At 43.9% G+C, this 288358-nt stretch overlaps 5 protein-coding genes and 1 long non-coding RNA gene across 13 annotated transcripts; 3 read left to right on the top strand and 3 right to left on the bottom strand.

Moving 5' to 3' along the window:
* Positions 1-10151: 10151 nt before the first annotated feature.
* OSTM1 (osteoclastogenesis associated transmembrane protein 1) lies at positions 10152-20583 on the bottom strand. The gene is made up of 6 exons (XM_065681110.1): positions 20224-20583; positions 17108-17222; positions 15560-15657; positions 14162-14326; positions 13231-13396; positions 10152-12923 (listed from the first exon to the last, which is right to left on the bottom strand). Exons 1-6 carry the CDS (start codon positions 20530-20532, stop codon positions 12868-12870), a joined length of 909 nt encoding a protein of 302 aa, XP_065537182.1. The 5' UTR covers positions 20533-20583; the 3' UTR covers positions 10152-12867.
* A 50326-nt stretch (positions 20584-70909) lies between these two features.
* Positions 70910-83950, top strand: NR2E1 (nuclear receptor subfamily 2 group E member 1). Its single transcript, XM_065682601.1, has 9 exons — positions 70910-71198; positions 72391-72536; positions 73227-73314; positions 73630-73865; positions 75121-75267; positions 79915-80011; positions 80397-80546; positions 81096-81201; positions 83570-83950. The coding sequence occupies exons 1-9, from the start codon at positions 70910-70912 to the stop codon at positions 83730-83732; spliced, it is 1422 nt and encodes a 473-aa protein (XP_065538673.1). The 3' UTR covers positions 83733-83950.
* A 3856-nt stretch (positions 83951-87806) lies between these two features.
* SNX3 (sorting nexin 3) lies at positions 87807-105472 on the bottom strand. The gene is given in 5 exon segments (XM_065681107.1): positions 87807-88406; positions 88408-88479; positions 91840-91964; positions 92337-92432; positions 105156-105472. Coding segments are annotated over 5 exon segments (477 nt in total). The 5' UTR covers positions 105318-105472; the 3' UTR covers positions 87807-88384.
* Positions 105473-111852: 6380 nt separating this feature from the next.
* On the top strand, positions 111853-168482 carry AFG1L (AFG1 like ATPase). Of its 2 annotated transcripts, XM_065681105.1 has the most exons (13): positions 111872-112191; positions 116786-117009; positions 124940-124991; positions 125623-125724; positions 127027-127157; positions 132543-132642; positions 135507-135565; positions 149350-149432; positions 152328-152398; positions 152655-152755; positions 163489-163629; positions 165362-165475; positions 166170-168482. In XM_065681105.1, the coding sequence occupies exons 1-13, from the start codon at positions 112086-112088 to the stop codon at positions 166302-166304; spliced, it is 1419 nt and encodes a 472-aa protein (XP_065537177.1). In that variant the 5' UTR covers positions 111872-112085; the 3' UTR covers positions 166305-168482. The 2 variants fall into 2 exon arrangements, with proteins under 2 accessions (XP_065537178.1, XP_065537177.1); XM_065681106.1 differs by lacking the exon at positions 163489-163629 and having other exon boundaries at positions 111853-112191.
* LOC136015325 (uncharacterized) lies at positions 144781-187628 on the bottom strand. Of its 6 annotated transcripts, none has more exons than XR_010613155.1 (9): positions 187465-187628; positions 178417-179317; positions 176594-176676; positions 175281-175491; positions 173754-173894; positions 171872-173274; positions 165249-165406; positions 162368-162872; positions 147513-147982 (listed from the first exon to the last, which is right to left on the bottom strand). It is a non-coding gene; the product is annotated as an uncharacterized LOC136015325 (long non-coding RNA). The 6 variants fall into 6 exon arrangements; XR_010613156.1 differs by lacking the exon at positions 187465-187628 and having other exon boundaries at positions 162368-162484; positions 162556-162872; positions 178417-182049; XR_010613159.1 differs by lacking the exons at positions 147513-147982; positions 187465-187628 and adding an exon at positions 144781-145213 and having other exon boundaries at positions 162556-162872; positions 178417-182049.
* Positions 187629-193012: 5384 nt separating this feature from the next.
* FOXO3 (forkhead box O3) lies at positions 193013-287820 on the top strand. 2 transcript variants are annotated; one of them, XM_065681103.1, is made up of 4 exons: positions 193026-193322; positions 193779-194977; positions 269927-271361; positions 283648-283735. In XM_065681103.1, exons 2-3 carry the CDS (start codon positions 194396-194398, stop codon positions 271325-271327), a joined length of 1983 nt encoding a protein of 660 aa, XP_065537175.1. In that variant the 5' UTR covers positions 193026-193322; positions 193779-194395; the 3' UTR covers positions 271328-271361; positions 283648-283735. The 2 variants fall into 2 exon arrangements, with proteins under 2 accessions (XP_065537176.1, XP_065537175.1); XM_065681104.1 differs by lacking the exon at positions 269927-271361 and having other exon boundaries at positions 193013-194977; positions 283648-287820.
* Positions 287821-288358: the final 538 nt, after the last annotated feature.

Genomic DNA, 288358 nt, shown 5'->3' with positions numbered 1-288358 from the left:
GTATTCTCCATCTTACATGTCAGGCAGCAGGTGATAAAGATCTGCAAACCAAATGTAGAGGATGTACAAGCGTAATGAAGGGAATAATGTAATCCCATAGAGCTTTTATTATGGTGCTTTCCTCATGAAAGCACTGTACTTCATGGCATAAAGCTGTGACCACAACCTTTTCAAACATGGGCTACTTTAGAGAGTTATTATCACTTAGGTGAGGACGTAAGATTGATTTGTACAATGTCATCGTGCCATGATGACATTAATTCCATCACCAGTGTGTAATTCATTTACGTATTTTTTAGTATGCATTTTCTAAGCTTTTCCATATACAGGCAATTTACCTTTTAAACTAAAATAGTGAACGGAAGGGCTGTGTTCAGTGTCACATCTGCACCTGTACTTGGGCTCCCCCTTCTCCCCACATGGCATACACCCCTTGCCCAAACTCCACTGAGCATTTCACAGTATTCTTCAGGTGTGTAATGCTCTGCGTTTTGCTATAATGAGGTAATTTTCTGATTTAGTAAGGAAAAATGAAAATGTGCTAATACACGGTTTTGTGTGCTCCTAAAAACCTACTTAAAATTGATTGAGCAGATGTTTAAAGACCAATGCAAGGACCTTGAGTGCTCTTCTCCAATTCCATCAAAGGATTAACAGGCACCACCACTAGGCTAAGACTGTGTATGATGTTATATTGATTTTTTGCCACAGCTGAGCTGTATGTTTCCGAACACCAGGGCTTCTAATACAACTGCCACAGCCTTTCACTGTAGCAACTTAGAGGAGCAATGCTCAGATTTTAACAAAGCTGTCAGATTAAGTGACTGCATGGTTACACCATGATATTAATACACGTTCTTAACTGTCAATTAGTTAACTGGCTAATAGAAAGAGCCTAGCTTATAGGATTTTACTAATGAATATAATGCTTTGTTTCTGGGCAAAACATATGCTTTGGATATATAATTAGAGAAAGCCCCCCTCTTTCTCCCCCATCGAGAGAGCATGTGCAGCTGAATAAAGGAGCTCATTATACCTGCGAGGGGTCAAAGTCTGTGGATCTGTAGCTTATGGTATTATGACAGATTACAAAATCACTCTATTATGTTAGTCAATCTGTTTCCAAGCACAAGCTAGCAGGGAGCAGGGCACTAGAACCTCCCGAGCAGGGCGCCTGTTGGCTTTCCCCGGCAGTCTCATGATGGGTCAGCTGGCGGTGACACCACCTCTGACAGCTCACATGTCAGACCTTCCCTGCCTGACTTCTGCCTTTGTTATCGCAGAGCCTCTTCACCGACAATCAATCCCTGCTTCAGGTTGCAAAGAGCTCCCAGTAAGAGCTGAAACAAATTTGAAATCAGTGGGTAGCCATCACTTGTGCTAATGAAAGGGGAAAGCAGAGCACTTGTGCTCCAGCTGACCTCTCTCAGGCTCTCACCTTACAGAAAAACCCCAAATGTAAAAGTAAGTGGAGAGGGGAGCAGCTAAACAGCAACAGCTGGGAGGGAAAACACTGGGTTCAGCTTTAGTGCATGTATGGGTTTAAGGGGAAAAAAGTCATTCATATGCAGGATAAAGAGATTGCAGACATGATTGAGAGCCTAAGAAATGTTTGACTTTCCTAATCTTTCAGGGAAATCATTCTGCTGCAAAGTCTTATTCGGTCAACTCAGCATGAAACCCCTTGGTACCACGGGGAAAGAAAACCCACTTGTATTTGAGAGTCACCGCAGTAGTTAGCTCTGTGGGCACATACATTTCTGAGGGACTGCACATTTCCAAGTGGTTCCACCATTGCCTTGGGCTGGGTATTTCACCCTCGCATCAGTCTGGCAGCAGCACCAGAGCCAGGAGGGTCCCAGGGCTGCCAGTGTGGCACAGAGAGATCAGAGTGGGGCAAACCAGGACCAGCAGGCTGGCTGAGGTCGCCCCGGAGGACTGGGACTAACAAAGGCACATTTGTGCCCACGGTCAATTGATTGTGGTGCCAAGGAAGTGTCAAGGTCTGACCGAAGCTTTCCCTGCAGTGGTGACTTGTGCAGGCTCCATTATGTGGGATTTTGGCATGTTTAACCAAAGCTGAGGTCACAGCCTTTCTGAGGGGCAATTTCTTTCCATTCCTCAGCTGCCATTATCATTAAACTTGTAGGAGCCCGTTTCTCTTTGCATGTTTCTGAGTCCAGTTTGATTAAGATTTGCAAAGAGATTCAAAAGCCACGAGGGCATAATCTGCATTCACACCCCATAAACACATAAGCTTGCTTTCCCCAGGAAGCCAAGCTCAGAAACGTGCCTGCCCTCTTTGAGGGCTTTTTTTGCTGAAATACCATGTTGAGAACACACCATCCCATGCTTGCAACAGGCACCAAGAGTCACGCGGCAGAAGCAGCTTCTGTCATGGTTAGAAGGGGACCTGCTTAGGGCTGGCCCCAAAAAGGAGGAGTGCTGCCATGCAGGTGCCCCCGCGCTCACCCTGGACTGGGGTCAGCAGCAGTTTAAGGGGCCGTTGTGCAGAGCTCTGGCTGCTGCACAGTGGACTGCCCAGGCCTCCAGGGATCACAGCATGAGCTTCAACACTAAACCCTCACCATGGCCATCCTGGAGACACTTGTGTTTGGAGACAGAACTACAGTGCAGGACAGCAGCAGCAGGAGCCACAGCCCTTGCTGCTTTCAGTACCCCTCCAAATTAGCTGGAAAAGCTCTGAAGTAAATTACAGGGTGCAAAAATGGAAGTAGGAAATGTCTTCCTTCCTCTTTGAACCATCAGCTCCGGTAAGAAGAGGGAGAGTTTCCCATAATTGAACTTTGCTTTAATAACAAGACCTGAAGGAAACTTCTCCTTTACCAGGGAGCAGCCTTCCCTGGCCAACACCAGGAAATCAAAATTGCATATGTGGAGCAACGTGAGGTTTTTATTAAAAATTGCCAGATTTTTAGAAAATAGGGGGGATTCCTATGAACCAGCTCGAAGATGGATAGTCTGTCGGCCTCTTGGAGGTAAGCTCTGCTGTATTTCAGGAGCTACCTTTCCTTCTCAAATACATTGACATACATTTATCCCACTTCTTCGCAGAACATACAGCATTACTGCGCATGCAAACATCCTGTTACTCACCGGAGGCTGAACCCAGCCATGGCAAAAGTCAGTCCATGTCCCTGGAGATCAGCACAGCGACATTAGTTTACACTGGGCAAGGCTTGGGCCCATCTGCTCTGATGTATCTGGCCAGCAGCCAAGGAGTTTGTGACTTTTATATGTTTCAACAAAAGGCGTTGAAAAGAGCTTTTGATATGGTTATTTGGTGAAAGAGATCAAACGTTTCCCCTTTGCATTAATCCTTTCCAGGTTTCCAGTATATGAACTGATTTTAAAAACCCCTCATCCTCTAGGTGTTCAGGCACACGGTTTGAGAAACAGGTATTTGGGGTGTACATGCTACTGGGGCAACTGCAGGAGAGAAATGGCAAAGGTTTAGGAAATCACTACCAGCGTAGGGAGCATGGACTGAAAATGATGAGTCCTACCCATCATGCCAGAACCAACAGGCACAGCAGGCACGGCAGCAGCTTATATATTCTTCAGCTGGCATTGCTTTTATGCAGTCATCGCCACAAAGCTCATCCCTGTGAAGCTACAGGTGCTCAAGACTGTGTTTCAACACAAGAAACATATCAAAGCATCCCCATTGCAGATGAGCAGTGCTGCTCCCATGCTCATGTCATATGGTTTTGCTGGGCTGTGCAGGGAGCCAGTGGCTTTCTTTTGCCCAGAGCATCCCTCCTGGTGTGGGGTGAGGGCAAACCTCGAGTGGGTCCCTCTCAAACTGACAGGCACAGGAGGGTTTGCCCAAGGTCAGGAGAGGCTGAATTCATTTGCCCACCACTTGACACTTGTTTTCTAACCTCTGCAGCCCCTTTGTGAGCCCAGGACGGCACTTATTTCTATGAGCACGGCTATTGTACATGTGCCAGGCTTTACTGCTGCTCTTGAAAGCTGCCCCCAAAATGAGATTTGCTTCTAAGAAATAACAAAAGGCAGGCAGGCAGTCATACTCTCTCCATCTTTCCTGGGGCTTTGATTTCTTTCTAAGTGACCCCTAAGATATTTTCCTATTAAAGCAAGGTCATCTACCAATGTCATTTAGTTACTCATTTTTCACAAGAGGCACATCTGACTGGAATCTGTGCTCTTTTTATCCCCTTTCAAGCAGCATACACGTTTTTTCTACCAGTGAGTAACACGGGCTCTCTTAGTCTTAGCTCTAACAACCTCTGCTTTCCCCCCCCCCCCCCCTTTTTCCTCATCTTCCCCTTCAGATGCTGGAAACAAGCACAGTCAACACTCTGTGCACACACATTTCACAGATCATCTGACTCGTGGTACAGAAACTAAGAACTAGCGTGCTCTGAAATCTAGAAGCAGCACTTAGCAGAAAAAGAAATACATACGTATATATTTAAAGGTCTATTTTAGATATTTTTATCTGCCACTTCTGTATTTGTCCATGTGAGCCTCTGCTCAGAGAGGTAAAGCCAATGATTACTGTTATCCTTAGCCACTGTCTGTTTGTGCTGCAGAACATCAAGTGCTAAAGTGATTCTGCTGCAAGAATAAAAATCCCAAAGGCAGAAAGCCCCATGCCTCCTGGGGAAACTAAGCTCAGGTAAGTCCTGGAGCCTTCCAAGCACTGAGAGACCCATTTCACTTAGGGAGCTTACAGCTGGTTTGCTAAACTGAAGGGTGCTGTTATAGTTACCACATTTTGATTTCCTTCCCCAACAGCACTATCACCAGCAGCGAACAGACACCATTCCTCATGGGTGGTGAACGTCCTGCCGGTGGCCTTGCCTGGTGAGATACGGCTGTGGGGGAAGCAGAGTGCAGCCAGCTGAATATCATAGAAATAAAGAGGCGAGGCTGCTGTGGCCATGCCAGCCAACAGGCAAGCTGAAAGCCAAGGAAATTGTTCCAGGAAAAGAAAGAAAAGCTTAATCTTAGTAAAAATATAGTCCCTGCGCACTGGCAGGGTCAGGGTCAGGTTGGGTTACGTGTTGTATAAGCCCCCGTTATACAAGCCAAGCCAAGCCAAGCCAGAGGCTTTCCCAGGACGAGTCAATCGTGCTTTCTCTTGCTAAGTTTTGCTGCAGCTCCTTCATTCCTTCCTTTTCACTATCCCTTCTCATGATGCTTGCTTGGACTTCAAACAGGCCAGTCCAAGTGCTGCTGTTGATGGGATTTCAGAGATCACACAAACCACTTGATCTTTAAATAAAATACGACAGTGGGAGCAGACCTAAAGCAACTCAAGTGAGTGGCTGCAGTAATGGCAGTTCCATATATGCTGCTTATCTATGTAACAGACAAAAGGGGATATTCTGCACTAGAAACACAGCCTGCTGTAACGCAGAGCAACCAGAGCCCAGGGACTGGATGCAGGCTTCGCCCAGACCTGCGCAGTCGGACAACAGCAGCAAATGGTGCTGAGGGGGCTCCTGATAGCTGAGAAGAAGCCTACGCAGCATGCATGTTCCATACAAATAACATGACTGTTTCTACTCATCCCCTGACCAACTTTAAACCAGCTGCTGAGGACATTGTTTTCCCCTTGCAGCGCGCATGCTCCTCTCAGGGCACTCCATGCTGTTCAACTTGAGATTCTGTTTTACCATTAAATGTCATGTTGGTGTCAAACTAATAACTTGCCGACGCTCACCAAACCTCTCCCATCATCCCAGCGCTCTGCCTTCAGGCAGATGTGCTGAAAGCATCTTCAGGCTGTTTGTTTCTTTCAATGGAGCAACGCAAAGTAAGGCTACTCTTCCTAACACATATCCAGAGTGCACTTCCCCTTCCAGAAACAGCTGCCTTCAACCCCTTGACTCTCCCTTTGCCAGATCACTTTGAATCCTCTGTTCTGAGCACATGGAGAAAAGCAGCATTCACCAGAGGAAACGTGTGCTTTCCAGAGTCAGACCCACAACCTCCGTTTGAAAACTTCCCCCAACACAGTGCAAGCACCATACTTCTGATGGGGTTTTTTCCTCATTTCTACGTGTTTGAGTAATTGCTCTCAACTCCGCACACTTCTGCAGTGCTTCGAAACGCATTTCTCTGGTTTTAATCATCTAAGTTTGATTTCAAAATCCCAAAAAGCTTCTGAAACACGGGCTGGCGAATCACCACAGTCTTCCAAGGAAAAGTAAGTACAACGTTGTACTGCAAACAGAAAATTCACTGCAGTTTTTAGAACCATGGAGAACATCCGGATGCCCTAACAAATACAACTTGCTTCATGATCGACGAGAAGGGACAGCAGCTGTCTAAAGCAGTCTTCTCATGACAGCAGGAAAGAACAAAACAGTAACAGAGGCCCACTGACTTTACAGACTCCCAGGTGAGGCTTGCCGCTGTAGTAGGGAGAGAACGCACAGTTTTACCTAGAAGCTGGAGAGCTTAGTCTTTCAGACCTGGCTGATATATAATAGAACAGACTCCCTATTGTACATTTATACCGGACAGGTATAAAATACCTGTACCACTCATATTTCCCTGCCCTCTTCTATAGACTCCTTCAAAAATCTTCAGACTTTACCACATAGAATCATAGAATAGTTAGGGTTGGAAAGGACCTCAAGATCATCTAGTTCCAACCCCCCTGCCATGGGCAGGGACACCTCACACTAAACCATCCCACACAAGGCTTCATCCAACCTGGCCTTGAACACCGCCAGGGATGGATCCGTTTTAGGATTCTTCTTTGCAAAACCAAGGCTCCTTCTCCAGTCTGTTCTTCCTGCAGCACTGTAAATTGCTGCTCTTTGAAATGCTTGCAATAAAAATTCTGAATGAAATCCAGAAGAATATCCTGATTGCCAGTGGCTGTTCTCTCTGTCTTAGCCTAGATCGGTTTGACATAAGCCATTTACTTCATGGTTAACCCCAGAAAAATCCTCAAGGGAACAGAACTCCATGCATTAATCCTGCTCACCAATTTAGTACCAGTGAGGTTTGGATGAAGGAGGTGCCGCATTGCAACCCCGACCCAAATTTACTGCTTTAACAAAACGCCACTCCGGAGCCCTCTGTGATCCTCACACAAACTCTTTATTGCAGAGCAGAGAAAGAGACACCACTGTAAGTGCTGAGCATTACAATGAAACATAAAGCGGCATTAAAGTTGCTCCGTGGTTAATGCTGCGGTTTAAGCAGCTAATCTTGTTTCGGTTGAATGGCATGTTCATTGCAGCAAATAAATCAGTAACGTGTAGGATTATTGAAGAGGAAAGACATATTAAACCCGTTTAAGGGCATCATATTGATTTTTTTATTTATTTCCTTCTAGTGTCTGATTTAGCTTGGCGTTTTTCAACAGTCAGTTCTAATAAACGCTTGTACAGCACAGATTAAGCAGGTGGGAATGCTGCCCAGAAAGAGTATTATGAATAACTTAAGGCACTGGTTTAATTGCAGCAATCCATGATACTTACTGTGCTGGCACCAGAGGGGAACTTCTGGTATTAGAAGTTAAAACTTCAACCGAGCTATGAGCCAGTATCCCTCTTTTATTAAATATTTGAAAGAGCTTTCAAGTAGTTTCACCTCAGATGGGAGTAGGGGAAGATTTCAGAGTTCATTTAACTTATGTCCATCACAACTGAAGTTACTTTTAGAAGCTAATTAGTGGTTTACTTGGTGGAACCTTTCATCTCCAACATTCCAAAACACTGCAACAGCATCCCTGCCATCCTGTCACCCAGTCAGCCCTGTCCCTGCTCAGTCCATTTGCAAAGATGCTGTACAGAAGTGAAAAAGCCTAAACCTAGCTCACACTTCAAGCAGCAGGCTCCTTCCAAAGCTATACTACAGAGTATTCCCATATTACTTCCCCACACTGCCAGTTCCCCAGCACTATCCTTGACACAGCTCAGAAATTAGTAGGAACAACTTGATTCAGTTTTGGAGACAACCCTGATTGAGCAGGGACTTGAAGTAGGGCTGGCAGGAGGGGAAGAGACACTGTTAAGCCTTAGGTGAAAGAGCAAAGTGCTCCCCAATGCCAAATGGCCTCCCCTCAGCATCAGGAATTTGTCTGTGTCCATGTATGTCAAATGATACAGGCTCCTCAGAAAGGACAGGCAGAGGACACAGAGACCGGATGGCATTCTCTCTGTTAACGACCAGCTGGAGTGCATGGAGCTCTGCCTGGGGACAGATGAGGAGCCAAACAAGAGCATATGGGTCAGAATTAAAGGGAAGGCAGGGAGAGGTGACATAGTGAGGCCACGCAACCAGGAAGACCAAGTGGATGAGGCCCTCTATAGACAGGCAGGACCAGCCTCATGCTCACCAGCCCTGACCCTCACAGGGGAGGATGCCTTAGATTAGATCATGATCTCCAAGCTAGACACCACATTTCAGCTCTCAGCACAAGAGTACTAGTTCCACATGCATCACCCTGGCCGACCCCAGCGAGTAGCAGCAGACACTGATCACAGTGCTGGGAGAAGCAACGCTTCACAGAAGTTTCAGCATGTATAGGCTCCACTCTTGCAATGTGTGACTTTTTTACACTGGCAAAAATACAAAAGGTGCATCCTGCACAAACACAAAGATGAGGCTGGAAATGCTCACACCAGTGCGAGAGGGAAAATTCACAATAAAATACGAACAAATATTGGTAAGTTACCCGTGCTCTGATTAGGAGTGCAGTGACTCTGCTAATCACAGAGCTCATCATTCCAGAGAAACTCCATATTCAGCACATGAAAACTCATCTATAAATTAGCAGAAACGCAAGAAGATTTCATGGTACTCAATTAGCTGGACAGTAAGCATCAGAAACAAAATAACAGAACACTTGGAGCTACCTTGTGATTGCAGCAGACATTTATAAAGGGGGGGGGGGACGGACAAACCAAAGAAACCCCAAAAGCAGCCATTACACAAAAAGAACTGGGTTTTGTTTGTTTTAAAGTCCCCTGTTTAGTGCTGAACAGGAGTCCTCAGCTTGAAATAGAACAGGAGCTTTGTGGAGAGCTTTTGAACCAGGATTACTTCAAAACCATCCACTTCAACAGCATTACACAACTCTGGTATCCTCCCAGAAGAAAGCAGTTGCCTTTAAGTAACTCAGAAGCAAGTCCCTGTTGCCATCCTACTACTGGTTTCCATTCACAGCCTGCACAGGCAGCCCACTCGTGTGTCCCATCACAGACCAGTGGGGTACCTGGACTCAGCTGCTCCATCTCCCTGCTACAGATCCCCAACCTCACCTCCACCAATGAGCCAGTTTTCCCCCTTTCTAGCCCAGCTGCAATTAAGGCCCCATTTGTACCCTCTTTTCTCAGCATCTTTCAACCATGAACTACAACAGCTGCCTCCTCCTCTAAAACACATTGTTCAAGTGTGCTTAAAAAAAAAAAAAAACACCACCACATTTCCACCCTCAGTTATTCTCTGAGCCTCTGCTCCCCTCATTGGGTAAATCCCCCAGGCTTCCCACTTACCCTTCTCCTGTGCTTACTCCCTTTCATGTCCCTCTCCCAAGCATGCAGGCAACCAGACCCATTCCTACTTTTCCAGATTAAGCTGCACCTCACACACTGTCATTACAACTTTCCCAACCCTCCTGGAAGCCCCTCGCAAATGATGCGCTGAGATTTAAGTTTCGAGATACGCACATCCTACCACTAGTGCACGAGGCTGCTGCCATCAGGTGAGACACCCAGCTCTCTCCATAGTGAGGCACTGCACTGCCATTTTTAAGGAAATCTCCCGGCTCAACAGCAATCCAGCACTATGCCTAATGAAGCTGACAATGCAGGCAACCGAAATCCTGCCCACAAAGACAGCAAGTTATCTCCACTAGCCTTACTCACACACACACCACCAAGAAACTCCGTTGCAACCTCCAGAAGCCTTTTAATATACTTCAGTAAGCTCTGACCGAGCTGAAACTCCAGCCTTTCTCAGCAGTTGCAGTTCATTTGTTCCATAATTCAGCACAGCACTGCTCTGAAAACATCTTTCTGATGCAGTTTTCCTGCAAATGGCATAATGAGGAATAATAAGCAGGTGCTTCTGAACACAGACCCAGAACAGCAGGAGTATAAAACTACTAGAAATGAAGCAATTAAGTAACCACACTGTTCATAGTTTATTGACAATCTTTATTAGAGCTGACTTCCCATGTTTAGAGGATTCCTAGTAAGTATAAATATGAATCAAAGTGCTACCCCACAGTAAGAAATCTTTATTTGCACAAAAAGATACAAACAACCAGGATTTCAAAGTCCATCCTATTTAGTACATATAATACCAAAAAGGCAAAAAAAATAAACCAAGATGAAAGACTAGCAGCAAAAAGAATTTCAACTCTCCTTCAACACAGTCTGCGTTCTTCCACATTTCTTTAGGAAAGAGTGTATAAAGAGAATTCAGGCAATTTATATATGAAATATCCTACTAATGTAACACCGTGTAAAGAAAGCCAGTAGTACAAAAGTTTAAAGGGAAAAAAAAGAAAAGAGGAGAAGATAGTAGCTGTAATATTCAAAATCTCAAGTGCAAACGTTACTGTTGCTTTAAAATAAAGACCAGCCAAAGCCACACGAGTATTTCCGTTCGGCTCTGCAGCCAGCAAAAGAAGAAAAGCTGATTTTTTAATTTTTTCTTTTCTTTCTTTTTTTTTTTTAAAGTGCTTAACCACCATATCCAAAAGTAATGACTTTCAGACCTACTTAACATGAATGTGCTCAAAAAGCCACTGCTTACAGTATAAAAGCAGTCATTCTGAAATGCTGCACATACAAACTGGCTTTAAATGCGCGAATGAAAGATTCCTTTGACCAGTTCTCCATCATATGATGCCCCAAATCAATGTAATGCTATTAAAGCAGGCAGCTGAATAAGTCCCAGAAAGTTGAAGTTTAAGAATAATAGATATAAAAAATAATCCTTTTCTTTTTAAAGGCAGCATGCCTCTCCCAGCCGCAAGAAGGTAACTTTACATAATAACCACAAGAAACACAGTTCTGTGTTATTGTTGTGAACTGCCTAAAACAAACTGACTGCTGACCTAGCAATTCACATGTTCAACAGAGGGAGATAAACACTTCTGACTGATAAAATACAAAAAGGCAATCGTGGGTGGGACCAAGCACGAACAGGGTATTTTTCTCAATATTAAACATACTGTCGACTTAAGAGCTGTCAGTATGCCCCAGCTCTGTAAAAACACAAAAAATAAGGAAAAGAAAACCAATGATTTGAAGAGCTTTAGGAGTGGTTTTGTTACATTGTTACACATTTATTTGAGCCTTAGTGCAAAGATAAAATTTAACGTTGTAGGCTCCAAAGCAAGTCAAACACATAAGACTATTCCATAGTGGTTTTTGACAGACATCAGACACGCAGGTTCCAAGAGAAATCTCCTCTTTTGGCGGTAATGGCCATTCATTTTTATCTCAAGTTTAAAGAACCATTTCAAAAAGGCAGCAAAGACTCCAGCATTCATTAACCTCAACTACAGCTACAAATCATTTCAACCCTGCCACTCTCCCAAATCAGTACTATAATAACCAGCCTGAACCGCCGGTACTGCAGCAGTCACTGAATTGCACCCACAGCCTGTCAGCAGCACTACCCGGTGCTTATTGTCCAATCAGTTATTGTACTGATTCCTCCATCAGCCTTGGAATCCTGCAAGCTTGAATTTGTTTACATTCATCTATTTCACAGGCCTTGTTTTCTTGTAAGAACTGCTCCTGGAAAATTCAATTCCCAACACAGTACCTTCATTGTCCTTCAGGACAGTTGTTAAGTTAGAGAACCCCCTGGTTCATTTACCACTAAAATACATATTATCTAGAAAAGGAAGCTTTTCCCCTACAAAGCTCCTGTAAACACACCTCAGTATTAAGCCATAGCAAGCTCTAGACCAAGAAATTCAGCATCTCCAGTGACTTGACTTTACCTCCCTTCTCCGCATAAACAACAAAAAACCCAAACCAAAAAAATCTCTTTATAATTAAAAAGGAAAGGAAATGACACAATAAACAGACAAGGAGTAAAGCTTTTGGTTACCCAAACAGGCACCTAAAATAAGCCTCTGAAAATGTAACATATGAAAAGCAATGATTTTAGTGGTTGAAGTGTGCAAATGACTAAATATGCCGTCTGTTTCAGAGATAACCAAATACTGTAGTCATCAATGATTACTATTTTAGCCTAGCACTGGCAGTTCTCTTGCTTTTGTTGCTGGTTTTAGACATTCTATCTTATCCCCTTCCCTGCATATTTCATGCCTTTTTGCTTCTTTTTAACTGATACCAGCAGCATGACTTGAGAGGAGTATGGGAAAGATGGGAATGTTTTTAAAGGTTTCCTGTCCATCCCAAGGCTGGCAAGACTGAGTATTATGGAGAATTAAACCTAACATTTCAAGCAGGAACATCAAATATTATTTCAAGTTTTGTCTGTCTACAAAACACACCTCAAAAAGGTTCTGAATCTTAGGTTTCTGGGAAGCAAGTAAGATAAATATGAAAAAAGACTATGCAAGAGAAGTGTAGCTATTCTATTGATGAGAAGTACAAAAGCTTAGAAAAACACCAGCTTCAACTCAAGATTGAAAGAAAGAAATCCACAGATTTTTCAAAACCAGAGTCCATACAGTGTCACACAGCCCTGCCTTGTCATGTTTGTTAATATGCTCGCTTAGAAGTCAGACAGCATTTTGTTTAACTTGTGTTGCTCTGTATCATTACACTAAACCATAATTAACTCCTCTTTTGTGCCAGCCTCATTCCAACACAATTGTACCCACTGTATACCAGCAGCAGTTCTCAGGCTTTGTTTTGCAGCTCAGCTGTATTTTTCTTGGATGTTCACAAGACTGGCATTTGACTGGATGCGCTTGGCTAGAAAGGGAAAAATTATATGAAAATTAAACACAAAGAATTCCACAAAACTAGTCTCTCCACTCCCTCTATTTATCCGACACAGACTTGCAAACAGCTTTCCGTTCACGTCCAGAAACTTTAATGAAAAGATATGGCTATAGCTCTTTACTACCCTTCTTCAGGGGACAGCAGCAGACTAATAGTTGCTATTAGCGCCGTCAGCACAGCTGCAGGCAGATCTGGCTGGGCCCCCACTCCCACAAGAGCCAAGCGAGTCCCTGGCACCACCCAGCTCTCATAGTGAAATGCCAGCACCATCACTTACGCAAAATGAGTATCCGCTTCTTCTGCTTTGAGTGAAGGAAGCTACTAAGATAAAAAACAATAGGTAGGAAGAGAATAAAGGATGAAACTGCAATCACTGGGACTGTATCACTGCAGGGAACGGAACAGTTGAAAGTCCTACTCCAAAGCTTCCGAGTGATATTCATCTAAAAGAAAAACCATAAGCAAGCCATGAAAGCAAGCACATGCACTTCTGCTGTGCAGCATGGCAAACACTCAGGTCTCAAGACATTCAAGTGTTCAAATATCTCAGAAAACAACTCTTTAACAGACCTCCCCCCAAATCCCCGGAAATGTAGAAACAGAATTAAAATGAGCCAAAATTTCACATCAAAACTTTTACAAGCTTCAAAACCAGACAGTACTCAGAAACACTACAGACATCACACATGCCCGTTTCCCAGAGAACTCACTAACAGACTTCAGGGACAGGGCTAATCCCACGCTTTCAACAGCACTCCTTTTGCCCAAACCACTTAAAACCCCACAATATAACAAAGCTGTTTCCAAACATGTCGCCAACGCCAAGGACCCCTAGAAACAGCTGCTGTAATAAGGAATCAATTATTACACTAGCCAGAACAATGGCAGTAAAGCTTCACAGAAGATAAAGGGATTATTTTTCTTTAAATCCATCCCCTTTGCAGTGACAAGACATGGAACTGCAGCTACTCAAACAGGAATGCACTTGGGTGACCAGAACCTTCAGTTACACTCCTGCCACACTGACTGAGGACAAGACCAAGATAGCCCCACAAGCTAACTTTCCCCCACGGGACATGAGCCTGTCAAAGGCACTGCTGCCAAGCCTAAAGGGAACAGGCAAACCCATGTAAGACAAGCACAAATGACTTGGATTAATGAAGAACTCCACAACAAGGTCTCCCTGTCAAGTATTAATAAATACTTACTGCATCTTCCACATCGATACACAGGTGTGCAGGGTGCCCAGCCTCACCACCTTGCCTGTTCATCCTTTGCAAGTTGTTATATAGGTCATTCAACATCTTGTAGGTTTCATTGCAGTTTTTACATACTTCTGTGTAGTTATTTGATGACAGACGGACGCTTTGTCCCTAGGGTTATAAAACTCTGTATAAATGCTGTTTTAACACATTATTAAAATAAAAAAAATTAAAAAAGCCATCACTTAAAAACTAGACTCGAGTTTGAGCCAAAAATCCCAATTTCTAGCACCCTAGATTGAATAGAGGCCCAGATGGAAAACTCACATGAGAAAGGAGGAGGAAAAGGGACCAACCCTAATTCAGCAGGGACAAGTTCCATTTCCTGCAAGTTCTGCATCTCAAGCTGTTCTCTGAACTAGCAGTGAGGTTTTTTATTTAAACACTTATTTTTATAATACCAGTTTTCAGAAAGAAAAAATAACTTACTAGTAATTGAATGTTATTCTGAAGCCTGAGCTATTGTGGTCCCTCATTGTCTTCTGGTTTTATTTGCCCATACCTAACAACTGGTAGGTTGCAACTGCTGAGCTGTATTGACAGGGACAGATACTGCAACCCAGTAATGGTTGCACCAGCTACCAACCAATCGCTGGGTAAAGTTCCAGTTCAGACACTTGAAGTGACTGGCAGGCCAGTCCACATTGCTCCTGGCCAAAGTCAAAAGTTGTATTTCCTAGAAATCATCAATGATTAAAAAACCTAACAGTTTCCTCAGAGATCAGCCTACACACATCATTTCCCATTTTTACTACTGAAAAACTCTGGAACTTGGCTAGTTTCTCTTTAAAATGGAATATGCATAGTTTCTTGGGCTATTTAGGCGATTTTCTTTAAGGACAATTACCACATTTATTTCACTAAGTTATACTGCCTCTGCAATATGGACAAACTTTAACTACCCATAATTTTACTAGTCAAAAGAATTGTTACAACGATTTGAGGTAGCTGGCCTTTCTGAACTAGTCTATATTATCAAAAGGTTATTTAAAGATTGAATTAAGGTAGAAGACAATTCTACAAAGATACAGGAAAAGAGACTTACAGCATGCAAACTTGCCAGGTTTTACTATATAATTATCAACTATTGTGAATTCAGAAATTCTGATGTGAAGTAGCATTGCAATTACATATAAAATTAAGGTGAATATCAATTACAATCAGTTTGATGCTCTCAATCTGTAGATAACTGTGTTTAACAGATCATTGCTTTATCTGCCTAAAATTCTCAACTCACCAGCAATTTATTTGCCTAATCTGTATCTGCAGTTTGTTCAGCATAAGTAAGATTTTGCTAGCAATTAGAGGATTCAGTGCTTCTCTGAAGTACACAGCATAAATTACCTGAAGGTTATGTTCAAAACATGTCAGAGATTTATTGAATAAATCCAGGAATTCTACAGTAGAATTTGATAACCCCTCACTGTTGTTCGTTAAACAATCTGTCAAGAGAAAGAAAAACATCAGGATATTCTCATTTCTAACGTTTCATAGCCAACAAGCCTCAGTTACTCCACTCCTGCAAAAAAAGAGCTCTAGTCAACACTGGTTTTCTTATCTGCCTGCCACTGATGTCTCAGACCCGCTGACCTAACTCTTCATCGAGAAGATATTTCAGAATTAATTGGCCTTGATTAAGTGAAAGATGAAGACTATCATCAAGAGCTTTCTGAAGAGGGGATCAGAATTCTCTTTGGACTTGAAGATAAAACAAGACATTACTTTTATTTTCTAGCCTGCAAATCTGGCTTTGCCCAGCAACAGTAACAGCCATTTTGTGAAAGCAGAAGCACCAGTAGTGAAGATGAAACAGAGCATCAGGAAACAGCTAGACCATGAACACAGTAGTAGAAACCAGAGTGCAGGTTACTGTTGTTTAAGAAGAGTTGACCATTTCACCAGCTTTGAGGGGATCCCTAGGGCTTTCCCCCCAGACATGGGCTCAACCCTACCATGTTACTGCTTCCATCCACCCCACCCCTCTTCAGGTGTTCTAACCAGTCAGACCCTTGAAAACAACAGCAGTTTGGGAATTTCAGTGTTCAGCAACAGCAGCGTGAGAGCAAGCCAACATCCTAGAAAATTCTCCTGAAAGAAGGAAGCGCCATCAGTACTGAGGACAAGCATTCTGCTGGACACCAGGCAGGCAGCGCACAGGTCACAGATTAAGCACAGCAGAACAGCACAGCCCGCAATGCTGCTCCTGTACTGCCTATCCAGCCCTCATAAAGGAAAAACTCTTCTGGGCTCTCAAAGGAATTTGCAGCAAACACAGCATCTTTAACACTCAACTCCATAGTGCTATTCCAGTTTTCCAGCACAGGGTCCCACTTCTCACACCAGGGGAATGGCAAAAAACCCACAATTTGGCTGTAAGCATGACGCAGCACCATCAGCATGGGCACAGGGAGATACAGGGATAGACTTGGACACATTCCACCCATAAAACGAAATCAAAAGCATGGCTGGGGAGCCAGGTGCTGTTCAACAAACATCAGTATCCCAAAGTTACTGACTTTACTAACAAATAAAAGTTTCTTATACAAGTCTTTTTAAAAAGGGGGAGGATGGAGAAGAAACTACAATGAAGCCAAGGAAAGTCTCTGGTAAGGTCTGTAGGTCACAAAGAAAATGAGCAATACTAATTTTTGAAAGAATAGTATAAAATAAATCTTCATGTAACAACCAAGTTTTCTGACAGGCCAGTGCCCTTGGATTTTGGTAGTATCCTTTAATGAATAAAAAGCTCCTGTACCCTTCTTTCAAGTGGCTTTAGTTCAGAATTTTTGTGTTACCTATTAACTGTATTTAAACAAGCATGTATAATTTTGATCAGCACATATTTCGGGAACCAAGTATAACAGTACCATGAAAGCTACAGGAGTCACGTACTTGGACAGTTGGCTGCCTCCCAGGTTTCATTGAAGAAGTCAGAAAGTGTCACAACTATTTGCAGCCTGTCTGAGGTCAAGATGCTTTTGGCACAATTGTGGCTCTCAGAAGAATTCTGGAAGAAATAAGGAAATAACAGAGAAAGCAGTCAGGTGTTAGCAATACAAAGAGAGAATTCTGAAATGTATTATAGGCAAGCACAGCTAAAAAAACCACAAACATTTCTGGAACAGGCAGAGCAACTGATGGAACAATAAAAGTTTCTTGATCTTCCAATTCATACTATGAGCAGCACAGCTCACTGCACATAGTCTCCGAAGATCTACTAAGACTGTATACAAGTCAGTCAAAAAAAGAAAAGACCAGCACAGAGGCAAGTCCTCCTCTGCCAGGTAGCTCATTCCCATCCACTTCTGGGTTGCTGCCTCAGGAGCCCACCCAAGGCACATGCAATCAGAGAGAAGAATGGTGGTGTTCCTATTGGACTGAAGGAACATTTGAAGAAGCTGAACCAAGCGACTGGCCTCAAAATAAAGCAAACCCAAACAGCAGAAAACAGCCTGTGAAACCCCTGTACCACTATGCTGTATCAGCAGCAAATTTCTTCCCAGTGCAGCAATACCAGGAGCACAGTGTTCTGTGGTGGCACCCACCAGCCTGTGGCCAGGCTGGGCTCTTGTCCTCCTAAGACAACAGGTACCAGCTCATCTGTCTAAACCAGCCACACAACACCCCCGAGCCCCATCTTCAAAGCAGGCACTGGCACAACTCTTACAGCAACTTACTCTCTGGACCAAGCTCATAAAACAACGCAGAGCAACTATAAAAGCAGCTACAGAACAAAGTATTCCTATCAGAATTCACAACAATGTTTTTCTCCCTCAAAGCTTTATTTTCTCCTTCAAATCACCGATACAAAGCCATGACCTCCAGTCAGCTGACTCCTGTGCTCTAGCTCCTGGTTTCTGGCTGCTAAGTTGACTTAAGCACTTCTCAAAATTGCCAAAGCTGTCAAAAGCCTCTTTGATAAGTGACGTGGGACACAGAAGAAAATAATCTCTTTAATGGGAGAGACGTTCATGTTTACAGAGCTTTGAGATCCAGTTTCTGCCTCCTTTTGTTAAAACAGGCTTATTTTTTAAATAGGAAGTTTCCCTTGAGACTCAGCTGCAGAACTAGACTATCGCCACATCCGGCAACTCTAACATTCACCCACTTTCATTTCTACCAACTTACATACAAACATGCAAGAAAGTTGTTGATGTGGAAAAACCCTCCAGTTGCTTCATAAATACCCTTAACTGTGAAACTTCCTCACCAGATGGACTCGTGAGTGGGGAAAAAGCACTTTAAATCCAAAACTGAAGCAAGTAGGCCTGTATCATGCCTTAAATACATGTGGGTAATTTATTTCTTTAATTAGCTGACTGAGGAGGATTTTACATTTCAGGGATGTCCAAAAATTAACTTGGCTGCTACTTTCATGCTGCACTATATCCACTATAGGATGGCAAAGATAAAACCATCAGATATCTGATTACTTGCGATGGTGGACTGAGGCTGCAAGAGCACACTTCCTTTATTTACTTGTTTAGTTAAACCACACACAGAAGAAAAGCCAAATGCTCTTTAATACAGATGTGCCTTCCAGACCACACAGGGGACCAGTCCTCCCAGGCTGCCACTACTCAAGCACAGCAGCTGTAATGAGTTCATAAGTACTGCAAGTACTGCAATATGTTTGGCAACCTAATCCTAGCCAAAACATCACGCTGAAAATACCCAAGGGAATTACATAATCAGTTTCTCACTTTGCCATTACTTAGTCACCGATATGAAGCAGCTTCTGTGTTAGAAACAAATAAAACAACTACAGGTTTACAAACTAAAAGAAGAGAGCATTGGCAAGATGCTTGCCCTGGAGAGCACAATTATCAAATGAACATCCATGCGCTTTCCCAATACAGGCACTGGGGTGGTGTAGGGAAACGAGCAGACAACACATCAAAACCAGAATGACACTTCACACACCAGGTAACTGAGCTACGAAACGGCCTGCAGCAAGGCACCGCAGTTCCTTAAAGGGCAACAAATTTTTCTTGTCAGTAGCGATTCTAAATACAGATTCAGAAATCCCAAGACTGGGAGCATAATCCAGGGGACTATAGACTTACTCTCTGCTTGTCCTCTTACCAGGGCACCCCCTTCTAGCCATCATCACAGAACAGACAAAGGTCCTTTGGTCTGATGATCAAGAGTCTGAAGAATGTAAACAGAAGACCCAGCTTCAGCCAGGATTTCCCACTGGTGGGATGCACAGACTCCAGCCAGCACACAGGACTTCCTAGTTTGCTGTCACACACTCCCATCAGCTTTGGGGGCAAAATCACTGTGACACAGCTCCCCACAGATGATGTGCATCACTGGCCACAGCTTCAGGACCATCAATTTTCCAAGAAGTGCCATGCAACTGAGCTCTGGCAGTGTTCCTCACCGGTGCTATATACAACCAGTGAGCCAGAGTGCTGCTTTAGCCACTGCTACATCAGCAAGAACAACTCAAGTTTTTCCACTTACACAGCCTTTTTTCTGCAGGTGGAGCAACTTGCCCCAGACCATGCCACGGGCTGGTGGCTCAGACCACACTGCAATGCCAGGCGGCAGAAGACTGCTGCCACTGACAGCAGTGCTTCCCAAACACCCCCAGCCCCTGCTAAACTGCCTTGCACACCTGCTGGAGTTCACAGGCTGGGAATTAAGCTCTGCAGGCTGCAGATCCGCTTACTCAGAACACACCACCAGCCGCACCAGGCCTGGCCTGACACACGCCACCCCTCCTCACCCCAGCACGCAGCCGGGAGAGATACCAGTTAACAGGCCGCAGGGGCATCGAAGCAGAGGCGTCTCGGCATGGGGCCCGCCCGCCTGCCTTGCCGGGCACTCACAGCCACTTGCGTAGGGCCCAGCGGCGCGCTGGCACGGGACTCACCTCCCGGAAGCCTCAAAGAGGCTGCCCAGGTCCCGAGCCCGGCCCCAGTGCAGCGGGACCAGCGCACACTGCCCCCCTGCAGCCCAGAGCAGCCCCCTCACCCGCCCGGCCGGCCCCTTGGACGCACCCCAACGGCACGGGCGATGTTGCCGTACTGTGCGAGCAGGTGCCGGTAGTGGGGGTGGCAGGCCTGGCACAGCCGCACCGGGCGGGCGCTGCGGCCCAGGCAGCCCGTCAGCGCCGCGCTGCCCTCCGCGAAGTCGGCGAGGAGCTGGCGGCACTCGGGCTCCAGCTCGGGCAGGTCTCCGGGCAGCCCCGCGCCCCACAGCTCCTCCGCCAGCTCCTCCACCTCGCCCAGCGCCGGCAGCCGGCGCGACCCCCCGGCGGCCGAGGGGCCGAGGGCGAGCAGCAGCACCAGGCAGCGCAGCGGCGCCATGGCAGCCGCGCCGAGGAACCGGAAGTGCCGCCCCCCGAAACAGCCTACCCCTGCCGCTTTCGCCGCGGCTCATTTGCTGCTGCGGGGAGGGGCGGGGAAAGGGGCGGGCCCATGGGGGCGGAGCCTGCAGCGGTGCGTGCCGGCGGGGCCGCAGGTGTCGCGGGGTCCCGCTGTGCGGTGTGGGGCGCGCCGCTGGAGCGAGGTCAGCATCGCCCGGCAGCGTGCGCTTGTAGCGCAGGAACGCAACCGTGTCTCGGGCTGCAGCAAAACAAGCGCGGCCAGCAGGTCGCTGCTCCGCTCTCGCAAGGCTTTAAACTGAAAGAGAATAGATCTAGGTTAGATACAAGGAAGAAATTCTTCACTGTGAGGGTGGAACGGGCTGCCCCATCCCTAGCAGTGTTTAAGGACAGGTTGGATGGGGACCAAGCGCAACCTGGGCTAAAGGAAGGTGTCCCTGCCCACGGCAGGGGGTTGGAACTGGATGAGCTTTAAGGTCCCTTCCAACCCAAACCATTCTATGGTTCTGTGAAAAGGGGATTTAAAAGTATCTGTTGTATACGAAGTGACTTTAAAATACACTGAAAATACAGCAACAATTAGAAAAAAGTCCCAAACCAAAGAAAGAGTTGATGAGGGAGGAACAAAACATCTTTCTGCAGGCAGAATATTTCCAATGTTTTACCTCACACTGGATGCCTTTGTTGGTACTTGGCCCCAAACTTTCTCATGGCCACTTCTCAATAAAACCACAGCCACCAAAGGAAAATAGGAGTGAGTACAGCAGCAGGTAACCCCTTCTCCAGGGGCTGTATCATAGAATCACAGAATCATAGACTGGTTTGGGTTGGAAGGAACCTTAAAGGTCATCTTGTTCCAACCCCCTGCCATGGGAAGGGACAGCTTCCACTAGACCAGGTTGCTCAAAACCCTGTCCAAGCATTTCCAGGGATGGAAGTGCCAGGTTGTCTAATAACCCTTCTGTTTCCCAGGACCTTGCCCACATGCCTGTTCCATCTGACTAAAGCTTTTTACTGAGTTAGGGTTTCTTAGTGCTCTGGTCACATATACATTGCAGAGGCAGAGCAGACCTCCCCAACTCCATGCCATAGTGCCTTGGGAATAACGGAGCTGAGCAGGAATGGCCTCATCCACTTCTTGCAGCTGGTTGAGTATTGCACACGTGACACTGGTGACAGGAGGCAGCGCTGGCTGGTGGTGGCATGACAGTTGTGGCAGCCGCCAGGAGTTCAGCGCTGCTTGAACCGGCTTCCTGTGCACCCAGCTGTACCCACCTCAATGTCACCTGGCCCTCCTGGTGTTAGCTTGCGCCAGTCCTACAGTAAACATCACACCGTGGAAGTGTCCAGGATGGATATGTGCTGTCAGGTGGAAACACATCAGCAAAGGTGATAATGCTAAAGATGCCATTGGGCAGGCAAAGAGCGACCAGCAGAGAGCATCTGACTTCTCTGAGTGGGCTGAATAACTCAGCTGTGAAGAAATGGCTTTCAAAGTAATGAATGAATACTAATGAAAATAATGTAATGATTATGACACAGGGAATGACAGCATGGTCAAAAATGTACCAGATTGCCTGTACTTGCAGTCTGATCAGGGTGAGGGCCCTGTTTTGGGTGTTGGTCTTTTCCTGAGCCCTGCTGCCCAATCCCTGAGGAGGCCTGGTTGTGGTTTTGGTCAAAGCCAGGCAATACCCTCCCGCACAGGTCCTGCTGGTTTGAGGATCTCATCGGGCGAGGCCACCCCATTTGAAAGCCTGAAGCTGCTTAGCTGGGGGCCATAGGGTCCGTCTGCCCCACACTGCACCACCCTGGGGATGGGCGGTGGGCAGATAGGCAGACAGGAGGGCAGGCAGGCAACAGGGCAGGCAGAAGGCAGGCAACAGGGCAGGCAGGCAGGAGGCAGGCAGGCAGGCAGGGCCTGCCCCCATCCTCCCAGGAGAGGGCAGCAGTACTCCCGCGCATCGTCCCACCGAGGGGCATAAGGGCTGGAAAGGACCCTCGGTGTGTCCCACCCCGCCCTGCCGGCATCTGCATCCCTGCGATGGGGAGCGATGGGGCGACGCCCCCAGACCAGTCGCTCGCCATCCTCACCGGGGCTCTCCCTGCAGCGGGCCTCGGACAGGTTGGGGCGGGGGAAGAGCGGCGTCCCCTTCTTGGCGGGTCGAGGAGGTGCGTTTTCCCACGCCTTGAGAGATGTTAAGCGTTCTCCTGCAAAAGGACATGCTCTTCTTGCGAGTGGGAAACTGGCCGCGGGGGGAGATGGAAAGAGGGGCAGAAAAGGGAGGAAAAGGGAAAAAAAGAAGGGGGGGAGGGGGGGTGTTAAAAAAATACAGAAAAAAAGAAAAAAAAAAGCAGGGAAGGAAAAGGGGAAAAGAAAATAAAAGGAAGAAGAAAAGAAGAAGAAAGAGAATAAGAAGAAATAAAAGGAAAGATAAAAAGAAAAAGAAAGAAAACCAAAAAAAAAATAAAGATGAAAAGAAAAAGAAAAGGGAAGAAAATAAGAAAAGGAAAATAAAAAAAGGAAAATCAAAAAAAAAAAAAGGGAAAAAAAAAGCTTAACAGTTTTGGAAGACATCTCTGAGGCATAACCAGAATACAAATGTTTCTGGCATTAATAAATGCATTGCTGTGTGCCTCTCAGGAAGATGTCTGGTCATTAAACACTTAATATATTTATCAGTAATGAACAAGACATTACAAAGCAAAGTCAGAAAGTCACTAACTTTTCCAGCTGTGTTTCAGAAACAGGGCCTGAAGGCAGCATGGTCCTCCTCTCTGATAATAGATTAACTTTCTTCTAGCGCACAACTTGTCTGTCAAGAAACCGTAGTTAGTTTTCTTGTACAAGTAGTGCCATTACCTCTCTGCTCAGCTTCATCAAAGGGGTCATACTCACAACTAAAGCAAGCAGGATTTAGCCTTGACCAGCAAATCTCAGAACTAACTTTGTTGTCATTTATCAGAAGTCTTGTGTGGTTATATAGTCCCAATTATCTTTGTAAACACATCCAAGTATTTCAGCACCTGCCTGACTACAGGTAGAGGTGTGTGTCATTCAGCAGAAGGAAGAGTCTTACCTTAACAATGTAGAAACAGAACACAGCAAATGAATATTGATTTCCTATGCCATTTTGCTGGATCTGTGGAGATAGAAGTATGAACAAGGGAAAACGAGCAGTTGGAAGCTGTGAACCTGGTTCTTCCTTCTGTTTGTCTCCCTGTTGCCCTCAGTGCCCTTTCTCCTGTGATTTGTGCTATTGTGAGCTGAGAACCAAACAGTTTTTTTCAATTTTTATTATTATCTTCAATGAACGATGGCTTGGATAAAGCCTTTAAACCAAAGGGCTGGAAAAGCAGGGACAGACCATAAATGTCAAGGCAGTATCAGAAAATTAAGTGATAACCTGAATGTAAGGAATGAAGAGGGAAAGGAGTCAGGGACAACGGGGAGGTTGGGTGCCTGGGGAGTGGGATGCCCTTGGGAAGGGAGACTGGGCACGCATCAGTGCAGAGGGCAGGAGGAAAGGGGAGAAGGGGCTCTGCCTCCTGAGCCAAAACTGCTGCCCTGAGACAGACTGCTCATCGTCTGAAACACGGCTCTGCAAGAGCAGGGAGGCGTGAGAGCTGTCCATGAGAGGTGTCTCTGGGGTTGTGGAAGTGGAAACCTTTTTTTACTGTTGACCAACTTCATTGCAAAGAGGACAAAGTTCAACATGAGTGAAGGATCAGTGTGCTATGAATTCCGTGCACAACCATCCCTTGCCTATGGAAATCCTCTTTTCCCCATCTCCATTGCAGTTCTGAGTGTCCCTGTTAGTTCATAGGGCCAACATTGGCTCCTTCATGTGCTGGTCGTGGCTGATGGCAAAGCTTGACAGTGGGTCATGCAATTCAATGGCTGTTTTCCAGACTCCACAGAGCATCCAAAAATGGTCCAGAAGACAGCTGCACATAAGTAATTAATCAAGGGCATGCACATATCCCCAGCACAGCCAAGAAAATGAACTTGGGAGGAAATAAATATGTTGAGTAAACTATCGTCGTGTTGATGCATTTTTGGTCAGTTGCAAGTGAAAATCATCCCTGCAATACCGTTGGATGGTCTGAGCCAGTTCCTATTTTCAACAGATTATGTGAGCTTTGTTTAAAAATTGGTTGACAAACCATGCATGTTAGCACTGTCCCATTGGAGCATTGTCTTACTGTGTGTGTAGCAAAGAATTTGAAAGCCTTTTCACTCAGGGCAAGAAGGCAGAGTCACATCTCCACTAAAGCACAAAGAACTAGCAAAATAATAAAAGGGGGGGTGGGAACCCAGACCACTTGATTTACACTCATTTCAGAGGAACCCCAAAATTTATCAGTGGCTTTGCAAGTGAGATGCCAAATCCTGTCCTCCAGCCTTGGGCACTTGAAAGCAATAACGCTTCATCAGCTACTTGGGAATCAAGGAAGGGTCAAACACTTGAAATGTGAAGACACACTCAGGAACATCATTCTCTGCGTGAGTACAAGAAATTACTGTCACCAACCAGAACGTAAAAAATTTCAGAGTTACAGATAATAGGTGTCAGTGCCTCATACACAATGCTTTTTTAGAAACACTCTGCAAATTCAAGGTTTATTCCCTGAATTACCAAAGGAAATGAGGGAAGACTAGTAACATTAAAGTTTTCTGAAGAGCTGTTGACTAGGTTTAGTGTGCCTGTCTGGCCTTCTCAACCAGGATCTGTAATGAGTTTGTCTTGGTCAATTATATGGCAAATTGTATGTTATATGGCAGATGATTTGGTCACCTGATCCAAACTACCACGTTCTCATGTTGGAGAATAGCGAACCTCCTCCATGTCAGAGTAAGGTTTAATCAGAGTTAGATGCCACCTGATACATCCAACTCCTCCTTATGGCTAGCTGCTTCACCTATGGGGAGGCTGAACCTCCACACGGCATCCTCAAGGGATCAGAAGTTAACTTTCCTGACCACTACTGCCCATAGAGACCTGCCCAGGGCTCATCTGCATTTTTCCGTAGCCACTGGCTCCTGCAGCCTACAGCTATTGTAGCCTCTGTCCCTGTCCTGGGGCTAAGGCATCCAAAGGCACTGAAGCGACCTGTGATGGTGAGCCAGAAAGCCAGCGATTTCTAAACAAAGAGAGAGAAAAAGAAGACCGAGACAGGACATCCACGAGCTAAGCCTCTTCCCTGTTTAGCTCTGTCACACTTCTGAAGAGGGAAAACAACCCCACATCTCAGTATGAAGGCTGTTATTTTCTGTAAGCATATAATAGTGTAATAGCTTGAGAAATTGTAGATAAGGCCATATGATCTTTGCTTAGACCTTAAATGTTTGCACATGATGCATTCTATGAATCCAGTGCACAGAGAAATGGCATTTCCACGCACCTGTCAGAATTTTTGCTGTTGGAAGGGAAAAAAATGACATTACCTTTTAAGATTCATGACTAGAAAACAATAAATGCCAGCAGGTAATCATGCCGGATGGTAAAGATCCAGCTTGAAATAAGCTTATGGGGCTTGTTTTCCAGATGCTCGCTTAAGCAATTGAGTGATACCACATTTAAGGTCATGGGTGGCATGCCATTTCCTTACCTATATGCATCTAATTAAGTCTTAATTGCGCTGTTCTTTATGAGGTTAAAGAAGAGCTCTTAGACTGCGTATCTTTCATGATGGTAAAACAGGGTGATACCAAAGAAATAGCTAAGATGTATATAGGGAAAAAGAACAAAAGTGGGAGGAGAAGACTTTTGAAGATAACTATGTTTAAAAGACAGCAGAAATATTAGAAGCAGCATAATAGTGAAAATACTGCAAATAATTTCTTGATCAACACAAACAATATGAAAGGTACATTCTTTTTATATCTCACTGAAGTGTGGATGACTGCCCATGCTCAAAAATACCCAGTGCGCCAAATTCTGCTTTTAGTTTCCCTGGTATTATTGTGGTTCCATCCTGTTCTCCCTTTCAGAAGGAAGCAGCCCAAAACTGTTCTTCGCTTTTGCACATATTGCTTCTTGCTACTCACGTATCTCCACTAAATTTCATCGAGTTCCCAAAGCACAGGCCTAGAACATGGCTTACAAGGGAGGAGAATGGCCAGGCTTCAGCAGATGTAAGATCCGCTTGGGCACCCCTCAGGTTTCACTCCTTGTACTGCAGTCCCCCAGGAGGGAGTCCTCCCCTGGAGGGAGAACACCTTCTCTCCAGCAATCTCACAGAAGCAGGAGCTCTTCCATCTCGTGTACACATAGATGGGACTGAAGTGGCGGTGCAGGAATGGATGTGAACATCCAAAATAATTACCTCCACTGAGGGAGAACATTTTGACAGGTGTCTTCACTTCAAATATACCTATCCTAGTGAGTTCTTTGCTTTACATCTCTTATTTATGTTGTACCTAGGTACTTCCTTTTACCCTTACTAGTAGAAAACAATCTATCTGATGATATAATTCCCTAATAAAAGTTTTTTCTTTCCTTTCTGGATAGAAGATCACAGCAAGATGCGCCATAACACAAGATAACACAAACATGACAGGCTATTTCAGTAAAGGTGTCAAAATTTAAGGACTGACTATCCTACAGAGTTGCCATCTTACCTGAAGTACTTCCCATCTCTGCTGATTCTGGGACAAGGGAAAAGAAAGAAAGAGTCTTGGGCCCAATGTCAGGTTATCATAACAGCAAGTTGCTTGCTGGTGAGGAAGCAGCAGAGACACTGCTGGGCAGAACAGTCAGGAGCACAGTGGGTGATGTCCACCGTGGCTGCCTCCCACTCAGACACTGCACTCCAAAATAGGCCAGGGGCTCTTTGCTGGTGGGAGCTGCGAGGGACTCAGGAGGAGCCAAGCCTAGTTCTCACCCAGGGTATGTCCCCATTGTGGTTTCCACAAAGGGCCAAGCTTTCTCATCTGTGCATTTGCAAGTCCGCGCAGCTGAGTTCGCCAAGGTTGCGTGCATGCAGAAACAGGAGCACCCTCTAGCCAAGAAGCTATAAACATGATATGCAGTACCAGATGGCTTTCCTTATGCTGCTGGGAGCCAGCGGGCAGTTCCAAAAGGCTACAGGTGGTTGAAAACTTGATGGAATTCTATAAACAGTTGCTGTCACGCCTCGCAGCATTCCATGGCCGTGTTTCAGTCCTGGCTCACTGCTGTGACCCAAGAGTCACTTGCCCTCTTCCAAGGCTTCACACGGAATTTATTAAGAAAGCCAAACACAAATAGCACCTCAGGTGTAAATACATGTTGTGAATGCATCTTATGCTGCTGGCATGATATTTACATATGGTTTATTTTTAATAGCTTTTTTCCACTTCTTTTTTCCATTTAGCATGTTTTTATTAAAAAAAAAAAGCCCTAAGAACCCACATTAGCTTCACACACACTCGCAAAAAAAACACCCCAACCAACAGCAATACCAAAAAAAACCCACAACACATTCTCAGTCTTAAAACTGATCTAACAGTGTGTCCATGATCTTTCTCTGCTTGGAGGATATGTACCAGCCCACTGCAGAGCCAGTGCAGTAGACCTGGCCGTGAAATCTCTGGCTGGCAGGGTTTAGCCCTGTTCCGTACTCAAGAGGACAGTCGCACCGGTGAGGGACCCCAGGCAGATCCTCGAGAAGGGAAGTTCCAGCAGCAGAGGAGAGGTCAGGCTGCGGGAGTGCAGAAAAGGGTAAAATTCGATTTTCCTACCCTTCCTAGACTGTATTAATTGAAGTGCTCGAAGGAGAGGAGCCACTCACCCCACACGAACCTGTGAATGCATTAGCACCATGGGTAAACCTTTCCCAGCAGCAGAATAACAGGTTTATGGCTATTTTGCACTGCCTGGTGTGAACCGATGTCCCACCATCTTCCAGCTATTCAGAGCCTGTGTATTTTTGTCCACAAGTGATAAATAAAACCAAGGAATAGGTGATCCCAGGAATTTCCCATGGGGTTTTCAACATCTTTGCTCCCAGTGAAAGCACAGAGGGGGTGACACTGGCAAGTCCGCATCCCCACTGGGACCACTTTCCATCATCCACATCAGGCAGCCAGACCCGAGCCACATGTGCCAGGATGCGAGATGCCGGGCCCCGAATTACATGTGGAGCTCCCTGTCCCTGGGTGGCATCGAGCCAGGCCGGGCGGGGTGGTGAGGGTGGGTGAGCGCCCGGACGGACTGACAGATGGATGGACAGCCTTCAGGTGTGCCCTGCCCCTCGCTCACGGCTCTGTCTCGCCACGGACAGTGCTGGGGCAGCCCATCACTCTCTCACACACACACGTACACCCGGGGCTCACTGTCCTCACACCTCTAGAGAACTGTCGTGATTTTCTACTTTCCCCTTGGAGCGTAGGAATCTGGAGACCAAGCTTTGGGGCTCTTTGGGGGTTTTCCAAGACAGGAATCCCCCCTCTCACCACTAGCCCTGAACTTGCCACAGGGAGGCTGAAACCACTCAGAAGAGAAAAGGACAGAAGCCGATGAAACCCAGCACCCCTCCACACCCCCACGCACAGTGATGGGGAGCTCGGGGGGTCCCGCACTCTGGAACCACCCCAAGTCACACTTGAGGCTGGTGCCCAAGGCAGCGGGGCTGGGGCGGTGCAGTCAAAAGCCAGAGGCACCAGCAACCTGTTGGCACCGGCGGCTGCACAGGCGGCCTTCCCGGGGATGGGGGTGACTTCTCACACCCCCAAAACCCCCAACCCTCTCTCCTGGGCAGGCCAGCGGGCACGGGCTGGGGAGGGCTCGCTCGGTGCCGTGCTGGATGTGCCGCACTCCTCAGCGAGGGCTTGGAGGTAGCGGGGCTCTGAGAGCCGGACACAGCCCGTTTTGGTTCTGGTTTTACGTGGGGAGGGGGTTGTTTTGACTGGCGGCCGCCTTTGCAGCCTTGGCGGTGGCTTTGGGAGCGATGCCGGCCTGCCCCCCTGCCCTTCTCCCCCGGTGCCCCCCGGTCCCTCCCCGGTCCCCCCCCGGCCCCGCCGCCGGGGTCGCCTCCCCTGCCCGGGGCCGCGCTGGGACTCGGCTTTTTGTTATTTTCACGGAGCAGATATTAATTAAAAGAAATACATGATTAAAAAGTAATGAGTTGAATAAAAATTATCTCCGCTCATTTTCTGATTATGTTAATTGTTAAAAACCCTTCAATCACGCTGTTGCAGTCAATGGGTTTTAATGTGAAATTAGTGGGCTCTTGATAACTTACAGTCCAGAATAATCCTGGAGGTTTAGTCATCATTCCTAATAACGAGATGTTACTGAGAACGGAGATTTTACATGATTTTGCCACATTCAGCCCTTCCCCCACGAAAGGGGCTGCCTTTGTGGCACACAACTTCAATTTTCCTGCCGACGACTACTTTGTTAGTCTTACCCTGTGTACTGCTCCCTTACATGCCAATTACAGATTTGATGTGTCTGGGGGACGTCTGGATATTTAAAAAGTAAATAATAAAAAAAAGGAGCCACACATGCCCGGAATAAGGACAGAAAAATACATTTGCCCCTCATGGATTTCTAATTTTGTTTTTCCCCTCCAACTCATCACGAACCTGGCGCATGTTCCTCTGCTCTGATTAATTATCCCCTCCGAGATAAGCACAGGTTTATACTGAAAGTATTTAAAGTAATTAAACTCTGAGGGAAAAATTATATTTGCTGCAGGAGCTGGCGTGCTACGGACAGGCTTAAAGACTACGAGGAGAAGTAAAGATGGAGAGTTTTCCCGATGGGTGCTTGCAAAGAGCCAGGATTTGAAGTAACTTCAGGCCCGCGGTTCGGAGATGCTGAGAAATCCGCCTCTCCCAGAGATGACGGCCCCCAGACCACTCTTCTTTTAGCCAACGTGGGTTTTTTCCCCTAGAAATTCGTTTGAGAGAGGTTTCATTTTCATGCAGATAACTAAATGTATCCTTCTCTTCTCGGCAGCCTTGAAAATTTGCATCTAAAAACCGCTCCTCGCACCCACCGAACGATTTAGCAAAAATCTCGGGCACTGACTCCTCGCTGGAAGGAATGGAGAGGGGCGGAAAGGCGGAGCGGCGGCAGGACTGAGCCCGCTCCCAGCCCGAGAGCTGCCCGGTTCCGTCGCCGGCCAGGAGCGGGCGGGACCGGCTGGCGGCCCCTGGCCCGTTCCGTTCCCTTCCACTCCTTTAGGTTAAACAGGGAAAAAGAGGAGGGGGAAAAAAAAAGGGGGGGGGGGGTGATGCAGCTGCAAAATTGGCACTCTCTGTTTGTGCGCATATAAGAATACCCCCGTATTCCTGTCCCCCGAGACACAGTGCCGGTGCTGTGCATCTCTCTGTCACCGCAAGGATATCTAATTGCTGCTGGCAGATAAGAAAGGACGTTTTCGTGCGCGATGAAGGGGCTGGCGAGGGGCCGCGGGGTGCAGGGTGCATTCCCGGCCGGCCCCTCGCATCCCGCCCTGTGGAACAGTCCCCGCTGCGGCGACTTGGGCTGCTGCCGGTTGCGTATTGATCCCCCATCACCGGCGGCAGAGATAGGGTGTTGGACTGCCTTGGAGGGGGGAGTGGTATGGGGATCGGGCCGGATCCTGCACCCCTGGCTCCATTGGGATGGGGGGAAGCTGTCAGGATCGGGCCCTTTGGGTGCTTCCCCCACGGCATCTTCCGGAGGCCTCGGGGAGGGGGACGGAGGGTGTTTATGTCCTGATTTGTTGTGAAGGGGGAGTGCTCGGGGGGCTGTTGTCGTTGTAGTTTGGGGTTTTTTTACCTTCTTCGTGTAAAAAGAGCCGTTTGTTTACTCTTCCCCACTGCCCTTATCTGAGCTCCCCAAAGTTGCCGGGAAGGGGGGGAAATATCCCTTCGTGCCGGGCCCCCTCGCTGGTTCATTTCTCTATTTGCATCCCCTGTTAGCTGAAGATCATTTTAATAAATAACAATGAAAGGGGAGCGCATCTAGAGGGCTTGTCGGCAACATTCAAAAGCCAATAGAGTTTATAATTCTACTCTATCATTTCTTATTGATTAGAGTAATCAAGATAAAAAGCTAGCCGGGCTCCGAGAAGTTCAGCGGCATATCATTAAAGATAAGAGTCAGTTAATTCTAGCACAGGGGTAATGGTGCCGGCGATGAAGAGTTCATTTGCATGAGATGCTGAGCCCCGTAACAAGAGGACAAAAATCACTAATTAGGACTGCAGAGTGTCTCGAGTTCCTCAAGCACCCTTTCGAGATGAGGGATGATGCAAAGAGACCGCACTTTTATGTAAATCCAGAGCAGGACACCGCGACCGGGGTGCTGCTCCCCGGCAGGGATTGCCGAGCAGAGCCGGGCTGGGCCCCCTGGGCTGCTCCGGGCCCCGGTGTGCGCGGCCGCCGCTGCACCGAGCCTACGGGACGGCGACTGCCCCGAGCAGCAGGGGAAGCACGGCCTTAGCGAGGCCCGGGTTTGCCTTGAAGTGTGAGGGGAGGGGGCGACGGACACGACAAAAAGCAAAAAAAGAGGAAAAGAAAAGGTTTATTCCTCGGTTAAAAAGAAAAAATGAAGTGAAAAATGAGTCTCATGCTAATGAGAAACCAAAAGCCTGCACGAAGGTACCCGTGAGCCCGCGCGTAGCTGCGAGTTGCTCAAAACCAGGAAAAGATCTTTGCGGCAGCCGGCCGGCCTGTGAAGCAGAGCCCGCACCTCTGCGGGCCGGCCGCGGGAGCCCGGCGACGGGGCACTACATGGGATGGATTCCGGATCCGCCGCTCCCTTCCGCTGCCTACGGGCAGCCGGACGCCTCCTTCCCCACGGACCACGAGTGGGCAGCTCTCCCTCCTTTTCAGCGTGGCTACTGTCCTCCCCCTTGTGATCCCCACCGTGTCTCTCCCCTTCTCTGCCCGCATCGACGAACCAAACCCGAGCAGAGCCCAGCAGCTCCCGGCAGAGGAAGGACACCCGGGGGGCTTTGGGAAGCTCCCCGCAAGCGCCGGGGCTCAGCAGCAGGCTGGTAGCTATGAAGTTGTTTACTTGCCCGAAAGGTACGAGCCGCGGGAGGCTTGGCAGCTGCCTCTCAGCGGTAACCTTGCCCCTCGCTTGGCCGGGGAGTAAAGGATTCACGGCCTTCTTGCGGCTAATTGTAGGTGTCAGCGTGGAAAGCGGCAGTGTTTGCCGCCTCTCAAAAGTCTCCCTGCCTCCCTCGCCCCGCAGCAGCCTCCGGGCAGCCCTTCCCCTCTGCACGCTGCCCGGTGCACACGCACACGCAGGACTGGGTGCCCCGGCTACGAGCACCCCTCGCAGCCTCGTCCCGCTTTCCTCCTTGTTCACACCTCTCTCTTTTTTTCCCCTGCACGTGTCCTTTCCCCTCAGCAAAGCCCCTTTCACACCCCTTCCTGCAACCCCTCGCACGGCCCAGCACACTCATACACACGTATCCCCCCACCTTCCTGCTAGCTCACCTGCTCACATGCCCTCAGACAGACAGACACCCCTCTTCACCCCTCCTTCCCCGGCACCCCCTGAGCCAGGCCCGGCCCGGTGGCGGCTCTCCTCCCGCCTCGCCTCCCCGGTGCCCAGCTCTTTGGACTTTTGTCTGGCTATGTGGCTGAAGGCTCCTTTCCCCTTGTTCTTCCCATAGAGAATAAAGTCAGTCTGTATTTAATGGTTATGGCGGATGTGAGGAGGATTTGGCAAATGAAGAGGCCTTTTGCTCTAAAATATTGTTCCTTACGTCGTGTGAGTCTACCAACCCACCACGACCCCATATTCTTCTCCCAGTGTCTGACTCGAATGACAAACGAGCTGATTTTTTCAGTACATCGCTGGGAAATGTAGTGAGTGATAATAGAGATTTCTCTTTCATTTTTTACGCTTGACTTGGTTATTGTTGCTTTTCTTTTCCCGTGATTCCTTCTGAGGATTAGCTCTGACTTCCCCACTATTGGCGGTCAAAGTGGCCCAAACTCTGGATGACAATTGATGGGGATCAGGGGATTGCCCATTCTGTGCCTGTAAGAACTGATTTGTGCCAGAGAAACTCATCAAGTATAGGCGAAGAATAAAAAGCATTCGGGGGTAAATGTATTCATTGAGAAGGGTTCTTCCAAATTGCTTCGAAGTTTTCTTAATGAAAAGTAACGCTTGCAGCAATCAACGGCTTTTTGACGGATTACAAACCTGGGCAGGACTATGGGGCTGCATTTAAAAGTGCCCCGGCCCTAGCATGGGGGCAACTGCTCACAAAAGTGCAGGAACGGGGGTCAGGCCGCAAAACACAAAGCCGAGGTTTGATGCGTGGAGGAGTAATGAAAGGTGCGTTAATTTATTAACATGGTGCGCGCAGGAAAAGTGAAAGACCGGCCCGGTGTAAGAAGAATCATTAACTCTCTACCCCAGGGACCCACCCAAGGCTCGGCATTTACATCAAAATAGTTATTGTATCTTTAGAGAGAGAGAGTGAGAGAAATCCCGCAGCAGCAACAGCCCGTGTGAGAGGTGAAGGACAGGAGATAAAATAAAATAAAACAAAATAAAATGAGATAAAATGAGATAAAATGAGATAAAAGGAGAGGAGAGGAGAGGAGGGGAGAGGAGAGGAGAGGAGAGGAGGGGAGAGGAGAGGAGAGGCGAGGAGAGGAGAGGAGAGGAGAGGAGAGGAGAGGAGAGGAGAGGAGAGGAGAGGAGAGGAGAGGAGAGGAGAGGAGAGGAGAGGAGAGGAGAGGAGAGGAGAGGAGAGGAGAGGAGAGAAGAGGAGAGGAGAGGAGAGGAGAGGAGAAAAGAGAAGAGAAAAGAGAAGAGGAGAGAAGAGGAGAGGAGAGAAGAGAAGAGAAGAGGAGAGGAGAGGAGAGGAGAGGAGAGGAGAGGAGAGGAGAGGAGAGGAGAGGAGAGGAGAGGAGAGGAGAGGAGAGGAGAGGAGAGGAGAGGAGAGGAGAGGAGAGGAGAGGAGAGGAGAGGAGAGGAGAGGAGAGGAGAGAAGAGAAGAGAAGAGAAGAGAAGAGAAGAGAAGAGAAGAGAAGAGAAGAGAAGAGAAGAGAAGAGAAGAGAAGAGAAGAGAAGAGAAGAGAAGAAGGAAGAAGGGGTGGAAGAAGGGGAGGCGATGTCAGCGGAGATTCAGGGCCGGAGGGAAGGACCAGGGGCGCGGCGGTCTGGCTCCATCCCCATCCCTCGCCCCTGGCCCTGCGGCCGCCCGAGTCCCGGGGCGGGCGGGACGTTGGGCTGCAGGTCCGCGTCCCTGTCCCCTCTCCCTGCCCCTTCCCCTCCGCCCCCCCCCCAAAGTGTAGCTCCTGGAGTTTAAACATCGATTTGGTTAATTAGTGTGATCATTAAGGGCCGGGGAGAGGGGACCGGGGAGGGGCCAAGGGGAAGGCGGCTTCGCGCCGGGCCGGGCGAGCGCTCCGCCGGCACGGCTGGGACGCGTCCCCCTTTTCCTGCGGTCTTTTTTTCTTTCTCGTAATTTCCTTAAGCAGTGGAAGGACACAGTGAGAACGGCTCCTGAGTGAAAAGGGTCGGACCGGGAAGGGGAGCCGGGAGGAATCTCCAGTCCTTCCCCGCCTTCCCGTCAAACCCGAGAGGGCGGAATATTAACTTTTTTCCCCCTGCATCTTGTCAATGCTATCATGGCTTTGATGGGAGGGTCTTCAAGGTGGCACATTTCTGAACTTAACCCCTTTTCAAACTAACTCTCTACCTCCCTTGTTAGTGCCCAGCTCTGAACTTCTGAAGAGTATTTTTGTGTGAGTCAGGGTTCATTCACTCGGGGGCTTTTGTAGGACTTTCTTCCTTTCAGCCCTCAGTGTGTTACACCAATTAAAGGACGACGTGCTGTAAATGTAATGGGCCGAGCAGTGATTGTTTTTGACAAGCAACAAAACACATAGATCCACCCCTTAGATTAGGCCGTTGAAGGGAGGTTCATGCCGGTCAGTTTACTGAATAGTTCATGAACTGTAATTCTGAGGGCTTGTGTGAAAGAAAATGTCTCTCTCCCTTTCTTTTTTTTTTTTTTTTCTTTTTTTTTTTTTTTTTTTTTTTCTCCTCTAAAAAGAAGCAACTCCAAGCATCTCGGGGAAGGGGGTGGCTGGGAGGGTGAGGGGACTTGGAGGAGAGCAGAGGTGGCTTTGTCTTGTCATTTAGGAAGGGAGAGAGAGAGAAAAAAAAAGAAGCTAACAGTCAAGCCACTTTATGTCACTAAACATGTCAGCCTCCTTCGCAGAGATGCTCCTCTCCATGCATCTTTATAGGCAGCCTTGAGCTAATAACTTGGTAAGGGTTCCCAGCCATGCAGTGTTTGTATCTGGCCTACAGCTCCCTTGTAGCTAGACCAGAAGCCTTGGTAATTCTGATTTCATTTCACAGGAGGAAGAAAATGGCAATTAGAGTTGAACTTTCAAGGAGCAGAAAGCATAAAAAGTATCATAGCATCATGTCATGGGCCTGATCCCATTCGTCTCCAGATCAGGGAATGGAAAAAGGGGAGAAAATCCTCTATAACCTGGGCAGAAGCTGAGTCAGAGGGTTTGGGAAATGGAAAATGATCTTTCCCAAAATGTCCAAGGGCCAAGGGGGTTTTTGGCTTATCGTTTAAGTCAAAGCAACCTGCATATTCCCAGGAAAAGCTAGGCACAATTACAAGCTGTGGCAAGAGTGGGAAGGAAGAGGTGGATGTTTCTTAGAAAGCAGTGAGTTCCTTCAGGTTTTCCTATGAAGATTATCCTGGGCACAGTGCATTCTCTTTAATTCAAGAGGCATCTGCAGTTCTGCAGCCACACAGGTACCACATGTGGGTGTCTGAAGGGAACAACCATAGCACAACACTGTCAAGAAGGGTGGGAGCAGGTGCAGCACAGAAATGCCTTCAGAGCTGTTTGGGAGAGGAGAACATGATCCCAAAAGCCAGCCTGCAGGGAGATCTCTGGGAAGGAAGCTACCTCCGGTGCTTCTGCTGAAGAACCCCAACATGATCTGCTCTCCACTTTTGCCTGGGTATCATTTCACCCTCAAATTGAGAAGTTAAATAAATAATCTGTCTTACTTTCAGATGTGCTGTTTCTTCAGGCATTTTTTAGCCCCTCCCAGGGTATGCTAAAACCCTGTTAATTCCTGCGGGGCCTCAGCAAAGCCTGATGACACTTGTGGAAATAATGGGGCTAGCTCTTTCTCAAAGATCCAGAATTACTGCTGCGCAATAACCAGATCACAGCCGCCTGGGCCCAGGCAGCAGTGCATAGCAAATTTTTCCAACTCTTCTTCCCTTCAGTTCAATACAATGGGACCTAATTCCTGCCACACTTTTTTGGGATGCAGCAAGTTGTTTACACTGGTAATAAGCGCACTGTACGCGCTGTAAAATTCGTATTTGTTACTGCAGGAGATTAATGAATATGTGAATCACAGCTGAGGAGTTTAACTCTCATTGACTTCATTATGCAGAAGGTATCAGAAAACAAAAAGACATGTGTGCTAACTCATAACAGAAGTACATCACTAATTCCAGTCTGCAAGCCCTGCTACAGCAGACTTTACATCTGCTCCCGCAAAAAAACTGCGTGCCACTCATGCTGACACATAGACCACAGTCATCTGAGGCCACAAATGCCACAGGAGATGGGGACACCGAGTGAATGACAGGCAGATACCAAAGAGGAACTGTCTGACTCCGGGATCTGAAAACTCCTTCTGAAGGAGACGGATCAGAGCTGGGTGCAGGTGAGCAAGGACTGAGAGATGTTGCACACTACATGCCCTTGCAAAGGATAAGACCACCATCTGATCTGTGTTTGATCAATAACAGTGCAAAATGCTGCAAAATATAATGGTAAATAAGTTAACAAAAAGATCCCCCTCCTCTATTTCCCATTCTCTCAGCAGCATGGGAAGAAAGTTACACCTGGTAAAATGAAGTGGAGGTATTTCTGCAGACGGAGGGTTCCTGAGGATTTTCTTCTTCTTGTTCCTTTCCAGACAGGCCTTCCCAAAAAGACTTAGCCTGGGAAAGCTAAGGAAATTCTCTTTTTCAGGTTGGGAGAGAATATTCAAAACAGCTAAGTAAATCAAGTTATACATTTGTAAACATTTCTGTCATGCAAACGGCCCTCTCTGGTTGCATAGCAGTAGGGTGAATCTCATTTGGGAGAGAAAGTATAACACATGCAGGGGTTGCCAGTTGTAAGTAATGTAGCCGCCCTAAGCCCATGCCAAGCAACCTTTCTGCTATGCCAAACCATCCCAGATTTTGTGTAAATTTATTACACCAAGCACACAGCAGCTGTTTAATTGCAGAGAATTTAGGACAGGAAGTGAAGAATAAATCTGCATCCAATTGAATCTGCAGCATGTAATTATCTGGAGCACAAATGGGTAAATAACTAAAACTAATGTGTCTAGGAAAATAAAAGCACACATATAGACACATATTTGTGTGTGGAATGGAAGTGTGTTTCATTCAAGTAAAATGACTCACTCACAGCATTCCCTTGATCTGGCTCCAAGTGTTTGCAGTGTGCCTTGCGATTCTTGCCTGAAGAGTACTACATGGCTTCAAAGCACAGTAACTTTTTTCCAGGTGTTACACAGCATTTTACAGCAGTAGGTCTCATGGTTTGACAGCTTGGGGTAGTAGGCAGGAGGAAATGAACCTGTAGATTCATCACTGAAATTAGCTGAGAGTTGTGGTGTTTCAGGCTGGCCGTACACTCACTCCATGTAGAGGAATGAGAAAAAGCATCCACTTGTACCAGTGAAAAAATGCCTGTATTTGTGGCTTCCACAGAACCAGAGAAAACAAGGACCGGGAGGGATTCATTTTTCTGTACTTCCTCTCAGACAGAAGTACACCATTTTTTACACTTCCTTCAATCCTGAACCTTTCCCAAAGAGAGCAGGACTGTGGGTCTGTTTTCTCACAGCAGGTTTTAACTTTTGCAGATTGCTGTGAAAATTCATATCTGACAGTGGACCAGTAAAATCTATACCCTCAGTGAAGGTGGACAAGCTGCTGTAAGCTGCCCTGAAAATATGTGGGGAAAGTGTTCTGGCTAGTGGATAGATGATTGGCAAGTAATATAACCTCCTGGGGAAATAGGTTTCAGATCTCCTCCCCAAATAGATGTTGAAAGCACCATCCTGCTTATCCGAGTTAATATGGTGTGAATACAGTGCTGGTTAGCTGCATGCAGCAGGAGAGCTATAGCCTGAAAAATCTGTAACTGAGATTTACTGGTAAATGTGGTATCAAGAAAGAGTGCCTACTAATCCATTCCCTGCATTTTCCCTCTCCTCCTCTATGTAATTTTCCATGGCTTGCATAACCATTTGGACACTCACATTAACACTGTATACCCTTTCCCAAAGCTATGAGCCACTTTTGCAGTCTTCTTAACTCTCAGGGTTTCTCAAACAACACACTGGAGGGAAAAAAAGAATCTACTGAACTAATAATCCACATCCCTTTTGGTGGCAGGTTTATTAAAGATTATAGTTTTGGATTTTTTAAATTGAGATATATTTTCAGAGATGAAGCAAATGGAGGGAGAGGATCAAAGCAAATTTTCATTACTGGGTGACTGAATGATGGTTAGTGAGACTAGAGGAGATTGACTGTTTTGTAGGGAGATTAGCAGAATTCACATCGCTGCTGAATGAAAGGTGGAGGAGGCAGAAACCCTAAACAAGTGAATTCAATTACTTCTGAAAGGAATAGGGTAAATGAGGATTCTCTCTTTGGGTTTGCTCCAGGAAATATTTCTGAAAAGTTTGTTGAAGAATACCAGTCATCCAAACCCTAATTTTGCTATTATGTAAAAGCCCCTCACTCCATGGCAGCTTGTGATTTGGAAAAGCTTCCCTTGTTTTGTGTACGCTGCTGGTGCATCAGCTCTTCATTTAATTTTGCTCTCAAATTACACCACCCAGTGCAACTTGTTTGCACATGTGGTGAGGGTTTCAAAAGGAATATAAACCTGATCCCAAGCCCACCGTAGTTAAGGAACAGATCCTCCTCAGCTTCCCTGGACAACAGCCTTGATGGAGGGAGCATTGAGCTGCGGGCTCTCGGCGGGGCGGTGTGCTGGGGTGTGATTGCTGGCGCTGGGAGGGATGCTGTGCTCTGAGCTTTGGTGTGCACTGGCACAGCCTGTGACAGCCTAGAGTTCATGACCTGGGAAGTCTGGGTTTTCAGTTTATTTGTTGTGTGCAAAGTTTGTAAGCCATATGGCATGGTAGGAAGTAGCATTTGTTCCACCAGGCTATTAAAGCAAAGTCTGTTGATGAAGAGGCATGTTCTTGTTCCCAGCCTGTATCTCTGTTGGGCAGGAAAGCACCACAGTGCACACAGCAGTCTCCCCTTCTTTCCCACTGCATTTGAGGGTGCTAAGCACAGAGGGCCTCTCAGCTCCCCTGGAACCTTTGGGCACTGCCAGTAAAAGGACTAGGAGCTGAGACAGTGATTCCTGCAGGGCTAGGTAAGGAGGTGGTACCACAGGGACACGTCTCCCCCCATCCTGATGTGCCAGAAAGCATTGCTAAATAGACACAGAGTGAAGAGACATTGACTTGCAGATATCCACATCTACTGGTCTGCTGCCATCCCCAGCACAGTCTCTAAGCACTGCAAACCTGACATATCCCACTTCCTTCATACTCCTCACCCTGCCTTAGTTTCTATCTGCAACTTCTCTTCCCTCCCCTGTGGGTGCCTCTGCTCCTTCCAGATCCCCCCTGCACACGGGACACAGTTCCATATTTTTGGTCCTACCAAACCTGCCTTCTCAGTTCTGGATGCCATAGAAATGTCTCACAGTTTCATCTCAGTGGGAGTTACTGAGTGAGCTGCTGTACAAGATGCAGGGGGAGAACTGGCCTCTGCCCTTCACTGTCTCCTAAGTTCCATCTTCAGTTTATCTTATTTCCTCCTCATCCATTTCTACTGCAGCAGGTGGGATTACACTTTATTCACTCTGACATAACTATGCACTTCGGCTGTATGGTAGACAGGGACTTACGCTGTTAGAATGAAGTAACCGTTGATGATCCATCTCAGCTCTTTCTTCCCCCCTCTCTGAAAAAGTAAACAACATTTCCTTCTTCCCCAAATTGAGTTTAAGGTCTTGCACACACCGCGGAGCCGGCAGGTGTCAGGAAGGTGGTTCCCTCTCTGCAGCAGAGTGTAAGCAGAACTGCCCTAACCAAGCACACTGGGTTGACCTCAGCCACAGCTGAAGGTGACAAAGGGTGGCTAAGGAGCTATCTTCCCAACTACATCCAAGGTTCGCTGTTGGAGCACACGTCTTGCTCTTTTCCCAACCCGCACAGCAAAAAGCAACACTCAGAAAACCAAGCTGCTGTGAAAAAGCAGCTCCCTGAGGAGGGCAGAAGAGCACAGAGGAGCTGAATCTGCAGCTGGGGGGAATGGGTGGTGTTCCATGAAAGTAAATGAAGCTGTGCTGCTTTCTCGCAGCTGATGGTGTGACCTACAGTCCTTAGCTCAATCTTTGTGCTGTGTACAGCCATGTGGCAGACTCTCTCCCTCATGGGGATGTTCCTGGCTGCGCAAGGGGTTCAGGAGACTGAAATAAAGTCTTGGGGTTCTTTTCTACATCCTTTCTCTAATAAATCCCTAACCAGCTTGTTCCTTACTCCCGTATGTGTAGTTTATCCCAATAGCTTTATTACTGCAAAGAGCTAATTTCTTGCCAAATTTCTGGCCAAATTTTTTGTGCTTGTTTTCTGATGTTTTACTCAGCACAAATGCTCAAATAGTTTCCCTAAGATTTTTTGAATTCTCCAAATATCTGGAAGTTTCAAAACTCATGCATAGCTCAGGACTGAGCTTTGAGATATTTAGGATCATCAGCTTGTACCAGAGACATTGCTGGAAAAGTTCTCCCACCTTTTACATAATTTTCACTTTGATCTCTCTCACAATGCCAGTTCTCCAGTACTCACGGGTGAATACATTTGCCAATAGATTTTCTAGATGTGCTACATCCAAGGCAGAGTCTTTGGGAAGTATCTACAATTCTCCAGCATATCTGAACCTGTGTAGTAGTATTCAGGACATGCACCAAACACCTTTGAGCCTGCCTGTGTTACAGAAGTGAGGGGACAATCTTCTTTTCTAGAGCACCTCTCTTGAGCAATCTGGTTTAGGGCAACAATTGCAGCTGACTTTCACCAGCCAGCTGGAACAAGGTATCTGTAGGGACTTTCTTATTAAAGAAGATAGTATGACTACAAAACCCCACCACTTCCCCCATTTCCAGGCAAACTGCCTCTCTGAACTCCTGTTTACAAGGTGTCTGGATTACTTAGACCATTGTTGATCTAAGTAATATTAGATACTAGATATTCAACTTTATAGATTCAATATCAAATCTTCAAATTTACATATCCTTTGGGTTCTTATTTCAGAGCAGATTTCCCATCTGCAGGGATTAGCATCTGGGCCTGCAGGGGCTACAACACCCTCACGGGTTTTAAAATTTGATCTGCCAAGACAAAACCAATCCTAATTCTGAATGTGGTTAAGTCTCACCTGTCACTGCAGTTGGTGTCTCTTTCTCACCCACTTTATATAACGGGTCTGCAATATTGGCAAATTCACAAATAAGGCCTTCGTGGCAAATCCAGAGCCCCACAAAACTCTGCACATCTGTGACTGCCTGGGAAATTGCCCAGTCCTGTGCACAGATGTATTTTTTCTTTTTGTTAGAGAAAACTCTCTCTCCCATCAGGTTGTGTGTCCATGAGAAGGTGACTCTTTTCAGGGCAACTCTCATTTCAGGAAGCTCAAGTTCAGTGGTAGCCTTGATCTGATCCCAGGCTGGTTGTAAATGCAGTCTTTCTTACCAGCAGCCTCTGAGTGTGCCCAGAGCTGTCTCAGCACAGCAGACAAGCTCAGAGGGACCTATTTCGCAGTGCCCGCTTCCAAGATCACTCAGTGTCAGCCAGAAGCCGGCACTTTCAAGTGCTGCTTACTGACGCAGTGGAAATGCTGTCTCCTGCCTTTCTCCCCTGCTCTTTGCTTCCACTGCCACTTGCCAATTCTTCCTAAAACCAAGTATGGAAACCAGATTGAAATGTTGCAGTATCCAAGGTGCTATTCTCTCATGACAGCAACTGCACCTATTTTGGTGTTATTTCTTTCAGCATGTTCTACTCCGTACTGGGGCACGCACTCTCATGTCCCTTAAGCAGATCTGTGGATGACATCCAAGTTACTGCTGAAGGTACCTTTAGGTCTTCACTGGTCTGTACAATGCCTTCACCCCAGACAGTGTGGGGCAGTTTAAAGGGTCAGTGCCTCTAAAGATGAGCCTTGAATATTCATTATAAAGTAAAACCAGCAACTTCAGGACTCAGAGCAACCATCATTGAGCTGCTGGCAGAGGCAGAGCTTCATAGTCTTTTTCATTAACTAGAGATGTCCTGACCCAGCACTCACCTTTTCTCTGTTTGCTGCCCATAACTCACAAATGCACAGTTCCCATATCTGCTGGCTGTCTCCATGCTGGCAAGAACTTTGGCTGAACAGAAGACTGAAGCAATTATTGGCCTCCAAATTTACACCTCATGTAGCCTGAGGGAGGGGTTCCTCCATGTAACATCCAGTCAGCTTTTTTGGACCAAACACACTAGCACAGGAGTGCATGGGATGCTTGGAGCATATTCAGTGGGCATCTGAGATTCCCAAGTAGTGGTCTCTGACAGGAGACAAGCTCACATGCATTATAGCTGCTCTGTTAATAGCCAGTGTGCAGCAAGTTGAGGTCACCACAGGATCAGCTTCAAAGCTGCACTGCTGCTCCAAAGCAACCTGCTTATGCAGGGGCTGCCAACATTCAACATTCACTGCCAGGATTTTCCAGACCTCAAGCCACATCCTGGATGCTCCTCAGCTTTCTTTTACTAGCAGAATACAGACTATGCCATCTTCTACAGAATATGACACCTTCTTCTCCTATAAGCATGGCTACTCATGCCCTACAGGTCAGATACTTTCAGCTCATCTATTTCCTCCATGCAACATCTGCAAAAGTGACAGTCTAGACCCCATTGTTCATAGGTTGGCCTTGCACAAGCAGCTGCAGAGCAGACCCCACCATGGTCCCTCCTTGCTTCAGCCCATGCCCACCCAATGACCTGTATGCTCAGCTGGTGACCACTGCCCTCAGAGCTGGTAACTCCTTACTCATTTGGCCACAGCCAATCCACCTGCCTAAGATGGCTGGGTCAGCAGCTCTGACCCTTGTACTTCCACACTTTGACTTTCAGGTCAATAAGCTGCACCTTTTCCCCTTCACAGCTGGGCAAAGGCTTTCCCTGGGTATCATCAGTTACTCCATGTTGGCCACATTCCAGGCTATCCTTATTGTGGTCTTTCCTTACCTGCTCCCCTTAAACTAGCTGGTAAAAGAACTGCTTCCCTTCACAACCATTTTACTTGTCACACAAACCGATCATATCATTCCTTCTAATCACTCAGAAGTGCCATCAGGCAGATTCCCATCCTGCATACAAGACTCTCGATCAGCCTCACTGTGTCCACAGCTCTTTGTTCTGGTCTCTGTCCTTCAGCAATGTCCCCTTTCAGCATACAGCTGCACCCAAGCCTGGTGGCGAATACCAGCACCTCTCAGAACAGCTCTAGCCTCCTTGTGCTGATCTTTGCAGGCCAGGCTAAGTCCAGCTGAGTCCCTCTAAATTGGTTCATTGCCAAAGCATCTTGGCAGCCCTTGCTGGGGGGGTGCCAAGAGATAAAGCTCCTCAGGTTCCCCCTCAGCTTAGGTAGATTCTCCCCTTCTCTCCTCAGAGACCCCCACTGAGCCCCAGCCTACTGGGCTGATTTCTGACTTTGAGAGTGTGTCCTGGTTAAGAAATGGAGTGGACAACTGAGTCTTTTTTTTGCTGCAGGTGATGCTTCAGACCTGTCTGATTCCTGGGAAACTGTTGCTGTACATCTTCTCTGCCATAAATGTTCTGGGCATACTTCCTCAGGTCATTCACTGCACTTTCTGTGCATGTTTTTATATATTGGGAAAGTTTGTTTGACTGCTTCCTTTCCAGTTTCTGCAATTGTAACAGTGTTAGGTAAGGCTAAGCAATAGAAGTTCTCTGACAGCCTGAATTCCACATCAGGTTTCTGACTTTTGCAACTTTCTGATTTCCCTCTGCTGTTGGTATTTTTAGCTTTTTTAATCCTCACTGCCATCCTGTTCAGTTAGTAACCTTCAAGCTTGCCAAAGATTCCTTGGCCTCCCCTGTCCCCGGAAAAGCTGCTGGTCCTCAGCCATCTGGTTACTGGTTCCTTATTCATCTATTTTGAACTCATTCCAGCTTCTGCTGCCCCCAAAAAACTTTACCTCCAGTCTCAGGCCATCTCCCAAGCCTTTCAGCAAAGACTTCAGATGTTGCTTTAATTCCTTCTGCAAGGTCTCATGCTCTTTTCTGAAGTCATTACACCTTATTTTAGTCACTTGTGATAGCCTCCATTTCTGCAGGTTTTGTTCACAGAATTCCACAGGAAGTCTCAGTGCATGGCAGTGCACAGCATTCCTGTTTTCTTTTCTCTACTGGAAACAGCTCATTTGATATAACCTAGAATTGCATTTGCCTACTTGGCAACCCTATAACTTTAGTGTCTCATGGTCAGAGTGTAGTCAGTAATAGAAGGAAGTCTTCTCCCCCCCACACCCCCTCCCGCCTTTTGCATATCTACATAATGAACTTCTGGCTTCAAGCAGAAATCCTAGAGAGTCATCCTTAAGGACATTTTACTCACTTACAAATCATCTCCATTATATTTTTTGAGGCTATGAGCTCTCCCTGTTGGATATCCCTGTCTTTCTCTGTACAGCTGATGCTGCTATGTCTTGTACGCACATATTCATTAAAAATATAAACCCTCTTGAGAAAATCCAGCAGTGATTTTCCTTGACCTGACAAATCCCCTGTCAGCATAGCCAACTGCCTCCTCTTTTCTAACCAGTTCCTTTTCTACCACATAGCTCCCCAGCGCTCCTTCATTCCTCCCACAGGGTGTTACATGCTGGAGTCCCTTCACTGGAAAATGTTTCCGGTTTAGATACAGCACTCAGTCGCAAGGTTGAACCTAACTCAGATGAAGCTGTAGTCCAGATCCACTTTATACTCCAAGGGGGGGAGTAGGCATGTTGAGGGCACAATCCATAATGTCTTGATATGGGAGTCTGAAACAGGTCAAAAGAACAATCTTTACAAGTGTTCCTCTGCCCCACTTGAATAGAAAAAGACACCTGGGACACTAAAACAAGAGCAGATGCCTGAGGCTAGGCTAAATTATCTACCTTCTAGGTATTCGGACTTCCCCAGAAATCTCTTCCATGATGCTTTTAGAGAAGATGTCAGGGGGAGGAAGTGCACAGGCAGCCAAAACCAGGCTCCTGAGCATACAGAGAACTTGGTACTTATTTTGCTTTGTCTCCTGTACTGATTCATTCCTGTGCTGTTTTAGGAAATTTAAATTAAGTGGATTAAAAAAAAAAACAACCCAAACTCAAGCCCACTTTCTCTTTTATCAGTCACTTATACAAGCTGCTGTACAGAACATCACAGTTAAAAAGTATTACCTGTGTGCAGCTTTTACCAGCCTTCTCAAAGCTGTATTAACTGTGAAATCACTGTAAAAATGTGCTTGCAATGATTTGTGTTTGCTTTGCTCCTAGTCACAGCCACCAAGAAAGAAAAAAATCACATGAAAAATCCAAGAAAGTTCCATACCAAGGATACAAACTTAGGCTGCAACTCTAGGAACATCAGCTGAGAAAAAAATTAGTGATAAATCACTTTCTCATCCTTTGTACATTTCTTTTGTATAGCTATATACATATAGCTATATAAGTGTATAGCTACACAAATCGTCTTTCGCCTTGATTTTAGCTACACAAGTCCTCTCCTTTCCTTGAGATTTTATCCTGTCTATACTCTCAATAACGTCTCCATTAGTAATGCATTGCTTACCAAGGGCTTTTTACAAATGCTGTTCAATACTTCCAGGCAATTCATTGCAGGAGTGCTCAAGCTAACATGGACACCAGCTCTCCACACTCACATGCATTTTAATACGGAAGCTGCTGTGATACAAAACTATGTTCAAGAAATGGGGAGCCTGCATTCCCCTACCCAGAATGATTCCCAAAGCCTCCCAAGGATGCCACCTTAAATTTAGGAACCCTCCTCTAGTCAGAGACCAAAGCTCTCAAAGCCACAGGACTGCTACTAGAAAACAAAAGGCAATAGGAAAACATATAAAAATCCATAGTAACTCTTGAACAGCCACTGCTGCTCCATAATAAGAGAATAATAGTGTGTGGCCCTCTTATAGCACTTTATCTGGGGATCTCAGTGGCTACACAATGGGTGAGTTAGTTTGTTTCTTAGCCTAAAAGAGAAAGGTCCAAAACAGAGCTGTGGGAAAACAACGCCTCTCCAGGTCAAATCACAATTCTCTGGGATCTCTTCAAAGCATGGAGAAAGCCTTACTTATGGAGTATACCTTGCTCCATCTCCCTGTTGTGATTTAACCCCAGCTGGCAACTAAGCACCATGCAGCTGCTTGCTCCCCCTGCTCTCCCCTCAGCGGGATGCAGAGAAGAATTAGAAAAAAAGGTAAAACGTGTGGGTTTTTTACCTGTAAGATAAGAACAGCTTAATAATGGATATTGTTAAATGTAATAATACTAATAAAATGTAATAATACTAACAACCACAATAATAATAATGATAATGATCATGGAGTAAAACAAAGAGAGAGAGAAATAAACCCAAAGGTAGACAAGTGATGCACAATACCATTGGTGTGACCGATACCCAGCCCGTATCCCAGAAATGATCATCCCCTCCTGGCCAACTTCCCCCAGTTTATAGACTGGGCATGACGTGTTGTGGTACTGAATACCCCTGTGGCTAGTTTGGGCCAAGTGTCCTGTTTCTGCTCCCTCCCAGCTTCTTGTGCCCCTTGTTACTGTCAAAGCATGGGAAATGGAAAAGTCCTCGACTTAGTAGTAAGAATCAGTGAGCAACAACTAAAACATTGGTGTGTTATCAGCATTATTCTCAGCCTAAATCCAAAGCACAGCACTGCACCAGCTTCTAGGAAGAAAATTAACTCTATCCCAGACAAAATCAGGACACTCCCTTTTGACATAGGAAGGATGCAGAAAAGCTGAGGGCTGCACGGAGAATATCAGAAGCAGCTTGGCATTTCTTTGCTACTGTTTCTGTGCTGATGCTTGCTTTCAATCTGACATATTTTGGATATTAAAAATACTATGTAAGCTTGAATTATTTTATGGGAGATCTTGAATTATAAGCTATATATAAAATAAAGTACTATCTATTGCAGCACAGAGAAAGATACAGGCAAAAAGGCAGGTACGTGCCCTGTGCATATTAAAACTTGTTTCTAGAATGTAGAATTTCAAATTTGAATTTTTTTTTGGTAGAAAAATACATTGTAATGTGAAGAAATTTTTTTTACCAGAAAATGGGATGCGAGAGTAAGTACAAGATTTTTTGTGGTCTTTCATGGCCTGGAACTGTGTGTAATTTACCCTGAAGAAGACCAGTCAATGAAAGTATTATTCACCCAATTGTTTCATTTTTTTTAATCATTCTAAGGCATTTTGTACCACATGTTGCATAGGACATGGTCCTCTAGATAGCCAAACAGCTATTGAGTCCCAACTTTTTAAAACCATCAAACCAATGGCTCCAGGCAGCAGGATCCAGGACGTTATTGCTGGGACAGCACTGCATTAACATAAACACCCTCGACTGCAGTAGCCCTTGTCTTTGCCTTCCTCCCCTGGAAGGTGATGGCTTCCCATGCTCAAACAAAACACATCTTCAGTGCTAGGTCACTTTCTTGCTTACAACACTGAACAGGCTGGACTTGCTGTAGTCACTGTTCTTGACATAGCTTATTCAATGTATAGGGAAAAACGTCAAAACTAAACCGGTAAAGACCTTCTCCCAGCCAATTCTCACAGTAGGTTAAAAAATATACACGTTAAAATGTCAGGACTGTCTAACGTTTCACTTGAAATTCTCCATAGCAACACCACTTTGGTACTGTAGTGGGAAAAAAGAGAGTAAAAAAGAATAATCGGAGGTCTTCCAAAAGGCCCTTCAACTTTAAAGTGAATGTGTTCGTGGAGAAATGAAGGGTCTGTTGTGCAGATGGCTGTTTGCTCTCATTGCTAGAGGCAGACAGTCTTTGGTTAGGAGGGAAGGGGAGTCCGACAGTGTATTACCATGCAAAAGCAGCAAGCTCTGCCTATGATGACTGCAGTATTAACTCCCAGGGCTTCCTGCGGCTGAGAGGCAGCAGCAGCAGCAGCAGCGGCAGCAGCAGTGAGTTTCACTTGCCCCCTGCCCCCCACCCCCAAGCTTCCAGGTTCAATAAAGATTACATCATGGAAAAAGTATGCCATGTAAGCCTGAGAATCAAAGCCGTCACAATTGGAGGCTGTTTAACTGTAATGTCGCTGAAACACATACTCCCTCTATGCGCACACACACTTTCCCCCTCAGCCCTCCCATCCCACCCTGAGCCCTCCGCATCTCCTGCGATTAAGGGTAGTATTACTGGGGAGAGGAAAATCTGATCAAAACTGTCGACCGCCAACTGCCAATTTTCTATGGATTCAATAAAGGCCACCTTAACGATTTCCCTAATTAATGGATGACATCTTTGGCTGGAGGAGAGGCGCTGTATTCTACTCTGCCTTAGTCTTTGTTAACCTTCTAATTAACTTTCGTAGGTCACCCAGGTCTCCCAAACCTAAAAGTGAAGAGAGCCATTGTGCTAGAAGCAGTAAACTTACTTTTTCTGCCTGGGTACTTAAAAGGGAGAATGATTATAGGGAGGGAAAAATAACTCCATTTAAACTCTTTGTGACTGTGGAGAATGCATAGGTCCCTGCTTTAGAAAATAATTGAAACACCTTTTATACCAATATTTGCATGCATAATAAACCAAATTAGCAAATATACATCTAAATTCAACTGCAGTTTCAAATTGATTAGGGATTTGGAGGGGGTTTTGGTCTGTTTTTTTTTATTTTTCTTTTTGGAATGTGGACTTCAGTGGGTCAACAAAAGGAATTGGATTTCTTGACCAAATTGCAACTGCAACAGCTATCAGCTTTTACACGGCATGATCTCCAGCAAAGAATCTGGGCTATTAGGACTTGCACACGCATTCAAATACTATAATATTAGGCCAGATTAATCCTTGTGGTAAGACCATTGAAGTCAATGGAATTGTATCAGAGATGAATTTGGTTCACTGCCTTTTGTGGAATCTAATATGAATTGACCATTGAGCTGGAGGCATCAAAGATGATAAATGCAGCCCTCTTTCAAACAGTCTGATGCAACCCAAAAAAGGGCAGGCAGAAGGCATTTAGGATGGGTGGCCTTTTCTTCTGTCTACAGCTTTCTCAGGGAAATTCTGCCCTCATTCACGCCCATTGACTGAAGTCAATTAAATTATTTTAATAAATTGTAATTAAAATTCACAGTGTACAATGAAAGATTGAAACTTCATAGCACAACCTGACTAATAAACCTGAAGTTAATTGCTTCTTGAAAGTAAAGATTGAGAGTGGTTCTTTGGCTTACGGAAGAGACATGAAATTAATTGTTCTAAGTTTTCTCTACTCAGCAGAGAATAACAGAGCAGAGTAGAAGAGTAATAATTGCTTCTGAGTATAAACATACAGATGTACATCCCTGCTTGAATATCTGACTGCAACCCATATTCCTGGACAGAATGTACTGAGCTTCAAATACATGGGGGAGAAACAAAAGAAACAAGCAAACAAAACATAGGACAGAATAGTTTGGAGAGATTTTTAGATTAACTGAGGATGAAGCATGATACAGTGATCAAGAGATGCCTGAAAATCAGGCTGTCTACAGTCTTATCCCTCACTGTCATTGGTGCACAGTGGAAAATGGTTGCTTTGACCTTGATTCAGTTTCTCCATCTTTAAAGGAGTTTTGTTTCACTGAAGTAGTGTTTAAAACAAAAGGTCTTGAACTGATGGGGTATGAAAGCTGTAGACATGCAAAATGCAACATGCCAGACCAGAAGTCTGAGTTTTTCAATAACCAAATTCTTTTTTTCATGGTTTGCTTCTGCCACTATATACACATTTTCTAATGGAATAATTGGCACACAAGATGGCATCTATCACTTCTTTGCTCTATTCTCCAGTCAAGTGGTCCAAAGTATACTTACTAATCATCCTCCCAAGTGTCACTTCTGTGTTCTAGGTACAGCCTGGTGATGGATACATAACTACGAAAATTTGACCATGCCACCTTTCAGAAACCTCTTCAGTTTAACACGCCTTCTACATTTCTGCCTGTAAGGTGCCAAAGGAGGTTTGGCATCATGTGGGTCTGATTGCTGAGGAAAGACAACCAAATGACATGTATGGGATCAAGATACAAAAAAGAAGCACATCTTCCCTCCTGCTGGATGTCACTGCTACCAGACAGCTGGAGGATGCATGGAAGTCCAGGGCTCTACCTGTTCCTACTGAACCAGGCAATGTTTTACCTGACCATTCAGAGGACTGACATTTTTGCCCCAAGTGATCCCACATCAGTGGTTAGGTACTGCCCTTTCTAGCTTAATGAAAGCTTTCAGGGTCCCCAGTGTCAGGCTCTGCCTCAAAAGGAGTATGTGTACTAGATCAAGAAGTCTTCAGAGAAGGGCATCACCATTAAGGTTCTCAGGAAAACTGCGTTCATTCTCAGACACCAACACAAAGCTGTCAGGTGACATGGAGCTGGGATGGTTCTTCTTATTTGACTTTTAATATCCATGTGAATATATATGCATCTGAGTTTTGTGAGACTGGGTGCTTTCAGAGTCAGTGGAAGGAAACACATCAAGCAACTATTAACCCAGAAGTGCCTATTTTGGATGTCTCATACAGGAAGGATGAACTGTGCCCCAGAAGAGTTTTCTCTCAGTTGACTACAAAGAATCCACATAGCAAACTTGAACACTTGCAGTTAGTGCTACAAATGTCTGTTTTGTGGTTATATGAATACCACCTTCATCCCCTCTGCACTTCTCCATTTGTGAGAAGATAATGGTATTTCCAATCTTTTGCCAATTTTGCCTTCTTAAAAAGTAAGATCCTTAAAGACCTGTCTGGGACTCACTTGGCAAGAAGCAGACTATTTTTAGGGCATCTACTAAATTGGTACCTTTGCAATTCAATTAATCTCGCCCAAATTTGAAACCTAAAATAATAGATCTAAACAATGCACCATAAAAATGTCTTTTTCTCTGTATATACGGAGATGGAGATAACCAATCCTGCAATTCAGATTTCTAATGTCAAGTAATATTAATCTCCTCTGTTTATACAATACCAAGCACAACAGAGAGCTCTGACGAAAATAATTCAGATGTCTTGAAATACTGTTTTAACTGCTTTTGTACCTTAAATAATCCAATGACTAATTAAGTGGGAAATCCTGATTAACAGTCAGTAGAATACAGTGTAAGACATTTTGCTCAGTAATAAACATAGCAGAGTCTTTAAGTCTTGTTATTTCAAACTAAGTAAGTGATCTATGGAAATATTTCACAGCAACTGAGACATTCATTATCTCTCTTCCTGACACAACTCACAGAGTTGGGTGTCCCTAGAACTGGACTCTGACATTAAAATCATATTTCATAGTCTGTGAAAGAGGCAGCAGCTAGAGGCTGATGCCTTCTTCCAGCTTAGCCTATCCTTTTCCAGAGGAAATCAATTATTTTCACCAGATAGCCTTGCAGAACCCAGTAGTGTCCACTTAAATTGAATTATACTCAGTTGTTATCCAGAAACAACAGTATTTTCATACAAGTAACCATAAAAAGAAGTTATAAGCAGAAAGTGTAAACCAAGGCTCCTAAAATGCATTTAATTTGTCTTCTTACAGCACAAAAATGATCTTTTTAGGTGAAAATGATAGCAAAGTCCTGGGCACACAACGCATTGAACCCAACTACCTTAGCAAGACTGGATTTGAACCTCAGGAACTGCAAATGTTCCAACTCTGGTATTATGAGCTGGACTAGAAATTCCACCTTGCCACCTTCTCAGCCTTGAGGGGTGTGATGAGTTGCTTCCCATCCCACGGGGCTCACACAGGCTTTCTCTGTCTTCTGAACTTTTCTGTGGAGGAGAAGCCCATGGACTCAACAGAAACAGAAAAGTCAGCTGTCCTTGGTCCTTGTTCTTCCCAACTTCAGAGTGAGCTTGACTCTCAAAAGTGACCTTATACAAAGCAGAGCAAGACTGCACATTTGCTGCCTCTTGGTGGTTTCTATAACAAATGTGTTTAATTTATCTGAAAACAAGATAGTGCCTCTTTTCCTGCTTGGCACTCTAGCAAAGACAGCCTGAGCTCTGAGAATCAGGAGGCTTGATCACCTCTGATCACCTCAGTGCTCTCCAGCAATCTTGTCTTCACACTTAGCTTGTTCCCACATCGATGTTTAGCCAAAGAGGCTGAGCAGATGGCCCGGCTTGGGATGAGCACAGTGCAGCCCAGTGCAAATGACATCCTGGTACATACCATAGCAACCTCATGTCTGGTAGACATGAAAAATCAACTCTACCCTGTTGCCTAACATGCCAGCAAATATAGTGACTAATGCAAGAATCACCTTAGTAAAGTTTGAATGCAATAGACCTGCTTCTCTTGGAAGAGAGAGATCCACACAGTTCTTGTGATACAAATAAAATCACAACTCATATTCTTGTTTCTCCTACAGACCAGTTTACACTTCCAGAGCTTTGTGGATGAGCTGGACAAGATTTACAAAGCAGTCTTAGACACAGAAAGGCTGACTGAGTTGCTTAGCATTGCCCAAGAACAGAGGTGTAGGGAAAGCAAAGGCTTTATCTCCAAAATCAGCTTTTTTAAGTGCCCTCAGGTTGACATAGGCACCTGTATGTTGATCTTGGACACTGAAGAGAAAATCAGGAGTCAAAGGAAAGCAGTTTGCTCAGTCTTAGCAGGAGAGCCTGCTACTGAACACTAGACTCTGTAGGTAGGGAGCAACAACAGGCTCAGGAGGCAGGTCCATCTGTTCAAGATGCAAATCCTGATATTTGAGAAGTTCTGAGGATTCCAAGAGGTTTATATGGATGAAAAAGAAAACAAGAGAACCCATAGATTATTCCCTGGTTGGTTTTTTGTTTGAAGAGTATTCTTTATATTTCCCAACTTCATCAACCAAGGCAGGACCGCGGGCTTTGGAAACCCTTATGGCCACACCTGAAAATGTGTTTTAACATGTCAAATACAGTTAACATATCAAAATACCTTGTACATAATAGCACTGCTGTCTCCACAGTTCTCCCAGTTCTCTCTGCCTCACTGTGAACTGTCTTGTGTTTGCCAGCTGTGATGCCAGTCCCTTTCTCCCCTGTTTTCTTTCTGCTGCCTTATGGCGTGTTCCTGGTAATCATTCCTTCTTCTCACTGTTGCCATTCAGCTTCTCTTGATGATTTTTGCAGCTTGAGTCCTATTTTAAGAGCTTAAAGTTTCAGCTGCCAGCCCAACAGAGAGTCACTGACCTCATGGTGTAGCTGTTTCTGCCTTTTACACCTTGTGCATTCTCCAGTTACCTTTTGGCTGCCCTGATTTCTTTGTCTTTCTTTGTCCTCCCTTTAGCCCAACAGTGTGGTGATAGCTACCCATAACTCTTTTCTCAGCTTCTCTTGTTGCCATTCCACACCCACTAACTCTGACAGTCTTTAAACTGCCTTACTTTATTCAGGCACACAGTCTGCTGAACGTCTCTGGACCCTTGTGTTCATCCTCTGCATCTCTGCATTTCTCCTGGAAAAAAATACTTTCCTCATCCACTCCCTCCTAGGGTCCCATCAGCCTCCTCCCATCCCTACTCATTCTTTGATTAGCAGTTTCCTTCTCCAGACTCACTGGCCTACTCTTTGTATGGATCACCCTCTTCATCTGTTTTTAAATAAGCCTCTGAAGTCTCTGCAAAAACAACCCTCCTGTACATACCATTATGCCTTTCTCTTCTCCTTTACCTCTTATCCTTTCAAATGACTAGTTTACTCCCATTCTCTTGAACTCACCTCTCTGACACTCAGCAGTCTGGTTTTCAGCCACTTCACTCTGCAGGAATTGCTCTCTTTAAAATCACTAATGATGTCCTTCTAGTCAGTTCTAACCACCTCTTCTCCAGCCTCTTTCCCTTTGATTTTTCCAACACCTTTGACATACCAGACCATTCCTTCCTTTGGAGTTCCCCACAACTCAGCTTCTCTGCTGAAAATTGCCATCTAGTTTTAGGAGATCTTGAAGCATTATAATAAGGGCACAATGAAAAGGATAATTCTTGGTATTGTCTTATGTACTTTAATGAAGATTCTCTTATGAAATTATGAAAATTTTAAGGGCATACTCAACAATGAGGAAAACCCCAGCAAGGATCTCTCTGCTTCCCATAGACCTCTCTGCCAGACTTAATGTATGATACAAGAGATTTCATCTTTATCTCAGATATCTTCATAGTTTCCTTGATAGATTCTTATAAGGAGGAATAAAAGGGAGAATAATGAAACCAATAATTATACATTTCTACAGATTTTTTTGTTTCATGTCTCTCTTTGTTTGCTGATAAAATCAGAGATGGAATAATTCTGAACTATATACAGACAAACAATACAGAGAGAAAGAGGATCAGTCTGTGAAGATAGTGGAGTCTTTCCAGTGTCAGGTTAGCTGAAAGCCAAGGAACATCACACAGGGTAAAAGTAAATGCAGTAGCATAGCAAAGGTCACAGTCAAAGATCTGGGAGTGGTGGTGCAAATCCTACAGATCAGCAATGAAGCCAGAGGCTCTTTTCAAGTTAGCTATACTTGTAGAGCTACATGGTTAATGTGAACAAATGTTCCTGTTGTTTGGCTCTTATTGTACCCATAGTTCTACTTGAAAAATGGACAGAATAAAATCTGCAATCATTTAATGTGGACCTTAAAAAATCAGAAGTTCATGTGCAGAGTGCACATTAACACACGAGAATTATCAAGAACTTCAAAACAAACTGTGGCACTCTGCAGCCTTCTACCCTAGTTTCAAGCTCTGCCCACCATATAGTCTGTAGCAAGGCTGTGAATGATAAAACACACTGTGTTTCCCGTTAAAGTAAAAACAGGTTGCAGAAAAGAGTGTTTAAAAAATCAAGGGAATTAACTGTTGGATGCCCAGCTCCCTCTTCTGTGTGTCAGACCAATTAGTGAGAGTCAGATCAAACGATTCACTCTGCAGGAAAAGAAGAAATAGAATCCAGCGTGAAATGTCCCACTGCAAAAACAAAATATATGCAAACAAATTGCAGATAATAGGAGATCTGATACTATACCACCTCCAGGAGGAGAGGGTCAGCAGTTACATCTGATAATAGCCTCTCTCTTTTATTTGGGGATCTCTATTTTCCAAAAGAAAAGCTAAATATTGATTAAGTGATATCTCAAATACCACAAGATTATCAAAGCAATTACGGGGATTAACTTCCCAAAATGCTCCAGTATAACTTCAGCTGCAGAAACTGTGCCAACTCAGTAATGGCTATTAACATCTGTATGCACAAGAGTAATCCCCTGGGTTTCTTTCTTCCTCTCTCTCTCTCTCTGATTACTTCTATATATATATTGCATTTTTTTCTGAATGCATGGGATGTACCACTTTGGAACCTTATTCTGCATTCCCTGGTGGGAACTTGGAGTCAGAGGAAGTCAAGGGTTATTCAAGGGGGACACAGGACATTTAGTTGTGTTGCACACTTCCACATGAGAAAACCTTCCCTATTAGAAGACTTTGCCAGTCATGAAGCCCTGTATGGATATGCTGGATTCAACCACACTAAGTCACTCTGACTCCCCAATAGCACTATCTACCTAAGGACTGAATGTCCTGCAAACATCTTCTTTGAGAATAGCATCAGATGGCTGGAGAAGTTTGTTGTCACAAAATAAGAGCTCTGGCTTGGTCCCCAGCATGGTCACAGAGTCCAGGTTTCTTGGTAGCTTTCAATCCCCAGAGCCCACTCGCATGTTCATGCTGATGGGGATGGCTCACTTTTACTTCCATTTTCTCCCCTCACTCTTCTCTTAGTGGGAGAAGCAACTTTAAAGCATGGGAGAGACAGACAGAGAGAGCATGACGCCCTATAATCCAACAAGTCAACTTCCCGAGCTCAAACATGAACTGATTTTTTTTTTCTTCCCTCGCCTTATAAAAAAGAAATTGACTTTTGTTTGGAGTTTGTGAAAAGTGGGACTCGGGGCCCAGTCAATGGGGCTCCCCGCAGCGCAGGCTGAGTGGAGCCATCTCGAACCAGTCAGCCGCGGCACCAATTAATCCGCTCTTTGTCACAGCCCCGGCCTCAGCAGCAGCAGCAGCAGTAGCAGCAACACATTTGGCCATTGTTCAGACCTTCATGCAACGGGATTTACCCTTTCAAAGAGGCAGTTTTGTCCCAAAGAGTTCGAGCGGAAGTTTCTCACTGACAATTTGCCCCAAATAGATAGATTTGTCAGCAGCAACCTTTAAAAGCAAAAAGCCATGGAGGAAAAAGGAGAGAAAAAGAAGTGTGGGGGGGGAAGAGCAAGTGCATCCTTGTCTGTCTGTCTGTCTGGGGGCCTGTCCTGAGCAGGTGGGGTGGGCGCAGGGCCTGAGGTACAGAAGGGCGAAATGGCATTGATGGGGGCTCTTGTTCATCTCAAGGCAGATGTAGCAAGGGAGCTAACAAGCTCCCAGGCTGTTGTATAGCTGCTCTGACTTCTGAAAGCCTTTCAGGGAACTTCTTTTACATGGCATTGTCATGCCTGCTACACAGCACTGTGCTGGGCTGGCCAGGCTTTCCCAGCCTCAAATACTTCACCAGCAGCTCAACTCTGAGAGCAGCAGGTCTCGTTCTCTGTGGTCTTGCCACCAAAATCTACATTTAAACCAATACAAGCAGTTTTTTGCAAACAGGCTGGTTTAGCTTTTCCTATGCACAGTGCACTGGGGAACACATCCCAGGCAGAAAAAGGTGAAACAAACCCACAGATATTTCCTGCCCCCCACACCAATACTGATAAACTTCTTATGTGTACACTCCCCTTTGTACTTCAAGGGCTGTTTGCATGAATGGAGAGGCAAACCAGCTCTGTTGCAGCTCCGGCTGTTCACTTGCACTGCTGTTGCTCCCACTCTCAGATCACAGCACTGTCCAGTATCCCTAGCTCACACATGGGACCCACCCTTCCCCACAACACCTCCCTGTGGGCACCAAACCCAGAAAGTTAGAATGTGCAGGAAATGCTCTCCCCCAGCTTGGGCTCCAGCAGATCCAGGTCCATACACACACAGCCTCTCACAGCAGCCTGGAGATAGCCCAGCTCTCACATTGGAGGGCAGTAACTGGAAAGTTTCTGATCCTGTCAGGCTGATCTTTCTTAACAGCACAGATCTGGGGAGAAAAGGAAAAAACATACCTAACCTTGCTTGTGACTGCACCTTCTGTTACACCCACTGGGCGGGGGTCAACGGGCTGGCTAGCAGATTCCTGTGAGCACCAGGGTGTCGAAAACTAGAGCCCTGCTTTTTCCTAGCAAAGGTTGGAAACAGTTGCTCAGCCCAATATAGGTTGTCCTTTGCATATAAGAAACTACCATTTCATCACCTAGACAGCAAGTACAGACTGCCCTAACCAGCAAAGAAGCCAAATTCACAGAAGAACAGGGAGCTCTGTTGCAGTCACAGTCCTTACCTACTACTATTCAGGCAGTTTGGCTTCTGAAACAAAGCTGAAGAAACCTGGTTCATTGAAGTAGATCTGCTGCAGCTATCTGACCGAAAGGAGGGGCATGAGAAATGAATGCAAGTCAGCTATATAGTCCTAAAACTTTGCAATGAACTTGAGAAACTCCATTGCTAGGTGACAGCCAGTCCAGCTGTTCTGTCAGACTACTTTGTCTCGCTGTGTCTTAAATGGGTTTGATCTACATTACTCAAAGAACCTCATTGTTTGAGTATTGCCCAGCCCACTGGTGTTTATTTGATGGCCTTCCCAAGGCATTTCCTGAAAGGCACAAGAAAATTGAAGGCCAAGTTCAAACTGACATCAAAAATGCAACCAGCTTGCTTTATACCTACCAAGTTCCCCTAAGCCTGCTTACACGTGCTCTTGGAAAGGGAAAAGGATACAATAGCTGCAACCTAATTAAAAACCAGCCAAAAGCAGGGGTCATTTACAATTAGGTTAGGGCTATTCCAAGTGAATTGTTTTACAGCAAAACTAGAACACACTGAGCTAAACTGAAACATCAGGTTCTGTGCTTGAAGACAGCAGTGGGTGTTGCGTATTCTAGGTGTCCTTCAACATAGGGGACAAAGAGTTCAACAGACAGTTGCAGATCAGCGGTGTCCTCAGTTGCAATGGACAGATGTAAGACCTAAGGCCTTCCCCATCTGCAGAGGAGTTTTAAGAGACTATAAAAGCAGATAAGTAAGTACAGACACACGTTGCAATGGTGTAAGGCACTGAGTCAGGATAAAAACCAAGTGGTACAATTGCAAATATGTTAAAATACAGTTTTCTCCAGGAAGTCCAGGAGAGACAGATGCCCATGTGGCATCCCTCCTGTGGAGGCCTCGCTCATTCAAGAATCCTGGAAATGCGCAACCAAATTAACATTGTCCCTCCCTGTCATGGGAAGAACATTGGTACCAGGGACAATGGTATTCCCTGTGAGGCTTAGCTGTCCCAGGGTTTATTACCCTGACTGGCCCTAGTCATCAGTAAAATTGATGGGATTCCCAAGACAAAAACTCTTCTTCCTCCTTGAGTAGTGGTTTTGCTTATGATTTCAAACAGAAGAAAAATCCAGCTACTGGATATGACAGAAAATATTCTACAGCTACAATATGTTTACCATGTGCACAGGAAAATGACCAGAAGAACTTATTTCCTCCGTTCACTTATCGGGTGCTGAATCACATCAACTTCATGCCAGCAAGAATACTAGCTGGATTTGAGTAGCATCAGCCAACACTGACTGCAATAACAATATATTAAAAATGTCAATAATAATCAAACAAATGCTCCTGACAATATTAAACTGGTTCACAATACAGTAGATTTGAAACAATTTCCCATGTGTATCTGCAGCCAGATTACAGTATTTGGATCACTCTTGGGGTTTCCTAATCATTATGATTTAATTTGCAGTATAGTCTCTGCACTTTTAATTGGAATACAAGCATTGTTGAGCAACAGTCTGCATGTTGTTCTGCTGCTTTAACTAAGAGATCTGTCACACAACTTTCCTCACCAACCTGTATCAGCACTTCCACAGAACAGAGTAATTATGGATGCAGTTAGTGTAAGCATTACTAGCTTCCACATGCACCATTCCATGCTGCCTTGCCATCCATGCCAATTTTTGGAGTTTTAGGGTTCAATGCTTCAATACTTTGTGGTCCATATTACAGCACAAAGAATCAAGTCACAAGATAAATCTCTGTCCTGGGATTCCCATCACACATCCCCCTGGTTTATTTTTCTTTGTAAGAGCCATTCCTCATGGAAAAGAGGGACATAGAATTACTGGAGTGTGTCTCACCAAATAGATATCCTCTCCCATGTTCAAGCACCTATAATTCCCTAATATTTATAATGATACAATGTTCTTGTGACAATTGCAGCAAAACTGCATCTGGCAAAAGCATGTGAGAATGTGAGTGATGATATCTGAACTCTCTTTTAAGAGCATTTAGAGCTTGGAATCCCTGGGTCAGAGGTATGCAATTGCCCCACACTGCAGAAAGCACTCCAGGCACCAGGGTTTGTGAACCATCAAAATACATTGCAGGTTCAAGGACACGTATTTGAATGGTGAAATCTTAGTTGGGGACTACCAGGATTTTTCAGGCCAGATAGGCTGCCTAAAACTTTGATTGTTCATGCTAAATTCTGAAGATCTTGTGTACACCAGCAATGCTGTCAAAGCCCATTAAACTGCTACCTAATTCTTATTTACAGTGGAAGACAGCAGGATCAGAATCTGCCTCAGTCGTATGTTTTCATTGGACTGCATTTTCTGCTCCGGTAGAGCAAGTGCAAATAGCTGCAAGAGTTAAATTATTTTACAGAGGAATACAGCAGACCTCTGCTTTCCTCTTTTCTTAGAGGTAAGAATGCTAGATTGTGTTACACAGACTCAGGCCACCGGTTTCTCAAGCTCACCATCCTGGCCTCATCTTTGTCCAAAATCTCACAAGGCAGAAAATCCCAACCAACCTCTTAACACATCTAGCTAGCTGCAGAGTGACGGATACTTTGCTCTTCTCTGCTTGGACTTGCCAGTAGTTGCTCTACCTGCAAAGAAATTCTATGACCTGTATTTTATGAAGAAAGCGATAAAGCAAGTATGTCCATAAAAGTCATAGACAGTATAAAATTAATAATCTCTTCTTAAAAATCTATCTGCACCAACTGACTCAATACTTTCAAGCAGCACTGAATGTGATACGCTGACTCAATGCTGCATCTGGAAGTATTTATTTTCGTTGGTTCTAAATTTGTTTCCCAAAATAGATACTGCAGATCTAGTCTCTAGCCAGTATCAAGAGATATAGCTAGATTGAAGTCAATGGAGCTGATCCATTACATTGCTAGTCAGAAATATGGCCCTTCCTAAAGAGCATTCTTTGCTGTCACTAGACAGTATTTTACTCAGTTGCCTCAAAGGTCAGCTTATAAATAAGCTTCTACAGCAAAATTTGGAAGGCAAATGAACCATAGAAATGATTATGCTTGAAGCATGATCAAAGCCATAGCTAAGGTAACTCTTTCCTACATACAAAGTGCGTAGGATGTAACCAGAGCTATTAATTTAACCCATTGGCAAAATGATTTTTACATGTCACAGCATAGCTCCAAGATGTATTTATTCCTTGTAGTCAGAATTCTTTTGTTAGCATTTTAAAACTGTTCAAGTATAGACCCAATCTTTTTTTTAGTTTTCTTTTACTGACATAATAATATATTTGCCCTCATATTCGGACTTTTCACTAGTTTTATATAGCTGTGTCTCTACCAGCTTCAGTATTGATACTGTCTTTTGTGCTCATGTCAGGAAAACTAAAATGAGGCTGTTTCTCTCTAAATTAGATTGCAGCTGCTGCTACATCATTGGCTTATTACGACACTTTGATTTATATCTAACTAGCAAACTAACAAATAAGTCAAGTTACTAACTAGAGCCGCTTTGTTAAGCGCTTGTCTCGCATTGTCTAGATGGGATCAGGTACCAATGTAGGCGTATAAGCCAAGCCTGACATATCCTTTTCAAAGGCATACGTGATTAATGGGGCATTTCATTGCAGCAAGTGAACTCAGGCTTGTTCCACCTCTGAATACAAGTATTGAGGAAAAGTGCCATGCCTTACAGAGATACTCTTTTCTCAGTTGTCCTCCTTAGGCATAGTTTTCCCTGCTATTCTGCACAAGGTGGCTTTGCTAACATACGCTCATCAAATGCACGTGTGGAAATAGAGCTATATGGTCACTGTTTCACGCAGTCATTAACCTATTTAATCAAGCATGCACATGCACAAGGGAGAAACTCACCACTTTTTCACTGGCATCTGCAAGGAATGCGGGTCTTTCCCAACTTTTTTGCTGGATGGATTACTCCAGGTGGAGGATGGGCTGAGAGCTACTCAAGCCCAAAACATGCCAGAGGTGACTGGAGCATTCACCAGAACACCTCAGCACACAGAGTTCTAACACAGGGTGCCACTGGCTCAGGGAAGGTCATTCCTGGCTGCAGCAGGAAAGTGGGTTTGCTTTACAGAGGAGAAATAAACATGAGGAAATCCCTCTTGCACAACAAGAGAAAGAGGCTTCACAGGGCAGTTTTTTCACTGGGTCGTCTGTTCGTGCCTTGGATTTTCACGTTTTGGAAAAAAGACGTCTCTTGCTCCACCTGGAGAAGATTCACAGCACAAAGCTGTGGGGCTTTTGTTTTGTTTTATCTGGTTTTTACCTAGCCAGGGCTCCCAGCACAGCCCTGCAGCCCCGGAAGGTGCCCACCCACAGGGCAGCCATGAGGTGGCTCCAAGATGGCCGCCAGGGCAGTTGCCATGCGGCGTCCTCAGCCGCCGTGTCAGCCATGTTGGGTGCGACAGCCCAGGTGGGGCACTGGGAAGGCCAATGCCACCATTGCTGTTGTACAGCGTGGGGCCCTCTGGGGAAGGTGTCCATGAGGCAAGGGCTTTGCAAAGAAGATACGATACCTCAGGAGAGCTGATCAGGTGTGTTTCCATCACCCATGTGGAAAACAGCCTGAGCTGGGTGTCGAGCACAGCCGTGCCGGAGGCCACAAGTGTGGCGGGCAACTGAGGAGCAGCATGGTCCCTTCAGCAACCTTTGTGGTGCCACAGCCCGTCCATCTGCCTACAGGTGGATGCAGAAAGGGATTTGTGGTGGTGCTGATAAAACACGGACTGTGACCTACAAAATAAGGGAAGGTGCTTCATAATTCAGAAGGGGTTTAGCAACCCAGAAGAACTAAACCCAGCAGGTATTTATTTACACTGTGAGGGTGCTGCCCTCGCCTCAGGGCTCTTCCCTGGCATGTGCACCAAAGGAGAGGAGTGGAGATAGCTGCTGAAGCCCCCCAAAGCAACAGCAGCTCTTCCTCCCAAGAGAACACAGCACTATCCTTTCCTTCCGTAACTCCTGCACAAGCAAACAGGTATGTTAGATTTAACTGCTCTTACTCACCTGCTTCCCACTGAAAGAAACGGATGAAAACAGCACATCTGTATATCGTGCTGCTACATCCATACACCTCTGGCAGCTTAAATGTTTCCCTCAGCTGACCTCCCTCATTTTTTGCTTTTCCCTTTCCTTTTTCTTCCCCCCCACCCCGAAGATCTTTTGGCTCCTCACCCAAAGAGCAGAGAACGTGAGCAAGGTAAAGGCAGAAGGAGCAATGTAGTTGAAGATAGGACACACATTGGCTTTTTCTTGCTTCTGAGACTCCAGCTAAAGGGACCTGGCAAGAAACCATGGCTCAACACTGGAAAATGCCACCACGTAACTGTAGTCATAGACCACAGTCCTGAAGGAGTTACAGTGAAAAGGGAACACACACTAGCTTCTGTAGCAGGATTGATAACTCTTTTTACTTCCAAGGCATTATGAGGAGACAGTAAACTTTATTACTGTATTAGCATCTTCTGTATATAGAACTGCCTGATACAGAAGATGGGATGAGAGAGAGAACTGGAAAAAAGGGGGAAAGTTTTTCTTCGAGATAAAGACAGTTTAATAGGACAGAAAAGGAAGGGATAATAATGATAAAAGGATATACAGAACAAGTGATGCACAATGCAATTGCTCACCACCCATTCACTGATGCCCAGCCAGTCCCTGAGCAGTGGGCCACCACCCTCCGGCCAACTTCCCCTGGGTTTTTTGTTCAGCATAACACCATATGGTATGGAATATCCCTCTGATCAGTTGGGGTCAGTTGTCCTGGCTGAGTCCCCTTCTAACTTCTTGTGCACCCCCAGCCTGCTTGCTGGCAAAGGCAGCACGAGAAGCTGAGAAGTCCTTGACTTAGTGTAAGCAATGCCCAGTGTCAACTAAAACATCCCTGTGTTATCAACCTTATTCCCATCCTAAATCCAAAACACAGTGCTATACCAGCTATTAGGAAGAATGTTAACTTTATCTCAGCTGCAACCAGGACAATAATGGTAAATACTAAACAGTAATAATAGTAATAATAATACTAAATGCTACCTATAATTTTTTGCCTTGTTGGAGCTGGACTAATTTTCCACCAGATGACCATGGAAACAGCTTTAATAGAAGCTGCAGTGAAAAGGTGGACTGGGGAGAGAGCTCTTCCATGTATTCTTGAAGGATGCATCCTGCCTTCACTTTCAGGGCTGAGATACCTCTGTCAATCATGGAAACCACAGGAAATGCTCTGAAGAGACAGAGGACAAACCTCAGCTGGTGCAGGACTGCAAAGCAACACCAGTCGCTGCTCAAGGGATAGGGAAGGGGCTGATGATTTGTGTCCTCCTCAGCAACCCCCAGCCCCATCCCACCTGCAAGGCCAGTTTTGGGTTTCTGGGTTAGGTTAGTGGAGATTGGGTGGAAAGGTGGGTAGTTTGCCTTCTTCCTTATCTCTCTTGGCAGAGCCTGACACTGGGAGGCAGAGCCCTGCTTGCATTCAGAACAGCCTGTCCCAGGTGTGGCTGGAACCTGCGGGCACAGTTCGGCCAGCCTTTGCAGTGTTTTTCATGTGGCTTTGAGTTTACAGGGCAAAGAATTGTGGCTCTCTTTCCCCATAGCACTAGTGTCTCACTAGTGCAGCGTATGCTCAGGGCCAGGTTTGGGCCTTGCTGCCATTTAATCTTCTCCCTCTGTTTTGGCCTCCAGGCCCTGCTAATGTAGAATGGTCATCTCCTTCCCTGTTGCTTTGAATGTTGCTCAAGGAGGTAAACTTTTCCCTGCCTCCCTGGAAGCAAATTTGAAGTGAGTATCTGGCTGAGTTCCCTCATCCAACAGTTTATTTGCTTTGTGGTATCTCCCTGAGCAACTTCCTGGCCCTCTGGACAGTGTCCCTCAGTGTTAGGCAGGACTGAACTTGTCCTGATTCAAGGCCTCATTCAAGAAGGATCTGTGCCATGGATGTGCTGGGCCCATGCAGAGCAAAAAGCAGAAAGCACTGGAGTCCCAGTGCTGCCAAGAGTCACGCAGCCTTGTGACACAAGTATGGTATAGGCACAAGACAAGTCACCCATGAAGAGGAGTCACTCATGGCTTAGGACAGAAGGATGGAAGAATGAAATGTGAAGTGCACAAGGACAGGGAAACAGTGTCTGGGACTGGGCTGAGCACCACATCCCTCCAGATCACAACCAGCAAGGGGGAAGTCAGTTGTGCATTAACACCTCACACCAGTGGCAGGGATGAGAAAGCAGTGACAGAGGGACATCCAAGGGCTGGTACAAGCTCCTCAGCAACTGCCGGCCCTCTTCTCTGGTGCTGTCACCCACTTCGGCTTGCATCCACAGGAGAGATGCTCTTTCCTCCCTTCCCAGACGCCCACCTCTCACCACCCTTAAGCTGCTCTGCCAGCTCCCACCTCACAGTTTTCCGCAGGAGTGGGAGAGCTCGGAAGCCCCTTGGTGAAACCAGAGCTGCTGCGCTTGGAAGGGGTTCCACCTGTGGCTCCTCGCCGCCCCCCTGGCAGCGCTGTGGGACACTCGGTGTCGGGATGCCGGGAGTCAGAGCAACCCTGCGGGGCAGGCGGGGCCCGGTGCGGTGGGCGGGAGGCGTGACCCCAGCTGCGGGAGGGCTCCTTGCACGGCCGCCGTGCAACAGGTCTCGGCCGCAGGGCCGGGTCGGCTGGTGGGTGGCAGGAGGAGGCGACTCCGGCTCCGGAGTTTTTCGAGGCAGAAGAAGGGCACAGCTCCCCGCGCCTCCCGAGGGCGAGCACAGCCCTCCCGAACTCTCCCCTGCACCCCCCCGCCGTGCGCACCCCGGAGCCAGCTTAGCCAAGCTCCCGCCATGCCAGCTGCCGTCTCACGCCGCAGGAACGGGGTCCGGCCGCCCTGCGGGAAGGCTGGCAGCCTGGATCGGCGCTGCTCTGCACGGCGCGGGTCGGCTCGGCTGGCATCCCCTTCCCGCTCCCCGCCAGCCGCCAGGACAGCCGCTGCCCGGGCTGGGCGGCAAGGGCAAGGGCAGGGGCAGGGGAGAACCGCAGGCTGGTCCCACCTCGCCAGGGCAAAATGGGAATGAAACGGGATCTTGATCCGTGCTTTCTGCTTTTCTTTTGTCTCCCCTTTTTTTCTTTTATTTATTTCTCCTTTTTTCTTTTTTTTTTTTTTGGGGGGGGGTGTGGGGGGTGGGAGAGGTTGTCCCTTCCTATGACAGCGAGGGTAGAAGGCGAGCGAGGAGGCGGGCTCGCCTCGGAGGCCGCCGTGTCCTGTGCGAAAGGCGCTCGGGGGTTCATTAATATCATTAGCATGTAACCCCCTCCCCGTGCCCGCGCGGGGTGACGTCACGCGGCGGCGGGAGCTGGAGGGAAGCAAGGGGGGCTCAGTGGGAGAGGGGCGTCCCCTCCCCGCACCGCCGCTGTCACTGCCTCTGCCGCTATTATAGGGGCCGAAGCCTGGAGCTCAAAGCGCAAAGTCAGCCAGTGTAATGAACTTCTGGAAACCTTTCCCTTTTTATACCATTCAGTTTCTGAGAGGCAGAGACAGCCTCCTCTGACGCCTTTTCCCCCCTTCCATTCTTTTTTCCAGGCTCTGATCTCCCTGTTCGCTGCACCCAGGCGCTCGACGCGGAGCCCCGCTCCCCATCCCACCTTCTCCTTCGCCTCATTGTTGTCCCTGGCTGCTGCGGCTCCCGCTCGTCCTCCAGGAGCCCGGCAGCGAGCCCGCCCGCATCCCCCGCACCTTACGGGGTCCCGAGAACAGCCGCTCGCAGGGGCGAGGACCGGCTTTGGGCCATTTCGTTGCTTTTTCTTTCTTTTTCATATTTTTCTTTTTCTTTTTTTTTTTTTCCCCTTTCCTTTTTGCTCCTTCCCCCCCACCGCTTTGCCGCCTTCCCGCAGCGTGCCCCCGTCCCTCGGAGGAGCGGGGCAGCGGCGAGGATGCGCCGGTCCCCTCGGCGGAGCCAGCAGTGAGCGCCCGAGGGAGGCACCTGCCCCACGGAGCCGCCGCTGCCGCCGCGCCGGCGGGCGGGGAGGGGGGAAGAACACGGGGGGGGACACACGGACAGCGGCCTCGCCCCGGCACCGACACTTCGCCCTGAGTTTAACGACTCCGGGGCCTTCGAGCATGAGCAAGCCGGCGGGATCAACAAGTGGGTAATAACGCGGTGGAGGCTTCAAGCAGCCTTTCCCAGACCGGCTGCAGCCTGGCCTGGGGGGCGGGAGGTGGAGGGGAGGGAGAGGCGGGGGGGTGTGTGTGTGTTGTAGTTTGGGTTCTCACCCCCTCCCCATAAAAAAAAAAAGTGTGTATTTCCATCCGGAGTGGCAATATATCGGCTCGGAGTTGTCCCGATGGAGTTTAAAGGCCCGGGGATTACAAAAAGCCGCTTTCCCGCGGCCCGGCCCTGCTTTCCGCGGCGGGACCGGGGGCAGCGAGCCCCGGGAAAGGCAGCGGGGATGGGGCACGTCCTGCCGGGGTGCGGTCGGTTGTTCGTGGGTCGCCGGTACTGGGACGGAGGGAAGAAGGTTTGGGTTTAAAGGGCGTTAGGGAGTTGAAACGTGCTGTTTTTCTTACGGACTTTATGCAATCGTCTGCGACATAATAATTTCTTTTTAAGAGTTTGAAACTCCGGTCACTCAATTACACGGGATCACGTAAGCAGCTCTGTGGAAGGAGGATTTAAATGCAATACTTTGCACACCATTTCCAGTTACAACAAATAATCCTGCAACGAGGAAAGCAGAAACAACTTAAAAGTCACATTTTTCTTAATCCTAAATCCATACACCTCATAACTGGGGAATTTAAAGCATGACTAACCGCTCTTGCAGAATGGCTCAATCCGTATAATCCCAATGGGACTTTCGGAGTTTGTAATATGGATGGAGTCAGTAACAAAAGGGGGAAAAAATACCCAATCCAATTTAATGTCTGACAAGTGATGGATCGGACAGATATTTCCTCCGCGCTCCGGCCGGCTCCAGGGCTTGTGGAGCGGCGGAAAAACGGCAGCAGAGCCGGGAGGGACCGGCGGCTGTACCTGCCGCCGGCCGCCCCCCGGCCCTGCGGCCTTCTCCACGCCGCTGCTCTCCGTTATCTTGACCCGGGTCCGCCCTTTGTCCACGGGGGCCGGGATCCGGGTGTGTGTGTGTGTGAAAGCCGAGGCCCGCGGCGGAGGGGCCGAGGGCAGGCGGGGGCCGCGGCTTGGAGGAGGCGGACGGGCGGTGCGGAGATGGCAGGACCCGGGGCTGCGGCCGGGCCGCCGTTTCGGTGTGGGTTGGATTGCAGTTCCCCATCGCGGGGCTGAGCGAGGCGTTTTCAGAGCAAAGCCCCCGAGAGGGGAAAAACAGTAATAATCAAACGAGTAACGGGGTGTGGTGGAGGTAAGAAACGGCGGAGGTGAAGGGGCAGTGGCGGCCGAGGCTGCTTCTCGCCGCCTTGCGCTGCCGAACTGCCCGGTAAGTGCGAAGGGAGCCAGTGCAGGATCAGGTCCTTGAACAGCTGCGTCTGGACGTTGTCGGGTACCCGGACAGAGATCTGGGTGACGGGGCAGGAAGGGCCGGGGGCTTCGTCCCCGAAGGACGGCGGAGCGTCTGCCGGAGACATGCTGCAGGGCAGAAATTCCGCAAGGCTGGACCGCGCTACACGGCGCTGCGCGACCCCGGCCGCTGCCGCCGCTTTCACTGCTTATTCTGACCCCCCGCAGGCGCCGGGCACCCGCCCGAAAGGAATCCCCAGGCCGGACCAGGCCAGGCCCCGCGGGGACAGGGACAAGCGGGGCCTGCCCCGGGCCGGGGCCCGAGTCCAGCCGGCCTCGGCAGCGCATACAAAAGTCCTGCTCGCTGTCCAGGGGCCTGGCCGCCCGTCTCGGAGGTCCCTGGGGCTTCCGGGGGCTCCCAGGTCTCCGGCCCAGCCTTTCTGCCCGCCGGTGGGCTCCTGGCGATGTTGGCTGCGATGTCTGCTTGGGTGGTAACGAGGAGACCCCGTCCCGCCGTCCACCAAGCCTAGAGTAACTTCTTTCAACAGCCTCTGATGGTAATTACAGTAATCGGGGCTGCCATATATCCTTTAAGCAATTATGACACACAAAAAAAGCCCCCAAGGACCCCCTGTCGTGGGATGTTCAAAACGGTTTCCCAGCTGAACAGAAGTCCCATTTTCTTAGTGCTAAACTTCTGAGACGAAGCTGTACCTCGGGGAACGGGGAGCACTTTTAAACAGAGTTCACCGGTTATCTCATGACCCCGTGTCAAGCTTACATTTTTCTCTTCTCACTCCCCCTGCCCTGCCTCTTCCCCTTCTACTTATTCCATATTTTGCCCTGTATGAAAGTTTTCTCGTAACAACCTCCGTGGGGCGGGTGGGGGTGCAGAGCGGGGCCGGGATTGCGGCGGGACGGGGCGGCCCGGCTCCAGCCGCTCCCCGCGCCTTGTCGGTGCTTCCGTGTCCCCCCTTCCCCGTCCTCCGGCTCCTGGAGGGCCACGGAACCGATCGGACCGGCCGCGCCGCTCCGACCGCTGGAAACGCGCTTGTTTGAGTTTGGCGAGGTGCTCCAGGTGCGCGGGTTTTATGGACTTGTAAGGAATACATGGAACTGATGTTCACATACGTGGTGTGGATATGGACCTATATAATGAATCTGATTTTTCTTTTAAAGCGACTTCCAAACTTAAAATCCGTCTGGGGAAAACTGTTTTGGAAAACTAACCCAAGTTTCTCCCCTCCCCGCTGCCCGCTTTTAGCATCGAGGGAGCCGAGCCGGCTGCCCCGCGCCGCAGGCCGGCCGGAGGAGCGGGGACCCCCGGCTCTGCCCGGCTCCAGGGACGGCGGACCCCCGGCCCACCCGCTGCTGAGGGAGGCGGGAGAGGGGGGTCCCCGGTGCCTGTAGCGGCGGCTGGCCCGAGTGCGCGGGGGGCAGCGCGGGGCTCTGCTCCGGGATGCAGCACCGCTGCACGTACCGCTTCAGTGTCTCTACCCTGACCCCCAGCCTGCCCCTCCTCCTCCTCCTCCTTTGTGTGCGTGCGTGTGGACCCCCTCTCTCCCCGTGGATGCTAAGGGCTGCAGAGGGAAGTCGAGCGCTTTCCCCCGTTGGCATTGTGCGATATCCGAATTCCCATGCTACACTTTTTGACGGGTCACTGGTGCCCCAATAGGCAGGTGGCAAGGAGGGCTTGTAATTACACACTCCCAGAAACCGTGCCTTGGCCCCAGCCCTCCTCACGGGCGCCTACCTGCAGCTCCAAAGCCGCGGCTTGCTCGAAGGCTTGCGGGGCCGGGGTGGGGGGGTGGTGGTGGAGGTGGTGGGGGCTTCCTTTAGCTGCGCTCCTTATTAATTGCGTAAAAGTTTTTTATTCTTTAACCTTTCTCCCTCCCTGCCTCCCTCCCACTTTCCCTCCCTCCCTCCTCCACCCCTCCCTCTCGCAGCTCCTAACCTAATCCCCGTCCCTCTCGCCGTGTTGTGTATAGCAGCTGTCGGGTTTCATTTAGGGGAGAAGCTGGCAGCTTGTGCTCATTGGAGGCAGTCAAACGAGTTTCAATGGGCAAAATCATTAAGTTAACACTATCTAATGTCCCTATTGTCTGCCAGCAGGCATTGTCTTAGAGCTTTAAAGGAGACATGTCTGAAAGTATCTCGGACTCCTAAATTCTCTAGGGAGCGAGAGGAGCCCCTGCGGCCTGTTTCCATCAGCACCCTCCCCCTCCAGCCGCCCAGCAACACTCCGCACCCCTCAGCACGCTGCCGCCTCCCCCCTTCCAGCCCTCACCCCCCGCCACCCGCAGTCGGGGCTCTTCCTGAACTACTTTCAAACAAAGATAGCGGCCCCGAGCGCTCTCCATTCGCGTTTGGAGACCAAGGTTTGGAATGAATCTCCAAATTTCCAAATCTCAAGATTTGGAATGAATCTCCTCTGGTGGGAGGAAGGAAGGCTGTTTAGGGTGAAAAAGAAAGAAGGGAGAAGAGAGGAGAGGAAAGGAGAGGAGAGGAGAGGAGAGGAGAGGAGAGGAGAGGAGAGGAGAGGAGAGGAGAGGAGAAAAAGGGAAGGGAAGAGGAGAGGAGAGGAGAAGAGAAAAAGGGAAGGGAAGAGGAGAGGGGAGGCGAGGAGAAGAGAAAAAGGGAAGAGAAGAGGAGAGGAGAGGAGGAAAAGGGAGGGGGAGAGGAGAGGAAAGAGGAGAGGAGAAAAAGGGAAGGGAAGGGAAGAGGAGAGGAGAAAGAAGAGAAGAGAGAAGAGAGAAGAGAGAAAGAGGGAAGGGAAGGAAAGGAAAGGAAAAGAGAAAAAGAAAAAGAATAAAAGAATAAGGAGAAGATAAATGGCAAAAATAAAAAAGAAAAAGTAAAAGTAAAAAAGTAAATAGAAAAGCCGGAGAAAATGCAGAAGCCGGCGGGGGTTTGGCGGGTTTCTTGACCCAGGCTGGGATACAATCTGTGCGAGTCTCTACATGACACTCGGAGCATTTCCAATTCCAGCCCTCCCGCCATCCCCACACCCCGGCCCGCAGCTTCGGCCGCGCACAAAGGCGAGGCGGAAAGTTCTGCTGCAGGTTTTGGGGTGAAGAAAATGGCACCCCTCTTCCGTGCCAGGAACGGGGCTCCTCTCGCTGGGACTGCGAGCGGGGGGAGGAGGTCACTAGCCTCCCCGGTCATTTTATTTTGTTTTGGTTTATTCCGCGCCTTCGTTCCCCGAGTGCTCTCCTGACCAGGGAAAGGGCCGACTTCTGTCTGCCGAGCGCCAGAAAGCGGTGGAACACCCTCCGCCCCCCTCCCGTCCCCGAAATCGTGGCCCCCCCGCATCCCCACTTCTAGCAGGCAAGTCTGCTGCTCCCGCGGCTGTAATCTTCCCTTCCAAAATGGGTCTTGGCGATTATAGAAGATCCAAATAAACGTAGCGGGGCATGAATAATGCTCATTGTAGAAAACTGACACTTGCTCAAGGAAAAGAAAGTTGGCTATAAAATCACTTCATTATTTGCTTGTACTGGGGCTCTGGGGCTAATCCCTCCGGAGGTCAGACTGCTGAGCTCTCTCCCTCTCCCCCTTCTCTGCTTTCAGGTCGCATTTTAGACATCCCTTGCAAAGTGTGTGGAGACCGCAGCTCCGGGAAGCATTACGGGGTTTACGCCTGCGATGGGTGCTCCGGATTTTTCAAGCGGAGCATCAGGAGGAACAGGACCTATGTTTGCAAATCGGGCAATCAGGTACCTCGCCGCCTGCATCTCTTACCCTGCCTTCCCCAGGACCCCGCATTGCCCACCCCACCACCCCCCTCCCTCCGCCAGCAGGAACACCCGCAGAGGTACGATCCTGCTGCCGCACAGCTGGATCTCCCTCCCTCCCCGGGGGGGGCTCTAGGTCCGAGGCCGGTCGCTGGGTCCCCACTCTGAGGGAGGATGGGGGGGATGAGCCAGGAGGGAGGGGGGATGGCGGCGAGGGGAGGCGAGAGGCCAGCTCACCGAATTGTTACACGAGGAAAGAGAAGAGGGGCAGCCCCTCGGTAAGCCACCGCCCGTAGCCGGTCGATGGACAGCCCGCACGCTTTCCACCCCGGCGGGTCACTCCTCTTTTCCCCCTTGTCCCTCCGGCCGCGCTCATTCCCACCCCTGCCTGGACCCGCGGGGATGCGGGGATGGGGACGTGGGGAGCCGGGGGGGGGCACCGGGGACCGGGGCTGGGGCACCCCGAGGGGGCGGCGCCGCCGTCGCTGTCTCGGGTGCTGAAGGCGGCCCATCCCGCCCCGCCGCTGGGCCCAGCAGCCCGGTACGGCTCGTCCTGCTCGGCCCCTCCCGGCGCCCTGCCGGGGGCAGCCCCCTCCGTGCCCGCCGCCGCCGCGGGGAGGGCTGCGGGCAGAGCACGCTGATCCCCCCGCCTGACGGCTGGCTGTGTGGCAGGGAGGCTGCCCGGTGGACAAGACGCACAGGAACCAGTGCCGGGCTTGCAGGCTGAAGAAGTGCTTGGAGGTCAACATGAACAAAGACGGTACCTGCTCTCCCTCCCCCGGGGCCGGGGCGGCTGGGCGGCGGGGAGACAGGAGGGAGACGAGCCTTGCTGTGAACTGGGGAGCGGTGTGTCCCTGCGGGGTCTCCCCTTAACCCCCCCGGGTCCCTAATAATCCCCTCCCTCCCCTTGCCCTGCCACAGCAGCCTCTCCTGTTTCTCCCCAGACACTTCCCGGGTGGGGGTATGGGACTGGCCCCAAAAACCTGCCAAGAGGGAGAGAAGCCCAGTGGAGCAGTGTGGGGTACCCGGTGTGTGACCCTGCAGTGACCCCCTCGCCTCTTCTTGGTACCCGCAGCGGTGCAGCACGAGCGGGGCCCCCGGACATCAACGATACGGAAGCAGGTGGCCCTCTACTTCCGCGGGCACAAGGAAGAGAGCAGCAGCGCTCCGCATTTCCCTGCTGCCGCCCTGCCAGCACCCGCCTTCTTCACCACTGTCTCCCAGTTGGAGCCACATGGCCTGGAGCTGGCTGCCGTTGCTGGCACACCAGAGAGGCAGGCTCTGGTGGGCCTGGCACAGCCCACCCCAAAGGTCAGCCACTGTCCTGGTCCCTGGTGGTCTGCAGGCCTCGCTGCTGGGGTGTCTGCAGCCCATCTGCTCCTTCCTGTCTCTTGGGTAGGCATGGCAAAATGTTGTGGGGACTGTTTTGTTATGTCCCTAAAAGCTCTGAAGATAGGGGGTGCAAGGGCTAAGAGGCCCTCTGCAGAAGGAGTATGCAGAAGGACTGACTGATATCTTGCTCCGTACAAAACCTGTCTCCCCTACATCCTTACACCTTCATGGTTGCAGGAGTGCTACCCCTGCCTGGAGTGGCCCATTCATAAGTCAGTTTTAATCCTTGAGTCATGAGGAATGCAGTCACTGAGTTTTCTTAGTAAAATGCCCATCTCCACAGTGGTGTAGTCCAGAAAGTACTATCCATAGCAACCAAAGCCTGCAGCTTGTCCACACAGACATCATCATGTCTAAGCTGTCTCTGTGCTTTTTGGCTGTAACATTTCCTAAGTAGCCCAGTGGAAGCACTGCTGTGGCCTCAGCTGCATAGGTGATAAGGTGATGTTTATCATTAACTAATTTGCAATGGTATTTTGTGTATTTACAGCACCTAGAAAACCATAGAAGAAACTGCTTAAATAGCTCTGCATTTTCAGAGTAGCTTGGCAGAATCCGTCATGAACATGATCACAGTGTGTAGTTTTATATTGTAATTTTGGAAAATACTGGATGAGAAATTATTTAGCAAGAAAACAGAGCACATGTCACTCAGTTCCAGCCCTACAAAACCTTTAGGTAGTTATGCTTAGCTCTACACATCTGCTTACTGCCTGTTGCAGTCAGGGAGCTAGATGAAGGTTAAGGCTAAACAAGTGCTTACTACTTTGCTGAGCAAAGGCAGGAGTGCTAAGTCAGCTTCTGAAGCAAAGGTTACAAAACACAAATTCTAATCAAATGTGTAGCCTTTTAATTCTAATGGGGTGCTACTGTGTAACAGGGTAAAGGATGACATCACATTTTGGTAATTCTCCCCCCCCCCGTAATAATTTAATTCTCCCTTCAACCTCCTCTAGAGAACTGGTTCTGTAGTACAGTTCATCCACACGGATGAGCACAGAGAGCATTTGGGGTGAGCCCGCTGAAAGCAATGCCCTCTGCTTGCAGAAGAAGAGAGTGCACTCTCTGTATTGGGCATGAGCATGACGTGCTGAACGGCAGCTGTAAGGGAGAGGAAGATGAGGCTGCCTTGGTGACACTGTATGAAGTTCCTTTATTTTCTTTTTGACATTAGTACCCACATGAAGTCAATGGTACCCCTATGTATCTCTACGAAGTGGCCACCGAATCTGTCTGCGAGTCAGCAGCCAGACTTCTGTTCATGAGCATCAAGTGGGCCAAGAGCGTCCCAGCCTTCTCCACCTTGTCCTTACAAGACCAGGTAAGACACCTGCGGTGGGGGAAGCACTAACTTGGCCTGCCTGTTAAAGAAGGCTTAGAGCTCAGATTGGATCCTGAGCCTTCAGCCCTAGACCTTTAAATCCTTAATGGACATCAGAAGTTCTGAAGTTTAGGGCAGAGCTCTGGTCTGTCCCTGAAAACCAGGCGGTGATTTAGAAACAGCTTTCCTCCAGCTTTCATTCCATGAGGCAAATGGAAATCAATCCAAGAAAAACAAAACAAAACAACAACCCCCCCCTCCCAAAACCAACCAACCAAAAACCCAAACCAAACCACTAATATAAAGCATATATTATGGGAGGACAAGTTCTAGAGGAAAAGTCACCAGGCTATGACAGTCAGGGGGTGACTGAGGTGATTTCTGAGGACCAGTCCTTTCCTCTCCTCTCCTTTCTTCTCCTGTCCCCTCCCCTCCTCTCTTCCTGTTTATATAGCCAACATTTTTTCCTTATTCATGTTGGCTTCAGCGAACTGAAAATTACACCAATATGGTGGAAGCAGAATTTGCCCCCCCCCCCCCCAGTATTTTTCACCATTAATTAAAATCACCCCTAATTTGTCTTGTTTTCCTCTATGACAATTTGCCTTTGCTTGGAGTAAATCATATGTGAACCATATGAGCTGAAGCAATTTCTTAATGACTTGATTCTTGATGAGGACACAGTGTGCTTTGTATAACGCAATAATTTTTTAAAAAAGTAATCAGATGATTATAAACTGGAAAGGGGCAAATCCACACAAAGCTCCTATCATAAAAGACACCTAATGTTTTGATATGATCGAGCTTATTTCCCTAAATGGTAACTAGAAATGTTGTGCCTTAGATGTTACGTAGCAGCCATCAGAGGAACTAGTTCCTTTCTGTAGATGCATGTTGCAAGGATTGCAGTTGATATGCAAATACATATTTTGAACTGAAAGAAAAGAGCGTCTTAGGAAACCAGTAGTGTTTTCCTCCTGAAGGTAAATCGTGATGGTCCCGACGCACTATAAAGCTGGGGTACATGAAATGTTCTCTTTCTAGCACCAGCCCCGCGGTTTGAAATCCTTGCCGTGAAATTAGTCAAAGGGGGTCGCTATTCAGCTCTGGCTGCAGCGAGAGCATGGGAGGAGCAATGAGGTAGACCCCGGGAGGCTATACATGACTGTAGCAAGACAGCAGTCCCGGGGCGGCTCTCTTCTGCTGCCGCTACTCCCATGGAGCATCGGGTCTATCATATCTAGCAACCAAAGAAACAGGCCCAAATATCAGGGACAAGCAGCACGTGTGCCACTTCAGCAGCAGCCTCAGTACACGGGAAGGAGCCAGGTCTGTCTTTAGACCAGTGACGTCCACAGGAGGTTCCTAAGGCTTTATTTGACGTAATATGGATATGTCTCCCACAAGGTCATTGTCTCTGTTAGTGTGCAGAGGACGGGGCAGCAGGATTTTGGGGGCAAAGGAAGTCTCCATTGCACATGATCAAGCATGCTTCAGATAGCACACCCTGTATAACCACCATACATGCCAGAGTGCTCCCATTATCTTTAAATAACCTGCTGCCTCTTTCACTCTCATATCAGGGACTAATGTTAGTGAATTACACATTAAAATCCCAGCCTTTCCTTAACATCATCTTGACTTGCTGTACCTCACTACAAGGCAGCTTCCTCAAAACTCAGAGCTGCTCAGCTCCAAAGCTTTGACTGAGCCTCTTTCGGCATGATTCCCTTGTCATATTTAGGAGAGCTGTAGAAGATATTACTCTGATTTTAGTACTCACCTTATTTCATCAATAATCAGTTGATATTTATAACTGTGACATTGCATTATTTAATGTGACAATGGCCCAGCTGTAAATGTCTGCATTTCTCTTTTTGTATCCCTGACATTTGCCTGGGAAGAGACTAAAACCCTTTCCTGGATTTTGCTTTTGTTTGTGCTCTTCCAAAAAGGCAAGTGCATTGTGAGTCCAGGACTCTGTGAGAGTTTCATCTTGAAGGCAAGGAAATAAGTAGAAACCAATTTGCTGACAAAACACAAGTCAGAGGATTGCTGTGTCAGTACCCTCAGTAAAACAGAGGCTGTCCCTTCCCCAGCTCCACACAGCTAATCCTGCTGTGGATTGGAAGCCACACAACAAAATGCCATGCTTTAAGTTCTGCTGGCCTGCACACCTGCCCAGTTTGTCCGTAGGACAGGCTGGCCCAATGCAAGTCACCAACAGAAGGTCATACTTACAGGATAGGGTTGATTAAGAAGCAGAAACCAGTCCTTCAGAAAGCCTGGTATCTCTTGTTTCTTTGAAAAAGGAAGGCTGAGTATGACTTCAGCATGAATTATTTTAATTGGTGGTTTTACAGACTTATGCATAGGCATGAAGAAAGCTTTGGCTATTGGAATAGTCTCTTATTTCTAAAGTTTTCTGACTTTAAAGACTTAGTGGGAAAGAACATGCAAAATTGATATCTTCCAGGAACCACCATTCATTACCATTGTATCTGCATGGATGAATGACAAAAAAAGTTTTACAAAAGCAAATGAAAGGCCGTTGAATCATTTCCTATGTCATACAGAAACCTGCACTTCCATCAGGCAGGATTATCCAGAGGAGGGGCTGGGTTTGCAGGCTGCAGCAGTTGGGAGACTCAGAAGCAGGCTCAGCTGCTCTCAGAACAGAGCTGAAATGGGCATCGCACCCCGGGCACCCCCATGCCACCCCCCATCTCATACAATGACCTGGGCAGCTTCCAGTACTGTAAAATCCTTAATTATTTCAAACAGTAATTGCATGCAGAGTCAGAAGTACTTTCCTGTCATAGTTTCCTTAGTCAGGCTATGTACAAGCTCTGCACAGCACATAGCGCAAAAAGCCTGCAGTGACAGAGAGCAGACTCTGGGAGCTCTTCCATTCTGATTGGAATAGGGTAGTTCAAAACTCATAACACTGTTAAGAGTTGGCACATAGATAAAGGATTCACTTTTACTGCATGTGTTCTATATCTATTACTTTCACATATGATTCCAAGGAAATAATAATTCATTTTTACAACATATTTATTTACTTTGTTCTTCCTTGCAGACTCTTTATAGACTTAAAATACCCTCCTTCCTATTTTCCTAAGAAGCTAAGCTGCTGATACTTTCAGGACCATAGCAATATTAACTCTTGTCATTTGGGGTATTTTGCTGCATTAGTTTTGGGCAATTTGTTTTCACTGCATGGAGCCACCAGATGATACCTCCTGATTCCATTACAGTTCTTACCCCTCCAAATCTCTCCCACCCTACTGAGAGACACAAGGTCCCAGCAGTGTGTACGCACCACAGCATGTCCTTTAGGCCATAAACTTCAGCTGAACCAGAAACCCTATATACCCCTCTTAAGAGCTGTCCTGGGCCAATAATCCACACATGCCCTCAAGACTAAACATGGCTGTTCTGGCTTTGCTAGTCTGTATCACCAGTCTTGTCTCCTCTTCAGATGCACCACTGCTTCTCCACAGAAATCAAAGGCAATGCCTCTGAACGGAGAAAAACACATAGAATCATAGAACAGTTAGGGTTGGAAAGGACCTTAAGATCATCTAGTTCCAACCCCCCTGCCATGGGCAGGGACACCTCACAATAAACCATCTCACCCAAGGCTCTGACCAACCTGGCCTTGAACACTGCCAGGGATGGAGCATTCACAACCTCCCTGGGCAACCCATTCCAGTGCCTCACCACCCTAACAGGAAAGAACTTAATTCTTATATCCAACCTAAACTTCCCCTGTTTAAGTTTTAACCCGTTACCCCTTGTCCTGTCACTACAGTCCCTAATGAAGAGTCCCTCCCCAGCATCCCTATAGGCCCCCTTCAGATACTGTGAGGTCTCCTCACAGCCTTCTCTTCTCCAGGCTGAACAGCCCCAACTTTCTCAGCCTAAAACATCCTCCACACAACCAGGCAATGCGCAAAAATTGCAGAGAGCTAGCAATGCTGTCAGCGTAGGTACTTGGATACTCAGTTCCCTGATAGGAAAAGCTCTTAGTGCCTGGAATTTCTGAGTGATTTTAAGCAAAAAGCAGGAAAACAGGTGACATAAGAAACTGAATGTGTGTCTGTGCTTTAAAGAGCTAGAGACTTGCTTAGTAAGGAAGGGGTTAAGATACGCTTGTGCTCTAAAGCAGTGATCCCTACAGAGTGATGTAATTTCAGGATGTTGTCCAGGCTTTTCTTTATAAATCTTGTCTTCCTGAGGGAAAGCAGGGTAATCCCTAGAGAGTAATAGGAGAGCACTGTCCAGCTTGTCCTAGTACAGCTGTATGTGTGAGGAGGAGAGAGCCCCCACTGTGCTGAGAAACACAGGTGAGTGCTCATGCTGTGAGCAAGCTCACTGTGGTGGGAGTTCTCACTCTCTCCTTCTCCCTTTTGGTCCACAACACAGTGCACAGTGAGCCAACCTTCAGTGGTTTGCCACAGTGCAGACTTATTTCTAGACACCTTCTCAGAAAGCTAAGAGAAGAGCTAACGAATGGTGTGGGATAAATACCATGACAGGCATTTAAAGTAGCTTTTAAAATAACAGAAATTTACATATTTAAATTGTCTATAAATCTATAAATTATACACTATGTTATATTGTACATCTATTGTATGACAGCTGATGCTTTTGGAAGATGCTTGGAGAGAACTGTTTGTTCTAGGAATAGCACAATGGGCCATTCCAGTTGATGCTAACACTCTACTGGCTGTATCTGGTAAGAATTGCACGATTTAATGACTTTGTTACAAAAATTACCATAAAAATACATTACTGAAAAAAGAACAACATGTAAAGAATAACAAATTCCTACAGAACAATAGAGCATACCTGTCATTTATAAATCTATATTTAAATGCAAATAATGTTGTTTTGTTGTATTCATGACTGCTTGCATTGTCATTTAAATGCAAATTACTGTGTTTGTTATCATCCAAGAGAAGATTTTATATTAACTTTCATACAATATAGTCAGTTTACATGGAACCAGATAGACGAGTGTGACAATAGAGTGGATACTGATACAGAGGATTTTGTCAGAAATCAATATAAAATAAAGCAAATGCCTTTAATATTATTTATTTCATCTGTTTCTGTTCTAGGCATGAACGGTGACAATACAGATTCTCAGAAGCTGAATAAAATTATTTCAGAAATACAGGCTTTACAGGAGGTTGTGGCTAGATTTAGACAACTTCGGCTAGATGCTACCGAATTTGCCTGTCTCAAATGCATTGTCACTTTTAAAGCTGGTAAGCAGAAAGAATCTGTTGCTCATCTGGTCTGATAACTATGAGGTTACTACTTTAAAGCAACAATGATGCTTTAAACCAAACATAGCTTTATATCACCCAACAGGTTTCTCAGTATTGAATTTCAACAGTCAGTGTTGTATTTGGAGCACTGGGGAACTAATGGGATGTCTAATTTCCATTGATAGCACTAGCTGAACTGGTTTTGACCCACCTAAGAGTAAAGCTGAACTAGAATCATAGAAAGTTTTGGGTTGGAAGAGACCTAAAAGCTCATCCAGCCTCAACCTCCTCCCATGCACAGGGACACCTTCCATTAGACCAGGTTGCTCTAAGCCCTGTCCAGCTGGCCTTGAACACTGCTGGCAATGGGGCAGCCACAGCTTCTCTGAGCAACCTGTGCCAGTGCCTCACCACCCTCACAGTAAAGAAGTTACAACTAATCTAAATCTACCCTCTTTCAGCTTAAAGCTATTACTCTTTGCCCTGTCACTACAACCCCTTGTAAGATGTCCCTCTCCAGTAATTAGTAACTGATCTGCTTTCCAGTGCCTACACACAGTGGTTCTGAACTGAGGAGTTTCCGAAATGCTGCCGCCATAGCAGCCCTTCAAGACGAAGCCCAGCTCACTCTGAACAGCTACATTCATACCAGGTGAGTGGTGTCTTCTCTCAATACTTATTGCAGGTGTAGGGGTAAAATCCTGCTTTCACTGCAGTGAAGGTGACATTTCCACTGACTGAAGCGGGGACTAGGCTGTTACAGCAAGTATACATTGGCTGTCAGCCGGCTGGTATTTCCTGATGCAATAGGATAATAGAAAAGGTTACGAAAGACTCTTAAGATCATCAAGTCCGATCATTAACCTAACACTGCCAAGTTCACCACTAAACCATCTCCCCAAGCACCACATCTACACGTCTTTTTAATCCCTCTAGGGATGGTGACTCCATCCCTTCCCTGGGCAGCCTGTTCCAGTGCTTGGCAACCCTTTTGGTGAAGAAATTTTTCCTAATATCAAATCTAAACCTCCCCTGGTGCAACTTGAGGCCATTTCCTCTTGTCCTACCACTTGTTACTTGACAGAACAGCCACCTCCTCCCTACAACCTCCTTTCAGGTAGACAGTGATAAGGTACCTCCGAGCCTCCTTTTCTCCAGACTAAGCAACGCCAGTTCTCTCAGCTGTTCGTCAGAGGACTTCTCCTCTAGACCCTTCACCAGCTTCATTGCTCTTCTCTGAATGCACTCCAGTACCTCAATATATTCAGACAAATTGAAAAGCGCTAGAAGGAGAGATCTTCCCTTGGGAAGTGATACCTGCTGTGGAACACTTTGCAGTTCAGAAGGCTACCTTTTCCTTTATATTTTATTCAATTAAATACTGCTAATTGTGATGCTGAAAAGCACATCTGATGGCAGTATGAGTATTTTTCACCAATGATCTCCAATCCCCATATAATTTCTCCCATTTTGCAGACACAGAAATCAGGACACAAGGGAGTTAAATGGCTCTTCTAAGACACTACCCTGAGTCTGTTCTCAGGTTGAAATGAAAAATGCAGAACTTGTGAATCCTATTTTGATGCTGTAGCAGAGTGATGAGAATCATTGTTTGGGAAGAAAATATTTGCCCTTGTCTCATTCAGCTGTTCTGGTTGGTTCAGGACTTGTGGGGAGAAATGCAACAGGTTTTGCAAAGCCCATGTCTTAAGTCCCTTAGCTGCAGTGGAAGGCCACGACACTAGCACAGTGGGAGATGGAGCAATGGAAAAGATACTTTTATACAATTTTTTTCCTTCTGCAATTTTGACCTGTTCTCATAATAGCTCTGGCTAGCAGAAGTCCACTCGGTATCAGAGATTAGATGGCAGCAGTCATTGAAGAACTTCCGTTCAGCCTATAGGGAATGGCCTAACATGGGGACAGGAGCAAAAATGCAAATACCATCCAGTTATGCCTTGTTGAGCAAAAAAAAAATAATAGTAGAGCAAAAAGAATAACTGCTGTAGAGCAACCTCTTCCTGTTCTTATGAAAGGCCCTTCCCATGAAGACTGCTCCCTAGGGTCTCTGGGTGAGACAGGGCCTATTGGAGACAAAACCTAGGGAGGAATGGTTTTACATACCCATGGTTTTCATGCCAAGCATGGCAACTTTTCCATTGCATTTCTGTGTTGCTGGAAATACTTAGCTACCGGGCTAAACAGTACTTGTTGTAAAAGACATTCTTCCACAGGAAAAAAAGGGCAGTCCACTAACAGGACTGTTACATTGACTCCTGAGGGATAGGGCTTTCAGCCTGCATTTCATTCTCAGGCTTGAATTTACCCTCCTGCCAGTGTTACAGCAGCATCAGCCCTTTGACCTCAGTGGAATTGCTCTCAACAGGACACAAGGAAGGTCAGACTGGAAAAGCAGAGTATGTCAGTATATCAGTATCTCCAAATGACCTTTTTCGGTCCTTCACTGTAAGCAGAGGTTTGAGGATCATTGGTGTGAAGTCAGTGAAAGCACAGCTAGAATGCATATCCTACACTGTGCTGGCTTCAAAAGCTGGGGGAAAGGATGGGAAATATCCTATTACACAAACACAGCATCTGAGGATAAAATAACAGCTTCTTTAACAAGAAAATTTCTTTCAAAATGTATATAGCAACCAAAAGGGGGCAGAATGATTACCATGACAATCCAGCTAAGTTTAAATTGCACTTTAAATGACAGGGTATTTATTATAGGTCAAGCTCTTCCCTGAACTGCATCAAGAACATTGTTGTTGTATGATGGACAAGGAGCTAATCAGAACTCCAAGACATTGGTCTATATTCTGCTAATCTCCATTAGGAGAGTTTTCCTCTGAATTAACCTTCTTGCTCCCTTGAGTACGAACCACAGGGTTTTAGCACAGGTAGCACTCATTTGCACAGTTTGTTGAGTATTGGTCTTTTCTATAAAGTAAAAGATTTTCTTTGAAAAATAGACTTTAAAACATCAATAATATTTTTTCCCTCTCTCTGTCTCCCAGGTATCCCACACAACCCTGTCGTTTTGGAAAACTTCTACTGCTTTTACCAGCTTTACGTTCCATTAGCCCATCTACAATAGAAGAAGTGTTTTTCAAAAAGACCATTGGGAATGTACCAATTACAAGACTGCTTTCAGATATGTACAAATCCAGTGACATATAAATCACCTTAAAATAAAGCATCAGGATGGACAGTTTGAGAAGAACTTTAATCTATGGAGAAAAAGCCTCAACTAACAAAACCTACGGGAAGCATACGCCTGGGAATGTTTAGCCTTTAAACCCATTGACACAAAATACCCCAGTAGATATGATTCTGCTGCTCTGAACAGAGTGATTTAGATCATGGAGAGAATGCTTTGTTCTACAGAAAAAAGTAAAAGTGGTTGGAATTTGGCTGCTATTCCTGCTACTACAGGATGGAAGCAATTCAGATGCCAGTCATAGTTAACAAAGACTCTGCTATTCTCTCATTTAACTGGCAGATCTGAGACAAAATGTGAAAGAAGGTACTTTAGTTTGTTCAGTATTTGGAACCGGGTGACCAAACTTGGCTTCTGTTGTAACATGAGATGCGGCGGCCTTCAGAATTGTTTTAAAAGTAGCCTATGTTGAGAAAATGTTTTTAATATAATAGGCAACATTTAAGACCAGGTTACCAAAACATTGCTTCTGCTTATAATACATCATGAAGTGGCCTTCAGAACTGATTAAAAAGTAGCTTATGACAGCAGCTCCATTCTCCCTGCAAAATGAACTGGTGATCTTTGCAGTGGATGTCACCACAATTTGTTCGGCTAACATCTCAAAGACAGAAGAGCTTTATACACTTCCTCCCTGACCTTCCTCCCTTCTTCCACACACAGAGACACGCATTCGCAAACACACCTGAAAAGACACAAGTCAAGAAAGGAAGACTAAAACAGCAAAACCAAATACAATGGAGATGACCGCTTCAGTGACCTGCTGGCTGTCCCGTTGGCACAGTGCTGAAACCAAAGGCAACGGTGGCCAAACTCTTTGTCAATGAGATGTGCAGAGAAATGACTATTAAGGAAAAATAATCAATGGAAGGAATTTTATTTCGGAGAAATGAAGTTGTTGACTGATACAATGCTAACAATTTCCAAAAGTCTCCAATGCCTTTTTAGAAAACTCCAGGTTCTAATTTTGACGCCTTGTTCGCCTACACCCTCTCACACACAGACATTTTATAAGCTGCTTATTTGATGTATAAAAAAATGTAGGAAAAAACCATTTAAAGATAGCTGCTGTACTTTTCAAAATTTGAGTTGTTATTAGGAACTAGCACTGAGAAAAATCAGCACTTGGACTATCATAGAATGAGTAAAACTTTTCCTGTACAAAGTGGATTAACTGATTTGTGAAGTTAAAAAGTTGTACTCATTGTATTTACAAAGAATAAAAATATATTGAATTTAAAGTACTTTCCACTGTTCATTTAACAATTGTCCTTCTGTTTCTGGATTAGTTTCCTCCCCTGTACCCTACTTGCCAGGGAACAGAAATATTCTCTACTAAAATGGATTGCCTTGGATGCTGCAGAGCCTCCACCATCAGAGGTTTTAAAAAGCAGGTTAGACAAACACTAAAGGAACAGATTAGGTGATCCTGCCTTGGGGCAAGGGACTTTGAGATCCTGCATACAGCCACTTCCTGTAATTCAAATACACCTTCTGCAAGGTTTTCTTCTCAGGAGCTGACACAGAGCTTTTTCTAGGACACGATACTAAGCAGATCAGAAGTCTAACCTAGTATAAGTAAGCCCTCTGCTTTGTGTTATTACAATCTGTAGTATAGGTGGATTGCACAGCTAACAAAGGGTGACGAGTACAAAAAGACTGCTTTGATTAAAAAGATTCTGGGGTTTTACTAAAGTGTTCATTTGTGTCATCACACCGAAGAGGTAAGCAGCTCCCAGTGCACAGAACAAGTTAGCAATAGAATGGAAATATAACATACCCTTCAGGTGACAATGAGCCACACAGAGTAAAATGACAGGTGGAAGTGTACAGCATACATCAACGGCTCATTGGTTTTTAGTGTCAAGGAATACAGACCACAAGTGAAATCCTAGCTCCACTGACTCCAAATACAAAAATCTCCCGCTTCAGAGGTCAGTTTTCACCCCAGCTCTGTTCCATTGGCAGTCTGCTGGGGCTCATGTCCTACCCTTTCCAAGACAGCCAGACCATTAAGCATACAACACTGGTCTTTTGATGAGTCAGGTGAGATGAAGCACAGACTACAGGGCTTGAAAACATCTTCTATACAAATTAGGATGGAGCACTTGTAAAAAGAACTGGACAGGGCAGAAAAATCAATTGTGGTTCTCCATTGTGTGACAATTCAGTTTAAGAGTTAAATAAGTTGGACCAGTGCTGTGCAGAACCCATGACAGAACAGTCATCAGTCATTTCAGTAAGATTCATGCTGCTGTCCCAGAGCAGCAATAACACCCTCTGCAGCATGCTGTAGCCCCGGTCCTTAGATCACCCAGGCCAGAGGATGCAACACTGTATTAGCTTTCTTCCAGATGCAAAGTAGCCAGGGCAATGCACATCTCACCCTCTTACCTGCAGGTCCTACCCCTTGCGACAGAACAGACTCACAACCTGGGATCCCCTTGATTGAGGCACAGCTAACCTCAGACCATGCTTTCCTCTCAGTGCTGCAGACAGCACAGAAGCTGAACCAGTTACAATACACTAGAATTAAGGTCTTTAGTTCATCTTGAAGGACTGGAGGCCAGGTAAAATCCCAGGGTCCAGTGCAGACACCCAGTGTTAACCACTGAGGTTGACAAAAGTCCTCACTTTAGAAACAGCAATGTTCTGCCATCAAGCATGCGGCTTTTCCCTCTTCGGCTTTTTGTGTTTTGCACAGCAAATGATAAAGATTGTGGCATCTTTCAGGGAGAAGATGGGGCATTTACTTTGGTTTCTGAATGAAGCTTCTCTCAGAAAAGATTTGAGAAAATACCTTACTATATATCTGAACCTAAACAATAAAACTTGATAGGCATTTAGAGCTTCTTCCCCATTTCCAAGAGTAACTCAATTTTACATGCAATTCAATCAGCACATGGAATTTCAGCAGTGATTTTACATTACCAAAAACCTCTTGGAAAGCAAGTCAGTTTCAGGCTGCAAGTGGGCTCTATCAGTTCTGGTCCCCGATTTCATGAATAGAAGTGCTGGAGAGATTCAAAGTCCTTGTTTAGTGTGAGGGAGAAAGGGCAATTATTTGGGCATTCAGCTGTTCAGTGTAGCTAGGTACTAGCACTACATATAATCCAGTCAGCCACCACTGTTGTATTGGTGCAATCTTTTACACCCAGATTGCCATAAAGGAGGTTAATGGTCTTAGTGAAAGGAAACTAGTAACTTTGCCAGCAAGTCTGTAAATGTTCTTGACAGTGATAAGTATTATAAGGAAAAAGCAGCAGAGCCACAACTAAGCCAACAAGTACAGTTACCAAATAGCACAAAATATTCGATGAGATTGCTACTAGCACACTCTTGAATCTGATTTCATGAGCATCTGGGCAGGTCATGCCCTTGTCACATTTGGAGGCACTAAGGCACATCTCCAGCCATAAAAGCATCTAGTGAAGAGAAAAAGACTTCAGCAGTATTGCCTGTAAGGTGCAGTTCAGGCACGAACCACCTGCATTTCACTGGTGGCTATACAAGTACAATTCTACAATTCCTTTAATGCTCAGGGAAGTGGTCTATGAGCACATCTTACAGCATACTTGTATGACTTCGCATCCCTAACTGTATTTGTAGAGAGCTGCTTTAATCTAGGAATGAAGCTGTAATGTATCATAGGTTATGTCAACATTAATTTCTCTGTAGGATGGTCTAACTTCCGCTTGCTAGTTGAAGCTAGATTGATGCCTCTCATAGCTGGTACGAAAACTACTCCTTCCGAAGTTTATTGAAGCTATATATCTGCTGACTGCCTATCACAAGCAGGGTTGCAGCTGTGGCACCACAACACAGGAACAGCCTTCAATATCTTTATACGTTCTTTAACACTTGAGCAGCAAGCGCAAGCATCTAAGGGTATTTAGTGCTGTCTGTTAGTAACACAAGAGTGCACTGCAGAAGAACATCGCAGCAAGGCTGAAACATCAGTTCACTGACAGTCAAGTCCATGCTCCTCAGAAAACATGAGATACCCCACATTCAAGGTCAAGAGTGACAACACATTTGAAGTGCATTTTCTCTTTTATTTCAAAACTTTAGACAAGTTACTTTAGTATATAAATTTGATTTTTCCTCTTACAGAATATAAAGATAATTCCCTCATTACTTCAGTATAAAGTGTTTTATAAGCTTGAAGACATTTGCATAAGTGTTTCTCATACAGGGTATCAGAAATAAAGCAGTCTTTCTACACAGGTTCAGACAGATGACTACCTCAGAAACAGCATAGCAATTTAGTCAAATACAAGTGAACACGTGACACTACAACTGTGAGTTCAAGTAAGGCCAAGTCAGTAAACATTGTAAGTCATTGCAAATAAGAGTGGAAAGGTTTGTGAGACATTGCAAGGGGTGGATGGTCTTGTAGTATAATACTTTTAAATTGAGAATTCAGAGGGATTTAGCTAGAAGACAAGTGTGTAATGCTATAAAGCATATGCAAAGATCAAGCAGTGTACTGATGTTAGTGGAGACTTTGTGCCTGTTTATCCTCAGCATGCTAAGACAAACTACAACCTCTTAAAACCAAGCATAAGAACCACTAATATTTGAGAAGACAGTTTCAGAACTCAAGTATGTCTTATTTTGGATGGTGTGTAGTTTTTGTCTATTACTTCATCTTGTAAGAACATGTGAAGACAGCGCTCGTTCTGTGCCAGTGGGTGACCTGCAACCCTGGAGAGGAAAACACAAGCATTAGTGCTAACAAATCAAGCCTACTTGCAGCTAGCAAGGTTTTATACCAGTAATATATGGCTCTGCACTTAGGCACAGATCTCACTTCCAGGTCACCACTGGTGACTGGAATAATGTCTAACAGCAAGACTTGTCATTTTCTCCTAGATGAAATTAGTCCACAGGAACCCAGAGGTACCTCTTGATCACTTAGAAGCATGTTACTTCATCATCTGTCACCTGCAAATGAGAGGACTATCATCTTAGCATTAAGAAGCCTAAAGTTAAGCAAGCCAAGCAGATTTTTACAGGTCTTAACGCCTTTGACACAGGACACCCTTCTAAAGGCTGCTTAACCCCTCAGTCTCAGTCTAATTCAGTAGCAGTTAGCCCAGGCAGAGTTAAAGACTTACTCCACCAGGGGGTGTGAAGGTCTTCTGAAGGCTCCCACACTGCTTAGAGCAGGGTCTTACCATGGTCACTGGCCCATGTCTGCATGTGCAAGCAGCACAGATGCACGGCCAGAAGGTATTGGCCACTCTGTTTATTGGAGGTATCTTTAGATAGGAGACATAAGAGACATAGAGCTCGTCTGTGCTAGAAGAGACCAGAATCTCTACTGCAGATTTAGGTTTGCTCCACATAAAGACTCAGCCACCATCCTTTTAGCAGTAAAGCAGCTGAAACTGAATTAGAAGACACTCCAAAGCTCAGAAGACACCCAAAAGGTATACATTTAAACCCTTAAAATGCAATGAAGCCTTCTGTGTAGCTAAAAATCCAAGAGAACCAGAATCCCTGGAAATTGATCACTTAAAACCTAAAACAGCCTGGTGTCAAAAAAGTTACATCCAGTTTGGACAATCAAGACAGGCTTCTTCCTTGAAGACACAGAGCCTCTCATCCTTCCTAGAGCAGCTTATGTCAGCCTTAAGGCCCCCATATCTGTCAGAACATTTGTACTCTAAATGGACGTTATATCTATCTAGTTGAACACATGTAATACATTGTCAACTCCCGTGGCTCAGCATCAGTACTTTCAAGCACTTTGGTGCATCTTCTCCAGATGTAGCTATATCAGCGCTTACTTCATCACTGGACAGATTAATTTGTCACTGCTCACTTGTCATTGTGTCCTTTGAAGAAGCTGAGCTGTCCTATTCAGCACTAAGATTATTTCAAGTGCAGTCATAAAGCCTCTCAATGTTGCCAGGTTCTAATAAACCAGCAACAATCTCAAGCATTAGTTTACAAGGAAGACAGTCTGGAATAACTAGTTTGAGTTTCTTACCCCCATCAGACTGCAGCTGCTTGAACTTTAAGGAAAAATGACACAGGAGAAGATGAGGCAGCAGCATATTCATTCTCCTGTTCAGGAAGTCTTGCAAATTGGTGGCTGAATGGCAAGACTACAGCTGATCCCTCAGATTCAGCTCTTGGCTTCACATGGGTATCTTGCTCTGCACTGGCTTTTCCTCAGTATTTTTCACTAAGGTGACACTCACTTAACAGCTGCTACTTCAAGAATATTCATGTATCCCAAGGTGAGATTCAGGCAGAAAAGCGCAGGCTGGCCCAAAAGAGCTGACTCAAGCTGCACTGCTGTGATATAGTCCCTCTAGATTCTATATTTAGAGGGACAAAGCTTCTCTCACCACCCCTCTTCCTGGATATCAAGAACTGGCACCAGTGCCAGGTCTTTTTCGGACACAGTGATAACAGTTATCTGAGAGACTCTAGTTCTAGAAGAAAAGACCATCTTTGAGATTGCAGTAATATGCATGCATTATGCAAATTATATTCACATTTAAGTTCACTAGTACTCAGTACTTTATAGAAGCCAAGCCTTAAAGCTTTTACATGGCTCAGAAATTTAGTGATGTTTGCTTGATGCCATCGGAATAAATTGATGAGGTTGAATAACTGGGAATTGTGCCTGAAGAGCCTTAAGCTGTACTTAAGTCTGCCACTACCTCAATATGTACATTAACAGTCTGGTTTTGTTCCAAAGGAAGAAAAATTGACCAAGAAGTCTTATACTTCCACAAGATCAATGTATTACTTGCTGTAGGACTGAGTAAGTGATACTAGTAAACTGGCCATTCCATTTCTGTCAGCTATACTGAGTTTATCAGAGATTCCATCCAAGGTGACTGTTTCACTATCAACTGCTTCAGAACATGAACGGACCTCTTCCCCCACATATTACTCGACTCAGCATAGCAAGTTTTCAGTAAAGCTTTCTGCATTTAAAGTAGAACCCTAAACCTTCACGGATAAAAGCTGTATTTTACAGTCATGACTGCTTTGATTGTACAGCCTTAAAAAATAAACCCCAAAACACATTCCATCTGCCTTCATGTAGTGTGAATGGAAAACTAGATACCTTGGAAATTCATTCCACTTGTCTGTGAACAAAGAGCAGCCTGAGGCATTTTACCTGCTCAGAACCACTAACAATACCACTAAATTGAGCCAACGAGCAACTATGTGAAAATTTCAGAGACTTCACAGGGTCACCATCATTTGCAACTCCAAACCACATGCCTGAACTAACAACTGACAAGCAGATTCTTCTGAATTATGGCTCAACTCACAAACATCCTCTGCTCCTCTTAAACATCATTACTATTGAACAATGTCAGAATGGGACTGACAAGCTTGAACTTTGAAAAGGGAGCAGTCCCAAATCCAGTTGGTCTGAAGAGCATTTGCTCTGGAGACTAGAAGAGCTGGTTAACTGACAGTATTCCTTTTTACGCACTGTTTGGATCCACACTGTTAAAGAGACTAAGGCAGCTCTTCAGGTCAATATGCAGACGGCAGTTAGTAGTGTCAGATGGCAGAAAAAGAATCATGAGACTGTTACTGTAATTTCTGCTAACCCTTTGAAAGGCAGTGACAAAACCCAAAGTGTCTATTTCAAACCCTGTATGTGCGTACCTCAGGTAGTGTTTTTACATCTTCAGAAAGATTCTCATGATGATTAGAGAAAATATGCATCATTACACAAGCTGAGAAAACCTCACATCTGCAATCAAAGTAAACTGCTGTAAGCCCATTGTAAGCTCCATTGTTCACCCAGTGGAGGATACCTTTTCAGAAATGAAAAGTAGAACTATTTGAATGCTATAATTTTACTAGTAATTTACATAAATTAACAACAGCTGCTCAGGTAAGCATTACAATATCTAACTGAACACTGGATGAGCAATGTTAGCATGTCCTATTGCAAGATTAGTCAAAGTTATCATTCTGGACCTAGTTGCAACTACCCTAGTTAGAGGACTAGCAGTTTTAATTCAGTTTTTCTGAGCAGAGTTCTGGGGTTGCCTCAAGGTAACTAGAACAAACACTTACTTGTTTATGAATTGTTCAAGAGCTTGCTTCCTTTCCTCTATAAAGGAATCATCAAATATGCCGTCATCTCCTCGGAAGGGGAGCTGACGGAGAAGAGCTTTTCCTGGTAGAGGTGGTACCACAACCTGAAAGATTTAGAAAAGCTTCCTTAAGCACAGCCTGTAAGCAAGTTTATACACCTCCTCTGCCACCTCCTCTTCCTAGAGGACCCAACTCAATCACATCCCTAGTGAAGTAAGATGACATGACCAGAGAAGAACAGTATCTGCCCATAGATGTAAGCTGAATTAAAAGTAGTTTAACTCTCAATTAACTCCAAGCCATTAAACAGATGCTAGCATTGTATAACTGAGGTTTACTAAGTTTCAGTGTTTTAGTTCTAGACATTTTCAAGCACAATATCTGCTCTGATATATGCTTTATAACATAATAATGTTTTACCACCACTACTCTTTGTATGTCTATAAAGACTTCTATTTACCTTTCATTTTACCCACCTTGCTTTCTCTTTCTAGTTCATTCCTTAGCCATTCAAAGTCACTGTATCTTCTTCTGACTGTAGATTCTTTCAATTTGAAAATAGGTAGATTTGTCTGAGAACAAGAACATAAGATATTGATTAGACAAATAAGAAGTTCTGATAAGCAGAAGCAAGCTGTTGAGTTATAAATTAGTTCTACTTAAGCAACAACAGTATTGAGAAACAATCAAGATACAGAAATACCAATACGGCTCTGTAAGCTACACAAATAAGTTGTGCCTCAAACTGCTTAACTGTAGGCCTCATTTATATGGCATCCTAATCACTAGGATTTTGACACCCTATCACCTAATAGAATAGCAGATTTGCTGGCCACTTCAGGATACGTTCCTAAGGCTGCACAAGCATGTGCTATTCTTACTGTCTCAGGAACTGAATTCCCAATGCCAATATATGCATGAAATTGGAAGGGGGAAGAGAAAGTCTTCACAATTCACACAGGCTCCTCTTACTGCATTTAAGGGAGTGTTTCAGGTATCAGCATGGAACATAACCAAGCTTCCTGTACTTTTCCGCTACCTGATACACCTTGGCTTCCAACATTTTCAAAAGCAAAACTCTTAAGTCCTACAGTGAACCCATTCAGGACAGATGAAGCTGAAGACAGCACAAGCTGCCAAGTTTGAATAGCTCCAAAGATGTCAGTAAGGTGGAGATGCAACATAACATCCAGTGGTGATGAGATCACACTGGTTTGTTACAAAGTTATACCAAGCAGAGCTTGATTAGGCAGAACTTTCCTGAACATGGCTAGGAGTCAGCACTCAATTCTAATATCCTTGAAAGAGTCAAATGGACACAAGGCTATAATGCTGCACAATACCATGTTAAATACACAAGCACCCTGGTCCATGTCCTTACACTAGCTCATGAGAGCCTATATTGCTTCTGCTCATTCTTGGGGTGCAGTGTTATACTACTGTTATAATCCAACTTACACATTATTTTAAGAGTAGACATTGAGAATGCACTCTTAATGACATCCCCATATGCCATTAGGATGAGGTGTCATCCTAAGATCCAAGACCACAATCTGAAGTTTAAATGACATTAAGATATCAAACTGGCTAGGGTGTTACAAAAATGTGTGTAGGCATCTGACCTACTAAAAGCAAGACCAGAAGTCTGTAACTGTCATACATAACCAGCAGTTAACAGACCAAAGCTTGCCGTCATCAGACTGCATATTCACTGTCTTCATCTCGAAATAAGACTCCTGAGAAGTACCCTAGGGAGCCAATGTTCACATGGGACTACAGTTATCCCCAGGTTTCCTGTTGGCAGAACCACAGTAGCCATTTTCAGCTATAGACTTATTTTTTGTTGGTATGAGCCATCTCATATTCTGGTCACAGTTTGAGTGGATATCTCTGTACAATATCATCTGTAGACCGTTAACGCTTAAGCTTTCATTGACTGATACTTCTGGCTGCTCAGAACAGGTTTAATTGCAGAGACACTCTCCTGCACTAGGCAGGACCATGACCATGGGCCACTGCATTACTGCCAACCAATAACAAGGTTTTTGGTTGTCACAGTGCAAAAGTACTTGAAGAGTTAACTGTGTACTTTCACATGCTATTTAGTCCACACTTAAATGGTAAAGTACAAAATATTTTGTTATGAAATCTTTGCTCTCCTTCCAAGGTAAAACATTGTTCATTGTACCAGTGACTAATAATGAAGTTGCACTTAAGACTATTGTGTCAGAAAGTCAGGCTTTATAAAGAAACACTCTTGTCTTGAGGATAAGAATACTCACTCAAGAGTGAATAAAGCTAGGTCCCCCAGAGTGCATGAAGGAGATTCCCAGAAGTTAAGTACTGGATTATTTTTCTCTGATTTCAGCTAGTGGCTTTTTAACTAAGTTCAGCCTTCCACATTGCAACACCAACTCTTTGTCAGCATCTTCGACATAAAGTCCTTTACCATATTTAACACATAGGCTCTCACCTGCAAAAAATATTACTTTCTCAAGTTACTTACAAGAGGGATTAAAACTGAATAAAAGCAGCTAAATGCAATGGGTTCCCAGGTCTTCAGGAACTCTTTTCATGCTTCTGGGCATGAAGTCTATTAAAGTTAATCTCTAATCAACATATCAGGCTTACAAGTATAATGTGGGAGCAGAAGTGCCAACTGAGCTTGTTATACCTTCTACATTTCCCTTTTAAACTTTTGGCATGCTAGCCCAGCTAGCAAGCTGGTGAAAAGGACAGAGTACTTGCTTTCCCCTCCAGCTGAAAAATCTCGTTTTGATCATAAGCACTGGAAATGTCTGAACTGAAGGCTCCTATTACACTAAGTGGCTTACAAGTCACAACTTGAGAACTACATGTTAAAGGAAAGTGTGTGCCCTGTCCTTTACTCTGGGTATGAATTAAAACTTCTAAACCTCATGTTTCTTACAAGCCAGAAACGACACCAATTCTCCTTCCTCTAGGAGATAGTACTGGTAAGAGCTGCATTCTTCAGATACAGCTATTAGGCAGGATCTATTAAAAAAAAAAAAAAAGCAATTTCATAGTCCTGTTTATACTCCTTAACTTACACCTTAGCTCCATATTTTAAACTCAGAATATATTAACACCTGAGGTTACTGCATGTGCCTTTCTCACTGAGGATGATTACCCTGCTTGAGCAGATCACTTCTTCCTTTGGCAGGAAGGACTTCTGCATGTCCTATTGCCTCCACCTATCATGGGTACATGGCTTTCATGAAACAAGCCAGAGAGCTGCTGAAGCATGAGCTATCTGGGCAAGGATTTGGTAGAGGGAAACAATACTAAGGCATCAGCTTCTATTGAAGTGTCACTTCGAGACCATAGAGGATATCAAAGGAGTTATTCTCAGCTTCACGGTTTATGTGGAGAGTTATCTTTGTTTAGTCACCAAGGTGCTGGTAGCTATTCTGAACAGTTAGTGCTTTGTTTGCCTGCTAGAACAGAGATAAGAGTGAGGACAAAACTTAAAGTCAGGCTAGTTTCATTTTCACAAACACATCTCCCCATGCTCATTCAGCATTACAGTGCTGGCTTTCTGGCCTGCTGATCTGCAAAGCCTACTGTCATGAAACTCATGACCCAGTTTGGCACAGACCCTGGAGCATAGCTCATTCCTTTGATAAATTTAGCATAATTACTGCAGCAATTGCTTCTTCTACAGTGTAATAATTAGTCTAATTTTTTATTAAGAACATTTTCAACAACTGCCTAGTCCAAAATCATGCCTTTTAGCAGTTTGAATGCAAGCCCTCAACCTGATAGGATTATGCATTACCCAAGAGGCCAGACAACCAAAAGTCACTACTCTATTACAGATAAAGCATTATTCTAGGAGGGCAAATAAATCAGCTCCATAAAGTCCCACATAGCCCCAAATCCTAAGCACAGAATTAAGGCAAGACAGATTCTTGTCTAGCACTGTTGCTGTATTAGACCATATGCAGACACCCATTAGGCTTTCAGTCTGTATTCTGCTGGGTGAGTTAATGGCCAAGCTAGTACACTGAAATAAACATTGTCAGAACTAGTGCCAATTACACAGTTAAACAGCAGATGACAAACCCAGACCCTTAAGTCACTCCTACATTCTTCCATTCAGATGCCAAATGAGTTTCTGCATTTGGTTAGTGTTCATCAAACTGCTAATGGGAAGCAGTGGTTGCCTGCTCACAGATTTCAGGGCAAAACCTGTATTCACAGCAAGCATGTTTCTTCAGTTACATTTATGTCATAACATATTCAAGCTACAAGTCCAACTCTAAGCTCAGGAGGTCCCCAGTACACCTCAGAAGCAAATGACAGTCCTAAGGCAGTAATCTGGATAACCAGGTAAGTTTTCTAGCTGTTGCTTTAGTCTATCCCTGAGCTGTGCCCAGTCAGAAGTCCCAGAATTGTTTATATATATACAAAAGTGAAGAGACTTTTACAGGCAGAATTCAACTAGTTAGAGTACTAGTCAAATACTGCCCATTCAGCTTCAGATACACACCTCCCCAGTGCAGCCATTCTGGTATATGAGTTACCTTAACCGCAGGAGGAAAGCTAGAGTACTTTAAATATATTACCTCATAACTCTAAGAAGTTTTAAGTATTCTGTTATCTAGACTAGATCAATTTATCTGGTGCGTGGAAAAAGCCTTGCAAATAGCCAGACTTGCTCCTACAAATTTGTTTCCAGACATAAATTGAAAGCCAATTGCATTTGGATTCCTTCAGAGGACATGCTGACACTCCACAAGGCTGACTCTGAATGTCATGGCAGCCCAGTCCACCCCACAGCTGCAGAAGCTCTATAGTACTAGCTGTCCAGGACAGTTTGTGGTGAATTTGATTCATTTCCTCATCTGCCAATGAGACATTCAGCAGCAGCCCTGCATTGCCCATGTCTCCCACTCCTAACAGAGAATAAAGCTGCAGTTGCCACAGTACCTACTTTGATGTTGTCTTTTCAAGTAGGTTATGGTAGCCTCGATACATCTCTATTTCCATTAAAATAGTGAAAGAAAGCACTCGGCTCACTTCTGATAGAGTTTTGTGTCCTTGACTCTCAGAAGCTAAATCCAAGCTTCTTACTGTCTCTTCATAGAAGCTGTAATCTGTCAAGAGACTACACCCTTCAGCTACACTTACAGACAGCCAGTAAGAGCTCTGGGCTATTACAGAAAGAAGCATTCAGGAAGGATAGAAAAGTATAGTTTTCTTAACACAAGAGCCTGCTGCCCTTTAGTACAAGAAACTGGTTCCAGCAGTGCACTGTTATTGCAGAAACCTTGCCAGTGATTTGTTTCCTTCCCAACTTGACCTAAGCAGCTACCTCCCCATTTCCTACAATTATAAAAAGCAATAAAGAAGGCAAGCATACTTTAAACCTCAGTTGCTAGAAGTTTAGTTTTCTGCTGTTCACTGAAGTAAAACCTTTCCCCACTGCAAAAGGTCAGATAAGAGGTTGTTACTTGTTTAAGTTACAGTCATTTTGATCAAAGCAGAATTCTACCTCCCCTTTCATCTAACTGACCTCCAGGTCTACTGAGAGTATATTACAGGCAAAAAATCTGAAACTAACAGAACACTGAAAAATCTCACCATTTGTATACAACCCAGTTTTAAACAGTGCTGACCTAAGCTATACCAGGAACTGTAGAGCTTCCCATTCCAAAGCCCTGAGACATGGAGCTAGGATGCTTCCCAGCTTGAAGACTAAAGCAGCAAAATACTAATTCCAACACAAAGACTATTAGTTTTTAGACAAGAGTTAACTTTTGCCAAGTCAAATGCCTTGAGCCTAGAGCTCCTCTATGAAAATTAGTGTAGGGGTGGTCTGGGTGTTGGGTAAGCAGCATCTATCATCATCTGATCCAAAGTTCACCATCATCATGAAGAGCTGAATTATGGTGTGCCATGGTCAAACAGCTCAAAGTGGAGCTAAGTCTAGAAAAACATTGCTTAGGGATTCTTTATTCTTTGGGTTTCATGCTTAGAAGCCAAAGGTAAAAACAGAAGCCTACTTAAAGAAGGGCACATTCAGGCATAGGCTTTTACAACACCCAGACAGAATTAGTAACTCTAGATAACCATTTCAGGGTTAGCAAGGCAAAGCTTCCTTTGGCATACCAAATACTCCTTTTAAAAAGAAGGGATTGCTACTTTTACATGATTGCAAAGTGTAATTGCCATAAGCTCTGTTCTGGCCTACTGCAATGCTACCATTCATTCCTTATTGAGAAGGACTGAAGAGGGGTCACATTAAGTTGATGCTTTAGCATCATTAGCTGACATATACCAGCTACAGTCAAATGGGGCCAACAAATTGCAGCAAATTGCTGCAATTGATAGTTTTTATCAGGAACAAACATTTTAACATGCTTTGTGAGCTAGAGACAGTCCAGCATCCCTACACTTCATAAGCATGTAAGAAACAAGAGATAACTGGCACAGATGTAGGCACATTAATTAGCAAAAAAAGAAACCAAACAAAAAAAAAAACCCATAAAACCCAAGAACACAATAAAAGACTCTTCATATTTCCAGTTTTTATTGGAATAGTAACATTCACATTCTTTAATTTGTAGTGTATCTTCACATTTGGCAGGTGCTGCAGCTTAGGCCCGTAGTCTCTGAAGCATTCTTTCCGGGTACAGAGGTGGCTTTAAACCACTTCAGATACAGCTTCATTTACCTTTGGATTTTAGAGTAAAGCTGCTATATGCTAGCTATTAGCTAAACTTTCAGGACTGGCTTTGTGGCCAACACAGACTGTACTGTCACATACCACAGAAGATCCTCCCATGACAGCAGCTTTGACCTGCATTCTTAAGTAACCACATAAGGAATATGTCCACGGACCTGTCTTCAGTCAGTAAAACATTTTTTATACCTTGAGCAGAAGGTTAGGGTTTCTCCATCCTTCTCACATCAAAAGAAGTTGTAACAGCAGCTTCAGACCCTTCACTCTGTGCTATAGCTTCATAGGTATTCAGATTACTTACTTGCTAAAACAGCCTCCAGTAGTGCAACTGGCATTGCACTACCAAGTGAAAAAAGCTTTTTAAAGCAAATACTTCCCCTACAGTTAGAAGCTCACACCTACACTCCATTATTTAATTTCCCCAGATGAAAGAGTAGAGACCCAACCGCTCTGAAGTTCAAGCTGACACTTTTTTGACAAGTCATCTAACAATAAAAATGTATCAAAATACTTTGGCATCATATGCCTACCTGGATCACAGCCATCTGTCCTATAAAGATCAGTCATTGTTCATTTGATTGGTCTGTTCAGCACTGTACTAGAGCACACTCTTACAATGTGGGCCTTGATTGTCATGTAGTATGTGCAGAAATAGACTCAAAGTCACCAGTTAAACTAACATACTAATATGAAGCACTATTGAGAGACTTGGCTATTTTATTTGCACAGTAGCAGGCATCAACACCAAACCAGTTCAGTACCTTTGGACTAGGCTCCTGAACCTAGTTTAAAAAAAAAAAAACTCTACAGAAAAATCAGCTGCTCAGAGTAAATACATGCAATGGACTTGTAAATCCTCTCTCCTTGCTTCAGAAGTTTCTTTCATCCAAGCCACCCTACTTCAGTCTCTCTAGTCAGTGTCCTGGAAGTTGTTACCCTTCCAGCTATCCTTTTCTGAATATCTTTTTCTGTGCTCACTGGTGCAGTGAGTGTTTAAGGTGGGCTGTAGAACAAAGTCACCTGAATCACTGCATTTTTATCCTTTGAAGAGGAGTCTAAAACTGATAGCACAGTCTAGAATAGGGTATTAGAAGAGTAATTAAACTACAGTTAGACTTGCAGTGTGATGCAAGATTTGCAGTAGCAGAGAAAGAATTAGTGCTGATTATGCATCCCTAAACACATCCAACACTGAGTCAGTATTTAGTCATTACCGCACCACAAGCTTCACTGACTATGAAACTGAACAATGCTGAAGTCAACTATGTGTACCAGCGGATTTGATTCTTCTCATGGTGGGAGAAGAGCCTGCAACTTCAAACCCAGCTAACCACACGAAGGATAGGAAATACGGATGGCACTGTTCAAGGACAGCATTTCAAAGGCACATTCACCAGATCAGGAATGCCACTTTGCAAAGCCATGGCATAAGCGCTGTCTGAGCAACTTTCAGTTCATTTAACATCTTACTTTGACTTTGATTGCAGAAGTCAAACTCAAATCAGTCACTCGAGTCTGACTACTGTAAATATGCTGAAATGCAAGTACTGTATCCAAGACAGGTCATGAAAACAATGGGTTAAGATGAGGACAGACTTTCAGAAGCAGCTCAAGTTCAGCAGTACTTTGATATACTTCCCCAATCCTTTGAGACCAACATTATTTTTAACAATGCAGGCACTTCACAGCTTGTGTGTTCATTTCCTTCCCCACATTGGGTCCACACGGTCAAACATCTCTGCAGGTCTACAGAAGTCTCTCTGCAGAAGAGATAGGAGAAGTGACTGCTGCCTTCAAGAGGACTGGCACCACTCAAGTGATGCATTTCACATTTGGAAGCACAACAGCAAGGCATTACCCTTCTATAGCTCAAGACAAGCCACTGAGCTGTGGGACCCCAGGAAGCTAAGGTGTGCCTCAGTGTCAAATTTAATCACACTGATGAGAGGCAATTCAGTATAAAAGAACAGAATTAAGACAAAGGCTTTTTGTTAACTTTGGTTTGACTAAAAAGAATTATTTAACTACTTGGAGTAGCAGCTCCTGTAGCAGGTATTTTATTATAATTCTAGCTGCCAGTTTGACTATTAATGACTTCTCTGCAAGCTCTCACTAACCCACCAACAGATAATTTAACCTTTTAGTCTAATTGACAAACCCAACTAATACAGGCAGCACAGAAGTCACTTTTACTTCTGTAGAAGCAGTAACATAAGTGTGAACAAAGGGATATTTTTCCCAGATGCAGCAAGTTCCTGGGTATCTGTATGCTTTGTTGACAGTATTCTAACCAATGTGCTTACCTCCTATGGTACTGCTTTTACAGTGGCTGTATGGCTCTGAAGTATGTCACCAATTGCTGGGATCAGAGTTAGCTTGTAAAGCTTGTCTCCTTAAAGGATTTAGCAACTGAAGCTGCTGCACAGAATCTGTTTGAGCGAAGACATTCCCATTGACCCAGTTACCAGGAAAACTACGTCTTAAGTACAGTAGAAGTCAGGTGATAACTGGATTGAGGACTGCAGACATGCTGTAGGATGATAATGTAACAACTGCCATTTGTTCTACATTTGCTTCTTGGAAAGCAGAGAGAGGCCTTGCTGACAGCCTATAAACATTATCAAGTATTCACATGCCTATGTTGACAAGCAAAAGCCCACCCTGAAAATGTGTAACAAGTAGAAGGGAACCACTACCCCTCTGGTGATGGTTCCCGAGTGAACAGCTAAAGACTCCCACGAAGCAGCATATGGCATGTAAGGGTATTTACGCTGAAAAGTTAACTGTTGGTTCACACCTTTCAAGAGGCAATGGCAGCAAAGTAGTTTGCTGTATTACTTTGGCAGGCCATCTAGTTGATTATGTTAGTTGGGACCACTGCAGTCACCATACTGTGACCATCTATACACCTTTAGATTAGATTACTACTATATCAAGTTTTATTTCACTAGAAAAAGCACTTGGAGCTTTATACCCTATTGCTTTGTTCTCTTTCTTAGCTCACTAAGCCTTCACACAAAAAATACCTTCAAATGATGCAAACTCACTGCCTAATGCTGCTGATAGAGAGCAAATTCTCTAGCACCCTGTCAAGAACATGATCCACTCAGATTTCCGATTTTAGCACTGAAGGATGGCATTTACCATTACTGAACAAGATATTTGACTTTCACTGCCAAGCTGCACTGCAGTGGCATACCACCACACTGTCTTATACTGGTTGCTACAGTGGAGAGCTTTCTGTCATCACCTTGTCCAGTCTGCCAAGAACAGTATGTTATTTAATGCAACTCCAGGCTCAGAAAGTCAATACTTTGACCAACTGACCTTCTGTGAAGTAAGCTGCCTCACTGGAAGTGCTGTATAGGTTCTACCTGCAGCACTCTGAGCCTAACTGCTTGTGAAAGTACCATGCATTTACCACAGTGCACAGCCATCCCACTGACCTGCGCAGATACACATGCTAGGAAACAGTAAGGTTTTTCATAAGTACTGCAATACAACTGACTCACTTATCTAGTAGTATACTGCTGAGCAGTCTACCCAAAACTTTTAAGTTCCCCATTAAGCTTTCCAACTTCCACCAGAAGCTGATGAGTACAGCAATATAAGAATTATAGCATGAGGTTGTTCCACTTGTGGCTTTCCAGGCAACAGATATGCTTCAGCTGTAATACCAGCAGAAAGCTTGCAAATAAAAGCTTGGGGCGGGGGGGCTCTGCAGTATTTCACACAAGTACTTTTTGCAAGATACTAGTTATCCGACATCAGTTCAAGTGTCTGCTAGCAAGCTCAGTCTCTCTCCAAAAAAGTTAAGCTTTGAGACTCAGACAAAGCAATACAGAATTACCCTTACACCAAGTTTGTAAACACCATGGCAATGGTGCAAGTCTAATTGCTTTAATTCAAACTTAAATCTGTGTCCTCTCTGACAATGTTTCTGGCTTAGCATGATTTCCAGCCATAGCATGAGCCTGCCCAGTAGCTTTCACCAGAACTTGGCAGCAGGTAAACTGTCCATTTCTGCACTCCTAAACATTTTAATGTCGATGTTAGTTGAAGAAATAGTTTTCCAGATACAGCACAGGTAACTCACTCCATCTCAGGTTTGTACTGCTGCCACTACTAGCACCACTGTGCGACACAGCAAGTGTCAGCTGCTACTTTCTGTGAACACAAGCAGTCTTCAAACCACAGAGGCCGGCTGGTGGCTGATGCCCACCCTGCGCCAACAAACAGCTTAAAGTTACAAACCTACCTTTTAAAAATAAAATACTATAGCAATTCAAGTTCTAACTCTTCTCCCATACCGAAGCTTATGTTATTAGGAACATGGTCTATGCTCTGCAAGAAGCAGTTAATTGATACAAGTTTAGACAGTGAACGCAATTCTGCATGACTTGTATTACCTGCTCTGTAGCCTTCCAAGCACACAGAGACATAAAACTCAATTTACAGTTCATGACAGCTGTGAATGTATACAGCATGGATGCACCCTGTGCAAAAGTAGCACACAGCTGGAAAGGGAATGATCATGTATCAGAAGCAGTCCTGTATACAGACATGCAGAGGTGCAAGTAAGGAGTGGGAGGAAGCAATGTTTATATAATAGTCAGGATGGGAGGAAGAACAGAGGAAGGTCACAGTACTATCACAGCATATGTTTGTTCAAGTCACTTCTAGGTCTTCATTACAACAGGAACCAGAATTTTCTACCCAAACAGCAGATGGGCTAATACTAATCTGTCTCAGAACCCGCTTTCCTGCTGAAGAACCTCAGTTGGGGATTTTGGGGGCAGGGGAAAAGAAAAAAAAATATTTTAAACCCAGTAAATTTGGTCTCATTCCCAAGGCCATATTACAGCTATGTCCCTTTTGTATCCTCTTACCTACATCCAGCAATTCCAAATGCTCAATCTCACGAAAAGGAACATCATCAGGAACTTAAGGCACAAATACTTTCCAAACAAGGTAGAGCTACACCTTTCTGCAAAGTGGGCTGCTACTGCAGTATAATGAAACACAAGTGCGCAAGTTCGAGTTTGTCCTCACACAGAGGCCAAACACAGGTTACAGTTGTTTAAGTTTATTCTTCCCACCTTATGAGCACATCGTGAAACATAGTAATAGCCAGGGGACATGGCAATTTAGGAGTGTCAGAATGAAATAAGTATCCTCCGTCATAGCTTTAGATACCAAATGATGTTGCTTTTTTAAGTAAAGTTACACTAAGCTGAGAACTTTGACCAGAAAATCCACACAGGGTTTTAGTCTTGTCTGAAGACTTTAAGAGACCAGGGCAGCAGCCCTCAGCTGAAGCCTTCCCTGCCATGAAAGCATGTGCATTTTGTGTGAAAAAAGAACCCCTACTGCAAAAATAGGCACAGACAGTCGATGAGGCTTCTTCCTCCTCTATTACTGCCTGTAATAACTGCCCATGTTCAATGAGCTGCAAAAGAGTAAAGCTACACAAGGTAGTAGACTCAATCACAAGGTAGTAGACTAAACCACAAGGTACAAAAAAAAGAGGTCATCTTTCAACTCATCCCTGGAAGCACAGACTAAAAGGATGTCCTGCCTCAAGTCCCTACTAGCACAGGCAAGGACCAGTGCCATAGATACTGCATTTCACTGTCCACTCCTGCAGGCCCTGTTTATGAAATAAGAGAGACCTTATTACTCCACATAGCTTTTCTCAAGCTTAAGACTATTAGCCTTTGGGGCATGCTAGTGAACACTGCCCTTCCAGCTAGGAAGGAGTCCAGTGCCACTAAGAAAAATTTGACAGCACATGAGAAATAGCCTTATTTATTTGGCACTCAATTTATATTTCAGGTACAAAAGCAAATGGGAAGGCCTCCCTAAACACACCCACCTTATCACTTCAGCTAGCTCTGACTAAGCACATGTGCCCACTAGACTTATTTACACATTCTCTACAGGTTTTTGAGGCTGCTGAAATCCTGAACTTGACCTTGTTCTCAGGGCAGATCCACCCATATTACTACACCTCAGATAGCTGAGAGTTCGCCCTCTTCTATTTACTTAAGAGTCAGATTGCTCACAGTACACCAATATTTCAGTTTACTGACAGTTGCGCACAGTGGAGCCGAAAGAACACTTGTCCTTTGGTTATTTCAGCCGAAGTGCACTGCCTTCGCTACCACCAGAGCGCCAGAGTTGCCAGCTCCAGCCGCCTGCAGAAGCTGGGCCCTGCTCTCATGCTGAGAATGAAGCCCGCTGCCGCTCAGCCATCACCTCCCCAGTGGTACCCACCGCACCAGCTGTCAAACGGGCCTGAAGGACACGACGGCGGCAGCCCGTCACCGCCGCCCCGGCCCCGCGGACAACCGTCCCGGTTATGTAAGTGCCGGCTGGAGCCCAACGCCGACACACGGACTCCGCATTCTCCCTCCCTCGCTCTCGACTCGCTCCCGGGGCCCGGCCGCAGGAGAAGCGGGCACAGACCCCACGGAGCTGCCCGACAGGCACCCCCGGCCACCCGCCCAGGCCCCCGGCAAGCAGAACCTGGGCCTGCCGCAGCGCCCAGCTGCCTCCCACCCTCCGCACCGCGCCGGGCGCTCACCTTGACGCGGATCTCGTAGGTAGTGAAGCGGCCGCGGCCCACCCCCACGGTCTGCGGGTTGCCCACGTCGATCTCCAGGAAGTTGCTGGGCGGCCCGTAGGCGTCGTTCAGGTTCTGCGGCTTGCTGATCAGCCGCCGGGTGTCCGCGATCGTCTCAGCCATGGCGGAGCGGGTGCCTTCTCCCCCCGCCGAGAGGAGCGCGGCAGGACGTGAGGGACCGAGCGAGCGTGCCCCGAGCGCCCCCGCCGCCCGCCCTCTTATCGCCCCGCAGCCAGCTGACTGCCCAGCAACGCGCACCCACGCCGCCGCCGCCAGCGGATGCGTCCACCGCCCGCGCGCAAGGCGTGCTGGGAGCTGTAGTCCTCAGGCTCCGCAACGCTCGCTACCCTCTGCACGGCGGTGCGTCTACCGAACTACAGATCCCGGCGTGCGGGAGGAGAGGTGCGGCCCTGAGGGAGCTGGCTTGGCGGGCCCGGCGCGGGCTGCGGGGCTCGGTTCCGCTGCAGGAGGGGCTCCATGGGGTGGTGCGGAGTGTCGCGGAGGTTTCCTCCGCCTTGGGGTCAGCAGCAAACCTCCTTCGCATCCGGGGAAGGGGCTCGTGTGCGGTCAGGGTGTGTGTGAGGCGGTGCGAGCCGCCCCGGGGCGGCTTGCCTGGGCCCAGCCCTCAGTGAGGGCGATGCGGGGGCCTCTGTGGGTGCGGGGGATCAGGAGCATAGAGGGGCAGCGGCGGTGGATTCAGGGTAGCCTTTTTTCTCTTTAAACCGGGAAATGTTTTAACATGACAATCATCATTACTCTCGACTGCAACTTTTCGCCTGCAGCCCTTAAAGAGTGCACAAAGGAAGGGTTGTTGTTCGTTACAGGTGGAGAGCCCCAAGTAGGTTAAGTTGGTGTATTAGTCAGAAGCTTAACCTAGGTCTTGGTGCATGAGAATAAGAAGTGATTTTTTGCAACGGTGTTGTCAGTGGACATGGACAAAACTGTATCAAGATTGGGAAAATGCAGTGCTGTAATGAAAATATGAAATGGTGAAAAACAGGATGACAAGACTGCTAGGAAAAGCTATATATGCAAAGTGTTAGGCAAAAGGAATCGGCCAGGTACAAACATAGGCTGGAGGTGCCTCCCAAGTGCTCTGTGTTGGAAACAAGGTCTAGATTATTGCAAACAAGGTGTCAATGTTGTCTGTAGTAGCTTTAAAGCAAAGCTTTTTAAAATCCTTGAATTTTCACAAATGAAACGTATATAGTAGCAGTGTGAACAGCTGGCACACATTTTATATCCTCATAGCTTGCAAAGATCAAGCGTTCACATTTCATAAATGAAGGAAATGGAAATTGTGTTTGCAGAATAATTAGAGGGGGAAATGGTATTTTAGTAACATGAAGAGCGAAAGTTGAAAACAGAATGAAAAAAGGGGAGAGGGAAGCTGAGAGATTGTTCCCTTCCAAGACATAAGGTCTTTGATTCTTCAGTACCTGATTAGAGTAGATGGTGTGTTATGATACAGAAAATGTTGCCAAAAGAAGTGGAATGTTTACTTTCTTCATGCACCTAGGACATCAGTGAATAGAGATGATAGTAATGCACTGCTGGTATTTGTAAGTGACTCTTATCACCGTAGAGGTCTTCCAGATTTTTGTCTCTCTCTTTACACAGTGCCCCTCCAATGATTAAATGCATATATATTTTTTCTTCCCTCCTTATGAAGGAATTCTGGTGATACTCCATTACTGTCCAGGAAGAACAAGATAAAAATAGTTATTTTATTTTTCTAAAAATGTCAGACTGCCTGCAGATCAGGTCTGAGAGGCTCAGAGTTAACATGGGGCAAGTTTGGTTACTAGTCATCTATGTTACTGAGAAGATAATCAGAAAGCAGAGGTGAATGCATACATGTAACCAGTATGATTATAGATGGTTTGCTTGGTAACTTTTCTGTGAATTTCCTGCTCATCACTCCTTTAGTGTTATTTCTCCCCCTTCTTAGTGCACCATCCTTACTTCCTTTCTTTCTGCTAATACCTGCCAAGTACTCCATTATTATAAACAGAAATTAAGCTGACAGAGTTTTACAACGTGGGAGTGAAAGGAAGCCTTACCTGAATTGTACTAGTTATTAAACTGGTCTTGCAGCAAGGCAAGAAAAAACTCATTCATTCTACTGAGATTATCCAGATGTGTGCATAAGTAATCTTTTGCTTGTTACACAACCTTTGCTACCACATGTGACTGTCTTAAGTATAATATATTGCCTGCCTCCCGGCCAAGCTTGGTTTCTCTCTCTGTTCCAAAGAAACAAAAACTTGCCTAATACTGTACATTTGGGACATTGGCGAGCCTATGATGAACCAAGAATACAATTTGTTCTCACACTGGGTAAGTACTAAGAGTGAGGCTTAAGTTGAATGCTTTTCTCATGGCATACCATCATAGCAGCACTGTTCTGTCTGCTTTTTCTAACAGGATAACTGGTGGTGGAGAGCCGCATGGAGGCAAGCTACTGGGAGAGGTGTCCCTGTCCATGGCAGGGGGGCTGGAACTAGATGATCTTGAGGTCCCTTCCAAACCTAACCATTCTATGATTTTATGATTCTATGACTGAATGTTTAAGTGCCTATGTGTCACTAGTGTTGGTAAATAAGGAGGTTACAGTAATTTGATGAGGTCTCCCATCTCCGTGGTATTTTTTTCATTGAGGTCACATACAAATTCTCTGGTCTAAGAGACAAAGGGGAGGATGCCCAGCTTCATGACTAGCCCCCCGTACATCATGTAAAAGCATACGTGCCACACTGGCTCATGAGTGAAAAGAGAAGGAATGAATGGGGTTGGGAATCTGAGACCTGTGAGCCTCCGTGTTTCCTTCCAGCTCTCAGAAAATGCATTTGTATATTTTGATTTGTATTTTGGATGGTTTTTGCTCCATGAGACTGGAGTTACACTGTCTGTAGTTCCTTCTGCTTGCTAGAAAGGTTCTTCCCTCAGGATGGAGGTGAACATAAATTCAGAAAAGAAACTTTTAATTCTGTGTCTGACATGAACTTTGGGCAGGATTTCAAACGTGGAGGGAGAGGGGTCAGCTGTGTTTGCAAGTCCAAAGATTAGATGCAAAACCTCAAGTGTTTAAAGTAACATCCAAGAGGAGGTACTTGTAGATTTGTTACTACACATTATTTAATTCAACTATGACACAAAGATTTTCTGACATAACTTCAAGTGGCAATATGAATAGCAAAGTCTCATAGCTTGAACCCACAGAAGCAGGTATTAATGGATGATTAATTCTTAAATTTGGTGTAGTAATACCTCTCAAGTAGGTTTTTCTGTTAGTTTCTTTGGTTTTAAGAGAAAAAGTCACATTTATCCAGTTAGGACTCTCCAGCCTTTTGTCAAGTGTCCAGGTTAACACGTTTCAGTCAACACAGGCATATTCTGTCAAAACTTGTGGGGAATGCTGATTAAGGTTAAGGCAGAACCCACAAGGCACTGAACTAATTGTGCAATGCTTTATGTGGAAAAATGACTTCCTGATTCCTGTATTAGCTGCCAGTGCTTTGAAACATGATGTTTGAGTATCTACATTGTGTATTTACCTGCCATATGAAAGTATTAAGCTTATAATATAAGTTGTAATAGTCACATTTTTATATATAGATGTTCAGATTTAACTATAATATTCAATTTCTCTCATTACTTTTACACAGTATTCTGCCTTTCATCAAGGGATTATTCTCATAGAATCATGGAATCATAGAATAGTTAGGGTTGGAAAGGACCTTAAGAGCATCTAGTTCCAACCCCACTGCCATGGGCAGGGACACCTCAGACTAAACCATGTTACCCAGGGCTCTGTCCAACCTGGCCTTGCAAACCACCAGGGATGGAGCATTCATAACTTCAATTCATACACACTTCTAGATTTTTTAATGTTTAAAATGTCAAAATGCCATCCACCTCCTCAGGGTGTTAATTTCTATTGTGAATTCCTTGTTCTGAGAGATGCTGGGTAGTGTCCATGTAGCTGGAAAACTGTGCAATGAATTTCTAATACGCTGAGCTGTTTGAGCTGACTGAAATGCAAGCTGTAAGTAGATAGTGAAAATGGCTGTAAATCTCTTAAGTTTGGGAACATTTACACAGCTTTATTGATCTGAGGCTTTATAAGCAATATAGACTATTTAATAGCATATTTGATTGTCTCAGAATACATGTGGTTATATCAAGTTTACCCCAGAGTGTTTTGACATAATGTCAGGAAAATGGCTTTTGATGGAAACTCTGTTGATGAAAACTACCCTCAAAATGCATTTTTGTAGAGCAGGCTGAATAGCCAGTTCTATGTCAAAAGTATGTTTATGTTTGGGAGCCAGAGATGTTTGTCATGGGGGGAATATCTTGGAGCCTTGCAGTCAGGTAAACCCTGCTATCCTGCAGGAATTCAGGGTCTGGCAGACACCTAAAGACCCTTGGACACATACATCCCAATAGGGTTTAGCACATGAGGATTTCTGAAAGGAGTGGAGTTTATACCACCAGACGCCAGAGGGGACCTCTGGAGGAGTTTTATTAAACCCCTTATTTTTATTTCTGTTAAAGACCACCTATAATTTTGCCCAGCTGACAGACTAATAATGCAGCTGGGTTGAACAAGTGTCAATTTAATTTCTACACAGTTGCAGTGTCACATTTTTGGAGGTGAGCAAAGGGACAGCTACAGGAAATGGAGCATACAAACATGTCACATAACACATCTGTCTCTGTTATGGGACACTACCCATGCTAATCTGTAGAAGTATACTTGAAAGTCCTGTTTGTTTAGGTTTACACCAAAACATGGTTTTGCCAAGTGCTTACAACCAATGGAGAATCAGTTCCTGGGGTGTGCAGTATACTAGTGTGTGATGGCATTTCAGAGTTTGCCGGTGTATCAAAGGCTCGTAGCATTGCAGAGAGTTTATTCTTTTAGGTAGAAGATGTTGGAATAGACTCAGATGTGAAGTTTTTCTGTGCTATCTTGGATAACAAGATTAAGAAAAAAAAAACCCCAATTTAAATAAATCAGATGTTTTTGCCGAAGATTATGCAGTCATTTTCTCCAATTATTCTTGACATTTCACCCGTGCATATTGTGATCTGAGTTAATAATGGAAGAAACACCAGCTCTCATTGCCGTGCTTATTCTTTGTTCTCAAGGATATAAGCTGTTTATAAAGATAACATATTTGTTATTTAAATCACTTTTACTGAAGTTGTTTCCTTGTTTGATTTTCTAAAAATATTGCAACAATTGTGATTCATCTTTGAGATGTCTGTTCAATTCACTATGATTTGCACTGGAATACTGGAATTCATTCCTAAATAGGCACAGGTGTTGATAGCCGTAACATGCTAGAATGAGTCAAAACCAATAAATGCTCAATAAAGGCAAGATGAAGGAAAATGCACTGAACCCAGCTCTTTCAAAATGTGATAAATTGGCACTTTAGTTCACTACTAAATTAGTTATGTACTGATGATGTGTCTGGAGCAACTGCATATTTTAAAACAGCTCAACATGTTAGAACATAACTTCAATCACTTAATATTTTCCAGATCATAAACATTATTTTTAAAATTAGCAATACTGGTCAGCATATAATCAACTTTTGTTTCTGAGCTGTTCTGTAGTGCCCTGATGTAACATTTTGCTATACCATTATTAAGAAAACCCAAAAAAGGTTGATTAATAGTCTATGAAAATTACTTGCTGGCTTTCTCATGCCACACAGAAATTTAATGCTAGAACAAGACATGGGAATTCTGACATTTCAAAAGTAAAAGTCAGTTAAAGCATTTCCTTTGTGCTTTTACCAGGAGCAGACTTTTTATTACCTATTTCTTGCACAATGCACTCTGCAGAGAACATCTGAAGCTCCATCCTGACCTTGGGGTGCATTTCTGATGGGAATGGAGCACTGGCCAGCAGACAGGCAGGTGTTACGGTTAGTGATTCATGAGTGCCAGTGCCTTTCCCTAGGAGCATAGGCTTTTTGCCTTGTACCTTTCTGTCAAAAGAGCTTCACAGTCACAGCAGAGATGGTAGGATAAGACAGTTGGGCATCTACCAAAGGAGGCAGGCAGCCAGCATTCGTCCGAAGAGGTCTCAGGAGCTCTACTTGGGAATCTGAACTGATACTGCCAAGGACAAGGCTTACAGTGTGCTAAGCACGCACCAGCCAGCTGGGACTGAATCAGCTCCTACAGTTTTGCATACCCTTCAGGGAATTCTGCTTTTATATTAACGTGTCTTGCTGTTGAGGTTTAGATACATATTTATAGGCATAGAAGTGGTGGTACCGCTAACATGCAGATAAGCTGTAGTAACACTGGCCAGGAATATTTGTCCTTAATATTTTAACTATGCTTTTCCTTAATAGTTTGTGGTCTGTGCTTTTGAACATAAACAGCACAAGTCAGAAATCACCGGCAAACTCTCGTTCAATTGCCGAAACTCCTCAGCGACAGCCAAACTGGCCTGAAGGCTGCCGCACCGGACGCAGCCACGGCGCAGCCCGGTACAAATCGCAGGCGGCAAGCACGTAGTTTGGAGGCCTGAGTTTGCGGATGCGGCAGTAGGGTGCTATGAACGGCACCTATGTGGCATCTGGTGCGTCTGCCTCTGAAGTGCCATTTGTGCCGGGTGGCCGGAGGCGCTGCGCGGCCCTTGGCCGAACTCGGCCGGTTCCCCAGGGCCTCGCCCGCAGCCTGCGGCTCGGTCTGAGGGTCAGAGGAAGGGAGGCAGAGGAGCCGAGAACCCCCACTAGACCTGCTCGCTCAGCACCGCCCGAGGCCCGGCTCCTCTGAGCGACCGCGGCCGTTTCCCTGCCAGCGGCTTAACTCCATTTCCCAGCGCGCCCCGCGCCCCGCCGCAAAGGCTGGGCCGGGAAGATGGCGGCGCCCATGTCGCCCTTGGTTACTGTGCGCTGCCTGCTGCGGGCTTCGGCGCGGCGCGCCGGCCGCCTGCTACCGGCGCCGGCCGCCGTCCTGCGGAGAGGTCAGTACCGCCGGGGTCCCTGCGCCCCTCCCTGCTTGCAGCCGGGCGAAGGGAGGGCGAATGACAGGTTGCAGTGGCACCGCGTAGGGAGCGTACCGTGGAGCGACCGCGGTAGTCGGTGCGTCCCTTGCCGCCGCACCGCGGGTCTCCCCTCCGGCAGAGGGGTCCGGGCTGAGGGGTACGGGACTGCCGGTGCCGTGTCGGGCCGGGCCGGGCCGCGCACCGGTCCCTCCGCGCTGGCATGACCTGACCGTGTCCTCATGTTGCCCGCCGGGCGGGCCGGGGCGGCCTGTCCGCAGCCGGTTCCACAGGGACCCCGTGTGCCCGGGCTGTGCGGCGGGGCTGGTGCCGGGAGTGAGCCTCTTGGCCCTGGAGCGGAGGGGGATGTGTCACTTGCCGGTTTAACGATGCCGCTGTCCCCCGGTAAACAGACCTGCAGTGCCCAGCCTCGGTAAATGCCTTACACTGCGGGTGCACCGGGACCTTGGCGGGCGGCGAGAGAACCGGGGTCGGGAGGAGCTTTTACTGTGCTTCAGGGTGCTGAGGGACTTTGCTCTCAGAGATCCTCCAGTGCATAACAACAGCTGAGCTCTGTCCGGCAGCCTTACCTTAGCAGCCGGCACAGCAGACATATTTATGGGTAACTAGGTTTTGTTAACTTGTGGCTTAGGTTAGAGGCAGAGGCCTGTTTTCTTTAGCGAGAGCTGTTCATCTGTGCCAGGCTGACAAATGTGTGAGAGGTCAGTTAACGTCAGGTGGGTCCCAGAGGTCTGAAGGTCAGTCAGCAGATCCAGGAGGATTTAGATGTAAATGTGGACATATTACATTGCAATTGTACAGTGTTTATTCATCCTGAGGAAAACAGACAAGCACTACAGATAGTACTATAGTTGTATATGTTTTATTTGATACTGGTCTAACACTTTAAATCTACATAGGTGGTTTTTCTGTAACCAACGTATTACCATTTTAAAAAAGTTGTCAGAGCAAATCAAGTGGCATTAGGCAGTGCTTCAGCTTCCATGTTAAAGGGCAGATCGTCCCCCAGGATGTGTTGTTTGAGGACATCTGCAGCGGTGGGCAGCCATCACTGAATTGGTTTCTAATCTTGGTTTTGTGATCACTGGTTTATAGTCCTTCTTTTTGCTTTCTACACTTCTGGATCTTCTTAATTAAAAGACTTTGCAAATAGTATTTGTGTAAAGTTGCAATTTCACTGGCAAACTTTTCTTCTACTTTCATTTGTACATCACATTGTTAAGTGAGGTGTGCACTGAAATAGCACAAGTAATCTTATTTCAGAGTAATGTCTAGTGTTTTTGAAAAGCTCTCAAGGCAGAATTCTGTCTGCTAAGTGGTAATAAACCAGATGCAATTCCTGTATGTTGCATTAACATTGGTTTAGCAGAAGCTGCTCCAGCTTCTTGAGTGTGTCTGTCAGCAAGGGTGGTAGTTGGGTGACTTAAGGTTGTTAACTTTGGTGCAGTTGTAGCCTCCGTGAGTTTGATTCAGATGAAGTTCTACAACTATTAATGGGAAATATTTTTTGTCTTTAAGAGTAATTAACCATTACAACAAAGTGTCACAGGAAATAGTTAATTCTCCATCTCTTATGTCTTCAGAATATATTTTCTTCAAAGCATGCTGTAATCAATCGCAATTTTTTAGTGTGGTTCAGGGGTAATTAGATAAATTTAGCTTTCCTTATATTTAGAAAAGTCAGTGTTGTCTTCAAGCCTTAATCTCTATGAATGAAAACTATTTCTGATCATTCCTATGAGGGAGTGGTTTAAAGCATATATACAGCACAATGGTTAAAGGTGATGTATTTTTTTTCCCTATCAGTCTCTTAAAGTGCTTGTTTCAACTTTGTTTCCTGAATTTATAATAATACATTTTCATGTGCACTGCGAGTGACCCTCTAGCGAGGTGAATATTGTAATCTAAAGAATGACTCCTTTTGCAATAAAGGGAGTTCAGTTCCATTTGTTTGATCTTTGCTTCTTTAACTGGATATTATCTGTCTGTCGTGGTTTTTCTTTTTCACCCTGTTAAAGGTCTACAGTTCTAATCATGTCTTTAAAAGATGTTTCGTTTGAGGGCAGTAAGAGCTCCTACAGGATAAATTTGAATTCATCTGTGGAAGTACAATACTTTGTCTCTCCCAGAAGTGAATAGTCCTCTTAAATTTACATGGAATCTTTTTGTGTTTCTTGAAAACTCACAGATTAATGAATGCAAAGGTATTGGTTTCTGCAGCCATAGAAAGATAGCAAGGATGAAATACATGTAGGGGAAGCCCAGTTTCTTTTCCTAGGCCCTGAAGTAAAGGGGGACAAGGACTTGCTATGATTTTTGTCTTGAGAATTATCTTCTGACCGATTTTGGACATTACAGTTTAAAACCTTATGTAATGAAATCCAACTAAGAGGGAAAAAATAAGGGTTACCACGGTGAGTGCTGTTTATCTTGGTTACCTTTCTGTGCTCTCAATCTCCTGGCTGTTGTCAAGATCAGTTTTTGATATGCCACAACCTAGCTTCCATTTCAGAGTATCTCCTTACATAAGTAACTCTAGTGCCTGCCTCAGCTGTGACTGTTGCTTTCATAAGTGGTGTCATTGAAACTCGCATGCCTTTTTCCTGTGTCATATCAGACATCACTTCTAAGTGGCAGTAGGAAAACCAGACAACATACTGATTAGTTTTTCAATTTACTGCTCTTTTTTCGAACAGAAGGTCTCTGGCATTAAGAACACTTTTAATATTTTTATGTAGGTACTTATCTTTGCAGTGGTAAACTAATGCCAGTTTACTGAATGTGACTGAAGTTCCCCATTGTAAAGGGAATTTTTATAATTTAGATTGGAATTATACAAGCAGCTGATTTTATTATTTGACATAACGTGAGATTGCACTGAAATATGTATGTTTTAGGAACAGGAATTTAAGAAAAAGTTACAACCTGGTGGCAGCTTTTAGAGAAGCAGGGGGTGTCAGGCTAAATGTGGTAGCATCTAGCACTGTCCTGCACCATGAAGGTGGGAAAGATAGGTTATGGATAAATGCATGTCTGTAGTTTTACACTGTTTTGTAAGGCTAGGTGGACAATGAATTGACACTGTGCTCTTCTATAGTCATATCTAGAACACTACATAGAGATAGAAGATGCTTTTGGCTATGTGTAACACTTCAAAGATTTCAGAAGGTAGCTAATGAAAATCAAGTAACAGTTTAGATAATGAAACATCGAGTTACAGATCAGGTAATGAAACAGGAAGATATAAATGAAAACCCATCTTTTGCAATATAGAAGTTTTGTACCTGCTTAAAAGTAATTTCATTTGCATTTACTTTCCTACTTTATGTATGAGAATGCTGTGTGACCCAATGACAAAAGTATTACTGCAATTAATTTGTTTTCCTTCTACCCCCTAAGCATGTTACCTGACCAGAGAGGAAAACCTAATCTTGCTTTGTTCCTTAGGAGCTGCCTTATGTTGTTGTTTTGTTAAGCGCTTTATAAAAAAAAAAAAGGAAAAAAGTGCTTCTACTTGTTCTGGTATTTTTGAGTGTTTAGAAGTTGTATGGACTGACCCACGAACTTCTGGATTTGCCTTTCTCTCCTTTTTAAAGACAAAGATTGCTTCCTTTTCCTAGTGTTCTGGAATCTCATCTGCCCTCAATGAGGCCTCCGAGAAAGCTGTTAGAGGCTGTTGTGTTGCTTAGGAAACTTGCCTAAAGCATTTAAGGATGAATTTCCTTAGTCTCACAATGTTCGAAACACCTAACTATGTAGCCTATGATAAATGTTTTTCCTACTTAAATCTATTGCTTTTATCATTGCTATAAATTGTGTTACAATTGTTGACAGTGGAAGCAAAGAAGGCATTAAGCAGCTTTTTACTGATGTAGCAAGTCTTCTTTGTAATCCTGTATATTCTTTTATTTCATTTTATGTCCAGTAGTTCTGGTTTTTTTTTCTTTCTCTTTTTTTTTTTTTTTTCTTTTTCAAACAGAATTCTTCCTTGGGCAGAAATTATCTTCTAGGCGGAAGATAATGCCAGCAGAGCAGGCTGTAGCATTTCAGGGCTTCACAGCTATTGCCCTGCGTAGTGTGCTCTTTGACTGTTTCAGCTTTCTTACAGAATTCCTGTTTGCTCTCCTGTTTGCTAGCTTTTAAATACTTTTTGTGTAGTTTAGCCCACCTCTGTTTAACAGATTAATCTGTTCAGAGAAATGTAATTTGAAATTTTTCAATGGTTTTGTCCCAGTTTGAAAAACAAAACAAAATTAAAAAGAAAAAAGATCAAAACTTCTCTTGCAACTTCTCATCCAAATCTTACCCACACTCCAGCTGGACGTTTTAGTGTATGTGCTTGTTAATAACAAAAATAAATGTTAAAAGTTACTAGTAGTGGTGTTTACTGCTGAAGTTAGAAGTTGATTTAGTGAAAAACAAAGGGTAATGTGCTGTAGTGGTTGTATAGGTAAGTAACGTATATACATCTTTAACTGTTAATGTATGTTATTTATGAATATAAAAGGGTGCTTTTCAAAACATTTCTATTAGTTGCCTTCTTTTCATTTTACAGCATACACAGCTCAGGCAGATGAGAAGACAGTCCCTGGTACTCCTGCAGATGCTAACGCCAGAGCCTTATTGGTTTGCAGTGGACCTTTAGAACATTATGACTTCCTGATTAAGCAAAAAGAGCTGAAGAATGATGAGCATCAAAGAAGAGTTGTGCAGCACCTGCAGAAGTTGCACGAGAGCCTTAAAGGCTACAGCGTTGGTTCAAAAAATCTTCTCTCAAAGGTGAGGTTTATAAAAATATTTTTTTCATTGAGTTATATTTTCTCTTAAGAATATGATTAAAATACAGAAATTTCTGTCATTAACATGGATCTTATTTTTGCAGCTGAGTCTTACTCAGGTAAGCTCAATCTTCATGTTTGGATCTCTGTTCTTTCCTTTTTTGGTTTGTAAAATGCCAGTGGCACTCTAGAAGTAAACTCATTAAGTATTATTGAAATAATTGTATAAGAAAATCTGATACGGTTTAGGTTATGTCCACTGCCTGCCTTTCCAAAAATGTCATCTGACTGCAGGAGAGAGGGGCCTAGACTGTGTATAACACATGTATTTTGGTTACATGTACTGAATGCTAATATTTTGTGTTCTAACAGATCCTCCGCAAATGAAATTAGCCAGCAGAATCTAAACAATTTAGCTTTGCAAAACATGGTATCAGTCAGACATGACTAATTTTAAAAAAGTCTGTATTTTCCAGTGTTGTTAGTCTCCAGGTGAGGTAAGGAAGGCAGAGGTGTGATCTGCACCCCAGTTGTGTTTTTGGGAACATCACAGCTCCTTTTTAGTGGATTAACAGAAATTCAGACATATGCGTTATGCTCAGTGCCTTAGCAACTGTAGTGCCTTAACATTAGTCATGGTGATAGCCTGCTGTTGTACCTCTGTAACTTTCCCCTGAAGCTGCTGAGGAAATGTTTTCCAGAGCCTCTGTAGCAGTGTTTTTCATGTCTTGTTCTCATGCCGTTATTCTCAGATTGTTGCTGTTGTGGCCTTGCAGCTGCAAATATTGATAGCATTGTTATGACAGGTTCTCATGGGAAGCACCTAGAACTGGTGTGAGAATCAACCCTCAGCTTTCCTTGCCTCTTGTTTTGTAGATTTGAGTTTATGTCCAAGAAAACCAAACACAGTGCCCAGCAAAGCAGATAAGACATTTAATTACTTGGTAAATTTTATTCAATTATAGATGTGCACAGAAGCTGAATAACCTGTGAATATGCTTCATTTGCACCTTAATAACACTCCAGTCAGCTTAAATATTTTACGACAAATATGGTGAGGGGAAACAACAAAAACTGGGTGTTTGACTAAGTCTAATGAAAGTTTAGTGCTGGAAAAAAAGTATGGCAAAATATTCATTGCCATCATCATTTTACTTTCCCTGTCTGCACTGGAGAGACACCTTCCTGTCCCTAAGAGAAGGGTGTACAAAGCTGTCATTGCTCTTCCCAGTCCACCACTGAGTGTTTTCCTTTTTCTTTCTATGTTTCTCTTGCCCCACTTTTGTTTTTATTTTTTGTCAGAAGTAACTTTCACATTTACAATCAATGTATGCTGTCAGCTGCAGGCCTTGCTTATAAATCTCCATGTCAGCTTTTCTCAGCATCCATTATGCAACACACCTCATCTCATGGGTATAAATCTAAATCACTCTACTGAACTTGTTACCTACCCATACATTTCCTATTACAACCCCAAATTGTCCTATACCTAGCACAGATACTGTATTTTATTTGCATGGCAAGCCTAAATGATGAAGCATGAGATCATGAAAGCCAGAGCTACAGGGCTCAAGTGCCTCTAAATGGAGGCACTCTGTCCATTTACATAAATGCTGTCCTCTGTCCTTTATACTATATTATAATACATAATCTTGGCTTCAAGGCATGAAAGAAAGAAGTGGAGAAAAGAACATTGGTATGAGAAAAAGCATTGTCTTTTGGGCATACTGCCAGACTTTTACTCATTTTCATTCTTTAGAAAAAAAAGTTATGATGAAGGTGCTGTTGTTGCTAGCAAAGGCTAGCATTTTGATCTTTTCTGGTGAATTGTTTTGGACATATGGATATGCTGTCTTTGAGAATAATTTTGAGAGCTGACTTGTGTTAACTGGAGTGCCCTGAATCATTATAGTTAGAACAGTTGTCTAGTAATAGCTTTGTAGATAAAGCATTATGTAGGTTTTTTATTTACTGTTTCTTTGATTGCAAAGCATGAATAGGGAGGAAAGTCTCTATTGCAGAGAACAAATACTAATCGTATTCTATTTAGGAAATTGTGATGCTACTTTGTCCCTGCATAACAGAGCTAATCGTGGTAAAGCTGGACTGACACTTTGTTAAAGGGAGAAGTCAAATGCTGCTTTTTAGGTTCCGAATATGTTTTTCTCTAGTTTCTTTAAAGCGCTCCCCTCTTTCCTGAGAGTGGTGCTCTTATTTAACGTTGCTTCAATTCCATGCTTTATTTTTAAACCAGCTTTTAAAAATTGCTGCATGGCTCGCCAGTACCTGGGAACTAATGCCACACTTAGTGAGAAGCAGCTGTAGAACTACTTGCTATTGAGATAAATGTTACTGCATTTTGAGGTTTTTCTGTTACAGATTGATATCTCTTTATAAACCTTAAGAAGACTGATAGCCAGATTGAGCACTGTAGTGCTGTGCCATGTATCAAAACCCCAGAAAAGGAGGAGAGCAATGAGATTTGTGTAAATCTTCTAAAGCCTGCTAGCTTGTATAATTAAATCAAACTGTGATTAATGATGGAGGAGAAGTTGCAACAACTTTTTCTTTTCTGCTGTCTTTGAGGAAGTTATTTGCTTGTTCAAACAGAGTCCCTCTTTATGTGAAATGAAGCCAAATAAACATCATTTAAATTCTAGTAAAGGCCAAGTTCTGCTTCAGCAAAGTTGCAATGAACATCTTTAATGAACATCTTTTTTTTCCCTGAATCAGTCACAGCTGTGACTAGGTACTTGGTAGAATCATAGGCTTCTAGCACTGTACCAGCTGTAGACAGTGGCATCATGTTTATCATATATCTGTATCTATCAAGTTTTCTAAGTAAGTAAAATGTATGTTTTCCTGTGGTAGACTTTCAGGGTAGGGATGCTGCTGCAGGCTTGGTTCAGTTTGGAAGATTAGAACTAAAGGTTTTTTGTGCCAAGAAGAGGTGGTGGGTACTCCTCTCTGGAACTGGCCTGGGTTGATTTGTGTAGGCTTTTGATTGGAAGGAGTTCCTGTAGTTAGCAAAGCATCCCCAGGAAGTACTAATGATAACAGGGTGCAGGTAAATCCTGTATTAATGAATAGTGTTGTAACTCTCCTCCCATGAAGGCATGCTACTTTGAAACTTTGAATATGCTGGGAAGTTAAAGATAAACCTTATGCTATAGATGTTCAATTGTTTTTATGATAAAATGATTGACATTGGTTTTGCTTAATGTTTTGTACTTAATGAGTTTTAATAGCTGGAAATTAAACTGATGTAAATTACTTAAGGGCTTTTTGGAAATAAGTCAAACACTTTAATCAGTTACACATAGTAATTTGTAGATTGACTTTGCTTTTTCAGGTTTCCAGCAGCCCGGTTAACCTAATTTGAATACAAAACTCCTGCATTGAAAAGAATCTACTGACAGCTTTTCAGAAATAAAAAAATAGTGGCGCTTGGCATCTCAGGCATACTTATTTTTCCTGGCTCTGCACCTGAAAAGAATGTGGTTGAGAAGTTGCAGTGAAGAAAAGGGGAAAGAGAGAGGGAGAAAAGCCTCTTCTGTAGTCTGATATTCCTTATTTTATTGCCTGATTTCTTTTATGATACATTTTCAGAAGCCTCTTCCTAAGTAATAGTTATACCAGAAATTGAAATTTCTGAACTATTACAAGAATGGTCTGCTTTGGTTTTAGTTCTTTTCTTAATTTGTCACTTTCTATCTAAATAGTTTTATTCACTAAAAATATGGGAGAAGTAGGATTAGGGAACAAATACTTTTATCAGGTAAAATGGAAACATTTCAGTGTTTGTGTAAGAGACTTGCATTACCTCACAGGGCAAAGCTTTCTGTAATCAGTAGTCTGGGGTGGGACGGGACAGGATATGACAGGGATGACACCACACCAGCCGTTTCCTTTATGATAATAAAACTCTCTACTTTTATGATGCAGGTTTTCTGGGGCATCAGCATAAGATGAATTTGAGTAGAAAAAACAAATTAGTCTTGCAGCAAACCAAGTAGGCCAACCAAGTAGGCTTCTGTTTTCCAGAATTACTCAAATTTGAACAATGACTTTGGTCTTGAGCTTGGTGAAAGCATGGCCTTTTATATTGAGATATTTTGAGATCCTCTGAATTGAAGTTCAAGGCTGTAAGAGTTTGCATAGTCATTTCAGATCTCTAGCTTTTCAAAATAATACCAATTGGGACATCTTAAGAGTTGTTGAGTTGCTGTACTAATGACTTGAAATAAGCTCAATTATAAGTGAGGTCATGTTTTCAAAAGAGGTATGAACAATAGTAAACACCATTCAGGACCTTGAAAATGTCTTCAGCTACAACAGCAACCAAAAAAGAGGCCTGAAAAGTGGGAAAAAGAGGTAGTTTTGTTAGTGTTAAAAAAAAAAAATCTGCTGTTTGGAGGTTCGTCTCTTGAATTTTGCTTATTTTAATTAACCATCTTAGTACTGATGTGCATTTCTAATTGAAAGTTTTTCAAATCTAAGTGTAAATGTTCCCAGGAAATGAGTTGCTTGCTTCTGGTGTCTGAGGTAATGAGCAGGGGAGAAGGTGGGAAAACATTGCACATTGTTGAACATATTTAGTAGAGAATAGGAAGTTGTCAGAATGAAGGAGATGTTTTGACCAATACAATTCCTTAGATGAGGTAGGATACTGATTGATTAAAGTGCAGTTTAAACATAAAAGGAAAAATCTGATGCAGTAGAATCAAAGTGCGACGTGCAGTTTTGAAGCAGAAGTGTGCAAAACCGTTTTGATAGTAGAAGAGAGAATTCTGTAAATCTGAGTGCACTCGTGTGTACCAACTTGTGGAATTGTAAATGTTTTAACACATGAATGATTTCCAAAGAAAAGTGTGCAAGTCAACTGATCTGTAAAAGGAGAAAAAGCTCCTGCTGTATGTAGCATGTCCTGATGATAATGAAACTTGGTGAAGCACTTAAGTTACGCTGTCTTAAATTATTGTGGGGTAGAAAATGTTATAGGAATTAAGAAATTTGGAAGGCTCAAGGGATTTTACGCGTGTGGTGATGCTCTCATTTGAAAGGCTGTGGTGACCATTCAAAATATATATATATATATAAGGATTTCAAAATTTTCCCCTTCAAACAGAATTTTTGTGCATCCTTTAATATCTTTTGTACATTTCAAGTATTAGCTTTAGTATCTCAAAATCTTACAATTTTTGCAAAAGCAAATCTATTGTCAGCCGATTGAACATTGTTATACTGAGGCCCCAAATACACCTCAGGATAACATGGAAGTGAGGAGCAAGGAGAAGCTCATTTATTTAGTTTGTCTTCCTACATCTCCCACTTTCCTCCCTTCCCTCCCTGAAATGAGTAAGTTTGGCCTTATTTTAGGGTAACTGAAGGATCTTCTGTGTTAGATCTCCCCTCGGTTTCTTCTTTTGGAGTATATGTTTCAATGAAACCAAGATTAGTCATCTGCTTTCTTCACCCCCACGTACCATTGACTTTCTTGACTGCTTGCTGTGCTCTAACTTGAACCAAAAGCGTTGTCCGGATTTTATCAGAAATCCTAGAGAAAATTGCTCTTTTTCTTATGCAACTTTCAGGCTTCAGGAGATGCATGAGAATAATTAAAAAATAAATAATAACAAACAATCCATTTTACGATCATGCAGAATAGCTTGAAACTGGCAGGATGTCTGAGTTTCAGTAGTAAAAATCTACTGATGGAGTTTACTTTTGGAAATAAAATATTTGTTAAAACCAAAACCAACCAACCATAAAACCAAACCAAACCAAAAATCAACCCAAAAATAGAAAAATAAATAGTGTTACACAATACCTGACAGGATTGAGGAAATGGGTACCTAAAGGTGTCAATAGTGTCACTTCTGACAGAAGTACATGTAAACCAAACTTTTTTAGTTGCTCAAAGAGGTAAGAGTTTTTCTGGCATTTGATTTGCGTTTGGAAATGATCAGCTTCAGCAAGTTTGTTTGGGTCTGCCACTGTATCCATCCATTTATTTTTACCAACAAATATCTCTCAAAAATTGCTGTCTTCACAGGAAAAAAAAAATCAATTTATTAAATCAGCCAGAAGTTGATTGTTATGGAGCTCAGCCATTGTAATTGTTTCCTTTAAACAAAAAAGCCCACTTTTTCTGTAGCATGTTTTCTAGAAATGGAGTAATAAAATATGCCTAAAAAGACAAATGTCAAGATGGTTAAATGTAATTAATAAACACTTTGCAATTAATAAAATAGTATAAAAATGGAGGCATTAATACTTGTTCTGGTTCTATAACTTTTACAAAGAGAGGTAAAGCAGTAATCTAAACATGGATTTGTTTTCCAGTTTTATTGTCTTTCCTTGTGAAACTGCAAATCTCATTAATATACAGTGGTTTTAGGTAATACCTTTAGTGTGGTAGTCTTGTTGTAATGATTGTTGTTAGTCTCAAATTAAAAACAAATTCTTGCAAACATCTCATTTTAATTTTTTTCTATTTTTCTTTTCTTCGCTGTGTAACTTGGAGCATCAGTAGTTTTAATGAGTGCAAACTCTTAAAAAGTACACACTGAAAAATGTTTGTCAAGTTGCCTTGCAGTGCTTTTGGAGCACTAGCAAATAGTTGCAGCCTTGTCTGTTAATGGAGTGGTTTCAGACATTCTGAAACCCTGTTCAGCCACAGATTGATGACACAAATTTTTGATGATCCAACCAATATAACTCTAAATTAAATCTATAAGTGGGTCTTATATAAGAGCTATGGTTGCGTATTTTCTGAATAAACTGGTATTAAATATCCTTCTACCTTTGGTCATATATTTTCTTTCATGTTTAATTGGTGTTTTGCTACTGACTCTCCCATTTCTTTAACATGGCACTGTATTTTGAAAAGTGCTTTAGATTCAAGTTGTTTAGCAATTACCCAGCTCCAAATGAGACCACAGAGCTGCAATTTTAATTTTCCTCTGTTTTGGCTCAGCTCATAGAACTCTGAAAGTGGAGCACTTTAAAACAGCCACATACTCTTCGGCAGTGTTTTTTGTGGATATCAATTTGCTTTCATGGATTTGATGAGAATTTTGTTAAGATTTCCAGATTTTTAGAAGCAGTTTCTTATTAGAATTATACTTGGAAGTGGCTATACACAGTACTGGGGTGGGGGTGGACTGTTTCAAATTTAAAGTCTTGATGTTATTTCGGGATTTGCTATAAAAATACAAATTTGAATAAAATAGAATAAACCAACAGGTGTCATAACGTGTGTCCTGAGTCATATTAAGTGTCTAAAAATTCTTAAGCGATTAATAAATTAGGTACATATTTTTACTGTGACTCCATTGATTTTAGTCATGTTTAAACTAGAGATAAATCTGCATTTAAGATTCAGAGTTGAGAGAAAAGGGACCTACAATGCTCACAGGCTTTGCAGTACTGATTTTCTAGTTCCTAATGGTTTATATCTTAAAAAGAGCTGTTTTAATAACTATATAGTGTATATATCTATGAATACTACAATACTGCTTGATTTTCTATCCTTTTTCCTAAGGCTTACTGCTCAAATGGCTTTATGAGGAAAAGTATTTGTTTTGATGATTGATGATGTACTGGATACATTTAATCTTTTTACATGTGTTGCAGTAAAAGGTATAGGTGCTAGGACTGGGCATGGGGTATTTCAACAATGACCTGAACAAAAAAAACCCGAACCCAACGCAGGCCCTGCGTGTATGTTTGGCCTCTTTTATAGAATTTGCACAAATATAATGTTAAGATTGCTTACCAATTCTGAGCCGATGATTTATTCAAGGTTACACTTTGCTAGCCAGTGCTACTTTCGTAGTTAAGTGTAGCTACTTTTTTTTACCACAGCAATGTCCTTGCTTTTATTTTATGCCATATTCATATTTATTCTTTTTCCTCTCGATTTCCAGTTCTTTGCAAAAAGCACCCCCCCAAAAGGTCTTTATGTCTATGGAGATGTTGGTAAGTTTCAGTTTCATCAGTTCCAATAGAATTTTCTTGAAATGCGTGTTTATTCAAATTCTGAAGTGTCTAAAAGCTTTATGCTTATGTAGCATTATCGCTTTAATGAATTTTCCAGGATTAGTGTTCTTACACATTATGATGTTGTTTCATACAGTTACACTCTGATGCTGTAAACTGATGGATTCGACTGTGTTACTGTGTGTAATTTTTTTCAGCTTTACTAATATTTAAGAATGCAATTTAACAATTTGGTAAGTGATTGAGGGGGCCACTGACAGAATTTATGTATTCTAATTGCAACAGTTCTGCATGAAAACATATTGGCTTTTCAGAAGGAAATACTAAGGATGTTTCCTAGATGTGTACGGAGCCTTTTGTGTGACCTTTGGGCTATCTCTTTATGGAACAAAGTTTTAAAACAGAAAACCAAAAATGCAGTTGTTCCGAGTTTTTGAGCAGAAAATATAACTGTTCTTCACAAACAGTCTGGGCTTGTACTTTATTCTGTGGAAGTGTATAGTTTCATTAGTTCAAAGCTAATGAACAATCATTATTGTAATCAGTACATACTGTTCTTAAATTAACTACCTGTTGGGGTTTTTCTTTTTTGATTGTTTTTTGTTTGAAGGCACAGGAAAGACAATGGTGATGGACATGTTCTATTCTCACTTAGAAATAGAAAAGAAAAAGAGAGTCCATTTTCATGGCTTCATGCTAGATGTACATCAGAGTAAGTGCAGACACAGGTATTTATGAGAATTTTATGAAAGACTTTTTAATAAATACTGTATGTCTCATTCTCGTGTTCATATTAATCATCGTAACTTTATTTAAGTATTTAAGCAAAAAAGTAAAAAATAGAGAAGTTGAAGGATTTTAGCATTGTCTGTTATATCAGAGTAGATATTAATTGCATATTACTTCTCAAGTATCTTTTTGTAAAGATTTCTTTATACTGGATTGCGTAGAAAATGTGGGTGTGTATTTAGGATTAAATCCTTAACTAAAAGTTTTCCAGTTACCGATTAGCTTACATGCAATCCAAAGAAGGCAATTGCTAAAACTGAAATAGTAAAGGTTAAATTCAGTCAGCATTTTGAATAAGCAGTAACTAAATCGGGTGTAAATGCATGGGTGAATGAGAGCTGTTCTAGTTGGCAAACTTAGTGATACTATCAGTAATTTAGAGGGAAAAATAATGGAAGGAAGTTCATCTTTAGTTTCAGGAAAATTTTCTGACAAGGTGAATAAGGTGCTTCATTTTGACTGGGATATTTTAAAATTTGGCTCTTTGTCTAAATTCTATGTCATTTTTCTTGGGAAGTGTAAACAACTTCTGCCACATTTAGTGCCCGCTTTTATATCATTGTTGGGTTACTATTGAGATTTTCTGTTTCCATTTCTGTCATTTATGCTTAATCTTAACAAAGGTGGCTTTTTAGTGCAGGATCTTTGTTTTCCAAATGTTTGTTTATAGTCAGATGGAATACAATCCATGAGACAGTGAAGTATGGATATAATAATGAGACTTTGTGCCAGTATTATCTTCTTTACATTGTAACTGTGTTGCTATGTCCGAGTTTTTTTAAACTAAATGCATTCTGAGTTTATCTTCAGAGCATGCAATGCACAGAGCAGTGCCATTGATTTGTAAACGTTGTAAGGGTTCTTCACTGAGAGAAAGTTGATACAGAAAATGCCAAATTACAAAGTGAAACTGAAACTAAGGTCATGAATTGGGGCAAGATAAAACTGTAATTTGTATCAGTTTTTAAAAGATGAAGCGTAGCATAAAAAGGTTCTTTGTTTTTTGTTTCACATTTTTCTAAAGAAGAAAATACAAATCACAGAATTACGTGGCCTTTTAATTATTGCCTGGATGTGGTTGAAAACTGTTTTCCTCTCTTGAAACTGGGCTAAATTTGAAGCATTCCTATTTTTACTGGACTAGGCTACTTTTTATTTAGTAGCTAAATATTTTTTTTCCCTTAGAAAATGAAATAAGAAATATTTGTCTGTTTTGTTAACTCAGGAATACATCGCCTTAAGCAGAGCTTGCCAAAAAGAAAGGCAGGATTTATGGCCAAATCATATGACCCAATTGCTCCAGTAGCAGAGGAAATAAGTGAAGAGGCTGCTCTTTTATGTTTTGATGAATTTCAGGTAAGAAATCAGAGGTTGTTCCTTCACTTCAAGGGAAACTTCATAAAATTACTTTTGATCTTAGAATATGACACTTGTTACTGCTAATATAGTATTTGAATCACTGACCAGTAGTGAACTATAGAAGTCACTTCACAGTTTTGAAGATGGTGTTGGTTTATTTGTTGGGGTTTTTTTTCCAGGGGATAAGATGTAAATTGGTGGTATAAGTGCCCTCATAGTGCTTTCATTTACCAGTCTAGTTACTGGTCATACAAGTGGGTATTAGAGTTTGGTGAAAGACCTATGAGTATTTCAGGACAGGAACCATCATCCTGTACTCAGCCTGTACAGTGCCCAGGGAAGTAGCTGCCTGATACTTGCATGGCATGTCTGGTCTTTGCTGTAGTTCATATACTGCAACAAAATTGTCTCAGTGTGATTAAGGATGTGGGAATAACGTGTCAAATTCAACCTAAATTCTTTCCTAGATTTATTGGAGCCTTTGGCATGGCAGTGCCAGATTATATCAACATAGCTAACATTGTAAGAAACTTTTATTGAATTATATGTGAAGTTTAAAAAAAAACCTCATAAAATGGTCTTTGCCCAAGCTAACTGTTTTTTCCATTTGTTTTGCACAGCTTGTGAATTGTGTTTTAAGGGCATGTCGCAAATTTAGGTGAAAAAATTGCTTTATCAGATTTTTAGGAGAGAGGTTAAAGTAGATACCTCTCATCAGCTGAAATGTTTTTTTAATTCAGAGAGAAAATGCAGAGCAAGATAAAACCAGACCTGTGTTAGTTCTCAAATCACTAACTGTGTATTGTCTGTGTTATGCTATTAAATTAATACATTACTGAAATGGGCAGAGCAATTTGTATCTCCTAGCTATTATTTTACATGCCTGTGCACCTGAGAAAATAACCATTTTATGATCAGCTCCCATGATGGGGATTTTTGTAGCTGTAAAGAAGTAGGTGTTCTTGTTTCAAGTGACTCCTGCATTTTTCAACAAAGGGGTAATCCTTTGATCTAAGGTTTCAGATTGTGAGGAGCTGCTTGATCATTTAAATTGTACTTTATCTAGTGAATATGAATACTGGGCTTCCAAAACTTGCAGTTTAAAATCTAACTACAGAGATCATTGTATTTATGCTACGAAGACATGGGAAAGTTTGGAGAGGGCAGGGAGGAGTGTTAACTGTCATGACATCAGATATTCAAGTGGTAGATAGAGGCATCTTTGCTGTACCATGTGTTAGTGTAGGTACCTGGTTTTATGTATAAACGCCCACTGCTTTCCTTCCCTGGTGTTGCTGTGTTTCCAGACTGTCATGTGCCTACATTTTAAGGGGAAGAGGCTGTGGTGTTTTGTGATTCCAAATTGGTTGCCTGCTCCCTCTGCTGACTTGCTTGAGGTACATCAGTCACTTCAGTTGTAAAAATCACCTGTTTTTTCCCATGTGTCACAGCTGAGAAAGAGCTGTTCTCTAAAATGTGTATCTTAGACTTAGTATTCTTGTGTGGATATTTAATATCTACTCGTTCTGGGTGTAATAATGTTCTAAATTAACAGATTACTGAACAGCTGAATTTCTTGACTGGTTTTCTGTAGCATGGAACACTATGCAGGCTTTGCCTGCTGAAGAGCAGTCCCAGCTTTCTGAAATTTCGCAGAAGGCACTGAATTTGGGATTCTTTCTGCTTTCTGGGAAACTTTCTGTGTAAATAGCCATAAGGTAGTGCAATGACTGGAAAACCAGCTCACATGGTTACACAATTAACACTGATAATAAGGAGCCAAATCTAATTCCGGATGTTTGCAGCTCATTTCCCCCATGGAGATAATGCCTACGTTTTACTGCAATATTCAGTATTCAGATTTAAAGAATTAGATTAAAAGAAAACTGCAAGGAGCTGGAGACTCAGAACATACACTGCTCTAACTTGCAGACTAAGCTGCTGTCTGTTTTGACAGGTGGGAGTCAAGCTGTGTCTCTATGACTTTGACAAAACACTTGTGTAGAGGGCACATCAGAAAATGATTGAGATTTGCTTCAAACCCTTCAGGCTGCTTTTAAATACCTGTTTGGGGAAAAAAAAAAAAGGAGCTAAAAACATTAGTTTGTTTGTCTTGAGATCAGGCACACGGATGAGTGATATTGTGACAGGGACAGCAAAGAGTATTGTTAATGTTCATATTTCAGAGGAAACAGAATACAGAACTTCAGAAGACAAAAGCATTGCTGAGGTTGCACATTCCTCTTTGACAGTGGGCTAAAGCTAAACAGAAGTACTCTGAAGTGAGTCTTCTTGTGAAGTCTGGAGGACTGTTGAACAAGTGGAGATTTGATGAATTGCCATAGAAAGATGTTTTGGTACTTTTAAAAGTAGTGTTTTGTTTTCCAAAATATTGTATTAAAAACCCACCCAACTATTTCTAAAGTGTTTCTTTCTGCAAATACTGTGGGAGGGCACTAAGCTTCTGAGTTTGTCCTTTCTGAAGCAGGTATTTTGTCAGCATTTGCCTAACCCACAGGCTGTCATGTTATTAAAGCATTGCTACTTATTACTGATCTTTGTCATGCAGTTTATTGTAAATATGAAAGTATTTTTTTTTAATCAAAAAGTCTTATGCCATTCTAGAAATGTGTCCTCATTTTGTAGGAAAAAATGTAGAATTTTTAAGCCATTTTTAATTCTAATTTTGATTTTTCAGAACACAGAGGTTGGCCATGAAGAGAGCCTAGTTATTGTTTAGCAATCAAATAACTATACACAGATAATTAGGAGCTCTAATTTCAGTGTGTGACTCTACCCTGTGTTTGTTTTATTGATAATGAAAACAGAATCCCTACTTTTTGGTAAGCTGAAGGATATACAGTCTAAGTCTTTATATACCATCAGTACCACTTAGACTTAAAGGAAACTACAATTTGGGGAGTTTTTACTAACCTGCATGCTATTAAAAGACTCTAATAAAAATTAGTCTCTTATTTTTGTGCTAATACTAATTGCTCGTAATACATGCTCATGTTTGTCATTCATTGCGTGGAACTGTACCAATCAGTGGCTGACTGAGTCTCAGGCACTTACACATGTAAATTAACTATTGGTCTAGTGGGTTTTTCACTTTTTTTATCTTTTTTTTTTTTTTTCCAAATTATTTTTTCCTTTTTTTTTTAACATGAGTCATAATGGGAAAGCAGCACTAGGTCAGAAAAATCTTTTCTGTTAAATGCTAATGAAATGTCTCCATTCTCTCCATTAGCAGGCTCTCCTTGTTGGTAATTTGTAGCCTCTGCTTTTGTTCTGTCTTGCAATGAATGCTGGATACAGTAACTAAAAATACTGTAGTTACTGTCTTCTACCTGCTTTACTTTGTAGAAATTTTCTGTCTTTCCCAAGCTGTATTAGAAACAAGAACTCAGATTTGCATCCCAGGTCTGAAAATGGCTCTTGCTTTTTGATGGAACTTCGGAGAGTTTTGGGTTTTTTTAATGAAATTGGAAACATCGGAATTCCGCATCAAATTGCAGTTCTAGTTAATAAGAGAACATTATTAATGCTTTTCTTTTATGTGAGGACTAATATTCTTTCCCTACCTGTTTTCTAAGGGTAGCATCCTTTATAGGATTTTTAAACAAGAAAGTTTGGAACAGAAGAGTTTGCAGAATACATTTTAAAAACCTGGTTATTAGCTTTGCTTTGTGATACAAGAAATCCGATTAGCCTTACAGTGCACATGTATACTGATTCCCTGTGTGTCTTGTTTTTTAGGAACAGAGGAAGTTCCTAAATTTTAGTATTCAGAAGAAATAAATTATAAGCAGATGTATTAGACATATACGAGAATAGTGAACTATGACATGCTTTTTGGAACGTGGGATCTGATCACAGATGTGCAAATCTGATGGCTGTGTTACTGATTGTGTAAAAGTTTGGTTTTGAAAAAAGAATAAAATAATCCATATTATTATTAATCCATGGAACTAATTGGAAGAAATCTTTGCATGAGCAGGTGTTTACATGTGGTTCCTTGTGAACATTATTGCTTCCAGACTAGCTGTCAAATGTAACCTAAGTCTTTTACTGTCTTTAGTGTAGAATTAATCTGTGGTTTTTCTGCTGCCCAGAAAGATCATTTAGAAATGGGGAATGATAGGGAGTGGGTGGTGGTGGAGTAGGGTTAAAAATTACTCTGGGTTAAATAGTCTTCCTGTAGGTGTATTACTATTGCAACATACACATGTGAAATGGTGAAAGCATAGCAGCCTGTCAGTGTGTTGGGTAATGAGTGTATATAGCTCTCAGGATGCCACCACTGTTTTATTTCCTCAGAACTGGGGTCTGTTTTGGTAAGTCAGAATGCAACAAGTGTCTAGATAATAATCAGAGGGAATGCGGGAGAAACAAGTGTAACAATAATAGAAATGGCTTACTTAACGTTGCTGATCTCAGCCGGTGAACTCCTGTAAAATATAAGTTGCTGTTGTAACAATGGGATTTTCAGGGATTTTTATTTATTTATTTATTTTTGTTTTCATTAGTACAGAGTGGTTTCTGTTTCTTTTAATTTCTTGGTGCTGTAGAGCAGGTTCTTTACGCTAAACTTAGATATTGAAAGAGATTTTACTTCATGGCTGATTTTTAGTCATCTTATTCCCTCCTTCCCCTCCCCACCCCCCCAGTATCCCTTGTCACACCCTTTTTTTTTTCCCCTTTTCCTTCATGTTTTGTGCCTGAAGGTTAGAAGAGGCTGACTGTGCTGGAAGTGACTGCCTGCCTTTTGATTATTCATGGACAGTAATAGAAGGCACTTAAAAAGAACAATGAAATTGCTTATTTTTGTGATGGGCCATCTGTTGAATTGTTTTTTGCAACAATCACACAATAGTATCTATGTCATATCGTTCTATTTTCAACAGCAGCTGATTATGTATAGTTGGCTACTTGTCTTTTTTTTCTGAAGTCCCATGACCATTTAAATTCACCTCTGCAAACCTTTGCCTCAAAGGTAATAGAAATGTAAAACAGCCGGTGTGTATTTTCTTTCTGTCTTCTGTTTTTTCATGTTGTTTCTAATTAATTAGGCCTCTTAAATGTTTAGATCTGTTTTCTCTGTCTCCCACCTGTAGTTTTACAATAGAAGTTAACATGGAATCATTTAGCAATTGGTAAAGAAATGGCGGAGTTCCGCAATAAAGAGTGGGCAAGTTTTGAAAGACTGTGGTGCATTCACTGCTTATTAATTATCCCTTTTATTTTTTCTCACCAAGCAATAATTAGAATCTTTCACCATGGCTTTCACTAACAAGCGTTTTTCCTAGCTACAAAGCCACTTGCAGATCTATTGCGGCAGAAGCTGAAAGCAAGATAAAACAAATGTGTTGTCTTCTACAGGTCACTGACATTGCTGATGCCATGATTCTGAAGCAGCTTTTTGAAAATCTGTTCCAAAATGGGGTTGTCGTTGTGGCAACATCTAACAGGCCTCCAGAAGGTAAAACAAACATGCTGCCAATATTATTCAAATACAATGAATCGCAGTAACTTGTAAAACAATTGTATTAAAGTCAATGCAGTGTTTAATTCTAATAAACTCTCTAGTCGGCAAGAATCTGAGATACTCCAGTTTGTCCAGGGTTTTTTGTGTTCTTAAGGAAGAAAGGTTTTTCACTAAGAGATATTTCTTCCTTCTCTCCAGCTCAAGCCATTCCTTTCCTCCAGATACCTTCTGTGTTTTCTGATCTCTAAACCAGAGGAAGGGTATTTGGGGACAGGGGAGTTGAGGAGAGGTAAAATACTGCCTTGGGTTTGGATGATAGGAAAAGATCATATTCTACAAAAGAGAGGGTAAATTTCTTTCCTGGTTTCTAACTCGGAAACTTGCAGACTTGATCTGCTAGCTTAAAGGAGAACCCCTTATGAAGATGTCACACTCAGCCTGGTTTGAGATCAGTCATTGGGAATTACTTAGGAGAGTTATTTCTATTACTAACTATATTTTTAAATGGAGAATAACTAGCTGGATAGATCCTCCTACAAAGTCCCGAAATCTGTATGGGTTTTAACCAGGCAGTAATTGTATTTTTTTTTGTATAGGAGAAAAGGGTTTGTTATAGAGTAGTATGATATCTTGCAACTTTTATGACACTTTAGATTGGTTAATTTCAAACATTTGCCAAAAATACTGAAGAGTTGCAGTATTAACTGTAACTACAGTTAATTTTTCTACCCAAACTGAGTAAGAGGATCACTAAAGATTTGCAATGCGGTCTGTCTGAAGAGGGGAGAGATTGAGAGAAGAAAACACTCATGTTTGTACTAGAGGAGGAAGTCATTTCCCATTGATTTGTTTTCCTGGTTTAAGCAAACAAGATAGAATCATAACTACTGTAGTTGGGTTAACTATAGATAAACTGGATGGCAGTTTGGAGCCATCCTTGTGTTTTTTGAAGCACTACTCTTTCAAGTTCAGGGGAGATTTTTATCTTAACTTGGGGATTGTATCCCACTTACTGAACTGAGATGTTAGTCTGTGACCACTATCATCATACAGGGCTTTTTTTTTTTTTAGTACATATTAAGCCACTGTGTCAACCTGAAAGTCATCCACTTGTACTAGCTACTCAACAGATGATGTCAAGAATGGCATCTCCATAACTAAACTATCTTGCAGTCCAGATGTTGATCAATGCCTGTCACTTATTCTCCTCTCGCTCCTCCTACGTACTCACTGTGTGTGTCTGAAATCCTACTGCAGGAAAGAGAGTTGGGTTAATGTAGTATGCTACATCAAGGTTTAAGACTGAATTGATTTGTTTCCTGTGGATACAAAGGGGAACGGTGGCTTTTTCATTAGAGAGCAGATGTACCCTGCTGCTGACCACTGGTGACACTTAACCATATTAAACTTCCTCCCCAAGGGAATATGAGGGGAAATACTGTGAGGAATCCTGGCTTCATTTCTCCACCAAAATTACTGCTTGTTTTTCTTGTTCTCGTATGTAGAGATATAGTACAAAACTTCACGGCCTTATTATCTAGAAGAACTAACAGAAGTAGTTGTCTTATAGTACTGTTACATATTCAGTGTTTTTTGCAAGTAAATATGCGATTTGGTTTTTAAACAAATGTATAGCTGTCATGATTTGCAGAATTATGAATGAGAATAATACATGGCTTCATACAATTTTGTTAGTAATTAGGGTGTGGAATCACCTTCACTGATAATTTTCCTAAATGTTTCTATGTGCGTATGCAATTTTGTGGAAACCATTGTAGGTGTCCTGCTAGTTTCTCATGCATACTGTGTCTTCTGTTCACCATGAAGTGTTTGGTAGGGCATAAAAACCTTAGCCTGTTTGCAGCCTTTAGGCAACACAGGGAATATAGGTGGTATTAATAGTCTGGTGTGGTCTTTGTGGGGAATTTTGGTGACATCTCAGCTGGGTGCCTTTATTCTTTTATTTATTCCTTCAGTCAGTCATAGTTGCTGTATTGCCTTCTTATAAGGCTTCCTAATACTAATGAAACAGAGCAGCCCCTTATAGCTTTGAAGTGATAACGTTTTCAGAGAAGTCATTCTGTTATAAACATGTTGGGTAGTTGGATAGTCTCCAGAGAAGAAGTGTGTACTCTATAAAATTTAGAGATAAGTAAGATATAAAATACTGCTTTGTGGTTTGTTTTTATTAATTCATATTTTCTTTGAGTGTGGATCTGCATTTTGTTATGTAATTTTTTTTTTTTTTAATTCAGTGGTATTTTTAGTAACTTTGCATAAGTTTGCATATTAATTTAATTTTCTTTTTATTTTTTTGGCCTTAGGGATGACCCTTTTTCTCACTTTGGAAAGTGAGGTTCGCCTGGTAGAGTTGCTAGAAGATAAAGTGTACCACAGTACACTGAACAAGAATGATGCAAACTTTGGAAACTCAGAGAGTGTGTTTTTAGTTGACATTGGGTTTGTCCCCTCTGCCAGACACTTGGGACTTAGCAGTTGCATAGTTTTGGCCTCATAATCATACCAGTGTGTACTCAGCATTACAAATCTTTTTTATGTTCTTACTTTAAAACAGATGCTGGTCTTGTTTCATTTGCTAAAATCAGTTATATGTCAGTAGAGATTGAAGTCATCTTTCCTTCACTGCCTTTTTCAGAGTTTTTCAGGATGTTCCATTCTTCCTTAAGAATGTACTGAATTTTCATAGAGCAAAAAAAGAAATCAGTTTCAGCTCTCCTCTTCTGCCTTTTGTTCCTTCTCTCTCTAGCAATACTGAGTTTTATTTGCCAGACTAAAAGACAAGCTGACATTGTTATTAAGACTAAGTAGCAAAATGGTACTGATTTCCTTTCTTTCAGATCTCTATAAAAATGGTCTTCAGAGAGCTAATTTTGTACCATTCATTGCTGTGCTGAAGGTAAGGAGAGTCACTTGTTAAATGCTTTTCAGTTTTCCCTGCTGTATTAGTAAATTAGAAATTTGCACAGGATTGCTTTGATACTAGTTTCCAGATAAAGATGTATATGCTTTAACTGTTTGGGGTGAAAATAATGGAAGGTAAGGCAAAAAGAACTCTTTCTGTCTACAATTAACATGTTTTGAAAGCTGAATATTTTTAGTATGACAGAAAGTTACCTTTTTGACTAAAGTAACAGAATTTGTTCGGATAAGACTTTTTACTGGTGTGCATATGCTGTGTAATATAGTATTCCTCTAAGTTATACTGTGTTGTACGTGTGGACATGTTGCATTTGTTATGCTACAAAACCTGGTGTTTCTTTGGTGTAAAGAAAGTAGTGTTTGGTATCTGCCCCTCAATTACTTTGTTTCTGGGTCTTTCTCATACGTAAGCAGTTTTCTGAATGGGTATTTGTGCGGTTTCACATAATGTTCAACAAGCAGCAGTTCTGAAGACAGCTTCCTGGAGTCCGCTTACCATCTTCTCTGCCTTTAGCTCATGCCGAGCCGTGTGTGTCTGTAGTAGTGTCAGTCTCATCTAACCTGTTCCCTGACAGTGGTTTTGACAACTTGGACTACTCCTGTCTTAGTTTTCTCTGGGCTCAGAGCCTCCTGCAGGGCTTTTGTTTGGGGTTTAGTGGGGGTGAATGGGTGGGTTGGTTTTGTTTGTTTGTTTCAGAATTAACTTCTGTGGTCATAAGTCTTAAAATAAGGCTTTAGAACAAAAAGTAGTTCAAGTTCAGCACAGGAGCTTTAAATTCCTTTAAAGTTCTTGGGAACATGGGACGAATGGAAGGTATTTACAGTACATTTCTGTGATGAGATGCTTCACTTGAAATAGATTTCAGGCTGTTTCTGTTCCTCATACATGGAATGCGTAGTCACCAGATACCCTGATAACTGCTATATAAAAATCTTTCCTTGTCTTCAAATGATGAAAAGAAGTGGTTTCTTTCCTAGATCTGGAGTTATCCATGCTCATCCTTAATTTTGTTGTAGATTTTATTTTCTTCAGACAATATAATTCCAGTATCTGTATTTGGGTTCCTATTCTTACAAAGACAACTACAAACCATTTCTGTGGAATAAGCAAAAAGTGAAACAGGGCTCTGTGGAAGATACAGTAACCTTGCAAAGTTTGTCTGTATTGCCTTTCTAGGTGGTAGATTACTGAGGACAGGTGATTGCTGAATGCCTGCAGTGGAAGGTGCACTTGATGAATTCCACTTCTTGAGGCCATGAAAAGCTACAAATCCAGCTGGTAGCTGCCGAAAAGCTTCAGGTTTGTGGAGCTGGGCAGGCCAGTAAGGCTATTGGCAGCATTTCCCACCCTATGCGTGTCCCCTGCCTGAGTAGTTTTAATAAGCAGGAAAAAACTCAGTTATCAGTTTGTTGTTGTGAATAAAATTCTTTGGGAATTCTTTATGGGAGGGCTTAGTTTCTGCGGCAGAGAAGAGTGCTTCTTCAGTTCATGAAATCTTACAGAGACAGCTTTACAGAGATAAGTATTAGGGAGGAAAATCTTTTAATTCTATAATTACAATTAGATTCAGGCCCTTCTGATTGTGCTTTTAATCTTGCAGGGTTTCTCACTGAGCATCTTAAAGTGCATGGAACTCCTAAGTGATTTTTTTCCTTTTTTCTTTCTTTTTTTTTCCCAACAAAGGCAGTTCTTGCAGAGAAACACAATCACTGCTCGCTGTTACTTTGTGCAAGTGCACAGAACAGAAATACTCTACAAGTTGTTGATCAAAACCAATAAGAAATAGAAAACTTTTCTAAATGCTTTAAAACTGGTTTACAAATAAAGCTATGTATCTTAGAATTGTAGAATCACAGAATCGTCAAGGTTGGAAAGAACTTAAAAATCAAGGCCAGCCATTAACCTAGCACTGCCAAGTCCACCGCGAAACCATGTCATTAAGTGTCACATCTACATGTCTTAAATCCCTCCAGGGATGGAGACTCCTTCACTGCCCTGGCAGCCTGTTCCAATGCTTGACAACCCTTTTGGTAAAGAAATTTTTCCTGATGCTAAATGCAGACCTTCCCTGGTGCAATTTGAGGCCATTTTCTCTTGTCCTACCACTTCTTATTTGTGAGAAGAGAACAGCCACCTCCTCACTACAACCGCCTTTCACGTGGCTGCCGAGAGCAATAATCTTCTTTTTTGCAGGCTAAACAGCCCCATTCCTCTAAGGACTTGTGCTCCAGACCCTTCACCAGCTCCATTGCCCTTCTCTGGCCCTGCTCCAGCGCCTCAGTGTCTTTCTTGTAGTGAGGGTCACAGAACTGAGTACAGTATTTGACATGCGGCCTCATCAGTGCTGAGTACAGGGGATGATCACTGCCCTGGCCTTGTTGAACCTCAAGGAGCTGGCCTCAGCCAGTTGATGCAGCGTGCCCATATCCCTCTGCAGAGCCTTCCTACCCTCAACCAGATCAACACTCCCACACATCCCACTCATTTTTAACAACCTGATGTAAGAGCTGAAGTGAGGCTCTTAAAAAAAAAAAAAAAAAGAAGCACGTTTTAATTTACTGGTTTGCAGTAATTTTGGCACATATTGGTTTATGCAGATATTTCATGAAGACATTTGCATCAACCATAGAGTGTTCTGGAACCCTGATTCCAATTCAGTGGCTAGTTCCAATGCTTCATTCTCTGGGCAGTCAGGAAGGAAAGCTCCTTCAACTGTTTGTTGTGTAGAGTCTGTAACTTAAATGAGCACTTCTTGCATTTCCAAAGGTTTCCTGGAACCGTAGTGTGTAGCTCTAGAACATCAGGCTGAGTCAAAATGCCAAATATGTAACTTCTGCATTTTGCCAGGTTTTCTTCGTGCGGCAGACCTGCCCTGCACTAAATTCTAACTGAAGGTCAGGAAGTTTTAGAGCTTTTCACAGCCTGAGGATACCTTTTAAAGGTACAGTTCTAAAATAAGATGTTGGCTTTGACTACCCACATTTTGCTTAGAATCAACCAAAAACCTGTTTGTCAGTAGGACATGAAATTACTGTAAGCTTTCTGTAGTGAACTTCTTTTTTTTTCTGCTGCTGTTAGGGACCAAATAATTATTTCTTTTAAAACTATTTGGTTAAAAAGACTTTTAACCATAAGCATTGTACACGCATCTCAAACAGAAAGCAGTGTATTTTTATACGCTCTATTGTTCACTGTATTTCTCAAAATAGATCAGTGATTATTTGTTGCCGTTGTTGCCTGCTCCGGTTTTAATTAAAATACACCCTTTCTTACAAAGCAGGAAATGGAGGAATTTAAAAGTGTTTTCACTTTTCAATAACTTAGTTCAAATATGTGAAAAATACTTGCTCAAACCATTTACAGCTGTCCCTAGGGAAATTGTGGGAGTCAGTTTTGTACAAAGGCATTGGGTAGATGTAAAATGTCTTTGATGGTGCAGTCAGCTTTTGTCCAACCACCTGTGTGAGAAATGCAGGGATTTGTTGATTGGGGGATCTGCCTCTTTTACCCCTCCTTACTCCCCCTGCAAAAAAAAGTCATCTCCTTGATGAAATTGATTTGTCAGTTTGTTCCAGTCTAATGGTGTGATAGCCCAGCAGCTTTCAGTATGTTGAATAGTTAAAACCTGCTTTTGAGGTCAGTGTCAGCCACTCTGACCCTTGTGAACTGTCACCTGAGTCAGAATTGCAGGGATTAGGCCTTTGATATTGTGATGGCTTCGCCTATCAATTGACTTTTTCATTACTGAAGATGTTGGGCCTTTTGTTTCCCTTCTTAGTATGTAAGCAAGCAAACTCCTAAGTAGAAGGAGCATTTGTTCTTGTTCTTTCTGCAAGTAATAGAAGTACTCATCTTTTGTGAAGTGTACCTAATTAAACATAGAAAAAGTAAAAATTTAAAATAGAGCATGATTGCAAGTATATTTTGCTGAGCATCGGTATAATTTCTGGGTAATTTCAGTTTGACAAATTTGTAAATGTCAACTAACAAAATGTTGTATATAGAAAGCAAGGTGTCAGACTAGAAGTTACCAGCCCTTTCTGCATTCAGCCTTCTAAGCCTGTGTGTTTGTTAGATTTAAACACAAGGGTTATTTGAATTCTGTAGTTTAGAGCACTTAACTGTTAATATTTTATAACGTACCTATTGCCTTAGTGCGTTCACTAGACTTGAAGCTGTTTGGTTTGCTTACCTTCTATGTCTGTCTTACACGTGCTTGCTTCTAGACAGTTTATTTAGGTGCAGATCAAAACTTTACCTTAGGATAAAAGAGTTGCTCAGTGTTGGGTTCCCTGCCTTCCTTCTCGCTGCTTTTGATTGTTAAGGATTTTCCGAGTTCTTGCTTGGTTTGGTTACTCCTTGATTAAAATGAATAAATCAAAGCATATTGTAGATATGGAATAGTTGATTCCTGCTGTATCAGGGTAAATTAGTCTAATTACACGTGGCAGTTTTATTTGCTTGTGATGTAATGTGAAATGAGGTCCTGCATCCCCCCAAAAAGCCTGAGCCAATTAATAAAGCTTTTAAGCTCTTTGTCACAGGCCACCATGGAGGTCTGCAGAGAAGAACTTTAATCCAATAAACATTTCATTTAGATCATGAAAAGAAAGCATGAGAAGAAGCTCCTACAAGAGAGGGTGTTACCAGCAATTCGAGCCACGAAGAGATGTGAGGAATTTGCCAAATTAACAGAGGCCTTCATATTTAACACATAAATGTGTCAAAACTCATAATAGAATAATTTCATTTGAGTTGAACCTTATATTGTTAAAATTCTAAGAAGCCACGACTGTTTTCTTCAAAGACTTTGCTGTTGAGTTGGATGGACAGGGCAAGGGGAGGTTGTGAGAAACCCAGATAGCAAATAGCACTGGCCGAAGCTGGTGGAAGGGGGTGGGGGGGGGGGGGGGGGGAAGGAATAGATAATTAGGTGTAATTAGTGTGTATGAATTGTTGTCTCCCTGCCCTTGGCTTGAATAAATTTCAGAGGGAAAAAAAACCCTAGTGGTGAAACCGCTTTGATGTAAGAAGAGTCATTGTGGTTTGGCAGCATAAAGGCAGTGTTTTATACTTCTTACATAATGGTTGTGATACAGAAAGAGTGAATGGACCCTGCACCCCCCAGCCTGCTTTACAGCAAGGACTTTTGGATTCCCTTGAAACAAAATGCATCAGAAGTTGGTAATGAGGCAGTGGACCTCATCAGAGCTAAGCGTAAGCCATCTTTAGCCTTTGTTTAGACCTTAATCGCATTTTTCTTTATTCTGGGAAATCCAGTTTTGTAAATCAATACTACTTTTTTTTTTTCTCCTTTCCCTGCCTGCCAACAGTTCTGGCAGGAGCAAAGGCTAATACTGGGGGAGAAATACAAATCAAATGTTAGGAAGAAAAACAACAGCAAAAAAGGATTCTAGACAAATAACTTCATCCAGGGTGTAATTCCGATGAAGTGCATGCATTTGGGGTCAGTTTGACCCTCAGCTTACAAAACACCATGTTATAAATTCGGGGTGAACTCTTGGCATTTGTTTTCCACAGAGCACCACAGCTTGTTTATTAGGAGATTGAAAGTTACAGTTGTATGGGTTCTTTAGCAAAACTGAATGTTATGCAGTGGTTTGTGGGTTGGTTTTGGTTTGCTTGGTTGGTTTTTTATTATTACTGTTCTGCAAGGAAGATTTTTCCTAAGTGATGTGAAACAGGGAGAGCTGTTCGGTGTAGTTCTTATTGCGTGGAAGTGTACTGTGCCATTCTTCTGCTCCCTGGCTGGAAGAAGGAGAGACTGTTTGTCCCCTACCCAGCACAGCCACATCTGTACCTCCTGAATTCTTTCACTTTTGTCTGAATATGTGAAATACTATTCACACAGCAGCACATTGTAAGAGTCTCTGTCTTTATTCATGCACCATTACTTTACAAGTTAATTGTCTATTTTTCTTCTTCTTAGGGGGTAGCTGATTTGTAGCTAGACATTAAAATAAGTTGTTGAAAAGTTGTACAATAGATCGTATGTTCCTTGTGGTAGCACGAATAGTGGGGGGTTCTTAGTCGTTAAAGTTTTGAAGGCTGCAGTGTAAACTTGTGCAACTTCCATTGAATGAATTTTACCTCTAACTCTTCACTTTAAATGTTCTCGGCTCAAGCCTAAGAAGAAGACTAATTAAAAAAATACATATTTTTGGCAGTATTTCACTTCCCAAATCTTTGTGCCCTAGGTCCCCTTACAAACAATTCACAAATCAGATGTTTGTCACCAGAGTTAACCTGAGCATGGTTCCTTTCACTGATACTGTGCGGCATTCTTGGGTGACAGTTTGGAAGTTTTCCTCAAAATTTGTTTGTGTGGGGCTTTGGGGTTTGGTTTGTTACAGTGTTTGCATTTGGAACAAGCATGAAGTGTCTAAGGCTATTGTAGCAATTCCCCCTGTTCCTTATTGCAGAAGAATATAGGGGGAAAGACTGTAGAAAAATTCAGTTAACCCTTTAAAGCATTGCTCTGTTTTGCAGAACAGATAGCCTTTTGTACTTGAAGTTGATTTGATCTGTGAAAGGCAACACCTGAATATCATATAAGACTAAATAATTATCCCTGATTGTAAGGGGTTTTTTTTCAGGTACAGGTCACATGAAATTCAGCTAGGGTAGAGTATGTACAAAGCTAAGAAATATGCAGATTTTCTGTTGTAAGATAGTGTAAAAATTATTTACACTTAATACTTGCATAAAGGTTAGAAAGGTTGATGAAGCGATATTTAGTTTTGCTTTACTATTCACTGCGTGTCAGAATGTAATTATGACTGATTCATGAAACTGTCTCGGCAATGAACCATCTTTATTAAAATGCGGATCAAGACAAGAGCTGACAGTAATAAAGAATAGAACATTTTAGTCTTGTTGCTTTTGAATGATTGCTAATTACCCCAGAGGTCATGTATAGTGCTTATGAGGATTCATTGACATTTTCTTTAAAGTCTACTGTTTCAACAACATCTGAACAGGGAGACAAAAACTGTATGCATATCCAACAACGTTTGGACCAAGTTTTTATCCACCATGAAATACCTGATCATTCCCTTTCTCCTTCTCCCTCCCCCCGAGTACAGCTTACTCCCATGGATCTGTGTAGCAGAAACTTAGGACTGTTACAAACTCCATTTACTTTTTATTTTTTAAACAAGGCCGATTTTAAGCATGGATGAAAGGAGCAGCCCTTTGCAGGTCCTGCACCTGTACCAAGCTTACTGATGGCTAATGGGTCTGGTTGATCTCCTTTCAGAGCTGCACCAAAGAGGAAACCCTGCACTTTGTACGCTTCTCTCAGCAGGCTGTAGACAGACCTGCCCAGCTCATGAGTCCCAGTTGGACCAGTCTGATGTTCTGGAACGTGCTGATGACTTTGAGAGTATGGCAAAATCGAAACCTGTGGGTATGCTTTGTAGGTCAGAAATAATTTTTCCCTGGCACACTGCATTTTTGCTTGAGAGGATTCGTATATCCACCACAGTTACAAGTCATCTGGGAAAATTCCAGTTGCAGTGGTACCCTTTGGATGGAGAAAGCTTTTCTTGAAATCGCTTGAGAAGGAACAGAATTCCAGTTGATGAGCTAACACTGCATGGACTCAAATAGTGAAAAGTGAAAATCGTTATGTCTAGTGAGCTCTGTTTACCTGAGGAGCTCTCCCCCTGTTGCTTGCTGGTGGAGGGCTCTTGCCACCTGTCTGCATGTTGTGTGATGTGAGAGAATTTTTCTCTTAAGCTGGATGTAAATGTATGAGAAGGGTGATTGCCAATGAACAATCTCATTATTTTCTGGTTTTATTGATCCTGTGCCTTGTTAATGGAGGCCAAACGCAGGACAGGTGTGGGGTGATATTTGGGGTGGGGTGGGGTGTGATTTTTTCCTTTTTTTGGTTATACACTAATACAAAGAGTTAGATGCTGAGGATGTATTTGAAAAGGGAAGATGATACCTCTGTGGAAATTGTCTCCTGTTGCTCAGAAAGAGTGGTTAGAAGTTGCACTGCTCAGTCAGGCATGGTTTTATTATTAATAGTAGGTGTTCTCATGTGCTCATTAAGAACTGCGCCAGAGGCCAAGAGTATTAATTGTGCAGTTTTGCATGCCTGGGGATTTTACTTGTATGGAAAGTGCATTTGGTACTGCAGATGCAGTGCTACAGCTGCATTTGCAGGTGTCTAGTTTGGCCCGAGTGTGAAGGGCTGAGGAAACTCAGCAGGTGTGGGAATTAAGGCAATGATCATACCAAGATGAAGCGCTTCCCCATCTCTCTTCCCCTACATCTTCTCTGGAGGTGATCAGGTAGGGTTTGCCTGATCCTGTGGGCTGACTTTCTGATCTGAATGAGTTCCGGTTTTCTTTTTTTAGTGTCATTAAAATTCATAGCAGAGAATGACAATTGGGTTGACTTATGATGGCCTTCAATAAGGTTAAGAAATATCTACTCACCTGCATTATCAAGGGTCGTGAGTTGATCACAATATTTGAGCTTACAGGGACACATGGTATTTAGCACAGTGTTTAATGTGGACTACAAGGCCATATATTAGCATTTCAGGTTTTTTTGTGACACATGGGAAACACACATCTTGAGAAATTGCAGGTTATCCAGTTAACCTTGACTGCCTTTTGTAATTTCCTTGAACCTCTGTTCCTCTACTTAATGATCTATCCTGTTGTCTCTGATTTCTTGAGCAGCTAAACATTTCAATAGCTACCATTCTTGATTGCAGCAACAAAGGAATATTAGAGGGGCTTACAGGAACAAAAATGTATACCTGCCTGTATTTAATAACTTTCTACTGTAGGTATACTGAGAGTTTAATTGTATCTATTCTATCTGAAGGTTGTTGTTTTAGGTGTTCTGTGTCAAGTTGAGCCTTGAGGCTTTGTCTTTTTTTCTTCTGGAATAAAAAGTTTTTATGCCATTTCAGTGGAAATGAGCGCATGATCATGCTGTATTTTTAACTTACTAATTGCGTTTTCAGTTCGGTAATTGTATTTGTTCTTTGTATACATAAATACATAAATGACTTCAAAATAAATTGTATGACTAATTAATTTTATGCATTTGAATTGAATAGGCTAAGTCAGACTTGAAATATCTCAATAGAATAGAAAATCTGTTGGAAACTGTAGATGATTCCGCAGAACAGACTCAACTAACTGTAGCTTCAATTTTAAGTATTTATTTCAAAAGAAAAGGAGAAATGTAGCCCACGTAAAGGAAATTTGAAAGTTTAAAATTCCATCTTAAGAAACGGAAACCAGTAGTTACAGTCATGGCTTTGACAATTAAGTACTAACAATCTGAGCACTCCAGTTAGTTCTTTGGCTGTTGATTAGGATTCCGTGGTGGTGATTAGTGTGAGGATGCAATCACATCTGTAGGGTTTAATCAGTTCAGTGCTGGAGAAGTTAGTCCACAGATGGAGACAGAACTAGAATTCCTACCTGTAATCTTAGTAGGGCTTTTCCACATGCTGAAAAAATTTGAAGAGGAAAAAGAAGAGAAGCCTCCCCTTCCCTGAACTCGCACGGTTTGAAAACGATAGCATTGATTTTCTAGTTCCATGATGCAGGAGGATAATATTGTTGACACCTGTGAGGGGGCGAGAAGATGCATGGTTACATACGCACCCTCTGTGATGCTCAGTATTTCATTCTTGCAGGTGTGAGCTGTATTTGATTTTTCCATGCTGTGCAACCATGTATCTGGTTTTCATGTTTGTAAATCTGGTTTAAGTGGTTAGCTTGGGTGTTTGCAATATTTTGGTGTGCTTTATTTTCTTCTATTAGACATTCTGATCATATGATGTCTTTTTAATATTTAAATAATGTATCTTGAAAAAAATATTTACAAATATGAACGTTTTGCCCTCTGCATTCCCGTGAAGTGGATAAGTGAATGTTTCTGTGTGTAGAAACAAAGAACCGTGGTGGATACCCTTGTCGACAAAGGAAACCCCAAAAGGAAAAGCTTTTGGATCTCTGCTTAGCACATAGTTTCTGTGTGACCTTTCTGACTCTGGCTTTGAGTAAAGGTGACTGTGTGCTGAATCCCCCTTTAGAACCGTCTCCACCAGTACATTCTTAATGGCTGTTGTTGCCTGCCAGTGCAAGCAGTCCTCCCATTACTGCCCTTCAGTTCACCGGTACTGCTATCACACCCTTTCTGTTCTGCACTGTGTAGAGCTCAGTTTGTGTAAGTAGCATTGCCCACCCCAGTGCGTGTTTGTATGCCGGTTTGTTGGCGTTATTTCCACATTATCATTGAATGATTGGTTTCTTTACTCACACTTCTGTTTGATTTTTTTTTTTTTGTTATACTGTTTTCCAGTAGCACCTATAGATGTGTACTCTATCATATATTCACATAAGGAGAAGGTTGTTCCTACCCTACAAAGCTTATAATCTGACAGTAGCAATCATGTTTTGAAGGAATGTTTTCTGAGAGCACGTTGCTACGCAGATTATAATGTTTTGTTTTAATGGCAGAGCCCTCCATTTTATATATATTTACACAATGCTCTGAAGTCCAAGGCAGTGGTTCTTGAGAAGGAGGAAAAATGTGCTAGAGATTCAAAGTAAATACCAGCCAGAATTTGATGGAGTGTGCTGGTTTGAAAAATACGAGATGGCTGTATTTGAAAGATAGGACAGAACTAAGCCAAAAAAAGCCCCCCCCCCCCGACCCAAACTAAACTCGGAAATTAATTCAGAACATCCAAGGAGCAGGATAGTAAAATGCCAAATGTTTTCCAAAGGCCTAAGTATCTCTCTGTTCCTGTTAACTGGCCTCTACTTCTATGCATATATTGTGTGTCACAGAAAACTGCTGTATATCAGAATTCAACATTTCCATTTTGTTTATGTTTGGTTCAGTCGACTTTGGCCTCCTAAGGAAGCAAAAACTCAGTAGGACTGTAATAACTGCTTTTTATATACTTCTGAACAGGATGCTCTTGCTGAAAGGTCTTACAGCCCAGAATATCTAACAGATACTTTAAAAATAAACTACGTAATGTGGTATCACATTAGAATCAATAGTGATGCATTACTGGACACCTAGAAGACAAGGTTTATAGGAAAGAGAAATATTGTTAATTTAGGCATCTGTTTGTAACTTTAAAAGGGCCCCAAAACATAAACTTTGGAGCACATAAACTCTTGTTCATTCGTGTCCATTAGTGTTAGCAATTTTTGTCTGAATAGCAATAATTATTTTGAAGAAATAGAAAAGGCAAGGAAGGCAGAAGAAATGTGGCTATTTCATAGCTATTGTGCTAGTATTTACATCTGTAGTCCTTACCTCCAGAACTCATTTGCTGCAATGTTAAATCATGGAGTCATAAAGACTGTCAGTGCATTTAAGGAGTGATGAGTTTGTAAGCAGAACACAAATACACTAAAATACTGTATCACAAAGCGCTGATTTATATTTCAGCAAGCCGCAGTGACCTGCATAATATAGCACAGTATTGGTCTGCGTGTGTCTGCTCAACTCAGCAGTCATTATCAGCTGAGCCTCAAGCACCACTGTAAATATCAGCACAATAGATTTACATTGGCTGCAGTGCTCAGGTGCACTTATTTTTAATCTCAGCCCAATCGTGACCATGCCCCACTCTTAAGTATATGTAGCTTTGTTTTCACTCTTCACACTATATGCAACAGCCTGAGAGAACAGCAGTGCTTATAAACCCATCTTGAAGGCCAAGGAGATGAGGCTGAATTAATGCAAAATTTCCTACCTGTTGTTTCCAAGAGAAAAACAAAACAACCAAAATTATCAACAGTATCCGAGTATCTAAATAATCTCATAGCTTGCATAGCAGTAGTGGTAATGTGCTTGTATTCACCACCCCCCCCCAGCATGAAGAAAATAGTACTTGAGCTAATGTACTACTTTGGGAAAATAAAACATTAGGTGGAAAGGTGCTGAGCATTGATGCCTGGCAGAGAAAAGCAAAGTACACCAACGCTGCTGTGACATTTCAGGAATCTTCCGTGTAGCCTTGACTGCCAGACTGATGCTGAAGAAAAGCTTAAACATCCTCCCTCCCTTGTGCATATTATTAGATGCCTCTGGAACTTTTTTCTTCTGCTCTGTTATTCTCTTTCTTTGTAAGCTTTCATGGAAAGAAAGGGAATAGATTATAATAATATTGTAGTACCAATACTGTTGTGTTTGCAGTAGCCTTAGCCCAAGATAATGATTTGATTAGCATGGCTTTTACACTTACGGGAATTAGAGATACATGGATTTTCCTGGGATTCTGTGCTTTCAGATGACTTCTTTTTCCCCCACTTTCCTTCTTCAGCTGTATACCTTTTCAGGGAACTTGGAGGTTTAAAATAGGTATCGAGTCTTCAATAATAGCCAAGGGAAAAAAACCATGCAATGAGTCATTACAGTCACTCCTGCAGATATTTGTACTCTGTAAGTCCTATGCAACACGTTTGTTCAATAGGGCCATTGTTCCTTAAATCACTGATGATAGTTCTTCTAAAATGTAAGGATTTTTTTTTCCCTGCAATGTAGTTGCTATAAATGAGATTTGACATTTCCAATTTTGTTACTTGAATGTCCTCAAGGAGGCTTTGAAAAATTCGACAGAATATGAAATACTTAACGAGAGCATTAAAGATAAACTAATAGTTCATAGTGAAGAAGCAGAGTAATTTAGTGGATTCTAGCAATCCAAAGAATTTTAATGGTGTTAAATTACCTAAACCCCCCTGAAGTCTTATTGTTTTAATTAAATTGTTGATACAGGTATCTTTTATATAATATTAAAACTTTTCCTCCCTTTCTTTTATAGCATCTTTTGCTTCTTAGCTATGTAACACCCACAAGTTTGTGTATGATGGCAGTAGCAAGAAGAGATAAGCAGAGGTATTCCCTTTGCCAGAGGATGTAAAATCTTGATCCCACTGCAATTAGTGAGAGTTTTGCTCTCAGCCTCAGCCATTGACCCAAAAAAGCATCCTTTAGTACAGCTGGGTTTGAGTTTTCTAACAGAAGCAGTTATTGTGACTACTCAGGAGCATGTGTATTGCACTTGGAATCTTATAGGTTGTTTAAAGGGGGGCAGGATTTGGGGAAGCAACATTTTGTGAGTCAACTCAGACATTACAAAAACGAAACAAAATCTTTTTGATGTAGAGCTTTGTTTATTCCCCTGTGTGTTTTGGTCCATTTTGCAGCAAGACTTGGCATGGTTCATATATTTGATGTTTGACTCATAAAATTTTTTAATCTTAGTAGAAGATAAAATGAAATTAGTTTTAGCCTATAAAACAGAAGTAGTTTCAGTTGTCTCTGTTGCTAGAATTGGATTGTGGTCTCTTAAACTTTTAATTTTCTGTTTCTTAGTGTGTCTTTTTAATGTATAAATAATTATTTTTACACACTCCCTCAGCAAAGCACTACCTAGGGAGAACGAGTAATACCCGTTCTGGTTTCATTCCACGTGCTTCCAAGCTGTATTAAGTTGCTAGTTGCTGGACTCTTGAAACTGATTCCTTTTTTGTTTTGGATATATGAGTGATTTGCACCTTATTTCTTTGCTTTGATAATTGGAAAGGAGACTTCAGTTTTGTGATCTTGAATCAGTTCTGCAGATGATATTCCTGCTGATGGTTTATCACAGCACTGTGTCTTCTCTCTAACACAAACAATAGTAAATACAGTTTTGGCTTGAGGAAAGCTATTCTTTTTTCTTGTCTCTGTAGAAGTACTGCAGCACAGTGCAGCTTGATTCTGGAATAGACTACAGGAAACGAGTGCTTCCTGCTGCTGGAAAACTTTACTACCTGTAAGTTTATCTGTGATATGGTATTTACCTTCTTTTTCCTTCCTATTAGCCGATAATTTCCTAGTCATTAGGAAAGGAAAACCAGTAGAATTAGCAGGGTGTGACTTTTCCTTTTTTTGCCTTCCGGTCCATTTTTGTTCAGCAAACCGCCTTCCATTATGCCTCGATATTAACTTCATTAAATTATGTTTTCAGTATCCACACTAGCATCATTTATAATGTCTGACTGAATAAAAACTAATTAGATTTTTTTGGGGAGGTGTGGTGTTTGGAGAACTGAAGTGACAGATGGTTAGAAAGTAATGAATATCCTCTTGTAAGAGATTGCACAATTCTCCTATAATAGAAGAACATCCTTATTGTATTTAAGTAATTAAGTATTTATAGAAATCCAATGACAAGGATTCATTTAATATTGGGTGTTTCCAGTGGATTAAAAAAACCCAATACTCTCCCTGTTTTGACAGATTGTTTCTGTTCATCATGACAAAATTTCTTTAGCAGTTTGTTCTATATTTGCAAATAAATAAATTTAAAAGTACATTCACAGTTGTGCTTCTGGTTGCAGCATGTATCTGCCTAGTGGAAACTTAATTTCTCCTAGTTTTTAAATACTTTGAAACCTTTGCATTGCAGACATTTTTCTATCTTGTATTTGCTCTTAAAGGATTATTTAATCAATGATAACCTGAGGAAGGCAGACAACAGTAGCTTAAAATGAGATTTATAAGCATTGTATCTTTCAACCCAACACACAAGATTGATTTGAAAATCATGTTTCTGTTAAGAAAGGTGTGGTATTTTCATCAATGTGAAAGGTATTTGAAATGAAGTACGTCCATATCACTTTATAATAAAATTAGAAATTGTAGTTTGTCTGGAAGGAGGAGTACTGCTTAGTAGAATTACAACAGGTAACTCTTTCTGCTTCTGGAAGGAAATGATAGAATCTTATATATGAAAAATGGGTCCAGTGCAGGTTCTGTGTGTGACTGTATGAATGCAAGAAAAGTAACTCTTGTTCTGTATTCTTGCCTGGCTTCACTTTCTTTAAGTTTTGTGGTGTCTGCTCAGAAGTACTATTTGAAGCTGCCACTTATCTCAGCATTGCTCATCGTGGCTCTTGTTCTAATGTCTAGGTAGCTGGCTCTGCTTACGGCTCTGCTTATTGTGCCCCTTGCACTTGTGTGACTCGCTGTTTAGTAATTGTGGAGAGCCCCTACCATATTCTTCTCTCACTGTCCATACTTCAAAGAAATGAAGAGCACGTACGTGGTTTCTAACAGATAGTACGCTAAACACGGTGCCTATGGCATCAGCTCTCTGAGGAGAGGAAATGTGAAGAAGTCACAGGATTAGTACCCAGGCAGATTATTTCTGCTGTTATTTCTGCTGTTCTACTGTAAAACTTGTGATCAAGTGAATGGCAGAGATCTGTGATAAGTCTGCCTTGTGTTCTCTCATGATAGCTGGTTATCTCTACGACTTGTGTAGATCATTAAGAAGGAGTGGAAAAAAAGTATTTAAAAATCCTTATTTCATCAGCCTTTCTTTTTCTGTGGAATCTTATTCTTCTGTTCAAACTTGTTAACTGGAGCTTTCAACCCTGCACAGCTAGCTTAGTATGTGGGGATTTTTCTGTTTGTTTTAAAATTACATACTATACAGTATTTTGCTGCATATTATTGAAATGTAGTTAGCAGTCTTGCCCCCAAAAGAAAGTGTTCTTGTCCAACATGTTTACATTCTCCTGTTAATGGTCACAGTATCATCGGTTTTGTGGGGTTTCTTAAATCCTCTTGATGCTTTTATAGTTTGTGTAGTCTTTCATTTAAAATATGCAGCTGAGGCTTGCTTTAAGCTGTTTCATACTCATCTGAAAGCAGTCACTGTAACACAATTACAAGATTCCTGATGAAAGCAACTTCCTTGATCTTAGTCTCCGGTGCCTATTTTCAAAACAAACTTTCTTGGCAGTTATACAAACTTCGTTGGAGCATTATACATCCTACTTCTAGTTCATTGTCTACCACAGCATGCATGCATCTATCTATCTATCTATCTATCTATCTATCTATCTATCTATCTATCTATCTATCTATCATTAAAAATGATAGATAGCATTGTCATTACAAATGATAGATACCACAGAACCACAGAAAGATTGGCCCTCTAACCCATTCAATGAGGAAAGATACTCCCTGATCAGACTGATTTCTAATTTTTAGGGCAAGCAGAAGATGAATATAAACTTTTTAGCCTAGCTGTCAGCACAGGTATTTTGTGTTTTCACCATCTGGGGTTGATTTTTTTCTAAACAGTATTGGAGACAGAGAGGGGAAACTGATAAATTTACTGATGCAGAGATCATGCTGGTCTTCTGAATTTCATAGTTTAATTTTGCAAATGGTTTGGTCAATACAATCAGTTGACTTGATTCTCTCCCCCCCCAAAAAAAAAAAAGAAAGAAAAAAAAGCTGCTCCAATATTTAATTTCACAAAGTCCCCTCTCAGAAATTTCAAAGGACACTTCTTTAGGTGCTTGACTGCCTTGCCTTGTCTATTTGCTCTTATTTTGCATGCAAGATAGAACCAGAAGCCTTTTTTCTCATTGTGTACACATAGTGTTAATGGATCTGCTCTGCCTGTATTGCCTCATTACTGGAAACAGCTCAAAACACAGAAGTCTTTCAGTGTATGCAAATAAGGCAGAATCATCTACCTGAGAGTTAATATTCTCTACTTTTAAGTGTATTCTAAATCTAATGTTTGTATTTAGAGCATAACATCCTGTTCTTTTTTTTTATGGGCAAAAAGCTAAGCAGGCTCAGGCAGCTGTTTGATGTTGGCTTCAAGTGTTATTAATTTCATATTCTATTATTCTTTTCACTGTAGCACAAGTGAAGCTGATGTGGAGGCTGTCATGGATAAGTTGTTTGATGAGCTGGCTCAGAAACAAAATGATTGTACGTAAGTTAATTTCTCTTGAAAGAGAATACATTTAGAACACAATGCCCAATCTCCACTGACCAATTAATAAGTTCCATTGCTGTATATGGGTTGATGCCACACTCAAGTGGCAGTCATTGTATCAGCATTTTGTCTAATTTATGTGTTGAATCATGTGCTATTATTCATGAAGCTATGCATTTCCTATCTGTAAGAGATGAATTTTATAGTAATTATCCAGAGAAGATTGAGTCTTTGTTCATGTTCCCATAGTAACTAGACCAAGGATTCTAAAAGTGCAAGGCAGAGAGCTGAGGCTGAATAAAGCATGTGGAACCATTGCAGACTTCACGTTTGAAGAGCTGTGCGACAGAGTGAGTACCCAGTCAAATCCAGATCAGTAAATGCTCAGACTTTTCACAGTTTAAAATAAAATAAAATCTGAAGCACACGAACTTGCTGTTTTCCCAAGGTGTACCAAACAAAAAGGGCTTTTTTTAATTGGGCACAAGGATTTTGAATATAACAGGGTGGGTGGGAAAAATTCCCCAAAAGAACAATAATTTTTCTTCTTAATGATACAGTAAATTCACTTTTAAGTGTATCAGAGATTGTTTTCAAAAATCCTAGTACAGTATATGCCTGGGCTAACATCACTGCTGGAATATTAGTAGTTAAAACATACCAGTATGTAAATAGCATTCAGACACTGTTTTTAAAGTCTGGGGATCAAGTTGGTACTCAAGCAAAGGAGTAGTTATCCTGGCACCACTAGAGAAAAGCTGTTGCATGCCTTAGTTGTGAGTAGCTGTACAAGAGCTGTTTAGTCCTAGGCCTTCTCAAATTTGCCAAATCTTGCTAAATCCTGCCAAATTCTCTGCTAAATGTGTGGGGTGTGATTCCTGAAAAGCTCTCTTTGCATACTGACCTCCAGTGGGTTTGAAGACAGTCCCCCAGAAGTTGCATTTTACTTCAGTGACCTCTCTGCTGACACCTGAAGCTACTGTATAATGATCACAACCCTAAATTAGGCCAGTAGCACCTTTGATTCAGGATGCTGACCAGCCTTTTGGTTATAACATTACATTTGCACTTACTTGTACCTATGTAGTTGATAACTACTTGGACAGAAATGTCACTGGTTGCATTTCAGACTGTAGGTTTTAGACTTTGTTGGGTTTTAGTTTCAGAGAAAGCCAGTTAGCCATTTGTGAGAATGGAGGTATGTCACTGGTAGAACAGCTTGCTTTTCACTAGAAGTTTTGAGATGACCTCTTCATTGTGCCTCTTAATTTATCAGGAAACTGTGCTGTCAGCAAACACTTGTAAAATTCTTTAGCCCAGTAAATGCCTTATGTACTTAAATCGGATGATAAACTGCTTCTAAGGAGAAGTGCTCCGGTATCTCACATGGTAGTGGTCACTACTTTGGGTCTGAAAGTTCTGACCTACTGAAGAATTATGTGGGTTTCAGACCCTTATCTTGGCATAAGGAACTGAGATGCTTGGCTTGCACTTAGAACAAGTAAAGAGAATCCTTATGAAATGTCAAATATCATTTCACAGTATTGTTCTTACGTTCATTACCCCAGGACTTGGGAAGTCGTGTCTCAATTCAGATAGCTTCTGCATATGCGTTATGATAGTCTAATAGGATAATGACATGCTTAAACCTAAAACAACATGGCAGACAAAAGTGGGGTTTTTTTTAACAAATTACTCAGTCATTGCTTATTTTCGTTATGTATGTTTCCATTTCCCTCTACCTTCAGTTGTTATATACAATTACTTATTTTGCCATTATTTTTCTCTTTGGTTCACTGATGTACTTTTCTAGAGTCATAGACTGGTTTGAATTGAAAGGGACTTTAAAGATCACCCAGTTCCAAGCCCCTGCCATGGGCAGGGACACCTTCCTCTAGACCAGGTTGCTCAAAGCCCCGTTCAACCTGGCCTTGAACACTGTCAGGGATGGGGCAGCCACAGCTTCTCTGGGCAACCTGTGCCAGTGCCTCAGCACCCTTAATTCATAAATACTACATTAGTGTATTGGTCACGTGGTATCACTGTACTCACTTCATTGGTAGAGCAGTATAGTCATGAACTTCAGAATTGTCCATTCAATTTGGATGAATGGCTTGAGTTGCTTCTAATATGATCTTTTTTCATTAATATAAACTTTTATAGCACTTCATAGCAAGAGTAAAATTTCCCATTGGTATAAGCTGCATTTAAGACCTTTCCTGCCTGTTGCTCCTCCCCCATTGCTATTAAAATCTGCTAAAAGGCAAAAGAAAAATTTGTCAAACCACAAAACCATGTTCATTTCTTTCATTAAATCTTTTAGCTTCTCAATGGAAAATTGTTTACATGCAGTATCATTTTAGCAGTCAGAATGGAAAGTCATTCCCACTGATACCACAGAAGAAATAGGTAGGATCTGGAAGAGTGCCCTGGTGGTTTGTAGCCAAAAAAAGTCAGGTGACATTGAACATGACAAGAAGTATAAAGTCATTGATATATATACAAGTAAGCTGGCTAGTAGTGGGAACTATTTGTAGAGGAGTAAATCGTAGATCTGTAGGTATTTAGTACTGCTTGTGGTGCCAAATGGTAAAAAGTTAACAGGTATCATAAGTGAAGCTATTAGGAAAAAGGAAACTAGGAGGCTGAGAGAGATGTCATGGAAAGGAAGATCCATAAAAGAAAATACTGGAGAGGAATTTGTTGGATTTGGCTAGAGTGAATCTGCAGGCTTCTTTGCGCAGGACATGAAGACAAAGTCCCATGGTAAGACAGGTTGTGTGAAGGGACATGGGACAGGGAATCTGCCTGTAGCAACCAGGAAGGGGTTTAATTGTCAGTCCAAGCAAAGTGTCCTAGGCAGATAAATGCAATTTAGTGTTGTAGAAGCCAATTAAACTTACAACAGAATCAAAAACAAGATTTGCAGTTGGCTTTTTATCAGTTATAAGTTCTGGTGACAAGCATGATAGATGTGAAATTCTCAAAGGGGAAAAATGACATGTAATTGATAATTATTGAAACCTCAAGGGACAATTAATGATAATGTGGAATCAGTGCTTGCAGCCTACTTACGGACAGAGTGGCTAAATGAAGTGGAGGGCAGTGTGCAACATTAAAGACACTGGTACCTGACTTAAAGTTAATTAGTATGAAGATCTTGAATACATATCAATCAGTCCACTAATTAACAAACCCAAGAGGGTAGTACTTATAGGGGTCTGTTGCAAATGGAGAATGAGGTGCATTGCTTCTTGAGCACTTGACTATAAAAAGCATGTGAAAAAATACCACTGTATGGGAAGCTTGTGCAGTGGATGATATGCAGGAACTGGTGAAATGTAATTAGTCTGAAATTTGCAAATGATAATTTTCTAGTATAAAATGTACTACATCCAGTACAAGGTCATTTGGTTTGAGCAGCTTTCTGGGAGCTTAGTGATGAATTCAGCTGGAAATTTGTATTGCGTAGGGACAATCTTCTCCATAATCTAACATTCAGTGTAACCAAAAGATACTTCTAAACAGTGAAATTACATATTTAAGTGTTCAGGAAGAGTAATTTTCAAAAGCAAAAGGGAAGTATGACCAAAACTAACTAGAAAGGGAAGTGTAAACAACAATACAAACAAGAACAAGAAGGACTTCTTGAAGATGATAGTAAAAGTGTATCCCATGTTACTATCGAGACAGAATCAAATAACACAGAATGAAAGGCAACTAGTTGTGAAGTGTAGGGAAATTGGAGAAACTAAAGGTCAGGGGCAAATACCATGTCTGCTCGGCCATAAGACTTGTTAAGTGAAAAGGGAGTATTGATATGGTGATGTTTCCATTGAAACGAAATTCTGTTTTAAAGGGAAATAGTAAAACATTTTCCACTTTGGTATCACTTGATTTCATGAAGTGTCAGCCAATACGTAATAGAGGAAAATAGCGAATCAGCAGTTGGTAACTTTATACCATTTGAAACGTCTCCTAGCTTTAAGTAGAATTTTCAGAATAGGTGCTTTTGTAATTAGTACCTGAAGACCCTGGGAGATAGAGTTGGTGCCTTTATGGTGCTGTAGTCTTTTGTTTCTTGTTTCACATCTTAGCATCAAATTTTTTCATGGCAAGAATATAAGGAGTTATTTCTGTCTAAAATTATGCATAAGGTATTGGTAGCTACCAGATCTCCATTAACTGCTATGAGAATGAAATACAGAGACTATATTGTACACAGTGCTGATATGACATGCAGCTGACATGGTAGAAGGCATCTTGTTACATTGTTGTGTGCATCAATTTTTAAATTGTAGTTTCCCAGTTGAGAAAAATGCCAAGTTTTACCTGATTTAGTTAATATAAAATTCATACACTTAAGCTTTTTTGCTTTACTGGCTATGTGAACATGTGGAAAACTAAAAAATGTTGGGTGAGAGGATATTGATTTATTTCAGCTGCTTTAGAGCAAAATGAGAACCAGTTTTTCAGATCTGACATACTACGGTTTATGTAGCAGTACAGCACATGGTGGCATTTGCTGTGGCATGAAAGTGGTTACTGCTCACTAGAATTGGAGCCCTGTGAATGTCCTTCTGCAGTGTCATCATCCAGAACTATGCTTGGTTTTCATCAGAATGTTTGTTACTATACAAGCTTTTCTGAGGCCCCATAAAATGGACAAAGGTAGGCAGAGAACGCTTGGAGAGCCACCAAGCAGAATGCTGACATAGTTCCTGAATTTTAATGCTGATGATAACGTCCCCCATTCTTCGTGGCCTTTAATTTCTTCCTGTCAGTTTCTCCATCTATACAAAGAGGGATACATTTGCAGTGGAGTTAGATTGCTGCAAAACACAATTAGTGAATTTTTTCATCAATTTGTTGTGTGAATGAAGGATCGCCACGATAGTGGATTCTAGGGTGCTGATTCTTGACAAGCAAATACAGTTTAAAGTTGTCCTTGGCAAATTCTAGAAGGCTTTTTGGCTGGTCAGATCTGATAACTTGAACTCTACAACATGTTTATATAAAACTTTTTTTTCCTTATCCCTTTTCTCAGCAGTTGTATGTATATCCAAAGTTCAGGTGAAACTATGTTTTAAAGTAAAATGTACATATTAACTTGATTTTAAAATCCCAAGGTCATAAGCTAGCAGTCATGCAAATATAATTGTTACTGCTTCATCAGAGTAGATTAATTTCTCTGTGTTTATCCATAAAGGTCAGTGTTCATTGTGCCTTAGAAAAATCACCCTCTGCCAGTCCTCTTCACTTCCCCTTTAAAATTGTGCTTAAAAACTTTAAAAATTGTGACAGTTTGGCTTAAATCTTGAGCCGATGCAAATAATTTAGACAACAGTGCACCTTATATGTGTTCTTCGAAGTAAGTAAGGAGATGGATAGTCTTCCTCACAACACCAGCTTTTGAAGTCTTCCTCTCACTTGTGCATAGCAACTACTGCCCTCTGCTGGGAATTCTGACTTCATAGTGTACTCAAACACATTTTAGCCTTCTCTTTACAGAAGTTGAATGACTGTGTTTCATGGATCCTATATGATCTTTCAGTAGGTAATTAAATATATCCTTTAATCCAGCTGCCAAGTACCAATGAACACAGTATCTTAACAAAGTGTCTGTAAAACTGATTTTGTGGATGGGTAACTGGAGAACATGTTAAATGCAAAAGGTTTAATATAGAAATGCATGAAAGTTCAGGAAAAGGTATCAGTAGAAGTCAGTATCTATCTATGTTGTAAAAAGCTATCTAAATGTGGCGATTTTTTTTTCCCCCTAGAAGTTTAGCATTTATGTAATTTCTGGCAAAATATAGTATATGTGTAGATTAACACAGAAAAGTAGTGCATTGCAATAAGCGCATGCTGTACAGACCAGGAAGATGTGGTTCCTAACTTGAACAGCTTCTACTTCAAAATGAAAGATGTAACTAAGCTTTCTTAAAACAAACAAACAAACAAAAAGCTACCATTTTCAAAGGCAGCAAGTGATTAGTGATTCAACTGAATGTCTCCTCTACATGATGACACAACTCAGCTGCATTTGCACTTTAATGATTCTGAATCATTTTGAGAGAATTACCTTCATTAAAATTTGTTAAATTTGTTAAATGTATCCACTGTATAATTTGGTGTCATCTTTGGGATTGTAGGATTTCAGGTGTAGTTGTAAGCAAACATACCGTGGAGTTCCTCTGAAGTGATTTTGATCTTAGTTTTATTCCCAGCAGATTAGTTTTCGGAGCTTAAGCTCTGTTCAGCCTGGCCTTGGACACTGCCATGGATGGTGCATTTACTACTTCCTTGGGCAACCTGTTCCAGTGCCTCACCACTCTCACAGTAAAGAACTTCCTCCTTGTATCTAACCTGAACTTCCCCTGTTTAAGTTTTAACCCGTTTAACCCGTTACCCCTTGTCCTGTCACTACAGTCCCTAATGAAAAGTCCCTCTCCAGCATCCCTTCAGATACTGGAAGGCTGCTATGAGGTCTCCACGCAGCCTTCTCTTCTCCAGGCTGAACAGCCCCAACTTCCTCAGCCTGTCTTCATACAGGAGGTGCTCCAGTCCCCTGATCATCCTCGTGGCCCTCCTCTGCACTTGTTCCAGCAGTTCCATGTCCTTTTTATGTTGAGGACACCAGAACTGCACACAATACTCCAGGTGAGGTCTCACAAGAGCAGAGTAGAGGGGCAGGATCACCTCCTTCGACCTGCTGGTCACGCTTCTTTTGATGCAGCCCAGGATACGGTTGGCTTTCTGGGCTGTGAGCGCGCACTGAAGCCGGCTCATGTTCATTTTCTCATCGACCAACACCCCCAAGTCCTTCTCCGCAGGGCTGCTCTGAATCTCTTCTCTGCCCAACCTGTAGCTGTGCCTGGGATTGCTCCGACCCAGGTGTAGGACCTTGCACTTGGCATGGTTGAACTTCATAAGGTTGGCATCAGCCCACCTCACAAGCGTGTCAAGGTCCCTCTGGATGGCATCCCTTCCCTCCAGTGTATCAACCGAACCACACAGCTTGGTGTCATCGGCAAACTTGCTGAGGGCGCACTCAATCCCACTGTCCATGTCAGCGACAAAGATGTTGAACAGGATTGGTCCCAACACCCACCTCTGAGGGACAGTACTCATTACCTCATCCACGTCAGTCACCCCACATAAAGACCAAGGACAGAAAAGCACTATTTCCGTTAGTAGGTAGCACTGTCATACATGAATATTAATGTTGTTTATGAATTAAAAAAAAAGCTGGAAGTTACAAGCATCTTCTTAATCAAGAGCAAAGGTCTGAAACAATTTTCCACTATGAGAAATGTAACTAAAAACTTCAGCTGTAAGATGAAGCAAAATCAGTTCTTGCCAGGATTCTCTGAGGTAAGCTGAGACAGCAGGGGGTTGTACATGATCCTGAAAATATCTTTGACCCCAGGGATTACAGATCTGAGATACTGACCATCCATGTGGGTGTCCAAGCTGGAAAACAACTTACGCAAAGAATATGCAATAGTCATAAGATAAGGTGCTAACACCACCAAAATATAGTTGGGATAGTCCAGAACGACTGTTGCTTGTGTTAGATCTGAGTTTGTCCCTCCTTGTGTATAGATACTAAAGTAATAATCATTGCTATGTGATACTGCAATTACATGATCACATACAGCTGAATTGCATAGTTGGCTACTGTCACAGTCTGCACCAGAGTTAGTGGTGATACTGTTCTTACTAAAAAAGACAAAACCAAGCAAGTTAAAACAAGTTAAAATAATGATTTTAAAGTTCCAGGTCAACTCAGTGCTTAGTTAGGAAGCTTCAAAACAAAACTGCATGTTACTTGAACCTTCCCTCCTTACGCCATCTAATGTAATCTTTAACTCCACAATGACATGCCTTTTTTTTATTTCTGCCATCACAAACTTTCAGTAAAAACTTGATAAGAAATTGCCTTCTTAATTAAAATTTCAGTTTATTAATAGTGCTTCAAATGAACTTCTCAGCTCTGCCTGTAACTTACAGAGCGTTCCAATAGATTTGCACTGTTATCAGTGTCTTTACATTTTTTAACCAAATTAGCTATGCCCTCACTATCTTACTCTTTCATTTGAACTTCAGCATGCAGCTGCATCACAGATCGTGCCTTGGGTTCTTTTGTCCATTTCTTGAATTATGATCTTGAAATAATACCTCAGCAGTCTGTTTTATCTGCCCTGCTAGTGACAGAATGTGACTCCTTTGCAAACAGCAGAAAGAGCTGTATATTTTTTTGTTACTGCTTAATGCCTAAGTTGTGAATATTATCTAGTCTTAAACTGTAGTTTGGTTTTAGGAAGTTTTGGAGTATCTGAACAAAACTGTAGTTCTTGTCAATCAGAGCTCTTGAGGATGTTACTGGAACTGGTCCTGGAATATCTTCCAATATCAACAAAAATAATTTTTCTCTCAAGATGAAATGTCTTTTTCTAACATATGTAAAGTGCTCTCTATTCTTCAGACAGTCTCTAAAAGGTGAGCTACTTTGTCACTGATGAGTCAACAAAGAAGATGGATGCTTTATACTTAATTAAATGGAATATATAATAGAAACAGGAGACAACTAACAGCCCACAGAGAGCTCCAAATAATAAAAGTTGCACTTGAAGTGAGATGATGATAGCTGAAAATGCATTAAGTAGACAGAGAAACAAAGACAAATGAAGGTGAGAACTCAGTCAAGCAGGCTGAAGTGGAGTAAACACTTTGTCAGGAGGGTAGCCTATGTTAGGGCTAATGTGTTTTGCATTAGTATGGTGCCTATAAAATACTGACTCATGGCATCAGAGTTAATGACAAAAATCTACAACAGTTTTACCTTACACATACATGCAGGAACAGTAAGACCATAAGAAAGAGTCTTACCTGTTAATGTTGGTTTGTGGTTTTTTGGGGGGGGTTAAAATATTGCATCATGTGAAAGAACTGGTAACAAATGGTGACTATTGTTACATAAATGTGTTACAGTTCTGAAGTAGAGTTTTGATTGATAATCGGTGGAAGAAAAAAGATGAGACAGTACCAGAAACACACCATCTAGCTGTTATTTTTAGAATGTTGTTCAGAAAACCAGATGAATCAGTCTAAACTTCATCTGCAGGGTTATTTCTTTCTAAACTCTAAAAGGAGAGTTTGAGAACTCTATGTAGAGAGCTACAGCTGATGCCAGCTGAGCCGTATATAACAGACTGGCTGACTCAGAGTTTCCATTGCATGTCACCAGACTTGAGTCTTGGTAGGGAGGTACAGAGTTATTCTATTAAAACACTTGTGGCTGCTGGCCTCAGATATTTCTGATCATAAGATTTGGGAGTCTCCAAAGGCATGTTTCTGACAACATTTACAGAATATTACTACTTAGCACTGGTGGAGGTGTTACAGAAATTCTTGTTAAACAGCTTGAAATTATCTGCCTTTTATGTCCCTAATTGAAGGCATTTTTGCATTGCCTGTTTTCTGCACAGCTGAAGTAGATTGTTTGCCTATGATAAAGATACATACTGTAATCCTCTATGAACCGTGGGTTTATGTCTGCATAAAAGCAAAAGAAGTATTCCATCTTCCTTTCTTCCCATTTGAAATGCATTTGCCTTTTATTCTCTACCTGTTTCCTCGCTCTGACTCCCCAGGTTTTTAATTTTGATGTTTGGATATCCACCAAGGTCCCCATGAAGTTCCTAGATGTATAGCTCAGTGGTCAGGTGCTTCAGTTTGTGGATTTTGCTAAAGTTTGAAGTCTTTGATTTTTATTTATTTATTTTAGGGATCAACTTTTAATACTTGATACCTCTCCAGAAATGGAGTGTATTTATATGGTTTGGGTGAGAAAGTATATCACAGAATAATTCCACAGGCTTTGGCAGAAGGGTGGTTAGGATGTCCATGTGATAAAAGAATGAACCTGAATAGTGGTGATACCTGTAATTTCTTACCTAAGGAGAGACATGAGAAATTATTTCCTTTCCCGCATGCAATTAGATCACTGCTGCTGTCCCTCTCAGGTACTCAGCACACCGGTGATCTCTTCTGAACTTAACAGTACTTCAGTCCTAATTATTGAATAAAAATTACATAATTGAATTACAGTATTGAATAAAAGTTACATAAACTGTTTGCTTACCACCAATCTTAAAATCTCCAGCAGCATCCTAGTTGTGTTGCTGCTTTTACTGCTTCCATTGTCTTCTTTGGCACTTGATGGGATTATTGTCCAGCTGCCTATTGCTATCTGATGGTGAGAGATGCGGTGGGCTAGCTCTGTGATGTTTCCATCCAGCAGTTCCTTTCACTTTCTTGAACGTTTTGACTTCAGCTACTCTTTGTCCAGATAAATGTTTTTTTCAGAGGTAATGCTTTTCAGAGGTGATGCATGAAGCTGTTGTTGGCTCTCAAGATGATTATCTTTTTGGTTTCTGGTTAAGAAGTCCATAGCAGTGGCTGGGGAATAAAATGGAGGGAGAAAATAAACAGTATATATAACTTTGAGGAGAGGATATAGTATATACTGCTCTGAAATGCTGCTTAAAACATTTAGAAGGTTTTGTAATCATACATTTCCATAGATGTCCCAGGGAAGTTGCATGGTTATGAATGGGAAAGCAGGGTGGTTCATAGGATTGCAAATGAGAGAACTGGCTTAGAGACAGAGGCTTCAATACGTGCCTGGGGGTTAGCTGGTGAGAAGCTCTAGCTTATTCCCATTCATTTTCAGAAGAATTTTTGGAATGCCAGCAGGGCTTCATTCTCCTGTGCTTGCATAAGGACCATTTCTACAGGCTTTTCATTCTTGTGTCTAGATGAAACCAAAAGCCCTGGTTATGGACAGCCATTAATAATTGCTCAAAATAACTTCTTGTGGAAGGGTTTTGTGTAAGTAGTTATGCTTGGCCTACAGCACATTTGTCTAGCAATTTCAGTTAGAGAAAATATTTTTTATTTACTGTTTTTAGCAGTATTGCAGTGCTTTAGAACCATATTACACTGTAGGTACAGCACATTTCATCAGCTGGGGAGTTGTGACATTGTCATGCATTTCTTATGGGTTTTGTTTCAGCCTCTTGGAGCCAGTGACTATTTGGAAATATCAAAGCACTTTGACACAGTCTTTGTTCGTGACATACCGCTTTTTACAATGGCAAAAAGGACACAAGCTCGGCGCTTCATTACTCTTATTGATACCTTTTATGAGCATAAGGTGAGAACCAAGCCTTTCCTGTGTGTGCAGAGTAATACTGGGAGCCCTAAAATCTGACATCAAATTGGTTTGAAGTAAGGCTTTCCATAGTAATGATTTGGAAAACATAAGCAGAATGCACTAGCACTGCAAAGAAACATCATTCCAGCTTCACAAGAAAAGGTCTCATCACTATAAAGGCAAATAAGCAGGTTTTGGTTTGTTGGTTTTTATATTTCTGTGAGTATTGAACATGACCATACATACAAGCCTGAGCTCGTTTGCCTTTCCGGAATAGGGATGTTATTTCCTTCCTAACCCAGGAAATCCACAGAAACCATGCCATCATTTTAATAATGAAAGATTGTGCTGCCAGCTGTGCTGGAGTAAATTTAAATTTTTTAGATTTTAATCTGCATGGGCAGTTAGTCAGGAATCAGCCTTCCTGAACAGGGTACTGAGGAGTTAATAGCATAGTTGCATTATCAAGTTTAAAGGAAACAATCACTGTAGGCTTTAGGTGAGGTTGCAGAACTGCTAATGGAATAGTAATGATAAATACAGCACTTCATGTGAATTTACAGAGGTTTCAATCGTGGAAGCAAAATCAGCACCACTAAAACAAAGTTCATGTTTAAGATGATTTTTTAAAAGTAATACAAGGTATGAAACCCTGTCCTATATGTGATTATGTATGCACACATTTAAATATTTATGCAATCAGGAAATATCGAGATTATTTTTTTCCCAAAGAATGTCCTGGCAAGATGATCAGAAAGGCCCTGATTCAGCAAGGTATTGAACAAAGTGTATGAGTAGTCTTATTCAGGTCAGCCAGATTCTTTGTACTTTATGACTTGGAAGTGGACAATTTCTAAGAGGATATGCTAATACTTACAAACTAATAATAGTGTGTTAGAAATAAGGGGGGTGAGGTTGTCTGCTCTACCTACGTGCTGTCATTAAGAATTGCAAGCACAGCTGCTTCGTATTACTTCCTCCACAGGAAAACCACAAGTGTTAAACTCCTGTCACGAGTAGTTGTTAGGAAAAAAGCACCTGAGAGAGCCTATTTGTGGAGACTTGTCCGCAGTGCAAATATTTTGTCTGCGTACTCTCAGCAAGTATCTCCTGTAACAATACTTCAGCCTGTCTTCATTGGGTAGCCCCCTATGATACCCTACCTCACTGCTAATTGTATCTCCTCCCAGCACACCTGAAAACAGCATCATTATTGCTATTAGCAAATAACGTGCATTGTTATTATCAATAATATGCGCTTGAGTAGCATAGGTGAAAGCAAGAGTGGCTCCACTCAGCTTTCTGGAAAACTTGGAATTTAAACATTCTTTAGATGGAAATACATGTGCAATGCACTTAGATACTGAGAGGAATTTTAACTATGGGGGGAAAGAAAGCATTGGTTACAAATACTTTATAGCTGTTACTGTAGAAAGTTGATTGTGAACTCATTGCCTGTATAGCAGATATTGTGAGTATTCACTACCATACTTATTCTGTTATCTGCGTAAAAGTTACATGGGTTGTTATTGAGAAAAAGAACTTGTAAGGTTAGTATTCCAAATGACCAAGTCAAGTAAATCTGTAACAGCAGTGCTAATAAGAGAAAAGGAAAATACCTTGAAAAAAACCAAGGTCGTGGTTTGAAGTTTGCTTTCCATAAAACATGTATTTTTATCCGTTTTCTCCAAAGCCCGAGTGATGACATTGTTGCCTCTTTTCCTTCTCTCAGGTGCGTATTATTTGTTCTGCAGCGGCTCCTCTCCAAAGCTTGTTCCTGGTAGAACATGACAGTAGTGAGGCAGAGAACAACAGAGTCTTGATGGATGATTTGGACTTGAGCCATGTACGTGATAGTAATATCTTCTCCCTTTTGTAACAGAATTGGATTTGGTCTCATGATTAGAGCAGCATTTTAGGAAGAGGAATCAAGTAAATATTTGACTAGTGATATGCTGCTTTTTCTGCAGTGTGTCTTTTGCTCTCATAATAGCATGTTATTGATTCATAGTCAATGTCATGATATATAGAACCATTTTGCTTAAGTTAATCATTGTATTTGCACAATCATGTATAAAAATACTGATTTCAGTTTACGTTTAAAATACAGAAATAAAAGTCTGTTCTCCATCTTCCTAGACTGCATAGGACTGCCTCACAAATCCTCACAAACAATACTATTTTGCATGCTACAAATTCTGGTTTTCCTTTTCCCTATAGCCTAGTTATTGTTAATGGATTTTTAAATTATTTCTCTAAATCAGTATGCAAGTAGTCAACAGAAAGGTGAAAATAGATGGTTAACACATCATCATGCAGTTACTGTTTTGCTACATTCCTTCAGAGGATTGCCCAGCTGATGAAATAGGTGTTTTCCTTTAATATTTGGACTTAAATTTCAGTTTTTTGGTGCTATGCTACTGTCTTGTATCATCAAAGCCTGTGAAGCACTCAGCTTTAGGAGTTGGGTAGGGTGCACTTCGGTACAGCTATGTCTCTCACAGTTAGTTCTGAGGTGTTGTTTTTCTGTATTAATGTAGGATTCCGCCAAAGGACTCTCCATGTTCACAGGAGAAGAGGAAATCTTTGCCTTTCAGCGTACTCTATCTCGGCTTACAGAAATGCAGACTGAACAGTACTGGAAAGATGGAGACAGAAGCAAAAATATGTTGTAATTAAAAGTGGAATAAAATCACCAAGAAGTAAAACTACAGAATTGGAAAGGTTTTTAGCACAACTGAAATAATAATTGCACTTTATCATCTGGACCATATTTTCTTTCATCAGTTGTTTTTTGTGCTTAAGAAATGAGGACTCAATTATTTTTCAGTACCATCAGTGTGTGGACATGTGAAATTTTGCCTTAATTTTCTTTTCTGTAAAATACAATGTTGATGTTCAGTAAGTTCAATGAAATTGGAATTTTTTTCTGGAGAATTGGTCTAGAGACAAAGTTGATGGGCTATGCAGGGTTCACAGTAGATTTAGAATGTCACGTGAAGAGGGCACTTAATGGTTGATGAGCTGTTTCTGTCATGTACAATGCAGTTGGCACAAGAGAAAAATCAAATGCTGTCTTTATGAAACTCCTGTATAGGACCCTGATAGAATTCCGGAACTGCTCTGTTGTGGGTTTATTTGCCCCTTATTTTCTGTGTGGAGCCATCTGCTGACTTTTCAGGCTCTTAAGTTTCCTGTAATCAGCCTGTTACTCAGTTTAGTTCATTGTAAACTAATAGTTTGAGCCATGTGAGAACCCTGGGGAGGAGATTGAAGGTGCTTGAAACTGCACACAATTAAAAACAAGGTAGTCACTGCTGGGAGAAGAAATTATGACAGGACAGTGTATACTGTGACATACAAGTGCAAGTTAATACTCTAAACTTGCAGTTCTTGCACACCTGGGTATGCTGCCTTTACACCAGTGTTATATGTCTACCCTGAATTTTCTCAGGCTTCATCTATACCAAACCTTGTATTGCTTCTAGCACACCTGCTCTGATCTGGGGAGAGTGATCCTGCCCCTCTACTCTGCTCTCATGAGACCTCACCTTGAGTATTGTGTACAGTTCTGGTGTCCTCAACATAAAAAGGACATGGAACTGTTGGAACAAGTCCAGGGGAGGGCCACGAGGATGATCAGGGGACTGGAGCACCTCCCGTATGAAGACAGGCTGAGGAAGTTGGGGCTGTTCAGCCTGGAGAAGAGAAGGCTGCATGGAGACCTCATAGCAGCCTTCCAGTACCTGAAGGGGGCCTACAAAGATGCTGGGGAGGGACTCTTCATCAGGGACTGTAGTGACAGGACAAGGGGTAATGGGTTAAAACTTAAGCAAGGGAATTTCAGGTTAGATATAAGGAGGAAGTTCTTTACTGTGAGAGTGGTGAGGCACTGGAACAGGTTGCCTAAGGAAGTAGTAAATGCACCATCCATGGCAGTGTTTAAGGCAGGTTGGATGGAGTCTTGGGTGACATGGTCTAGTGGAAGGTGTCATTGCCCATGGCAGACGGTTTGAAATTATATGATCTTAAGGTCCTTTCCAACCCCAACTATTCTATGATTCTATGATTTTGGGGTTTAACTGAAACAAAATACAGTATTATGCTTATGGACTTAGAGTGCATTTTTATAAAAGGTTAATTTAGTAACATATTTAGAACCCCTGAAGAGGGAAAAATACTATGCAGATGGACTGAAAAGATTGCCCTAATTGCTTAGGGAGGAGATAGATACATAACACACTGTCCCCAGATTTGAGGGGGTTTTTTTGGACTTTGCAACATGACCTTTTTCTTGTACTGCATCTGTTACCCCAAAATACTCTTCTCTGCCTTTGTTTAGCCTGATTGTTTCAGTTGTAGCCCTCCATCACAGTTACAGAAAGCTTTTGAAAGGGATTTTGGGGTAGCAGGGAAGACTGGACAGGTCATGTGCACTTGCATGTGTTTTGAGAATACAGATGGTTTGGAGCCATGTGCTCAAGTCTGGTTTTATGTTCTGACCACTTCCGTTTGTCCTGGAAGACCTACAGTGGCTATACCTGTTCTTCAAAGAATTTCTAAAGCCTATATTTATAGTTTACAAGTTATGCAACTGTGTTGTTACTCCTACAAGGGTGACTACCATGGAGAATTTTAATGTGTATTTATGAAAACCCCAATCAGAATACATTGCTTACACTGCATAAGCAATGACTATATGAATAATTTATGTATATTTTCAGAGATTTGTATTAGGTTTCTCAACAGAGGGACTACTGAGATTCATGCATGTGTGTCTGTGTGTATACACACACGTATACTTATTATATACATATATATAAATACAGATAAAACTAATTTATGTAACTTAAGTGTGTGTGGTTCTGTATTTATACGTGGCAATCTATACTCATGCGCCTGGGCCTATGCTGACAGGCCTAGTGATGCCTAGTGTCCATCACTAGGGCATGATGGACAGCACTGGGCACGTCCTGGCCCAGGGTGCTGCATCACCTGCAGTCCTGTAGGTGATCCCAGCAGTCCTCTCCCCTGCTGCCCTGCCTGCTCCTGGCTGCTGCAAGACAGCAGTGGTCTGTGGCTTATTACCACATTAAAATGTTGTACTTGCCAAAATGTAAAGAGCGAGATGCCTGTGAATAAACTATGCATACTCCTTGACGGCCTTAAAATTACTGGATTTATGCTGGATGCCTCTATCCCGGGATCAAGTATTGGCTTTTAGGTTTTCTTAACTTGTAAATTCATGTAATCTAGGATCTGCAACAAGTTTTTATTTCCCTTTTAGTCATTCAACAACCATTATTGCCAAGTTAATTTTAAAAGTAATTTTGAGTAATCCTACTGATGTGGTATTATATTTTGCTGTCACAGGAACCAAAATCCTTGTCATTATGGACCATGCAAAATGTTTCATGTTGGTTCGTAAAGGCCACATGCTGGCTAAGAATCTCTCAGCTAACTTGTTTCAAATATTTGATTGACAAAGGAATGTTCTCAGTGCCTGAAAATCTGAATTACAGCTTCTGTGAGTATAGTTACTTTATCCATACAAACATTTTATCTTTAAAGCTGTATTTTCATTTTGCATTCTTGTGCAGTAGCTCTTACTTATATTTTAAATAAATAATGCAGTTCTGTCTTTCAAAATCACTGGTTTTCAGTATTTACCTTTGCACAGATTGAGGGAACAATTGCAGTAGTTTGGGTCTCTGGAGGGATCAGAGATGCCTTCTTGCTGTTGTTGCTTTTGATCCAAAAAAGAAAACCATTAATGGCCTTTTTTGATTAAAGGTGACCATAATGACACTATAGCTTGATAATGTCACCTATTTTGAAGCAGTTTAAATATGGGAAAAAAAGACCTGACTGAGTTTCAAACAGTGCTCTTCATAGTCACCAGCCATCTAACAAAGAGGAAGAACAGGTCCTTTCCAACCCTAACTATTCTATGATTCTATGATAACAGTCTCTCCATCAAGGCCTGAGAGGATCAAGATCCAGGAGGTTTCCTTCTGCAGTTACCTGGATCTGTGACTCAGTTTCCCTGTTGATAGAATGGGAATGATGTTACTTCGTGATTTGCTGACATTGGAGTGCTGCCAGACTTCACTCATTAATATTCTAAGATGCTTGCTGAGGCTCTGGGATGAAAATACTTCAGTAAAGTATGTAAATAGTGCAAAAAATAATTTAGCTACTCAAAGTGGATTAGTTTCCTTGTTTGGGTTACAGAATTATCGCCATCAACTACACATCACGTGCCTCTTTGCTGTGAGGATATTTTCTTAATAAAGAATCTATTTTAAAGAAAAAAAAATAACGTGAGGTTTGTGATTTAAACCTTCACCAAGTTAGGTAGATTTTCTTCTACTTGTAACAACACATTTCCTGTATGATTCATTACAACCTTAGCTCCTGTATCTGTGAACTACAGTGGCTTTGTAAATTCTGTTGGGATTCTCCTTGTATACTGAGAATTATTTTTTTAAAATATATTATTTTGAGTCTAATATATAACAAACTGCACACTATTAAATCCTTCCGTTGAGAATAATTTATGTTGTAATAAAAATTAATAAATCCAGAATTTATAAATATTTCACTTATCATTTATGCTGTTTTTTAGGTAAGTAAGTGTTCTGAATAGAAAGGCCTTCTGTTAATGACTTGGTGAGATTTAGGCTTTTTTATCTCTGTATCCAGAGGACAAAGTTGGATCTGCAGCACTGCCAGTTTCTGGGCACTTGGTTGCCTGGATGAGCCATAGCACGGCAGGCCATTGCCCAACATGTGGCTCAGCCTTTGGTAGGTGGATCCAGGGCTTGTGAGAAAGCTCCTCCTCAGTTACTGCTGCTGGCAGCCTTCATTTTGGGGCTTGGAACCCTTTTTTCTACCTGACTCTTTTCTCCAGCAACTTGAGGGTGAGGCACTGCAGCTTGAGTGCAAACAACAATTAAAGTGCTCTTTTTTTTCCCTGTTAATTTGTGATTCTTACTGTTCAAGATGTGCTTTGGCTGACGGCTAATTAGTGCTGTGGTTAGTTTTTACAGGTTCTGTGCAGCTTGTAAAAGTGCCCCTGGGAAGCAGTTAGTTACCACTTGGGCAGGCAGGGAAGTCCCTGCCCTGATGGGCTGGGAGGGTCACTGCAGCCCGCAGTGCAGATGCAGCGTTGTGAATGGGAGAGCAAGGCTGCAGTGTGACGCTTCTCCACGGATGCCAGTGGCAGAGGATCAACAGTGTTTTACAGTTTGGGCTTGAAAAACGAGTGGTGTAAAGTTTTCTAGAAGGGCTAAAATTTGGGGGCTATTTTTATGCTCTCTACTGGAAACAATCAGTCTCCCTATTTCTTGCAGAGAGGGATTGTCATATTGAGTATCAAGCTGTGACCAACTTGCTCCAGTATCTTGCCTGCAGCAGTGCACTATCCAATGTCTGAGAATAGCATCCAGAAAATTTCTTAATACCCCCTCATTACAGATTTGCAGAGGTTTGTGGAGCAGGAGGCTGTATCCTCACCAGTGGTTGCATGCCTTGTTACTCACGTAAAGCCTGCATCCTCCTCCAGGCTAATTTAAATCTTTTATTTTTCCCCTCAAGCATCCTGCTGCAGTGAGACTTTGGGGTCTAGTTATTTTGCTCAAGGAACAGTCCCTTTATATGCTTTGCTGCCTCTTCCAAAATACTTCAAGAACAGATGCAGCTAATCTGCCTTTGCAGTTTTGTTTGCCCAATGGATGATCTTATATCCCCCTCATCCATTTCCTGCCAGAGATTAGCAAACCCAATGTGTCCATCTCTTGACAAAGAGTGCTACTTGTCTTGGGATCCTTAATCTTTTCGTGTTGTTCTGCACCCTCATTTCTGATGTAGGTTTGTGTGTGTCTGTTTCCCAAGACCCCTGCACTTGGAGTTTCCTGCTGCTTGGCTTTGGGCCTTGAGAGCTCTGGCACATCTGAAATACAGGTCTGGGGGTGCATCTGTGCCCCTGCGGAAAAGTGGATGTTTTTGAACCCTGGGTTGGGGCAGTGCCTGCATTTGCCTTTCTGTCCACCGAGAAGAAGGACTTGCAGCAGCAGTGCCTTGCGCGAGAGCAGAGGGAGGATGGAGCAGATGGAGGATGCAGGCCACTTGCTCCCTCTCCAGCCTTCTGCATTCTCCACATATTTGTAAAACAACTTTTGTTTTAAATTGAATTGAATTCTAAGAGCGCCACTAAAATACAGAAATGCTTCTCACTGACCTATTACTCTGCATTCATGTTGGTAAAATTCTGGATGAGTTTCTATAGTCCTCCCGCCAGTTCTTTGTCAGGGTGAAGGGTTTAGTTGGCTCTGTTAATCCACTCTGTAGCTGAAATTGTTCATTTAAATCGTTATAAAAATCCACTCTTTTCCAATGCGAATCCTATATTCCCAGATTCAATTACTGCTGCCAGTGCAAAGACTTCAAATTCTTTGAGTGCAATCACACTGTGTCAGTCCAAAGCCAAATTGCAAACACTTATCCACAATTCCCCTTACTCAGCTTTAAGCTAATTTTTCCAGCAGGCAACAATAGCCATAAAAGTATAGGGAAAGATTATTAGAAGAGTTTAAGGAATGGTTGATCAGCTCCTTCACAAGCCATGGTACAATTCTACTGCATCCTCTTCTTGCAAGGAGCAAAACTTTTCATTCTGTTACTTAATATATTTTTAGCACTAGGCTCTTCAGTGTCACAATAATTAAGAGCAACCACAGCCAGTGAAAGACAAAGCATGGAACAAAAGATCAAGTGATGGTTTAAGCTGAAACTAACTGAACCAAGAAAAGTAAGCGCACTGACATGAAGAAAAAGGCTTTCTTCGTATCCTCCGGTATTTTACAATTAGCAAAGCCAAACACACTTGTGTAACTTTTTCTACCTACAGTGATGGATAACATTCAGGTCACAACATGATGTCTTGGGTGGTGAGGTTTTTTTCCTGCAGGCTTAAGAGCATCTCTCATGTCAGGTCTTTCCTGTAGCTGAGGTATGATGTGCCCAACATCTCTTCCTGCTAGTCAAAGTTCAAACATGTTGCAAACAGCTAACAAAGTTAGTTGGGGTGGAGAGTGAAATTTGTTGAAAACATAGGCAGAGGACCAGTCTCCTTCAGTTGCAGTTGCTATCTACTGAAAAGTAACATTTCAGAGGCCAATGGAGAGAGGAGCAATTACTGTCCAGCAAAATTACAATCTGAATAGGCTGCCATTTTCAGTGCTTCACTAGGATGGCCATGATTGCTATAGAAACTTCTGAGAGTGAGACAGAGAGGTTTTCCAGCACTGGAAATTACGAATGGAGAAGGTTAGACTGGGTGCAAAGCCCATTCAGTCAGGCAGCTGCCAGTTGAGCCTCTTTGCCAAGTAGATTGTAGGAAACGCTGATTAAAATGTCCACTGAATGCACCAGGCAAATTAAATTTCAGTCACAGCCGCCTGGGCAGTTTCGGTGGGAAGATGGCTCCGGTGCACCTGGGCTCCCTCTCCCTCTTCAGAGAGCCTCTCCTGCCGGCACTTGCCCCCTCTCACAGGTACAGCAGGGATGCTGCAGCAGTGATGCTATAGCAGTCTAAGGACACGGGTGAGATGAGGTTTGTGGGGAAAGCTGGTAGCAGGATGTCTGTGGGGAAAAAACAAAGCCAGAGATGGTTCCAGGTGGGGGAGCAGTGCTCCTCCCCGAGCCCAGCTTTGCCGTCTCTCCAAGGGCACAAGCGCAGCAGATGAGGGCTGCTGCCATGTCCACCTCCATGTGACTGGGCTGGCACCCCTATTTTGTTGTGTGTGTTGTCCCCACCATGCTGATATATATAAACAAGACTGCTCTGTTTGAACACCTCATCTGCCAGCCCCTTCCCCTACAAACAGTCTGTGGTGGACAGCTGAAACTGTCCCTTTGGGTGAGAGCAGCAAGCGGTACAACCAAAATCCTGCCGCAACCCAAGAGACGGATAAGCCTCCCACAAACAGTGGGAGCCTCCCACGAACAACTTAGACAAGGCCCTGAAATCCCCCTTGCAGCCCATCAGTCCCCAGTTTTGGTTGCACATCCAGGCGCATCTGCAACTCCACTAATGTCTCCCCTTAAGAGGATGCTCTTACCTCCTTTCCATATCCGCACTTCTGGTCCTTTCATCTATGCTGGGGGAGGGCTTAATATCCTTTTGTGTTCATCACTGGCCTTGAGAAAATGCTTGTCACCCTCCTGGCAGCAGGCTGGCAGCAGTTATTCCAGCCAATCCCCTGAAGGACCATCAATATCATTTGGTTTTATCACTATTGTTTCTTTTACTCCTCTCTCCCATTTCTCCTTGGCCTCCCTTAATTCTAGGCTGTCAGCCAGAAGAGTCTCAGGCAGGTAAGTTCAGACACATGTAATGCTGTGACATAGTAACATGGCCATGTCCCTTCTCCTCCTCAGCTTGCGTGTAGCCAGTGTACCAGCTCAGGCAGCATGGCCTTCAGCGCTGCACCACTTTACAACTGGGCCAGTTGCTTTTCCAGTTGTGCTTGGCTTTGAGACAGAACAATAAAACCACTTTATGAATCATCAGGACTCCCTACCTGCCTATATCACAATTTCCAAATATACCTGTTCTTCATAGGCTGTGCTTGAAAAAAAGTTTGCATATAAGTACAAAAAATTATATGGCCTGTATGAATAAGAACAATGAGATTTGTCCTGCAGTGTGAGGGTGAACAATGTAACAAGTCACCACTTACCGAATCCATGAAATGTTTTGCTGTTTGGAATTTTCAGATTAAAAAAAAAAAAGCATTTTGGCAGTAAATGTAACCGATTCTGTTCATTTATGGTTTCTCAATACACAGTTCTTTAGAAGTCAAAATGACTTCATCCTCTGCTCCCAGAGCACCTGAAGACAGTGCTCAAGGATTAAAACATCTGCTCAAGACAATGTCAATCATTGTTTACTTAAGCTTTTCATATACATTGGTTATTTGGCTTACTAATGGCTTACACCAAGCTGTTACAGTGGTGTGTATGTATGTGTCTGTACACATATAGATATATGTATTCAAGGAACTATGAATGGGTTTTGCAGTCCTTGTGACTTGTAACTAACTGCTCCCACAGCCATGAATTAAGGGCTGGTTAATGGATGCCAATCTGTCAATTCTTGAGCAATTCAGGAAATTAGTTATTGACATAATGGAGAAATTATGAGGGTATCACAGCAACTCATACTTGAGGACACCTCCGTCTGCTAAGGTTGACCCTAATAATTAACAGCTTTACCCAGTGCTCCAGAGGTGCTTTATAAGGCACAAGGCTGAAGGTTAAACAGCTTCTGTGCATCAGATGTGCTCATTACATCAGTATGTCTATAATGGTTTTCCTGAAGCTACAGCAGCTTTTTAATTGATCGTTCTCATTTTACAGTCTTTCCAGGGGTCCCCTGTACCATTACAAAGCTGTGCCCTTGTCCTTCAGATTGCCTTTTCCTGTTCAGCTTGAGAACTAGTGTCCCCTCAACCAAACAGGGACCCACCTGCCAATCGTTTGCTTGCCCTTGGTCAGCTGCACAGTGCTGCTTCCTCCTCCCCCAGCCCCACTCCTCCACCTCAGCTCCTCTTCCTGTGAAACTCAAAGGCGCAATAGCCACCTACCTCCTGTTCAAGCATCCGCCACCACAGTTCAGCATCCAGGCAGCTCGGTGGTTCCCCTCTGTTGGGTCCAGGGTTTATTTAAGTTTTCCAGAATGAGAAGGTGATGACAAATCAAAGGCCAAGTGTCATGAATGACTTGATGTGGAAGAAGAACGAAGTTTACAAGGAGAGCGCGACCAACTGGTAAACCACCTGCTTCTCCCATCAACTGCTACAGATGGAGAGAAAACAGAAAAACTTTCTGGGCTGAGAACACCTTTTGCCAGCTCACTGGGAGCTGAAGTTATTGACGTGTTAATGCCATATGCTCCTGCCTATGTCCCAGGTGAGAAACCAGCTGCAAAATCCTCAGCTCTTGGGTCAAAATCCTCCAGTGTATCTGAGTACCTGGCTAGAGTGCTATGTAGGTCCCTACAGAGGAGCTGGGATTTAGCACCTCCTGTCTTTTAAACAGGAAGATGACTGAAGAGGCTAAAACTAAGGGAAAGAAGGTTTCAGCAGAGCTTCCCATTTCTTAAAAGGCACAAGCTCCCATCTTCCCATTGCCTTCACTCCACAGCTCTCCCAGGGTCATCCAAGGGGGGTGCATGAAGCCGTGTTATGCTACAGCTCTTGGTGAAATTTTACAGTTTCACTGGGGCTGAGATGCTCCTGATGAAGGCAGAGGATAGACATGCTGTCAGGATTTGTGACCCCCTCTCCCCTAACTTCAGTGCATTTGCCGTCAGTGGCAACAGACAACTTCGTTGCTGTATTCCAAGTGGCTTGAGGCAGCACTATTCCATAATCTAGGCAAGCTGCAGAACCCAGACTAAGGCAGGATAAGCAGTAAATTAGCCTAAGAAGCTGACTCTGAGAAAAGAAAGCTAGTCCCTAATCCTGTTTTATCAGAATACCTTTAGTACTTGGGCACACAATACGCCATCATCTAGCTCCACCGTGTGTTGGGATCTCTCCTCTTGCCACAGGGGAGAGAATTTCTTTTTCCCTCACCAGTGTGCAAGCCCTAGCAGTGCTCTCTCTTCAGCGGGGTTTCAATAGCCACAAGCAGGGCATTGCACATAGATCACACTTGTTACTTGCGCACGTCGACAGCACTTCCAATTGGAACATACAGCCTCGTCTCCTCCATAGCGCGCATAGGCTGGCCTCTCTGATGGTAAGAAATTAGCAAGCAAAAAACTGGGGCTATAAAGTTCCAGACTGGCAAAGATCTATCAGGATACCTGCCCTAAGGATAAGGGGAGGAGACATCTGGACAGCCCAGGACCCCCTAAGGCTTACATCTATCAATCAGGGCTTTGAAAACATACCCCCTTGCTCCGCAGTCAGTCATCTCCCCCAAAGACAAAACGGACTGTGCAGCCCAGGACGGTGCCTCAGGCGTCCTTCTACCCTTAATTAAAAGAGAAAGAGGGGGGGAAAATATATATATTATATATATTATATATATAAAGCACAGACACACACACACACACACACATATATATATGTGCTTTATGAGGATTTCGCGCTGGGCTTGCAGCTGCGAGGGCTGACCGGCGGCCTGCAAGCGCGGCGAGGCCCACAAGATGGCAGAGCGGCCTCACGGCACACGGCCCAGCCGGAGCTGTTACCGGCTGCTGCTTCTACGAACGCCATTCTAAAGAGAGCTGGTAAAACATGCCCAGACTTTCACCTTGCCATCAGACTGAGAACGAAGTGAAATAAACATCCTGTGATAGCGTGGGCAAACACTCCTTTCAACCAAAAACCGGAGACTCCGAAGACCATGGCTCCAGGCGTGGAATAAAAGGTTAAGCGGCTGCACAGGGCCCTGTGGCAGCAGCACTGGGGCATGCTCTATGGCTGGCTGGAGGCAGAAGGCCTGAGTGTGGTCACACCAAATGCTTTAGGGACATCCCATATTCCACGTGTCCCGGCTTGAGTGCAGCCAGCAACTAAGGGCCACACAGCCTCATGCGCTGACCACCCCGGGTGGGACGGAAAAAGGCAAACCCCACAGGTGGAGATAAGAACAGTTTAGTAATTGAGAAAAAGTTTAATAATAAAAGGAAAAAGAGAGGGGAATAAACCCCAAGACAGATGAGTGATACACAATACCATTGCTCACCATCCAGCCTCACCTAGGCTGCCATCTGCCATCCCAAGTAACTCCCCCCTGTTTATATACTGGGCATGCCGTGCTGTGGTATGGAATACCCCTTTGGCTAGTCTGGGTCAGGTGTCCTGTCTCTGCTTCCTCCCGGCTTCTTGTGCCCCTCCTCACTGGCAGAGCACGAGAGACTCAAAAGTCCTTGATCAAGGTAAGCGCTACTTAGCAACAACTAAAACATGGGTGTTATCAGCATTGTTCTCGGGCTGAATCCAAAGCACAGCGCTGCACCAGCTACCAGGAGGAAAATTAACTCTATCCCAGCTGAAACCAAGACACCATGTCAGGCAGGGCAATCATCAAAAAGAGGTGCTAAGGGGTTGCATGGGGCTGCAGGAAGGCTTATATATAGGGCGGGGGTGGGGCAGGTGGGCAGTGGAAGCTTAGGCAGGACTGGGATGACATGACCCTCACTGTGACGCAGAAGATCTATATTTTTAATATACAACCATTTTTGGGAAGAGAGGGCTTCCTTGGAAGTGGACCTGCCTTCCTTATATTCAGATAAATATGACATATCACATCACTTGGTCCTATCCCAGCCTTCCCTCCAGAGCCAGATCCTGCTTTGAAATGGCTCAAGCAAAATCCTCCCATCTGCACCATCATGTAGGATCCCTCGACTCAGGGTATGAGACATATGTGCTTTTGAGTGAAGCATCAGACAGGCCCCCAGAAACTCCCCCGGGTCTTCTGTATGGCTACCTTGTGACTTCTCAGGCGGGCACATCCTCACCTGGATTGCTACCTCCAGCCTACCCTTTTTAGCATGTGTTGGCACCACGTTGGCATGGTGTTGGGTGGCCATCTCCACCCTGGGGTGCAGAAGCTCTTAGGGGAGAATCATTGCTGTTGCGACAGGTGGGGAATTTTTAGCAAGTGGAACTGGTGAGTAATGCCATGCATGCCTGGGATTTTATTTAATTCTAGGATACTCATTGTGTGTATAAGTGGTCTTACGAGAAAGGAAGAAAATCCTACCTTCAGGTGCAGCTGTGAGTTCCCCAACTTCAAGGGCAGCTGTGATGATAGCTCTCTGTATTGCTTTCTATATCTCAGTGAAGAAATCTCCTTAGTGCAGTCGTCTTCATCTGCTGGAATCCTGACATTGTTCTCAAAAAATCACACCACCTGGAACAGCTTTGGAGTTGATACAGCCTTATTTCGTCCCCAACAGTACAAGACAATGCCCTTCAAGATGGGAAAGACCTGGCTTTTGAACAAGCCTGAAACCCTCACACTCTGAGATCCAGAGCACTTGTAGGATTTGGCTTATGGTGGACTCCTCAAGCACTTGTAGGATTTCACTTGTGGTGGGCTTCTCAAAGGAAACTCCATGACTATGGCTTTATAAAAAGAGATGGCCCTTGCTTGGGCTTGCTGTGGTTCAAAACTTCAGGCAACTCCCCAGTCTTGTTCTGCCACCCCTTCATCACCACAGTCTCTCCACTCCTCCTCCCATGTGGTTCATCTTGCACCAATCCTCTCCACTGCCAGTATCCGGAGGAGAACGTGCAAGCTGTATCCTCTCCAAAAACATGGGCGAAGAGGCAAAGAAGATACTAAGAGAAATGGGTCAACCTCTGTTTAACATTTCATGGGTTGTTTGTAGGGTTTTTTAATTATGCCGTTGGATTTTTTTCAACGGGAGCAGCTCTTGTCTGCTTGGGCTTCCCCTTCCAGGCTCATATCCTCTGTTGGCTGGTGCAAGCAGCAACTCATGCAGCCAGGTTTTGTTCTTGTGGGGCATCAAACTCTTCCCCATATAGAGTGCAAACAACCCACATGGCATTCACTCATCCAGGCGTTTGAATGCTCAGTGTTGTTGCATATTTAAGTACCTTGTAGGTTGTATCTCTTCATCCTCAAGCTCTAAAAAATGCTAAAATCAAGTGGAAAATATAGACAAACTTGTTATGCTTACTCCTTCTGTGGCTTGCCTAGAGGCAGAAATGACGTTTTTCAAGTCAAACTATTGTACAAAGCACATTGAAGGGAAGCACATAAGAGACTTTTACTGGAAAACTTCATTCCTGCTGAGAACTTACTGGAACAGAAGTCTGGTGATATGTAGAAAAATTACCACACTGTTTCAAGAAACCGTCAGTCCAGCCAGAGTGAAGAAGACATGAGGAAAGAAAATCAGCTCCAATCAAGGGTGCCAGAGCATAACCCTCTCTGCAGGTCTCTTCTCACATGGGTCCAAGCCCATGAAACAATTTGCAATCAATGAATGCTGAAGTCTACTGAAGGAGCAAGCAGGCCATTAATGTAACAAGTCAATGAACTCTGATGGAGCTGACATTTCTGGAAAATCAGCTGGATTGCCAGGGTAACCAAACCACAAAAGGATGCAGGACGCAATCAACACAAGGAAAGATACAGACGTTTGCTGAAAAGTTTTATGGGCATGACAAAATTAAATGAAACTGGATGTCCTAGAAAACAGTTTTCACTTTCATCATGTCTCTTGGCTGGATTCCACAGCATCGCAGAAATGTTTCTACAAGAATTGATTATTTCTCACATTCTAGGCCCTGGAGAGCTTCCCATGCCACTCAGAATAGTTAGGTCTTTTTGAGTACAGGCTTAGAGGTGAGATCTAAGCCAGCTGGGCAAAGCCACCATCCTTCAATTACACATTACTATGCATATGACTGAATCCTTCTACTGCTTTCCAGAGGCACCTTCCCCCATACTTTCCCCCCCAAAAGAGAAAAAATTCTTAAGTTTTTTTTTTCCCTTACTTAAAAATAAGTTTAGGACTTTCACTTATTATTTGGAGATCTCAGTTCAAACCCCTGCTCTGCCTCTAACTTCCCATGTTCTGGAGAATCCATGCACTAGGTTAACAGCCTTTGGGCTTTGATGACAACTGGATGACAACTCCATCCCATCATTTGCCTTGTTTCAGCTCCGACTTTGTACAAAACTACCCTCTGGAACAAGGAGAAGCCAGCAAACCTGACTTTTAGTCTGAGGGAATAAAATCCTTGTTTCATCCCAAACATATGGGGAGGACCAGATTGTCCAGTGGAGGGCCACAAGGATGATCAGGGGTCTGGAGCATCTCTCTTGTGAGTCTCTTCCAACACTAATGATTCTGTGAAGTGGGACCCCAGAAAAGACAACAGGAAATGAGAAATTCTACATTTCCACTACCAACTGGTTTTCTGGGAGAGAAGTCTTGTTTTTAAAAGGAGATTAGAGCACTCTTCTAGATCAAAATTGCAGGTATTTTGCAAAGATACCTTACTGCATTCCTCTCAACAGCTACAGCATTTACAGATTTGTACTTCTGGATGAAAGGCACTTATCAAAAAGTTCCTGACAAGCTCTTATGTACACAGCACATCACTGACATACCCATCCCGTGTGAAATCTGTGCAAGAAAGGCAGGGTTCTTTTTCTCAAGTTATGATGAACAAATGGTGCCAGACTGAGTAAGAAGCAGCCTGCAAGATCTACTGCATTACAGATTATCAACACAGCACCATGTGCTGAGCCTGGTGGCAAAGGCAATACCAGGAAATGGATACTAGGGAAACTAGGAGGCATGGAGAACAGGCGAGTCCAAAGCTCACGAAGATGAAACAATAACAAACAAAAAGGGAAACTACTTAGCCACGCAACTACATGAGCCACTACGCATCATGAATTTTTATTCATGCTCTTCTAAGATGAAAGACACTGATGCCAATGAGTACAGAGGGCTTATGGACTGGAGAAAGATCGGCTTTCTGGTGGGTGTTGAGAATATGTTAGTAAAGCCCTGAGAAGAGTGATACAGTCCTTGCAGAAACAGAGGGCACATTAGTGTGCCAGCAACTGGGCTGTCATTTTGATTCTTCCCTTCCGCTTTCTGCTAAGTGCTGTTTTACTCAGTCTCTCACAGGTTAAGGACAGATGGGGGAACCATTAGATCTTCACAGCTCCTTTGGGAACTGTTAGTCAGCCCTCTTGCGTATCACAGCCCTTCAAACCTCACCGGCATACCTTGCCTGAGACTTGACTACAGTGTCACTCATGCTTTTAACTGCAGTTAGAGCACACCCATCAGAAGCATGCCCGTCTTGGCTCCGACACATCTGGAAAATGTGCCAACTGCCCTGACAGCTTGTTACAGTGATTAATCACCTGCACAGTGATTAATCACCTTCATTCCAAGAAATTTTTGGCCAGGTTTTTTCATATGAATTTATCTGGTTTCAGCTTGCTGCTACACATTCCCATAATTTACTAGATTAAAGAGCTTTTCAGTACCTGATATTTTTCTCCCAGGGAAGTTTCTTCACCATCATAATCAATTCCCTGCTCAGTCTTTTTTGATAAGCTAGGAAGAGTGAGTGCTTCACATCTCCCATTGCAAAGCATTTTCTTCAGGCTCTGAATCATTTTGTGTGGCTCTAATGTTCCACCACCCATTTTTCAACATCAATTTAAAACACGCAAGTCATCCCAGTGCTGGTCTCACAAATACAGTACATGCTCATATCCAGTTGCTTGTCCCTTATGACTTAAAATAAATCCATGCAGAATTTTAGGCAGATGCAAGCTGGCTTCCTTCTCGCTGGTATTTGGAGCAACTGAAAAACAGCCAGTCACCTTCATTGGTGCTGCTATCTCAGCAGTCTCAGCAGGTGAAGAGAAAGCATGACAAAGCTGTCTCCCTGCTTGCTCACTGTGACATGATTCAACATTGAAAATCAAGGCTGACCCTGTGCAGGGTACACAGATATGGGCACAGATCACCTCAGGCACAGCTAGACCACATCTGTAAGGATAAACTAGCCAACGGATACAGAGCGACTGTATCCAGGCTGTTAAACCCTCTTACCCATCAAAATGGAATAGCTGCAACTAGACTTTTTGCATCCATGCCTGGGAACTACTTGGGAAAGTGCTAGCAGCCTGGGCCAACACTGTGCCAGGGACCATTTTGTAGTCTTGCTGTGGACCCAGCTGGGTTCCAGTCCCTAGAATGCTCCCCACCACCGCTCCCCCTTTACCAAGAGAGAGGAATCTTAACACAGAATCAGCCTCTGAGGAAGCAGGAGCATGAAGCGATTCCTTTGCTTTCCCCTTCTGAACTCTCTTTCCTGACAGGTCAGCAGGGTTTCAGATCGGAGAGGTGGCAACAGGCTGAGGCATCCTTTTCATGCCCAGTGGCGGTCTGAGGGCTCACGCTGACACTGAAGAGGCAAGATTTCCATTGCAGCAGAGCTTCCAGCGGGAAGCTACACCCAGGTATGTAAAACCAGCAAAGCTGGTGGCACTTCACACCAGTTATAGGTAGAGGAGGCATCCAGGCTAAGCCTATGAACCAATTTTTCTCCAATTCCAGGGTTCTCAGATCAGGAGGTTGAACGAAGAGTGATTTTTGAGAAAAATAATCTCCCTCCAACTCCACAGAAGAGAACAAAAATACCTGATGTCTAGTATTTTATTAGATTTTGGCTAGAACAATAGGAACATTCTTTCTTTCCACTGAATTTTTCCCTTTCTTTTATTCTGTCAGTGGCAGAAAATGCTGAATCACAAACCTGGAGCTTTTTTTTTTTTTTTTTTTTTTTTAAAAAGAAGTATTCCTATGCAGAACAAACAAATCTTACATCATTTCATGCTTCCTGCTCTGCTCTCTGGTGCCACGTTCCTCATTTTCAGGCTGTGTTAAAGGTCAGCTTCACAGAACAAACCCTGATCTCAGACATGGGATACATGCAGCCTCTCACTCCAGGATCTTTTCTCACATGATTACTCCCAACATTCCTGCAAGCAGAACAGTCCCCATCACCAAGAAAAAAAAAAAAGGCAAGATATTTTTTCTTCCCATTCCCCAAGTTAATATTCACCACCAACACGGCCTCATTTATTTCTTAGGCTGGGGGCTACTTCAGCAGTGTAATGCTATTGCCATCTATGGGCAAGTAATAGTCTTACCAGTCACACATAATTACTCTCAGTAATGCTTAAGGGACTTCAAAGAAGATTTTATTTAAGATTTTCCAATACCTAAGACATAGAATCTGGCTAAAAGCTAATCAAAGACAGCAATTACTTCTCATGGTATTTGTTTTAATCCTCATTGAGTATTCATTCAACTGGCTTCATTTTGCCTGAAGTATGTTATTTGATGCTATAATTTGAGCAGGCGGGTGAGGTCATGTGAAGGTGTTGATCCAGAAGCAGCATGCATACTCTACTTGTTCTGAACAAAAGAACTGAACTTATTTGAAATTACTACTATCAATTATCAAACATTTAACAAATGATGGAAGACACAACATGATGAACAAGCTCCAATGCTACAGGAAAGCTGAAGATTAATTGCTTGCTTAATAGCACTTTTAAAAATGTAAGATTTCAACCTTAATAAAAGAACCAGTCAATTAATCTACTGGTCATAAATGACAAATACATACTGACAAAACAATCTGAAGAGTAAAAGTTACTGCAAACACTTTTTAGTTTGCTTATGCCTCAAAGAATCTGTCTCTTTTTCAGTGACCTAGTGGACCATGTTCATATGAAAAAATTTCTATTAGTATCTGTAAGAAATATAAAGAAAAACTGAAGCTCCCACTCACTGGGAGACTCTACGGATGACATTTAAAAGAAAGCACAGCACCACAGCAAGATGAAAAATGGACTTTCTGTTAAATTATAACTAGTCAGATTATTCTAATGCTCTCAGGTTCATGATAAAGGTATAAAGATTGCCTCCCATGCCTGCAGAGCTCATTGCCAGGTGGCACAAACTATGCATGGTTAACTCATCAGAGTCAGCCTCTACTTGTTGGCCTCTGCTCAACCACTGAAAGGAAAATGCCTGGGCCCCAAGAGCAAAGATTGCCCCACAGCTCATCACTCAGCAAAAGAAAAAACCCCAAACCAGTGGCTAAGGCATTGGACCCCTCTCAGCAACTTGCCAGAGGAAGGGCACTGCAAGTCTTAACCTTGCAGAAGTCGTACAAAAAGAACCAAAGCACAAAGTCCTACTCTAGCAAAGTTAGAATAAAAACATTTGGATTTGATTTCTGGAAGAAAGAGACAGAGGTGTTTGTGAATAACCACAAGAATAGGCACTTCCATTGACCAAAGAACTATAAACAACAGCATTTTCGTTCACTCCTCGATTACTTGCTCTTACTTTCTCTTATAGTCACATGCCTATATGGGCCTGTACTGTTTGAAAACATGATTCATTAAGACACCTTAAATCGCAACCAAGTATTGTACTATTAATACTTTGTTTTAACTTTCCTGTTAGTATAATTTGTTTCATAACTGTATCTCTTACATAACCAAATCCCCACACAGATTCCTTGAAAAGTTTTTGTTGATATGTGCACTGTATTCCCAAAGTGCTTCAGATTTAAGGGCTTCACGCCCCACCCTTCATCATTGTTTCATTTTTGCAGGGACATCCCCTTCTTTTCAGGAGATTGAAACATCCAGTAATCTGAAACAGATTTGGTGACCCTATGGCATTAAATCATACTTTGTGGTGCTTTATTCCCGCTCCAGAAGACTTTATGCATTAGTGAGTACATAAAATTGCACCAGAGACTGAATACATATTGAAAAGTAATAAATGATTCCATATGGTCTTAATTTTTCAAAGCAGTGCACCACTGTTTTGAAGCAATAGGGTTTCATTTTCCAATTAGGAAGATTTTAAAATAGCCCTTCTAACCCACAGATATGGGAACACTCTCACTTAAGATATTCTCCCCAGCTGAGAGATTTGGGTGGACCAACAGTTTTCACAGTCAAATGGTGTCCTTGGTTAGCTAGCTAGCAAGGGTACAATTAGCCAAGGCAGTTAATTTCTTCCTTTTATTCAAAAAGCCTTGTGTCATCATTACTGCAAAGACACAGGTCACAAAGCCTCTGTGAGCAAACTGAATAGCATACGTTCCTCTTTAAGCTTCACGTACTTTAACATCTGTCAGATCTCAGCTACAGTTCCTCCACAGTTTTCCCTGTTTACTTCCAAAGGAAAAAAAAATCAATTTTGATAAAACAGGGCTTATAGTACCTCTACTTGGATATATTTTAAGCTTAACATGCCTACTATGAAGAGTAGCTACTGTATTTAGAAAATGCAGGCTCTTCAGCAGATCAGTTCTCAGCATGTATTCAGTTATGTGTGCTCACTTAAATAGTACACCCCAAAGAAACAACTTAATAAAATCAAGGCTTACTCTCCCTGTCATTGGCTCTCTGCAGGTAAAACAGCAGTGAATGACTTATGCACACCTTTAACATGGCAGTTTGCTAGACAGAAGAAAATGCTTTTGCAAGGCAGGCAAGGATGCATACAAATGGAAGACTTCAACTTTTCAGATTCCAGGAGGAGTTTCCAGGGCAGCTAGCTATAATTGTATGCCCCAAACACATTTAAGTGACATTCACAAGCTGCAAGGAACATAAGGACTTTAGTATCAGACGCAGGACAGGAACAGTACTGAGGCATTAAAGTTAAGAAATGCCCCTCCCAGAAGCCCCGGCTCAACCAATGCCTAATCCCAGAGGCTCTGGAGTCCTGTTTTTAAGTTGTCAGCATCCCAAGATACAGGACATTCTGCCTTTCGCATACCCAGAACCACCCCACATTGGGCAGCTCCATGCCCCTCCTCACCCTGGGCCCAGCACTGGAATTCAGAGCTCAGACACGTCTCCAAGCAAGATGAGACCAACATCCCAGGCTGTGCAGCCTGCTCAGAACACATCCAACACATGCCAGTGGGCTCCAGCTCCTTACGGCACACTGCTATGATTGCTCTTCCAAGATGCAACAGCAGGTATGAGGTACCCATCTCTATAGCATTGCTAGATGCAGCATGTCTCAAACACTCAGGAAATGTGACCCCTTTCCCATTCCTCTGACTTGCTGCAGCTCCTGAGTCAGCAGCCTCCCAGTTCCTTCAGGGTGGGAGAGACAGAACCAGCTGCAAATGCTTATCATTGACTTCACCATGTGCTGAGCCGCTGACTGCTTTTGCTTAACGCTTCACCAGCTCCTTTGAACCCTTTCTCAACTCCCCGGGGGGGGGGGGGGGGCGGAAATTCCTCCCTCTGTGTGCATTGCAGTGCCCCCCATAGCAGGAGACCCAAGGTCAACTTCTCCCCCTTCGGCCCAATGGGGTTCAGATGACTCCCTCTGACCTTCCTGAAGATTATCTTAGCCAGGAGGTAGGCTAGCCTGAAGAATATCCACTGGGAGGGAGGCTAGCCTAACATGCACTCCCATTTTCAACCAGCCTGTTGAACCCGTACTGCTGCCTGGGGGAGAGGGTGGGGATTCAGGATTCACGGGAGCAATCAAGGAGAGGCCATGACCTAGCAATAATAACATTGCCACAGGGAAGGGAGAGGAACAACCTTGGATTTCAGTCCCCTTCTCAAAGTTTGCTCACTGTGCTTTACATCGAATGTTTGTCAGAGAACAAAACACAAAGTTCTGGGAAAAGAACCAGAAGCCGTATCTCCAGCTTCTAGGCAAGTGCTCTGATCACTGCAGATACAGAATGACAGGGGAAGGGAGGTGCCTGGACTTCTTCCTCCTGGGGCCACACACAGGAGACAATAATTAATTATTTGGAAGAACTAAAACAGGCTTTATGTAGGCACCTGCTCTCAAAAGGAGCTACTAGGCTAAGCCTCAGCAAAGGGAAATAATTCCCTGTGGCACTCACTCTCTTTACCTGATCCCCGAATTAAAGCTCCTGTTATATGAGTGTGCCTTATGTTTGCAGGCAGAGGGAAGCAGGACTGTGAAAGGTGGTTATTTCAGGGCTGTGATGCATAAGAACCACTACTACGAAGAAGGGATTGAAGCTACATCCCTCTGCACAGCACCATATAGACAGGACAGCCACCCTGGGGACATGTTTCACCCCATGAAGCCAACCAACAATGATGCAGTTTTAGAGGTGCAGCTTTTGAGTCTGTCAGTGCTGCAGCTCTAGGCACTTGGCTCGCTGGATCCTTGTTCCCAAAACGCACCCACTCCCTGTCCCTCACCCCATGTTCAGGCCTCCACTGCTTCAGGCAGGGCTGCGAGTCCCCTCCGGAGGTAGGCTTCAGCTTAGCACTGAGGTAAGGGCAACAGGGAAACCAAGGGATGGCTTTGCTCGTCCCTCGGCGCAGCTGTAGCTTCTGGCCGAAGGCAACGTTCAGTGCGAGTGCCACAGTACCTTCCGGAAAGCCTTTTCTCCCAGCGCCGCTGTCAGCCGTACCCGAAGCCTGCCCACTGCTTTCCCCTGCTGAACGAGAAGGCAGCTCCGCGGGATGGGGCGCGGGCAGAGCTTGCTGGGACCGTACCGAAGCCGCCCGTCCCCACCATGCACCAGCGGCCGCCTCCCCGCCAGCCTCACGCCAGCCAGGGCCTGGCGGCCGCTGCTCACCCCCACAGCCAGTCCCGCAGCAGGCCCGGCCCGGGGCCCAGCCAGCCCTCCCGGCCAGCCGCCGCTGCTACTGCTGCCTCCTGGGTGCGGCCCCGGCCGGGCCCGCCCAAGGCCGTCACGGGGGCTGAGGGGAGGGTGTCGGCACCCATACACACGGCACCGGGACGGCACCGGGACGGCACCGGGACGGCACCGGGACGGCACCGGGACGGCACCGGGACGGCACGGACGCCCCTCCCCCACACCCCTCCCCGCGCCGCATTTTACTCGATTGTTTATTATTTTCCAAGGGGCGGTGGCGGGGCGGAGGCGCGGGCCAATTGGAAGCGCCGCTGCGCTGACGAGCGACGGGCGACGGCCAATGGGCGGCGAGGGCGGGCCCCGGCGGTCACGCGCGGCCCTAGAGCATGACATCATCTTGTTTGCACGGCGCAGCCTAGCTTGGCACGGGCGGGGCGGCCGCCGGGAGGCGGGGCCACCGTAGCGGGGTGGGGCCGGGGTGGGCGGGCTCTCCCCGGCGGGTGGCCAATGTCCGCTCAAGCGCCCCGCTGAGGTAACCCCGCCGTGGGTCTGCGGGCACAGCCGCTGTGCTCGGCCCCGGCGGCCTCCCGCCGTGTGTGGGCAAAAGGAAGGTGTCGGAGTGTAATCATGGAGCAATGAAGCGATAAGTGGGTATAAGTAAGCCCCTATGAGGTAACCGGGACTGGTTAAGTGGCATGCCCGGGTTGCACAAGGAGTCGGTGGCGGGGCAGAACGGCATTTGGCCGAATCGAGCGGGAGAGCTGGATATGTGTTTTCACAGGTCCGTGGAGGTGTCCTGAGGGGGCAGGAGGCAAGGGGAGATGGCTAAATAGCTCCTTGAATTAAAAAGTTTATATATATCTATAAAAGCGAACTCTTTACCAAGATTTCTCAAAAAGTGGTATAAAAATACAATATAAAAACACAGTCTCCAGTATAAGACTTGCAGTTACTGTTCTAGAAACTACTGTTGCAAACATTAAGTCCTTTCATATCATTTAAAATGAATGTTGGAACAAAAAAGGTGGAGTTTCTTGCTGGATTTCAGCATTTTGACTCATTTCACCCTAATGATATAAACTCGATAATCGCATGTACTCCAAAGTATTCAAAAATTATGACACAAGCTTTTGAGCAGTGTAATGTCAGTTTAAAAATCAGATTGTAAAAGGTTTTAAAATGTGCAATTAGTTTGTTGGGGTTTTTTTCTTCTTTCTTCCTGGCCTTGAAAGTATACTTGGGTCACATCCATGGTACATCAAGAACTTGGCTATTGGTTTAAAATGAGATGCTCCTTTAATGGGACTTTAAGAACAGGGATTTCAGGAAAACACCAGCCTTGCAGGAGTCATAAATAAAGCTGAGAGAGCTGGCAACACCACTATGCCCAGCTATTTGTGTCTGTTATTAGGTGTACAAAACACTTAGAAACCTACTTCTATCCATGAGAAGCTGAGAGTCTTTCTTGGCCTATGAGATGTGTGACATTGTGGCAATGCAGCTTCAGCAGATGCGCAGCTGCTATAATTACAATTTCTGAAGCTTTAGGGTTGAATTTTCCCATTTTCTCAGCTTCACAGCTCCTTATTCCACCATTTCTGGGGTTAGGTTTCATTGTAAACATTGTTTCTTCCAGAGAGGTGATGCTGGTTTTTAGTGTGGATGCCTGCAGTCACTGTACTTCACACAGCGCAGAAATGGGTCAAGAATTCTTCAGCAGTGGGTGCTCAAGTTTAGGTGTGTGCAGAGCTGAGTGCTTCCTGCTTTAGAGCTCAGTCCCCAAATTGTCAAGATCACTTGAGTTCTTCTCTCCACAGTAGTAGTATCACTGTTTCCTTCTGCTACTGCGCTTCCTTCCCCTCCCATCTGTTACAGCGGTCAGCCAACCAGTTCACAGGCTGAAGCCCAACTTCAATTGATCTTTAAATAGCTGTTCATCACTTTGAGGAAAATTTTACAGTCAGAACTCCATAGTCATCTCTGGCAAACCCTTCATGTCTCCGTTGGCACACTTTGGACCCTTGCTCTGTGTCTCTCTGCCAGTCAGCCAATGTCCCTGTAATAACTGTGGAACCCATTAGCTAGTTTTAGCCAAATTGGGCAGAAAAGTTAAAGTCTCAGAGCATGAAGTTGGCTGGCTTCTTTCTAATCAGTACACAGGTTGCTCTAATCAGCCACAAAAACCTACTGTGCCCTTTGCCCAGTCTGTGTTCAAAAGACATATTAGGGTGCTGTGAGAAGAACAAAAAATGTACTGCAGAAGCTGCTCTCTCAGGGGGTGGCTGTGAGGGGTAGACATGCTAATTGCAGTGGGCACAGACTTCTCAGAGATCAGGTTGCAGGTGGCTTACAAAACTACCCATCATATACCTGCATGTGTGAAGTCCACATTGACAATGCAGCCATTGTTTCATGTTAAGTGTGACATAACATTGTTTTATTGAGCAGCAGTACACTTCACAGCAGATTTCTATAATGATGTAAAGACAAGAAGTTTCAGGCCTGCTTCATTTCCCTGAAGGAGTATGCCACAGGCCTCACATCCCATGCGTCCTGCATGGTCCATGTACGGCTGAGATCACTCACAGAGATGACTTGGAACTGTGATCTCACCAGATCCATATAATCAAGTACTGTGATGGGTACACATGTTCTCAATACAAACTATTGCGGGAGTCTTAGATGAAAGGTGAGGATGTGAAGGAAGATGCAGCATTACTTTGAAATACTATCTAAATAGGCACAGCGAGTGAGGCTTTCAAATGGCCTCAGGGCTGGCCTAACTTTATTCCTCTTGAAGTCAGTGATAAAATTCGCATAAATGGAGCCTTTTTGAAAATCCCACCCTTGAGGCATTACAGTCCTTAAGGAAGAGACTGGAAGTCATGCAGGCTTTAGATCCAATTTTGATCAGTTTTTGTATGTCTTTCAGTGGGCCTAGCCACTAAACAGCAATAAGAAGGGTTCTTCCATTTTTCTGGTTTGCTCCTGCTAAGTCAAATGTGTAGGAACAGTTATACTGTGGTTTTAATTCTGCCGCTAAACGCAACATCATGGGCACACTCATGCTGTGTGGAGTTGTGAAGAACTGGTACTTTGACTTACGGGATGAAGGCTGATATGCCAGTGAATTCTGAAAAGGGCAGGTAATCTTGCAGTAAAGGCCAAGGGCTGGCTCTCAGGAGATCTGGTTTTATTTCTCATTTCTGACACAGGCTTCCTGTATGACCTCAGCACATGTAATTGCTTGGTGCCTCAGTCCATCATCTCTTTAATAGGGTTACTACTTACTTATTTCCTTTCTCCCGCCCTGGCCTGCCTTACTTAGACTGCAATTCCACCAGGGAGTGGAGCATTTCTTACCACGTGCAGGGCCTTCACCCGGTACAATGAGACCTAATGGCCATGCCTGTAGAGTAATGCAGTGCCAATTAAATAAATAAACGAAGATGATAATATCATTTAGGACTAGATTTGCAGCTTGTTATCCAGCCCAAGGTCAAACAGCTATTTTTCTCTGGACCCTGGAGTCCTAAGGAAGCGCTCCATGGTGAGGGTTCTGCAATGGGCAAGATGAACCTCAAGCAGCAGCAGGTTTTGGGAAGAGGCTGAGTGTCAGTCACAGCTTCATGGCCAGCCTTCTCTGGGTAACTGCTGAAAGCTACAAGTAGAGGCTCCTTGGAGGTGTGGTGTTGGATGGACTAGGCATCCTCTCGTCATGCACGGCCTTGTCTGATCTTGGCTCCTGGCTCTTCATAGCTACCACAGCTCTCCTCCCCTACCAACTGCTAAATCACACACACCAACACCAGTGTCACGACTGCAGAGAAGCTAGTGTCTTTCTGAGCTGCCTTGCATTCCCGCAATTGTTACAGCAAAAGCTGTGGCAGGGCACACAACATCGTGACCCAAAATGGAGCTGCAGTGAAAATTATTTCCATTACTTGAACCTGCATGCATTCCGATTAATTCAGTGTCTCCTACTATATTTAGGTAACTAAGGATTAATTGTATGCATGCTGAAATGCTGTCCCTTGTAATAAAATCATGCCGAACTATTCCTAACTTAAGTGTCACTTGAATTTGAAACCTAACTAGACCCTGAGGGCCTTAGGCCTTACTTAGCGGGATGTGTAAGGCATGCAGGATCAGGGCCTTGCTTGTCTTCTAATCAAACCTAATGCTTTTCAAATCTCATTGCTTGTCTATAATGCTAAATAAATCAGGAATAACTTAATTTGTCTGCTAATTGTGCCCAGTGATGCTCCAGAAGCACACCTACTTCTCAACACCTGCGGTGGTCTGTATCCAGTATAGGAGACCACACTACCCTTGTGCTAAATCTGTAGTTTAGGTCAATACAAAGCTAGGTGAGAACTGATACAGCTATGCTGCTATGTAATGTATTTATAGCTACATACATATTAATAGTTTTATGTTCCTTGGCTTTGTGGGTCACCCCTTTATCCAACCCGTAATTAACTATGTCTTCAAGTGAGCTACTTTGGAGGGCTTTCTGCTAGGGCATGCCATCTGAGGAGGAAGTACAGCAGGATTATATTCACATGCAGACATGTCTGTACATGCTCCCACATCACCCACGGGGGAATGGAAGTTTTAAAATAAAATTACTAAATTGGACTCCAAATTTAAAGTTTACCAAGTAACTCGTGCACCAGTAACTTGTGACGAGTGGAAAAAAGTCAGAAAAGAATCAGCGTGCTCTTTCCCCACCATGACGGGCAGCCAGAGCCGGGTTTATGCTCACGTACAGGCACTGCGCTGAAGCTGTGCCCCTGCCGGGCCAGGTGGGCCTGACAAGGGCAAGAGGTATGCAGAAGCGATACGTCTGGTTCTGCCCCTTAAATCCTAGTAAGCGCAGGGAGCCGGGGCTAACGCAGCCCCTGGAAAGAGTCACAGTATGCTTCGAGACCTAAGCGCTCCCCGCGGTGCGGGCACAGCGGCACGGCCCCAAGCCCGGAGATACCGAGGGAGGGCGAGCAAGCAGAGCCCCTCCCCCCCGCCTCCCTGCAGGCTCTCCCGGTCGCCCAGCCCCGGCGGCTCCCCTCGGCCTGGCGCTCCCGCCCCATCGGGGCGGCCCCTGCGCGGCACCGCCCGCCCTCCGCCCGTGGGCGGGCCGTGCCGTGCCGTGCGGTTAGGTTGAGGCTCCCTGCGTGTGTCTATAACTTTGTGTTGCTGCCGGTGGTTGTTAGGGGGAGGGATGTGGAAGCTGGTGGCGAGCAGGGTGACGGGCTATTTGGGCAGGCGGCGGCGGGCGGATCGGTTGCCTCTCGCCGGTTGCTCGCAGAGGGAGCGGGTGGCTCGCAGCTTCCCCCTCCTTCGCCTTTAAAGGGAAGGCTCCTCGGAGCTGAAGGCGCAGGAGCAGCAGGAACCATGCAGCAGCGCTGCTTCTTCCTCCCGTGAATTTGGAGCTCGATATCTGCCGGTGTGGAGGTGGCTGTTGATTCTCCCCCCACCCCACCGCTCGCCCGCCCCTCCTGATGTGGCTCGCCCTGCCTCTTCTGCCTGCGCTTTTTAAATGACTTGAGTGAAGGGGGGGAAAACTGTCAAGATGGCAGCAGCAGGAGCAAGGAGGTTATGAATGTGGTGTTGATGCTGGAACAAAACCTATTCTCTTTGGCAGCCCTAGGGAGGGCTTAATGCTTCTGGACCTGTTGGAAGACTGCGATTTGATTTCTTCCCGTTGTGTTTGCTTTTTCCCTGCGAGAAGAAGGATTTATCATTTTTTGTTTAACCGACCAGCCCCCAGGGTGGCCTTTTACCGCCCCTTGCTCCGTCGGCTGCGAGATTTTTGGGGGGTTGCTCGCGTGTGGTTTGGGGGGCACCGCAAAGTGACAGGCTTACGCTAGTATGCAGCTGGGTGTATGCTAAGACTTCTCCTCCTTTCAGGGCGTTCTGAAGAAGGAAAAAAAAGTCTTTGGCGTAATCCGAAGGACCCCTCTCCCTGCCCTCCTGCCGAGGGAGGGCGCAAAGGACCACCCTACTCCCCCAAAAGGGAAGATATCTGCGGAAGCGACCGGGAGCGAGCTCGAAGGCAGCGGGGGGTCGTCTCCTGACTGGAAACAGTGCGGTTCCCGCTGGAGCTACTTCTGCATCCGCATGGAGTGAAACATAAACAAACGCACACGAGCACCGCGGGAGCGGCCACCGCTCCGCCGGCGCGGAGGGCACCTCCGGCACCGCCCGGCCCCGCGCTGCCCGCCCTGCGCTGCCGCTCCGGCTCCTAATCGGATTTCGGATTTTTTTTCCCCTTTCCCTCCCTCCTCCTTCCCCCACCCCTCTCCCCGGCGTGCGCAGCGCCCGCGGGCAGCGGGCTCCGGGTGCGGCGGAGCGCCTGCCAACCCGTAGCGGTGAGCGGCATGCCCGCCCGGCGGCCCCCCTCCTGCTAGGCTCCCGTCGGCACCGAGGAGGCGGCGGAGGAGGAGCGGGGTCGGCGGCCGCCCGCCCGCCCGCCCCGTCGCAGCGCTCCCCCGCTGCCGCTGCAGCCACCCGCGGGGGAGGCCAAGATGGCAGAGGCGTCGCCCCCCGCCCCGCTCTCGCCCCTGGAAGTGGAGCTAGACCCCGAGTTTGAGCCGCGGAGCCGGCCCCGCTCCTGCACCTGGCCCCTGCAGAGGCCCGAGCTGCAGGCCAGCCCAGCCAAGCCCGCCGGCGAGCCGCCCGCCGACGCCGCCTCCATGATCCCCGAGGAGGAGGACGACGAGGAGGAGGGGGGCGGCACGGCCATGGCCGTCGGCAGCGCGGCCCCCGCGGGCAGAGAAGCGGCGGCGGCGGCCACCAGCGTCCCGGAGGAGGCGGCGCGGCTGCTGGCCCCGCTGCCCGGAGCCGGCCCGGAGGGGCCAAGCCTCTCACCGGGTGGAGCGGCAGCAGGAGGTGGGGGGCTGACTGGGGGCCCGGCGGCGGCGGCGCCGAGGAAGTGCTCGTCTCGGCGCAACGCGTGGGGCAACCTCTCCTACGCCGACCTCATCACCCGCGCTATCGAGAGCTCCCCGGAGAAGCGCCTCACCCTTTCCCAGATCTACGACTGGATGGTCCGCTGCGTGCCCTACTTCAAGGACAAGGGTGACAGCAACAGCTCGGCCGGCTGGAAGGTGAGGGGGTCCAGGGTCCGCGGTCGCGCTGCCCCGACGGGCGGGCTGCAGCGGGGGATGCCGCGGCTTGCTCCGGTGCAGCCGGCCGCCGTGCTGGTGGTCGCCCTGTTCCCTGTGCTTACTTATTTATTTATTAATGAAGGGAGGGGGTAAGAAAAGTTTTGTCTCTTTCCTGTTGCTGCGTGCAAGGCGGTAAGGGCTCCTAACTCTGGGAGCAAGGAAAACGGTGGAGCGGAGCTGGCTTCTCTCGTGCACAAGCACGTAAGTAGGGGAAGAAAAAGAGGGAAAAAGAAAGGAAAAGTATTTGTTATGGTGTGGTTGCTTTGTTTTGGTGTAGTTGTTTTTTTTTGTTGTTGTTAAAGTTAGACGCGCCTTCGGTGTAACTCGTGCTGGAAATAAGCGGAGTTGCTTTTGTGCAGGGTCAGTCTGAATCTCAGAGCTCAAATACTAAACGACTGTTATTTTCGTCTAGAAAAGCCCCAGTGGTTTCCCCACACGTTCCTCAAAGTCAATAGAGGGAAATTCGGGTCTTGATATTTCTTCCTGAAGTTAATCAAAGCATGGAGTTGTTTGCTGCTTAGCCACGGGAATGCTTGGTTTGTGATTCTTGCGGTGCCAGTGCATGAGGGCACCGTCTGCTGATAAATCCCTTGTAGCCGAGCATTTTCTGTCCAGCGCCGGGAAGGTTAGCAGCTAAGATTACTACTGTTTTAATAAGTAAGAAAACAAAAACCCACCTGTTTTTGAGGCTTGTTTACTCAGCGTGTGCAAAAGCACGTTGCAGGCAGGCAGGGTTTTACTCTCAGTCTAGGAAGGCCTACCAGGAGCCTGTGCTGCACCTAAACCATATTTGAGGTGACTTTCAGAGCTGCTTTTTTTTCCTCCTCATTTTCCATATCCATCTATTAGTGTCTGTTGGATGCAGAAATGTCACGTACTCGCTGCTACGCAGAAATACAGGTGCTACTTGATGTCGATGCTGTTTGCAGAGGGAAATCCCGGTACGGTTCAGTAGCTGCCGAGGGCTGATAACTGGCAGCATCTGCGACAGAGTTTTTGAACGGATGGCTGAAGGCGAATTTGCCGGGAAGTTTTATTGTGTTACAGAGAAATTACATTTCTTCTTTCAATCTCTCTAGCTTTGGATCAGGGGATAACTTAGCATATACAAGTCAGTCAGAAGTACCGTATGGGTGAAATGAAACATTTCTGGCAGTTTTCATATTAGCAGCCCTGTCTCATATTTTCGTGCCTGAGTAGGACTTGCTGCTAGGAACTGAAGTACAGCTGTGTGATTTTTTTTTATTATTTTTTTTTTCCTTTCCAAATGGAGCACTGTAGAGAAAGCATTTCACTAACAGACTTGTTTCAGGCTGGGGAAAATAGCAAAGTTTATCAGTGGCACAACTAATTCAAGACAAGGCTTTTAAAAACACCAATCCCTTTTATAGCTTTTGCATCTGTATTACGTGTTGAATTTTGGTCTGATTTCACAAGTGCGACATGGAGTGTGATAAAGGGTTACATCTTCTGATGACAGCCCGTGCCTTTCATAAATTGTTTGGTTTCACGCAGAAGCAGTGGCTGTAGATGTCATCTGTTGTGTCAGATGCAGCCTTTTTATCTGATACTCTGAGTTTTCAGTAAATTCTGGATACCTGATTGAAGCGAAGACTTGTCAAACAACGGGGCTGATACTGATTCACCTGAATTTGGTGGCAGAACTCCCATTGGTTTCAGCAGACGCAGGATTTGGGCCATAACCTGAAGTGCTTACGTTGATTAGTATGCTTAATACAGTCACAATTTTTCTGACAATTTACACTGTTAATTTGATATTGATTCCATTGCTGAGCAGCATTAACTGGTACTTTGAGCTAATTAAATGTTAAAAACTTGGATCCCTTGAGATTCCTCTGATATAATTTAGTTCGGAAGTTTCTCACAAACCTTTAGCGTGACTTTTATCAGGAGATGCTTGCGTACTGGTAGCAGAAAACTCGGCCTCCTTAATGACTGTGAGGTGTCTCTGGAAGTTCGAGTAAGGCGTTTTGACTGTATTAACGGTGGGTGCAGTTGTTCACGGGTAGTAGGGGCATGCTGAAGGGGGCTAAGGAGAGGTCAGGAGCTAATAATTTGCCAGGCATCCAAAACAGCAAAATTTAATTCTTTAGCAGGGCTAGAGTTTCTTTTAATGCATGCCTGTGCATTCAGAAGAGGACTATTTCAGAACAGGACTATTTTAGTTTCTTAGCTGGAACGTAAATTAGTTTGTGCAAGAAGCAACACTTAAATAGAGGCTCCATCTTAGTCTCCTGATGCTGAAACACATTAGATGTTATTATCATCTTTGTTTCCCTCACAGGTAATGAATATAACTCTTCAGGAACTCATGTCAGCTTTTCACATCAGGCTTTTTCAGATTGCAAGTTACACTGAGATTTTAAATGAACAGAAGATAGTTCTGTATCAGGAGGCTTTTATCTTAATTTAGAATATTTTTACACAGCTAAGTTCATCTTTGAAGGCAGCAGGCCCATTTAACAATGTTCTGCTCTGGCACTGAGTGGGAAAATTGTCACTTTAAACAAAGGGAAGAAAAGAACTTGGTTTTATTATCTTAGGTGTTATTATATATGAAATATTAATCTGTTTCTAGTGAGATGTGCTGTTTCTAGTGAGATGTGCTGAATACCATAATCCATAAACATAGCTGGGATTATACCCCTCAAAACAATTACTTTAAGAGCTATGAAGTTACAACTATTGCTTTTTCTTTCTTTTTTTTTCCTAGGGCATTAAAGCAGAAGTGACTATTTCAGATGTGGTTAGGAAGGCATATATTACGTTTCCGCTAATTTAGATGAGGTTTGCCCGATGCACCCCCCAACAATCTCCTTTATTCCCCACTCCCCCTGGCCCCGGTGGGACATCAGCTAACCTAATACTGCCTGGCAGCTAACTAGGGCAGTAGTGTGCGGTGCATTGCTGTAGAGCTGGCACACTGTGGGCACTGTCATGTACCGCGGGCAGCCAGGTTTGATAAAGCCCTGTGTACTTCCAAATCACCGGGAAGGGCTTAGATGCATGCTTCAGTACCTTCAGTAAATCTTGAATACTTACGGGGAGTTGATATTTATATGTATCATATTTATATTTATAATCACTGGAGGGGGGCAAAGGTATGAGGGTGAGCTGGTGAAATGCAGCGCCAGGCAGCTGTTGCAGGTAGTTCCACAGAGCTTCTCAGTGACCAGATCTACCCGTCTTTCCAAATTCAGGTATCCGTTGCACCGTCAGTGTCCTGCAGTCACAAAACTAGTGTGCTGACTTAAAAAGCAGGTGGATTCCCCCTCCCCGAGATATTTTGGATACAGTAACTCCACTGACTAATCTTGAAATAGAAAACTGAAGCACCCTTATGTCCATGTATATAGTAGAGGTGCCTGGTTTCACTATACGTTAAGTACTTCCACATCCCTTCCTATAATGTTATTTTGTAATTTCTTGCAGCACTGTCTTGTGAAACAGTCTTTTCTACATGAAGAGTACACTAGGGGGACTATTTTCTTCTTTGTTGAGCAGTATGAATCTGGTCCTTCATACAGAGATACCAGCAATTCTCAAATTTAAATGCAGCTGATTTGCTTTGATTCATTTTTTTCATATCAGAAGCCTGATTGTTTTACACCTGTTGAATTCATCTTCCTTATGAAAGATAAATACAAGCTGCTGGGATATTTGCTCAGGAGATTTTTGTAAACTTCGTACATGGACATTTCATCATTTCTCACCATGTTTTATTAACCAGTACGTACCGATGGGCTGCAGTCCCTTCAGCACAGCAAACGCACGAGTCTCTTCTCCAGTTGTTGAGACTTGAGAAATTTGCCAGCGATGTAGACAGAGATCTAAATCTGTTAGCCAGATGCTAATATACAAGATGTGTCGGACTTTTTCTGTCATCTTTTTGCGAAGGATGTGGGAAGGAAGCAACACCACTCTGTTCTTATTTCTCTTTCCTTGAAGTGGCACCGAACATCTTTATCAGGAGTGGCAGCGGAAAACTGGAGTTCGCATCAGTTTCATTTTTTTTCTCCATTGTCTTTTTTTTCAGGCTGTTTTCCAGTTGACTGCTAGTGTGAATATTTTTCCAGCTTTCTAGTCTACTTTGGGCTTTTTTTCCTGATTTTGAGCTGCCTTGTTCCATCTGTACAGAAGGGTCTGAGTTACAAGCTGTAGCCTGATTATTTTAAGTTTTGATCTACACAAGCAAGCACGGGTTTAAGCATGTGAATGGATCCTTGAGGCTTCACTTGGATTACTTGTGTGCTTAACCTTACTGCTTAAGCATCTTACCTGATCAAAGCCTTACTATGTTCTGCTTTAACAAAATACTCAGTAACATTTCTAAGTGAATTTTGTGCTGAGCAGCTAAGAGAGATGTGTGGTTCCAGCCCCAAAGTTGAAACTGCTAGATTAACAAGCTTCTTGCATCAAAGAGGAACATTCTTCAGTATCAAAGTAACAAATGACTTCTTAAACTTTCTGGTAGAAACCGTGTGTAGATATTAGCACACATTATTATTTTATATCTGTAATGTACATCAAAGATCTTGCTTTTCCCCTTCTCATGCAGGCAGGTGACAGCTATTAGAGGAGAGAAAGTGGCATGGAGTATATCTCCCAGAATCACTGACTTTGATTCAGAGTGTGACAGTGAGGAGCACCTCCACTGAAGGACTTGTTAAATGTAGATATAAACACATTGCCTTGGTGAATGTCATCAGCTGCAAGGAGTCACAGGCTCTGATAAACCTAACTTATGTGAATGGGAAACCCCCAGTGGATGATGCCAGATAATAATGCTGTCAGGTAGACAGGTGTGATAAATAGTGGAATCAGTGTTCCTCAGTTCTTTAGAGACAGAAGGTTACCTAAAACAGTCACACAACATTAACATTGTCTGAAATAGGTTATTAGTGTCACTATTTAAGCATATTTAAAATAGGAAGCTTGAGAGTCAGAGGCTTGGCTCCTACACTTACCTGCATGTTTGAAAGTACATGGTTGTTGCTAATAAAAATGAAATCACCTTAGTGGCTTTAATATCTACTGTATTGTACTGGCTTGAACAAACACTGAGACTGTCAGGCTGGAGAAGGAGAAGTGTCCTGGTGCCCCTGCTCCAGGGCATCCTCCCTCTGTATGGTTTTGCCTTTGTAAAAGGAGCAGTGTCTTAACACACAAGGCCATTTTGTATTCGGGTCATTTTGGTGGTGCTACGCCACTTTGCTGTAATCCTGGGAGATTAGGGGAGGCTGGGCACGTGCTGGTGCATTTAGAAAGGCAAGTGATTAGGGTTAGCCCAGTGGTTTTGTGAAAGCTCTTTGTGCTGACGTGGACAAAGTAGAAACCCGGAGTCGGTGGAGTCCCTTACAGAAGGCAGGCAGTGCTGGGGCTAGTGCAGCTCCCCCAGGCCTCCCTGCAGCTGCTGTGCTGTTTTCAACCACCTTGCAAGGTGTGTATGGGGAGAAAAAGTGCGAAATAACCCCTGAAAACTACAGTGAGGGTGCTGAGTTAGAAGGGAGGCTGAAGGGATTGCTTTGGAAATAAGGAAAAACTGAGGATAACCAGACAAAGCTTTTCCCTAGGTGGCAGTCTCCTAAAGGTGCCCTGCAAGATTTTGGCAGCCAGCTATTTTGCGTGGAAGTATGGAAAATCTTTTGTGAGGATTGTTTCTTATTTGCAATGCAATTACAGTGGGTCTTAGTGTAGTGGCAGCTTGCCAAGGGAGAAACTGAAAGTGTTTCCTAATGCAGGTTGTTACTTAAACTAAAATCTTTGCATGTTCTTGTTTCTCTCCCACTTTTAAAAAGGCCTTACTGCTGTCTCTGTCACAGAATATGTGCCCAAAGGGCAGGGTTATAAAATGGCAGCGTTAGTTTCTTTAAAAGGCACAAGCCCCTCTGCGTTTTGAGGCACACTGTTCTGGAGGAAGGCAAGCTCTGAGCATCCTCCTGCCACTGTTTTGTCCCCCTTGCCATCAAAACCGGCATTGGTTCCCAACTCAGCGCTGGAAAGGGAACACAGCCTTGCTAGGTCCTGGGGCAGGAGGTGCTTCCAGGTCCTGCAGCATGTAGCGAGCACCCCCGTAAAGACCTGCCTGATAACACGGTGCTCGGGGATCTGCAGGGTTTTTTTGATGTGGCTTTTCTTGGGGCTGACAATGTATGTGTAGCGCAGTGGTTCAGGAGCAAAATAAAGTGTTCAAGTAATGTGCACAGTCATTCAGTTTTTGGTAGTGCTGGCTCAGCACTCCATGGGTTATGTGAAGATTATGCTTAACCTTTTCTCTGCTCTTTTTTAGTGCTTCTACAAACTTAGACTGTTCTTTTCTGTGACAGCTTCCTGAGCATTGCCACACACACAGCTTGGAAAATGAGGTGCATTTAGCCAATTTATGGCCTGACATATGTTAATTAACATTAATTACCTGCTTGAATAGTCCATTTAGCACTTATTATTAAAAAGAGGCTTGTCTACAGAAGGGGATTTTCCTTCAGAGTGAGATGTTTTGTTCTAACTTGCTTCAGACAAAGTCAGGATGGGGTATCCTGTGCTTCTCTGCACGACTGTACCAGTTTCCTGATGTTCCAGTTATGTGTGTGGGATACAATTGCAACACTGACAGGCACCAACTCCTTACCCCTTTGTATCTGACATTTTCTTGACATTGGCTTAGCTTTCCCAAACAAACCAGCATATTTCCAAGCTTCTTTTGCTCCTCTGATTGAGGCAGCTGGAGAAAGAGCCATGCTTCTCAGCCTGCGGAAACTGCAGGGAGATTGGAGGCCTGTGGTGATGTGGTTCCAGCCCCCTGTTCGGGATAGAGGAGTAGGAAAAGCTCAAGTGTGCAAGGGTGGAGGGGGTACATAGGAGTTGCTGGGGCTTACTGTGGTGCCTTGCAGGGAAGACATCCTCAGCTCTGTGTGGCTGAGGGTGATGGATCTTGAGGATCCCACAGCCGTTGAGAGCAGGCCAGCGCTGGAGTGGAGTATGGTCTCTAACAGCAGTGGGTTATAACCTGTGAGATAAGGGAGTTAACAAACAGCGATTGTTCAATCTTCAAATACCAATATAAAAAAAATATATTCCATTCCTCAGTTCTCCGCACTGCCATTCCTCATTCCTGGCTTGGGAGACTCTAGGGACATTATGTCCTACTTTACCTTCTCCATTCTTTTTGTTGTGACACCAGTTGCATGGTGCATGGGGTGCCTCTGTGGGAAATGGAGGGCTGGCTCGTAACTGTGCAGGGCATGTTGCAGATCAAAGCTGATTTTCGGTTGAGGATACCTGTGGAGTTGATTAGACTACAGGACTGATAAAGAGCAATTTCAGGGGAGTGTAAGGTGTTGAGAACAAGTGCATGACTGTGTTAGTGCTCTGCCTCATCCCAGTGGTGAAATAGCAAGGGAGCTGCCATTCAGTGGGGCTGGAGGAAGACCACTGCTGTGACACTATTGCTTTGCACCAGAGTTGTTCCTCCTGATGCTGCACCTTGCTATGATGTCTGAGGGGGGCCAGTCTTGCCCTATGACGCCAGAGCCCTTTCTGTGGGCCACCCCCTTTGCACATTCGCTCAAGGACTGATATGCGCTTAATGCTGATTTGCAGGGAATGTGAATCAGGTCAGGAGTTAACAACATTGATGACTTGTTAATAACTTGTGTGTGTGCTACTTGGACTTTGCTTGTTGGGCAATTTTCTTTATCTGTACACTGGTACCTGTTAAAAATGAAGGCTATTTAAATACTTCTACTGATAATAGAACACCTTTGTAAGATTTCACTGAAAGAGAAATGCCTTTCTGGGGATTTGTACTGGTAAAGAAACGCCTTGTGGAAATTAGTTCTTATAACAGACTTGTGCTAATGAATTGAGTGGATTGCTTGCTCGATCACAATATGCTATGTACTTAAATGCTGAATTATGAAATGCTGGCTTCTCACCTGCGTGTGTTTATTTGGCAAGGTATTCTTTTGTTTTTCTGTATTATTTTTCCCCTGCTGGTGAAGTTGCCACTTGCTACGTGTAAAGGGGCATGTGCAGGAGGTGCACACTGGAACAGGAAGGCAGTGGCAGGCTATGGATCATGGCCGGAGGGCTGGAGGAAGGCCCGCTTGAAGCGAGGAGGAGGGCGTGCAGCACTGCTGGCTTGTTGTCAGGGCCTCTGCAGCTTGTGCTTCCAGGTCTCCTGCAGAGTGCTGCTGCCAGTGCTGGGAGCAGGAGGCTGCTGGTGCTGGGGCTCTGCCTGCACAGCCTCTGGCTGCTGCACACCTGAGTGCTGCTGGCACTGGTCGGGTGCGTTTCCGTGGGGTGAGTCACTGGATCACGCCACTTCTGCATCCCTTCACACACTGCCCATGCTGAGGTGAAGGGTGGGTCTGTGCTGACGTCTCCATGCCAAAATCCTATTGAGAGCTCAGGAATGAGGGCAGGAGTGCTGGCAAAAGTGCCCTTTTCCGCCTTTGACACCTAGCTCTGAGGTTGCCTTCACGCTTTGTGGTGCGGTCTGCCTGGAGGCTGCTCCTAAGGCAGCCTTGCTGTGCCTTCAGGCCAGTCCGCCTCCCTACCCCTCCCTTTCTGAGACTCTGCTCTCCATAGGGACTAGCAGCTGCCATGGGCACACCCGGGATTGCGGCCAGTGGGTGGGATCCTAGGAAAAAGTTTTCAGTCCTAGGAAGAAGTTTTTAGTAGGCCTGCTGTCTCCCATGTCACGTGAGCAGAAAAGGACGCAGGTCAGGCTGCTTGCCAGCACTTGAACAGGGAGGTAACGTGTGCTTATCCTGACCCCACAGGAGTGGGAGGCAGCAGATAAGTTGGAGGGCTGATGAGGACAGACAGCAGCCTGCTGGGGCGGACAGACAGAGGAGCACCCAAGCCCATCAGCACACATACACTCGGGCTTCACTCTGCCTCCCGGCTGCTGCAACTGCTCCTGTCGGAGTGGGAATGAAAACTGGCTTGCGTGAATGCAGCCTGGTTATGATGGTGCAACTTCCATGGGTAGATGAAGTAAAGAGAGCAGGATTTGACTCTCGTCCCTGCTAAAGGCAGTGTTACATTAAAGCAGCAGTGGGGCTCTCCTGTGGTGCTGGAGCAGCACGTATTTGCATTAGTGTAACTAAGACTCAAGCTGGCAATGCTTGAAATCCTGATTGCAGCTCAGCCTGAACTCCCTGTGAGGACTGTGCATGACCAGGGAGTGTTAGTAATAGTGTTGCACTTAAGTAAACAAAGCTTTGTTTAAAAATGTATTAATTGCCTAATAATATTCTAATATAAACTACTCTCCTAGTCTAGACAGCCAGCACCTCTGACATTGTAGATCGTTTGCCCTTATAACTTAGTGTTTTTTTCATGCTGTATTATGTTGGTTTCTACACTTTTTCCCAAATAGGGTGCAGAAGAATAGATCTATTATCCTAAAGAAATCATTTTAGGACAATGGGCCATATTCCAGAGCTGTATTTGTTTTATCTAGAACATGGACTGAATTATCTTGATATGTACTCCAGTAAGGCGTCAGTGCTCTTAAATCTGCTGGATTTGTTGTTTCTGGTTTGGTTTTTTTTTCTTCTCCTTGCTAGCTCTTCAAGCAGCCATTTCAGGTCTCTGAAGACACATTATAACCAAAGTTAGCCCTACTTTTTCAGATGAAATTTGCAGTGTAAACATACCTTTAAATGCGAGACTTAATCCAGATCAAAAGATTCTGACTTTGCAGGTATTTGTGGAGTTAGGCTGGGAGCCTCTATCTTGTATAAATATATTTGCTAGTACTTCATGGAGGATTTATCAGTTTTATATATAAAGTTCTAGATATGCTCGGTACATAAAATTTGGCGTCTGATAAGTGAGAAAGGCACTCAACAAAGAATGTCTTTTTGTGATACGCTTGCAGGCTCCCACATTATCATCTTTTTCGCTGATTGGTTTTATGCTAAGAGCAGTGATGTGGTTTCCTGAAACCTATAACCTACTGTTTGTTCTGCAAAACTGCTCTGGACCTTAACTAATTTTCAGAGAATGTTTTTTTTTTTTCCAGGAATTCATAGGAGAAGGTGACACCAGTTCAAGTCGTGTCCTTAGATGCTTGTAAGCTGAGACACGTAAAGCTGCTGTCCCTGTTTTTGTGCAACACGATCTGTTGTGTTTGAAAGTTTCACCGTATGGGGGAACTCAAAACCATTTGTCTGAGATGTCAGGTTTCAGCGTGAATGGTGCTTCTTTAAGTATTCATCAAGATCTACAATGGAGGCTGCTAGTCCTGCCATGCCTTTGTAGGAGAACAACTTTGGCACCAAGAATGATGCTGCCACTGAGGAGCTATAAATTCTCAGACGCATTTTGTGAATCTTCAAGCAGCTTCTGCTTTTGGGTAGCCTGAGCCATATATATGTGGCCCAGATAAATGGGCCGCATCTAAAATCTTTGTTTTGCAAATGGAAGCCACATCAGAGTTGTGCATGGATTGGGCCAGAGGTTTCCAGCCTAGTTTGTGCAGCAGCTAAAAGCCTCAACCCAACATTGTTATTTTCATCATAATGTTGACAGTGTGATTTTTCACTTCCCATAGCATGTTAAGATTTATTTCTTGCCCCATTGCTTTGAAAGCCTGGCTCATGCATGGCGAAAATGCTTCTGGTTAAAATGTACTAATGGTTTGCACACTTGGGGTAGGAGAGAAATCTTTTGTTAGCTGTTTTTTATAAAGCTTTGGGGAATGGAACTGTGTGCTTAAGAAGGTATTTTAATATCAATAGGGAAAGCGTGTAGGCCATAAGGCAGTGGCATACGGGGCTGGGAGAGGAAAGGATTCTGTGAACTAGCAGTAGAGAGTAAATCAACTTCATGTATGTTCATAGACATCTGATGTCTACTGGGCCTACTGGGGTAGCTTGGAGCAGGTGGAAGCAGCATACTGTTTACCTAATTAGAAACATAAATAAAATCTTTCCAACATTTTTCTAAATTAAAATGCGTTTGAAGCATATGTCAGACTTCTCACATCCAGGAAAGATCTCTGAAACCCTGCCGTTCTCCAGGGAGGCTGTTTCTAGCCCACCTTCTTCAACGCTTTGACAGGTAAAGAGTCTTCATGGTTGGAGTGGGATGTGCATTAGCAGTTGGAGATGTTACGGTTCTTCGTGAGCGCATCTGTACTCTTCTTCAGTCAGTGGGAAAAGGTCTGTCATTTGAGGCGGTAAGCCAGAAAATGATCATGGTTGAAATCATTGAAGATAGGATTTCACCTCTGTGTATGTACTGAGAAGTCAGTGATGGTGGCGAGCAGGGCCTGGGCTGCTGCAGTCAGAGCTGCTCTGTATCTCCAGTGTATTTTAGACGCTGAGGAGACAAAGATGATGCTAATTGCAAGAGAAACTACTTAACTGCTTTGTATTATGTGTGAAATGAGGAGGGAATAACACTGATTGAATGACCTATTTTGACTTTCTCAGTATAATATGTTTAATGTTTTAGTCTCTTTCTGGGCAGTGAATTATAATTTTATCAAATCCTGCTGGAAATTAGTATGTTGCTGGGCAAAGTATTTCATCCTCACAATTTCAACTGCAGAGTTACCTCTTGCTGCTTGACTCAGTGGCAGGAGTTTTCTCTTTCGTTTGGAAAGGTCTTTTGCTATGCAACACAATGACAGCAGGGGTTTTTAATACAAAATAGGGACCTGTCAGGAAGAGTATAAAATAGGGCCCTGAAGGAGTCTAACTTAGAAGAAGAAAAGACATAAATCTCCACCTCTCTCTGATAACAGAAGGCCAAAGTACAGCAGAAACATTTCCCTGCTTGTAAAATACTGGTCCTGATACCAGAGAAGTTGTTCTGTTAAAGGCACGATCAAGTCTAGCCTCCTTACAAGTTCTTCAACTTTATTTTCGATACATAACTGAATGGTACATAAGGGGATTCTTAGACAATGAAGCGGCTCCTTTAGGGTCCTCTCTTGCTTATTGTGCTGTTACAGAAATGGTTTGCTGTTTTGGATCAGTGTCAGGCAGAATAATACTGAGTACGTCCCAGATGAGTGTGGGTGGTGAAAGGAGAAAAATAACTTCAAATAAAGAGGGGTATTATCAACTGAGCAGCCAGTGTTGATCCTATGGTGCTGAAAAATTGAAGCAGGAAAAATAGGATTTTTTTTTTTAATTTATTTTTTTTTTTTAAAGATGGAAAATTTTAGCTGAAATATCTGTTCTGGGCAGAGTTTAGTACCCTACTTAAACCTGCAGCAGACTGGCATCGGTGCAGCAGCACTGCAAAGTACCGAGAGGGAAAAGTACAAACAAGCCTCCAGAACTTAAGAGGAGCCTCAGATTCTTTGTCCGTTTAGGAGAACATGACCTGTAGCATCTCTTGCAGCTGCTGGATCCAAGAGTATAAATAGTGAGAAGAACACTGATTTGGCCAGGATAAAATGTCCACTTTGGGTTTTTCCAACAGCTGTGTTGGGACTTAAGCCTGGCAAAAGCTTCTCACGTGTCGTTTTTTTTTATTGAGGCTTGTGCTAAGCATGTGGAATGTTCTCTAATTGAAGGGGGGGAAAAAAAAAGGATAAAAGCAGTAAATTGAGAAATGGCTGATTTGGTGTCCCCTCAGCCTGAAGGAAAAACAGTTTGCTCGAACAGTGTGACAGCAGTTGTTTGAGAAATTAGTGTGGATTGTAGTTGAATCATGACATCTTACTAAATTTATCCACTCTGGAGTGCCTGGTTTCTGGTTTGACATTTTTGTGGGTTTTTTTTTTTAATTAATTAAAAAAAGCTTTTTCTTAAAAAATAAAAAAACAAACCCAAAACAAAACCCAAAAAAGCTCTGCATGGGCTGAGAGGTGACAGTTTCCTTATTTTCTGCAGGAAACTATCAGGTGTCGAACACCAATTCTTCCAGGTGGTTACGAGCATGTGGGGGCCAGCAGCTTTCTCCCCAGAAGCACCAGCATACAATGGGTGGGTTTGAGCAATGCCATTTTCCAGAAGCAGACTGGGAATAGGAAAGTTGTATTTGGCATGGCTTGACCATTAATCCAGCAGATTGCTGCAGTATCTCTGTGGATAGTTCTCACTGTTAGCTGAAGTGCTGAGCAGAAGTACTAAGTAAGAGTGTACTTCATTTACACAAAAGTTTACACCGAAAAGAAGTGTTTCAATATAAAAGCCAAGTGCTCTGGAAGTACAGAATGTCAGAAATAAAGTTGCCTCTAACACTTGAAATGACTTCTAATGCTGGCTATGATGCTGTCGTTAGTAACGAGCTCACTCAGCTCTAACCACCCACAGTCACCTTGTCGGGCTGGATGCTTCAAGGGGTATTCAGAGTTTCAGCTCATCCCCGTGACCCCTGCGTGGGCCCTGTGCCATATTTGTTGCACTCAGCTCTTGAGTAAAGAAATACACCCTTCCTGGTATGCTCCTCTGTCACTCACCTTCCCAGTATCTGTGGGTTTCCCCAGTAAGCACCCTTCCAGCCCTGCATCCTCTTCTCCCCCCACCCCTCAAGCTCCCCTGTGGCCTCCCACCCCAGTCTCCTTCCCCGCAATTCCCAGTCCTGCTGCATCTGCATCCCTTCTTCCTTTTCCTGGGATCTCCCACCCATCTGCCCACCTTTCGTGGTTTTCATGTTTGCTCTGCTTGTCCGTTTGGTTTTTGTATTGGTTTTGGGTTATTTTTTTATTTTTTGGTCTTTCTTGTGGGTTTTTTGTTTGTTTGTTGTTTTTTTTTTTTGGGGGGGGGGGGGGGGGGGGGCTGTTTTTTGGTGTCCACCTCCCCATTCCACATTTCTTCCCTGCTCTAGGATTCCTTATTTCCCCTGTCTTGTCAGGCTACTAATCCTGTTTCCAAATCCTGGTTTCAGTTCAGGTTTGCAAAGCTATTAGTGATGGGGAACAGGGTTTTATAGTAGGAAGTGTTGGACAATACAAGGTGTAGGTGGGGCTCACACTACCACCTATAATTTTGAACACTGTTTATTTTTTTACTAATCCACCCTTAGGTAAGCAGTCCTGGTGCTGTCAGTGTACAAATCCTGAGTCATTTGGGTAGTCCTGTTCCGTCTGCTGATACTGTGTACAGAGGGGTTGCTCATTTGTGTAAGAGATGGAGGATCCAGCCTTAGGGAGACTTCAGTCTCTATTCTTGTGTGGTCTGAACTGGACAGAAAACAGTGTCTGAGATTATACAGTTCACAGGGGTGTACTGCTGAGCTGTCCCTGAAATATTTAAAGTTATATGTAGTAATTGCCCTTATTTCCAAAGAAGGGGCTGTTCCTTTTTCCTTCTTTATTGGTGAGAAGAGAGGAGACATACAAGTTCCTCACTGATAATATATAAGACATGAAAGCATACATTCCATAGTTATAACATGGCCTGCAGCCTCTAGTAGGTGCCCTCTGACTTGGTGTGTTTAAACTTGAAAATAAAGAGACTTTTCCTTATGTAGTTCCATGTTTTTCCTGTATCTTACGCCTCTGCTGCTAACTTCATTCCTGGTCTTTAATGATTCTGGTAAATGCCTCCACATCTAGTTGAGAAGCTGATCACAGGGTTTTTGTTATCAGAATTAGACTGAGAAGCTCATACTGAATTATTGCTTAAAATTGCAAGGTGGTGCCTTGGAGTGTAGGAGGATGGAAACCTTTGCTGCTTTTGCTGCGTGTGACTTGGTGCCTGTCATAGTAGGCAGCTTCCAATGGATTTGGTGCTAGATAAAGTAATTTAATGGTGTGAATAACCTTTGACTTTTTAAAGACCTTACGCACAGCGTGTGCAGTTGATGAGTCCCTTGTTCCTTGCTTATAAAGTTCAGACCTTTAATCAAGTAACAGAGTGGCCTGTCGTCTTCCCATGGCAATAAAATGCATGCAAACATGCATTGCAACAAACAGCTCAAAGGCAAATCTAGCATGTCCTGCTTCCTTTCCTGCAAGATGGATCTGCGGTTTATTCTCCACCATTGCTCCCCAAGCCATTTCAGCAGCTTGGTTGGCTGAGGGGTTTATTGGGGGTAGTTGATGCCTGTCAGGTACTGCACTTCAGCTTCCCAGGCTAGTGATCACAGCTGTTGAGTCGCAGCTCTCTGGGTCACATTCTATGGGGATTTTCTGAGGGTTGTGATGACCATGGTGGGGGAATTAGACTGGATGTAATGTTTCCAAGAATTGGAGACGCCTCTGCCATCGAGCTGGTGCACGTTGCTGAATCAATTACAAGCATTGGCAGGATTTTGCTTTAGGGGAATCTCACAGCTACATCACAGTCTTGTTATTAGCAGATTATTGCTAATTGGGTTTAACACAGAGCCAGATATTTGCGGGGAGGAGGGACCTTACATAGTTGGTTTCTGTGAAGTATTTTCCCTATATGCAGTATTGTTGCAGCAGATACTCTGGCACCGTATCTCACTTTTGTTTTGGGGAAATCTTTATCAGCTCCTGTGTGGAAATACATGTTTGATATAGAATTGTCATCCTGATGTGAGGAATGCAGTGTGGAGCCCCAACATTCTCCAGAGCTGGTGATGACAACTTAAACTCTCAGCCTGGAGGATTTTGTAACTTTCTTGTGATGTATTGAATCACGATAAGGGGACTGGTCCCTTTTGTAACTTGCTGATGTGATGTAGGCCCCTGTGAGCTTTTGCAGAGGGGCTTCCTAGTGAACCCCTCATTTCTTATGTGCAGTCTTCGGCCTAAATCCAGGTTGTGGCCTCTCCCACGCTGCTGCTGTAGGGTGGCATGGAGCAGTCATGTCACAATGTGCTCAGCAGCTTTCACAGATTGTGAATGTGCCTCTTTGCAGGAGGATGCCAGGACCTCACTTCACCAGTGCAAGTGTTGAGCTGCATGGTTTCATTCTGTGAGATCTGGTCAGGCTTAGGGCTGCCTCCCTCTTTGGGTTTTCAGCTTGGTGCCAGCACAACGTGGTGTGCTTGCAGGCTTGAGCAGCTCAAGCCTTGTGGTTGCCGAAGTTACCAGGAGTCCTCTGTGGAAATGCAGCCCCCCTAATTCAGTCTGGCCGTTGTTTACTGTGTTTGTAATTGACTGTCAAAGTGTTGCATTTAGTTCAAGTGCTGGTAGGGTTTTCTTCAAAATGCCTGTGTAGCATTAAGCCAGTTAGGAGTTACAAATGTAAATATGCTGACACAAAAAACAAGGAATGCATGAAAGCTGGCATTGCTTAAGGAGCCAAAAGCAGTGTGATTACATGCTAGAGGGACACTGAAAATGTAGGTTGCTGGAGTGTGCCTCCAGAAGTAAATCCCAACCAGAAGTGCTTGCAGCCCTTTACTTGTAATGCACTATGTCTGCTATGGCTGCTGAGTGGCATGGGGGAGAGGGTTTAGGAGTCTGCGGGCTTCCTCGTGGAGTTCGATAGGGAAGTTTGAAATGCCAGAGAGAAGTGTCAGCTGTATCTAAATGGGTCCTTGTAGATTTTCCTGGGCTGTAGCAACATAGCTGGCAACTGGGTGACTTCTGATGCTCGTGTTTCATAACTGACAGCTAGGCATTTTTCATGAGCTGTCTTATTTCGGGTTGTGAGTGCGGGCACACGCACATGCACACCCCCCGCACACCCCCCCAGCACATTGTTTACTTCCTCTGTAAGTTCTGGGACATTCAGTACTAAGGAGCATGATACGCTTGCATAAACACCCCAGCCAGATTTATCTCTCAGGCCTATCTTTCCTTACCCATCTTGGAAAGTGATTAATCTGCAGCACACATTTTGTTCTTTGATCGCAGGGCATTATTCTGTAATCATTTACAGTTTTGCAGAGCCGTAGCACTCGCTTGATGGAGTATTTCTGTCATGTAGCCGGTGCTGTTGGCTGAAGCTGTAGCTGTGTAACGTGGAGGGAGCAGCTCTGTGTCACGGTAAAACTGGTTTTCTTTTTACATTGCGTGCTTTCTGCGCGTTCAAAAAAAAGCCATATGTACATATTTAGCGTGCAGGTAAGTGTCTGCAGCAGTACATGCTGGGGGCTGCTTTGTAGGTTTTGAAAACAATGTCAGTACTGCAGCGTGCTGGCTGCCAGCTGAGGTTTTGCTATGCATAAGTAGAGGCTGGAGGAGTTCTGGTAACTTTTGTTTTCCATGCTGCACATCATGTATTGAAGCCTACACCAGTCAGAAATTGGCAGCCTATGTAGTTACAAGAACCTATACATACTACCATCTGAGGAAAACAAAAAAGTGAAGAGATTGAAGGTGAGTCAGAAAATCTGCCCTGACTATTGCACTGAGGCATTTCCATGTGTGCTTTGTGGGTTTTGTTTGTTTTCCACATTTTCCAGCAGTGTGTGAGGAAAGGTGGGAGAGGGAACAACCCTGAGTTAACATGCCATGGGTTGAGATAAGGCTATCTAGCAGTGTTTCATTCGATGCAAGTGTCCAAGCTGTAAGTCACCACTTTTTGCAGTGAAAAAGTGTGAGAGGTAGGTAGGAAAAAAAAAAAAAAGAAAAGAAACCCATGTGACTTTGGCTTGTGACACGTTGTAAGTTTATTTCTGCAATATATGTGCACCATTCTCCTACAAAAAAAGCTTTCAGTGGACTTTAAATTTGGTGGGTCTGCACCAGTCACCCATGCCAACGAGTCTCAGAGATCTGGCCTACACACCATGTCAGACAAAACACTTTCATGTCACCTTATGAGAAACCAAAGCCCCATAGTTAAAAGACAGAAGCCACAACACTGATGTGCTGTGTGCAAAGACGAGGGAACACTGACCGCATTGCAGGTGCGGAGTGTTTGTTAAATGAGATGTCTGGAGGATCCCGTGTCAGAAGTCAGGACAAAAAACTCTTCCAACAGCCTTCCCTGTCAGTCTGATCGGAGGGCAGGGCAGGCAGAGGAGAGGGGTTTCCTCTGACTACGAACCCAGCAGTTGTTTTAAATGGGCAGGTGTCAGAAGAATAGCCTGCTCTGCCTCAGAGACCTGAGAGTGCCAGGCTTGGAGGAACACCAGCCTCACATCTCCAGCAAGAAGAGGCAGCACAGACAAATAGCAATATAGTATTTTTGATTTAAACCCCTGCCCCGATATACCAGTGTATAAGGCTGTCTGGAGCATCTGATCACAAATTTCACTTCTCCCTCCTAGACATGAAAATTTCTGTGAAGTCCTCATGTAAATTCCTTAATTATAGGCAAAGGGGAATTTAAAAGCAAGGAGAAGGAAGACTGAGGCTCTTGTGAAACATCAGCTGTTTAAGAAAACTACAAACTGTGCTAGGAAGCGAAAGGTTCAGAGTATTCATATTTATGGGGGTATCCAACTGCCTGGTTGGGCCCCACCCCAGGGTTATGGTAGCTGACCTGTGGTTGTTGGAGGGGAACATCCCACTTGGGATTGTGAGTTTGTACCATCTCCACTCAAGCGGGATGAGCCCTTGGTTAGGTTGTGTTTGAGGAAGGTGCCAGGTAAATAACACTTTTTTGCGGTTGTGAATTAGTGGCAATGGCCGTCTTAGGAATAGACAACTTTTCTTGGCATCTGAGAAAGACCAGAATTTCACAAACCAGTGCCAGCCACGTCCCATACTCTGCATTCCCCTGAAACCAAATAGAGCCACAGGTCATATGATGTGACTTCAGTCACACAGCTGACTTTGAGCACTGATACGTGAGTGGAAGCAACTCCACACAGGAGTCAGACCAGAGTGCTGTGCTGCCAGAATGTCCTGTGCCCACAGCTGGGACTTGCTGGGGGGGGTTGTGGCTCAGCTTCAGGAACTGAATAATTTGTATTCAGTGTTCTTCGGTGCAAACTTCCTCTTGCTGCGCTTGGACGTGTGCTGCAGGGTCATGGAGTCTGGGTTCAGCATCACTCACCTCAAAGTCCTTATCACTGCAGAATAGTTTGTAACAGTTGTATTTATTCTCCTTTAACAGCAAAAGATGAACCCCCATTAACATCTGCTGTTTATGTTGCTGTTTATACAGAGTATGGCTGCCACCATGAAGATTCTGAAGGCATGCAGGGTTCAGTACCAAGGAGCTCCACACTCAAAACTTGAGGCCCCATCCCATAAAGCCAAAAGGAGCCGTTGCCTCAGTGTGGGTTAATTATAGCTGTCTGAGTAGGCAGGACAGTCATGGACAAGGCTCAACTATGTCCAGAGTAACGTTTCTGAGTTAGAAGGGGTTTTCCTTAGCCCATGAGAAGCGTGAGAGTTAATGTCATTCTCAAGTTATGAATTGTGCAAAAACCTGGGGAGGAAAAGTTTTGGGCTTGAGCATATTCAGTTACTAAAGAATATGTGCACTGACAGCAAGGACCTCTTAAGTGATGTTTTGGATAAGCATCAGGTGCTGGGAGCATCTGTCTGAACATCCTGACCACTTACTGGGTGGGTGCAGCAGAGAGCTGCTGCTTTCACAGAATCACAGAATCCCAAGGGTTGGAAGGGACCTCAAAAGATCATCTAGTCCAACCCCCCTGCAAGAGCAGGGTAACCTACAGTACATCACACAGGAACTTGTCCAGGCGGGCCTTGAATATCTCCAGTGTAGGAGACTCCACAACCCCCCTGGGCAACCTGTTCCAGTGCTCTGTCACTCTCACAGTAAAGAAGTTCTTCCTGATGTTAACGTGGAACCTCCTATGCTCCAGTTTACACCCATTGCCCCTTGTCCTGTCACTAGACATCACTGACAAAAAACTAGCTCCATCTTCCTGACACCCACCCTTTACTTATTTGTAAACACTGATGAGGTCACCCCTCAGTCTCCTCTTCTCCAAGCTAAAGAGACCCAGCTCCCTCAGCCTCTCCTCATAAGGGAGATGTTCTACTCCCTTAAGCTTTGGAGCTTAGCTAAAACCTTTGTGTGGCTGGGGAAGTGGAAGTGTCCGTTCCTGTGTACAGCCCTCTCAGTTCTGTAACTGCAGTGTTAATACTTCTAACTCCACACTTACCTGGTGTAAGGGTGGGTGGAAACAAGATGTGTTTGCTTGAAGGAAGAAGACCCTTTGCCAAGCTGGACAGTTGAATTCAGGAGGTGTTGGTGTGGGTTTCAGTGCAGAGGAGCCACTGGCTCCTTGTCATGCATCACATCAGTGGAGAACCCCTGAACCGTGAAAAGTGTCACAGAAAAGTGGAAGAGCCTGTTAAATTCCACACTACCATTTATCCTCTTGTAGCTCAGCCAAAAAGCATGTTTGTCCTCCTTCACCCAAGGAGTTTGTTTTTAGACAGAATAAGATTCGGTACTACTGAGTGTAGCTGTTGTGCAACGGCATGATTTTTGACCACGATAGCTGCACTTGGGTCAGAGCTTTACAGAGGTCTTGTTCTGTGCAAGCCGCAGTAAGATTTGTAGTAAGTCCAGCAGAGACTTGAGCTGACACTGGTGGTATCTGAGGGAGCAACAGATGACAGGCAGCTCCCCTCCGCTGCCACTCCCCTAGCTCATTGCTGACCTTCAGTCCTTCCTTTTCACTAAACTGAGGCATCAGAGACCAAGTCTTGTTTATAGGTCACCCACAAGGGAAACTGGACATCAAATTCTAAACTTCTAGCTAGGCTAATGTTTTATTTCTTTATTTCATGCTAGAGGTTGGTTCTGAGTGCAGTCTTGAAAGCAGCTCCTGTGCAACGTAGAACTGGGCTTGGAGAGAGGAAATAAAATCAGAAATGAGAGAAGTTATTTTAATCATAAATAGCTGTGGTAGGAAGGTAGATGTTTATATGTGCAGTAGTACAGTACCTACTGTGTGTATTTTAAGAGAACCTGAGAATAGCAGCTGTGCTGAAATACTTAACAGCAAAACACTTGACAGTGAAGTGAAATATAGTTTAGGTTGAAGTTTAGGTTAAAAAAAAAAGGGTGGGGGGAAAAGTTGCTGAGGAGGGTGGATTTGTATTGTGAAGCCTGTTAGCATTATCTCTGCCACGCGGCACAGAACAGCCTGTGATTCTGGCGCTTGTTTGTGAACATGCAGTTCCCGTAACGGGATACCTCCCGGGCCTATCAGCGTGGAATTGTGCCCGGGTAGATGCTCCCCCGCCTCCCAAGTTTACCCAAGAACTGCAGGAGCCTGACAGCTTTATTTCTCCAAAGGCTGCCTTTTCTGAAGCGTCACTGGTTTTGCAGCTGTGGTGGACCTGTTGAGTTTTAGATCCATAGAGCTCTAAAAGCAGCAAAACTGCAAGCACTAAAACCAGAGCTCTAGCTAATATGCTGAGGTCAGAAGGATCAAAACCTAAATTAAACTTGTCCCTGAGATTTGGCTCTGAATCACAAATTCAGGAAGTCGTACATGAAAATCAGTCTGGGCACTGTTTCTTTCTTTAGAGTTCTTTGGCTAAAAATAATATCTTGCGCTATAGTTATAAATAATACGGCACTTTTTTTTTCTTCCCCCATCTAATTAAATTGTTACTCTTGCCGCAATGAAAGGAAAGGGAGAAGATAATAACACGAATCTGGTTGAACAAGTATGTAGCTTGCAGGTTTCAGCTAGAGTGTTTGCAGCTGCAGCGATGCTGAACCTTACGCTAATGCATTTAATTGTCAAAATGAAAAGAGGGTGCTCTGAGAAATCAGCAGTGGTTCCTGTGTGTCCATCATTCGGGAAACCCTCTTGAAAGCTCACTCAAAGTGAGTTTTCCCTGTGCTGTCAAAATAGAGGAAAAAAGGGATTTTTATCTTATGATTTTTTTCTTTTTTCCTCCCCATGGAAGTGCAGTGCTTTCTGTAAGATTGTGGTTGAATTATACAGTAAGATGTTTTGATGGACTCTGATGTCTTACTAAAATGACCAGCAGTGGCCACAGATAGCTCTGCCATTATAAAAAGTGGCTCTTGGCATGTTTGCCGCAGGTGAATAGCGAATGAAGCTGGAAGAATGAATTGTTCTGCATCATGGTCATGGCACCAAGATGCTATTGGAAAGCCACATGGGCAACCTGGCCATGGCTGTTTGCCTGCTGAACAGTAACACAGGCAGACATGGTGCTTGTCACACCTATTGCTGCTTCTGTGTTAGCACCCAGGAAAGTTTTGTGTGTCTTGCTGCCAGGATCTGTCAGTGGCTGCTGGAGCCTTTAGCAATGGTCAGGGTTTGAGGTGGATCTCAGGGGCCATCGGAGAGACCATTTAACACAGCACGGTTCCTGGGAGCATGCTGATAATGGTCAGTGAAAGCAGTAATTCCAAAGGCCTAAAGGGATAAAGACAGGCAATAACATGGCTGCCAATCTTTAAGCTTAACCATGGCATCTTTCAGGGGGCAAGAGGGTTATTTTTCCCAAATGAGGCCATGGCGCGGGAAAAGAAGGGTCCAAAAAAGCAGGGTACTGCAGTGAAGCGTTGCCTGCATGGGCAGTAGAGCTGGGCACAGGCTCCGAGTTTTGTTGCATTGAAATTCACTGTCGCTTAACAAAAAAAAGTGTTGAGGCAGCTGCGTTGTTTCACTGGCAGTGATGCAATGCCGGTGACACCCAGGACGGGAGGGACCAGTGTGCTCAGTGACAGCACGGCATGTACACCGTGTCAGCTGAGCGGCACCCCACCAGCCGGCAGCTTTGGCCAGTGCTGGCACTTCAGCTAGGGCTGCGTTTCCTGGCCTGTATTTACACACAACAGCTGGAAGCATGTTTTTGGAAGTAATACATAGTTACCACACGTGTACAATTTCCAAAACACCCCGTTTGCCCCTCCTATTTGCTGTGCTTTGAGGAGTTTAAGACTTCTCAAAAAATTATTTTATTATAATGCAGATGAGGCATTTACTGATTTCTCATTCACTTGTCAACTGCTCTGCAAGAATGGAAATCTCACAGGAAATGCCATGCTCTCATAAGGTTGTAAACAGAAAGCAGAAATCTTAGTATTCATTTTAACTGCATTGTCCTGAAGTCGTCTGCTGCCCTCTGAAAACTAGCGATGGCACAGGCAAAAAAGAGCACTGTGATATTGAAATGAAAGACCCAAAAAGAAGAAACTTAAGCATTTTTTAAAGAAAAAAAAAATATGCAAAGGGGGTGAGGGAGAAAGCTGGTGAGTAAGCGCATGTGTTTGTTTAAGGAACCGAATGGGTAGCAAATACTTTTCCATGTGTGTGGAAAATATGATTTGGCTTTCGCAGTAGCATTTTATGGGAAAAAAGATCAAGGGTTCAGGAGCTGAAATACTTATTCATAAAATGTAGGGAGCAAAGACAAGCTACTTGTTGTGCTTCTGCCTGTTTGCTCTAAGTCCAATCTAGCTGAATCATTTCTAGGAATGGAGTGGGTAACTGGATTTCCAGCCTCCTCTCTGTCCTTGTCTTCTCTCCTGAATGGCTGCTGCTGATTAGTACTGATTGTACTGAGCTTTATGTGGAGGGTGTGTGCCTGTCCACTTGATTGCTAAAGCTTTTACCACCTTGGGATCTAAGCACAATCCACTTGAAACTGGATTAAAACAGCCAACTCGTTTTACAGAGGCTTTTTGACAACCATCAGGCAGCAAGCAGAAGCTGACCTGGGTGGGATTTTGATCTGATGCTGGGAAAATGAAAGGCCCTTCTCTATCTCTGGTCCCATTGCCGCACTCCGTGTATGGTTTCTGACAAAAGCAAGCCCAACCCAAGCACTTAGCCCAGTGTCCGAGGTCTTCCGAACGGCTGGAGCCGTATGGTCTGCTGCGTGAAGCCAAGGTGTGCTGCAGGTGTAGCACTTGTTAGTTGCGTGAATGCAATCTTTCATTTGTTTCTCAGGAAGTTCGGGGCTGGGCTGCAGGGCTGCTCACCTGCAGGTTTTCACTGGCTGCTTCCCCCGTCCCGTGCTGCCCAGACGGTTTGAACCCTGCTCAGCTGCTGGGGCGTGAGTACAGGTCAGTACAGCAACCTGCCGTGCCGTCCCGCACCTGGCTTTGTTTAGTCTTATGCCTTCCCAGCTTGTCTTAAATGCTGCCATGTGCCTGAAGTTGGTACAGCTCAGCAAGGCTGTGCTGCAGAGGGGCACAGTGGGGTTTTCACCCCTGTCTTTTCAGTAAGTGCAATGGGAGAGGGAACTAAAACGCATGAGCCCCTGTGCTTTCCGTGGGCTTCAGGAGGGGTTAATGCTGCATCCAAGGACTAAAGTTTGTCCATCTGTCAGGAGGCAGAGGGGCTGGGCTGGTGCCACACAGGCTGAATTGGGCTTGGTTTGGTTAGAAAAGGCAGCCTTGGTTATCATGGTGATGAATATAAGCCCATTTGAGTGTTAGCTGCTGAATTTCGGTATGTAGTATTTTTGAAATCTGGTTCTGAAAGATACACAGTTTGGAGCTTGTGTTCTGTTATTCCCAAAAGAGGTAGGAGTTTTTTAAATGGTGGTCTTGGTCCAAAGTGCAGGTTAGTTTTTAGCAGCAAATTAAGGAGCTTTTAAGAAAAAAGGTTCTTGGTAAAACTGTCACCTCTGCATTGTGCAGTTACCCTGTCTTTAACAAATGGCTTTGGAGGGCTAGCAAAGTTCTTTAAGAGCAATTTGTTTACCTGAACAAAGCCTGTGTGAAAATGCCCTGACTGGAGGGACTCAAAACGTTCTAATGGCTTTGTGGGGAGGAAAGAAAGTTTTTTTGTTGTTGCTGTTTTTAATCCTTAAATGTGATTCCCCTTCCCCGCTGGCTTTTCTAGCTCTATGCCCATTTGTGTGTGTGTGCTTGTGTGGTTATCAGCCCAAATGTGGTTCCAGGTCCCTTGGGGCAGCAGCCTTGCCTTGCCTTATGGCTCTGAAAGGGCTCTGCACAGCCAAAAAGATCTTGGTTATTTACAGTTACCACCCTGTTTTTTATTGTATGCCTCTTGCAGGCTCCTCTGCCAAGGCGATGCTGTGCCAGATAAGAGACTTTTCTGCTGTTTTGGAGCAGCTGTTGTACCTGGGGGTATTCCTGCTGCTGGGGGCCAAGGGGGAGGATGCTGACCGGCTGGGCAGAGCAGCTTTAGCTGGGATGCTGACAGCTTTCCATGCCCTCTGCTGGGCTTGCCCCACTTCTGCTTGGGGCAACCAAAAGAAAAGGGTCTGTGCACCCCACTGTTGCAAACACAAATAGAGGTAATCAAAGGGCCAGTGTATGCTCATTTATGTATGTGCTGCTCCATTGCGATGGTGTGTGAAATACCCACCCCCACTACCTGTTCCTTCCATTGCTGGCTGCCTCCTGGCTAGCCCTCACAGGTGGGTGTTTTGGCAGCCATAGCTTCAGCAAGGTTAGGGGAGCACTTGCTAAGGCTTAGAGTCTGGAATTTGGTGCAGGGGATGGTGAATTGTAAAGGGGAGATGATGACCAGCCACTGGGGCTTGAGGACAGAGGAGTCTTGGGCTGGCACACTCCCCATGCAGGTTCTTGCAAGACCAAGCTGCTTCTCGAGACGTTGGCTCTACATGTTATCGGTTGAAACCAAGGAAATATTTCACCCTGCCCTCACAGATTACTTCGGTGAACTTGAGTCCTTCTCTGTTTAAAACAGCATGAATTAACGTGAAAATTGGACAAATCAAAGCCAGAAGGTTTATGATGGCAAAATGATAATTAGTGTCTTCTGTCTCTTTCCTTCTTGTGGATGAATGTCCCCCACCTTTAGCTGCCGGGGCAGCTTGGCCCTGGTGTGTAAAACACATCAGTGCTGGTATGTTGGAGTTGTGGTGGATGCTTAGGATGTGAGTGCTGTGTCCACCAGGACTCCTACAGCCTTTTGGGAGACCTGGTGGTGGGGACTCCTTGCCTTCCTCAGAATTCCCCTCTTCCCAAACGGAGATGTCAGAGTTAGGGACTGAAGAGCCGTAAAGAGAAGGTTGTAAATGAATGTGATACTTCAGTCAGACAGCATGTCTGTGTTAAATACCTTTTTGGCTGCAGGAACTAGCCTCTTGTACCTAACACTATCATCTAAAAGAGTAAGTAGCAAGAGATAGGACTGAATTGTTTTTTAAGTATTTTAAAGCAAACAAAGATACAGATGTTCCCAAGACCTCTGGCAAAAAGAGATGAAATTGTTTTTAATTTAGTGGATCAAGGGCAACCTGTCTTTTAGGATCTTTCTCCCTCTTTTTTCCCCAACAACTGGGGAAAGCAAACCTCTTTCTTTAGGAATAAATACTTCTTTGCTCTGCTGGGACACAGTTGTTCAGTATTCTCACCTTTGCTTCCTCCAGTCAACTTTATTGAGTTGTGTTTGTTCTTTTCAGCCTGAGAGCTTGTTTCAGATTAGTGCTGTGCTTCCACAGAGTCAGCTCAGATCCTTCATTATTATCTCTAATATGTGAAGCAATTAAAATAACGCAGTATTCTGCAAGATGAGCAAAATCAGAAGACGTTCCTCTCTCCTCCCAGCCTCTTCCACGTTGTGCAAGTGGTTTCGCTCAGAGTCCGTGTGTTTCGAGAGGTTTTCTGACTTCCTTGCATGTCGGGCCAGCAAAATTTAAATCCTAAAGGTTGCGAGGCAACTGCCTACGTGATCCTGTAAGCGTTGCCAGGTCTGGGGTGATCCGACCAGGCCATTTGAAGATGGAGGATGTTGACATGGTCTTGCAGGGTGTGATTTATAGCTGTCCTCCCTCAGGCAGGAGGTACTTCAGTCAACTGGAGCCAAGTGACCAAAGGGCTCCCTTCATTGCAGAGTCCAGGCAGGTAACTCAAAAACCTGAATGTTTCCTTTGCAGTATCTTAAGAAGTTCACTGTGTTGGAGGCAGTCGGGTGTATTCAGAACAAACAAGCAATGGACCACATATTTTGTGCGTAATTTTCCTACAGTAAATGTTAGCAGGTTGTCGTTATCGTTGGATCACCGTTTTAGTCAGGAGCTGCTTCTCCATTCCAGAATGAAGATATATTAGTACTTATATCAGTGCATAATATGAAATGGCTCCTCTGCAGCAGAAATAATTTCAGAATTCAGATTGAATGGAACAGTCTTGAGAACAGCTTTGTAAATCCCTTGCTTATTTTAGGTACTTGTTAGTGATTAGGTTTGTTTGTCCACCAGTAACCTCTCCTGTTTCTCCGGGGTTATTTTTGTGTGGGGTTGTTTCATTAGCATTATGTGCTTGGTGGTCACAGTTTGCTGCCCAACAGCAGTCACTTGGATTCTAAGCAGGAAAAAGGGAAACTAATTTATTGTCATTTTGATTTTAACCAAATACAGATGCAGGATTATGCCGGAGAAGACTTACATGTACCTAATACTCCATATATATTTTTGGTTTAATGCAGGATATTCTTCTGTGTCTCCTGACTCAGAAAGGAGGGAATGAAAATTTAGTTAATGTCATAATGTAACATTAAGTCTGGTCTACAATTCCATTTTTTCCACAGACTCGTAAGGAACAGCGTGAACAACTTTCCCAGACAATAGAAGAACATATTGAGAAACATTTTTTTCTTTCAGTTGCCACATTTAGGCATCATTTTGCAAGCTCTTGGTGTAGTATGACACTTGCTCCTTCAGAGCCAGTGTGGCTGGGTATGGGGTATAGTTTAGGCTGTGCTTCAATGAGTTCTGTCCACAATGTTGGGCACTTTCCCAGAAGCATCCACTTCTTGAGACAGGAAGGGACAAGATGAGAGGACATCACTGTGACTTGGGACGTTCTGTAGTCAAGTAGGACATGTCTGTGTGTGTGTGGATGATGGTCACATTAAGGCAGCACAAAAGCTGGTTTATTTGGTGTTGAAAGGCTCTGCCGCCTGCCTCTCTGTTGTCGGGAGGCTCTGTGCTCAAGAAGAATGTCATTTGGGAATTGGACTTTTATTATTATTGTTTTCAGTCTGGCTCGGCGTGTTGCTGGAAAGTAGCTCAGACCTTCAGTGTGTTATGACAAGCTGACTGAAATTAATACCATATTTTACATTGTTTTAGAGAGTGACCTCTCCTCACTTGGGAAGCATAAAGGAGCTTGTCTTATTTCCCCAGCACTTCTTTATAAATCCCTTGATTGGGGTGAATTTATAATGCTGTGACAAAAGTCAAATGCAGAAGATTTAAAAGAGCTGGTTCTTGAACTTTAAAAGTTCCCTCGAATAGACTGGGCACTTCTAAATGTCTCCTGACAGCTTTTTTTCTTTCCCTTTCTGGAATTCCTGAATTGGGTGAAGATTTCCAGTATTGCTGTGCTGGAAATTGATCTGTGCTTTCTGTGATAGTTTAACAAAAAAAGATCACCAAAAAACCACCCTATGCTAAAGTTGTATTCCTTTCCTTTTGCATTGATAACCTAATTATTTAAGTATAATCTTAGGGCACCTGGTGATCAGACACTGTATAAGAACTCTGCTGAATTTTTTTGAATCTCATTGAATTTCTCTGTCACTGACATCTGAATGGACAACAGGACTGACTCCACAGCAGTCACGTCCCATCTTCCTTTGCTTGAAGGATGGGCGGCAGTTGTAACCTTGTACCTTGAACCCTCTTCTCTAGCCACTTGTTATGACAAATCTGCAAGTTGTGCTTTATTTTCTGGCTTTTTTGGAAATTACAAGTAGCAGAGTAGAGCTGAGTCCAGGATCTGGTGTAATTTATCAGAGTGGTTACCTGTGTATTTAAAAGCGTTGAACAGTGATGAAGGGGATGCTTGTGTTTACCACTCAGTTGCCCCTCTCAGAGCTTGGGTCAAAAGTTCTATGGAGCAAATTAGTATATTTTTCTTACCAAAACCACACTTTTTGTTTAGTTCTAAAATTAAAGGACCTGATATCTTCTCTCATCAGCAACTTGTAATGGACTCTCTGGGTAATTGTTTTTTTTTTTTTTTCTTCCCTAACAAGATTGACACAGTAGAGGTGATAGCTCCTTGGAGATTTTTCTCAGAGCAGGCCGAGCCTTTGGACCCAAATCAGCTCAGTACTGATGCTTTTTCTGGGAGTCAAAGGCAGGGGTTTGTGGGATTTTCAGGATCCTTGACAGATTCTGGAGACCTCAGCTGCCTTTCTGATGTGTATGCCCCTTGCAGTGTGTTGTACCCATATTTATGGGTTTCAAAGCACTTTGAGCCCCAGCTCTAATGGACAGAAAGGTAAACTTGACTGATTTATGTGAGCCAGCTTTTGCTGTGGTCTTCAAGGAGAGTGTTCAGTGGAGACTTGACATCTTCATATAGCTGATCTAGCAGCTTTTTGAACATAGTCAGCCTTTGCCTTTATTACAGATAGGTGATTATTGCCTTTCACATTGTATTTTGTAATTTATTTTTGGTGGGAGGGTCTGTTAGGCCCAGCCATCTATCTGAATCTGCTGTTGCCTCACATTGTGTGCAATGTGCCCATTGCTCTAGCAATACAGGAGGACATCTTTTGACCTAGACCACATGCTCCCATGCATCCCTTCTAGCTCCAGGGGCTTTTCTGAGTCCTTTGGGTGACTGGACTTTTTAAATTTTTTACCTTTTTCTGATGTTCTGAGCATTTCTGGCTTCCAGGGCTTTTAATTTTCACTGTCTTCCAGTAACTCAGCCTAGAGGCAAGTGAGCAGCAGTTGTTGTAGGCTGTGGACCCCGGTGCCTAGTCTCAGAGGACACTTGCACAGTAATCCCATTTCGTCAAAGAAAATGAAACCTGTGCTTCCTTTGCCGGACAGCAACATGGCTGAGATGAACAAATCTGGTCATTAGGTCTGTGACTTGCTTCATCTCCCTTCCGTGTAATTATTGGCAGACAAAAAAACTCTCATTGCCTGTTTTCATTCACATCATCCAAACTTGAGGAGTCGCTCTAGAAGGATTAAACTTGTGTTCTTTATTTGCTGCCAAGATGCTGCAATCCACTGGAGATAAAATTAATTCCTTTTTGCTGAGAATTCAAAGCTATTTATTAATAGGGAAGACACCAGATCTTTCTCCTTCCCATCTTGCATGTGAAGGGTACTGGTCCTGCTTTTGACCCCCCCCCCCCCCCCCCCCAAGGGTGTTTCATATAAATCAGCATTAGAATTAGCAGGTTTCTGAAAGCGGTTGTGTCAGAAATAGCTTTCACTGAAATGCCTTTTAATTTGAAATCATTCATGCTTTCTAGTGTTTGAACAGTAATGAGGAGGCTTTCAGGTGTACTGGAAGAGTTGGTCTCTCAGCTCCTGTTGACTCTTACTGGGACATGAGAAAAAGCTGTTGCTGCTGTCCTTGAAAAATCTCTCTGTAAATGCCTAGCATTTTGTGATGAGTTGGTGTTTCTCTCTGTGACTCTTTGAAGCTGGTATTTTCCTGAACTTACCAGAATTACCGAGCAGAGCTTTATATTCAAATATTTAAAAGATTGTAATTGCTTTAATTAAAAAAAAACATGTACGTACCTGTTTTTGATTTATATTACAAATAGCTGTATTATCAGGTTGTGTTTGCCAGAGTAAATACCTGAAAGGTTTTAAGAAACTCATTACATTGAAGCTCATGGACTGAGCTGGCCTGTTTCTCAGGTTTCACAGGGTTTTGTCCTATCTTCCTATGTGTATGCATGTTTACATGGGTGTATATGTGTCCTTGCATTTACCCTACCACAAAGCAAGCAGCCTGAAGAGCTGTAATCATCCTTGGTTGGTATAAATGCACATTGCCATGTTTTCTAGAACTACTGCAAAGACTGGTAAAATTGTCTTGAATTGCAAGAAAAGATCTGGTTTGCTCCTGCGTGGACGGTCTGAGTCTGTCTCCTGTGCGAACCAAAGCAAAGTGGAAACACTCCACTGCAAGTGAGATGCAGGCCTGGTGTCACCGACCCTTTCCGCAAGGAGTGTGTATTCCCCTCAGTAATGTCACACGCAGCTGCATGAGAATTGCTGGCACTATGTATGAGAAGTGCACAGGTGATCTTCTGCTACCTTGAAATCTAGGGTTTTGTTTCCTTTTCATGCAGTTATATTGCTTGCTTCTGCTCCCACTGAAAAATACGTGTTGGAAGGAAACACTGTGTAGGAGACAGCATTTTCTAACCTGTTCTGTAAGGGATTTAATGCACACTATTAAACAATACATATTATCACCTCTACACTTTAGCATATATTTCTACAGCTGTATGTAATGGTGCATCAAAACAAGTCACATGGACAGGAGCTTCAGCTGGTGTCCCCAGATGAGCTGGGGACCAGGATTGCCAATCTCCCTTGTTTTCTTTGCAAGAGCCAAGGTCAAGACGGGCGTTCTTGTTCTAAGCTAAACTTCAGGAAATCTCAGGAATTCAGAAGTTAAATTTCACTGAGAAGTAAGTAATGTAAATCAAATAAAGAGCAAATACTTATTTCCACACCACCCCCCCACCCCCCCCCCCGAACAATACAGTTGTATGTGCCTTAAATATGAAAAGGAAGCATGGCAGGCTCTCTGTAACAGGGGTGATGGGTAAGGATGGGAGGAGAGGGAAGGGAGTGGGAAGGTAGAAGCCTCTTTTTTCTCACCTTTGTCCAAGGAGTGAAACTGTAGTGGAGGGTCTAACTGAGTCAGTGATGGGGGTTGGAAGATACATGTGCAAAATTTGGAAGGAGCTTTCAGTTTTGGGTGCAGAAAAAGCTATCTTTGTTTGAAAGTGGTCTTGGGAAAGAGCAGAGCAAACAACACTATCATAATGCATCTTCTCTTCCTTGGCGTGCAGTTGTCACGAGAGATTTGTAACTCTTTTCTTGGTTCATTGTTCCCCGGCTAGTGTGTACTCTCCATTCAGTAGTGCCAGAATTAAGATGAAGCCTGCCCGTTTCAATAAGGCGGCTTTGTTGTCCAAATGGCAGCACTTGTATAGAAATTGGGTTGACTCCAGCAGAGCTTGCACGACACACTGCAAAACTGTTGTCATATGATCCTTTTTATTACTAAGAAAAAGCCTGTTCTCAAAAAACAGACTAGTCCTTCCCCCCCCCCCCCCATTTTGTTAGGGAAAAAAAAAATCACAAAAAAGTTCTTTATCTTAATAAGCTGCAAATTTAAAACTATGTCTAATGATTGAGTATAATGAAGAGGTGGGATTAAGTGAAGTGACATTAATGTAGAAATATCATGGAGCCCTGTCTACCTCACTTTATATAGCAGCAGCCTTGATTAATTAACTCACAAGTGTAAGTAACCATGTACTGTGCAACCTTAGCAAGAAGGGATGGCAGGTGACGGCACAAAGCAGAAGGGAGAGGAGTTGGAGTGATGCAGAGTGCAGCTGTGGTTTCTGAAAAGTATGTTTCTTTAACTACCTGCATCTCCTTAAGATGTGGAAAAGAGACAGCTTGCTCTAAGCAAGCTGCTTGAGGAAGCAAGCATCTCTTGGTGCTCTGTGTTTGCATAGCACCTGGCACTATGCATCTCTCACCCAGGCCAGGCATGAGGTAGGATGCATCCTTATGAGAAAGACATTAACTGCTAATGTCTGCTAGTGCTAATAATGGAATTTGCTATTTCAACTCAAAGTATTTTATTCTCTAAGATTGTTTTGGTTTTTTTTTTTCATTCTCCATTCTGGAATAAAACATCTATAAAGAGAGTACTTCTTATCAACAAAGGTCCAGGTGTTGGATTTGAAAAGAGAATCCTCCTCTCTTTATTCTTTTCCCAGTCATTTGCAGAAAATTGGTGAACAGATTTTGTTACAATTATTGATACTAACGGTTAACCTAGAAATGTTGTTAAAAAAAGTGTGTGTTAACACTGGGGTAATGTGAGAAAAATTGTTTTGGGTCTAGAAGAGTTTTAGAAAGCTGCTTTTTCTTTCTTTTTTTTTTTTAATTGATTAGTGCACATTTGTCTTAAGGTGCACTAAGAAGCCTGTAGTGACCTATAAACTATTTCTTCTTTAGGTTGTCTTTTGCAGCAATGTGGTAATATTTGTATAGGTTTTGGTAGCTACAATATATGAGTCCCTAGGACACACAGAGTAGAATTAAGAGATTTTAAAGTTGGAGGAACCCATTATGCTCATTGTCTGACATCTGTGTGACACAGAGGACATCAAATCTCATCTAATAATTCTTGTGTCAAGCACATAAATTCTGTCTGAGCTTGAGGGTGTTTTAAAGGCATCCAGTCCTGATTTAAAGACTTGTGATGATAAAGGTCTTGGAAGTTTTTTCAGTGGCTAATGACCTTTTCTGTTATAAGAAATTTGGTGCTGCTTTTCCACTCTGAATTTGTCAAGCCACTGGTGGTTCTGTTTGTTTTTTTCATGTGCTAACTTCAGCTGATGTCTGCTGTCAGACATCTTCACTTAGGGAGGGTACGTATGGCCAGGTCTCCTCTTGGTCTTCTGATAACTGAATCAGTTGGACTCTTCCTGTCCTCCCTGAAAGGTGTGTGTTTTAGGGCTTTACTCTGGTAGGCCTTTACTCTTCTTAATATCGTTTATGTAAGTATTGCTTGTCATGTTTTGGTTTTGCCTCTTTTTCTTTTATTTTTTTTTTTTATGGGCACGCTAAGCTTTTTGGAATAATGGAATTCTCTAAAACCTGTTTGCTGTTCCATCAAGTACTAGTTCCACATACATCTGTAGGCACTACAGAGTATGATTTGTGTTTGGTAGGTGTGGAGGCGGTTATTTGTGTGTTAAGTGACTGAGGAACTGCCTGTTTTTGGGTTCTCCAAGAGTTGTGAGGTTATATGCCGGGTAGGTGTGCCAGGTGATGTGATGAGGCACAAGTATGTCACCCTGTAGAGAATTGTTTCTAACTTCTCTCCCTCATCCCCTCCCTGGCTCAGAATAGTTACCTGCAGATAGGTAGTTTCACATAAACTGTAGGTCTAACAAATAAAATTGTATATAGTGAAGGCCAGTCAAGCTGCCCTCTGTAGTGTCAAGTGTTATGTGCACCAGACGATTCAAAAATTGCTTCTCACTGCTAGGGATTCAGGATCTTTGCATTCAGCTTGATTGTGAAGCTAAAGGTATGAATGTGCTTTCCTTTTGCTTAGTGATAGCCTGCAGTGCTACTACTCCACGTGTTAGTGTCTGCTCCAGAGCATTTCTGCAGTCTTGATGGGGAAAAAATAGCCCTTCTCTACAAATGACTTGTTTTTCCTAATTACAGCTTCTTTTCTTCAAAGATTTTTGTTTACATGGGGTATAAAGGAACAAATATCAGTTCATACAGTTAGCGGAATTCAGCAGGCAGAGGTTAATGGTGCGGGCTTGGTGGATGGGCTTCTTACAACATGAAAATCTCACTTCTGCTCTTTTGTCAACCTGAGCTGCTGGCAGCGGGACAGATCATCCCCTGGGGCCCTGCTTCCTGTTGGCCTCTTCCACAGATGCCTGCTATGGACCATGTTACTGGACTAGAGGGACCACTGGTCCCACCAAGGTAGAAGAATTTATCATGATGGTCCTATATCACAATTAGAAATCAAATCAAAGGTTATGTTTACTGTTGAACAAACTGAACTGTTCACTGTGAACTGCAAGACTTGGTACTATTGGTCACTTCTTTATCTTGTAACAATCCATATCAATAAATTATGTGTTTTAATAATATTCAGGAAGGACTTACAGAGATGAATCTGTTACTGAACAGAGAGAGACATTTGGGATAAATATACTCCTGAACAGGGAAATGTCAAAACTCTACATTAGGTGTTCATTAGGATGCACACTAAGCTTTGCTGCTTTTCATTTGCTTGTTGCCTTGCGCTGCAGTTTGAAGGGGAAGTGATGCTGAAACTCTTGGGAAGTGCTGAGCTCCGGGATAGCAGAATGAGTTGCAGGAGGCTGCAAGCCCTTCTGTCAGTGAGGTCAGCGGCATGTTGGAAACCTTTCTGCCTGCATGGTGGTGTAAAGAAAGTCAGAGACAGACTACAGGATTTTTTTTTTTTTTGGCTATCAGAGGGAGCTGCTGTTTATGTCATGTCTGGCTTCTGTTCCTTGAAGGCTAGGCATGGAGAGGGAGGTGCTTGTCTCCACTAACAGTTAACAGCGCTGTCTCCATGCAGGGAAAGGCGTAGATGTCTTCTGTCATCAGCAGGCCACTGGAAGCTCCGTGACAATTTTGGTTTGCTTCTGTCTTAATCCATATCCACAGCTTTCCAAGTATGTGGCACAGGGGAGGTTACTATGGGTCACTTAGCAGTTTCCAAGTTCATTGAAGCTGCTGTGCAGTGCTTATTAAGGGGATGGGAGTATAACAGGTAAGCCCAGTAAATGGATTAGCTGTAAGCAGTCCTATTGTTGGCACTGCCTGGAGATGGGTTGTGAACCAAGCAGGCGTGTCTTGCAAGCGATATTCTTTCATCCCCCATTACAGAAGAGCATCATAAATAGAGTGGCCTACATCAGAATGATTCCTGGAGGAAAAAGGCATTTAAAGCCAGGGATGGTTACTGGTTCTTGGAGCAAAGTGTTCAGCCCACAATACCCTTTCCAAGAAGGAGGAGAGGGGAGAGGGGAAGGAGCATTAAGCTGGGCGTCTCACTGTCCATCTTTGTTTGAATGCTTGAGATGTTAGGGACAAATGATTCCTTCGAGGCACGCAGCGCTGCGGTTGTCTTTAGGACCTTCATAGTGCAGCTTTTACCTTTTGACTATTTTTGTGGTTGGCTATTGTTGGCTTGAGGGGGAGTTACATGTAGAAGGGTGCTTAAGAGGATGCCTTTGTGTTTTATTAGCAAAACTGGTCGGGGTAGGGCAGAAGCGCTGTATGCTTCTGATGGTGCACATTGACATATTTAGAGAAAGTATCAGTCTGCAGCACAGCAGCTGCTAATAAAAAGTGTGATTTGTGCTTGTAGTCCCTGCCCAAGAAGGATATTTATCCTTTGAGTCCCCTGTGCCCTAAACATAGGAAAAGGTGGCTTGCCCATGCTGGCTGGGCAGGCAGGATGCCCATCCACCCATGTGGTGGCAGCCGGGGTGTGTGTGGGATGGGAATGCTGGCTGGCTGGTGTTTGTCCCTGGTTTTGGAGGGCGAGTTCTCCTTTCTCCCACTCTGTGGCTTGCTTTTCAGCAGAGCAGCTAGCCCAAATTAGTTTTCACTGAGGTACGGCATGGTCTGCTTGGTGGTGTGTTTTTGCTGTCTCCCCACAGCCTCCTGGCAAGGTTTGCAGCATTGCAAGCGTTTGACAGCATGGCTTGCTGGGATCAAAGGAGCACAGAAGGCTTAGTGTTGGATATTTATGCATTTGTTTATTACCTACTATTGTGACTCATATTATCTAAGATTAACTGAAAGAGCTTGGGCAAAACAGTCATCTCTGCAGTTTTCCATACTGTGTTCCTATACACTCTGGGCTGCTTCCAGAGGAAGTTGTATCATCCAGAGCTGCTTCCCCACCATCATCTCCTCTGGGCACTGATACATCCCCTGACACATGGGTACCCAGCAAGGGCTGTGTGTGCCCAAGGTGCTCTCTCTGTGCAGCGGAGGAGAGGGTCATCTACTTCTCACATCCTTGCTGGCAAACTTGCTCCACTCCCCATCTCTTTCCTGTTATGGTACTGGTACCACTTAGCTACCACAGGTACCTAATCTGGTCTCTTTAGGTCAGAAAAAAAGCTCTTTCCCAATTGAAGCATCGCTCTGGACTTTCTATCTGGGTATAAACAAGCCCTTTCAGATGGGCTGAATGGAACTATAAATACACAACAGATTTTGGGCAGTTTGTGTCCTACCTAACCCCACCCCCATTCTCTCTTTTTTTTCCCTTTTTCTATTTTATTAAACTAATGGGAGTTTGGGCTGATAGCAGGTCTTTGATGAAGATAAAAAAACATTTTCCTATTGTGTGCATTAAAGCCCCCTGTAAGGTAAATGACTTCCATGCAAACCACATTGTTTGAAGTGTCCTGCTGTTTCTGCCAGGTGGAGTTGCAGAATTTAACAGTTTATCACCTAGAAACAATCTTTCGCTATCTGCAGGCAAAAAAAGATTCTGAGAGTTAGAATAAAAACTCAGGCACTTTGTAAGTGGAGACTAAGGCTGTTGAGAGAACAGATTAAGCGTTAAAGAATTGCAGGGTCAGCTTCTCTCTGGGGCTTGTCCTCTCACCATTGTAAACCGCGTTCTGTAAAGACTTGAACATAAATGTCTGTGAATTGGTTGAGGGAGCTGGGGGAAGCGCACATCCAGAAAACAGGCATATCTGGCATCAGCTCGTCCTCTTTTCTCCCTCATCCTCCATTTGTGACCATAGTCAGGGTCTTCAGAGTGATCTGGTTCTGTGGCAGATTTATTTCCACATATAAGTGGAACAAGCGTTGCAATTTCTTTAAGCATCTATCTACTTTTTGGTGTTTCTCCCATTGAGTAACAGGTTGAAAGTCACAGCAACGACTGAAGCCCAGTTAGAAGTAGAACCTTCTTCTGACAGCTCTCTGGCCCAGACCTAGCATGATGGGCAGCCTGCAGCATTGCCTTGGCACTAAGAGGGCCCACTGGTGTTCTGTTGGATGGTGTCTTTTCCACGACCACTGCTGCAGGAGGTAACAAGCTCCTTCAGCAACTTGCATTCATGAAACTCCCTAAGAAAGCTTTCTGTTGGTGCAAGGGAGGTGGAAATAGGCTACGTGTTTTCTAGTTTAGCTGTTAGCATAGACAGATTTTAGGGCCAGAAAGAGCCATGTAGCTGTTTACAGTATCAGTTTATCCAGCTCTTCTTCCATATCAAATGGGAATTTGTTGGAAATACAGCATGTTTTTTAGAAAAACATTGACTTTAAACAACTGGTCTATTAGGATTACTCATTTTCTGATGCATTTGATTTTAAATCTTTGTAAATCTCCACATGGCTCATTTCCCCCTCAAAATTTTCTTTTTCTGTGTGAAATAGTCTATAGTTATACCGAACGAACAGAATTCACATTTAACATAGCATGGAAATAAGTGAGTATGTCCAATTTTAATTTGATTATTTTTTTAAGGATTTCTATTAATGCAGATCTTAAAATACCATGCAGTGTTGTCTGCAAATACAGTCATGAAATGACTGTGCTGCTGAGCTGCCTTGAATTCACCAGCAAGGCTGAAGAGCTTTCCTGGTGCCTTGCAGCAGGTCAGAGGAACTGTGATTCCACATTTCTTCAACTGTAGGAATGATAGTGGCATTTCACATAATTTTGCTCCTTTGGCAGTTCTTCACAGAGAACTTGGCGAAGCTGCAGTGATCCACTTCAAGCACTGAGTGTGTCAAAGAGTGGGTACGTGCCATCAGTTTTGGCCTCATGCTATGTGAAAAATTGATGAGTTTCATTTCAGGAATGTTAATTGGGCCGTTTGAGTTCAGGTATGAACTCCTTGCATAACTGCCTTTCATCGAGGGAGTGAATTCATATGACCCTTGCCTGTCGTGTCTCACTTGTGTAGTTTCTTTTTTTCACTGCAGCCCTGCTCCTAGTTTATTCCATAATCTAGATTATGGCCAAAGGCAAGACCTACATAAGCATATGGTGCACGTTGCACATTGCATTATCTGAAGTAATGAGGGTGTGATTAATGGGCTTAGGGTTTTAATTTGGCCTGTCTTACTCTTGTGTCTCTCTCCAGAGAGGTTGCAAAGCCTGACAAGTGACTGTGGGGTGCGCACACCGAGTGGTGAGGTGACACTGATTTCCTTGAAGTGCTGGGCAGCTGCTGAAGGTAGACCTCTGCTGAGAGGAGGAAGGGGAGCTTGCTTCAAACTGGTCAGCGTGCTTTGGATGGCATGTTTTTGTCAGATCCTGGTGTATCAAAGCAGCTCAGTCTCTGCCTTCTGAGTTGCAGTGGGGAGAGTGGGTGTTCTAATTAATGGGTCACATCAAATGGTGTCAGTTTGCTTTCAGGTGTTGCTTGGCCTTGTGGAGCAGTGTAGATGCTGCAGGTTTGTAGGAGGGAACTGCTTGCAGCATACTTGCTTGTAGTAACACATCTTAGAAGGGAAAAAAGTTGAAGCTTCCGTTTCCAGCCAGTTTGCTTCAGGTAGTGCAATTAGCTTTAGAGATACAGAAATTGAAGTTAGATCTGTTTTATCCGTGGTGTGGTGTCCAAACAAACTAAATTAGAAGCTTTGTTTGTGGACTGATAGTCAGAATGCTAAGTTTTTATTTATCTTGGAAAGATGTAATGGTTTGTTTTTAGTAATAACAATTCTGCTAATTTTTATGTGAGGCAGCCAAATGTTGTTGGCTTAGATAGCTGTGTCCCTCAGAACTGCTGGTTTTAATTTTTGGATTTGGAATGAACCCAGCATCCTAAGTTAAAAGCAAAACTTTTCTCAGCAGGTTAGGACAAAAAAGAAAGCGATTGTATCACAGAATACATGCACTTAACAGCTAAGGTTTTTGATTCCATGGTTACAACAACAAAACAGAAAACCCCACGCATATAGCCAGTTGGTGATTTTATTGTTCAAGTCGGATGGCCTTTCTTAAAATGAATTTTAATGGACAAGCAAGAAAGAATGTATTGCTGAACTTGTGCAACTGAAGTTCATGAAATAGGATTGGAAAAAGACACAGAATAATTGGGCACATCCTGTACTTAGTGAATCACCGAACTAGTGCAATAAACATTGCCGCGTTCGGAAATTTAGATCTGTACCCTGTTTTTGCCAAGAGCATTTGGAATCGCTTGGGATTGTGGATGGCCCTATAACATGAGCTACCTGAAACTTATCCTGTGCAAAATCTTCTTCTTTCTTCTTTGCATATTTTGTGTTGTGAGGTAATTGTTGGTTTTATGACGTAGACATTAGTCCAGTTCTGTGACACCTTGCATCTGCTTGGATTAATGTGATGGAACCCAGGAGACAGGCCAGGATCCTCATGTAGCAGGACCTCTGCAGGTGTTGGTGTTGTAAAGGAGAAAGATTGTGAGCACCAAAGGATGCAGTCTAACCAACCTCTTCCTTCAGAGAAACAGTCTTTTGTCATCAAAAGTAAAAACAAAAGCTACAGACATTTGATAGCTTCAGTATTGCTTGCCAGATAAGAGGGATAAACTTGTGAACATGTTTAAGAAATCACAGAATTTCCAGAAAACAGGCTGTTATTTAAGGGACATGTGAACCATTACAAAGCCAGAAATAAACACAACATCCAAGTCTGCTCTTGGATACACACATGGCTCTTGCAAATTCTGAGAGAGCTGCACATGCACAGGCTTGATGAGATCCTGATGGAAACCATCCAGGACTGGAGTCTGGCTCCTGGTGAAACTAGGACTGCTGTCTGGCTAGGAGTGATGTTCGGGTCTCAAGCGAACTGATGGGGATGTTTTCTTCCCTCAAAGGAATATGTGTTTAGTCATCAGCCAGAAAGATGGGGTGGCTTGTGTACGAGGCTTTTGCCGCATTGCTTAGTGTTCACTCTGGGCTTCTTCCATCTTCGTTGCTTCCTCAAATTGTGACAGTCCTTTTAAGGAGAAACTTTACTGGTTTTTCCCAGTAGCAGAGGGAGTGAAGCAGGTGTAAACTGAAGAGGGTGTGCGCCTTCTCTGTCACCCTGTGAGGACAACTGCCATTCAGGAGATGCAGATGTGCCATTCATTTCTGGTACCATTGAACTGAATGGCAGAATTTAAGTTTTCCGTCAAAGCAACCAGTCTTTTCCTCAATGTCTGCAAATAAATCACCATGGGGTCTTCTACAGTTCTGCTTCATGTAGGGAGCAAGAGCTGAGAAAGTAGGAGTAGGCTGGAAAAGTCTCACTACCCCCAGGGAAGTGCTTCTGTTTGGAGCATCAGGACGGACAGACAGAAAGAAACGGCACCACTAAAACTTCTATGTTAGCAAAATTTCTGGAGATTAAATTTAAAAAGCATAGTCTTTTTTGTTAAAGATGTAGCCTCTCTTGGGGGAAGAAAGAAACGGATTCAGCCAGCAGAAAGTGCCTGCTGGTCTTGCCCTCCTGGATAAAACCCATTAAAGGTTCAGGACGTTCCTGGGTAGGGGAAATCAATTTTCTCCGCTCCTCAGTTCAATGCAGATGCAGCCGTGGCCATACAGTAAGTGACTCATTCTGTGGCCATGTTTTTAGTGATGAAACTATTATGTGATACATCACCCATTGAGGCATTTTGTTTTCTAATTCTCTACTCCTGTTCCCAGAAACACGAATAATGAAGCTTTTAGCAGAGAGGTGGAAGTGCTCTCCGAAACACACCACCAGGGTAGGACATGCTGTTGGTTGATGCTGTGGATAATACTAGGGGTATGGGGGGACATAATTGGCTTGAACTTTTGCTCACCCCTAGAATTAAATCCAAAGCTTTTTCAACAAGTTCAGGTAAGGTTCCTGCCTCTATTTGACTCCCGTAAGAGCTCTGGCCTCCTGTGTAGCTCTTGGTGGTGTCTCTTCCCTTCTTCTTGGGGTTTCAGGTGGGAATGGCAGTGCATTGCAGATGCAATAGTTGAACCCTGTCCTACAAAACCCAGTGAGTTTAGACAGTAAGGAAAGATAGTTCATTACTTTAAGAGCTGCCTTTCCCACATCAAGTAGATTTGCATCAGACAATTGCATGAATCAGGTCTTGAACTTCGTTACCACAAAATACAGCAAGGAAAATCCCATTTCTGGGAGTCTTTCTACTGTACACAGCTCCAGATGTAAAGCACTGCTCTGTGCACAATGAATGGGACTCGTATGTATTTTATTAATGTAAGTGTAATGTAATTATTCTCTTGTCCATCTGGCAGGTGGTGTTTTCATTAAGAAGTGAATAATCTAAGCTATAGGCTCTGTAGAGGGGGATGAGTATGGAGGAGATTCAGGTCATCTGCTGTGGGACCATAAATAGAAGCTAACAAGGGAGCCCTTACTGTCCTTGTCTACTAAAACTGAAAATCTGTTGCTTTCATTTTTCCTTTAGCAGACTGCAAGCTTAGAAGCTAGTCTATTAATGAAATCTTTTTGCCATCATGCAGTTTAACTCCTCAGTTATGATAGTGGCTGGAAGGCACAGTGTGGAAAAATAGGCATTATATAAGAGAACAAAAAGTAAGCCCTTATATAAACCACTATGCGTACGAAGATTAGATTAAAATCATGATTCCGGAGGTACCCGGTATGTGTCTGGGTGTGAAGCACTGTTTGAGAAAAAAACATGGATTACTTAAGTGTTTTTATTCATGTAGAAGGTCCTGATTAAAAAAAAGCAAAACAAAATACACACAGAAGAACAGCAAACCTGCACTGTCCTCCAGAAAGTTTTGGGAAGTGTGGTGTGTGGAGCTTTCTAAAGGAAATCTGGCTGCTCTCTGGCCGTCTGTGTGGCATCTTCTGTTTCCAGACTGAGTTTTCTAATGTCCACATGGAAACAGGAGCAATTTCCTCTTTCCATGTCCTAGCAAGACTTTTCTTGGCACGAGTGACAGTACAAGGCCTAGTGTGAGTTTTGCCCTGGGAAGATATAAATATCCTGGCCCCATCCCAGGAACGTTCAAGCAAGGGTTAGGTTTTATTTTTTATCTGGTAACATTCAGGGAAGCCTATCAGGGTGACTAGCCTGGGAGGGGTGTTCATTTAGTAAAGCCTCGGAGTCAAGAAGAAAACTGAGCTTTTAAAAAAATTATTATTAGCTTTAATTCTGTTTGTTTTTAAATTTAGGAGGGGGTGCTGAGCTTCGTTTATTTGTGTATGGTGTAGGTGTCACCAGGCAGGAGGTTAGAGATTGCTGTTGCCCTTTTGTAAAGGCGCAGATTCCCATTCAGATGGGTTTGTCCTTTCCCAGAGGATCCTGCTTATTTTCCTTTCCAGTAAAGCTGGGGTTCAGTCGCTGTTCGGACAGGGTGGAGTGCAGAGCCTGCTGCACCACCGCTTCCAAGGAGACACCTCTAAGGGTGCTCATCCCCCTGGCTGCAGATAATGGGAAACTGAAACAAAACCTGAGCAACAGCCCCTTGAAAACAGCTTAGAGGCTCGATGCCAAAGAGTTTAGTGCTGTCTGGAGTTGCTAGTGTGATTCCTTCTCATTAAGGATGCTCCTGAGCTGCTTTCTTTTGTGGGTATTGAGAATGCTTGAAAGGAGATATTTAACTACAGCAGAATTTACTCAGTACAAGGACCAATGGGAGTAGGGACAGTAAATAGAGCATCCCAAGCAAGTGGTGAGTTAAGAGCTTTGCCAGGCTGTAATAAAGCAAAAGTGACCCTTTGTCAGGCATGCTCTTTCCTCTCTGTTTAAAGATATTTATAACCCAGACTTCATGAGGTGCTATCTGGATAGGCTGGCTGTGCAGATCAGGCTTTGCCCTAAGCCTTCTTTGATACACTTTGCCTAGGGGAGATTCCTCGGTTTCTGCAGGATTCAGTGATCTTGATGTTTAACGGTTCTCCTGTTTCAAGAGAGAATCTGCTCCTCTGGATGCATCAAGCCTCTGTCATTTGTATATATGTGTGAAGGTCAGTGGGCTTGTCAGATACCCTATTGTAATTCCTGTCACTAAATCAATTTCTTTTAATTAAAATAAAAAAAAAAAAAAAAAGAAGTGCTGCTCTTCAGAAGTTCAGCACCCTTTCAGCTGGACAAACCCCATTATATCCCAACACAAACACAATAGCTGTGAGCTCTCTGCTAGTCTCTCGGTGGCTGCTTGTTCCAGGTGGTACGTTTGTGGTCTGGAGCTCTTGATGGCCAGAGAGGGCTGCATTTCCCCTTCCTCTGAACAAAATGGCTGCTGTTATTACTCTGTCATTATCTAACTTTGCAACATCAGGAGCAGAAAGTCAACAGTGGAAAACAGGTATGCCAACAGGTGAGAGATGTTCAACCCCCCTTCTCGCTCCTGCATCACCTGCACCAGAAGCATGCAGAAGACTGACACAACAGCTAGGAGCAGGATGGGATTTTGCGTTCATTTACTAATTCCCTTGGGGCTGTACTCCTAGATGACTTAATGACTTAGTGTATACCCCGTCTGGAAGATAAGCAGGCATAATTCATTGCAGGCAGGTCATTCATCCTTCAAGATAACAAGCAACTACAGGCCATAGGGAGCAGGGAGATAAAGATACTATACATCAGCAGCAGTAGTTCAAGGTTTCAACCTCTCCACCTCCTTCTGTGACCCAGAAGTCATTTGCAGTTGATTATTAAGCCATTTGCTTTCTTTAGAGAGAAATACACTGCCAGTGGTTGGCGAAGTGAGTACATTTTCCATTCTGCCTGTGCCTTTCAAGGCAGCCACAGCATCTCTGCCTGGAAGTAGGCATCCTCACGTTCCTTGGAGGCTTTACGGGTGCGTTACATGCTTGTATTGAAAACATAGTGTAAATTGATTCCAGTTTTTCTGATGTTACTTAAATGGTGACTGTTTTTCATCTACTTCTTGGGATGCTTGCATGGGGGTTAATTTTCAGTTTCGGTCTGAGAGAAGCTTTTAGGGATCCAGTTTATGTGTTAGCAATACATATGGTCCAGACTGAGGCACAAAGAGAAGAAAGTGTGTACATAAAATAATATATTACATTTCTTGATTTTCTTTGAAAAATAAAATGAATTTGAGTGTCAGCAAGTACATTTTAGAACTGAGCAAGTTACACAAAACCATGCTGCTCGTAAGCCCACAAACATTAGGATCAAACATCCAATGTGGTCTCTCCCTAGTTAGCGTTTCCTCCTGCAAAAATCTGAAGTCCATATTTTTTGCAAAGAAAAATGCCTACACCACACGCAAAACGGCAGTCTACATCTTGAGATCCATGGCATTGCAAAGATAAATGATTGACTCAGCAGGTACTTTATGATCACTAACTCTAAGCAAAACATTTTTCTCTTGTCTACACGCGAAGCAAAAGAAATAGCAAGTACGAGGCTTTTGGTACAGACATCTGATGGCTGTGTTTTGATTCACAGTCTGTGATGTTGCTTTAGTTGAGGAGAAGGGGGGAAGAGAAAGAAAAGTCTGTTTTTGTTTGTTTGTTTTCTAATTACTTGAGCTATTTTTTCATTGACTCAGCAGCTCTGAACAGTATGTACTGTACTACTGTAACTGGCAGTCAGGGCTGGGAAGTCGAACGATGGTGATGATAAAAGTAAATATCCTGCGTTCTCAGAGGGATTAGAGGGAAATGGAGGAATTAGTCACATGGTTTTGTGTAGTGTCCATCCCTTTCTGCATCAGTGCTATCCTGTATGTAATCTTTAAACCCGGATTTCTCAAGTGAAATAAGGAATCAGAATAGTTTTATTTTCACATATTTTTTTAATCTATGAAACCCATTTGTTTCGATGATGGAAACATATACCTCACACAAAAAAACGTGCTGCAAAGAAAACAGTCTTGTTTTTTCCAGCAGTGCTTATGGCACGTTTGGAAAGTGTCTTAAAAATGGAGTGGAGGCTGATTTTAATTGACATGAAATAATTTGATAATTAATACGAAAAAATTTGATTGACATGAAATACCCTGTACCTCACGATGCTTTCCTGTCAGTCTGCATGCTACACTGTAAGAGGTGTACTCATCATAGTACCCGTTTGCTTGGCTGTCTCATTCAAAATGGTTTAAATCCTACTTTCCAAGGTGAGCTTTTACTACTCTTAAAGGCATTAAGTTGTATTTGTGTTTTCACATAACTTAACACTCAGTCCTGTAATGGACTGTGAGGGATTCTGTCTGCAAGGGGAAGAAGTGCAGCCCATGGACTGCTTTGTCCAGGAAGGGATGCTCACTAATGCACTTGTCATCTTTTGTGTTCTGTGCCAACCTGCTTTGTTGATGCAAGACATTCACATGTCAGGATATGTTTAATACAAGACTTTCTGGCTCCTTGGGGGAAGAGCCTCTCTTTAGTGAGAGTTGTTCATTAGAGTTAGTTGGGTGTGAATTTGAAGCAGGATATCCAGGCAGAAGAGTTGGTGTTGATAGTCACTGGGAAGCAGATTCCAGAGACTTTGTTTCAAAGATTCATGACCCCTCAAGATCTGGGAATTTAAAACAGTTTCTTATTCTATCTTACAGGCTAAAACCCCTGCAAAGCATGTCTTCCCCTTTCCAACGCACTCTTCTGAGAAGTTTCAAGCAATGAGGAGGCTTTGTAGAAAGACAGTGGGGTTCTTGGGAGAGTTTCCCACCCAGTTCTTGCATGGGTAGCAGCTCCCATTTGGTTCCTTTCTAAAGAAGATTTCCAATGTGTTACTCCATGTTCTTGCTTCCAGTGTTCATCACAGTACTAGAAAACCTAAATATGTCCTCTTGCAGCCTTTAATTATGCGGTAAAAGCCATGGCCATTTTAAAGCCTATTCTTTTTCCAGACAGGCTGACCTGTGGATGGCATTCTCTTGTGAAGGAATAGGGCTTCACATTTGCTGTTGCTGGCTTTCCCTCTTTCTCTGTTCCTTGCTGTACTTTTTTTTTCAGTTCAGAATGGTTTCTCTGTGATTGTAATTGCACTAAATACATTCGATAATGCAGAAGTGACCTATTTTGTGCACAGTTTAGCTGATTCCGCAATTGCCTGTAGGGTTTCTTAGCAATGTTCTTCAGCTGCTCCATGAGTTACAAAAGCCTGGTAAGTTAAGCATGGCCAGCACGACATACTGGAGGCAAGGAAAGTTCAAGGTAATGGAGAAGGGTGAGCCATACAGGTGTGAATACCTTGAACTGGGTGTTTGTAAGGCAAGGTGGAGGCCTCTGGAACAGCCAAAGCTGTTCTAGAGGACTAGAATAGATGTCATTAAAAATATTAAACTGTTGGAGATCCTTTGTACAAGTTTGTTAATATCCAGTGACATGGTCAGATATTGTGCCTCAGTAGGCTCAGCAGTCAGTGTGTGATACCTCTGGCATCTAAGGCAAGTACTCAACTATAAAAAGATAGATGAGCCGGGACCATTAACATAAACACTGTCTGCAGCACTAGCCCTGGTAAGAGATTGTTCTGTGCCTCATTAAAAGGAGATAGCACTGTCAGAGGAGCCATGCTTCATTTTTCCATGTTTGCTACATAATCAGTTAATTTTGCTTAATAGTGGATTGCGTTACAGATGCGCAAAAGGGCATAGTCACTTTCTGCATAAAGCCTCCGCTCTGCTGCAGCTGCAATGTTAACGGAGTGTGGTAGCGGGCAAGCTGACCTCAGCTGGTGTCCCCGACTTACCCCTCTGGGTTCTCCCAGCTGTGCTCTGGCCAAGCTCTGTGCTTGTAAAGATTAAAGGTACGAGTTTGTCAGAGGAACTTAGATACAAATATAGATGAGGGTAGTCATTCAGTGTCTGCTCTGCTCTTTTTTTAAAGAAAAAGCCTTGCATAAGGTACTGTCAAGGACTTCCCCATGTTTCATTGGGAAGTTCTTTAGTGCCTTTCATCTAAGCATTACTTAGAATATGAAAGTTAGTATTACTGATTTCTAATGAGTTGAATCCAAGTATGTCTGTCTTATAGTGGATCTTGACATTTTACTGCCCTTTGAGTGCAGCTTTCGGGAAGATTATTGACAAGTCAAATACGGTAAGACAGAATATGTGGAGAAGCCAAGTTTAGACCGCTGCTTTGGGACAGATTATTAAACATCACAACTCAAGAGTTTAGAAGATTAACATACTACACAGTAATATGGTGTATCCAACATTTAGTGCTAAGCATATATTGCTTAAATTTGTAGTGAAACTGGGTATGTGTAGACTGTTGTCTTCAGATTAAAATTAATGTATTCATAATAAGTATCCTGATGGATTCCTCAACATCGGACACTTTTAAGAGTTAGCTGGACAAGGTGCTGGGCCATCTAGATCATGTTTTGTCAAGAAAGGTCGGACTGGATGATCCTTGAAGTCTCTTGCAGTCTGGTATTCTGTGATACCTGTACTCACATATCCCAGTTTGAAAGTACTAAGTTTATAGACTCTCTAGTGTGGTGGGAATGTCTTGTTTAAAAAAGAAAGCAAACCAAGCAAGCAAGCAAACAAACAAAAAAACCAAAACCAAAACCATGCAAAAAGTAATACTGGCTGTATTGAAGTGAAAGGCTTCTTTTCAGAAGCACAGGTAGACATGTAATTAAGTTCATCTCTCTTCAGAAAAGCAAGCAAGCACCTACTTAAATCTAAATGTGCTTAAGTTGTGTTTACTTCAAGAAATACTTAAGTTCGTTTTAAGTTAATCATCCACACAAATGATTTTCCCTAGTGAAGACTTGCATACCCGCAAAGGGAGAAAGGCACTTCAAAACTTAAGTATGATTATAGGTGTAAGCAATGGGCTTGATTTTAGAAGAACCTGAAGGAAGTAAGTGCAAAAATCTAATTGAAATTCAGTGAGTCTAGAGCATCTAATTCTCTTGAGTCCCTCTGAAAGCCTCGACCTCTTTTAAATGCTAACAACTGAGGGAGGTGCTGGCTCTTATGAACTGGTTTCACATTAGCACACCACCATGGTGGATTTTTCTCTCCAGATGCTAAGTGTGGGAACGTAACCTTCTGTGTATGGTTTCTCCAGTATTGCCAAATACTGGTGTTGCTTTGTGAACTAAAACCCACATATAAATGCCAGTGTGTTTACAAACTTTAGTATTTATTAGTGTTATTTAGTAGTTAGTAAATGGTGGTTCAATTGCAGTGCTGTGAAGTTGTAAGCAGAAAAGCCTTCTGGAAGCTAGCAAGGTCCAGGTGAGATTTTTAATTAATAGATGCCTGACCTGGCCCCCTACCTTAGTCCACAGGAAGATTTGGATCTAAATTTTGCATTTTGCTCTTTCGCTGCTTTTACAAGATGAACCAGGTTAAAAACCCCCAAAACAAACAAATCCTTGAATTTGCAGTGCTTCATTGATTTCCTCTGAAGTTATGGCTGTAACTTCCCAGGTATGTTCCGATGCTCACTGATGCTAGCTGCATCTCAGAGCACAGAAAAGAGTACAGCTTCTAACAGCCACATTTTCCGTGGTGATATAGGCTTAACCTAAGAAGGACTTCGGTTGTCCTTCATTCCCCCTCTTCTCCCTGCATCCTCAGGGATTCCCTGTTTCCTCCCTTTCCTCGTGAACATCAGCAGGCCACTTCAGAGATCTGATCTGGCCAAAATCTGTCAAGAAAAAAAAAAAGGACCATGGGAGCCCGTTTGGACCATGCAACTCAATATGGGTCTCCCATTGTGGTGGTGGAGCTGTGTGTAGGCAGGTAGTTCTCTAGGTGGGGAACTGCTAAGAGTGGAAGATGATAAACCAGGAGAAAATAAAGGGTATTTTTATGTTGGGTTGGTTACAGCACGTCCAGAAAATCCCAGGGGTTGGTGCAGGAACAGGCCTGGGCAGTGGGCGAGAGACCCGCTTGAGGCAGCATTGCCTCTGAAGAACGTGTTCCTCATAGCACAGCTTCCACCCTGCTTGGCAGGTACGTGCTTCACAGCTGTAGCAGCAGAAATGCAATGCTGCTGCAACCACATGCATTGGGACCAAAGACAAATCCCTTTAAAGAGAAAGAGGAAGGTTTGGGGGTTACTGGTATTAGTTCTTAGGACAGTAGAATGGGAGTCTCAACAGTGCAGTGTGCCCAGCAAGGCCAGCCCTGATGTTTGTGTGGCCCATGGGGTCTGGGGAGATTGGCAGGCAGTGGCATATGCTAGTCCCAAATTGCAGGTTGTTCACATCAAGGGGTCTTGTGTAGCAGGGCCCACAGGATCTTTGGGATGCCTTTTATTTATTTAATTTTATAAAAAATAGCTGGCAGCAGTATGACCTTCCAAAGTTGGCATACTTCTCCATTAGCTCTTCCACTTGCACGTAGACACATACAGCTAAACTCACGCAGCAGCCTGTCACATGCAATTTGTGTTCTTTGTTTGAGAAGCAGCCTATAGACAAAACCCCTTTGCTTCTCCCTTTTGTTTCATTAAGCTAGTACTGACGGGATTTTGGAGGCGCGGATGCGTTAGGCACCTGATTTCTGCTGACTTGGGTAGGAATCAAGACACCTACTGCTGCCTCTGGTGACTGAAAATCTCCCCATGGGTTTTGGCTCACTGAAAGCTTCTTCATTTTGTTTGGAAAAGGATGAATAGGTTTTAAATAAGGAGTGCACACTCTTTGGGGTGAAGGCCTCGTCTTGTTAAAGCTCTTACTATGCAAGCTAAATAAAATGAAGTCCTAAATGCTAGGGCTAGTGGTAGCTTCATTATGCCTTTCCTTTAGTCACATGCTGACGCTGCAAGGGAGCAAGGCAGACGGCCAGGACTTTCTGCTGCCTTGCCTGGTTCCTTCTTGTGTTAAATTTGGTTAAATTTTCGTGATAGTGGACCATGTCTCCATGGGGCTGCTACACTGGGCTGGCTTCTAGTGTGGGTCGTGTTCACCATAGCCTGGGGAGAGAGGTTTGCATATGGGGTTTTTTCAGCCTGTGCTCTCTGTGTGATGGCTGTTTCTTGGGACCTTTTTCTGAGTCTCACAGTTTCCCAGGTTGTCTCCTGCAGCACAGAAGTGCAGTTTCTCAGGTATCTTTTGTTTTAGTTAACAGAGTTAACCCTGGTTATTTATCAGGAGGGGCACGAGCTGTTAGATGCATGAGGAGTTTGCAAATGATAAATACCATCGCACTGGTAATAGCAGGTTTACATAGCTAGTAGATTTCTAAAGCTCACACCAAAGCTCGTTGTTTTTGAACAGGGAACCACTTTGAAGGCAACCAAAAACATCTCACATAGTGCAGTCTTCACTTGCTATCTCCAGTCGTTCCCTGTCTCTTTATAGTAGTCAGTCCTTGATATAGCATAAGCACCATAAAAACTTAATTTTCCCTGGATGCTGTTATGTTTAAATCAGAGTAAGTTAAAACGTTTAATAATTTACAATTGCGCATGCAGTATAATTGCATTTCTGTTTGGCTCTTTGTGGCTGGGTTTAACACTCAGGCATTTACCAGAGTCCTCTGCATCATGGGGCATGTTCTGCTCTTGCTTCGCTTGCTGAACTGCTGCTGTCATGAGAGAGAGGTCCTCTCATGAGCTGCAGGAGAGACCAGGGTTGTGCCTTTTTTTCTTTTTAATGGCTATTTATTTTCTGAGGTTCAAGTTTGGGTTTTCCAGCACTGTCATAGAAGTTAGTGGTCAGGATCCCAATTGGTGCTGCACAGCTGTTTCTGCACCCGCTGCCTGGGGTGCTGAGGTGGGAACAGTAGGTTCTGCCTGCTTTGCTCCCACATGACACCTACAAAGTCAATCTGCTTTTAAGCTTGTTTGTGCTCACTTCTTGAACAGTGTATGCTGTGTATGTTGTTTGCTTTTCAGGCTTTTAGTCAAGCAGAAAGGTAACTCTTGCACTTTCTGCCAAAAGCAGGGGAAGTATTTTCCTAATGTTCGTAGTTGGACTCAGTAATGAGCTTAACTATTTAGTATCTATTAAAGCAAGCTTTGAAGGAAGGATAAGGGCCTCAAAATTATTGTAGTGTAGGCATGGAGTGAAATGCGCTTCTGCTTTACTGAGAGGCGTGTGGAAATTCTGGACAGCAATAAATACAGAGGATCTTATAGTGAAATATTAAGCAATCTTTATCATGGATATTTTGATACGTAGATTAATATGCAACAAATAATACATGTTCTGTTTTTTGAGCCAAGGCTATAATTCATCTAAGAGGCTTGATACAGCACAAATGAGGGTAAGATCAAAACTGGCTCTTTTCCTTTATTCCGACAACTTTTCTAACCTTTCTTCCATTCCAGTTCTTTGTTGGGCTCTATCATAATGCCAGTGGAAAAATAGAAAAGGCTAGTGGGCTTACCCTCTGATTTTCATGTCATGCCACCTATTTATATATGGGGTGTTTTTCACCAATTCTGTATGTCTTCAGAGGAACAGTATTTCTAGCAGCAATCCTGTGAGTCTCAGGAAAGGTACTTCCATATTTTTTCAGTTGAGAAGGCAGTGCAATACTGCAGTGTGTATTACAGGCTTGGAATAGCCTTTATTAGAATCACAAGTATTATAATTAATGCCATGACATGTGAATTATTTATTTTGCAATGCCAGTCACTCCAAGCATCCTCTGTTGCACTGAACATAAATACCAGCATATTTTGTGGGACAATGTCTTATCGAAGGCGGGGGAGAGGGGGAAAGAGCAGACTGCAGTGCTTCCTGTAACATACTGTTTATTTTCACCGCTTACCCAGGCTGACTTTTTCTGGCAAAAGCCGAGCCCCTACACCTGAGGAGCTCTGTGCCAAGCGTGGCAGGTCTGACTAAAATGGTACAGCAACACTGATTTTTTTGCAGAGATTGCTTTCTGTAGGAAAGGGCAGCATGAAGGCTCTCTTCACCAGGATCACTAGTGACAGGGCACAATAGCCTCACCGCTGCCTTATTATCACCATATTATGAATGTGTTTGATGGAGTGTCCATCAATAACATTGCCAGCTTTCAATATGTTTCGGGAGGGCAAGGTCTCCATTAAAATCTTTACTCACGGAGTGGGGAGGTGAAGCTTGCACCTTCTCCAGGCTGGGCAGGCAGCCATGCCATGCTAGTGGAGGCTCACCCTGGAGGGAAGGCAGGCAGCGTTGATCCCACCAGCCCAGCCCCAAGGGCTCTGCTGTGGATAGATGGCTTCATCCTGTGGATAAGGCAAGAGACCTAGCCTGATCGTGTGGGTGGGGATTAGAGCCAGAGGCTGTTGAAGGAGCCTACCAAATGAGTTTACATCCTGGCAGGGCACCTTGCTGGCTGGTGGCACCCTTTTGGGAAATGCTGGTGAGCTTCCCATCCTGACAGTCCCGGGCTATGCTTGTAGGCTGCTGTCTGCCCACCTCCAGGCTGGCTTTTCTGCTCTCTGCACACAGCTGATGCCACTGGACCACAGGTCTTTCCTCAGCCCAACCCGTGGGCACAGCCTTTCCTCTGCATCCTGTGAGAGAGGCAAGTTTCAGCATCCTCCTTCCTCCTGCCTCAGCAGCCTGGGGAGTGAGCCCTTCAGGGGACTGGGGTACCAGCAAGATGGCGGGTTACAGAGCCTGAGCCCAGGTGCTCAGGCAGGCCATGGACACAGCGTGAGCACAGTTGGGTGCCTGTTGTGGCTCGCACGCCTGCTTGTGTCCCTTGGGTCTGGGCTCTAATCCTGGCTGGAAATGTTAAATATTGACGGAGTTAATTCCCCACTGCTTCAGACTGCAGAAACTGGTCTCTGATAAGGCTGTGTTTAATAAGGATATTCTCGGTAAAGAGCTTTGGTGGCTAGACAGAGCTTTACCTTGCCCAGTTCTGCGCTGACAGGCAGGGAAGAGGAGGTCCTGTTCTAGTGCCCTCCCTTCTTGCAGCCTGGCAGTGCGATGGAGTGGGAGACACAAGGGGGATGATACCTCTTTCTTGTCCCCAACAAATAGCCACAAAATACTATTGGATGCCAAAGGTGGCTGTAGGCAGCATGAGGAGCCAGAGTAAGTGTACTGCTGCAGTAGGCCTAAACTCTTATTCAAATGCCAAAAATAAAAGCAGCCTAACTTACTTTTTCCACCTCACATAGCAGTTTCCAGCCACATCAAGTGAAAAGTCTAGGTGGGTGTATAGTGTTTATAATCACTGAGTAATACACATTACAGTAGCTGGGATGTTTGTTTTGTTCCTGACTACTGGTTTAAAAATGGGTTTATTGAGGGCAGGAAAAATGATTTAAGTTTATATTGTCACCTAAGAGATATAGGAGTGTGTTCCTGTTTTGGGGAGGAAGGCTGGAAATGTAAGTAATACTGCTTTTTTTAATTCCCCTCCACTACAACTGCAAGTAGGCAGACAGTGAAAGTGCAGGATCCAGTGTAATTTCTGTAAGAGACGGTGTCTGTAAGAGCGGTTTCTGTAAGAGTGGTTTCTGTGCCCGCATTCATGTGCAGCAATTGTGTCCTCCGGTATCTAAAAATTGTTTACATGGGTGGCAGCAAAATTTTACATCCAGAGTAATGAAAAATTGAAAACAGATCCACATCCAAAACTGTGCTGTGTTCTTCTTTCTCATGTGGTATCCCTTGTATGTAGTATTGCAAGCTTCTGTCCAGGGAGACTTGGCCCTGGCTAAACTGCACCCAAAGGTGAGTGCTAACCAGTGCACACAGAAGGGCTCACTGCAGTGCAGGAAGCAGGTGATGGTGCAGCATCTCTGACCTGGGGTGGTACCAGGGGAGTTGAGATCGCTGAGGGAGCAGCAGGCATGGTGTCTGTTGTAGGGATGCATTGCAAATGAAGGGGGCAGGATTTGTCAGCCATGCTTGTGTAAGGTCTGCACAAAAGCACCCAGAATGGTGAATGGGCAAGTCATGGGACACAAAAGTTTCTGACCCTATGCATGCTGCAGACAGGGGTGGTGTGATGCCAAGGCTGAGTAGGCTGCGGGAGGATGTTGCCAGTACGTGGGGAGGGATGGATTGAAAAGGCAAAGCCCAAGGTTTTTATAGGCTCTAAAGTCAGAAACATACCAAATGCAGACCCAGAGGATGCGTAAGAGCTAGTGTAAGGGGAATGCTGGTGCATCTGGAAGTGCTGGACAAAGAAAATCATGTTACCTTGCAGGCCTTTAGCCTTTGATGCGTTCATTTCAGTCATAGGATGTTCCAGTTTAGCCAGGAGCTGGCAGACAGATGGACCGTGAGGCAGTTCGCAGAGTGACTCAATCTAGGCAAGCATGAAGGGTCATCTACATAAAGGTAACCTATTACAGTATTTTCACAGAAACTCCTTTTTTGTTTTTTGGTTTTTTTTCCCTCCCTGGGTTTTCATGTTTTTGTGGTAATTCTTCAGGTTTCATTCATGGTAGTTTTCCAGTTGATCCTTTCCTTCCTGCCTGCTCTGCCACCCACTCGACACAAGGATTTGGTTTGCCTGACCCGTGGTCTTGCCTTTTTGAGGAGCAGTCAGGCAGAACTGTGGTCAATGTAAAAATTGTGGCAGCGTCCCTGTATTTCCTCACCACCTCCCCACAATCCTTTGTTGGCCGCAGCGGTTGTGCTTCCTTCTGTTAGCTTCATGGAGGACTAAGAAGCATCTGTGGTGTGTGATTTAAGGCACTTGTCTGGCTGCTTATTACTTGGTGTGACCCCGTTTCTGCTGTCAGGAAAACTCTTGAGGAACAACTGTTTCACTTGGCCTTGCTTTCTGGAAAGCTGTGGCCTTCAGTCTGCATCGTGGTGGCGGTGGTGGTGGGCTTTTTCTAAATGAAGAAGGAAGGAAAAGCACGGTATCTGTTTGTGCTGGATTTTCTCAGAGGAAGATGAGAAAATTTCTGCTCTAAACGAGGGTAGAGAGTTTTCTCCATTGGATTGAGGTTGATCAGTTTGTTATCTTGCCATTTGATGCCTGATAAATTGCTGTGGAAGCACCAGAGTGAGGAGCAAATGATCTTTTCAGAAGTAAAAGAAATTGAAAAATGAAGGATTAAATAGTTTACTCTCTGAGGCTAAAATTACGGGTATTGAGTGCTTTGTCTGTTTTATTGGTAGGGAAACCTTTATTGTTTGTTACAAGTTGTTCACTTGAGAAGGGCAAGAAGAAAGGCCATTTGGATGAATTACCGTGTGTCTTGCTAGTACTAATTCCACTTCTATACCTCTCTGCCTGCCTGCCTTTCCCCACATTTTGGGCATGAGTGATGTGCCCCCACTCACTTCGATAGAAACACCATGGTCTTGGGAAAGTTTCACCTTTTTCATATGCTGTTATTGTAATTTGGTTTATTTCTCTGGACATGCAAAGATGAGAACAGCTTGCACAGAGCTTGAGATCTTAGCAATGAAAAGGGAGAAGCTAAGGGAAAAAAAACAACTTTGGGGAGAGAGGAGAAAATCGTCACTGTCTAACTTCAGATGCCTCTGTGCGTCACACAAGTGGTTGGACAGTTTTGATCTGGGGTGCTCTGAAACAAGCCTCAGGTCTCAGGATGCCCTCAGGAGCCTCAACTGCCAGCTTGGACAGCCAGGATGCCTAAAGTAGGGGTCATCCTGCTCTTCCTCACCCTCTTGTCCCCTGTGTGGTGCACATCTGCTGGTGATTGAGAGGGTATACACCTTAGTATTGAAATGTTTACAGTAGGGCTCTTAGGTTGGTTTAATATTGAAGTAGTTTTAAAAACAACCAGGCAAGCAAGACAGTGGCTGTTGGTAAAATGACTCTGGGAAGATGCCCCAGGGGGGGATTAAGATACGCTGAAGCTATTAGCTAGGAAGATCCTACCTCCTTAGCTCCTTAGTTTGTTTTGCCAGTGTTAAGAAGGAACTGATCAAAGGAACTGTAAACAGTTAAAAAAACCCTCTGCAGGCAGAAAGGAGGCAGTTGCAGGAGCTGCTCCCTGTGAGTTTGCAGGAATCTCGGCTTATTAGCAGTTCCTAAAACATGTGGTGATGCAGGACTGAGCGAGGAGAGACATATGTCCTCTTTTGTATGGATTTTAGAAAGTACTATGCTGCCTGTCTTCTGTTGGTAGTAAACTGTATTTTGATACCAGAAAGCTGTTTCATGGGGCTTCAGGCCCCAGGAGTCCCTGAGTGCTGTCCTGAGGGGCTGCAGTCCGCAAGCCCTGGTGGGTGCTTTTGGAGAGGGAGAAAGGATGCAGCAGTGCTGGGGAGCATATCTGTCGGCGTTTGCCAGTCTGTTGTGCACTGACCCCTGCACGCAGGGGAAGCAGTAAATCCTTGCTGGCCCTTGAAGAGGAGGGTGTGATGGGACTTGGGCAGGTAAGGTCAGGGACCTTCCAGCCCTCCAGCAGCAATGCCGCGTGCTTTGCAGGGGGCAGTTGTGGCTACTGGTACCAGCACAACCTTTAGCTCAAGGCATGTAGCTCAAAAGCCTGAGCTTTTTGAGCAGTCTCCTTTTCAGTCTGTCCTGTCTTCTCTGAGGGTTTTAAGAATCTACTTTTCCAATAAACAAGAGTCTCGGTCTTTCCCCTTGTGTTTCCTTGCCTATCCCACTCCAGAAAAAGGAGTTGCTTGGCCTCGCTGGCAAGACAGCCTGTCATAAATCTCTGCAGGCCAGATGGTTTGTAATTTATTGCCCCCTACCCCACCAGATATTTTCAGATTATTCATGTTACTTGCTGCCTTGCCTTTTGCCGTCTGTTTTCCCCTTCTTTCCCTTCTAGCGAAGTATTTATCCAAGGCCTTTCACAGATGTAAAAAATTCTTCAATTTAGATACATCAATTTCAAAGAAGTCTGTCTCTTATGCTTTGGTATGGTTTGTCCCTCTTGACTTTGACTTCCCTGTAATAGGAACCCGTGCTGCAGAGGAATCTATGGCTATTGGGTTTCCTGCTGCATCTGGTAGAAGTGTAACGTGAAGGAACAGCCTCTGAATTTCAGAGGCTTAAACCGTGTCCTTTCCTGGATCTCTCCTGCCACATGTCACTTCTTGTATGTGAAGTTGTTTATTTGGCTAGATGATGGCAGTCTGTGGCTTTTGCTATCTCTGCAGACGCATATGGTCCTGCTGATAGAAAGTCCTGTGTGTCTGCCTGAGATTTGCAGGTGACAGTGGCATGTGCCGAAAGAAATGGGTGGAGTTGGCTGCACTGTACAGCACGCAGGGCACTGCAGAATCCCTATCTGTGGGAATTGCTAGTCAGCTCTTATCGGTCACATCCCAACGCAGTGAGCTGTAGAAATCAAATTAGCAGACAAGTCAACTGCTTACGTCAGTCAGAAGTTTTGCACTGGGGATGATGTGATAGTCCAGGGCCCCTCGCTGGGGAGTGTCTCTGGGTTTGATTATGAGGGTTGTAACAAAATGAAAACCTGACAGTGCAGTTTTGTTTCTGTCTTGCCTTTTTTACCTCCTTTCTCCAAAACATTCCTTCTCACTGTCACTTGGGGTAAGCAAAAGCAGAGAATTTGTCCTTGCTGTGAAAGCAGAGAAAGCTTTGCCCTGTTGTTTTATAAAACAAGTTGTTGTGACATACCACTTGATTCCTCACATCTCTCAGTAGTTCATTAGTCTGTCACTGTACAAGCATATTAAATGACAAGCTAAAAATCACAAGACAGTACAGCGGTCCATTAAAATTTGTAAAGGATATCAAATATTCAAGGTAAAGGATGTAAAAAGAAGCCGTTTGCTGTAAATACCAATACCTGTAGTTGCACAAACATAATGAAGTGCTGTTCGCTGCCAAGCAGCGGATGGCTGCTGACAGACACGCGGCTGTGGGAATCCCCACAGTTATTTATTTCCAGACAACTGCTACTGCTTCAGCAAAAGGTCTCCTTCAGAAGCTCCAGCCTGTCATGTGAGCCTCTTCTCCTAAACAAACAACATGGATAACTTGAAATTAGAGGCAAGATGAGTTACTTTCAAGCTCTCAGTGGCACAAGGCATGGTGTTATTAATTTCTCATGTGCACTGCAAAAGCAATAGACTCTGGCTTAACGTTTTGGGAGGGCTGTTACTTTTTTTTTGGTTTTTCCCTGTACTGCTTTCCCTGGATATTTAAGTCATATGTCATGATACCCTGTGGTAATTCTTAAGTTTCTTTATATTAACTTCCCAAGGGCAGGCAGCAGGCAAACTAAGGTTTCAAGGGCAGGCCTTCTGAATAAAAGCTTCAGAGCTCACATCAGCTCTTTCAACAGTAAATCCCAAATTCAGTTTCAGCTTCATCCCACCGTTTGGAAGACTGACTGGCTATATATTCAAAACCTAAAAGGTAGAGTGGATTCTCCATTGCTTTTAAGTGTGTTTTTCAGAAGGATAGTTATCTTCACTGCTAATAGGTACATGTTATTTCTGCTGTGGTTTTGGTTCCCAAATACTTGTGCCTTGTTAAGGCTTTGCTAGTAATACAGTCCCCAGCCTCCTCTATCCAAATCTGTAATAAATTAGTTTCTGAGGCTTTTGTCTGTAGTGATTCTAAAAATAATTTCTTATTGGAATCCAATTGAATCCGAGGGAAGCGAGGTGATAATCAAATGATGTCACCCTCACTTCTTGCGCTGCATCTCGCTGCCTGCCAAAACTAGCAACTGTTGCTATGTACCCAGGGGAAGGTGATACTCCCAGCCTTGGTGCTGGAAAGCACTCCTTTCTAGTGCTTGTCAGGCCCCTGAGAGCTGATGACGTCTGTCCCAGGCTTTTCATTTTACCCTTACTTGTTGGGATAGCCATGAAGAAACATGAATTGTGTCCTGTGGGGTGTGTTGAATTCTTCCTCTTTGTGAAGAAGACCGTTTCTCACAACCAGTGCCAGTCTGGAGAACTGATGTGGTTTAGCTTGTGAAGTGTGGTGCCTGAGCTGAGCTGTGTGGTAATGTCTGTGCAGATCCGTGTATCGGGACAATGGCATTACGCCATGATGCTTCCCAGACAGTTTAGTTCTTTTTTTCAGTAGCACTCCTGTACACTTGGCTGGTGGTGGGACTCTTCCCCCAGCTTTTCTCTGGATACTTCCAGAAGATCAAAAAATTCCACCAGAACAGGAGGGCTCATTGTCATGCAGCACATGGTGTTCCAGAAGTTCTTCAGTAGCGATCCCAATCCTGCTCTAGCAGCAGGTGGGTGATGTAGCAGGTTGCTCTTATCTCCAGTAAGAGTCAGCATGAACTGGGGATTTAGTACCTGGCAGATGCTGTTCAGCACATTGCAAGGTCCAGTTGTCAACAAGACCAGAGCTGTGATTTGTTTTATTTTTATCCCATGCTCTCCTAGTAAACGTGCTGTTGGGGTGTCCCAGATCTGCTGTTAATACGGCTTCTTACTGGTAGTGTGTGCTCACAAAAGGGTAAATGCTCCTCCTGACAAGCATGTGACAACTATTAATACTCACAGGCATTAGGCTCTGGCACTGTTACCTCCGTCCTGCCAGCACTGCTCCTCTGCATGGCACAACACTGGGCTTGCAGAGACCTCTCTGACATGCCCAGCGTCGCGCTGACCTCTCTGGGTCCATGCCTGGAACAGAGCAGAAACTCTGTACTCCCCTGTGCTGTACTGGCTGGTTTGCCTGGAGCTGTGGGATGTGCCCTCCTCTGTCTGTGCCAGCTGGCCCCTTCCTGGTGTGAGGGCAGCGGCAGGTACAGGGCTCTCCCAGGCCTGTGTCCCCAGATGACTTCCACCCACCAAGGACTCTGTGTGTAAACCTGGGAGTGGAACAACTCAAACGTTCATAGGCCCTTGGTTAGCACCAGCACATCTTGGCAGCTGCTCCCTGCCCTGTCTGCATTTAAAAGGGATTGCTTATAGTGCTTTGTCTTCGCTTTGCTACAGTTGTTATCTAAACTTCCAAAGTTCCGTCTTTGTGTTTTTGGGCAGTGTAAGGGTGCTGGATCGCAGGCAGCCTGAGATACAGTCACGGGTTTGTACAGGACTCCCATTTTTAATATTAAGCATGCATGGTTGCAAACAGCACTGTGCCTGGTTCCAGCAATGTCCTAATTCTGGGGAGGGAGCAGGGGATGGAGAAGGGGCACAGCAAAAAAAAGCTCTCCGTATTCACTGGCTGGTGTACCAGAATGATGAGGTAGGGTTGAAGAACGGAGGCATTTTATGTCATCATAATTCCCAAGGACTCTTTTCCAAGAAGGTACACTGTCCCAATAAATAGCAGCAGGCCAGAGCTAACTGACATGTACGTGCCCATAAGTGGTGAAGTTATTTAAAGTTATTGAAGTTATTTAGCCTTTTACCAGGTGAAGAAAAACGAAGTTATCTAGGTGGAAACAAGGAGAGGAGTAAAAATGGGCAGAGTACCAAACTGTGAGTCGTGACTTGTTCCGAGTAGCTTGTGAAAGTATCTTGAGGTCTTCTTTCCTAAGAGCCTTTGAAATTCGAAGACTATGGACTCCTGCCTCTTGGGACATGGACCAATCCCTTCTCCTCCTCCTGGCAGGTGCTGCCTAATGGTTGCCCTTTTTTTCGTCTTTTGAATCCCCCTGAATCACAGGGCTTGCTCAGTCTGCTTTTTCTCATTCAGGTCTAAAACCTTAAGGACAGTGTCAAAGTAGTGACGAGGACAGCATGTACTAGATGCTAGAGCAAAGGAAGGGGGGTGGGCAGGAGGAAGAGATGACCCTGTCTCTAGGCTTCTGTCCTAATCCTGCAAACTTTTTCTCCAGTTCTGCAGAGGTCAGCCAGACTTCCTGCATGAACAGCAATTACTTGCTATTCAGCATCATGCTCGGATTATGCTTAAAGTAATCATAATAACATCGCTAGAGTTTGTGATAAGGCATGGATGGGGTGCTTCAAGCCAAATGAATGGAGAGGCTGCGGAAGACATGTGTGGGATTAATTAAATAGAAGTTTTGCTTGTTTGGCAAGCAGGACTGAGTTAGGCCAAGGTCTGGAACTCAAAAAAGGTGTCTCCCTAAAAAGAACATAGAAATGAAGTGCCACCAGTGTACAGTGTGCACTCCCTGGCACTGGCCCCAAGGAGGAAGGTTAGTCCAAGAGCACATGATCTTTTCAAGAAGTATCTGTCCAGGTGGCCCAGTTCCCTGTGTGCTGGTATCTTGTGTAATCCCATGTTTGTCACTGCTATCAAATCAGGAGACAGCGTTTTGAATCACCGTGTACTCCCGTTGCATTTGTGATTATGTTGTTGGCTCTTGCAGTGGGAACCATCTGGGCCCTGGAGCTCCAGAGCAGCTCAACCAGTGTGGCCCAAAGGGGCATGGTCATTGCTCACAAGTGTAGCACTTCGGAGCCAGCAGGAAGGAGGTGAAAATGGCCAGAAATTTCACCCTGTTGTGCTGGAATGCCTTATGAATGCATTCAGGGTCTCCTAATACAGAAGGTCTGTCAGGTAACTGCAGTTGGTTTCCTGGAAAATCATCTTCATTCCTTGCTGTTCTACTGGACAGGTGTTTTCTGTCATATGCCTATGTTAAGCTCCTTCACTAGAATGCAACTTATGAGTGACATGGAGTCCGAAGTGCCCAACAGTTCTACAACATTGGAAAAAAGGTGCTCCTCTATGCCTATAGCTTTATGGTGTCTCACCATCCTGACTAATTTCTTTTGACACACTCATTTCAGGGCAGTGGAGTGGGGGAACAACTCTTCAGCCTGAGTTAATAGGAACCCAAGTGCTGCCTGCTCCTCCCCATGCAGGCAGAGCATCACAAGGGCAACAGCTACCATAGCTGGCAGCTGCTGCAGATGCAGGAGAAGACAAGTACTCATCTGCTCCCTCGCACTGTCCTCCCCCTCTGTTGACAGCATTGCTGTTTGTCCTGCCAAATCCTTATGTGGCTATCGGTACCTGTCTGCTTGAATGTCCAGAGTATGGTGAAAGGCTGGCCTGCTTCTTAGCCTCTTCCTTCTTATCTATGTGTCACAGGAGGAAAAAACCTAGACAGAAATAGGTTGTCCAGGGTCATCCCGATGATGATGGCAACAATTCATAGCTGAAGCATTTGATTTGTTAACCTTATAAAAAGATGCCATTAAATACTGTATTTAGCTCCTCAGGGGAAGTAGCCTAGTTTCTTTTTCATTTTCCTTTTCTCATCCCTGTTTTAACATTAGTGACTCAGCTATCACTGTGCTTTGGAAAGACCATTGGGGTTATAGCTGTGATTGGATGGTACCAAGAACCCATTTCTGCTGAAAATAATTATTATGGTGCATTTTCATCTCATAAGTCTGATGTAAAACTACTGGAAGCTTTTCATTAACTTTTGCAAGCTTAGAAACTTGCCTGTGAACGAAATTGGAAATTTCTGTGTATCTCCTCTTGTTTATCCTCCTCAACAAGTCAAAGTCTGGCGAAGACTGGTGCATACCTAAACCTACAGACTGAGGACATTCCTGTTGAAGTCCACAATGCATCTCACAGGGTATGCGTTTAGATACCTGCAAAAGCCTTTGCAGGTAAGAATCTCGCTTTGCAACAGGGCACATGGTCAGATCCTATGAACAGAATAAGTTTCCATCAACTCTGAAAAAAATCTGACTAGAGGCAGGTGTGAACTCCTCCATCTCCCTAATTTTTTCATTCTCTACTTTGCTAATCTTAACCAAAAAAGTATCCTGGTTCATTTCTGTTTTTCCGGCTATCCCATCTCCTCTAAACTTTAATCACAGGAAAAAAAGAAGGAAAAAAAAGGGGGCATAGGGGTAGTGTGTGTTAGCCTGTTCTGTGTTTTGCATATCCGCTCCTATTACAGAAATACTAGCAGGCCTGTCATGATGTATGTGCATACATGTTGCTCAGGGTATTTTGTAGTGGGTCCCTTCCCTTTCTCAGAAGGAGGGAAAATTTCCCCATATGCATTTGCCCTCATCTGATCAGCTGCAACTTGAAGGTACTTGCTTCTTATGTACCTTTGTTATGAAAATGATACTTGGCATACCTAGGAGGCCTTGCATTCTTGAGCTATGAATACTGTGAAGTGTCATAAGAAAAAGATGATGTACAAAGGCACAATCATTCTGAGCATCGTCCCTTAAAATTTGCCTTATGTCTTGAACGTGTAGGTGTTGAAAATGGACTTACTTCAAGCAGTATGGTTCCACTAACATAACTCAATGTTTTCCACCTAAAAGCAGCATGTTATATGTGTCCATCCAGCCCACCTGGGGTCTGGGACCAGTTTTTCTGAGAAGCAGAAATTCATCCCCCTGTCCAGTGCTGGAGACTGGACAGGCAGATGAATCCATCTGGAGGGATTGTGTGGCCATCACAGTGTACATACGGCTTCTGGAACTCCAAGGCACATAGATTTTGATTCAGCAAGTCAATACTTATAATTTTCCGGAGCAGGGGATGGTGTCTGTGAAGTGACACTATCTCAGGGTACTGAGAGCTTGCCTCAGTGCTTGTCCTGAAGGGCAAATAAGGCAAAGCTGGTTTGTGCTAGCAAATGAAACCAATTAAGTCTCTCGGTTTTGTCTACTGTGCATCTTTATTGAATTGAAGCTTCTTTGTTTGCCTGTTGAGGCTGTAAACTTCCAGATGCAAGTGTCTTCTACTTCTGCAGTCCTTCCCGTAATGGGAGCTCAACCAGACTGCAACCTACAGTGCAGGTAATTCTTGTCCTAGTACCTGGTGACAGCCGTGACTACTGGTACAGTCAGGGTTCTCAAAACCATCACCCTGTGGCTCTGTAGTTGTCTCTGAAAAATGTCCCAGTCTGAGTGATACAAGGGCCTCACCGTGGCCTGAATGTTGTCTTCAGGAGGGATTACTCATGTGAACAGGTTCAAACCGGGAACATGAAAGGGCTCCTCCACTCATCGGTCTGCTATTTGGGCTCTGGTGTCAGGGTGGGGTGCTAACACAGCATCTTGAAATGCCAAAGCATTTTGACACAGCCTAACTTTAGGCCCAACATTTAGCACTTACAATTGTGATTGTATTGATGACAGTGATTTTAGTTTCTCAGATTAGGTAAATAGCTTAAAAAGTAAAAAAAAAAAAAAACAACCAAAAAACCATAAAAAGATGACTTTTGTACCTGTGCATTTACCTGGGTTGTGAGGTTTCTGGGATGGGGCTGTTGTATGTGGAACAGGAATGTCCTGCTTGCTGTAGCAAAGGGCTGATTCACTGGCAGCATAGGAGGTGTCATCTTCCCTTTTGTCAGCTCCTCAGGTATATTTTACCCTTGCAGTAAACAGAAAATTGATTTTAAAAAATCCGGTAAAACCAGTAACATGCAAGTCATGCTTGACCTGGAGCTGCCCAGGCTGGGTAAGGAGAGGTAAATTTTAGGGCTGTAAAAAAGCTTTTCTCCATAGGGGGAAAAAGAAATAAAATCAAATGCTGTCAACTTGGAGGTTGCAGCCAGGGCATCACACTGTTGAAACTGAAGCCTTGTGCCGCAGCAGTGAGTCTGTGGGTAGGGCAGGTTTTGGGGTTGGGTATCACAGAATCAAAGAATGGTTTGGGTTGGAAGGGACCTTAAAAATCATATAGTTCCAACCCCCTGCCATAGGCAGGGACACCTGCCACTAGACCAGGTTGCTCAAAGCCCTGTCCAACCTGGCCTTGAACACTGCCAGGGCTGGAGCAGCCACAGCTTCTCTGAGCGACATGTTCTATGCTCATAGTGAATAATTTTTTCCTTATATCTAATATCAGTCTCCCCTCTGTCAGTTCAAAGCAATTTCCCCTTGTCCTATCACTACATGCTCTTGTAAAAAGTCCCTCTCCAGATTTATCGTTGGCCCCTTTAGGCACTGGAAAGCTTCCCAGACCCTTCTCTTCTACAGGCTGAGCAAGCCCAACCTCTCATCCTGTCTTCATAGGAGAGGTGCTCCAGCCCTTGGACCATCTCTGTGGCTTCCTCTGGACTTGCTCCTTCAGGCCCAAACCTTCTTGTGTTGGGGGCCCCAGAGCTGGATGCAGTGCTCCAGGTGGGGTTTTGCAAGAGCAGAGGGAGAGAATCACCTCCCTTGAACTGCTGGCAACACTTCCTCTGATGCAGCCCAGGACGTGGTTGGCTTTCTGGCAGGCTCACGTTACCAGGTCATGTTGAGATTCTCATCAACCAACACCCCCAAGTCCTTCTGCTCAGGGCTGCTCTCAATCCATTCTCTGCCCAATCTGTAGCTGTGCCTGGGATTGCCTTGGCCCAGGTGTAGGACCTTGCACTTGGCCTTGTTGAACTTCATGAGGTTTGCACAGGCCCACCTCTCAAGCATATCAAGGCCCCTCTGGATGGCATCCCTTCCCTCCAGCATGTTGACAGCACCACACAGCTTGGTGTCATCAGCAGACTTGCTGAGGGTGCACTTGATCCCAATGCCCATGACCCAATGTAGTGCACCTGTGGAAGTCAGATTAAAGACTGGGCTGAAGAAAGACTCCTGCAGTAAGCCCACGTCCCTGCTGTTCGTATAAAAATGGTGAGGAGATGGATGTTTTTGTCCACCCTTGTCATCTGGCACAGTATGAACTTGATTTATGTATACAGAAAGCAAGTCTGTATGATTTTTCAAATATGTTCTTAAATGCAGTGTTTAAAGTATGTTTCCCAGTGCAGAGGGAAAACGTAGGAAATTGTACGACACTGAGAGGCTAAGGAGGACCCATGTGTTCTTAGGACGAAAGCAGAATGAGCGTCGGAGTACATCAAAAGGAAAACTGGTCACTTTCTGCTTTCAAAAGGTATTAATATTTTACAGCTGCCAGTTTTGAAGAGTGTGCAGGTATTTATTGGTAGTGCCACAGCTACCCAGTCCTGAGTCCTGAAGAAGGAGATACCTGTTTTTCAAGTTGTTCTTTTCGCTTGTCCCTTGTCTCCTAATTCACACCCTGTCCACACCAGCACTGCACTAACTCCGTGACTATCTGGAGTTGCGGTTGTGTGTTTCCACACAGCCTGCCCTTCCCATGAGGTTCCCAAGGGTTTTTTGCCCCTAAAAGCCATTGGGTCAGACCCACTGAGAGTCATACTTAGGTGTGTCCCTGGCTTCCCCTGGTGCTTGGATGCATGGACCGGGGCCCGTCCCTTTGCTACGTCATCTGCCAACTGAAGCGCATCATATTTTCAAATGCACTTTTTAAGCAGATAGTATCTTCAGGTTCAATAATAAACTAATCATGTGCTTAAAATAGCATGGGCAAGGGGTCCTGTTTCAGATTAGTCTACATAGCAGAAATGCCGGGGGCTGTTCTGGAGATTGCTTGAAGGCTTTCTTGCGAGAAGGTCTCAGGTGCCTGTGCCGGCTGTTGAAGAGCTTGCTCAGGCCTGATCAAACTCAGTCAGGCGACAGCGTATCAGATCTATTCCTCTCATCAGTCACACGTCAGCCATAACTGTCACCAGATTTGCAATTTAATGTGCGCAGCTCAACACTTCCAATTAATCCAGCCTGGGTATTTAACAATCTATTATTTCAGAGCTAGCACTTCACTGAGCCACGTGCAAGGCAGCCCTGCACTTCAGAAAGGCAGGAGCCCTGGAAGGCTGTTTTCATGCACACAGATTTTACTCTTTCCCTGCCACTGTGTGGTGGAAGTTACTGCTGGTCTGGTTGTATTTCACAGGCTTAGGAAGTGTTAAAAGAAATCAACACGTGACCGTGAAAAAATGTCAAAAAATGAAGATTATAATAGGTGATTCAGCAATGAGAGGCTTCTGTGATCTTCCATGGGAAGCTACTATTTTTAGTGAATTTTTATAAGCTGTAGCATCACTCACATTTATTTTTAAAGGCATGAAAGAACGCCCATACGTGTTTCTAAATAGTCGATGTATAGTAACGGCCATATGCTGAGAATGAGCAAAAATAAAGCTGAGCACTCTGGTTTCCACACTGCCGCGTGAGGGTTGTGCTGGGATCTGTGCATCTAAGAAACGAAAAACAGAGGGTTGTTTTTTTTTTTTCTTCTAGTTGTTCTTTCTAGCAAAACAAACCCCAAGCCTTGGGGGTGAAAGTCTGCCTCACAGTAAAACTGCATTGTTTTCATTGAGGTCTAACTGGGTGACCACTGAGGTTTGTGAGGACTCTTCCAGTAGCTTCAGCAGCTGGTGGACTGGGGCTGTGCTGACAGTGGTAGCTGTTTTTATGACACTTACTGTACATATATTTGGGTTGATTAGTTGCGTGTGCCTGCGCTTCTTGGGGGGCTCTGTGGCACAGCGGAGGAGAAATGCAGCAATGCTGTGCTGAAAGGGCTCCACAAATACAGAGTGGCGGCATTTCCAAAGTTCCTACAGTGGAAAAGCGTCAAAGGCTGGGGCTTGCCATTAGGAAAAATACAAAAGAAATAAAGGTGCTGGTGACACCGCTCCTGAACAGAAATGAAAACTGTTTTGATCTGAGTCTGCAAAGCCCCAGCCGCGTGTGTCTTTCGCAGCCTTTTTGTATGCAGCTCCTTGGGTTTAAGTTCAGTAAGGGGCAGGCAACATCTTCCATTTTCTCGCTGTGTTCGTGTCCCAGTCAAACCTGCACTGAGGTGCCTTGGGATTTTCACAAATCAGCACCTTGCAAGAGCCATGCCTTAAAGTAAATGCCTGCTGATAATTAAGTTAAATCCTTTGATGGAAATTAACTGTGTTCTTCCATTTTGGGCAGCTGTGAGATGAAGTGTGTGGAAGGGAGTAAAAAAAGGCAGCTCTTGACAAGGTGTCTTTAGCAGCTTCCTGGTGTTGGTGCTTGCCTCCTGATTCCCAAATCCTGTTTTAGCATGGAAAAGCATCAGTATAGCAGGCAGAGGCAACACTTTGTATTTCAAGGGGCTTCCTATAGCAAATGGTGCCTGGGGTACCTGTCTTCTGATGCTGGGAGGAGTTGCTGAAGAGACCAACTTTGTTCTTGCTCCACAGCTGCATTAGTTAAAAGTATCAGCACTTTCCTCGTTCTCTGCTTCCTGTCTCCCACACAACCAGTGGAAAAAAATATACGACAACCATCATGCTCTGCTCACAGCAAAACAAATGTTATTTATTAGAGTCCTCCTGTGGTCAGAGGATATCTGACTGTAAAATAACTGGAGATTTTTCTGCTAACTGGAAGCATGATGCTCTGAGACAATTTCCAGGCAGTGTATATTTTCAGCTAAGTTTTATTTGCGTCAGCGTAGTGATTTGCAATATCGCTGTTTGCAAAGAGTGAGGCAGCAGTTGTTGTAGCTAGAATTAATTTTTAAGGTTGTTTTTCTCTAATTAAAAACTTGATTAAGTTGTAACTCAGTTCCCATAGCTCTATGCACCGAGATGTTTTTCTTTTCGAAAGGGAGAGCATGAACTTCCTTGGCAGGCACATGGCCCACATACTGTCCTTGTGGCAAGGAGCAGCTGGGGCGGTGGGGAGTGAGGCACATGTAGTTAGGGAGGGCTTGTTTTCCCCGTGCTAATCACCTTCTCCTGTTGTAATTTGGCACGGCATGGCGCCCTGTGTGTAGGATGGAGGCAGATCCGCGGATTGCTTTCCTATCTGAGCCAGCACATTTCAGAGGATAAATCTTCGCCACACTTCATGTTCTCCCAGGGAGCTTTAATATCCCTCAAGGCTTTCTGCTCTTCCTAGGGGTTGGGAACGATGGGCAGAGACGGAGGCAGAGAGCTAATTGCAATGAGGGCCTCTTCTAGCCGTTCCCCTACCACCAAGGTCAGCAGTACTTCTTTGAAGACAGGATGAGGAGGGGAATCCATAGAGCCACCCTTCAGATGCTGAGCTGACTTTTTCTCCCTAAATCTGTAGGGATATTTTTCCCCCTTTTCCTGCAGGAGGGCTTGTTTGAGTAGGGCTGAGCCTGTGTCACCCTGCTTATACTTGCCAGGGCTATGAGGACAGTAGCCTTTGCCAGCCAGGTGTGAAGGGATGTACCCTGCAGGACCCTGGTGCGCTCTCACCGCCTGCTTATGCTGAACATGTGGTGGGATTTCTGGGAGCTGCCTTGGGAACTTGCAGATGATACCAAACATCGAGTATTGAAAACATTCGGGTGTCAGGAATGCTTTCTTTTTCTGTGTGTTATTTGCTTAATGCTCCCCCCCCCCCCCCCAAAACTTCCACAACTTTGAGAGAATATAACAACCTGGAATGCATAATATTTGGTTTTAGATGGAAAACATGTATATTGGTACAACATGGATGGATGGATATTGTGGGAGGACTCTCCTTATGATTTAGTTCTTGCTTTTACTCTGGTGCATCTCTAGAGAATCCTCACTACTTTATGAAATTATATGTATTTTTCTAGTTTGCAAAAACTCATGGGTAAGAGGTGGCAGTTCTGAGACCTTTTTGGGTTGGGGATTTCAGAGTTCCTTGAGAAGAGCAGCACTGCACCCTTACAGAGCTAGGCAGAAAATGACCGTATGGAACCTAGAGATTGGTACTTCCTAAAGATCCCCTTGCCTAGACTCACAAATCCCTTTCACCAGAAATTCCTACGTGTGTGCACACAATTGGCAACTTTAATTATTTGGAGTCACTATTTTCTTGATTACTTGCAGTTGAATCTCATTTGGGACTTTAAAGCAAACAAAGTGTAAAACTGGTAGTAGAAGCAAATTTTGAGTTACTTCATGAGAAGTCACTGGTCTGGACAGGTGGGCGACATATGCTAGGATTATCCACAGCCTCCTGTTTTAGCAATAGCTGAATGCAAAGAAAGTAGTTTGTTTCATTTTGCTTTTCTTAAAGAAATAAGCTTTAGTGGAGGCCCTCTGTAGGGTGTTCACCCCAGAGGAGGTTCGTGCTACAATGTTTTGAGCAAGGTGACATAGGCTGGAAGCTGAAATTCAAGTGAGCAAGCAGAGCCATGGTGAAGAGGGGCTCCCTGCAGGCAGTGGAGGTTGATAAACTGCAGTTATTTTCATGGCTTCTTTTCAGTGGTGTTAGATCTGATGTCTGTCCCTACTGTGTGGCCAACAGACAACTTCATATGGTGAAATTAGAACATTAAATATGTTAATACAGTATAAATTAAAGTGTAATTCTCTCAAGTGAGCATTAGCAGCATTTATGGGTCTGCGGATAGCATTTGTTTTTCTCCCGTCATGTCCTGGTATCCCACTTGTTAAAATAAACAACTGCTTTTGATTTATAGCCTTAACTTTACAGTTTAGGAGCCTGTATCTGAAATAACGAATTAGCTACTCACTAGAAAACACTGAAATAAAGACAGACCAGTGTGTAACTTGGACTCGGCAGCCACCAGCTGCACCTCGTCTTGGTAATCTTTAGGCTTGCTTTTTTATTTTTTGTAAAGTGAGGGCTTTTAAGAGTTAAGTTACACAACTCTTTTTATTTTTAAAGCCAGTGGATTCCTTGTTGCGTTGTTGAGGATGATAAATTGATACCACATGTTGCTCCCAGACAAAAAAGACTCTGTACTGCAGTGGAAGCACTTGCAGCTGGTGTCTGAGTTAATGGACAGGCTCCACAAGGTAAACATGGCTTGGAAGAGGCTGAAGCAGGCACGGGAAAGGGGGAATTTTCTCCATTTTAAAGGCTCAAGCATTTGCTGCTGTTGCCTGACCGGGATTGAGTGTTGAAATAATGTACAGTCCTGTCCTTCCCGGGAGACTCGTTCAAATGTTCGTACCGAATGAGGTATACGGCATTTTGGCAATGTTTGAGTGTCCTCTCTGGGAGTTTACCCATTTGCAGTCGTATCGGAATATCAAGGGAGACACGTGTAATTAGGACATGGTAGTTGATCTTATTTATTTCATTTTTGTGAGCAAAATGTGGCTGGTTCCCTCGAGGAGCATTAACTGAACAAAATGCGGTGCAGTGGGCCGACATTTGTGAAAGCTGACAGCATGGCCCTGAGTTTGGGCAAGCTGCTACCACCCCTCGTGTTGCTGCCCTGGCTACGAGTGGGCACCCACACCACTGCACCTCTTCTCCTAAAACCACTGTCCTAAGCCCATGCAGGGTAGTAGCGCTGCTTCCCTGTGGCACTAAGCCACCCTCTGCTCACACAATGCCTGCCCTGCCTCTTGTATTCCACGACCCTAGGTCTTCCTCATCTCCACGGCTGGTCATTCTTCCCTGCAGGACCACTTCCCTAGGGGACTGGGACCCAGCTGGTCTGGGCTCCCTGCCATATGGGATGCTCTTGATCTTATCTGCAGGACCCTTGGGCTTCTGGCTCTTAGCAGAGCACACAGCATTCTTGAAGTCCAGTATAAATAGTAACACTAATAAAGGGAGGAGCTCATTGTATTTCTTTTCTACTCTGCTCTTGTACAGTCCATATGTTGTACCCATTGGTGGCATCTGAGCTCTTTCCAAGGTGTCTGCAGCCTGGCTAGCATCTGTCCCATCTACATATGGTCTCCAGGGCAGATGATGGAAGTTCCTTTATAGATCTTTTAAAGTTCCTCATTGCATTTTGGCATGGAAAAATGTGTTAGGTTTCCATCATCATGGCCTAATCTCTCCCCCACATAAGTCAAAGACAAATCCTCATTAATTTGATCAGCAGCAGGTTCAAATGACTAACTGTATTTTCATAAGATGTGTTTTCTTTGCTTCCCCACCTCCTTTATGGTTTATTGCGTGGTCATATATTACTAATGCACGTGGTTGTGAGCGAAGATTGTCCCGTGATACTTTCCTATAATTTAAGCAGATGGGAACATGATTTGACAGCTCCGAAACCAGGTAGAAAATACAGTTATTTCCATCCTATGCAGCCTGGTAGCACAGCACAACAGCCTTTACTAATGTGAGTTGTCAGTCTTGGTGACTCCTGTAGCAAAACTTGCATGTGAAAGGATAGTAAGATCCAGCCCTAATTTGATTTGGCAGAGCATCCAACACAAGGAGAAACCAAGAAACTCAGATACTGTTGCTGGAGAGGTTAGTGGAGGAGGTTATGTGAAAGAAGTGGGTTTTAAGGCAGTGTTTGAACAGAGGGTGGAGATAGGGTACACAAAAATAAATTGGCCCATAATTATGCTTAAGGAAACAATCTTCCTACAGAAGAAAAGTAAAGAAAAACAGAAGCTGGAGTGTAAGTAGCATATTGCTTAATGTAAAGGAAAACAAACTGCTCAGATTTTTTATAACCACCAATTTTCAATGCAGAAGTATTATTACATTATTATTTGAGCAATACCAACACTGAGCAAAAAGATATAATAAGAAGAAAATTACACTTGTGCCTACACGTATCCACACATGCAGGACCCCTCATGCTGAAAGGTGCCTCAGTCTCACGGTTTTACCATTTAGGACTTTTCATGGGTTTAGACTAAATAGTTTCATACTACGGCTACCACCAGCACAAATAAGCCATTTTATGATGAGAATACTAGAGGTTGAGAACTGTTAGCTGCTGGCACTTTGGCTGAGTGTTTTTATATCTGAAGGTATGTGGCGCACTGTGTATGGCACCTTGGGTGTTTCTTTTCTGTGTTTTCTAAGATTTTTATCATGAGAAGGAGTCACAGTGCTGTGTATTCTTATACCCAGCATTTATAGGTGGGGAGCAGCATGGTTTGCATAGCTCTTGTAGCCATGTGTAGTGGTTTAGCTCTGGTCGTCCTCATCCTGTCGCTGGCTCTTTATGAGGAGAGATTCCCCAGGCAGATGTTCTCACAAGTGGCTGTCCATGGAAGTCCTGGGGGATGAATGTGAGAGCTACCTGCACTGATGTGGTACAAGCTGGAGTATCAACATTTATATTTATTTAAAGAATAGCAGTTCTTCTGCCAGTTGGGAGAAACGTGAGCAAGTAGGCAGTGGCGCCTACTTATTAGAAGTTAGAAACAGACTGTTGCCAGACTCAAAATGTAGTTAAAATGTCATGAGTTAGATTGTAATAAAAAAATTGTAAATCTCTTTCCTTCCTTAGACTGAAGACCTATTATGCTGCAACTCAATCCACTATATTTTGATGGCATGAAAGTCCCTTAGAAAAGGACAAGTTTATAGCTGAGGCACTGACTCAAACTCCTCTCGAGTATGTCTGCAAAGTCTGGTCTGCTGTTTTGTGCAAATTGTTTAAAACATAACAGTTGCTATTTTGAACCGTGGTCCATATGATTTCTCTTTTCATTAAGTGATAATCACAACCGCGTCTGCTGTCTGCGTGTGAGAAGAACTTCAGGCATGTTTTCCATTTCACAATCTGACAAAAACCACAACACTTAACAGGGAGAAAAAAGGCATTTTATACTGAAAGGAATTGTTTAAAAAAAGCTGGGCTGTATTACTTTATACATCAAACGTGTCTCCAGTTCGCTTATGTCAAACATCCGTTCATACTAAGGATGCAAATGTCAAGATGCTTGTGAATAATTTGTCGATTGATTCATTCTTTCCCCATTTAACTCTGGAATTTTTTCAGTACTTTGTAAATGAAGGACACTTACTCTGGATGGTTTGATTATGCTATGGTCCTGTGGATTTTGTGTTTTTAAAGCACACTGATAGAACAAATGTGATTTTTTGCCTCTTCATAGATACACCTGGTAATTGCCAAAATTTAAGAAAAAAGAACTTGTGTGACTTTTAAAACTTGAACGTCTTTAACCTGAAGGAATAGCATACCTGTTTTGTCAAAGGAATATGGGATAGCTCCCAAGATCTTTGGACTTGCACATGAAAATAAAAACAACGCAAACCTGGAATCATTCTCACTAACAAATCCTACTTGCCTGTCCTTTCTTCGAGCCGTATTTTAAGCCCAAGATCAGCAGGATGAGTGGAGTGGGATTTTCATGTCAGTTATTTTGGTTTAAATCTGGAGTCTTTTCACTAGGGTACCATGTGCTGGTTTTCTTGGCCTCTTTCCTCATTCTGAGGTGATTATCGTCGTTTTGAGCCAACACAGGCTTTAGATGGTAGCTGTTGCTGACTAGTGCAAGCAGGTACTAGGCAAGAGCAGGCGGTGCATGGGCCCCCTCAAAAGTACTGTATTTTGTAGCATCCTGTACTGTGTGGGGTATCCAACTGCGTACATCAGCTTTACACAGCTCTGTTGTCTAGCAGCTTACAGGGACAGGGGTATTGTCGTGTACTGTGTCACATCTTCTTTTGAAGACTATGAGGATAATATAGCGAGGGGACATCTGGCCAGCTACTGCAGTACAGGCGTAATTCTGGTGCCTGTAATCAAGAGAGAAAGTACAGCTTAGTCATGCACAGAGTGCCTGTGGGAGAGGAGCAACAGCACTTGCAGTTTCCTCGAGAATTATTATAACAAATACACAACACATGCCCATGAAGAATTAAAAAGACATTTGCAAAGGCTGTGATGAGTGTGACTACCCCTCCAGTCAGATTTTTGCAGTGCCTATGCAGTTTTTATTTCAAGGAACTGATGGCAAGATTGCTGATAGTATAGAGCGAGGTCTGTCCTGAGTCAAGAGTAAGGGAGAAACATCTAACTCCTTGTTAACAGGAGTGGAGCTCCTCAGTGGAGGAGTGGGGCTGTCATGCTCTTTTCCTTAGGATGAAGCTTTTGGGAGTGTAGAGATGGACACCAGCAGCACACAGCTAGTGCAAGCATGGGGCTTACTTACAGCAGCATGCTGGCATGCTGCAGTCACACTCCAGTCTTTCCATATTCACCACCCAAGAAACCCATGGTGATGTCCAGGAGGGTCTAATGCTTTTATTCATGTTGCTGTTTTCATGTGATGTTGGTTTAATGATTGAGATTTGGGCAGCAAAAGAAGTGGGGTGCCAGTCTTGACATTTTGTTTTGTTCCTTTCCTGCAGAATTCTATCCGGCACAACTTGTCACTCCACAGCCGATTTGTCAGGGTGCAGAATGAAGGCACTGGGAAAAGCTCTTGGTGGATGATCAATCCAGATGGTGGGAAAGGCGGCAAGGCACCCCGGAGGCGCGCTGTGTCAATGGACAACAGCAACAAGTACACAAAGAGCAGAGGGCGAGCAGCTAAGAAAAAGGCAGCCCTGCAGACCGCCCAGGAGACGAGCGAGGACAGCCCTTCTCAGCTCTCCAAGTGGCCAGGGAGTCCCACCTCCCGCAGCAGCGACGAGCTGGATGCATGGACAGATTTTCGCTCCCGTACAAATTCCAATGCCAGTACGATCAGTGGCCGCTTGTCACCAATTTTGGCAAGCACCGAACTAGATGATGTCCAAGATGATGATGCACCGCTTTCTCCCATGTTATACAGTAGTCCATCGAGCTTGTCCCCTTCAGTAAACAAACCATGTACTGTGGAGTTGCCTAGGTTGACTGATATGGCTGGGACAATGAATTTGAATGATGGACTGACAGATAACCTCATGGATGATCTCTTAGACAATATAACACTTCCTCCCTCCCAGCAGTCACCCACGGGAGGGATGATGCAGAGAAGCTCCAGTTTTCCTTATGGTTCCAAAGGTTCAGGGCTGGGTTCCCCATCAAGTAGTTTCAACAACGCTGTGTTTGGGCCGTCATCCCTGAATTCCCTCCGCCAGTCACCCATGCAGACCATTCAGGAGAACAAGCAGGCCACCTTCTCTTCCATTTCTCATTACAACAACCAGACGCTGCAGGATCTCCTCGCCTCTGATGCACTTAGTCACAGCGATGTCATGATGACACAGTCTGACCCACTCATGTCGCAAGCCAGCACAGCTGTGTCCGCCCAGAATTCCCGCAGGAATATAATGCTCCGCAACGACCCCATGATGTCGTTTGCCGCACAGTCCAGCCAGGGCGGTCTGGTCAATCAGAGCCTGCCCCACCACCAGCACCAGTCCCACAACTCGTCTCTTAGTGGCAGCCGTGCCTTGTCCAGTTCCATCAGTAACATAGGCTTGAGTGATTCTAACAGCTTGGGATCTACCAAACATCAGCAGTCACCTGTCAATCAGTCTATGCAAACACTTTCTGACCCACTCTCAGGCTCCTCTTTGTACTCCTCTAGCATGAACCTCCCAGTAATGGGACACGAGAAATTCCCAAGTGACTTGGACCTGGATATTTTCAATGGGAGCCTGGAGTGTGACATGGAGTCCATTATCCGCAGTGAACTCATGGATGCAGATGGGCTGGACTTTAACTTTGATTCCCTCATCTCAGCTCAGAACGTTGTCAGTCTGAATGTGGGGAACTTCACTGGTGCTAAACAGGCTTCATCACAGAGTTGGGTACCAGGCTGAAGGATCTTTGAGAACAGGGAAAATGGGCAAACAGGTCAGTGCCCCGTAGATGTGGCAAAATAATTGGTTTCTTAGTTTTATTGGAGTTTGCACGAAACCCTTAATAATTAGTGCACACTAATAATATTAATTTGGCTTTTGATGGCTTGCTATGTGTTGGTATGCAACAGGAACAACCAAGAAACATTTGGAGGTGTGGAGGGAAATGATGCTAAACTATAAAAGCTGTTCAGCTGCAACACTGTCAGCACACATCTGATGGTTTGCGTCCTTCCTAATTTAGGCATGAGAAATGGTAATGACAAATCAGGCAAACCAAGGTGGAATATTTGTGGGGTTTAGGAATCACAGAGCTCCGACTCGTAGTCTTTGAAGTCACAACAGATGGATTCTTCTCTGCAGCTGATGCCACATGTAGCCAAGATGTGTTACATAGGGAGAAGGCAGTCAGTGGAGCGATGTTAATGCAGGGGAGGAGAAAAAGTGTCTTTGCAAGATCAGTGCATGCACTGAGGATAGGGAGTGTGGAACAGATCTGGGCTGAATTAGAGTTGTACTGCTGCTATGCTAGCAAAACTGTTTGGTTTGGGGGGGTTTAATTGTATTTCTTGGGGAAAATCACCTCCAAACAACCAGTAAATGGAGGAATTAAATAATGAAATAGGAAAGGTGGGATCCTGGTCCCAGGAATGTCATGGGTTTAATGTTTTAAATGCACTAAAATTGTTGGCTTATCCTCTCCAGGACTGGGGTGGGTATCATTTTCACTTGGATTCCACTAAGAGAATGTCTGTAGGTTTGGGTTCTGACATTGGTGCTTTTCACATGTTAGCCCTCTTCAGATTAAGTTTTTCCAGATTGTTGTGTTTTTTTCCATTGCTTCTTTTCCACAGCTGGGGGCATTTGAGCTTGTAAACATTGTTTCTGTCATCCTTTCCTGATTCTGCAGTCTCCTGCCCATACCTCTGCCTGCTCACACGTACATGTTCACTGACTCATAGGGTAGGTGCCACACAAAGTGCCCTTTCTCCTTTGTTTATTTATTAGTATAAGGGAGTAGATTTCAAAATATAGTAGGATAAAAGGTTAGCTATAAATAATTGAAAGTGTTCTCTTAACTTCAGAATAATATGTAGAGTATCCCAGTGGTGAGGTTAAACAAGGTATTCATTCATTTTGCAGCTTACTTCCAACTCTCTAATTTTCTACATGAAGGATGGAAAGGAGCTGGTGTCTTTGACTTTATGGTTCTTAATCTGCCCCTTTCATCTTTAATTGAGTTTTCATTCTTGTGTTTCACAGTTGGATGTTCAAGGGGAAGCTTTGCAGTAGGTGAGCGGCAGTGGTGAACCTCCTGAATGTCTTCTTGTGTGTACGGAGTACCCCAGGAGATGTGTGCTGTAATCTGCTGCCTGTGAGGGAGAACAGGACTGCACAGGAGTCCTTGTTTCAGCAGTTCAGCAAAGAAGCATGCTCCAGTGGAGCGGTTGGTTTGTGCAGTCTTTTCTCTGTCAGTGGGAAGATTTCCTCTGGTTCTTTCACATCTTCTCACTCAAAGCAAGAGCATTTCAGTGCATGGCCAGGAGCCAGGCTGCAGAGGTGAGCTGTAGAGGACACCATGTCCCCCTGACCCTGCATGTCAGGGCCCTGCATGTGGCCCTGTGGTCAGGGCCACAGCTGAATTCTGGTTTTCCTTTAGTTCCAGTGCTGGAGAGCTTAAGGAAAGGGAAAAAAGTTCAAAAATTGACTCATGAACCAGGAGGAAAGATTTGCAGAAGGTTGCACTTGCTGACCGGTTCCGTCTTCCTCCAGGTGCACGAGCTGTTTGGATTTAAAAGCCCTTTTTATATGAAGTAAAAGAAAAGACTGTAGGAACTTTATCACTGTAAGACATCTAACGGTCTGACAGATGGGGCCTAAAAAATAGATGTTATTGACACCTTTGCTTGGCACAGGCAAATAGGGCAGTCTCCTACTTTGGTAGCTTTGTTTGCTGTGTATAGGCAGAAGTGGCTTGTTGGAAAACCTGCCTGGGCTGTGCAGAGGAGGCACACCACACCACCTTCTCACCAATGCTCACTGCTGCCTCTTTACCCCAGCCTGTGCCATTCACAGAAAGCATATCCGCTGTGATCTTTTTCAGGCTACTCCCTCTGAATAGAGGAGCTGACACATCTGTATGAGCAGAGTCTCATTGCAAAGGACGGATTTATTAACAAGACAGCTCTCCACGGTGGATTACTGTCCAGTCATCTGTGGAAGCCTCTTTTACTCTTTCTGATAAGTGGACTGGCTGCTGCGGAGTGCCTCTGGTATCAGGTGCAAGTGGAGATGATTTCTGCTGAGTTGGTTCATCAGCACCCTTCCTTGTCTGTTAAGCAGAGCTGTTTGAGAGTTTATCTCCCTATGAGCATCTTGTATTTTGATAGGGGCTCCTCATGTGACATCAGGTGCAATCATTATGAATTGCTTTCTCAGTTACTTCTTTGCTTTGCTGTAGCAATAGGGACCCCTGAATTAAAGTCTTCTTTTGGCAATGCTCATGACCTCCATAATGAATCTTTACAGGCTTGAAGACTGGGGAACGCTTTGAGCGGACCAGCCTGGTGCTTGCTCATGCTAAATCCATCTCAGGAGGGCAGCCAGGTGTGTTTTGCAGGCAGGCAGAAGCAGTTACAATGGATTATTGGCATACCTGGGAATAGGGAGTGCTGTGTTTTCTGTGAAAAATAAGAGAAACTTTGGAGTCAGTTTTCAGGAAGGAAAGAAAGAAGCAAAACCATGGATATTTAGTTTATACTTGCTCTAGGTGTAGAGGGGGATTTACTTTAGAAGAAAATCAACTGCAGTTTCTTCACAGGGGAAGTAAGAAAACTGTGCAGAAAACGCCACCGTTGTGGGTTTCATGGCTGTGCATGTTTGCTGCACATAAGCCTGTGCACGGTCCCTGGAGAGAGCCTTGCCTGTCCCACTGTGCTGCCCTTGTGCATGTGAGGCTGCTCATGCCCAGCCTTTCAGAAATTCCTAATTGAGGCATATAAATGAATTTGGGTTTGGCTTGTGGTTTTGTTTGGGTTTGGGTTTTTTTTTCTCTTACAAGAAGGAAAGGAGAAAATCAATATGCTCTTCTTTTGCTTTATTCACTCAGCCGCAATTTTCCCTTCTTAAACTGGCTAGGCCTCTATACCTTTATCTGTTCCTGCTTCCCAAAAGCCCTGGGTACGCCTTCCACCTACTCAGATAATCATCACCTTGTTTCTTCAGCTTGTTTATCAATAAAGATGTCACTATTCCCTCGCCTGTCTCTAGAATACCTTTTATTTTGAAATTAATGGGTCTTCTCTTAGCCTGGAGTCTCCCACAGCTCTGTACCTTGCTCCGTGGTCTTTCTCAGCCAGCAAGTCCCAAGGAACAGTAGTCCCAAAGAGATTGTTATGGGAGACTTTCCGGGACATTCACTGCATCAAGTTCAGTTCAGCCAACATTTCCTCTGGTATCAACCATCCAAGAAGTTGCTTTTACCTGGATTGTTTTAGTGATCCAGTTTACAGTAGTGCCACGCAGGCAGTGATGCTAGCAGGGCTTGGGCAGGAGGTAGAGGATGGCTCAGGGCAGGTAGGGCGTTTTGCTGTCTGAAAAACTCATCTAGCTACATCTTCTGAAAGAGATTTTAATGTGCCATTTAGGAGGATACCCCTGGGCTCTGTTCTGGAGCCACATTGACTTGTTTGAAAACTACAAGTAAAACACTTCACAGGTCAGTTAAAGTCACTCGTTTCCCCCTAGCATCATCTTGGTCCTTCATTTTGTTATTGTAGCAATGGAGTGCACAAGCTACTAATATCAGCGTCATATAATGTTTGCACGATTTGATGATTAACATCTCTCATAAAGCAAAATCCTAGGAAACGTAACAAAAGATCTGTTGGTATTTCATTACTCCATATCAGTTTGAACTACTTGCCAGTTCGTTAATTGGTGTTCATTCTGTTTCTGAGTGAAATTCATACCAAAGACATATGATAGGTCTGAGGATGACTGTTCGCTACACCACCATCTTAAAAGTTGAAATAGATAGTAAAAGATCTCCCATTTGTATGGAGTTTCAAATCAGAGAGCTCTGGACAATATGCCATGAGGAAGATGATTTTTGTTCTTTACCAGAAATCTTCTTTTCTGCTTACGGAAGCTGAAATGTGGAAACTAGAATTAGTGGACCTCTTGCCTTAGGATGCTGACTGCCTTGGTACCATAGCTTCCTCCTCACTTATGTTCAGCAGTGAGGTTTTAGGGGTAAGCCTGACAGGTTTCTTACAAGGAGCCAAGATGGGGTTGGCTGACTTTAAAATATCTAAAGGAAATTCAGGAGCAGCAAATTCTTCTGCTCCATTTCTAACAGGTTAGTGGTTAAGGAGGTGGTGCGCTTCTAACATTTCAGTGTTGTTTCAGCCAGCCCAAGTTTTGAAAGGTGGTTTTGTGACTAGCTGAATGTCACGCTCACCAAGTTTAGTCTTTGAACAAAAATATCCGAGTGGAAAGCATATTTCACTGGGAACAGGGATCCTATTAACTACCAAGGAGCCTGCCCCAAGCAGGCTCCTCACTCCCTGGGCAAGCACCAGTGGCACAGGGGCAAACTCTGTGCTTGTGGTTGCTGGAGAGGAAGAAAGGGGAAAGCTGGGCAAATCCTGCTTGGGTCTGCCCCCTGTGTGGTCCCACTGGCCACAGTGCCCCTGGAAGCCCTATGCACAGAGGGGCCAGTCCTAGACTTACAGGGATGCTGTGGCTTTTGCCATGTGAAGGCAGCAGGAGCTGACACACAAACACAATGAATTGCTTGTTCCTTCTGGGAGTAGGGCTTTTTGGGTTTGGTGGCTTTTTAAATCTGGGTTTATGTTTTGGGGTTTTATTAACCCGGGGAAAAGGTCTGTAAAAACCAGGATTGCTTCTGCAGGCTTGTGTTGTGAATGTACAGCAGCTGGAGCCAGGAGAGTGGTCTGATCTTGTGGTTTGGGTGTTCTTCTAGTGGTGTTTTATATAGATCTATTTTTTAGTACCTCATGCTTTGTCATGTGATTCAGCAGCAATAATTAGGCAGAAACTTGCTGTCCCTGCAGATGCCAAGATTACAGGATGACATACTCTCACCAGATGACAGCACAAACTGATATTTTTAGAACAGCCCACATCAACTGGTCTCCCCAGTGCTTTCCTCCCTGGATCAGCAGCACGCAGGTTTTATTACAGAATGAGTCTTCACAAACCATCTTTCTCATGTGAATGAGCCATAATGATTGTTTAGAGCTGCAGATCAGTGTTGGTCCCCAGACATGCTGTTGCCTGATAGCTGGGCTGGTTACAGGTGGTTTTTCATTTTTCTTTTCTTCTTGTGAGCCAGACTTTAAATAGCCCCCCTAAAAACATTTTCTTGAAGAAGTGCGTAATAAGAGATCCTTTTTAGACACATAGCGTCATGCAGCTGAGGTTGAGATCTTTCTTCATAGCAATTCAGCACTCACCTGAGGTGATGAACTGACAGCTGGTGAGGTTTAAGTCTTGTGTTGATGACAGGCAAAGAGCACAGGTATAGCGTAGGCAGCAGGAGTGCACGTATTTGAGTAGTACCATACATAAATAGTCTTTCTCTCCTGGCCTGGGGAGGGAGGGTGAAGGAAGGATGCTCAGGCAATGCCACTCTGGACTCCTGGTGCTGCCGGTGGAGAGTGTCAAGCAGGATGCTCCTGTCAGCACTGTCCTTGATGGAATGCCACACAATGGGTTGGGACACTGTCACCATTAAATCAGGTACCTGCAGCTGGGTAGTGGGAACACTGTACTGCGGTCCAGTCTATGGGGCTGTTTAATCAGCTTTTCCACTCAGATTACTGCACAGGGTAGTAGTTGTTGGAGCCTGGTGCAGGAGACATCTGCTGAGCAGTAATCAGGTGGACGTGCAGCTCAGCTAAAGGAGGCTGCTGTGTAGCCATGGTTGTCTGCCTTTACTCCAGGAAAAAAGCCACTTTTCCCAGACTATGCCATTGTGTTTATGCACTTCTACAGCTGAGCTGAATATCTTGCCTGTTGTTTCTCCCTTGTACTATCTGCTTCTGCTGGCTTTCATAGGTAATTTATTTCATACAAATGTAGAGAAAATCTGGGTTTGAGGAAGGACCTTCCCTCCCTTGTGTTTTCTACCACTTGTAAGTCCTAATAGAGGATGTCCTGCCTTATATCAACATGGTGGAAGTCATTTTGTATGACCTGTGTGAGCATTATTGTCATGTCATTTTCAGCTTGCTGCAGAGGAAAGTGAGAACGCTTCATAGCAGGGAGGATGTTTTAAATTTTTTAAAATAGACTTAGTACCTGGCAGAGAAAAAAACTCTCTATGAGGACATTCAGACTAAAGAGTGCGTAGCATGTTTCCATAGTGCTATAAGCCCATAATTCAGGATGTTTCCAGCCATGCTGGTACCTTTTACTCTAGAAGCGGCCCTTATTCTTCAGATGCAAAAGCAAAATATTTGTCTCGTCTTGGCACAGGTGCAGTAGTTATCCGTCCTTTTCTGATCCACAGTAGAGGTCTCCTTCCTTGTGCTTCAGAGTGCCTAAAGAAAGCACCATTTTTCAAGCCCATGTGCCTTACCCCTCGCCGAAGATGTGTTTTGCAAGCATTTTTGGCCTTCTTCCTCTAGTCCAGCAGCATTCTGCCTTCAAGGTGCTGTGCTGAGTACCCAGGCTGACGCCTCTCAATGGCAGCATCACCCGTAACTGGCAGGATTTCCACCCCACTCCTCAGGCCCATGAACAAAAGGTAGGGGATAAAATTTACAATAAGGCGGTCAAGTAAGAAGCCTGGAGACCTTGTAGAGAGATGCTGTTCTGTATCTAGCCTGTGTTGGCCAGAGAAGAGGATTGAACCCAGCTAGATGTAGTGCAATTGGTTATCAGCAGTGCTTGTGCTGGAAAGCCAGCATAACTGCACACTGACATATCTATGGGTGTAAAAACAGTTCTGTCAGCATATGGTCTTCTTGTATGGACAACAACAAAGTGACATACAGTGGAGTCTGCATGTGCCTGCTCCTCTTGCAAGGAAGTGCAGAATTTCCAATGTTTCTGGTTGTTTAGTATCCTGGGTGGCCCTGATACATTAGGGAACCACTGTCTACTTTTCCTTTCAGGTATGTGAGCATGGATGGACCACTTTCTGGGTTTCTCCTTTTCATGTGTACAATGGGTAAAAGGGACCTTACCCACCACTCACAGTAAAATGAGCTGCCTAGACGAGTGGTGAATGCTCCCTTACTGGGAATATTCCAGCCTTGACTTGACAGGGGCCCGAATAACCTAACCTAAGGCTCTGCCTTCAGATGATGCTGAGTCCCTTCCAGCCTGGACTTTTCTGTGACTCTGTAGACAAGTGGGATATCACACATATCAGTAGTTGTGGCACTTCACTGCAGTTCTGGGCAAGCCTTTCGTCCGAGGGAGCTGCTACAGGGTGAGAGAATGATCTCCTGTCTTTAGTTACACTTACTGCCAAAATACTTGATTGTCTACTGTGGTTTGCAGTGTTTCTTGGAGTGGATGAACAGCAACAGGAAAAGAGACACTTTTGTGCTTTATGTGCATGCACAAGTACCAGCACAGCAACTTTCTAGCTCCCGTAATTTTTAGTTCTGTGCCAGCATTCTTCCTCTTCCCATCCTTCTCCCTCACTCTTTGTCCCCAGTTCTGAGCTAAGAAGGGATCTAGTTTTGTGAGTAGAACTTAGAAAAGGTGCAGTTGCAGCATGCCTGAAAGTTCATGAAAACACACTAAGCTGCCAGCTTTTATTTCCCTTTGGGCTTCTCAGCATCACCTCAGTGTTGTCTCTCAGCACAGATCTGTCCTAGTGCATCATACACGAAGCCTGTATGGTGTCACTGGCACACCTGCCATGGCATCGGGGTTCCTAATTTTTATTCTGCTTGAACAAAAAAATCTGGTGCTGCAGTTTGTCAGTATGGAGTGATTAGCCACAGTAGTTGTCTTCCTTAGTTGTTTCTAAATAAATACTGTGTATTCAGTCTTTAGCTGGGAAACCTCAGGCAGAATATTAACTTGTAACCCCACATAATCAAGTCTTGCTTTTTGAGCCTACGCCCATTTTTGAGTAGCAACTGCATTGCTGGTGGCAATGACAAATGAAGGGGCAGAGGCACCAAGATGAATACACATCTGTCACTAAAGGATGCAAGTTTACTCCCAAATGTTTGCTTCCAAAGTCTCTGGAGAGTAAAAGCAGTTACTGGGGTTTTCTCTGCCTGGGGAGTTGCTGCAGAGTGGTACCCAAGAAAAACGCTTGTTTTACAGACCTCCAAGTGGTGATACTTTTCAAGAGGCAGTCCACTGAACAGGAAGCCTTCCAGTCAAATCAGGATGTCCTTGGTAGGCTGCTGTACAGAGGAGTTGTGTGTTAGTAGTGTGGTTTCTTATACCATAATTACGTAAAGGAGCACATAACTTTTCTTTAACAGAAAACTATATGTGCTGATTGTTATTTTAGCTTACTGATAAACTTGCCGCCAGTGTACGTTATCTGTGCCTGGCTCTGGGGAGCATCGATGCATCACCTTTCTATTGTGAAGAAATTTCCAGTTTATATTATGCAATTGTTGCATAGTCGGCACCACTGGGAATCAAAAGGAGAAAGCAACACATGGAAGGTGATCCTTCAGAGCTGGTCTGATGGTGCATGAGCTGGCATGGGGCTTGGGAGACAGCTATCCAGTTAAGTGGTTGAATGATGGGAGACAGATGAGGAAATGTTGCTGCTGGAGGGAAATCACAGCCAACGGCTTGGCCATAGAGTAAAGCAAGAACAGCATTTGTAACTGGTCAGGAGTACAGTAGAGGATGGGAAAGCAGAGAAAAGGACAGAAGGGGCATTTCATCTCCCACATAATTGCTTGCAAACTGAAGAATTAGAAAATACAGAAATACTTGCTTTTTATATGGCACTCTTCCACCAAATAGGATAAACGCATTTAGAATCTAGGGTTCAAAATGTCTGTAGAACATGAGAAAGCAGTAGTTTATCCTCACCTCTAACTTAATGCTTTTTCTGTTGGTGTTTTAAAGTGATTATTTTCACCAGCCATATGCATATATGTTTGCATAAGCTGTAGCTTGGTATGGTGTTAACGGTTTTTCGAATGTCCAGCAGATCAGCCTTATGTACCGAGGCAGTCAAAACAGCCATAGTGGAATGGCTTCTACTTTCAGTGTGTGTGTGCATGTGTGTGCAACAGAACCCAGAAATCAATGCATTTGTGAAGACTGCCCTGTGGAAAAAAGCCTTCACGGAAAAAAGCCTTCACTATCTTCAGAGCACAGTCTTAAGAAAAGGAAGTCTCTAAGAAAGTATAAATTCCTCCTTCTTTCTATTCCCTGATGATTGAAGGTGGGCTTCAGGTTTGGCAGAGGAGCTCTTCAAGAGAGGACTGAATTTTCCAAGGTGTGGCTTAAGAAGTACAGGCAGATATTTTCCAGTAGTGCCCTTTTTTGGGCAGCTTGAGAAACAAGAAAGCATGCCACATGTAGGTGGGGGCTCTACACCTTTGCGGTGGCAAGTCGGCAAACACTGCTTTAACCTACTGAGCCTGCTAGACTTCCCCTTTATTGTACCCTTCCTTGCCCTCTGTTCTGTTGTTTGGGTTTTTTCATCGCTCCCTGTGCTCATACCTCTGCTGCTTTTATCCCCCAAAACAGGACACAATAGTAAAGACCAAGAAAAAGGATAGAGTGGAGACTGGAGTACTTTGCCTGAAGAGCAGTGTGTTGCCCTTAGAGGACAGCATTGTCCTGGCTTACTCATCTACCTCTGCAAATTCAGGGAGACACTCCAGAGGATGAGCTTTTCCTTATGGCTGTCAGGAATGCAAAAAAACCTCGTGGTGGCTCAGGATGCAGCTGGAGATACTGTGGGACAGGGAGAGAGGAACACTGATAAATGGAGATGTAACTGGAGTGGTCGCTTCCCTGCCTGATGCAGTTTTCATGGCTATGAAGCAGCAGGCCACTAGCTCAGGGCTAGCAGAGGCTTTTTGTGGAGAGAAGGGAAAGCGAGAGTTTGTGAGTCTATTGTGGACTTTAATGGGGTAATTTGAAGGCAAGCAGGTTAAGACTTTGATCTGCTTCTTTTCATTATTTTTAATCCATTTGCAAAGTCCATGTAAACAGAACTGTGAAATTGAAGTTGGGTTTAGTTCTGCTAAACAAATTTCACCTTAGTTGTGTGCCTGTCTCCTAAACGTTGGCACTGTCTGCAGGATGGGTGTCCCTAGGAAAAAATACGGGGCAGTGCCACTTCCACAGATGGTGCCCATCATCATCCATCCTCCAGCTTTTTCTGTTATCACTTTGGTTCATAGTATATTTTACATGAATTTTTAATTTAAACAGCAAACACTACTTTGGTACTTTGGTAGTAGTTTGGTACTTTCTCTGGAGTTTCTGTACTCATTTACTTTCAATTAATGGCTCCATTCAAAGTCAGCAGGACTCCTCACATGAGGCGAAGCTAAACCTGTGCTCAGCAAAACTGGTGGCTGCCTGAGAGCAGGCCAGCTTTCTGGGCTGTGGCATGCGGGAAGTGAGCTTTGCCTTCCTTCAGATGAGGTTGTGCTTCGGGAAGTCACCCGTTTCCAGCCCCCTGGTGCTAAGACTGTAAGGAGAAGTAGAGAAAAGGGCATGCAATCATTTGGGCTGCATACAAGCTGCTAACCAGGTTTTACTGGGGGCTACCAGGCCTGTCTGGGTGGATATCTTCTGCTGACCTTGTTACGGCCGTCAGGACACACCAAATGGAGTCGTTGCCAGGCAGTCACATTAACGAACGGCTAGCGTTAATTTGCCCTTTGAAAATGAAGAAATCAATATGTTGATCCAGGCGGAAATCCCTTTACTCACAAAACAGTCTATCCCAAACCCTTCCCCATAATTAAGGCTAAAGCCAAATTTTGTTTGGGTGAAACATGCAATCTGTCTGCTTCCTAAGCTCTGCTGAATGAAGTTCTTTCTCCCTTAATGGCACAGGGAGCAGCTGTCATGCTGTTGCTCTAATAACCATGAGACAAAATGATTAAATTTCCGTCAATCATTTAGCATTATCAGAATAGGTCATTTTAATAAAATGTTATCATAGTATCCATGCCCGTCACCTTAGAATGGAGAGAGGCAGTGATAGAGAGTCATCTCGTGACAGCCCTTAAGTGATCTCCGTTGCAGGAGGTGCTGCTCCTGATTAATCCAGCAGTTATGCTAAATCCACCATTTTTCATGAGTGTGCCTGATACCAGGATCTTTGAGAGTAAAGACATTCCTGTAATCAACTCAAACGGGTTTTGGGTTTCAGCAAGTCTCCACTTGTGCTTGCACTGTGGAAAAAAAGTCACCAATCATTCACCTCGGGGAAAATCCTCAGTGAGTTGTAGGTGGTGTGGGGACTAAGCCCACACCAGAGGCTTTCAGAAGCCATTTCAGAAGCAAAAGTTACATGCCCAGCAGTGCAGATGGCTACCACGAGGAGCTGCTGAAGATGTGAAAGGATTTTGTGGGAATGTTTAAATGTATGTACGTTCCAAAACCCTGCCTGGCACCTGCCTTCATCTCTAGGGCCCCGAGTACCTTTAAAAACCTGTCCTCTTGGCTCCCTTAGTTGAAATGATTGTTTGTTTTCAGTGTTTTACTTACCTACCATATCGCTTTTTAGTCATCTCCGTGCTGCGTCCAAGGTGTCTTTCCCTCTGCCTTGAAGTTTCATGGCTACAGAACAAGCTGGACCCAGTGCTGTTTTTAAAGCTGGGTCAACCCTGTCTGTTGATGGTGTGTTGTATGAGCAGGAAAATGGAAAACTCCGAAGTCCCAACGGAAATCCATGGCTCCTCGCTGCTTCTCTTGAGCAGCCTCCTTCAGCTGTCCTTCAAGCATGGTGTTTGATGTCAAACACTGTCAAGAAGATTTGTCCAACCTTTCGGTTATGCTGTGAACAGGTGATCTGGAGAAAGGGTTTTCCTTTCCTGCCTGGGAGCATCTAAGCCAGCAAAGCAGCACACTCAAGCCCTGGCAAGGGAGAATCATCTTCAGGCAGGATCACAGTGCAACTCACTCCTTGCTATAAGTTTGAAGCTGCTGGGCGCAAACAAATCAAAATCACTTGTCAGTGTAAACTGTTGTTGGGTTTGGAGGTTTGCCTGGTTGACTTTTTTGTTCGGTGTTTTTGTTCCTACATGCAACAATCTCACTTGTCTTTTCTTTTCCTTCTTCCTCTCTAGGCCCTCAAACTGACACGAGATGTAGAAAGAGAACCCTTTGCCAAATCTGCTGTCAGCAAGTGGACAGTGATACTGTTTACAGCTTACGACCTTTGTGAACCCTGCATTATTTTCCTAATGAAGCAGACTGTTAACAGCCCCTTATCGGAGTGAAGATCCTCTTTTTTTTTTTTTTTCTTTTTTTTCTTTCTTTTCTCTTTTTTTTTTTTTTCTTTTGACAATTGAACTAATTCTGAAGTATGCAAAATCTTCCTTTTCTGGGATGGCCAAGCACCTGCTGTGGAGACAATGTTCAGCACCATCCTGTTGAGAACACACTGTGTAGCCTTTACAGTAGTTACTTATCAATGAGTATGTGGTGTTTCAATATATTAATGGTTTATGGGATGTTTTAAGTTGGCTTTTCTTTTTGGAGGTTTTCCTTTCTGCCCACCCTCCTCTCTACAAACTCCAGTTTGATTTCCTTTAGATTTTTGACCATTGTTGCTTTCTCTCCCTGGGGAATCTGAAGTACTGCACACATGCAAGGAAATATTGCTCAGACGTCAAGGGTTTCTGAATATACAGCGTTTGTTATTACCCATCAACCGGCTGAATTCCAGAGAGAGGGGATGCGTGTGGTCTGTTTGTTTGTTGGGTTGGTTGGTTTGTTTCTTTCTTATTCTTCCCTTAAGTTTGATGGTATACCCCTGTTTTCTGTTAAGTGTCAAACCAGGGTTGATTGCAAAACCAGGGAAGCCAGCAAGTTTGCCTCTTGGCTCGTGAGGACGGACTGACAGCGGGTGCCATTGCCTGCACGTGCATGGAGGCAAAGCCTGACGAAACAGGCTCCTCTCCTGCCTTCCATTAGCAAGGCTGCCCCTGCCGCTGCAGCAGGCTGGTAAGGAGTTACAAGCTGAGCTGCCAGACAAATTGAACATAGCCACCTCTAAAGATGTGCTTGGAAAAGCAAAAATGAAAGGAAATAACACCACTTTGCAAAAAAGCTGAGGTTAGAGGCTGGGCATCGGCAGGGGACTTGCAGTGGCAATGCCAGGAGTTGAGGCACAGGTTGTTGCAGGGTGTATTACTATATCAGTGATCCTTTTGTTTGTTTGGTTTGGACATATCCTTGATTATTTTTTCCTTTTTATTACGTATAATCTGTTATGGCAGGAGAAGCAGGAGAAGGAATGACAAGGTGACAGTATCATACAAATGGCTTTTCATGTGAGCATAGATTGTAACAGGATAAATGACACTGAAAGACAAGGCAGTTTTATATATTTTGCTTCTAAGATTTTCTTTTGTAAAATGAATAATAATTAATAATAATAATAATGAATAAAAGGTATGGTGCTGTATAGATCCTCTCTATAATCTGGAAAGTTTGATTACTTTTTATTAGTATCTTGGGGAGGGGGGGAGGGATACAAAGAGGGGAAAACACCAATGGTACATAGGAACTCAGTATGAAGAGGTTCTGAATAGGACAGTGTATACCTAATTCTCCAAAGCGATATATGAAGTTTTTTTTGTTTGCATAAAAGCATTATGCGTATAAATATATAAATATATTTTATTATGTACAGAAATGGATCATTATGCATGGATGTTAGGAAAACAAACTAGCATTTTAACCCAAAGTCTCAGTGCATGAGTTCCCACTGACCCGTGTCCCATGCAATGTGGAGTGACTCCCTCTCGCCACTGACACCACACATGCACAGTCATGCACACACACATACACACACACAAGCATTCGTGGGCCTTTCCTTGCTCCTTACGTTCCAGGTCCCCAAGGTGATATTGGTGAAACAACAGCTCCTAGTGTGATGGAAGTTTTGGTTTTGTATTGTACCCCCACGCTGTAAAGATGCACCTCCTGGTTTCTCCCTGCAGTTATGACTGTGTAGAATCTGTGCAGTTGTGGTAATCGTAGCCCTGTAGCATATCAACTCTTCCGAGCAGCCAAGGGTTTATCATTTGCCTTTTATACAAATGTCTATTTCTTTTCACACTGAGGTGGTCTATTTGTCAGCGTGGGGACTAGTTTATTGTGTTTATTGGAGTTAGGTGATGCTCATTGCTCATCTCGGTCAGCAGCCAGCTGCCCGGGATGCTCATGTTGCACAGCGACCACCTAGGCTAGAGGCTACTTTGCTCATTGGAGTCCAGGCACCTTCTACCAAAACTGGTCAAGAGCTTTATCACCAGGCTCCTCTGGTGTGTAGCATTAGCTCTCAGCTTCCCAGTGCAACCCAAAACGTGAGTGTTTGCTGAAGGACTTCCCTCTGGTGCTGCTTCCCCTGAGGCTCTTGTGGCTGCTGCCCTGCAGCTGGGCTTGTTCCCCTGCCCCATGTTTTTGGCTGCCACCAGAGCTCACACTATGGCTTCCTGTGCTGGGACACAGCATTTGGCCCCTTCTCAGTTGAGCCTCTGGTGAGATTTGGGTGCCTGCCTGAACACCACTGGCCAGGTCGCTGACAGCACCAGTAAGGCCTGACTTGGTGGTATGGCCAACGTAACCAAAATCCATCATTTTGGTTTTTTCTCTTGGTATAGATGCAGTTCTTGTCAAAGACAAGGGAAGGACCATTAGCTTAAACCAAATGAGAGCAACTTTTGCTCTGCTATGGAAGGCTATTCCTGTAGAGTTCAACAGAGCTAGATCTTGCTGGCAGAAATGAGAGAGAAAATGATGGTCTGCTCTATTCAGGAAATGGAGAAAACTCCCTTGATTTAGAGGCAGCCTATCAATGGCAGGCAATGAATAATAAATAAATAAACAAGGAAAGCATTAGCATCCCAAAGGCTTAACCTGCCTCCCAGCAGTGTCAAGGGCAGCATTTCCACTGGCAGGGCTGGGACCCTTTGGGACCCTGCTTTGGAGAACATGCTGGCACTCATTGAAGATGAGTGGATTTGGCCAACCTCTTTGGTTTGGTTTCTGTTGCCCATCTTTGGGGCCAAAATCTTCAAGCAGGAATGCCTGGAGTCAGGCACCCAATGTCAGGGACTCCAGCATGGTTGCAGGGGGTGAGTGGCTCTGCCCTTGTAGCTTCTTGAAGGAGGGAGAGGTGGCAGGTCCCCCCAGGCCCAGGGGAAGGTCACCACCCTCCGCACCTGCTGAGGTGCCCAGCAACACCCTCCCCTCCAGAGGTGCTAGATAAATCTCACTGAATTCAAAGGGCCACTTACTTAGGTGTCTAAACACAGACTTGAATGGCTAATTCTGGGAGCCTACCTTGTGAAAATTTGGCCTTTGAGTCTTCGAACATGTTTATGATTAAAAGTTTTCCTTCTGAAACTGTGTAAAGCAGATAAAGGTGCAGAACAATGACATAGTTACTGTTTAAACACTTAGTATACAAAAAAAAAAAGGTCTAAAAAGGTGACATTTATGCAGTTCCTAGTCACAGGTCTGGGACTTGATACAATGATTTTGTAAAAAAAACTTTATCTTGACAATAGTGGGATAGTTGACCACTGCTTAACTCCAGACATTTTTGTGCCACCGCTTCAAAAAGTTCTTTTTTAGGTCATGTATTTCTCTAAAATGATGTCATTGCTTGGCAATTGGTGTCCTGTAAGCGTTTCCAGTACACGACATACCTTTGGAATTGCCAACACATGCGAAGGGGGACCAGATACATTTCGTTACTATGGGTTGGAAAAAATGGATTGTACATTTGGCTTCACATGTTTAACTTTTTTTTTTTAAAAAAAGTTGCATGATTGGAAAAAAATATGTATACAGTATCTGTAAAACTGTTTTATCTGTTTTTGTTTCAAGCCATGTAAATTGGAAGAATATTAAATCCACAGCCTTATCGCGCATGGCCGTCGTTACATACCGAAGAGCTGAACAGTTTATACTTTTCATTTGGGCTATCTTGTACTTTCATTTGAAAGCAGACACTCTCACGTTGCAGTCTTACTGAGGATTTTATATTTTAAGAAAAAGAGAAAAAGATGCTGCCCTGGAGGAATATACTACCTTACTACACAGAGGTTGGAAGGAAGTTTGTTTCGGAGCAAAACCTGCCCCTTTCCGAGCGAAGTAGAGATGCAGTGCTTACTCCACTTGGTGTTAGTAGATATTGCCTTGTGTATTCCATTTTAAATTGTAATCTAGTTTGTAAAAGAGATGGTGACGCATGTAAATAAAGCATAATGGATCTCTACATTGCACATTTGCCTTTGCTCTGTTTTACTGTGTCATGGACAGAGATCTGAATGCAGGCCCTGGAGAAGCGGTGATTTCCAAGTGGGTGAAACCGGCTGGTAGGGGGTGTTGGGCTGGGAAGGGGGCTTGATACTGCATCTGCTTCCGTCTGTAAATGCACTTCAGCCAAGCCAGCATAGTTTTGGTGGTCAGATAACCCCTAATGGGATCGTTTACTGCTGCGAAACGTCACAAAGTTCACTTCATTTCTGGGGTCAGGAGAGTTGTCCCCTGGGATGGCGGCTGCACCCTGCAGCTGCAGCCTGGCTTGCCCGTCCTGGGAGACAACCAGCCCAACTGCACATCAGTGACACCCCGCTGCGGGCTTGGCTGGGCTTCAGGCTGTCTTTGAAAAATGCCTGGAGTACTTGAAACCACCCGTTTGGGATTTGGGCTAAGAAAAAAACCAGCAGCCTGACTTCAGCAGAAAGCTATACCAAGGGCTCTGGCCAAGGCGCAGGAGAGCGTGCTCAGAAACATGAGCCATGTCGGCAGAAAACACTT

Source organism: Lathamus discolor, chromosome 5 (genome assembly GCF_037157495.1).
Source record: "Lathamus discolor isolate bLatDis1 chromosome 5, bLatDis1.hap1, whole genome shotgun sequence".
NCBI classification, from domain to species: domain Eukaryota; kingdom Metazoa; phylum Chordata; class Aves; order Psittaciformes; family Psittacidae; genus Lathamus; species Lathamus discolor.
This window is presented reverse-complemented; position numbering and strand designations above follow the sequence as displayed.

Bases quoted from the DNA above. Each gene is read 5' to 3' on its own strand.
- OSTM1 (XM_065681110.1), bottom strand. From the start codon at position 20,532: ATGGCGCCGCTGCGCTGCCTGGTGCTGCTGCTCGCCCTCGGCCCCTCG. The intron at 17,223-20,223 runs GTGCGTCCAAGG...TATTTCTTCCAG, and splicing joins ACATCGCCCGTGCCGTTGGG to AATTCTTCTGAGAGCCACAA. The intron at 14,327-15,559 runs GTAATTTATGCT...TTATAACCCTAG, and splicing joins GTTTTGAACATAACCTTCAG to GGACAAAGCGTCCGTCTGTC.
- NR2E1 (XM_065682601.1), top strand. From the start codon at position 70,910: ATGTCCCTATTGTCTGCCAGCAGGCATTGTCTTAGAGCTTTAAAGGAG. The intron at 73,315-73,629 runs GTACCTGCTCTC...TGGTACCCGCAG, and splicing joins GGTCAACATGAACAAAGACG to CGGTGCAGCACGAGCGGGGC. The intron at 80,547-81,095 runs GTAAGCAGAAAG...TCTGCTTTCCAG, and splicing joins CATTGTCACTTTTAAAGCTG to TGCCTACACACAGTGGTTCT.
- AFG1L (XM_065681105.1), top strand. From the start codon at position 112,086: ATGGCGGCGCCCATGTCGCCCTTGGTTACTGTGCGCTGCCTGCTGCGG. The intron at 124,992-125,622 runs GTAAGTTTCAGT...TTTTGTTTGAAG, and splicing joins TTATGTCTATGGAGATGTTG to GCACAGGAAAGACAATGGTG. The intron at 163,630-165,361 runs GTGAGAACCAAG...TCCTTCTCTCAG, and splicing joins ATACCTTTTATGAGCATAAG to GTGCGTATTATTTGTTCTGC.
- FOXO3 (XM_065681103.1), top strand. From the start codon at position 194,396: ATGGCAGAGGCGTCGCCCCCCGCCCCGCTCTCGCCCCTGGAAGTGGAG. The intron at 194,978-269,926 runs GTGAGGGGGTCC...CCTTTCCTGCAG, and splicing joins ACAGCTCGGCCGGCTGGAAG to AATTCTATCCGGCACAACTT.